The 288358-nt window shown below is 42.1% G+C and overlaps 7 protein-coding genes across 7 annotated transcripts; all 7 read right to left on the bottom strand.

Annotated features, from left to right (window-relative positions):
- Positions 1–31821: 31821 nt before the first annotated feature.
- Positions 31822–34212, bottom strand: LOC146608849 (uncharacterized). Its single transcript, XM_085348897.1, has 7 exons — positions 34177–34212; positions 33984–34055; positions 33766–33884; positions 33622–33682; positions 33437–33531; positions 32458–33001; positions 31822–32265 (listed from the first exon to the last, which is right to left on the bottom strand). The coding sequence occupies exons 1-7, from the start codon at positions 34210–34212 to the stop codon at positions 31822–31824; spliced, it is 1371 nt and encodes a 456-aa protein (XP_085205023.1).
- Positions 34213–50000: 15788 nt separating this feature from the next.
- On the bottom strand, positions 50001–287958 carry LOC146608843 (NACHT, LRR and PYD domains-containing protein 3-like). Its single transcript, XM_085348697.1, has 9 exons — positions 287685–287958; positions 281500–283270; positions 281247–281420; positions 210447–210623; positions 141748–141924; positions 139199–139372; positions 79176–79373; positions 59343–59519; positions 50001–50196 (listed from the first exon to the last, which is right to left on the bottom strand). Exons 1-9 carry the CDS (start codon positions 287956–287958, stop codon positions 50001–50003), a joined length of 3318 nt encoding a protein of 1105 aa, XP_085204823.1.
- LOC146608847 (protein NLRC3-like) lies at positions 81462–112165 on the bottom strand. Its single transcript, XM_085348901.1, has 9 exons — positions 112102–112165; positions 110740–110875; positions 110277–110411; positions 108329–108460; positions 106464–106705; positions 104571–106359; positions 97176–97349; positions 94904–95083; positions 81462–81657 (listed from the first exon to the last, which is right to left on the bottom strand). Exons 2-9 carry the CDS (start codon positions 110847–110849, stop codon positions 81462–81464), a joined length of 2958 nt encoding a protein of 985 aa, XP_085205027.1. The 5' UTR covers positions 110850–110875; positions 112102–112165.
- On the bottom strand, positions 88306–91644 carry LOC146608848 (ribonuclease inhibitor-like). Its single transcript, XM_085347763.1, has 3 exons — positions 91559–91644; positions 90735–90914; positions 88306–89395 (listed from the first exon to the last, which is right to left on the bottom strand). Exons 1-3 carry the CDS (start codon positions 91642–91644, stop codon positions 89203–89205), a joined length of 459 nt encoding a protein of 152 aa, XP_085203889.1. The 3' UTR covers positions 88306–89202.
- LOC146608846 (protein NLRC3-like) lies at positions 143996–162985 on the bottom strand. The gene is made up of 6 exons (XM_085347755.1): positions 162954–162985; positions 162515–162646; positions 161268–161509; positions 159375–161163; positions 146285–146458; positions 143996–144191 (listed from the first exon to the last, which is right to left on the bottom strand). Exons 1-6 carry the CDS (start codon positions 162983–162985, stop codon positions 143996–143998), a joined length of 2565 nt encoding a protein of 854 aa, XP_085203881.1.
- Positions 221714–239073, bottom strand: LOC146608845 (protein NLRC3-like). Its single transcript, XM_085347754.1, has 8 exons — positions 239028–239073; positions 238651–238807; positions 236698–236829; positions 236261–236392; positions 234400–234641; positions 232507–234295; positions 227554–227727; positions 221714–221909 (listed from the first exon to the last, which is right to left on the bottom strand). The coding sequence occupies exons 1-8, from the start codon at positions 239071–239073 to the stop codon at positions 221714–221716; spliced, it is 2868 nt and encodes a 955-aa protein (XP_085203880.1).
- Positions 251466–253658, bottom strand: LOC146608844 (uncharacterized). The gene is made up of 6 exons (XM_085348896.1): positions 253623–253658; positions 253430–253501; positions 253212–253330; positions 253068–253128; positions 252883–252977; positions 251466–252447 (listed from the first exon to the last, which is right to left on the bottom strand). Exons 1-6 carry the CDS (start codon positions 253656–253658, stop codon positions 251466–251468), a joined length of 1365 nt encoding a protein of 454 aa, XP_085205022.1.
- Positions 287959–288358: the final 400 nt, after the last annotated feature.

Raw genomic sequence — 288358 nt, 5'->3', positions numbered from 1 at the left:
GTCAACTTTTAAATATCGCTCTACTTTCTTAAGTCATTCAAAAATATAGATATTACTTACTGTATTCAAAGATCTAGATCATGAATCATCACAGGACAATACACAGTATACTGGGTCATGGTAACTATGGTAGGTCTTCATGACTCCAGAATGGAGACATCGATCTGACTGAGAAATGAAAATTAGGTCAAGCAGTGTGTTCTTCTCTGTGGTAGGGGCAGTGATGACCTGTGCGTATCCCCTAGACTCAAACAGCTCCAGGATTGGTTTGTTTGCACTGGATAAAACATTCTCATTAAAATCACCACAAACTATGATGGGATGACAGTCCATGATCTCCAATGAGTCTAATAGGCTTACCAGGTTTTTCAGGAATGGCCTCAGAGTGTAGTCTGGAGGTCTGTATACAACTGCAATCAGAGCACTGACTGGTGCTTCAACCTTTAAAGCCAGAAATTCAAGGTCAGTTACATTATGGATGTACTGTTTTTCATGCACTTGAATGTCACTTTTCACATAAACAGCAACTCCACCACCACTTCTGTTTGCCATCTGGGGAAAGTTTGTGTAGGACAGGTGTCTGTTGCGTTTGAACAAATTGTAATTTTCCAAGTGGAGACTCTCTGCGACAAAAGAGCCCCGCAGGTGTGTTTCTGTTAGGCACAAAACATCTGCTAGACACAATTCATGGTGACTTTTGATGTCATTAATGTGAGCTGGCAGTCCCTCTGTATTATGATGAACAATGGTGAAAACCTCTGACCTGCTCAGTGTTTGCCTCACGTGTAGAAGAGGCATCATGTCATCAAGGTTGGCTTGTCTCATGTTCTCAAGCGCTGCAGTGATTTCTGGGTTGGTGAATATTTTTTTCTCCTCCATATCAAGAAGATACAGTCCACTGAGAGACGTCACTCTACTGACAGCTACGTAGGCCATGCCGGGCTCAAAAATGCTCTTAAGAGAGACAACAGCTGATGTAGTTGTCATACCCTGTACCTTATGTATTGTACATGCAAAGGCCAGCTTCACTGGGAACTGTCTTCGTACCACTCCTTTCTGCTTCAGATTCTCCTCTGCTCTCTCAATGTACACCATGTCGTCTGCTGGTGTGCGGTTATTCTTTCCAGATGTCTCATTATCCATTTTAAGTCCAAGCTTGATGATGTGTTGGTCGTTTTCAGAGTGAACTACTCTAAGTAGTATTCCAAAAGCTCCATTAACCAAACCATTTTGTATGTCAATGTTTCTGGTGAGCATGACACGAGCTCCTTCTGCAACTTTCAGTGTGTCTGGTAACTCGTTTTTACCTCCTTTCAATGGTCTGTCTTGAAGTGCCATTCTGCCAGTTCTAGGATCTTTTCTATAATCATCTGCATGGATGTCAATGATATGAGTGTGGAGCAGAGCCAGTGTTGCAGAGTTGTGTGCATCCACTTCTTTATTAGTTGCAAAAATGTGCAACGCATCAGTTGGACAAAGGGCTGGTTCAGTTATGGCCTGTGACAACAAATTTCTATCTGCTTCGCAAAGCTCATCCAACTTTCCTTTCACACGAATTCTGTTCAGCATCTCTGCAAAGACAACATCATCTTTCTGACGCATAATCTCAGTCAGAGTGATCATCTGAAAATGCTCCCGCCACAGGTCGATCTCGGACGGGTCGTGCACACAGAGAGGTTTAGACTGTCGCACTGGGGGTAGCTGATAGAAGTCTCCGACAGCAATGACTGACATGCCTCCAAAGGGTCTCCGAGTCCCTTTGATCTGTTTGAGTCTTGCATCTACATATGCAAACAGATGTCTTGACACCATAGACACTTCGTCAATGACGATTATTTCAGCATTCAAAAGTTCTGATCTGACTTCATCCAGCTGATTGCCAAGTCCCTGAATGGGAGGTTTTAAGCTTCTAGGCAGCTTGAGAAGAGAATGCAGTGTTGTTCCAGAAATGTTAAATGCTGCAGTCCCAGTGAAAGCAGTTAACAGGACAGTGGGTTTTGATATGTCAACGTCGTCTGCATATCTGGGCACTTTGCTCAGTATCTTAGATGCTTCTGAGTAGATGCATTTGATAAGATGTGATTTTCCTGTTCCAGCACCACCATTAATATAAAAGAAAAACTGCTCTGGATTTAGAGCACAGACTCTTTTAATGCACCAGTCTCTAACTGCATAAAATATGCAGGCTTGCTTCTTGTTCAGATTCTGAAACATCTGACGTAACAATGTGGGATCAATAGCAGGGGGTTCCCTGATGGCTCTGACTTCTGTTGAAGCATCAGCCTGACGGCTGTAGTCGGGCACATCTTCCTGTTCATTTTCATTGTCTCGCTCTCTTTCTTGTTCAACAAGTGGCAACCTTACGAGATCTGATTCAGGTGCCAGATTACACCATTCGTCAGTCACACCTCTGTTCTGCTCATATTCCTCAACAGCGCTCTCGATCTCCTCACTGTTTTTCTCATATTTTTCTCTGTTTCTTTTGACAATGTGTTGCACGTACTCAAGACGGTCAGTACCTGGCAGCTGTACACAGCCAGCACCATAGAAAGCCTGATAGGTTGGCAACGATGGTGTTTTCAGTTCGTGGTCTGAACGATGAGGAAGGTACAGTTTAAGCAGTCTTCCGTAATATTGCTCTGGATGTTTTTCTTGTGAGCAGCGGTGAAATCTGATGATAGCAGGCTTATTGTTTTTGCGCCTTTGCACAAACCCCATCTCATTGAGAAGGGGCAAAACATCTTTACCTTTTTTCTGTTGGCCATAGACAATCCTGCAAGTAGCAGCAAAGTCTGCCATGCACATCTCCTCATACTCTGGTGTTTCAGGTCTGGCTTTGTATTTGTCATTCAAAGATGTCATCCAAACATTGGAAGACTCAGGTGTTGTGTTGTCCAGAACTGACAGGGGACGACTCATTTTCACAGGATTATCATCAGTTGGAATGAATATTACAGCACGTGAGCATTGCTTCATGTGAAGACCACATGCACGAGCAACACACTCCTGTGCACTGATCTCTCGCTTCTTTGAATATGCCTGCATGACGGCTCTCATTTCATCGCACTCATTTACACTGTCCTTATGGGAGTTCTCAATGACAGTTTTCAGGTACTCAGATAGCCCGCCCTCTTTTTTTGATATATATTTCATTAAATAATTTGCAGCACCAAAAGCATCTAAAACAAAGCTTATGTCGATATTACTGTTCCAGGCTTCAAGCAGATGTGGATTATAGCCGTTTATCCAAGAGTCTTTTGGATCACGCTTTAGTATGATCGTACTCCTCATGTTCATTTTATTCAGGTATCTCTCATATTCTGCATGTGTCAACTTGCATCTTTCCAAGAGCTGCTCTAAACTCATGGAAGCAGTTTCAGGTTCATTCAGCAGCTGGTTCAGTGGTCTGAGCTTGTTCTTTGCCGTTTCTACTTCCAGTGCATCATCCTCACTGGGTCTTGTGATCATTGTCTCATTGCAGGGTGGTTTGGGAAAACCAAAACGGCACCCGGAGCTTAAACTCCTAAAGCACGTCTTTGTGTGGTTCTTACTGTGTTTTTGCACTTCTGTTACTTTTTTGTACAGTTCAGGTTGTTTATGTGGATCAGGCAGCTGAGCTGTGATGTATTTGTTTATAAAATCAAGAACAGTTTGCTCATCATCCTCCTCAAACACAGGAGCACCTTCTACCCACAGGAGGCAGTGTATGTGTGGGCTTCCTCTGTGCTGAAACTCAACTCTGTAAAAGTAGTCAATGACTTTGCCAAGTGGCTCTGCGGGAGATAAGAGTAAATCTCTGAATAATGCTTCAACTCTCTTGTCAAACATGCGCATTGTTGTGACAGGATTGCTTCTCAGGATGTCACACTTTGCTGACCAGTCGAGTCCTTCAAAATTCACTTGTTCACCTTGCTGCCTTGTTATTGCCTCGATCACTTCAGGCCAGCGCATTTCAGCAGCTGAAAATGTGCAAAAGAACGTGGGAGTTCCCAACTGTCTGATCATGGCAAAAAGATCTCTTGTTGTTTTCTCCCAATAGGCTGGGGTTCCTCTCAGAGGCTGCATGAATCTCACTGCATCTTTATTTCGCACCAGTTTCTCCACCTCATGTTTATCTTGTAACATGCCTGAGGTTATTTTTCTACCATCTCTGGTCAGAGGCTTTGCCTTCCTTAACTGTACTGTCATGCTGGATGTAGCCAAGTGTATTTCAGTCACAAACTGTGCAAAGAATAAATAGTTTGTGTCTTTGGCAAAACGATCATCAATGCAGAAAAGTCTTGATTTGAAATACCCACTGGGGGATACTTTGATCAGCCTTCTTTCATCAAGTGTGTTTTGGCCTGTAGGAAACTGCACAGGGAAGGCCATGGCCTCCAGTTTAGGTGTTTTGAAAAAACTTATTGGATTGTTTCTCTCTGCAGGAGCAACAGAGTAGATTCCTTCACTGAAACATAATATCTCCTCAGCCACATCAGGGGGCTGCAAACAGGACTCGAGTGCAAAACCACCATTAGTCAGTCCATCTGCTTGCTCTGAATCATCTCTCATCTGTTCATGCGATTGTTCACCATCACAGGGTAACATGTCAATGTCCTGTTCATTTATATTTTGTGCTTCACTCAGTGCATTTTTCTCACAGCTGTCAATTTCCATTAAATCAGCCTCATCATAATCGTCCTCATTCATGTTTTCATCATCATCATCATCCTCATCATCTTCATCAGGAAGAGTTGGATCACACAGCTCAGCATCATCTCTGATGCTCACATCCTTATACTGTGGATGAATCTGCTTGAGTTTATGCAGTGCTTGCACAAGTTTAGACCAGCTTACAGTCTGAAACAGCTGATGACCTTTGTAAGACAAGCGTCTCTTCAGTTTTACTCTCATGACCTGAGAATTAATTCTCAATCGAGGTAGTGTTTCAACAGTTTCCTGTACCTCTGATGGGACACAGACCACATTTCCTCTAATTGCTCTTTGTCTGCCTTTGGGAAGAGGAATGATCTTGGCAAATGGTATGCACTTGGCTATGAGATGTCTCTCCAGTATGTTGAGATCAGAAAGTTCAGCTGGAATATCAGCAAGATCCAACTTATTGGCAACAGCAAGTGCTGGCATGGATCCATTTTTAAGATGATCGTGGCAGGTGTGACATATCCACTCTCTCTTTCTCTCATCAGGCACTTTGCACTGCTCATTTCTGCAGTTTTCATCACAAACATGAACAAACTTTCCTGTCAAACATGTTGCAACTACATGTGGGTTTTTGAAATACTTTGACCTTGTGCAGGGTCGCACTTGGTTTGGAAATGAAGCCTTGAAGCATACAGTACATGGGTATGATGGTCCAGCTTTGATTTGTGATTTGAACACAGATATGGCCTCGTTGATCACACTGTTGTCACTCTCTTGGGTTTGTCTGTTCACCCATCTGTATTTCCTTTTTATTTTCATTGCACATCTCATGTTGTGCATAATCCTGAATGCAAGATTACTTTGATACCTGTCTCGCATTAGTTGTTTCATTAGTTGTCTGTGTCTTACTCTGAATGCATTGTCACGTGCATAACGCTGAGTCACTCGAGATCTCTGTCTCTCTCTGAATTCAGGGTTTTCTTGATACCTTTTAGTTATATAGTTTTTTTGTTTTTGTCTAAATTCAGCATTGTCACAGTAGCGTCTTTTAATATATTGTTGTTGTTTCTTTCTGAATTCATCGTTCTCACAGTAGCGTCTTTTAATATATTGTTGTTGTTTCTTTCTGAATTCATCGTTCTCACAGTAGCGTCTTTTAATATATTGTTGTTGTTTCTTTCTGAATTCATCGTTCTCACAGTAGCGTCTTTTAATATATTGTTGTTGTTTCTTTCTGAATTCATCGTTCTCACAGTAGCGTCTTTTAATATATTGTTGTTGTTTCTTTCTAACTGTAGCATTCTCAGAAAAACGTTTTTTAACATATTGTTTTTGTTTCTTTCTGAATTCATCATTTTCACAGTAACGTCTTTTCATATACTGTTGTCTTTTCTGTCTGACTTCAGGATTGTTTTTATATGCCTCGCTTGTGCAAGATTTTTTCTTTTCTTTGTAATTTTTATTTGAAGCATACTTTTGTTGTTCTTTCCTTTTTTGGTTTTCTTTTCTCTTATTTCTGGGTTTCTCTGATGCCATTAATCTTCTTTTCATTTTGTTCCTTTGTTGTTTATTAACTTTTTTCAGTTTTTGTAAAACTATATCAGAAAGGTCACAGGCAGCAACATTTGTTATGGCAGCATTTGATTGACATGAAAAAGCATCACTTGATGGAAGGAAACTTAATTCACTGCATAGTTGTTCAGTGGGTATATTAGGAGGTTCATTCTGATCTTCATATGATGTGAACTGAGTCATTTGGTCTTCTTTTTGTTTCACCATTTGACAAAAGATGTTCTCAGTCAGATCAGTGGTTGTGTTTCTCCTTGGAGAAGAGGGGTTTGCTTCATCAACAGTTGCATCAGAGTGAGTAGGTGCCACAGCAGTGGCAGCTGTTGGTCTGCAGACTGTGTCTGTGATAGTATCACTCAGGTTGACTGTGCTCATACTGTAGAACTGCACAGGCTTCAGCTCATAGTTACAAGAAGGTGATATCTCCATCATTTCATAAGAATCTTGGATCCTCTTAATCATGTCACTGAGGAGTGTGAATTTCAGCATCACTGCTGTACCACGATTACGTGACTGTAGTAGTAGAGGAAGACCACTGGGTGTTCTGGAGTGTGGATCAAAGAAACCATATTTGCTTGATGTGGATCTGAACACTGCTATACACAATCCACTCATAATCAGTAAGGCATACTGCACATCTGACAACAGGCAGCTCAGTCCTGCTTCTAAGCTGAGAAAGGTATCTACTGCTTCCTCTGGAGGTTCTTCAAATGTCCCATACCGGGAAGGCTGTGTCATGTTGACATGATACATAGACCTGCGAGCATCAACTTTGTCTGGCAGCTCATCGGTTGCCAAATGAATATTTTTAGGAAATCTTTTCTTGGCCTCTTTGTACATCACATCACCTTTATCCAAGACCAGATTAAGGTCAGCTGTAGTCATGTTTTCATTCTCATGAAGGAATGCAAGAAATGTGAGTGAGTTACATGTGCACTGCTTGTTTCTGGAGTCTCCATACTTGGGATGAGCCTGGCTGTGAGATGCACAGACCTGTGTAACAGATGGCTGATTTTCAAGGTTCATTCTTTCTGCATGAGATGGTCCTGCCACATCACTGTGACAGCCTCTTTTCAAAAAATCAGCATAACCCACCTGTGGGTCACATGACACCTCATGTTGTTCATTAAATTCATGCTGCAGTCCACTCTTTACAGCATCAGCATAAGATACCTGTTTTACATGTGCAGGAACATGTTGACCTGCCTGTTTGACACCATCAGCATTGGTCTTTGTAGACACACTGTCTTCTGCAGAGCTCTGAGGAAAATCAAACTCAGCCTGTTCACATATTGGTACACTGTGAAACTCATGGAACTTCTTCCAGCGTTGTTTTGCAGCTTGTGACTTTTTCTGCTTCCTTGGCATTTTCACACACCTGTGTTTCTTAGGCTTTAGAAAATATGTTTATAAAATAAGAGTGGCACACACCAGGAGATGTTCTCTTTGTCTTTATATTTCAGTTTTTATTTGTCAGAAACAGTTGTCTTTCGTTTGACAGTTTGTTCTTCAGTCAAGAGAATATTATGCACTCTCTTTATTAGCTTGGCACAACTTAGCAGCAAGCGCAAAGTGAAAAACAGGTAGAGAGAAAATTTAGAAGAGAGAACAGGCAGAGCAGGAGAGACACGGCTGGGAAATCACAATCAAACCGTGAATTAGAGTTTTCTTTGTTTGTTCTCAGGTAGAGGCAATATATGCACTCCTTATTGCTTTAATGGCTTGGCGTTTTTCAGCAGCAAGCCAAGAGTGAAAAACAGGTAGAGAGAAAATTTAGAAGAGAGAACAGGCAGAGCAGGAGAGACACGGCTTGGAAATCAAACCGCAGATTTTTCTTTGTTTGTTCAGTTTGTTCATAGGTTGAGGCAAAATATGCACTCTTTATTGTTTTGTTGGCTTGGCGTTTTTCAGCAGCAAGCCAAGAGTGAAAAACAGGTAGAGAGAAAATTTAGCAGAGAGAACAGACAGAGCAGGAGAGACACGGCTTTGAAATCAAACCGCAATAAGATTCTTGGTTTGGCAAAATTTCTCACAAACCACAGAGTGAAATACAGATGGAAAGAAGGCAGAGACAACAGGTGGAGCAAGACAGAGGACAGAGGGGTTGGGGGGTTGGGATGTGAGAGAGAAGACTGGAGATCTGGTCCTTGTTCTTCTTCTTCTACACACTGTGAACAAAAAAACAAGAAAAATATAATAATTTTATTAAAATAATATCACATGGTAATTGTATGAACTAATTGTGACTACTGAAAAAGGACAAAACAAATATTCAAGCTAAACTGTTGTCGGCTGCCATGTGCAAAAAGTTGCATAATTGGGCACTTTTTAAAATAATAAATATTTAATTAAATTCAGCAATAATATTTTTAAATACAAATATGATTGAGTGAATCATTAACTAATCACATGTAGTGTGACTACAAAAATATACGAAAAAAAATATTTTAGCCCAATTGTTAAGCTGCACTTGTGTGTATTTGTTATAAAATTGTGTTTAAAAGGTCTAGCAAAAACTTTGAACCCATCACTTTACAGTTTATATTATTCAGATTTTTTATTTTGGTCTGCTTCTCTTACAGTATGTGCACACCTACCAGGCAAAGCACAGATGTCAGTCAAGTTCCTGAAAGTGTAAGAGGAGAAATAATATGTTAGTTGTCTGTACAGTGTTATCAGACTAACAGAAATACAAAGCCCACACGACATGATACACTGAACTTATAATTAGCAGGTTATAGAATAATACAGCACACTAAAAGACACAGCAGCCATTTTATAATTCAAACTAATTACCTGAAGTATTGCCACTTATGTAAGACTGTTAGACTGTTACTAGCCTTAGCATTCCAGCTAGCATTAGCACTTCAGTTAATGTTAGCACTGTAGCTAGCGTTAGCATTGCAGCTAGCGTTAGCATTGCAGCTAGCGTTAGCATTCTTACTGTTAAAACTGAGCCACAATGGCAATAATGAAGCTCATTTGTTACTTTTGACTCAGTGACCGCCAATAAATATCACAGGGATATCACAGGAATATTCTTTTTGTCAGTTAACAATTGCTAAGGCTAGTGTTAGCACTATAGCTGGCATTAGCATTAGCATTGAAGCTAGCGTTAGCATTTCAGCTAGCGTTAGCATTGCAGCTAGCGTTAGCATTCTTACTGTTAAAACTGAGCCACAATGGCAATAATGAAGCTCATTTGTTACTTTTGTCTCAGTGACCGCCAATAAATATCACAGGGATATCACAGGAATATTCTTTTTGTCAGTTAACAATTGCTAAGGCTAGTGTTAGCACTATAGCTGGCGTTAGCATTAGCATTGAAGCTAGCGTTAGCACTGCTGCTAACAGCAAAACATCATAAACCTGTATAAATGATAGCGAAGGTTATTCTTTTTTTTTTTTTTTTCTTTATTCTTTGAACTCTGTTGGACTTGATATGTGAGTTTAAATGTCAAACGTATTTTTACCATCATAAAAATAAAACACTGCAGTACTGATTGTATTGTACTTACCACAGCAGAGAGCAAAGCGGAATGATGACAGTTGGTCCAGTGATGGGTTAAAAACAGATGAGGCGTTCAGGTGGTGCTTGGAAATTTGAGCATCAGTTTGAACAGCATTAATGAGCATATACATGTCTGTGTGTTGGTCTGTGTGTGTGACAGACATAGAGAGATAGAGGGAAAAAATACACTATACTAGTGTACAAATTGGTACTTTTTGCCCAAGTATAAGCGAATGAGTGACATACAGAAAAACAGGGCAACTGGCATTAAATGAGCAAATAAAAAGTATTAAATCTTGAACTGTTTTGTGGGTTTTATTTTAAGACTACTTTGAGTGTATTCGTGGGGAGATAAACTATACAGACTATAAACAGAAACATTAAATGAGATTAGATTAGTTAAACGTTAGTTAAAAGGTGGGGAAATTAACTACAGACAGGTAGATGCTGTGAGCTTTAATTATCCAGTCAGAAAAGATTATTTTAAAGTCATCAACTGACTCCAGATCTGGAAAAACCTGTGTGCAGAAGACAAGTCCACCAATACACAATCAGCTTGCATTTAGCAGGGCAATCAGAATGCTCTATTCAGTTGGCCTACACTAACTACTGACATACTATTTGTCTGAATTATTAACGGAGCCAAGATGCAGACTGCTTAAGTAGAGAGCGAGCTTTATTAACACGAAGGCAAAACAAACAGGAACGTGGTGTACAAAAAACACCTAAGAGTAACCTAAACTGGAAAAGGCTAAGCAAAAACAAACATGAAACAGAGATGCAGGGAGATGTAGAAAACATAGGGAAGCCACACAGGGCAACGGAGGGCGATACACAGATGAACCAGCCGCAAACACAAGGCTTAAATACACAGAGGGATAACGAGGGAATGAGACACAGAAGGAGGGCACAGCTGGGAGTAATCAGACATGATTGTCTGACATGTAATCTGAACACACTGAGATTGGACACGGACCTTCAACGTAAAACAGGAAACACACCGACAGAACAAAACCCACACAAACTTAACACAGACTAGGGAACACAGAACATAGGAACATGAAATGTGAAAAAGGAGCACAAAATCCCATAATAATAATAAACTTAAATATAAACAAGGAGTCACAGACTCTGGACAATGACACTATTATTCTGTGACCCCTTTCAAATCTGCTTAATGGCATCTGTTGGAAAAACTGCTTCTAAATCCAAAATTGTAATTCCTGTCAAGCCAGCTTTTAAACCATGGAGATCCAGAGGAATTTTTCTACACAACAGCATGTTCTTTATGTTCCCGCTGTCAAAAATGTGGTCACAGGAGTAATTTAAAAGGTGGGGTCTTTTCTGCTGTTGAGACAAACTCCTGACTGAAAACAATGTATTTCTATGGGTCAGTTAGGAGGTTATCTATCTACTTGGATCTACACAGTTCAAAAAGTTTACATCTCAATGTTTTGAAAGACACGGTGTTGGAAAGAGAACAACAATGGCTACGTTTTGAGGGTAAAATGATGGCTGTAAAGCAAACACTGTGGACACAGCAGCAGTTGAAAGAGAAGTGTTTAAGATGAATCTTGGCAGACTGAGAGAGAGCTCGTTAAGCAGGCAGGTGTGAGCCTGGTTGCTATAGTGACTGCACCCAATGGCTCCATACACACGACACAGACATGCACCTCACTTTTGCTGCTTAAAATGAACAGAAAAGTCAGGCCGAAACAAATCGTTCCCAAAAGAAAAGTACAAGTTGTATTGACAAAATTCTTTCACCGTGAGTGGCAGCAATGTCTAGTCTACCAAATTCTCAGTTTTCATGCCTGTGGAGTTTATTATATGGACGTGGTGACAGTGGAAAGACACCATGCTCTTCTGATTTTCAAACGAACCTTCTGAGCCATTTTAACATTAGAGTCTATGGAAGAGTTGGAAGGAGGAGGCTGTGCATTGGTGACATTTATGAAAGAACCGTAACACCTAGGACAATAGTAAACACATTGGATGAAAGAGGACAGCCATGGCTACGTTTTGAGGGTAAAATGATGGCTGTAGAGCAAACGCTGTGGACACAGCAGCAGTTTTAAAAAAGATTTTAAGATAAATTTTTTTGCTCCTCTCACTCTAGCAGTTGAGCTGTCTCACTCTAGCCCCAACATTCCGTCCCATACACACCCATTATAAACTCTGAAACGGCTGAAAAAACATCATGAAACTTAAACTGGAACTGAAGAAAAAGTATAATAGATATTGAAAAGATAAATACAAGTTGAATAGTTGAATGTCTTGTCTTCGTTTTAAAGTTTGAATGGTGGCTCTATGTCAATGTATGTGGAAGTAGTAAGAGTTTAAAAATGAGTAAGTTGAATGAGAATTTGAAGGGTCTCCCCATTGAAATACATGGGAAATTTTTGTTGAATAAAGTTGAATAAAATTAAAAATATAAATGTTAAAAATTAGAAAAATAGAAACAGTCATGTCCAAAATAATAGGAATCTAACGATGTTTGAATGGTTTTTCTAAGTTGAACGGTTTTGAAGGAGTAGGCTTTCAAAAAACGTACGGAAAAATAAAATATAATAATAATAATAACTAGAAAGTGCATTTTCTGAAGAAACTGCAGTGTGAATGCTTGAATCTGAATGTATGCACTGAAATGAATTAATTGCTGAATTTTAAGTTAAAAATGTTGAATGAGATGAAAAATACAGAAATTTGTACCCGGAAAAAAAAAGTGCTGAACTGCTAAAAGCTGAAAACCACACAGAAGAAGTTGGAAAATAGCTGAAAATGTTTTAAATGTAAATGAGAAAAATCTAAGAAATGAGAAAAGTAATTTAGACTAAAAACAAAAAAGAAAACATCTGAAGGAATATTAAAAGGTCATATTCTTTGAATCACTGAATGACTCAAATGTTATCCCTCCACTTTGATCCACACAGTTTAAAAAGTTTAAATGTCTGAGCTTTGAAAGACACAGTGTTGGGAAGAGAACAATGATGGTGACGTTTTGAGGGTAAAATGATGGCTTTAACACTGTGGACACAGCAGCAGTTGAAAGAGAAGTGTTTAAGATGAATCTTGGCACAGAGTGAGAGAGAGCTCATTAAGCAGGCAGGTGTGAGCCTGGTTGCTATAGTGACCGCACCCAATGGCTCCATACACACGACACAGACATGCACCTCACTTTTGCTGCTTAAAATGAACAGAAAAGTCAGGCCGAAACAAATCGTTCCCAAATGAAAAGTACATGTCGTACTGACAAAATTCTTTCACCGTGAGCGACAGCCATGTCTAGTCTACCTAATTCTCAGTTTTCATGCCTGTGGAGCTTATTATATGGACGTGGTGACAGTGTAAAGACACCATGCTCTTCTGATTTTCAAACGAACCTTCTGAGCCATTTTAACATTAGAGTCTATGGAAGAGTTGGAGGGAGGAGGCTGTGCATTGGTGACATTTACGAAAGAACCATAACACCTAGGACAATAGTAAACACATTGGATGAAAGAGGACAGCGATGGCTACGTTTTGAGGGTAAAATCATACCTGTAGAGCAAACGCTGCGGACACAGCAGCAGTTTTAAAAAAGATTTTAAGATTAATTTTTTTGCTCCTCTCACTCTAGCAGTTGAGCTGCCTCACTCTAGCCCCAACATTCCGTCCCATACACACCCATTATAAACTCTGAAACGGGTGAAAAAACATCATGAAACTTAAACTGGAACTGAAGAAAAAGTATAATAGATATTGAAAAGATAAATACAAGTTGAATAGTTGAATGTCTTGTCTTCGTTTTAAAGTTTGAATGGTGGCTCTATGTCAATGTATGTGGAAGTAGTAAGAGTTTAAAAATGAGTAAGTTGAATGACAATTTGAAGGGTCTCCCCATTGAAATACATGGGAAATTTTTGTTGAATAAAGTTGAATAAAATTAAAAATATAAATGTTAAAAATATGAAAAATAGAAGCAGTCATGTCCAAAAGAATAGGAATCTAACGGTGTTTGAATGGTTTTTCTAAGTTGAACGGTTTTGAAGGAGTTAGATGCCAAAAAACGTACGGAATATATAATAATAATAAAGATTCGAATAACAATACTGTGAATGCTTTTCAAGCATTCACACTAACTAGAAAGTGCATTTTCTGAAGAAACTGCAGTGTGAATGCTTGAATCTGAATGTATGCACTGAAATGAATTAATTGCTGAATTTTGAGTTAAAAATATTGAATGAGATTAAAAAAAAACAACAAAAAAAACCCGAATTTAACCTGAAAACAAAGGTGCTGAACTGCTAAAAGCTGAAGGTTACACAGAAGGAGGAGTTGGAAAAAAACTGAAAATGTTTTAATTGTAAATTAGAAAACCCTAAGAAATGAGAAAGGAACATTTAGAGTCAGAAAACATCTGAATGAATATTAAAAGGTCATATTCTTTGAATCACTGAATGACTAAAATGTGATCCCTCCACTTGGATCCACACAGTTTAAAAAGTTTACATCTCTGAGCTTTGAAAGACAAGATGTTGGAAAGAGAACAACGTTTTGAGGGTAAAATGATGGCTGTAACACTGTGGACACAGCAGCAGTTGAAAGAGAAGTGTTTAAGATGAATCTTGGCAGAGTGAGAGAGAGAGCTCGTTAAGCAGGCAGGTGTGAGCCTGGTTGCTATAGTGACCGCACCCAATGGCTCCATACACACGTACACAGACATGCGCCTCACTTTTGCTGCTTAAAATGAACAGAAAAGTCAGGCCGAAACAAATCGCTCCCAAATGAAAAGTAAAAGTCGTATTGACAAAATTCTTTCACCGTGAGCGACAGCAATGTCTAGTCTACCTAATTCTCAGTTTTCATGCCTGTGGAGCTTATTATATGGACGTGGTGACAGTGGAAAGACACCATGCTCTTCTGATTTTCAAACGAACCTTCTGAGCCATTTTAACATTAGAGTCTATGGAAGAGTTGGAGGGAGGAGGCTGTGCATTGGTGACATTTATGAAAGAACCATAACACCTAGTACAATAGTAAACACATTGGATGAAAGAGGACAGCGATGGCTACGTTTTGAGGGTAAAATCATACCTGTAGAGCAAACGCTGCAGACACAGCAGCAGTTTTAAAAAAGATTTTAAGATTAATTTTTTTGCTCCTCTCACTCTAGCAGTTGAGCTGCCTCACTCTAGCCCCAACATTCCGTCCCATACACACCCATTATAAACTCTGAAACGGGTGAAAAAACATCATGAAACTTAAACTGGAACTGAAGAAAAAGTATAATAGATATTGAAAAGATAAATACAAGTTGAATAGTTGAATGTCTTGTCTTCGTTTTAAAGTTTGAATGGTGGCTCTATGTCAATGTATGTGGAAGTAGTAAGAGTTTAAAAATGAGTAAGTTGAATGAGAATTTGAAGGGTCTCCCCATTGAAATACATTATAAATTTTTGTTGAATAAAGTTGAATAAAATTAAAAATATAAATGTTAAAAATGAGAAAATTAGAAGCAGTCATGTCCAAAATAATAGGAATCTAACGATGTTTGAATGGTTTTTCTAAGTTGAACGGTTTTGAAGGAGTAGGCTTTCAAAAAACGTACGGAAAAATAATAAAATATAATAATAATAAAGATTAGAAGAACAATACTGTGAATGCTTTTCAAGCATTCACACTAATAATAAAGATTAGAAGAACAATACTGTGAATGCTTTTCAAGCATTCACACTAATAACTAGAAAGTGCATTTTCTGAAGAAACTGCAGTGTGAATGCTTGAATCTGAATGTATGCACTGAAATGAATTAATTACTGAATTTAAGTTAAAAATCTTGAATGAGATAAAAAAAAAAAACCCGAATTTAACCTGAAAACAACAGTGCTGAACTGCTAAAAGCTGAAGGTTACACAGAAGAAGAAGTTGGAAAAAAGCTGAAAATGTTTTAATTGTAAATTAGAAAACCCTAAGAAATGAGAAAAGAACATTTAGAGTCAGAAAACATCTGAAAGAATATTAAAAGGTCATATTCTTTGAATCACTGAATGAAGAAAATGTGATCCCTCCACTTGGACCCACACAGTTTAAAAAGTTTACATCTCTGAGCTTTGAAAGACAAGATGTTGGAAGGAGAACAATAATGGCGACAATTTGAGGGTAAAATGATGGCTTTAGAGCAAACACTGTGGACACAGCAGCAGTTGAAAGAGAAGTGCTTAAGATGAATCTTGGTACAGTGGCAGGCAGAGCTCGTTAAGCAGGCAGGTGTGAGCCTGGTTGCTATAGTGACCGCACCCAATGGCTCCATACACACGTACACAGACATGCGCCTCACTTTTGCTGCTTAAAATGAACAGAAAAGTCAGGCCGAAACAAATCGTTCCCAAATGAAAAGTAAAAGTCGTACTGACAAAATTCTTTCACCGTGAGCGACAGCCATGTCTAGTCTACCAAATTCTCAGTTTTCATGCCTGTGGAGTTTATTATATGGACGTGGTGACAGTGTAAAGACACCATGCTCTTCTGATTTTCAAACGAACCTTCTGAGCCATTTTAACATTAGAGTCTATGGAAGAGTTGGAGGGAGGAGGCTGTGCATTGGTGACATTTATGAAAGAACCGTAACACCTAGTACAATAGTAAACACATTGGATGAAAGAGGACAGCCATGGCTACGTTTTGAGGGTAAAATCATACCTGTAGAGCAAACACTGCGGACACAGCAGCAGTTTTAAAAAATATTTTAAGATTAATTTTTTTGCTCCTCTCACTCTAGCAGTTGAGCTGTCTCACTCTAGCCCCAACATTCCGTCCCATACACACCCATTATAAATTTTGAAACGGGTGAAAAAACATCATGAAACTTAAACTGGAACTGAAGAAAAAGTATAATAGATATTGAAAAGATAAATACAAGTTGAATAGTTGAATGTCTTGTCTTCGTTTTAAAGTTTGAATGGTGGCTCTATGTCAATGTATGTGGAAGTAGTAAGAGTTTAAAAATGAGTAAGTTGAATGAGAATTTGAAGGGTCTCCCCATTGAAATACATGGGAAATTTTTGTTGAATAAAGTTGAATAAAATTAAAAATATAAATGTTAAAAATGAGAAAAATAGAAGCAATCATGTCCAAAATAATAGGAATCTAACGATGTTTGAATGGTTTTTCTAAGTTGAACGGTTTTGAAGGAGTAGGCTTTCAAAAAACGTACGGAATAGATAATAATAAAATATAACTAGAAAGTGCATTTTCTGAAGAAACTGCAGTGTGAATGCTTGAATCTGAATGTATGCACTGAATTGAATTAATTGCTGAATTTTGAGTTACAAATATTGAATGAGATTTAAAAAAAAAAAACAAAAAACGAATTTAACCTGAAAACAAAGGTGCTGAACTGCTAAAAGCTGAAGGTTACACAGAAGAAGGAGTTGGAAAAAAACTGAAAATGTTTTAAATGTAAATTAGAAAAACCTAAGAAATGAGAAAAGAACATTTAGAGTCAGAAAACATCTGAATGAATATTAAAAGGTCATATTCTTTGAATCACTGAATGACTCAAATGTGATCCCTCCACTTTGATCCACACAGTTTAAAAAGTTTAAATGCCTGAGCTTTGAAAGATACGGTGTTGGAAAGAGAACAATAATGGCGACAATTTGAGGGTAAAATGATGGCTGTAACACTCTGGACACAGCAGCAGTTGAAAGAGAAGTGCTTAAGATGAATCTTGGTACAGTGGCAGGCAGAGCTCGTTAAGCAGGCAGGTGTGAGCCTGGTTGCTATAGTGACCGCACCCAATGGCTCCATACACACGTACACAGACATGCGCCTCACTTTTGCTGCTTAAAATGAACAGAAAAGTCAGGCCGAAACAAATTGTTCCCAAATGAAAAGTAAAAGTCGTATTGACAAAATTCTTTCACCGTGAGTGACAGCAATGTCTAGTCTACTGAATTCTCAGTTTTCATGCCTGTGGAGTTTATTATATGGACGTGGTGACAGTGGAAAGACACCATGCTCTTCTGATTTTCAAACGAACCTTCTGAGCCATTTTAACATTAGAGTCTATGGAAGAGTTGGAGGGAGGAGGCTGTGCATTGGTGACATTTACGAAAGAACCATAACACCTAGGACAATAGTAAACACATTGGATGAAAGAGGACAGCCATGGCTACGTTTTGAGGGTAAAATCATACCTGTAGAGCAAACGCTGCGGACACAGCAGCAGTTTTAAAAAAGATTTTAAGATTAATTTTTTTGCTCCTCTCACTCTAGCAGTTGAGCTGCCTCACTCTAGCCCCAACATTCCGTCCCATACACACCCATTATAAACTCTGAAACGGGTGAAAAAACATCATGAAACTTAAACTGGAACTGAAGAAAAAGTATAATAGATATTGAAAAGATAAATACAAGTTGAATAGTTGAATGTCTTGTCTTCGTTTTAAAGTTTGAATGGTGGCTCTATGTCAATGTATGTGGAAGTAGATACAGTTTAAAGAGGAGGAATTTGAATGAGAATTTGAAGGGTCTCCCCATTGAAATACATTATAAATTTTTGTTGAATAAAGTTGAATAAAATTAAAAATATAAATGTTAAAAATGAGAAAAATAGAAGCAGTCTTGTCCAAAAGAAGAGGAATCTGAAGGTGTTTGAATGGTTTTTCTAAGTTGAACGGTTTTGAAGGAGTTAGATGCCAAAAAACGTACGGAATATGGAATAATAATAAAGATTCGAAGAACAATACTGTGAATGCTTTTCAAGCATTCACACTAATAATAATAATAACTAGAAAGTGCATTTTCTGAAGAAACTGCAGTGTGAATGCTTGAATCTGAATGTATGCACTGAAATGAATTAATTGCTGAATTTTAAGTTAAAAATGTTGAATGAGATGAAAAATACAGAAATTTGTACCCGGAAAAAAAAAGTGCTGAACTGCTAAAAGCTGAAAACCACACAGAAGAAGTTGGAAAATAGCTGAAAATGTTTTAAATGTAAATGAGAAAAATCTAAGAAATGAGAAAAGTAATTTAGACTAAAAACAAAAAAGAAAACATCTGAAGGAATATTAAAAGGTCATATTCTTTGAATCACTGAATGACTCAAATGTTATCCCTCCACTTTGATCCACACAGTTTAAAAAGTTTAAATGTCTGAGCTTTGAAAGACACAGTGTTGGGAAGAGAACAATGATGGTGACGTTTTGAGGGTAAAATGATGGCTTTAACACTGTGGACACAGCAGCAGTTGAAAGAGAAGTGTTTAAGATGAATCTTGGCACAGAGTGAGAGAGAGCTCATTAAGCAGGCAGGTGTGAGCCTGGTTGCTATAGTGACCGCACCCAATGGCTCCATACACACGACACAGACATGCACCTCACTTTTGCTGCTTAAAATGAACAGAAAAGTCAGGCCGAAACAAATCGTTCCCAAATGAAAAGTACATGTCGTACTGACAAAATTCTTTCACCGTGAGCGACAGCCATGTCTAGTCTACCTAATTCTCAGTTTTCATGCCTGTGGAGCTTATTATATGGACGTGGTGACAGTGTAAAGACACCATGCTCTTCTGATTTTCAAACGAACCTTCTGAGCCATTTTAACATTAGAGTCTATGGAAGAGTTGGAGGGAGGAGGCTGTGCATTGGTGACATTTACGAAAGAACCATAACACCTAGGACAATAGTAAACACATTGGATGAAAGAGGACAGCGATGGCTACGTTTTGAGGGTAAAATCATACCTGTAGAGCAAACGCTGCGGACACAGCAGCAGTTTTAAAAAAGATTTTAAGATTAATTTTTTTGCTCCTCTCACTCTAGCAGTTGAGCTGCCTCACTCTAGCCCCAACATTCCGTCCCATACACACCCATTATAAACTCTGAAACGGGTGAAAAAACATCATGAAACTTAAACTGGAACTGAAGAAAAAGTATAATAGATATTGAAAAGATAAATACAAGTTGAATAGTTGAATGTCTTGTCTTCGTTTTAAAGTTTGAATGGTGGCTCTATGTCAATGTATGTGGAAGTAGTAAGAGTTTAAAAATGAGTAAGTTGAATGACAATTTGAAGGGTCTCCCCATTGAAATACATGGGAAATTTTTGTTGAATAAAGTTGAATAAAATTAAAAATATAAATGTTAAAAATATGAAAAATAGAAGCAGTCATGTCCAAAAGAATAGGAATCTAACGGTGTTTGAATGGTTTTTCTAAGTTGAACGGTTTTGAAGGAGTTAGATGCCAAAAAACGTACGGAATATATAATAATAACTAGAAAGTGCATTTTCTGAAGAAACTGCAGTGTGAATGCTTGAATCTGAATGTATGCACTGAAATGAATTAATTGCTGAATTTTGAGTTAAAAATATTGAATGAGATAAAAAAAAAGTCCGAATTTAACCTGAAAACAAAAGTGCTGAACTGCTAAAAGCTGAAGGTTACACAGAAGAAGAAGTTGGAAAAAAGCTGAAAATGTTTTAATTGTAAATTAGAAAAACCTAAGAAATGAGAAAAGAACATTTAGAGTCAGAAAACATCTGAAAGAATATTAAAAGGTCATATTCTTTGAATCACTGAATGACTAAAATGTGATCCCTCCACTTGGACCCACACAGTTTAAAAAGTTTACATCTCTGAGCTTTGAAAGACAAGATGTTGGAAAGAGAACAATAATGGCGACAATTTGAGGGTAAAATGATGGCTTTAACACTGTGGACACAGCAGCAGTTGAAAGAGAAGTGTTTAAGATGAATCTTGGCAGAGTGGCAGAGAGAGCTCGTTAAGCAGGCAGGTGTGAGCCTGGTTGCTATAGTGACCGCACCCAATGGCTCCATACACACGGACACAGACATGCGCCTCCCTTTTGCTGCTTAAAATGAACAGAAAAGTCAGGCCGAAACAAATCGTTCCCAAATGAAAAGTAAAAGTCGTATTGACAAAATTCTTTCACTGTGAGCGACAGCAATGTCTAGTCTACCAAATTCTCAGTTTTCATGTCTGTGGAGTTTATTATATGGACGTGGTGACAGTGGAAAGACACCATGCTCTTCTGATTTTCAAACGAACCTTCTGAGCCATTTTAACATTAGAGTCTATGGAAGAGTTGGAGGGAGGAGGCTGTGCATTGGTGACATTTATGAAAGAACCATAACACCTAGTACAATAGTAAACACATTGGATGAAAGAGGACAGTGATGGCTACGTTTTGAGGGTAAAATCATACCTGTAGAGCAAACGCTGCGGACACAGCAGCAGTTTTAAAAAAGATTTTAAGATTAATTTTTTTGCTCCTCTCACTCTAGCAGTTGAGCTGCCTCACTCTAGCCCCAACATTCCGTCCCATACACACCCATTATAAACTCTGAAACGGGTGAAAAAACATCATGAAACTTAAACTGGAACTGAAGAAAAAGTATAATAGATATTGAAAAGATAAATACAAGTTGAATAGTTGAATGTCTTGTCTTCGTTTTAAAGTTTGAATGGTGGCTCTATGTCAATGTATGTGGAAGTAGTAAGAGTTTAAAAATGAGTAAGTTGAATGAGAATTTGAAGGGTCTCCCCATTGAAATACATGGGAAATTTTTGTTGAATAAAGTTGAATAAAATTAAAAATATAAATGTTAAAAATGAGAAAAATAGAAGCAGTCATGTCCAAAATAATAGGAATCTAACGATGTTTGAATGGTTTTTCTAAGTTGAACGGTTTTGAAGGAGTTAGATGCCAAAAAACGTACGGAATATGGAATAATAATAAAGATTTGAAGAACAATACTGTGAATGCTTTTCAAGCATTCACACTAACTAGAAAGTGCATTTTCTGAAGAAACTGCAGTGTGAATGCTTGAATCTGAATGTATGCACTGAAATGAATTAATTGCTGAATTTTGAGTTAAAAATATTGAATGAAATAAAAAAAAAACAAAAAAAAAAAAACAAATTTAACCTGAAAACAAAGGTGCTGAACTGCTAAAAGCTGAAGGTTACACAGAAGCAGAAGTTGGAAAAAAGCTGAAAATGTTTTAAATGTAAATTAGAAAACCCTAAGAAATGAGAAAAGAACATTTAGAGTCAGAAAACATCTGAAAGAATATTAAAAGGTCATATTCTTTGAATCACTGAATGAAGAAAATGTGATCCCTCCACTTTGATCCACACAGTTTAAAAAGTTTAAATGTCTGAGCTTTGAAAGACAAGATGTTGGAAAAAGAACAACGATGGCGACGTTTTGAGGGTAAAATGATGGCTTTAACACTGTGGACACAGCAGCAGTTGAAAGAGAAGTGTTTAAGATGAATCTTGGCACAGTGGCAGGCAGAGCTCGTTAAGCAGGCAGGTGTGAGCCTGGTTGCTATAGTGACTGCACCCAATGGCTCCATACACACGTACACAGACATGCGCCTCACTTTTGCTCCTTAAAATGAACAGAAAAGTCAGGCCCAAACAAATCGTTCCCATATGAAAAGTACAAGTCGTATTGACGAAATTCTTTCACCGTGAGCGACAGCAGCTTCTAGTCTACTGAATTCTCAGTTTTCATGCCTGTGGAGTTTATTAACACTTACACCCCCGGAGAGCAGTCATTTCGGGGTAGTACCTTAGACCCCCGCGGAGTCATCATTTTGCGTTTCTACCTTTAAAAGCCGGAGAGCAGTCAAATGCTGGAAGTGGAAGCTAAATTGGCTAGTCATTCATATGTATATTGGGTCGTTACCTAGGAATTCTGGAGGGAGGGGATTGGGGGAGAAATCAACACACATGAGTCTAGGTCCTTTGTTGCTGACATTTATTGATAAAAACAGTAGTTTCATTTCATGTTATTTCCTTTTTCATTTCAAGCAAGGAAGTGGATGTAGTTAGTAAGTAAGATATTTCAGACATTATTCTGACACAGAGGAGGAGATACTGGAATTATAATTAGTATCTATGCATGCATTTGTGATTTTGTTTGACCTTCCCATTGCTCACAATTTGAATTTGTTCACACTGCAGATGAGTGTCTCAGTCCCCAAACAAGCTCTCTTTTTCGGTGGAGAAGCAGTCTCCTCATCCGCAGTGAGTGTGGAGAAATCAACACACATGAGTCTAGGTCCTTTGTTGCTGACATTTATTGATAAAAACAGTAGTTTCATTTCATGTTATTTCCTTTTTCATTTCAAGCAAGGAAGTGGATGTAGTTAGTAAGTAAGATATTTCAGACATTATTCTGACACAGAGGAGGAGATACTGGAATTATAATTAGTATCTATGCATGCATTTGTGATTTTGTTTGACCTTCCCATTGCTTACAGTACAAAAAACCAACCATTTGTACACATATGTACTAATAATAATAAAAAGTGAGTGCAACACTGCAACCCGTCACCCCGTCGTTCAGTGGTCGTTGATCAGTGGTCCATTGTGGCACCATTCAGAGCACTGGTACAATAGTACCAGCAAGATATGGGAAGACATTGCAAATGTACTTGGATTTTAGGTTGCAAGCCACCCAAAACTTGATCCCAAACTTGTCAGGTTTACTTGCAAACACTTGGAGTGTTTCAGTATGCCATCTTAGGGAGAACTCAACACACATGTAGGTCCTTTGTTGCTGACATTTATTGATGAAAATAGAAAAAAAACCAACCGTTTGTACACATGTTTACAAATAATAACAAAAATTGAGTGAGTACATTACAACATTTTCAGCAATCACTCACAATCCTGGCACTGCCACGGTATCTGTCGCCTGCATTTACCACATGTGTACCTGTAGCAGTGAACACATCGCACAGTGGCCTGATTTTTTTTGCATCTGTGTTTGACCTGACACGTGGCCCTTTTTCCAGGGCTCGGTGTGGAGGGTTGTGTCCGAAGCAACTGTTCTTTTCTTTCCTTCTTCGCAGCTACATGAGAGTGAGCCAATTCGGTTGCAAGGGCTACCAGGAAGTCCACCCGTCTTTCCTTCGTCCCGGTGCATTCTTGATACAGCACATGTGCATTCAGTGCTGCCATGTCAATCATGTTATAAAACACGGCAACTGGCCAGCGCCGTGTTCCTTTGCGGACAGTGTACTCCCGAACCATCTGGTCCATCACATCCACGCCACACTTTGTCTTGTTGTAAAGGGTGACAGTGTTTGGCTTCCTTTTGGTAGTGTTTTCGGTCTGAACCACGCTGTGCATGCTGCTAAGAATATATACTGTCTTCTTCCGTTTGGCCGCATACGCCGTCAGCGTGGCAGCAGAGGTTGAAAACACCTAAGAAATAAGATAAATTGTTAATTCCATAGCCCTTTTACACACAATGAAACACATAAACATAGAACCACAAAAGACCTGCAACATACCTGAGTGGTGAATTCATTGCGATCTGTCTGTCTAGTGGATTGAGGAATTTCCCTGCGAATCTTGTTGACTGTGCCGAGGATGGTGGTTTTCCGTCTAAGAAGTTTTTGCGCAAGTGAAAGCGATGTGAAAAAATTGTCAGTGGTAACATTTCTGCCCTTGTCCAGGAATGGTTCCATCAGCCTCATAACTACATTTTCGGAAAGTCTCTCCCCAGTGGGACGATTGGGGTCCTTGCCAAGATATGGGAAGACATTGCAAATGTACTTGGATTTTAGGTCGCAAGCCACCCAAAACTTGATCCCAAACTTGTCCGGTTTACTGGCAATATACTGCAGGAAACTGCACCGAGTTTTTGATGGGAAAAGCTGTTCATTGATGGTGATATGTAGACCAGGGTTGTAGCACGTGATGCAGTTGGTGACAAATGATCCCCACACACTGGAAATTGCTGCGAACTTATCAGTCTTTGCTCGATCACAGCGGGTGGACTTGTCATCAAAGCGTAGGTGTTGCATGATGTCTTGGAAGCGGTTTCGTGCCATAGTTCCAATTATCTGTGGGTTTCCCAGGTTTGCTGACCAGCAGTCATTTACAGATGGAACCCTGTAAACCCCCCGCAAGATGACAATAGCAATAAATGCCATTAGTTCAGGGAGGTCCATGAACCAACAAACATGCTCCGTTTGCTGTGCATGTTGAATAGTCCATTCTTGAATGCTACGAAGCATGTCAAGAGTGATGAAACACAGGAAGCTCTGAAGGCGACTCAAGATACTTCTCCTGGCCTTAGCCGTTGGCTCTCCATCTGCAGCGTACGGTTCTATAGGGGTGAAAGGGAGACGGGTCCCCACATGTTCTTCACGCCACACTGTGCCATCTTTCGCTGTCTCAGTCCCCAAACAAGCTCTCTTTTTCGGTGGAGAAGCAGTCTCCTCATCTGCAGTGTGAACAAATTCAAATTGTGAGCAATGGGAAGGTCAAACAAAATCACAAATGCATGCATAGATACTAATTATAATTCCAGTATCTCCTCCTCTGTGTCAGAATAATGTCTGAAATATCTTACTTACTAACTACATCCACTTCCTTGCTTGAAATGAAAAAGGAAATAACATGAAATGAAACTAACCGGAAGACTGATCAGACAGCTCTGAGTCCGAATCCGGCTGAACTTCTAGGTCTTCTCCATCCGAGTCACAAGGGTCGACTTCCGCCAGGATCATTTCCAACGCCTGCTGGGTGGTGAGTCTTCTCTGCATTTTCTTTCCTTGGAGAGGAGGTCCGTACACCACAGGATTCTTCAGGGCAATGAAGGGTTAGGCTAAGTGCAGTGAGATTGTATCATATATATACCCTTGATCACAATTGATCAGTGGGGTCAGGTCACACTGATCAGCGGGGTCACACCCCCGTCGTTCAGTGGTCGTTGATCAGTGGTGCCACAATGGACCACAGAACGACGGGGTGACGGGTTTCCTGCAGTATATTGCAAGTAAACCTGACAAGTTTGGGATCAAGTTTTGGGTGGCTTGCAACCTAAAATCCAAGTACATTTGCAATGTCTTCCCATATCTTGCTGGTACTATTGTACCAGTGCTCTGAATGGTGCCACAATGGACCACTGATCAACGACGGGGGTGTGACCACATAACAATGCAACCCGTCACCCCGTCGTTCAGTGGTCGTTGATCAGTGGTGCCACAATGGACCACAGAACGACGGGGTGACGGGTTTCCTGCAGTATATTGCAAGTAAACCTGACAAGTTTGGGATCAAGTTTTGGGTGGCTTGCAACCTAAAATCCAAGTACATTTGCAATGTCTTCCCATATCTTGCTGGTACTATTGTACCAGTGCTCTGAATGGTGCCACAATGGACCACTGATCAACGACCACTGAACGACGGGGTGATGGGTTGCAGTGTTGCACTCACTTTTTATTATTATTAGTACATATGTGTACAAATGGTTGGTTTTTTGTACTGTAAGCAATGGGAAGGTCAAACAAAATCACAAATGCATGCATAGATACTAATTATAATTCCAGTATCTCCTCCTCTGTGTCAGAATAATGTCTGAAATATCTTACTTACTAACTACATCCACTTCCTTGCTTGAAATGAAAAAGGAAATAACATGAAATGAAACTACTGTTTTTATCAATAAATGTCAGCAACAAAGGACCTAGACTCATGTGTGTTGATTTCTCCACACTCACTGCGGATGAGGAGACTGCTTCTCCACCGAAAAAGAGAGCTTGTTTGGGGACTGAGACACTCATCTGCAGTGTGAACAAATTCAAATTGTGAGCAATGGGAAGGTCAAACAAAATCACAAATGCATGCATAGATACTAATTATAATTCCAGTATCTCCTCCTCTGTGTCAGAATAATGTCTGAAATATCTTACTTACTAACTACATCCACTTCCTTGCTTGAAATGAAAAAGGAAATAACATGAAATGAAACTACTGTTTTTATCAATAAATGTCAGCAACAAAGGACCTAGACTCATGTGTGTTGATTTCTCCCCCAATCCCCTCCCTCCAGAATTCCTAGGTAACGACCCAATATACATATGAATGACTAGCCAATTTAGCTTCCACTTCCAGCATTTGACTGCTCTCCGGCTTTTAAAGGTAGAAACGCAAAATGATGACTCCGCGGGGGTCTCAGGTAGAAGCCTTCTTGACTTGACTGCTCTCCGGCTTTTAAAGGTAGAACGGTAGAAGCTGGGAATTCCAGTGTTATATGGACGTGGTGACAGTGGAAAGACACCATGCTCTTCTGATTTTCAAACGAACCTTCTGAGCCATTTTAACATTAGAGTCTATGGAAGAGTTGGAGGGAGGAGGCTGTGCATTGGTGACATTTATGAAAGAACCATAACACCTAGGACAATAGTAAACACATTGGATGAAAGAGGACAGCCATGGCTACGTTTTGAGGGTAAAATCATACCTGTAGAGCAAACGCTGCGGACACAGCAGCAGTTTTAAAAAAGATTTTAAGATTAATTTTTTTGCTCCTCTCACTCTAGCAGTTGAGCTGCCTCACTCTAGCCCCAACATTCCGTCCCATACACACCCATTATAAACTCTGAAACGGGTGAAAAAACATCATGAAACTTAAACTGGAACTGAAGAAAAAGTATAATAGATATTGAAAAGATAAATACAAGTTGAATAGTTGAATGTCTTGTCTTCGTTTTAAAGTTTGAATGGTGGCTCTATGTCAATGTATGTGGAAGTAGTAAGAGTTTAAAAATGAGTAAGTTGAATGAGAATTTGAAGGGTCTCCCCATTGAAATACATGGGAAATTTTTGTTGAATAAAGTTGAATAAAATTAAAAATATAAATGTTAAAAATGAGAAAAATAGAAGCAGTCATGTCCAAAATAATAGGAATCTAACGATGTTTGAATGGTTTTTCTAAGTTGAACGGTTTTGAAGGAGTAGGCTTTCAAAAAACGTACGGAATAAGAAAATATAATAATAAAGATTAGAAGAACAATACTGTGAATGCTTTTCAAGCATTCACACTAATAATAAAGATTAGAAGAACAATACTGTGAATGCTTTTCAAGCATTCACACTAATAAAGATTAGAAGAACAATACTGTGAATGCTTTTCAAGCATTCACACTAATAATAAAGATTAGAAGAACAATACTGTGAATGCTTTTCAAGCATTCACACTAATAATAAAGATTAGAAGAACAATACTGTGAATGCTTTTCAAGCATTCACACTAACTAGAAAGTGCATTTTCTGAAGAAACTGCAGTGTGAATGCTTGAATCTGAATGTATGCACTGAAATGAATTAATTGCTGAATTTTGAGTTAAAAATATTGAATGAGATTTAAAAAAAACAACAAAAAAAAAAAACGAATTTAACCTGAAAACAAAGGTGCTGAACTGCTAAAAGCTGAAGGTTACACAGAAGAAGAAGTTGGAAAAAAGCTGAAAATGTTTTAATTGTAAATTAGAAAAACCTAAGAAATGAGAAAAGAACATTTAGAGTCAGAAAACATCTGAAAGAATATTAAAAGGTCATATTCTTTGAATCACTGAATGACTAAAATGTGATCCCTCCACTTGGATCCACACAGTTTAAAAAGTTTACATCTCTGAGCTTTGAAAGACAAGATGTTGGAAAGAGAACAACGATGGCGACGTTTTGAGGGAAAAATGATGGCTGTAACACTGTGGACACAGCAGCAGTTGAAAGAGAAGTGTTTCAGATGAATCTTGGCAGAGTGAGAGAGAGAGCTCGTTAAGCAGGCAGGTGTGAGCCTGGTTGCTATAGTGACCGCACCCAATGGCTCCATACACACGGACACAGACATGCACCTCACTTTTGCTGCTTAAAATGAACAGAAAAGTCAGGCCGAAACAAATCGTTCCCATATGAAAAGTACAAGTCGTATTGACGAAATTCTTTCACCGTGAGCGACAGCAATGTCTAGTCTACTGAATTCTCAGTTTTCATGCCTGTGGAGTTTATTATATGGACGTGGTGACAGTGGAAAGACACCATGCTCTTCTGATTTTCAAAAGAACCTTCTGAGCCATTTTAACATTAGAGTCTATGGAAGAGTTGGAGGGAGGAGGCTGTGCATTGGTGACATTTATGAAAGAACCATAACACCTAGGACAATAGTAAACACATTGGATGAAAGAGGACAGCGATGGCTACATTTTGAGGGTAAAATGGTGGCTGTAGAGCAAACGCTGTGGACACAGCAGCAGTTTTAAAAAATATTTTAAGATTAATTTTTTTGCTCCTCTCACTCTAGCAGTTGAGCTGCCTCACTCTAGCCCCAACATTCCGTCCCATACACACCCATTATAAACTCTGAAACGGCTGAAAAAACATCATGAAACTTAAACTGGAACTGAAGAAAAAGTATAATAGATATTGAAAAGATAAATACAAGTTGAATAGTTGAATGTCTTGTCTTCGTTTTAAAGTTTGAATGGTGGCTCTATGTCAATGTATGTGGAAGTAGTAAGAGTTTAAAAATGAGTAAGTTGAATGAGAATTTGAAGGGTCTCCCCATTGAAATACATGGGAAATTTTTGTTGAATAAAGTTGAATAAAATTAAAAATATAAATGTTAAAAATATGAAAAATAGAAGCAGTCATGTCCAAAAGAATAGGAATCTAACGGTGTTTGAATGGTTTTTCTAAGTTGAACGGTTTTGAAGGAGTTAGATGCCAAAAAACGTACGGAATATATAATAATAATAAAGATTCGAATAACAATACTGTGAATGCTTTTCAAGCATTCACACTAATAAAGATTCGAATAACAATACTGTGAATGCTTTTCAAGCATTCACACTAATAATAATAAAGATTAGAAGAACAATACTGTGAATGCTTTTCAAGCATTCACACTAATTACACATCCAATCTTACACGAGGTCTCACCGCTCGACCAGATCTGGTAACAGTCCCTGTTGGTGTGAGGTGGCTCCTATTTCTCCTTAGAAAACCTGTCTGTCTCTACCACATAAGATCTGGGAGCACTGGCAGGTCCAACTACTGCTCCAGTGGTTCCTTCAGTAGTAATCCACACCTTCTGTCCTGACTCTATGTCTGCGGTTGTAGTGTTTTGCCTGCTCACGCCTCCCTTCCTCATCCTTCTCGCGAAAAGCCTGTAGGTCGGGCCACTTTGGCACCAGCTTCGCAGCAGCTTGTGGCAGAGAGGTACGCAGGTGTCTCCCCATGAGCAACTGTGCCGGTGAGAGCCCATGTTCCAGTGGGGTGGCCCTGCACGCTAGCAGTGCTCTGCTGTAGTCACAGTCCTCTCAAGTCTTTAATGGTACGATCAGCGCGTTCTGCCTCCCCGTTGGCTTGGGGGTACCTGGGGCTGCTCGTTTCATGTGTGAACTGGTACTCTTTAGCAAAGTGCTTGAACTGTTCTGATGAAACTTGCGGCCTGTTGTCCGATACCACAGTCTCGGCAACTGCATGTCTTGCAAAGGCCTCTTTTATAGCATTAATAGTGACCTCTGCTGTTGTGTCTCTCAGTTCACCAAGTACCAACGACCAGATTTGGTGTGTGGTAGTAACAGGCAAATGAACTTTTGTTTTTTAATGATTTGAATATATATGAATGCTTGTGCATAAATACACAAACAATACACATATGCTTTCATGCTTTCAATTGTGTCATTTACGTGATCTAGGTCAGCGGTCTCCAACCTTTTTTGCACCACCGACCGGTTTATGCCCGACAATATTTTCACGGACCGGCCTTTAAGGTGTCGCGGATAAATACAACAAAATAAAACTAGTACCGAAAAAGAAGATTTATTCATAACACACGTGAAAAGACCCAGGAAAACCGAGTTAATGATAAAAACGATAACAAAATAACGCTGAAAAGCGATAAAAACCCTGAAAACCAGACATTTCACACCTGAGCCTCAACTCTCGCGGCCCGGTACCAAACGACTCACGGACCGGTACCAGTCCGAGGCCCGGGGGTTGGGGACCGCTGTTCTAGGTAGCTCTGTTTTTGAAGTTCAGTTCAAGCTAGAAATGTGCTTTGGAGTTTGTACGTGTTTTGTCTCTAGGGGCCACCACATATATTTCTATTTACATTCAGGTGACAGCAATCCATGGATGGTTTCGACATGCAAGAGGATATTTTCCCCGGTGCCCAGCGGGAGAAGACACTGCTTGCGATGTCGATGAGGTCCTGTGGCCAGACCCCAACAGACGGCGGGATCCATGAGCCCACGTATGCACAATTGTCATGATTTTTTGTGTGTACAGTATAGTGTTTTTTCTATTACTGTATTATGTTTGTGTTTTGCTTTATCTGAATTGATGGTGCTGCAGTGGACAATATTGAGTAGGCCTATTTGCTTTTTTTGGTTGTTTGTGTCTTCTGAAAATGTGCCTTCAGAATAAACAATGACAATGAAAGACTGCAGTGTTTTATATGAAGTAGACTAGTGTGTCCCCCTGATCTGATCTGCATGTGATGCAAGTATGTGTCATTTTGTCAACAGAGTTACATCTTGACAGAGGAATGTTAGGTTTTGACAGCAGAGTTTCAGTTTGGCACAGATGTGAATGGTATATTTTGATGTGTCATGTTTACTTGTGTTTAGAGTTTTGGCACAATGAGCGACGTTTTGCAAAATGTGTTCAAGCAACGGGCAAAAACTGTAACATGTTTTTCACCAAAGATTTCAGCAATTATAAAAATTCAACTCAAGCTATTCAGCTATTAGCATTCACACTGCATTTTCTACAGGAAGTACATTTTATATACCAGTTTCAGTTCAAAGTGCATTAAAAATAATAAATAATTATTAAAAATAATACCATCAATATGTTACTGCACTACACTTACTGGACCATAAGAGATTCTTACAAATGTTTGAAAGAAAAAAAATCTTTAACATAGCTGGAGACTCGTGTAGAAATATGAATGAGTTTATAAAGTTTCTGTCATGGTGTGCTGTGACAGGCAGGTAGTAGGACCCAAACACAGGACTCTTACGTGGAATGAAACTTGAATCGGCAGCTTTTATTGCTGGAAACTCAGGTGGACTCAAGAAACTACAAACTAAGAAACAAGAACTAGGAAAACAAATCAGGAACTATGAACAAGAATCAAGTAAAGAACACGGAGGAGAAAAAACACCCAGCCCACTGAAAACTAAAGAAACCCCCAAAAACATGAAGAACAATCATTAAGGAACATATTTACATATTTAGAGTTACTGCAACACCAACACTGGGTCACAGCTTCAGTGTCAGTCGGTGACTTTTGGTCTGCAACAGCAGCAGAACAGACTTCTCAGTCTTTTGAAGAAGCCCTTTTTCTTCTTCTTGATCTGACGGTCTTCGGACTTCATGCTGGCTTCAGGTTCTGGAAAAGGTTCCTCAAAGGGAACATCAGGAACCGGCCCAATTTCAGAACAAGATCCGTTGATCATATGATCTTCACCTTCAACACAGGATTTGGACTCGCCATAGGGTTCCTCACAGGGAGCGTCGGGCTCTGCAACACTTTCTGACAGAGCTCCTTCGATCGTAAGGTCTCGAGTACTCAGACTGGATGCCCTTTCAGAAAGAAGTTCCTCACAGGGAACGTCGGGCTCTGCAACACTTTCTGACAGAGCTCCTTCGATCGTAAGGTCTCGAGTACTCAGACTGGATGCCCTTTCAGAAAGAAGTTCCTCACAGGGAACGTCGGGCTCTGCAACACTTTCTGACAGAGCTCCTTCGATCGTAAGGTCTTGAGTACTCAGACTGGATGCCCTCTCAGAAAGAAGTTCCTCACAGGGAACGTCGGGCTCTGCAACACTTTCTGACAGAGCTCCTTCGATCGTAAGGTCTCGAGTACTCAGACTGGATGCCCTTTCAGAAAGAAGTTCCTCACAGGGAACGTCGGGCTCTGCAACACTTTCTGACAGAGCTTCTTCGGCTGGTGGAACATTTGCCACTGAAAGGCCGTCAGAGGAGCGCTCACCATTTGTGCTCTTCACATCAGGACTTGAAGGGGGCTCAAAGATTTCACATATCCGGATCCTTGCTACATCAGCAATGGTCTTCAGCAACAGGGGTGCAAAGTTTGCAACTTGGATAGACAGAATTTCTTCAGGAAATTTCTGTCTAATCTCCGTCAGGATGCTGTCGACCAGATCGTCTCGGATAGAGCGGGTGAAGACGGCCTGTGTTTCCATCGCCGTGAGGCTCTTGGAGACACGATCTAAAGTGGCCTTGGTGACACTGGTGGAGAGGATACTTAGACTCTGGGAGGCCATGTTTAGGAGGGGACGAGGAGGAAGCTCCCAGAAGCCCTGGAGAACGCGGGGAACTACCTCGACCACTACCTCCTGCGCGGTGAGCAGTTTGCTGTTAGGCTGTTCCTGCTGCTTCTTTTTCAGGATTTCAACGTAATCCTTCACCGCGCTGAGGAGTTTAGGTGCTCTGTAGAAAAACATGATAAGAGTTATCTGTTAAACATATTCAAAGCATCATTTAAATATTGAAACACTGTAGCTGGACTGTTAACCCTGTAACCACCTTTGTAGCATACATGAGTTTCTGAGACCTCGATCTCATCAACATGATCAATACTTGCTATAATTTCTAAATGTTGTGGACAAAACTCTTTTTTAGTCTAAAGTTAACATTGTCGTTAACAAAAAGTTGCCAAAAACACCCAGTGTATCAAATGTGATACAAAAAATAAATACACAATAAAAGTAAATCATACACAACATGACATAGCAAAGAACTCATGTGTGGCTTTTGTTTAAAGGGTTGATAAACATCTCAGTTCCAAAGAATCTGAATTTTCTGGCTGTTTTTTGATGGGTTGGGTCTTACAGGGTTAATAACTGTATGTTACATGTGACTCACTGAAATTTAGGAGGTACGGCCTCTGGGAACTGAAGAAGCAACCTGGCTTCAAATTCAACGTCCCTCATTTTATTGCTGACGTTCACCGCCCACACCTGAAACAGAAAACACATTTACAGTGCGCTTATGTGTAAAGGTTATGTGCACGTAATGAAAAAAAAGTCTTGTGGGTTTTCTCGTCTTACCAGCCTTAGAAGAGGTTTGGCTTCCTCTTCGTCAAAATCCTCTAACTCAAACTCCCACAGCCTTCAAAAGAAAGCAAAGCAGAGGTTTTCTCTCAGCACTTACACGTCATCACAAACAGACTTTCAGGTGTGACAGTAACTCACTGCTCTCTGAGCGTCTCCCTGCTCTTCTCCACCAAAAGATCTCTCAGATCTTCAGCAGTGAGGTTCGGTGGAATTAGATCTTCCTGCTGAAGTCTGAGAAACTCCGTCATTATCGCAACCTAAAAGTAAAGGAGACATTTAATCACCACCACTCTCAGGTCCTCAGAAATGATCTGATATTTTCTGTCAGCTTTGGTTTGCATGAATCTGGGTCTAACCTGAGCCTTGTAGCCCGGAAGATACCAGCAGATCTTTACAGCTGTTTCATAAATCGGTGTGTTGAACAACACCTGTCAAAGAAATAGCAATTTAGTCATTGTTACTTAAAATGATTCTCAGTTTGTCAACTTTTAAAACGACATCAAATTCTTCAAATTACTGAAATGCAGTAAAAGCAAAAGCGTCACATACCCTGATAGGCTTATAGATTCCTTGACTCTTTTCCATTTAAACGTGTTCAAATCAAAGTCAGGAAGAAAAACGTCAACTGCTCTCCAACGATGGCGTACGGGGGATCTGGACCTGAAAATGCTCTCAGCTCGGTGGTCTCGCACAGATGAGCTCTTTTGACAGTCTGATGTTTATTTATGAATGCAGAATTTCTTGAGCAGTCACCATGGAAACTTGATGCAGCTTCATGTTGTTAAATTAAAAGTAAACACTGTGTATTTTGCACTCCACTCCACTAAACTTATCATATAAGTAAATAAAGTGTGGGTTAGGTCCCTCCTGTGGAAAGAGCCACACAAACCGATGGATCAGAAAAGACAAAGTCAGCTACAGCATGCCTTTTCATATTATGTGCCTGCTTATCTCCATTTCTTTACAGTAGATGGGAACTTTTGCAGTAAAGCAATGGCTTACAAACAGTGGACTGTGGACTAATGCAGACATCTGAAGCCTGACAGCAGCTGGTATATACACAGCTTTGGACAAACTGGCCCTTTAAACAGCCCAGAGGAAGAAGAGACCTCTGCGTTATCAGTGCAGCCTAAAGCACAATAATAATAATACTATTAATATGATTTTTAGAGCAATAATGCCCCCAAATACTGAAGTCATTAATTACACATCCGTCATGCTTCACAGGAGGTCAGGAGTGACCGATGAACGTGATGCTACATTAGAGTCTGTCCTATGAGTTCAGCAGGAGGAGGTGAACCCACAGCTGGGACCAGTTCTCTAGTGGGTCCAGTATCATACTTGTGTTCATCCTGGTCTGAACCTGGTCAGAAGAACTGACTTCACTTTTGAAAATTCAATACTTATAAAAGGTAACCCCAAACAGTCTACAACGGCTGTTTTCTGTCCACCGAAGCAAATTTGATTGACGAGGTTTTTGTACCTTCACTTCTCCAAAAAGCAAATAAAGAGATTAAACAAAGATTTACTGAACGACCGTCAGAATTCCCAGAGCTAACGTAGATCGCTTTATGCTCTTGAGTCAGGAGGGATAAGAAAAGTGACTGCAAACATTGTGGAACGATTCATAGCGTTTGATTGCTTGTGTGAATGTATTAAACAGGAAACCAGGAGCTGCAGAAACCCAGTAATGCTGAAGACGCATGCGTGTGCGTTTATTACAGGTTTTTCTGAATGCTTAAACCCTAACTGTGATTCTTACAGCACAATTCCTAAAACTATTGATACTTATAGCAAAACCACTCACTGAGTGTGCAAAACTAAAAGCACAAACACTGCTTTGCACTCAGTTTGCCATTTTGTAACACACACTTTGCAAACCTGTAGCTACAATCCACTGCACAGCACTCTTTTTGCAGAACTGTAAACACAACTCACTGCTTTGCACTCAATTTCCAAATGATCAACGCACTCCTAGCAAAACTATACACATTTATGGCCATTATTTACACTATTTTGTCAACTGTCTGGCACACTGCCACATGTGAAAGCTTTTTTAGATAATTAGTTCACTTTGCAATCAGCCTAAGCACTATGATACAGGTAAGCTCTGTGTGTGGAGTACAATGGAGGGAGCAGGAAGAGTGAGAGGAGGCCGAGGAAGAGGACGTGGAGGTGAAGAAGTAGGACGACAAGGACAAGGAGGAGCAAGAGGAGGACGAGGAGGGGGGAGAGGACGGGTAAGAAGAGTAAGAAATAGAATTGCTGATGACATCAGAGCTACAATAGTGGACCATGTCATCAACCGTGGAGTGACCCTGAGGGAAGCTGACCAACGTTTTTTTTGGTTTTTCTCAAACTTAAGTAACTGAAACCTTTCATTGAACTACAGCAGAAACAGATTGGAAATGCCAAGTTATTCTAACACTAGTGGACTTGTTAAACAAAACATTTGTTTCACTTCTTTCTCAACATGCAGCACCATTAAGAACAGTGGACCAGCATAGTTGGTCTGCATGAGCACACTTACTGCAACAGTTGTACATGCTGAAACTGGTTGCTGGCAGCTGATGTGAAGAAATGTCTGGACACATCAAAAGTTTTCTTTTTCATTTTCTTCCTCCCTTGGATAACATACACATGGCAAATAAAAACATGTAACTAGGGTGACGTGAAGTGTGTATCATCAGATTTAACTAAAATATAATGAGGCTGTCCATCTGTGAAGTAATTGTTCCTTCAAAAACCACTGTGACAACAGATTTTATTTCATTCATTTGATGGTTTTCTATTCTGTATACTGGAACTTTTTAATAGCCCCCCTGTCCACACATCCTTGACATGAGACTTTCTGCAGAGTTGCACATGATGAATGCACACAAAACTTAAAGTGTTGCTGTCATATTTTTTTGGATGTGGTTTGTTGTCATAATCAAGAACGTGTCTTATTTTTTATTTGTTTTGTTGCTGATCGGCCATTGGACTGCTGAGCCTGCAGTGAACAGCCAGTCACTGACTCTTGATGCTAGAGCAAGGACAACTGAGCTCTCTCTCTCTCTCTCTCTTTTAAATAAATAATACGTTCGAGCTGTTTATGTTTTTGACTTGTTATGGACTATGACTGGCAATGGGAGGGCTGGCGGACTCATATTATGGAGGTGGAGGGTAGACACATTTTGTGTGCAAGAGACCACATACTACAGTGGTGATTGACACAGACTTCAATGGACATTTAGGTGAAGGGAACAGAGGTTATGAGGTGTTGGGTAGGTGTGGTGTTTAGGAGAGAAATCTAGAAAGACAGATGTGGGGCAGATTTTCCAAGTGGAAATGGCCGTGGTGCACACATACTTCAAGAACAGGGAGGAACTTGTAGAAATATATGAAAGTGGAGGAAGCTGCACACAGGGCAACTAAATATTATGCAGAAGGTGAAATCAAAAAGACAGGAGACAAGGAGGTGTCAGGGAGAATGCAGCTATGCAGCATCAAATGGTAGTTTGAAGGATGAGTTTGGACATCAAGAAGAGGAAGTGAGTGAAGGCAGAGACATGCAGGAGTATAAACAGGCTCTGGGTAGTAGGGAAGACTTACCAGATGGCTGGGATAGTACAGCTTTATTGAGATAAACTGCCAAGAAGGGGTTTGACGTCTTCTCTGCACAGAAGAAAGGGAAAAAAGAAAAGTGATTTTGAAAGTATTTGAAGGAAGAGATTTACAAAGAAAAAGAAGTGTAGTTAGCGAAATGAAGAAAATAGACCAAGAAACTGGGAGGCTAGGCATGTAGCAGAAAGAGGTGACAAAGGAAAAGGCTCAGTGCCACGTATGTGAAGCTGGACCCCAAGGAAATGAGGGAATGAGACTTGCTAGGCAGAGAGTGAGTTTGAATGGATGTTCAAACCCCCCAAAAAAAAAGATATATTCACATAACATAGATTGAAAGAAGCTGCAGGTGGCACAGCAGCTTTAATGTCTTCCAGACAGGAAGTTTTGGAAAGAAATATCATCATTTCCCAGATTTTACTATCTTAGTGTTCTGTAACAAAATCACTGTTGTGCGCATGGTGTTAGAGATGATGATGATTACAAACAAACTTAATGTGCTAGTCGTGCTTTTCTTGAGGGATTTGTCCTTCGACCAGTTTTCATGTCATTGGAATCATTTGTATTCACTGATTCTGGCACTTATTTCATCAAACCAAACTCCAAGTAAATACTTTCGGCTTTTTGGTTTTGTCAAACGAACTAATGTAAAGAATGCCTGGCTGTGCACTACACCACGCAGTGGGAATTTGTCTTCTCCAGTTAAATTCAGGATTAACTTGCTTTATAACACAGACCTCAAAAGTAACCGTTATAACCCCAAACACAAGAAAATGTGATCTACAGCACAGTGAGAACTGGCAACGCTTATCTGGAGGGGTCAGAGTGAATGAACTGGACACCTGTAGAAGCAGGATTTGATTTCCACTGATTTCCTTTCTGATCCGATACCAAGTAAAATTCAGGGTGGTATCGACGATACTGATCTGATACGATACTCTGTACAAAAACTTATTTTTTACTCTATCTTTTATTTTATCTCAAATTATAGCGTCGTAATGATCACAGGACATCAGATTACTTGTTCTTATCACTTAATGATGCAGAATTATCATATAGAAATGAAAAACCTGAAGTTGTGGCTATTTGTTGCCTGCCTGCAGCATTAAAGGACTCCGTGAGAGACGTCTGTCTCGCCCTGGCAGCACCTCTCCCTCTCCTCCTCTTCAGTTCCCCTCAACATACGCTCGTCATATTCTGTGATATGATTCACTCTGAGGTGTTTGACCAGGTCAGCGGTGTTACCACAACACCTCACATTCTTGCCACATGTATGGCAAACCACGTCTCAGCTGTTCGTGGAGGTAAAATACGTCTGCACATGACTCTGTTTACGCTCAGCCATTGTTGTGAGTGTGCACGCCAAGGGGCCGGACACAATGACGATATTTCAGTATCGATCCGCACATCACTAGTTGAGATACGTTTTAAACTGGTCCAAAAAACAAATGCATATTTTCCCGAACCACTGTTCCTTGACTAAGGTGGATAACGTGATGAGGTCAAGGAAGGGTGTGACGGAGATTTGATTGAAAAACTTTGTCGTCCGTTAAAGTTTCACGTTGGCTTTTTCATCTTGAAAGCCCTCTCTGCTCGTGTCCAACCCGTGTGAACAATCATAGATGTGAGAAATGTAAACAAACCGTCCACAGAACGCTGATCAGGTTATTTTAAGCGCAAGAAAACAAAAACGTTGCGCTCACCGTCGGCGTCACGGACGAGGCCTGGGGGTCCGGGCCCGTCCACAAAGGTCATTGTAACACAAATCATACGATTGCTAATGAAAATGCTATAAAGCTACATCGCAGATAAGTCTCTGGAGTAACAATCAAGGCCATGTTAGTTATTTGATGAATAGTATCTGTGCCACTCATGGCGCATGACTGAGGAGGACGTTGACCTCTGCAAGTCAGGAAAGTCTGCTACTCATTGTATAAATATGAGATTTTTCTCAAAAACCAGCCAGCCATCATCTCGGGAGGCTGACTCCAAAGTACCATCTCACTTCAAACTTGCAAAACAAGTCGAGTCGATGCGAGCGCACTGCTTGTTTCTAGTTAGTCTTTAAGGATGACAGCATTAGTCTGCTCCTTTGTATGAAATAAAGTGAGTCGAGTCCATGTGGTCTGGCACCCACCCACATTTCTCTGCTAGTGATCCATGAGGACTCCACCTTGTTGCCAGTTCTCTTGTGTGGAAGCTTCAGGAAATGACAGCTTCACTCTGACGTGTGTGAGCTGTGTGAGGTCTGTGGTTAGAAGTTTACAGTGTTTGCTCTTTGTGTCGTCTGTAATATGCTCTATGGCTTTAAAAAAATGGCCACATGTTTCTGTAGCTGAATTTGTCCATCTCTGACCTTCTGAGACTGTATTTTCAAACAGGGACGTTCTGACTTTTCTTCACCTTGTACTTCATTCTGCAAATGTTTTATACTCTATTAGAGTTATTACATTATTCTCTTATGCTATAAAATCAACCCCCATATAAGATCGTACTTAAGAAATACATTTAAAAAACCTTCCTGTGCAAATAACCCAAGTTATCTAGAAGAAATAAAAACTGCACCGCAAACCAAACTCAGGTGTTCGACCTGTTGAGCTCGGGAAACTAACTGGTGTTTCATTTTAGTGAGTGCTTTGTTAGATTCCTTCATTTGAACCAAATGAAGTTGATTAAAGTTGATGCATTGATGTGTTTGAAGTGTTTTGTTAGTTGCGATGGATCTCCTGCTGTCTTTTTTCCTCATTATTAAAAGAGGATTTCTTTGAATTTCAAACATCCATTTCCTGTTTATCTGGTCCCGGGTCACAGGTGCAGCAGTCTAAGCAGAGAATCCCAGACCTCCCTAAACAACCACTTCCTCCAGCATATCCAGGACAATACTGAGGCATTCCCAGGCCTGCTGAGAGATATAACCTCTCTAGTGTGTCCTGGGTCTGCCCTGGAGACTCCTCCTCATGGGACAGGCCCCAAACACCTCACCCAGGATATTTTTAATTAAAACATCACAAATAAGTCGTCAGGTCTGATGGTCACATTTGTGAGATTCAACCACCATAAAGCAGAGATCACACAGGACACACTGTGTAACCCTCAGCTCAGATGTGTTCAGGACATTTGCTTGGAAGAAGCCGTCTGTGGATAAATCCTGCTCTCCACCTCAGCTGTCAGGTTTATCCAGAGAACGGCCGTCCTGACTTCCAGCAGCCCCACAGTCCTCGTTTCTAATAAACTGGCATCACTGAAATGAACTGTCTGCCTCGCTGTTCAATAATCTGCTCTTTGCCAATTTCCCAGCAGAAGCTTCCACTCATATCAGCATTTTTCTGTGATTCTCACATGAACTAAACATAAAAAGCTGAAGCCAACCTCAGAGTTCCCCGTAGTGAGGAAGAGTTTCCTCTGAGCCACAGCTGAGTTTGATGCGTCCACAAAGGAAGACTGACGGGAGGACAGACTCTGGGAGAAAGGCAGATATTAAAAGATATGAATACAAAGTACGCTGCAACAAACAGGACAGCAGATTATGAAGAGCGGTTAGACCTTCATGTGTCAGTCATTGAAATGTGATCAAAGTTACCTGTTTGACATCCTGATAGAAGAAAATCAGCTTCTTGGATCCGTTTGCAGCAAAGAATTCATGGATCACACTGAACTGGAAGAATCAGACATTAATGACTCAAAGGTTCAACTCTGAGGAAGGATCACGTCTCTGAACTTACTCTGTCATCAGAGACGATGGCGTCTTCCACCGCCGCCTCCTCCAGGCTGCCGGCGTCGGCCAGCCTGCTCATCAGGTATTTATGTCGGGCATCCAGAGCTGCCCGCCGTTCCTCCTTCACGGCTCTCGCCTGTTTGGCTACTTCTCTCCTCGCCTCATTGGACAGCAGCATCGTCCTTTTACCAGACACCTGGAGAAACATCAGCTCAGTCTACAGACGCAGAGACCAGTGAGAGCTTGGCCCAAACATCTGCAGGTTTCTGAGGACCACGTTTGACCCTGACTGGGGGCATCGATTCTGAGTGTGACTGCCTAAACTGAGCTACTGTCCCCCCTCCACTGAGACGTTGTCCTGTGATGTGTCATGGGGGGAAGTGTTCCTCACGGTTGGACTCGTGAGAAGTTCAGTCAGTTTATTCAAACTTTAAAAAGACGCATTTTCAGTCTCTGGATTTCAGCAGAAACAAATGTGAACACAGCACTTTTTGATTGAGTATAAAAGGATGAAAGAGTCAGTGATTAGTAACATTGTTGCTGACTGATGCTGTTGTAGAGCTGTCTTTGGATCCTCACCTTCCTGGAAGCCTTCCCTGGATTGCTCATATATCATTAACTTGTTTGTGTTCAGTAGAATCAGGTGTTGTGGATGCAGGTCGTAGCTGTGTGAGGCCTGTACAGTCAGCGCTGTGTGAACGCTGTGTAACGTTAGCTTAGACTTCTTTCTGTTGTTATCATCCTTCAGGTTAATGTTGTTTTCATTATGCATCACAGGAAGTGTGGGTGGCTGTTAGCCTCACAGCTCATGGAGAGTTGCTGCTGCTCTGCCTCCTTTTTGATGTTTCTGCTCTTTGTGGCTTTGTGTTACTTTGTGTCGTGTCTGAAACAAAGTGAGTCCATGTTACTAACTGTAGTCGGCTCTCTGTCTCGTGCACAGCTGACTGTTGTCTGAATGAAAGTGTTTTTGTACTTTGTGTAATCTGTTGGGTCTTTGAGCCCTTTTTAAACAGCATATGAGCCATATGTATGTGTGTATATGAAAGGTTGTTTGTAATACATCAAATTGTTGCTTATTCTAGAGCTGCTGCTGTGCCTGATTGGTCTACTCGCTCGAAACTGAAGGTTGACTTGATTCTTTTGGTTTTTTACATTTTGTCAATAAACCAACTTCTTTATGATTTGAACGGCGTCTCTGACGTGTCACAGGCCTGTCAGCTTTCTTGGTGATTGGTATAGATTTGAGCTTCATGCTCTGGCTGTTGTTGGGTTTTCCTCTTTCATATTAAAGCTTTTGTCCTACATTTGGCTCTAAAGTCTAATTCTAATCCCAGCACTGTGTCTGGGTGTGTGATGCTTGTTTTCCTGCTCTTTCTCATGAAACAGTCACAACATTCTCAGTCCAACTTTCACTCTTTGCTGCGTTTGCTGCAGCTGCAGTGAACATGGTGCCGTTTGCCTTTAAGAAAGTTGTGCACAAAGGCTTTTTCTCTAGCAGACAGCTGTGTGGCTAAAAGTCAGATCATTTTTTACCACCTCAGTCACACTGGACTGAAACAAGAGTGAAACTAGGAAGAATCAGAGTTTGTCCAGTGACTGCACTGATTTTCTTCATATTCACAAACTGATTCTAAGTAGTTGCATCAGCCAGCTAATCACCCGGACACTGAGCGTCCAACACGCTCCCTGAAGGGAAACGATTACATCCTCCAAACAATCACAATCTGTCTCTGAACGACTGGAATTATTCTCTGATTTGTCAATAACTGGAGTTTATCAATGCAGACACGTTGCCAACATGATGAAGTCAGTCTGAGTCGCATCTCTTTGGCTAACTTAACTCAAGTGGTTGCCGACTATTCTGGTTCTATTCCCATATAACAGCAGGGTTGCTGAGCACCTCTGTCACTCTGCACTTATGTTCCCAGTTCTCTTTTGTGGAGGAATTTTCCAGGAATTCCTGGGACCAGCTTTCCATGAGAGACCCGATCAGGAGCGACTGTCCTGGACACTCCCAGCATCACAGGGACTCACAAACCCGTCTACCACAGTGAGAAGACTGATGGTCACAGGCCCACATGTAGCTTTAGATCACACGTGTGCACTTCCTGTGGTCACTGCTGTAACTCTAGACTCACCGAGGGGCCAGTGGTTGGTGAGGCAGCAGCAGCTGAAGTCATGTGACTAATGGCTCTCAGCTTCTGTCCTCCTATTCGCCGGTGTCCTTCACCTGTCACACCTGGTCAACAAAGAGTGAGAATGTTCAGAGCTTTAATGGAAAAGAATATTATTACATATAAAAGGCCTCTAACAAGTATTGTAGTGTTAATCAGGATGAAGTCCATCATGAAGACTTCAGAGTGGTTCAGACAGTCGGTGTTTCATCCACAGAGCCTCCAGTCTGCATATCAAAGTATCCTGAGGAACGACAGTGAACCCGAGTTCCCCTCATTACATTCATGTGTGTGACTGTGAGGAAAAGGTGATTGTATGAACGTGTGTGAGCGAGTGAATGAGGCTTGTATCAGAGTGGAGATAATGTCAGCGGCACAAGCTGGACGCTGCAGGTGTCACATGTGAATCTGCGCATCAGTGTCTGCACCTTTGTGGAGGTGAAGCTCAGGAGGTTTGGATTTGTTCAAAGCTCTGTCTGCTCCATCTTTCTTTCCCTCAGGCCTCTCCAGATCAGGAAGGAGGTCCTGTTCTCCTTCTCCCTCCTGGATTTCTGGATCCAGGGAAGGATCAAAGTCTCTCAGCCCAGCATCAGAGCTTCTGGCTGGGGGAGGACTGGAAGTTTCAGCTGGAGGCTGAGAGCCTGGATCTGCCATCTGAGTCACAATTCAAATATTCTCAGTAATCTCAAAAAGCAACAGAAAGGTGCCATTTTCATGAGCAGTGGGTTATCCAGCAGTTTGATTCATGTCAGCAGCATTTAGTTTGTAACTGCTGACTCACCTCTGGCTGTGTCCTGCTCTCAGGGTCACAGTGGACACTGTACCTTTGACCGAAGCTGCAAAGACAGTCAGCAGGGGTCTGGATGCATTCAGCACCACGTCCTTGTTGGGCAGACACCTTCAGTGACAGGACAGTTTATTATGCTGGTAACGTTAATAAGTCTGATCACCTGTAGAGCTCATTTAAACACATCAGCTGTAGAACATCATGTGTCATGGCGTGTCCAAACTCACAGGCTGCATCCTCCTGAGGACCCGGCCTTCAAGGTCTACGTGGGCCGGGTCCTCCAAAGGTCGGGTAGGCGGGAAGTGAGCGGCTGTGACGGTCTGGCCTTCAGATCCGCGTCACCGCTGTCTGGGTGGAGTTTAATAAACTCAGCCGTCTGCTCCTTGCTGTCTAAAATCTAACAGGACACTGGAGTAAACTCTCGACCGCCTCACACTTCTGTTTAATCACTTTTCTGTTTGACGTTTATTCAGCTGTGTGAAAACTGTAACTTCAGCCAAACCAAACAAAAAACACTGAAAAAAGCCAAACGATAACATTTTTACGTGATCTAAGTGACTTATATATCATGTTTAAACCTGAACAGCCAAAGGCCGTGGGGGTCCAAAAACGATGTGCCGGGAGTCCGCTGTTCTCGCCGGCTCTAATGACCCTCGACCTCCCGGTTAGCTATCCAGATGGTGGGTAACAGACGTCTCCAAAAACGTCAGAGCACTTTTGCAAATATGTGATATCTTGACAAACCGAGCAGATATTTGAAGTTTACACTCCTACATTCTCAAACAGAAGCCCCAGCAGAGATGGATGGCTGGCGCGGCTCTCCGGAGCCCCCAGTCAGAGCAGATGCAGGGCCAGCAGGTGTGGAGACCCCTGGCTGAGGCAGCTGAAGCTGTGGGTGGCTGTCAGCCAGCTCAGGATGCCTTTTGGGCTGCAGCAGCATAAAATCCTCAGCAGGCTGGGTAAGCTTGCGTGAGCTCTCTGTGGAGGCTGTTGCAGCTGAGATGGCTCACCCGAGCGGTGCAAACTTAGTTACCTTCAAGGCTCCAGAGTCAGCTGAGGTCAGCAGCTCAGCCTCTGGGGAGGTTACAATCCCTGGAACAGCCAGGTCTCTACAACCAGAAACAGTCTTTGCATGCATGCAAAGACTGTTTCTGGTCTGGAACAGCCAGTTAGTGTCCAGTTAGTGTCCGATGTCCCAGAAACACTCAGGTGCTCACTGAGCAATCTCTTGAGGCCAACACTCAGAAAATCAAACCGTCTTTGAGCCTTTGTGGGAACATTTATCGTCTCTGCTGGAAAGGTGGAAACATCTGGGAGATGCAGCCTTAACACACTGGGTTTCACAAGTCCTTGGAGGCAGCTCACTAAACTCAGGGATGCAGACAAAATCAGCACTTGCAGGAACACAATGTGCCCTCTCACAATGAGCTTGGAAGCATAAACTGAGTTTTCCTCACTGACTGTTTTAGACAGGATTGTGGGAGCAACACAAAAAGCAGCTTCAGCTGGAAACACACAGTTTAGTGTCTTTGCTGCTCGCTTTAAGTCACAATAAACAGGAAACTCATTGTGTCTCATGTCAGAATCACTCATATACAGGACAGGAAGAGGCGGAGCTTATTTCCTGCAGGGAGCGGTTAGCAGTCTGTGTCTTTCTCATTTCTGACTCCTAAAGAGCTGAAAAACACAGGCTGTTATTGGCTGGCTGACACTGGGATTAATGTCCTTGAAGCCAGCAGTCTTTAATGTCCAGGTTCAGAACGGGCAGGTGAAAAACAGTCCTTTATGTCCTCTGATGTTCAATAAACTGTCCTGATTACTGAGGGAGCAGAGAAAGTGTCTCCATCACTCACCACAGCTGGATGCTCTGAAATCCTGGAATCCAGCTGTGGAGAGGAGCGCCGGCGGCGTGGACGCAGTTTAGTAATCAGGGAACGGGAGACAGGAGGGAAACACAGCTGGGACCAATTACACACACGAGACAGGAAACAGTAACACAGGACTGTCAAAGTAAAACAGGAAATATAACACAGAGTCCAAAGTAAGGAGACGTGGGACACAGTGAAGACACAGAAACAGAAACCAGAACTATAATCACAAAACAAACTCAGAAACATAAAGAGTGAATCAGCTGATTCAGTGTTTGTGACAAAAACATGGATCCTGGTTAATAACTTTTATTTGTTTGTTTCTGTATTATTTTGTGTATCGTTCTTATGAGCTGTTGTTTTTTCAGTGAAATATTATTTCATTGTTTTAAGCTTTTTGTTGACTTTGAAGTGCTTAAGTTGATATTTTTGAACATTTAATTTGTTCGATTATTGTCGAGTCGATAAAACTGTCAAACGCACAGCTGCTTCCAGCACGGCCGGAGGAGAGGTGGCCGAGCAGACGCACAACACACACAGCTCACAGGTTTGCATTTCTATATATTGCAGATGTTGCAGAAATTGAGAGTAAAGAACTCAGAGATCCAGCGCTGTCTCCTGCCCCTTATTTATACACCACAACACAACGACAGGCGTAACTCACACAAACGGGTAACATGAGGCTCAGATGCTTTGGACGTGTTCACATATACTGGACACAGAATGATGAAGATGGAGCTGCAGGAAGGAGGAAAAGAGGAAAAACACAGAAAAGATTCACAGATGTGGTGAAAAAGGACACGACAGCTTCTGTTTGTTTGTTTGGTTTTTCTTTATTTGGTAAAGATTCAGAAATAAAGAGAAGATCACATGTTTGAATATTATATTAACGTTCTGTAATTACAACAAGTTGTAAAATCTTTCCAGAGTGAGACAGAGACTGTGCAGAGACTGTAGAAGGACAGAGCAGCAGCAGAGCAGTCCAGATACACTGATGATCCTCTGTCAGATCCAGAGGGACACACAGGGCTGATGCTGGACTCTACATTGTGTCTGACAGTGGAGCTGTTCTCAGAGCAGTTCACTCTGCAGCACTGACAGTCATCTGCACTTCATTCCTCTGTCAGTCACTGCTGGATGAAGCTCTCCTCTCCACCTCCCAGTAACATGGCCCAGTCAGAGCGTCTCTACACACAAGCTGCTGCTGCTTCAACCTCTCTGGATCATCAGGACACAGCTGCTCCTCTCTCAGCACACACACCGTCCTGTTTACCATCATAACCTCCACCTGCAGAGAGAAGGAGGAAGAGCAGAGGAGATAAACGAGTGTTTCCAGAGACTCTTCATCAGCTGTCAGTCAGTGATGCAGCACATCCAGTATAAAGAGCAGCAGGGACGTCAGTGCTGGGACTGTACTAGGACTCATTGTTGCTTCACTTTTTCTAATCTTTGGATTTTTATTGAAGTTGCTGAAAATGTTTTTCCCTCCTAGTTTGAGTTTGGACTTTCATTCATTAGAAGAACCTTGGTGTGTCCACTCTGAGCTCTGTAGGAACCCCAACAACAAGCCCAACAATCCAGATGGACGGTTCCAGCTGTTAACTGGAGGAATTCCATCCAAACATCTGCTCTCACTAAATTCTTCCTCACCTACAGACTGTGTTCTTCACTGCTTTAAACTTGGAAATCAATGCAGTCATTGGTCTGCGTGCTGCTTTGTTCAGAGAGCTGATTGGCTGTTGACAGTGTTTGATCAGAGCGTGTCAGCCGTTACTATGGTGACCATAAGGGTGAGAAACAGGAAGTGTTTGTGTCCAATCCTGAAGCCTGTCACCGTTCTCCTCTCACAGCTTCACTGAGAAGCTGCAGCTTTACAGGAAACACTGGATCTTTGTTTCATACTGACTGTGTTTAGTACAACACTGCTGACAGCACCACCCACTCACTCCATCACTCTACTGACCTCAGAGTCTCCAGTCTGTAGTCTGGACTCTGCTGAAGATCAGACAGCTGCTTCACATCTGGATCCTTCAGGTTGTAGTTGTACAGCTCCAGCTGTCTCAGATGGGAGGGGTTGGACTTCAGTGCTGCTGCCAGATAATCACAGCTGATCTTTGACAAACCACAGCTCTGCAATCTGTATAAAGAATGAAAGATGTAAGTTTATTAGACAAAGTGCTTGAAATCATTCAGTGTTTCATCATCTGTTCAGAGCTGAAGAAGGTTCAGAATGTAGAAGTTTAGAAAATGGAAACTCCAAACAGCTGAAGCCAACAGGAAGCAGCTTCAAACAAACACAACAAGAGAAAAAACTCTGAATGTTTCACATTAAAGTCGTACATTTCTCATAAAAACAGGACAAAGACTTGAAAAAGTCGTGTTTTTCCTTCCAGGAACCACATGGCTTCACTTTTAAAGGTGAAGTGTGACAGAAATGGACATATTTGAAGTCCAACACCTTTTTCCAGTCACATTATTAAAGCAGACAAACTACAAGCTCATTTTCATTCCAACAAGTCATCTTCTGACCTGGACTAACAACACTGGTCTCTATGTGCAGCTGGCTGTGAGACCAGTGCTCAGGGAGCGTCTACAAAGTGCAACACTGAAAGAACATCACACACTCATTTGCTTCCAGCACTTTCACACAAACATCTACTGTCATTATTGTCACCAAACTCTGTGGATCCTTTATTGCAAATTCAAATGGGATCAAATGGTCAGACAAAAGAGGGTTATGAGGAAATATGATGAAATGTTGTGTATTAGCAGCAAGTTATTGAATCATTTTCCTCAGAAACCAAACAAAATGATTGACAAACATGTTTTTACAAACTCAGTGTTGGACTTGGATCAGCAGGATAAGCTGATGTTTAAAGGCATTTGAGTCTCGCTGTATGAGAGTCCAGTTCTTACTCAATATTTATGGATGATGTTCTTTCAGTGTTGCACTTTGTAGACGCTCCCTGAGCCTCACAGCCAGCTGCACATGGACCAGCTGACATTACCCAGCATTAGAGGCGGCTGTAAAAAATTCATGTTCCCATTTAAATGGTTTTAATTTGAATAAAACGATGTTGGTTCATTCAATCCTGAATCGATGTTTAATATAAATGTATTTTGCCAGAATCTCAGGTTAAAGCTCACAAACTATTTCAACAAGCAGCAAACAGCTAAAACAGTAAATGAGAGCAGCTAAACACACAAAGATGGAAACACAGAGCGTGGATCGTTCACTCGACGGCACGTACACGGACACGCCGTCGGGGCTGAAAGTGGACAGCTCACAGATCCTGAAGCTGCAGGTTTCATCTGTCTCCAACCAAAACTGAGTGAAGCAGCAGCAAAAGAAGATCCAAACTCTGCTTCACGTTTGATCAATATGCTCATGAATTCTCTCTGACTTTGGCTGTTCCTGCCTGCACAGCTCTCTCTCTCTCAGTGTACTCCAAGAACAGCTTCAAACATCTGTTTCTGCATCATTCACTGTTTATTAGCCACCAGTCTGCTGTTGTGTTCAGTGCTGTCGGCCTCTGACAGTAAAGCCTCATTTCTGCTGTTCCATGGAAACTTTTTAAAATGATGACAGATTACAAACTCTCAGCTGTGTCTGTAATCAAACCTCTGTAACTTTGCTTCACTTCAGCAGCATCAGCTCATGTTCACATGTTGCTTCATGGTTTGCTTCAGTTTTTGATCGACTGCAGAATATTTTGAAGGTTATCTGCTATAAAAAGCCAGAAGAGGAAAATCTGCTTCATGTGTTTCTGTTTGATCCTCAGTGACTTTGACACAAAGGCCTCTGCTGTGATGATCACACCTCTGATCAAGTCTCACAGTGTCACAACTGATAAATGATCAGAGTTAGAATATTTCTGACTGTCTGCTGTGTGCCGTGACCTTTGACCTGCTAAAGACAGTCAGCTGTGGATTATTCATTGTTGTGTCTGATACTTAGAACTGTGAGGAAGAAGCTACACAGTTAATCAGGGTCGCCCTCTCTCTGAATCAGGAAAGGTGGGCAGGCCGCGTGTGGGCCGCGGGCCATACGTTGAGTATCACTGTTTGAAATGTGAACATTGTTCTGCTGCAGTCAATGGACTAAACCAGAGAAGAAGAAAACAGACTTTACCATGAAGATCCTCAGTGTGGATCAGTATAATATCAGCCTGATGTCTGCAGTTTAGTGTCAGCACAACTTTCACATCATATTCATCTCAGCACAACTAAAACATGCTGACTGACCTCAGAGTTTCAAGTTTACATCCTGGACTCTCCAGGAAACCACACAGATGCTTCACTCCTGGATCCTGCAGCTTGTTGTTGGAGCTCAGGTCCAGCTGTCTCAGATGGGAGGGGTTGGACTTCAGTGCTGCTGCCAGATAATCACAGCTGATCTTTGACAAACCACAGCTCTCCAATCTGTATAAAGAATGAAAGATGTAAGTTTATTAGACAAAGAGCTTGAAATCATTCAGTGTTTCATCATCTGTTCAGAGCTGAAGAAGGTTCAGAATGTAGAAGTTTAGAAAATGGAAACTCCAAACAGCTGAAGCCAACAGGAAGCAGCTTCAAACAAACACAACAAGAGAAAAAACTCTGAATATTTCACATTAAAGTCGTACATTTCTCATAAAAACAGGACAAAGACTTGAAAAAGTCGTGTTTTTCCTTCCAGGAACCACATGGCTTCACTTTTAAAGGTGAAGTGTGACAAAAATGGACATATTTGAAGTCCAACACCTTTTTCCAGTCACATTATTAAAGCAGACAAACTACAAGCTCATTTTCATTCCAACAAGTCATCTTCTGACCTGGACTAACAACACTGGTCTCTATGTGCAGCTGGCTGTGAGACCAGTGCTCAGGGAGCGTCTACAAAGTGCAACACTGAAAGAACATCACACACTCATTTGCTTCCAGCACTTTCACACAAACATCTACTGTCATTATTGTCACCAAACTCTGTGGATCCTTTATTGCAAATTCAAATGGGATCAAATGGTCAGACAAAAGAGGGTTATGAGGAAATATGATGAAATGTTGTGTATTAGCAGCAACTTATTGAATCTTTTCCCTCAGAAACCAAACAAAATGATTGACAAACATGTTTTTACAAACTCAGTGTTGGACTTGGATCAGCAGGATAAGCTGATGTTTAAAGGCATTTGAGTCTCGCTGTATGAGAGTCCAGTTCTTACTCAATATTTATGGATGATGTTCTTTCAGTGTTGCACTTTGTAGACGCTCCCTGAGCCTCACAGCCAGCTGCACATGGACCAGCTGACATTACCCAGCATTAGAGGCGGCTGTAAAAAATTCATGTTCCCATTTAAATGGTTTTAATTTGAATAAAACGATGTTGATTCATTCAATCCTGAATCGATGTTTAATATAAATGTATTTTGCCAGAATCTCAGGTTAAAGCTCTGTTACAGGAAAAATGATTCTATGTTTCTTTACCTTCTTTTAAATGTACAAAGATGCCTTTTGTCTGCCCTCTGCCTATGGTTAGATTAGTTTAGAATTATCTTTTTAGACTTTCCCAGCAAACACATCTTGTTTCTGGGACATATTGTTTTAGATTGTTTTATCTTCCCTAGCTCTCTGCTGACGAGACTAGCACCATATATGGAGTTGTTTTATTTTATCTGTTTATTATTTGTTATCCTGTTCTCACTGTCTCTGTGCTCTGTGCCTATAAAAATTACCAAGCCACTGTGCATGGTGTGAGTTGTTCTTAGCAGCTCACCCGTGTACACGTTTGATAAAGAAAGTAACTTTGTCTCATTGTGTCTTTATTTCTCCTGGGTTTTTTACAGAGTTTTCCCCCAACATTTCTTGGTCCTTCGACAGCCGGATCGCCTCCATCGTGTCCCATCTCCGTGACCAGTCCACGTTGTTCGCCTGTCGACAGCCCACACACCAGGTGTGTGGAAAAAGACCAAGAGCGTTAAATTCGGGTCTTGGCCAACGTCTTAGAAAGCGACCCACGGTGGTGGGGCCCGATCGAGGTGGACCAGACCCGGCGACACTGACCAGGTAGATACAGACACACTGACACAATCTTGCGTAAAAGCGTATTTTAAATTCAGGGAATTTAAAATAGCGAAAGTAGCTCGTCGCGACTGGAAGCTCCCCACCTCTGTGGGTTTAAAGTAGCTCGTCGGCTGGTAGCTTGGAGCTCGTCGACTGGAAGCTCCCCACTCTTGTGGGTTAGGTTTGGAGCTCTGGGTAGCTCCCCCAGCTGGGTCAAGGGAATAAGTAGCTCGTCTACAGAAAGACTGGCAGCTCCCCTTATGATAAGGGTTCCGATCGCGCGAATAAGTGTGAATGTGAATGTATGTGTGTGTATTGTTGTAACTAACGGAGCAAGCTGAATTTTCACGGTCCAATAAGAGACTGAGCTGCTCCTACTGTGTTTTTCTTTTACTGCTGTTCACTGACGTGCTGGTGAGTTGAGAGAACGGTCGAGTTCCGTCTCGTAAAGTTCGCACCGCTTTTGGAAATAGTCCGAAAGTAGAAGGGCGTGTGAGCAACCACTCTCGTCTCTAATACCAGCGAAGGTGATAGCAGCTGTATCGTGTATATATTACTTAAACAAAAATAAGTAAATACATAAATAAGATGGGTAATCAAGCAAGTGAAATTAAAACTCACTCCTGCTGACGAGCAGTGGTGAGAAAAGAAAAGTCCAGACGCCGGACAAAAACAGTGTCTGTAAACTGAGAGATTTAAGAAAACAAAATATAAACAGTCAGAAGAACAGAACTCAACTGCCAGTTTAGTAAAACCAGAAGACGAGACACTGTGCAGTCCCCACAATCCTTTTAGTAAACCATCACTCACTCCTGCAGCCGCATCTGCAGCACCACCCATATCAGGAAGAACATAATAATCCCTTATTAGGTGAAAACTAGAGATCACAGTAGTTTGAAGTAGTTTAAAAGGGTTGAAAACAGACCCCACTGAGTAGATATAAATATAAAAAGTACGAAATAAAGATGAACAAAGGGAAAATTACAGTAGAAATTATCTTTAGAGTATTTGAAATTAATAATAGCAAGGATAACAACCTGTAAAGTGATATTAACAATGAAACACAGTTGGCATGATGACCATGCCCAGCATGTATAAAATGAATATAAAGCAAATAATTCACACGAAAATATTTTAATAAAATAAATAAGGTATATTAAGGCTGTGTCATTGTTCAGCCAAGGACAGTGTGTGAAAAGGTAACTGTCTCCACCTTGGGAAAAGGATGATTCTGCAGGTCATCTGAAGCCCTTGATGGATACAAAATAAAATATAAATAATATATTATAATAGAACTGCCTGGTCCGCCATGCAACAGAGAGAACAAATGTGACCGCAGATTGGATGAATTCTAAATTATCTGTTTGCTGAATAAGATGATCCTAACTAACAAATTGGCTCAGTAGTAGTATAGTGGTACACACTGATAAAATATTATAATATGCTATTGCTGTTATATAAGACAAAGAGGATAATATTAACAATGACATAATATTAATATGAAGAGGCACCTTAATCGGTTATGATGTGAGGTGGATAATTGTTAAGCAGTAGTCTGCATCAAGCTTAAGGTTTGCTGAAACTCAGTGTAATGACATGTGAGATGAAGACAATACGGAGAATAACTAAACTAATGAAGTGCATAGAGGCACTTGACCAGCTTGAAACCTATCATCCTAGAATGACACATTGCTGAGATATAGAGCACACCTATAATAACAACCAATAAGCAAAACCCTGTAGACAACAGCTAAAACTACAGGATTGAGAAGCTGAATTAAATATGTAGACACTGCTAAGCTGATGAGCATGTTCCACATGTTCTTTTTCTTTTTATTTATTTGTTTCTTTTAGAGCAGAAGCTGCTGTAACACACCCAAAGAAAGACTGTAGGTCTGACCAACCGTTTCAGTCATGGGCAAAAAGATGTCAGTCAATAAAATTCTAAAAGATAATTTATTGACAAAAAATATATCAAGAGATAAAAGATAAAACAGTCCAGTGTCCCACTTATGAATTGTATAAAAACACACAGTCCCAAGGCCAGAGCCAGCTATGCCACACGGCCAAGTTGCACCCCACATGTTGCCTTTAACAGGGTTAGAAGTTGTCCTTGGAGACCCACCACCCTGCAAGCATATAGTCAGTGGTCACTCAAGCCTCTGGAACTCTGCTGCCTTTAGGCTGTGGCATATAATAGGCCCTGGACTGCACAGAGAGACAAAACAACACAGCAGTGTTTGTAGTGTGGGCTATATGTAGACCAGTGTATCAGTGCAATCAAGTACACCTGCCTCTAATTAGTCCAACCCCATTCCAGCCATTGGCTCACCAAAAATGTGACAACCACAAAACCACTCCCAACCCAGTGCAACTTCACACAATAATATGGAGCTGAATTAACACAGGCACATTAGTCTACCATGTTACAAGCTGCATGCTATTAAAAGCCAACATATGGAGACTTCTGCCTTGTTCGGGTGGCAGCATTTTTCTTTTTCTTTTGTGTCCTGACACGTTTATGTTTTTTGTTTTTGTTTGATTATTTTGTTGGTTTTGGAAACGATTTTAAACGAACTTGTGACAATACTTGAGAGTCACAATGACACATAGTGATTAGGCATATGATTGAAAAATGCCTAGGTTTAGAGCTGTGAGCTATGAGCTGTGAGCAATGCAAAGTTAAATATATATATTTGTATAAATGGGAAACAACTGTAACTTGAAAGTTTGAAATGTGTGAGATCCATGCATTGTTTGAAGAACTAGAAATTATCTAAAACTGCCTTAAGTGAAAATGTAGAGTTGCATCTATTCTCCCAAACAAAAAAAAAAAACAAAAAAAGGGAGAAGCATTCTGTAACTTAAAAATAAGGCTGACTGTTGACAACAGACTAAAACACTAATTCACAGGTGGCTATCAGGAACAGAGAGGCGAGCAAAGTCACAAACACCAAGGCCGCAGACAGCCACGCAGAAACAGCAGATAACATAGAGACAACGCCTGCTAGAACCGTGGAGAGGAAGGTCACTTCCCACGAGATTGTAGGAGTAGAGGACAAATTAGTTGTAAAGTCAGTTTCAGGCCACACAACTGTACAACAATTAACTGCCCTTTTAGAACTAGTACACACAGCAAGTGGCCGCAGGTGCTTTATTAAATGCATATATGACCCGTCGTGTCCAGTAAATTTGCTAGGTAGAGACGCTCTGACAAAACTTAAGATAGCAGTCATGCCATTCTTTTCTGGTATTACACCTGAGTGCCAGAAACTGACCGAGTATCACAACATTCTGAGATTTAAACAAACTCCAGGCCCAGATCCACCTTATGATCAGCAAGTGTGGAAGCTAGGAGAACAGCATTTGACCTTACAGCACAGGCCGAAGTTGTGTAGGTTACGCAGTAACCACAGATAGTAAAATAATAGAAGCAAAACCACTCTCTTCTTCATGTTCTGCACAGAGCGCTGAGCTGATAGCTGTGATACGCGAAAGCTAAATACACAAAGACAAACTAATAAACATACATACAGACAGCCAGTATGTTTTCTCTGCTGTGCATCATTTTGCAAAAAATTTGGCATAACAGAGGAATGATTACACCAACTGGCAAACCAGCATGCCAACCTCTTACAACGCCTACTGACTCTTTCATTACTACAGGCAACAATTTTGCTGACAGAGCAGCAAAATAGGCGGCACAACAGGCAAACATCACATTGATGGCAGTAAACACACATCAGATTCCACTGGATGTGTTGAAAAATGAACAAAAAGCAGCAAGCACAGCAGAGCAGGCAAAATGGCTAAAACACGGTGCAGTTCTGACAAACGACTTAATGATGTGTTATGGCAAGCCAGTGTTGCCAAAATTCCTCCACAAAATGGCGGCATTAGTGACTCATGGCTGTACGCATTTGTCAACGGGGGGACTGACCAGTATTGTCAACCCTCATTTCTACACTGTAAATTCTACACTGTAAATTCTACACTGTAAATTTTGAAACCTCAGCAAAACAATTTGTCAGAACGTGCATGACGTGTCAAAAATATAATGCTCAGGGAAACCTGAGACCACACAATCCATATGGACTTTATTGAGCTAAATGAATGCCAAGGGTAAAAATACACCCTAGTGGTTATAGATGTATTCTCAAAGTGGCCAGAAATCTACCCAGTGAAAAAGGCAGATACAATTTCAGTAGCAAAATGTATGTCTAAGTTGTAGGAAAATAAAGAGATGATTGTAAATGACGAAGAATGTAATGATGTCTATCAAGTGTCTTGCAGACTAAAGCCCGGTGACTGGGTTCTGATCAAGGTGCTCCAAAGGAAAAACTGGAGCACACCCAGGTGGGAGGGGCCATACCAAGTCCTCCTCACTACACCGACCGCTTGCAAAATTGCGGAACGACCATCCTGGATCCATCAGAGTCACTGCAGGCGAGTCAGTGAAGCCATCTAAACACAGCTGACGGCAGGCTTGCCCACTTGTTGTGATCTCGCCCGGTGGAGGGGTCAGCTTTCCTGGCCGGGGGGTCTACTCGCGACAGGAGGGTGTGTTCCGTCGTCATGAGGTGGTGGCTCTTAACAACTGCAGCGGCCCTGACCATGGCCGGGCTCCTCACCTTTGCTTCCGTGAGGGACAATAAGTCACGCTATATGAAGAAAAGGCAGACACTGTATGACAAAGGAAAGTACACCAAGTTTCCCCATGGCTATGCCACTAATTTCTGGTGGCAGTTTATGAACACTACAGCTCACTTGAATAATAAAACTGACTGCTATGCAAATACACTTTCTGCCCACCGAGGAACGAGAGGAAGTGTATTGACTGTTCACTCAACGAAACCTGTGCCAGTAACGCGACACTGATGAGCCTCAACTGTCGCTCCAACTACAGCTACCGAATGATACTACAAACAAAGACTCATTACCAGACAGGATGTGCACGGACGGCACCAAGCAGTAAAGGAACCAGAGTTTCGCATCTGAGGAGGAGTGAAATTCTTACAGAGCTTGATCCCCGGCATTGGAGTTGCCGAGGTGCGGGATCACGTGGAAATCAACCGATATGCTCTGCTACGACACATCAACTTAACTAAGGCCCTGGGAACCGCCTTAGCAGGAGAACAGCAGGCCATCAGAACGATGGTGCTGCAGAACAGACTGACACTAGACCTGCTAACAGCATCACAAGGAGGAGTTTGCAAGCTGATCGGGGAAACATGTTGCACTTTTATCCCTGATGGATACGAAACTGGAGGAGACATTTATGAAGCTTTGCAGAATTTGACCGCTCTGCAAAAATATGTCACTGACCACACACCTGGAGCAGCTACAGCACAAGGCTGGCTTGACTGGCTGTTCAGCGGTTCATGGCTGGCTGCTGTAGCAAAGCCATTTTTCCTTCTAGGTCTCATCATGATAGCACTGCTCATATTAATGTTGTGTGTGTTGCCATGTCTAAGAGTAATGATTTCACAGATGATAACAACTACAATGACTGCTTATGTTGCCATGCCTGAAGAAGAACAACATCCCGTTGCAATTCTGTTAGAGGAGAACTTGTACTAGCTGCTAATAAATGACGTGGTGATTAAAAATGACTTGTCAAGTGATCATGCATTATTAAAACATTAGTAGGTTATGCAAGTTTTCATGCTTTTATTTTTTTGAAGTCTTGAGTTTTAAACAAAAAGTTTTTCATTTTAAATATAAAGTTTTCATCCTTTTATTTTTTGTAGTTTTCGTTTTAAAATATAAGGTTTTTATCTTTTATTTTTTGTAGTTTTAGTTTTATTATTTTTTCTTGTTTATTCCACTTGTTATTTCATTTACTATGATTTTCATTTACTATGTTTTTCTTTTTATTATTTTCTTTTGTTTTATTCTTTAGACCAGATGACTTCCATTTCTGCTATGCTGACATTTTGAAAATTAAAAAATTGCTTAATAAATAACCTTCACAGACAATTGCTGTATACATTTAAAATAAGTTAAAACAGGAGGGAATGTTACAGGAAAAATGATTCTATGTTTCTTTACCTTCTTTTAAATGTACAAAGATGCCTTTTGTCTGCCCTCTGCCTATGGTTAGATTAGTTTAGAATTATCTTTTTAGACTTTCCCAGCAAACACATCTTGTTTCTGGGACATATTGTTTTAGATTGTTTTATCTTCCCTAGCTCTCTGCTGACGAGACTAGCACCATATATGGAGTTGTTTTATTTTATCTGTTTATTATTTGTTATCCTGTTCTCACTGTCTCTGTGCTCTGTGCCTATAAAAATTAACAAGCCACTGTGCATGGTGTGAGTTGTCCTTAGCAGCTCACCCGTGTACACGTTTGATAAAGAAAGTAACTTTGTCTCATTGTGTCTTTATTTCTCCTGGGTTTTTTACAGAGTTTTCCCCCAACAAGCTCACAAACTATTTCAACAAGCAGCAAACAGATAAAACAGTAAATGAGAGCAGCTAAACACACAAAGATGGAAACACAGAGCGTGGATCGTTCACTCGACGGCACGTACACGGACACGCCGTCGGGGCTGAAAGTGGACAGCTCACAGATCCTGAAGCTGCAGGTTTCATCTGTCTCCAACCAAAACTGAGTGAAGCAGCAGCAAAAGAAGATCCAAACTCTGCTTCACGTTTGATCAATATGCTCATGAATTCTCTCTGACTTTGGCTGTTCCTGCCTGCACAGCTCTCTCTCTCTCAGTGTACTCCAAGAACAGCTTCAAACATCTGTTTCTGCATCATTCACTGTTTATTAGCCACCAGTCTGCTGTTGTGTTCAGTGCTGTCGGCCTCTGACAGTAAAGCCTCATTTCTGCTGTTCCATGGAAACTTTTTAAAATGATGACAGATTACAAACTCTCAGCTGTGTCTGTAATCAAACCTCTGTAACTTTGCTTCACTTCAGCAGCATCAGCTCATGTTCACATGTTGCTTCATGGTTTGCTTCAGTTTTTGATCGACTGCAGAATATTTTGAAGGTTATCTGCTATAAAAAGCCAGAAGAGGAAAATCTGCTTCATGTGTTTCTGTTTGATCCTCAGTGACTTTGACACAAAGGCCTCTGCTGTGATGATCACACCTCTGATCAAGTCTCACAGTGTTACAACTGATAAATGATCAGAGTTAGAATATTTCTGACTGTCTGCTGTGTGCCGTGACCTTTGACCTGCTAAAGGCAGTCAGCTGTGGATTATTCATTGTTGTGTCTGATACTTAGAACTGTGAGGAAGAAGCTACACAGTTAATCAGGGTCCCCTCTCTCTGAATCAGCAAAGGTGGGCAGGCCGCGTGTGGGCCGCGGGCCATACGTTGAGTATCACTGTTTGAAATGTGAACATTGTTCTGCTGCAGTCAATGGACTAAACCAGAGAAGAAGAAAACAGACTTTACCATGAAGATCCTCAGTGTGGATCAGTATAATATCAGCCTGATGTCTGCAGTTTAGTGTCAGCACAACTTTCACATCATATTCATCTCAGCACAACTAAAACATGCTGACTGACCTCAGAGTTTCAAGTTTACATCCTGGACTCTCCAGGAAACCACACAGATGCTTCACTCCTGGATCCTGCAGGTTGTTGTTGTAGTACAGGTCCAGCTCTCTCAGATGGGAGGGGTTGGACTTCAGTGCTGCTGCCAGATAATCACAGCTGATCTCTGACAAACCACAGCCCCTCAATCTGTATAAAGAATGAAAGATGTAAGTTTATTAGACAAAGTGCTTGAAATCATTCAGTGTTTCATCATCTGTTCAGAGCTGAAGAAGGTTCAGAATGTAGAAGTTTAGAAAATGGAAACTCCAAACAGCTGAAGCCAACAGGAAGCAGCTTCAAACAAACACAACAAGAGAAAAAACTCTGAATGTTTCACATTAAAGTCGTACATTTCTCATAAAAACAGGACAAAGACTTGAAAAAGTCGTGTTTTTCCTTCCAGGAACCACATGGCTTCACTTTTAAAGGTGAAGTGTGACAGAAATGGACATATTGAAATCAATGATATCAAAGCTGTAATCACATGAGTCCAAGTCTTCTGCTGATTCAGCATCACATTCATCTTTGCTCCTTGTTCTGCATTCCCACCATAAATATAAAGAGGCAAAACTCACATTTTCCAAAATCCTCTTTAAGCTTCGACAATAAAGGAAGATAGTTTTATACAAGTCTTTGTGGTTTTCTTGTCACCCAGATGCCCGAGTACTTAAACTTGTTATAGCTGGGTTTAAAAGGGGCTAAAATACACAAAACTCCCCAGTTGTCGTACAGATAGACTTTGCCTCGCTCTTCCCAAAATTCACTTTATATCCAGAAACTGTCCCAAATTCCTTAAGTATGCATTAAGGTGACCTTGAGGCTCTTAAAGGCGCCTATAAATAAAATGTATTATTATTATTATTATTGTAAGTCTATCCAAAAGTTTGCGGAGGCTGTTCGATGGGTTGGAAATAAATAAAATCATGTCGTCGGCATAAAGAGAGACTTCATGTTCGATACCCCCTCGATGTTTTCCCTCAACACCAACACATTGTCTCAGAGCAACAGCTAGCGGTTCAATGGCAAAAAGGAGACAGAGGGCATCCCTGTCCTGGGGGGCAGATTATTGTTAGTCTGGACGGCTGTTAGAGGGGAGCAATACAATACTTTTATCCAAGATACAAAATTAAAGCCGCATTTTTTAAGCGTATAAAAAAAATCCCATCTCACTTGATCCAACGCCTTTTCTGCGTCAAGCCAAATTACAGTTTCCAATGTATCACCTTTAACATGGGTATAAATGATATTTAATAGAGCTCTAATGTTCAAAAAAGAGTGCCTAATAAAGCCCGTCTGGTGAAATAATGGAGGACAAATACTTGTGTAAGCAACGGGCCAACACTTGAGCCAGGATCTTGGTGTCTGTGTTGAACAAAGATATTAAACGACATGAACGACAATCTAAATGGTCTTTTTCCTGTTTTACAATTAAACACATCACTGCTTGATGCATTGTTGGAGGCAACGACTGTGAGAGGAAGGATTCTTCAAAAGTTGATTTTAACAGTGAATTCAGTCGGTCAGAAAACTTTATGAAAAAATCAGATGGATACCCGTCGGGGCAGCAGATTTTCCAGACTGCATGCTCCGTACGGCCGTTTCAATTCCAACATTAGAGACAGGTTCCTCCAGACTAGCGATCGCATCTTCTCCCAAGGAGGGAATATCAAACACCTTATTGAAATCAATGTAGATCTCAAGGATAGTTTGGTTGTCTGTAGACCTTATTCCCTGGTCATTGTAGATCTCAAGGATAGTTGGTTAGCTGTTCTTAGTCGTAGCTGGTGAGCTGATAACTCGCCTGTTTTTTCTCCATGTTCATAAGCGTAGCTGCAACTTTGACTCAGCCTGTTTTGTAGATATGAGATTGTATTCAGTTTGTCATTGTAACCGCTGTGTATATAATACAGGCTCAGGAGAGTGGCTGCACACAGCATGTAGTTTAGTGTCACGGTCGCAGTAGCTGACCGTATGGAGAGTGTGTGGAGGACTCAGGCGCAGACACTGGCGCAGACATGAAACTGAGTTTTGAACGAAAAGCGAGCCTTTATTTCGGCTGAAGACATCAAACAAGGCAGAATCACAGTGAAGAGAACTAAACTGGGGAACTAATACTATAATAAATCATGAAGACACAGAAAGCTATGGCTAAGAATACAAAAGACTGGGCATGAAAATATGGAGGGTGGGAACACAGATGACGCGACACAGAGACTAAATACACATGAGGGATGATCAAGTTCCAAACATTAAAACTGTCAAACCTGCAGGGGGGATTGGCTGTTCCAAACCTGAAATATTATTTCTGGGCAGCTCAGATGAGACCCCTGACTGTATGGGTGCGGGATTTGTCTGAAACTCAGTGGCTAAACATTGAGAAGACAATGTGCGAAAGATCATTGGAATCCCTGCTTTTTTCTAACATTTCAATTAAAAATGTGCATATGGGGGAACGGACGAGGGTCACACTAAAGATTTGGCGTAGAATCAAACAATCATTTGGTCTTCCAAAAGAAATTTCATTGTTATCAAGCCTCTCCTCCCTGCAGGGTTTTTCTCCTATTGTGGAAGACTCTGGCTTCAGAGCATGGTCACATAGCGGGCTTCATCAACTTTGTCATGTTGTGAGGAATGGGCACCTGAGCTCATTTGAACAGTTGAGGTCAGTTTCGGCTTCCTTCTTCTGACTTTTTTAGATTTCTGCAGCTAAGAAGCTTTTTGACAAAACATAAAGAATGGAGGCAAGTTTTGGAGCCCTCAGCCATTGAGGAAATATTTCTAAAAACATTTCAAAGTAATTCCTCCCCAAAATTAATCAGTCATTTTTATAACGCATTTATGAGTTTCAATACAAATGCAACTTTGGATATTAAGGCAAGGTGGGAAGCTGAGACTGGCACTCAAATCTCAGAGGACACCTGGGAAGAGGTGTTCGGTGAAGCCCATCTGGTGACTAATTCTGGGCTGTGGAGAGAATTTAAATGGAAGGTGGTCATGAGATATTTTAGAACCCCAGAGATAATTGCCAAAATGAAGCCTACAAATCCTGACACCTGCTGGCGAAATTGTGGTACTTCTTTAGGAACCCACTCACATATATTCTGGTCATGCCCAAAAATCTGCTCACTTTGGAATGACATATTTAAAGTTCTCAGTACAGTTTTCCAACAACCATTAACAAAAGACCATCAGTTAGTCATTTTAGGAGTCTTACCAAAGGGTTTTGCGGGAAACAATAAAACGTATCTCTTAAGAATCTTACAGCAGCACTAAAGTGTATCACTATTAAATGGCTGAATCTTGACCCACCTTCATATAATATGTGGATTGATAAAGCAAGAGAAATTTACCAGATGGAGGAAATAACATCTGCTCTGCGGATTCAGAGAGAATTGTTTACTGAGCGTTGGCGACCCATACATGCTTTACTGTTTCAATAATTTAGCATAGGTCTGTTTCGTTTTGTCCATTTACGGCTAAGTTTGTCACAAGTTATTTAATATTACATAAAGTTTTTGTTTTGTTTTCTTTTTGTTATGTTGTTGTCTGTTTGTTTGCTTGCTTGGGTTTTGTTTTGCTTGGGTTTTGTTTTGTGCTTCCTAATTGCAGTTCTTATTTTAATCTAGATTTCTGCATTGCAGTTCCTGTAACTGTCCTACTTGTGAACATTGACAAGTACAAGTTGCAATGTTGTAAATTATAATAAAAATTGAGTATAGAAAAAAGAACATTAAAGTCGTACATTTCTCATAAAAACAGGACAAAGACTTGAAAAAGTCGTGTTTTTCCTTCCAGGAACCACATGGCTTCACTTTTAAAGGTGAAGTGTGACAGAAATGGACATATTTGAAGTCCAACACCTTTTTCCAGTCACATTATTAAAGCAGACAAACTACAAGCTCATTTTCATTCCAACAAGTCATCTTCTGACCTGGACTAACAACACTGGTCTCTATGTGCAGCTGGCTGTGAGACCAGTGCTCAGGGAGCGTCTACAAAGTGCAACACTGAAAGAACATCACACACTCATTTGCTTCCAGCACTTTCACACAAACATCTACTGTCATTATTGTCACCAAACTCTGTGGATCCTTTATTGCAAATTCAAATGGGATCAAATGGTCAGACAAAAGAGGGTTATGAGGAAATATGATGAAATGTTGTGTATTAGCAGCAAGTTATTGAATCATTTTCCTCAGAAACCAAACAAAATGATTGACAAACATGTTTTTACAAACTCAGTGTTGGACTTGGATCAGCAGGATAAGCTGATGTTTAAAGGCATTTGAGTCTCGCTGTATGAGAGTCCAGTTCTTACTCAATATTTATGGATGATGTTCTTTCAGTGTTGCACTTTGTAGACGCTCCCTGAGCCTCACAGCCAGCTGCACATGGACCAGCTGACATTACCCAGCATTAGAGGCGGCTGTAAAAAATTCATGTTCCCGTTTAAATGGTTTTAATTTGAATAAAACGATGTTGATTCATTCAATCCTGAATCGATGTTTAATATAAATGTATTTTGCCAGAATCTCAGGTTAAAGCTCACAAACTATTTCAACAAGCAGCAAACAGATAAAACAGTAAATGAGAGCAGCTAAACACACAAAGATGGAAACACAGAGCGTGGATCGTTCACTCGACGGCACGTACACGGACACGCCGTCGGGGCTGAAAGTGGACAGCTCACAGATCCTGAAGCTGCAGGTTTCATCTGTCTCCAACCAAAACTGAGTGAAGCAGCAGCAAAAGAAGATCCAAACTCTGCTTCACGTTTGATCAATATGCTCATGAATTCTCTCTGACTTTGGCTGTTCCTGCCTGCACAGCTCTCTCTCTCTATCAGTGTACTCCAAGAACAGCTTCAAACATCTGTTTCTGCATCATTCACTGTTTATTAGCCACCAGTCTGCTGTTGTGTTCAGTGCTGTCGGCCTCTGACAGTAAAGCCTAATTTCTGCTGTTCCATGGAAACTTTTTAAAATGATGACAGATTACAAACTCTCAGCTGTGTCTGTAATCAAACCTCTGTAACTTTGCTTCACTTCAGCAGCATCAGCTCATGTTCACATGTTGCTTCATGGTTTGCTTCAGTTTTTGATCGACTGCAGAATATTTTGAAGGTTATCTGCTATAAAAAGCCAGAAGAGGAAAATCTGCTTCATGTGTTTCTGTTTGATCCTCAGTGACTTTGACACAAAGGCCTCTGCTGTGATGATCACACCTCTGATCAAGTCTCACAGTGTTACAACTGATAAATGATCAGAGTTAGAATATTTCTGACTGTCTGCTGTGTGCCGTGACCTTTGACCTGCTAAAGACAGTCAGCTGTGGATTATTCATTGTTGTGTCTGATACTTAGAACTGTGAGGAAGAAGCTACACAGTTAATCAGGGTCCCCTCTCTCTGAATCAGGAAAGGTGGGCAGGCCGCGTGTGGGCCGCGGGCCATACGTTGAGTATCACTGTTTGAAATGCGAACATTGTTCTGCTGCAGTCAATGGACTAAACCAGAGAAGAAGAAAACAGACTTTACCATGAAGATCCTCAGTGTGGATCAGTATAATATCAGCCTGATGTCTGCAGTTTAGTGTCAGCACAACTTTCACATCATATTCATCTCAGCACAACTAAAACATGCTGACTGACCCCAGAGTTTCAAGTTTACATCCTGGACTCTCCAGGAAACCACACAGATGCTTCACTCCTGGATCCTGCAGCTTGTTGTTGGAGCTCAGGTCCAGCTCTCTCAGATGGGAGGGGTTGGACTTCAGTGCTGCTGCCAGATAATCACAGCTGATCTCTGACAAACCACAGCCCTTCAATCTGTATAAAGAATGAAATATGTAAGTTTATTAGAGAAAGTGCTTGAAATCATTCAGTGTTTCATCATCTGTTCAGAGCTGAAGAAGGTTCAGAATGTAGAAGTTTAGAAAATGGAAACTCCAAACAGCTGAAGCCAACAGGAAGCAGCTTCAAACAAACACAACAAGAGAAAAAACTCTGAATGTTTCACATTAAAGTCGTACATTTCTCATAAAAACAGGACAAAGACTTGAAAAAGTCGTGTTTTTCCTTCCAGGAACCACATGGCTTCACTTTTAAAGGTGAAGTGTGAAAGAAATGGACATATTGAAATCAATGATATCAAAGCTGGAATCAAATGAGTCCAAGTCTTCTGCTGATTCAGCATCACATTCATCTTTGCTCCTTGTTCTGCATCCCCACCATAAATATAAAGAGGCAAAACTCACATTTTCCAAAATCCTCTTTAAGCTTCGACAATAAAGGAAGATAGTTTTATACAAGTCTTTGTGGTTTTCTTGTCACCCAGATGCCCGAGTACTTAAACTTCTTATAGCTGGGTTTAAAAGGGGCTAAAATACACAAAACTCCCAGTTGTCGTACAGATAGACTTTGCCTCGCTCTTCCCAAAATTCACTTTATATCCAGAAATTGTCCCAAATTCCTTAAGTATGCATTAAGGTGACCTTGAGGCTCTTAAAGGCGCCTATAAATAAAACGTATTATTATTATTATTGTAAGTCTATCCAAAAGTTTGTGGAGGCTGTTCGATGGGTTGGAAATAAATAAAATCCTGTCGTCGGCATAAAGAGAGACTTCATGTTCGATACCCCCTCGATGTTTTCCCTCAACACCAACACATTGTCTCAGAGCAACAGCTAGCGGTTCAATGGCAAAAAGGAGACAGAGGGCATCCCTGTCCTGGGGGGCAGATTATTGTTAGTCCGGACGGCTGTTAGAGGGGAGCAATACAATACTTTCATCCAAGATCCAAAATTAAAGACACATTTTTTAAGCGTATAAAAAAAAATCCAATCTCACCCGATCCAACGCCTTTTCTGTGTCAAGCCAAATTACAGTTTCCAATGTATCACCTTTAACATGGGTATAAATGATATTTAATAGAGCTCTAATGTTCAAAAAAGAGTGCCTAATAAAGCCCGTCTGGTGAAATAATGGAGGACAAATACTTGTGTAAGCGACGGGCCAACACTTGAGCCAGGATCTTGGTGTCTGTGTTGAACAAAGATATTAAACGACATGAACGACAATCTAAATGGTCTTTTTCCTGTTTTACAATTAAACACATCACTGCTTGATGCATTGTTGGAGGCAACGACTGTGAGAGGAAGGATTCTTCAAAAGTTGATTTTAACAGTGAATTCAGTCGGTCAGAAAACTTTATGAAAAAAATCAGATGGATACCCGTCGGGGCAGCAGATTTTCCAGACTGCGTGCTCCGTACGGCCGTTTCAATTCCAACATTAGAGACAGGTTCCTCCAGACTAGCGATCGCATCTTCTCCCAAGGAGGGAATATCAAACACCTTATTGAAATCATTGTGGATCTCAAGGATAGTTTGGTTGTCTGTAGACCTTATTCCCTGGTCATTGTAGATCTCAAGGATAGTTGGTTAGCTGTTCTTAGTCGTAGCTGGTGAGCTGATAACTCGCCTGTTTTTCCTCCATGTTCATAAGCGTAGCTGCAACTTTGACTCAGCCTGTTTTGTAGATATGAGATTGTATTCAGTTTGTCATTGTAACCGCTGTGTATATAATACAGGCTCAGGAGAGTGGCTGTACACAGCATGTAGTTTAGTCATTTCATCAGCTAACTGAGAGAGGCGCTCGGTCCCTATTTTATTCTGTTTGGCACAAAATGAAATGATTTGGCCTCTCAGATGCTTTTAGAGATTCCCAAATGACTGATGATGACATCTCTGGGGTCTGATTGATAGAAAAAAATCTCTTTGAGACCTTTTGTAACTGACAAACTCCTCATCTGCTAACAACACTGAGTTGAATCTCCATGGCTGATAGTTGGAGCAGGCATCAGGAATACACATTGAAAAAACAAGAGGAGAAATCACCAGAGTCTTAGAATCACATTCTGTAACTAAAGGGAGACGTTTTTCTATACAAATATATGTTTTATGGACATTAGAAAAAAAGAGTATTGACGTGAAGCAGGATTATGAAATCTCCATACATCAGCCAGCCCATAATTATCAAGAAAGCTCTGAATGACGCATGATGACTTTGGACTAAGTGTACTTTTGTGTGAGCTGTGGTCCATAGCAGATAATGAGCAGTTTAGGTCTCCCTCAAAGATGATATTATGTGATGACATATTGGGGAGCCGCGCAAAGACATTAGTGAAAAATCTGTGATCGTCCCAATTAGAGGCGTAGATATTTGCTAAGATCAAAGGAAAACCATAAACTATATTTTCTGCACTTAAAATCCTGTAATTTTCTCATAAATCGACAGTGCGGCTTATGGATGAATTCTGGTTGTGCTTACTGACCTCGAACCGATTTTATGTGCTACACGGCGCTCAGAAACCTTTCAAAAGATGTTTTGGTACGACTTTGCTCAGCTACGAGGCCGCACCGCTTGATGGATTGTTGGAGCATTACAGCTACGAGGAGCCTCGCGGAGTGATACGTACTCTGCTTCAGCGTAATATTACTGTATTGAGTGTGTATAAGGACCATAAATGGCACCTGTAAGAGACACGGTTACAAAGAGGATTTCAAACTCCAGGCTGTCAGTCACGCAGTAGAACCTGGGAACAGAGCAGCTGCTTGTTATTATGCTCAGCGTCTGTTTACATTTTGACTGCACGATTGTGAGCTTTTTGTTATGCACAAAAACAACATTGTTTTCTTTTATTTATGGAGCATTATTATTTAATAAATGCTGATCATTTATTCCTGAGTAATTGTTTCATGTACATCTACGCTGTATGTTAATAAATGTGCCTGTGTGAGATTTGGGACACAGCTTTGACTAAGAACTCTCTTTTTGTTCGAACTTTCTGGCTTTAAAAATATCGAGATATATATCGTATATCGCCATCCAGCTAAAGAATATCGAGATATGAACTTTGGGTCATATCGCCCAGTCGTAATATTGCAATAGGTTGTCCGTTAAACTCAAGCGGGGCTTGGGCCCTGGCACGGCGTAGCCACACAATCCTGGTAGTAGTGACGCTCGGCTATGACGGCGTGCGGGTTACCAGCTGGCTTTCTCAGGATAGGGCTCCTGTGTGAGCGGTCGACAATAACGTCTTTATCCATACCCAGCACTTCACGTAGTAGCACGGATACGGCCGTGGAGGAGCTCGAGTCCAGGCCCTCTGGGATCCCTATGATGTGGATGTTAGCTCTCCGCTTCCTGCCTTCATCACATTTATCCTTCAGGTCAGACAGCTCCTCCTTCATACTCTCTACTGTAGACTGCAGGGTGGTCACCTCATCGCTCCACATTGACAGCCCATCCTCAGCTTCTTTCACTGTAACCTTTACTCCATCAACTTCGCCGCACGAGATCGCACCGGGGCTAAAATATTCACCTGCTCAGCTGTTTTTGATCAGTTTGTGTCATGGTCCTGAGTCTGAGGACTCGGTGTATTGTGTTTCTTTATATTATTTAGTGATGTGACGTTCTGTATCGAGGCTTCGAAGCTTGTGTCGAGTAATGGAGGGGGCGTTTCCGCGATGCGCGTACAGAGGCTTGCTTCATATATGGGAGGAGCTGAAAATGATGACGTCCGAAGCCTCGCTGCCCGGCTGTACCACGTGACTGGTTCATGAAGTGGTTCGAACTTTGCCGCGAGATATGACAGCGATACAAACCCCTCAGACTTCATTCAAAATGTAGGTGTTTGATGGAGAGCTGCGGTTAGTGAGAGTTTGGAGACAGTTTGGAGGTTTATGAGAGTGAGGAGAGAAAGTCAGGAGAGAATGGAGCCAGCTAAGAAGAGGAGGATGTCCTCCCCTGTGTGGGAACATTTTGATCTTATTCCTCCCAACAAGGTATGCAAATTTCTACAGAAGATGTATTTTCATAATACTGATGGTGCAATACAATTTATGTTAAGCTGTCTTGACTTTTGTACAAGGTGAAGTGTTTGCTATGTGCCAGGGAGCTGGGATATAACAACAACACCTCATCCATGCATAGGCACTACAGAGCTTTGCATGAGAATAAGGGGAACACCGATTGTGGAGCAAGACCAGGTGAGCCATCAAATGCCATGATAATATAGCATGCCGTAATGTTACTAAATGATATAACAATATTATACAACTGTTATAAGTTACGTGTGTGATATTTATATTTGTGCTTTGTCTTTATTGTCTTTCCTCAGGAGAACAATCTCAAATAGATGAAGACCTGGTTACCATGGTGATTGAGGACTCCCAGCCATTTAGCATTGTGGAGGACAAAGGATTCAAAAGATTTGTTAAATCATTAAATCCTAGCTATGTTCTCCCCACTAAAAAGGCCATAAAAGCAGTGAAAATGTAGTTTTTACAGAATAAAATGTGAACAGGCAGGACTAAGGCTCAAAGCCTCAGTGTGTAGCTGTCCATACCTCAACGTTACAAAAGCACAACTACTGTCCACACCCCAACCACACCTCACCTCACAGTAAATGATCATTTCCATTTTAAGCATTTCCAAATAATCATTTTCCATACTGCCAGTATAAATATACACAGTATACTGCCATCACTACAATATAGATGCTTTACACACTCCTTTTGTTGTTGACATTTACAGGCTGTGTGCAAAAGGCCACACTCTTCAAATTCATGCCAACTAATATTTTTACGTCCAGTAGGTGTCCTACTAGAGCAAATGAAGCTTCAAGAAGCTTTGCGCTGGGGTGAAGCAATTGGATGAAAAGCTTCAGTGCTTCATGAAGCTTCATCTGCCCATCACTAATATTATTCTTTGTTCTCGGTTATTGTGTGGATGCCTTAATAGGCATCCACACTATTGAGTTCCTGTTTCTCTTTATTCTTTATTATTCCGGGTGTTTCCGTACACTTTTCGCCCTGGATCTACTTCCACAATTTTTGTGCTATTTTCACCGTTCAAACTCTAAACTGTTCTGCTCTTTCTGCTTATGCCGGCTATGACTTTTGGTGTTTATTACTATTATACTTTTTAAAATATTACACTTTTTTCCTTTAATTTGTCCCATTGAAATGAATGGGAAACTTCCACAATTCTGCTAAAACTTTCTTGTCTTTGAAACTTAACTACTGCCTCATACTTTCACCTAGAAACTCCATTCAAACTTTAAAACGTTCTCAAATGATTGGGCTATTCCTGTATGATTCAGCTTTTTCAGATCTTCTACTGTTTTCATCTTATCTCTCTTTAAGTCTTCAGTTGCAAAATTGTGATTTTTCAGAAAATACATGCGTTGCTATGGTTGCTATGCAATTAACTCAGAGGGGACAGTGAAACTGTTTGAATTTTCTCTTCATGTCCAAACAACTTCTTGCTACTCGCTCAATTTCCACTCAAGCCCCACAGATTATACACCAAAACGTAGGTATTTTTGCTGGCTTTCAGAAAATGTCCCTATCATTGTTGTGGGACTCATAGTTATTTTGCAAATCTCCTCAGAGTAACACAAAGTCAGAAAACTCTCCATATAAACTCAATGGAGAGTTTGTTCAAAATCACCGCTGGATTTCTCTAATGAGAGGCATTTTCAAATTGTCATATCTCCTTAACGAAGCGAAGTTAAGACATGAGGCTTGTCCCGGTATATCTTCAGACACTCCTGATGCTCACAATTCAAGAATTATTTTCTCACCTATTACCGTTCTGAGATGAGTTAGACTTGTTTGAGGGTAGGAAATTTGTCCCTCGCTCAGATTTCATCAGATTTCAAATTCTGGAAATGAGTCACTTTTTTCTCTCATCATATCTTTTTGATGGATTTCCACAGAGCCCTGAAAATTTCCATGACTGTTCACCAAAGCCTGCTGTTTCTTACGGTGAAAGAATGATTTTGATGCTCCATATAGATTTAGAGTTACCAAAGGTTGTTTGAGAGCAAGTCAAGGCAGTTTTTGCTTCGCCTCTACTCAGTTACAGTGTATTACAAGTCATATATCTTTAATAATTTATATTTTATCTCTGAATTATGAAGACCTGAAGATTCCCCCATCTCTTCTGAACAAAACAATGTCTGAATGACAGTTCTAGCCTCTACGGTTAGGAAATTATGGCCATTTGTTCGAGGGGAATCCTGAATGTCAGAAATACACTGAAGAAAACTCACATCTCTCTCTGTGTCTGTGTGTGTAAGGGCTGACTACAGCAGGTGCAGCTAATTTAACTGACCTACATATACCAAGCCCAGACTCTCAACAGCTCCTGTTCCCTTTACTGTCTGTGTATGTGTGTCTGTGTATCAATATTTCTCCTATGTTTAGGTATTACTCCTCAATCATAGTATTTCTGCTAAAGCAAAGTACTTCTACTACATCTTAGTACTTCTGCTAAATCATAGTATTTTTTGAAAAATCATAGTATATTTGCCAAATCATGGTATTTGTGCAAAATCATGGTTTTGGGGCCAAATCATAATATTTCTGTTATGTTATAGTATATGTGCTGAATATATTATATGTGCCAAATCACAGTATTTATACCAAATTATAGTATTTATGCCAAATTACAGTATTTCTGCTAAAAAGCAGAAATAGTCCTTTTTAGCAGGAATTTCTGCCAAAAGATAGTATTTATGTTAAAACATAGTATTTCTGCTAAATCAGAGTATTCCTGCCAAATCATAGTATTTGTACTGAAACATAGTACTTCTGCCCAATCACATTATTTGTACTAAATGATAGTACTTGTGCCAAATCATAGTATTTGTGCCAAAGCATCGTATTTGTATGGAGTCATAGTATTTCTTCTAAATCATAGTATTTCAATCAAATCTCAGTAGTTGTTGTTAAAACGCAGTATTATTGCAAAATCATAGTATTTGTACCCATTCATAGTATTTCTGCTAAATCATAGCATTTGTGCCAAATCATGGTATTTGTGCAAAAACATAGTATGTCTGCAAAACCATAGTATATCCCTTATGTTATAGTATTACTACTAAGGCATAGTATTTCTGCCAAATCATAGTATTTGTACTAAATCATAGTACTTGTGCCAAATCATAGTATTTTTGCCATGTCATTGTATTTGTGCCAAATCATAGTATTTTTGCCAAATTGTGGTATTTGTGCCCAATTAATAATTCTGTTATGTTATAGTATTACTACTAAGTTGTAGAATATCTGTTATGTTATAGTGTATCTGCGGAATATAGTATTTGTGCCAAATCGTAGTATTTATACCAAATCACAGTATTTGTGCTAAAACATAGTATTTCTGCCATATTGTGGCATTTGTGCAAGAACATTGAACTGTTATGTTATAGTATTACTACTAAGTCATAGTATTTCTGCGTTGTTATAGTATTTGTACTAAAACGTAGTATCTCTGCCAAGTCATAGAATTACTGCAATTTCATAGTTTTTTTTAGGAAATCTGTTATGTTATAGTATTACTACTAAGTCATAGTATTTCTGCCAAATCATAGTATTTGTGCCAAAGCATCGTATTTGTATGGAGTCATAGTATTTCAATCAAATCTCAGTAGTTGTTGTTAAAACGCAGTATTATTGCCAAATCATAGTATTTGTACCCAATCTTAGTATTTCTGCTAAATCATAGCATTTGTTCCAAATCATGGTATTTGTGCAGAAAACTTGGTTTGTCTGCAAAACCATAGTATATCTCTTATGTTATAGTATTACTACTAAGGCATAGTATTTCTGCCAAATCATAGTATTTGTACTAAATCATAGTACTTGTGCCAAATCATAGTATTTGTTGCACATCATAGTATTGGAACCCAAACATAGTATTTGTCCCAAAGCATCGTATTTGTATGGAGTAATAGTATTTCTTCAAAATCATAGTATTTCAATCAAATCTCAGTAGTTGTGTTAAAATGCAGTATTATTGCCAAATCATAGTATTTGTACCCAATCATAGTATTTTTGCCAAATTGTGGTATTTGTGCCCAATTAATAATTCTGTTATGTTATAGTATTACTACTAAGTCGTAGAATATCTGTTATGTTATAGTGTATCTGCGGAATATAGTATGTGTGCCAAATCGTAGTATTTATACCAAATCACAGTATTTATGCTAAAACATAGTATTTCTGCCATATTGTGGTATTTGTGCAAGAACATTGAACTGTTATGTTATAGTATTACTACTAAGTCATAGTATTTCTGCCAAATCATAGTATTTGTGTGAATTTGTATACTGTAATATCACTGTAGTATGTAGTGGCTAAGTAGAAGTAGGGGGTGTTTACAGTGTAAATAGGTCATCTCTTGTGTTGGAGTGCCCTCTTGTGGCGCCTTTTGGGTAGTGCCTTAGTAAACGTGAACCCTGTAAGAAGTGGTATCAGACTGATTTGTAGTGGAGGAATTTGTTGCCAGTGTTCTTAATCATAGAAACCACACCATATCACCTCTCCACATCCTCCTACTGTATGCCATGCCTCCCTGTACCATCCATCTGACCGCCAATAAACTCCACCTGTGGTAATCTAATCCCTGGATGTCAGCCTCTCCTTCTGACCGAGGATAGTTACTATTGCAGCACCACCCAGCATTAAACTGACATACACCATTCTGTACAATAGTATTTGTGCTAAAAAGTAGTATTTCTGCCAAATCATAGTATTACTGCTATTTCATACTATTTAAGCGAAATTACAGTGTTTCTGCAAAAACATGTTTGAGGGGTGGAAATCTGTCCTCCTCTCATTTTTCAAACTCCGAAAATTAAGCCATTTCTTCTCTCGTCATGTCTCCGCGACGGAGATACAAAGAGCTATGTAAATCGTAGTCAAAGTACACCAAAGTCCGCTGATTCACCCAGTGCAAGAATTATGCTTCTATCCCACCTAGTTTTTGAGTACAAATTTATACACTATCACAGACCGGTAATTCATATTGATAATTTATTACAATTCTGCAAAGTTTTATGATTTTAGCAGCTTTTCTAATATGGACCTCACATTCTTGTTAACAGTCTATGGCAGAAATACATACAAGTACACAGCCTGATGAAGCAGACAGAAGCAGTACCTCTGATTGGTTCAGCATTTTCACCTCTTATCAGCACAAATCTCAGCCTCTTCTGCTGTTTTCATTAGAATTGTAAGCTTTTCCACCTTTTTTCAGTTACGTGAGAACCAGTTTGGCTCAATGAGTAGCTGAAAAATGTCAGCCTCTTCTGCTGTTTTAGCAGGATTTCAGAGTTCAGCTTTTTCACTTGTTTTAAGCACAAATTTCAGTTTCTTTACCTCATTTCACAACAAAGTTCTTCCTCTTCACCTCTTTTCTGCTAATTTGAGCTTCTGCTCCACAGTGCACATTGTCCCTCTCATCATATCTTTGCTTGTGACCAGAACTCATTTGGCTCAGAGGGTAGGGCATCTGCCGTGAGACCCGGTGGCAGAGGTTTGAATCCTACCTGTGACAGTTGCTACACATGTTCCCTGCTTGCATGCGCTCTGCTTTCTTGTGTGTCATTACACATACAGCCATCTTCAGCAAGTACTTCTGCTTCTACACCTCTTTTCAGCTCATCTTTTTGCTTCTTTGCCTCTTTTCAGCAGAAATTCTTCTGATTCACCTCTTTTCTGCCAAATGTTTAGCTTTTTCACCTCTTATCAGCACAATTCTAAGCAGCTTCTGCTAATTTCACCACAATTGTCACTCTCTCCACCTCTTCTTTGTGTGAATGAGTTTGGTGCAGTGAGGTGAATTGCCGCCTTTAGACCAGAAGGGCCAGGTTCGAATCCTGCTCAGGGCAATGTTTTTTGTTTTTGTTTTTTTCAACTTTTTTCAGCAGACATCTTCAGCGTTAAGGCATCCACACAGCATTTTCGCAGGAAATGCAAATTTTTCTAGTTCTGTTTTGTCTTTTGTTTAGGTTTGCTATGTGTTAGTGGTTTTGTTTCATGCCTGCTTGTGTTCTCTCTGTCTGTCCATGGTGTTATTGTGTCTGCTCACGAGTCTGCCTGTCAAGTTCAGTGTCCTGTCTGGTTCTCTGTGTCTGTTAGTTTCCTGTTTTATTCTGAAAGTTCATGTCTCATGTCAGTGTGTTCAGTTTTACCTCTCCCCTGTCTCGTTAGCCTAATTGCTCCCAGCTGTGTCTCTCTCCTGTGGCCCATTCCCTGATTACTCCCCGTGTATTTAAGCCCTGTGTTTTCCTGTGCTCTCTGTCGTGTCGTCTTTTTAATTCCATGTCAGTCTGCATTATTCTGTTACCCGGTATTCATTCTGCGTCTCTCTGCCATCTGTCTTTGTGCATTTTGCTCCTCCTCCCGTGCGTGTTTGGTTTAAGTTTTGTTCGTTAGTTTTCCCAGTTTAGGTTTGTTTACTCCCCGCTCTGCTCTTCCTGTTTTGTCACCTTCTCACTGCTGTAAATAAACACTCACTCGCACCTCATCCAGTACCTGCATTTTGGATCCTTTTTTCATACACCACACGACTGCTCCCAGCCGTGACAGTTTGAGCCTGTGTGGAGGAACGATGTGATGCTATAAAGACATCATCTTCTCCAAATGATGTTGTTCCAACACGTGTTTAAAAAGATGTTAAAGGTTGTTGGTTCCGACATCTTAGCGATTTTTAACAGCAGTCTTAGTTCAGGTGTTGTACAGCCTGTTTTAAACATGCTGTTGTACAGCCTGTACTAAAAAACCTGATCCGTGCTACTACGTGAAGTGCTGGGTATGGATAAAGACGTTATTGTCGACCGCTCACACAGGAGCCCTATCCTGAGAAAGCCAGCTGGTAACCCGCACGCCGTCATAGCCGAGCGTCACTACTACCAGACTCAGACTCAGCTGTGCTTTTGGATCTGACCGCTGCCTTGACCACAGCATCTTGATCTCACCATTGGAGCATGGCGGCATCAAGGGCGCTCTATTAGACTGGTTCAGCTCTTTTATTAAATCGCATTATTACATTTGGGGATTATATTTGACGGCAATGTGACCTTTGAAAAACAGCTGAGCTCAGTTGTACAGCGGTCTTTCTTCAAACTGAGGCTTTTATCTAAGGTGAGATCATTTATATCTTTTAAAAACCTTGAACGGGCGATCCACGTTTTCATGACGTCCCAGCTGGATTATTGTAACTCCTTATATGTTGGAGTTAGTGGGACCTGCCTGGCAAGACTGCAGCTGGTCCAGAAAGCTGCAGCTCGTCTTCTGACACAAGCTCAAAGACATTTATCGTCCCAACAACCACATATACGCTGGTCCCTCGCTGTAACACAGTTCACCTTTGGCGGCCTCGCTGTTTCGCTGATCTTTTTTGTGCAATTTTGCATGTTTTTGTTTTTTACAGCGCGTTGTGTTCTGCGTCCTGATTGGCTGTAGACCATCATCAGCCAATCTCGTGCCGTGTCTCCTGTACAGTACAGAATGTGTTCAAATTTACAGCAGTGTGACTCTGCAGTGCTGCACTGTATGTTTGTACGTTTTGTCCCCAACAAACAACAATGATGACGAGACGTTTTGCACCTGTGGTAGCAGCCAAAGGCAGAGGAAGATGCTGACCATCATAGTTTCAACAAGGAGGCAAAAAGGTTGTAACTGTCCACAACAAGAACATCGTAAGGATGGAGTCAGCTTTGGCTTTGTGGCTCAGTGACCGCAGGAAAAAGAACATCGTGCTGGACACCAACATTATCTGCAGAAAAACTCAAAAGCTTTATGAAACTTTACCTGACAGCGAGGAGCCCAGGCCATGGACGAGTGCTCCTCACACAGAAGCTCATTTAATGCCAGCAAAGGCTGATTTGACACGTTTCAGAAACACTTTGCTTTCACTCTTTAATAATGAACTTATTTTTCTATGAAGGTTTGAACTTTGTTTAAACAAGAGAGAAAAGTGTGAAAATGTCCATGCCTGTCTGAGAAAAGTGTAGAAAGTGTGCAGTGAGGGTTTAACTGCCTTAAAACTTCTATAATACTTGTAAAACATAAAGCTGCTACTTCATTCTGAGACTTATTTTTAGAACGTAACTCGATAAACGAGCGACCGCAGTAATGTATTGTGTTTATTTTGAAAACTCTCAACAGGATCTTCAGATTTATTTTGAAAGCTTTATCTGGAAAACACAAACACATAAGCAGGAAACAAAGAGCGTGATATGAAACGATAGACGTTTTCATATGGTCATCATATATACATCGTTCTATCGAACAGCCCCAGCTCCTGCTGTCAGTCTCTGTAAATCTGCTCTGAAAACACATTTGTATTCACTGGCTTTTAATACAGCATGAGAGTTATTTGATATTTGATGTGTGATATTAATATTAGGAGTTATTTTAATCGTTATCTTGGATTCTTGTACAGCACTGTGGTCAACGCTGCTGCTGTAATTAATGTGCTATAAACACATAAACAATCTGCAGTTAAACATCCAAAACTAAAGATGTGATCGCTGCCTTTAGAAAATGTGCTGATGCACAAGATATCAGCTCCATTAAGGTGGAATGTGGCCGTGTTAGAAACATGTTGGAAGAAGTTTGAAGCTGAAACTGTGAAGCTGAGAGTGAAAGAGCTCCAGCGTCTGTCACAGGAAACTTTCTTATTTCCACACTGATGAAAGCATCAAGCTTTGATTTCCTGCTGCTTTTATTGAGTCACACTGTGAAACTGAGCCACAGCTGAACCAGCATCCCTGTACAGCAGACACTTACAGCGCTTGGCTGCTTCCATTGGACCCTCTGCACAGAGCTTCAGTTTCCTCTTCTGGTCCCAAAGTGCAGAACAACAAGGTTTCAAACAGCTTCGTTCCAGCAGCATCAGCCACAGACATGCAGAGAGAATCCTTTGGTTGTGTTGTGTGTTTGCATATGGATGTAGCACCACCGCAGAGACGTGCTGCAGCTCTGTTTAGTTACCCAGCTGACAGCAGAGGCTGTAGTTTACTGTTACCAACATGGAAAACTGAAGCTTCACCAGCTGGAGCTACAGAGCTGGAGAACAAAGGAGACTGAGAGGCCAGAATGATGTGGGAGGAAACATCAAGAGCCTGTTTGAAAGGAGACACATGTGGATGCTGTGCCAGTCTGTGGTCTGTCAGAAGTCAGCTGAGTCACACTGCAAGAAGCTGCAGAATCTCAGAGGAGGAGATTTGGAAGTGTTTGTGGGACAAACTGGACTCAAAGAAAGAAGATGTTTGTGAAGTCTTTGGTGGAGGTGAGCAGTGTGAAGCAGAACACATGCAGATGAATCAGGAGGGAACAAACTGAGTGGGCGGAGCTGCCTGAGCCACGCCCACACAGACACAGCTCCTCTCTGGAGCTAAACGTCTGCTTCATCTCAGTCTCTTTTCTTCATCCTCCACCTCTCTTTTCTCTTCTTCAGTGTTCTGCAGCCACGGAGCCTCACAGCCGTTAGCACGCCCATACCTGAGCAGCTAGCATTACCCAGCATGCCGTGCAGCAGTGTCAGTTTGTAAATGTGCAAGAATTCCTGCTCTAAACTGTTTCACAGAGTGCTGTGTGCCGTGACCTTTGACCTGCTAAAGACAGTCAGCTGTGGATTATTCATTGTTGTGTCTGATACTTAGAACTGTGAGGAAGAAGCTACACAGTTAATCAGGGTCCCCTCTCTCTGAATCAGGAAAGGTGGGCAGGCCGCGTGTGGGCCACGGGCCATACGTTGAGTATCACTGTTTGAAATGTGAACATTGTTCTGCTGCAGTCAATGGACTAAACAAGAGAAGAAGAAAACAGACTTTACCATGAAGATCCTCAGTGTGGATCAGTATAATATCAGCCTGATGTCTGCAGTTTAGTGTCAGCACAACTTTCACATCATATTCATCTCAGCACAACTAAAACATGCTGACTGACCTCAGAGTTTCAAGTTTACATCCTGGACTCTCCAGGAAACCACACAGATGCTTCACTCCTGAATCCTGCAGCTTGTTCTTAGTCGAAGACCAAGAGGAGTCATTACTCAGGTCCAGCTCTCTCAGATGGGAGGGGTTGGACTTCAGTGCTGCTGCCAGATAATCACAGCTGATCTCTGACAAACCACAGCTCCTCAATCTGTATAAAGAATGAAAGATGTAAGTTTATTAGACAAAGTGCTTGAAATCATTCAGTGTTTCATCATCTGTTCAGAGCTGAAGAAGGTTCAGAATGTAGAAGTTTAGAAAATGGAAACTCCAAACAGCTGAAGCCAACAGGAAGCAGCTTCAAACAAACACAACAAGAGAAAAAACTCTGAATATTTCACATTAAAGTCGTACATTTCTCATAAAAACAGGACAAAGACTTGAAAAAGTCGTGTTTTTCCTTCCAGGAACCACATGGCTTCACTTTTAAAGGTGAAGTGTGACAGAAATGGACATATTTGAAGTCCAACACCTTTTTCCAGTCACATTATTAAAGCAGACAAACTACAAGCTCATTTTCATTCCAACAAGTCATCTTCTGACCTGGACTAACAACACTGGTCTCTATGTGCAGCTGGCTGTGAGACCAGTGCTCAGGGAGCGTCTACAAAGTGCAACACTGAAAGAACATCACACACTCATTTGCTTCCAGCACTTTCACACAAACATCTACTGTCATTATTGTCACCAAACTCTGTGGATCCTTTATTGCAAATTCAAATGGGATCAAATGGTCAGACAAAAGAGGGTTATGAGGAAATATGATGAAATGTTGTGTATTAGCAGCAACTTATTGAATCTTTTTCCTCAGAAACCAAACAAAATGATTGACAAACATGTTTTTACAAACTCAGTGTTGGACTTGGATCAGCAGGATAAGCTGATGTTTAAAGGCATTTGAGTCTCGCTGTATGAGAGTCCAGTTATTACTCAATATTTATGGATGATGTTCTTTCAGTGTTGCACTTTGTAGACGCTCCCTGAGCCTCACAGCCAGCTGCACATGGACCAGCTGACATTACCCAGCATTAGAGGCGGCTGTAAAAAATTCATGTTCCCATTTAAATGGTTTTAATTTGAATAAAACGATGTTGATTCATTCAATCCTGAATCGATGTTTAATATAAATGTATTTTGCCAGAATCTCAGGTTAAAGCTCACAAACTATTTCAACAAGCAGCAAACAGATAAAACAGTAAATGAGAGCAGCTAAACACACAAAGATGGAAACACAGAGCGTGGATCGTTCACTCGACGGCACGTACACGGACACGCCGTCGGGGCTGAAAGTGGACAGCTCACAGATCCTGAAGCTGCAGGTTTCATCTGTCTCCAACCAAAACTGAGTGAAGCAGCAGCAAAAGAAGATCCAAACTCTGCTTCACGTTTGATCAATATGCTCATGAATTCTCTCTGACTTTGGCTGTTCCTGCCTGCACAGCTCTCTCTCTCTCAGTGTACTCCAAGAACAGCTTCAAACATCTGTTTCTGCATCATTCACTGTTTATTAGCCACCAGTCTGCTGTTGTGTTCAGTGCTGTCGGCCTCTGACAGTAAAGCCTCATTTCTGCTGTTCCATGGAAACTTTTTAAAATGATGACAGATTACAAACTCTCAGCTGTGTCTGGAATCAAACCTCTGTAACTTTGCTTCACTTCAGCAGCATCAGCTCATGTTCACATGTTGCTTCATGGTTTGCTTCAGTTTTTGATCGACTGCAGAATATTTTGAAGGTTATCTGCTATAAAAAGCCAGAAGAGGAAAATCTGCTTCATGTGTTTCTGTTTGATCCTCAGTGACTTTGACACAAAGGCCTCTGCTGTGATGATCACACCTCTGATCAAGTCTCACAGTGTCACAACTGATAAATGATCAGAGTTAGAATATTTCTGACTGTCTGCTGTGTGCCGTGACCTTTGACCTGCTAAAGACAGTCAGCTGTGGATTATTCATTGTTGTGTCTGATACTTAGAACTGTGAGGAAGAAGCTACACAGTTAATCAGGGTCCCCTCTCTCTGAATCAGGAAAGGTGGGCAGGCCGCGTGTGGGCCGCGGGCCATACGTTGAGTATCACTGTTTGAAATGTGAACATTGTTCTGCTGCAGTCAATGGACTAAACCAGAGAAGAAGAAAACAGACTTTACCATGAAGATCCTCAGTGTGGATCAGTATAATATCAGCCTGATGTCTGCAGTTTAGTGTCAGCACAACTTTCACATCATATTCATCTCAGCACAACTAAAACATGCTGACTGACCTCAGAGTTTCAAGTTTACATCCTGGACTCTCCAGGAAACCACACAGATGCTTCACTCCTGGATCCTGCAGCTTGTTGTTGGAGCTCAGGTCCAGCTGTCTCAGATGGGAGGGGTTGGACTTCAGTGCTGCTGCCAGATAATCACAGCTGATCTTTGACAAACCACAGCTCCACAATCTGTATAAAGAATGAAAGATGTAAGTTTATTAGACAAAGTGCTTGAAATCATTCAGTGTTTCATCATCTGTTCAGAGCTGAAGAAGGTTCAGAATGTAGAAGTTTAGAAAATGGAAACTCCAAACAGCTGAAGCCAACAGGAAGCAGCTTCAAACAAACACAACAAGAGAAAAAACTCTGAATGTTTCACATTAAAGTCGAACATTTCTCATAAAAACAGGACAAAGACTTGAAAAAGTCGTGTTTTTCCTTCCAGGAACCACATGGCTTCACTTTTAAAGGTGAAGTGTGACAGAAATGGACATATTTGAAGTCCAACACCTTTTTCCAGTCACATTATTAAAGCAGACAAACTACAAGCTCATTTTCATTCCAACAAGTCATCTTCTGACCTGGACTAACAACACTGGTCTCTATGTGCAGCTGGCTGTGAGACCAGTGCTCAGGGAGCGTCTACAAAGTGCAACACTGAAAGAACATCACACACTCATTTGCTTCCAGCACTTTCACACAAACATCTACTGTCATTATTGTCACCAAACTCTGTGGATCCTTTATTGCAAATTCAAATGGGATCAAATGGTCAGACAAAAGAGGGTTATGAGGAAATATGATGAAATGTTGTGTATTAGCAGCAACTTATTGAATCTTTTTCCTCAGAAACCAAACAAAATGATTGACAAACATGTTTTTACAAACTCAGTGTTGGACTTGGATCAGCAGGATAAGCTGATGTTTAAAGGCATTTGAGTCTCGCTGTATGAGAGTCCAGTTCTTACTCAATATTTATGGATGATGTTCTTTCAGTGTTGCACTTTGTTTGGCACAAAATGAAATTATTTGGCCTCTCAGATGCTTTTAGAGATTCCCAAATGACTGATGATGACATCTCTGGGGTCTGATTGATAGAAAAAAAAATGTCTTTGAGACCTTTTGTAACTGACAAACTCTTCATCTGCTAACAACACTGAGTTAAATCTCCATGGCTGATAGTTGGAGCAGGCATCAGGAATACACATTGAAAAAACAAGAGGAGAAATCACCAGAGTCTTATAATCACATTCTGTAACTAAAGGGAGACGTTTTTCTATACAAATATATGTTTTATGGACATTAGAAAAAAAAAGAGTATTGACGTGAAGCAGGATTATGAAATCTCCATACATCAGCCAGCCCATAATTATCAAGAAAGCTCTGAATGACGCATGCTGAGTTTGGACTAAGTGTACTTTTGTGTGAACTGTGGTCCATAGCAGATAATGAGCAGTTTAGGTCTCCCTCAAAGATGATATTGTGTGATGACATATTGGGGAGCCGCGCAAAGACATTAGTGAAAAATCTGTGATCGTCCCAATTAGAGGCGTAGATATTTGCTAAGATCAAAGGAAAACCATAAACTATGTTTTCTGCACTTAAAATCCTGTAATTTTCTCATAAATCGACAGTGCGCCTTATGGATGAATTCTGGTTGTGCTTACTGACCTCGAACCGATTTTATGTGCCACACGGCGCTCAGAAACCTTTCAAAAGATGTTTTGGTACGACTTTGCTCAGCTACGAGGCCGCACCGCTTGATGGATTGTTGGAGCATTACAGCTATGAGGAGCCTCGCGGAGTGATACGTACTCTGCTTCAACGTAATATTACTGTATTGAGTGTGTATAAGGACCATAAATGGCACCTGTAAGAGACACGGTTACAAAGAGGGTTTCAAACTCCAGGCTGTCAGTCACGCAGTAGAACCTGGGAACAGAGCAGCTGCTTGTTATTATGCTCAGCGTCTGTTTACATTTTGACTGCACGATTGTGAGCTTTTTGTTATGCACAAACACAACATTGTTTTCTTTTATTTATGGAGCATTATTATTTAATAAATGCTGATCATTTATTTCTGAGTAATTGTTTCATGTACATCTACGCTGTATGTTAATAAATGTGCCTGTGTGAGATTTGGGACACAGCTTTGACTAAGAACTCTCTTTTTGTTCGAACTTTCTGGCTTTAAAAATATCGAGATATATATCGTATATCGCCATCCAGCTAAAGAATATCGAGATATGAACTTTGGGTCATATCACCCAGTCGTAATATTGCAATAGGTTGTCCGTTAAACTCAAGCGGGGCTTGGGCCCTGGCACGGCGTAGCCACACAATCCTGGTAGTAGTGACGCTCGGCTATGACGGCGTGCGGGTTACCAGCTGGCTTTCTCAGGATAGGGCTCCTGTGTGAGCGGTCGACAATAACGTCTTTATCCATACCCAGCACTTCACGTAGTAGCACGGATACGGCCGTGGAGGAGCTCGAGTCCAGGCCCTCTGGGATCCCTATGATGTGGATGTTAGCTCTCCGCTTCCTGCCTTCATCACATTTATCCTTCAGGTCAGACAGCTCCTCCTTCATACTCTCTACTGTAGACTGCAGGGTGGTCACCTCATCGCTCCACATTGACAGCCCATCCTCAGCTTCTTTCACTGTAACCTTTACTCTATCAACTTCGCCGCACGTCGCCGCCATGCTGTTAGCGATCTCATTTCTCAGTCCTTGCACGTCAGCCCTTATATTGTCAAAATCTTCTTTCAATGCATTTCTGAGTTCTTCTTTTAACAGCGTACTAATGTCCTCTTTAATGGATTGAAGAAGCTCCAGTTTTAGAGCAGTAGGATCCACATCACGCGCGTCTGTTGAGTCTGCTCTTCAGCGGCCGTAGAGCTGGACGCTGCCCTTTGGCCATCATCGATACTCTCGCCCGAGATCGCACCGGGGCTAAAATATTCACCTGCTCAGCTGTTTTTGATCAGTTTGAGCCTGTGTGGTTTGATCAGGTGGAGGAACGATGTGATGCTATAAAGACATCATCTTGTCCAAATGATGTTGTTCCAACACGTGTTTAAAAAGATTTTAAAGGTTGTCGGTTCCGACATCTTAGCGATTTTTAACAGCAGTCTTAGTTCAGGTGTTGTACAGCCTGTTTGAAACATGCTGTTGTACAGCCTGTACTAAAAACCTGATCTGGATCCTCTGTCCGCTCAAATTTCAGGCCTATTTCAAAGCTTCCCTTCCTGTCGAAGATTTTGTAAAAGATTATATTTGTTCAGCTGCAATCTGTTGTAAAGGTTTCAGTCTGGTTTTAAAGCTCTTCACAGCACTGAAACTGCACTTTGGAAAGTTCTTAATGATCTTTTATCAGCCACTGATCAGGAGACTCCGCTGTGCTTTTGGATCTGACTGCTGCCTTGACCACAGCATCTTGACCTCACCATTGGAGCATGGCGGCATCAAGGGCGCTCTATTAGACTGGTTCAGCTCTTTTATTAAATCGCATTATTACATTTGGGGCTTATATTTGACGGCAATTTGAAAAACAGCTGAGCTCAGTTGTACAGCGGTCTTTCTTCAAACTGAGGCTTTTATCTAAGGTGAGATCATTTCTATCTTTTAAAAACCTTGAACGGGCGATCCACATTTTCATGACGTCCCAGCTGGATTATTGTAACTCCTTATATGTTGGAGTTAGTGGGACCTGCCTGGCAAGACTGCAGCTGGTCCAGAAAGCTGCAGCTCGTCTTCTGACACAAGCTCAAAGACATTTATCGTCCCAACAACCACATATACGCTGGTCCCTCGCTGTAACACAGTTCACCTTTGGCGGCCTCGCTGTTTCGCTGATCTTTTTTGTGCAATTTTGCATGTTTTTGTTTTTTACAGCGCATTGTGTTCTGCGTCCTGATTGGCTGTAGACCATTGTCAGCCAATCTCGTGCCGTGTCTCCTGTACAGTACAGAATGTGTTCAAATTTACAGCAGTGTGACTCTGCAGTGCTGCACTGTATGTTTGTACGTTTTGTCCCAACAAACAACAATGATGACGAGACGTTTTGCACCTGTGGTAGCAGCCAAAGGCAGAGGAAGATGCTGACCATCATAGTTTCAACAAGGAGGCAAAAAGGTTGTAACTGTCCACAACAAGAACATCGTAAGGATGGAGTCAGCTTTGGCTTTGTGGCTCAGTGACCGCAGGAAAAAGAACATCGTGCTGGACACCAACATTATCTGCAGAAAAACTCAAAAGCTTTATGAAACTTTACCTGACAGCGAGGAGCCCAGGCCATGGACGAGTGCTCCTCACACAGAAGCTCATTTAATGCCAGCAAAGGCTGATTTGACACATTTCAGAAACACTTTGCTTTCACTCTTTAATAATGAACTTATTTTTCTATGAAGGTTTGAACTTTGTTTAAACAAGAGAGAAAAGTGTGAAAATGTTCATGCCTGTCTGAGAAAAGTGTAGAAAGTGTGCAGTGAGGGTTTAACTGCCTTAAAACTTCTATAATAATTGTAAAACATAAAGCTGCTACTTCATTCTGAGACTTAATTTTAGAACGTAACTCGATAAACGAGCGACCGCAGTAATGTATTGTGTTTATTTTGAAAACTCTCAACAGGATCTTCAGATTTATTTTGAAAGCTTTATCTGGAAAACACAAACACATAAGCAGTAGTGGTATTAGCTTCATGTGTGCGTGTTTCATACTGTTGCAGCAGAGTGACATGGATGCTAAGGCTAATATGTGTGTATGAGATGAAGCCTGCACTGAAAATGTTGACAAGTGGTGTAGAGCTGAAGATATATATATGCCGTATAGCCTTAAAAAATGACAATACAGGGTGGTGATGATGGGTTTAGATTTTATTATTGTCATTTGTATTAGGAAATATTTAACCATATATTCTTAGAGGTGTATAATCAATTGTGTAGTGATAGGATGTGTGATCTTTAGCAGGCTGCAGGGGCTTGGTGTGTATTCCACACTAGAATGCACACCCACATCCTGGGAGCACGAGAGAGGTCGTACCTTCTCTTATTGTTTTATGGCAGGATTAACGTAGCTACGTCTGTTCTAGTCTAAGTGCTTTTTGTTTAGATGAACTGCTGGACTTCCTCACCATGTTATCTAGGGTGAACCATCTAGGGTGAAGGGGGGTCTACCCTCTTCCTGACCAAGGATGTTATATGACCCTTTGATCAGCAGTACCCCACACACACACACACACACACACACACACACACACACACACACACACACACAGTATTCTTTGTTCACATGTATACCTATGTGAGATGCTATATGTTAATGACCCTATGCATATTCATGTAACCACAATAAAAGGAGTGCTATGGGGAGCCTGGCTGAGAGTCTGATGGTGGTCAAGTGGTGGAACGACGCTTGGCTCCAGCCAGGTCTCCCTCATGCATGAGTAAACCAGAGAACTTTGGTGCCTTGTGTCTTGCTTTTTGCTGCGTAGCAGATTGTCCTTAACGTTCCAGTGGATAGGTTCAAACTACAAACCTATCACTTTCACTTCAGCTTCACCAACAACAGCACAAGCAGAGCAGCCCACTGCCTGCATGGCTGGGACAGCGCCCCCTGGTGACTGTAAACCACTACAACATGTAGACGGCCGTCTGCAGGCTGGATGTAGCACCACCGCAGAGACGTGCTGCAGCTCTGTTTAGTTACCCAGCTGACAGCAGAGGCTGTAGTTTACTGTTACCAACATGGAAAACTGAAGCTTCACCAGCTGGAGCTACAGAGCTGGAGAACAAAGGAGACTGAGAGGCCAGAATGATGTGGGAGGAAACATCAAGAGCCTGTTTGAAAGGAGACACATGTGGATGCTGTGCCAGTCTGTGGTCTGTCAGAAGTCAGCTGAGTCACACTGCAAGAAGCTGCAGAATCTCAGAGGAGGAGATTTGGAAGTGTTTGTGGGACAAACTGGACTCAAAGAAAGAAGATGTTTGTGAAGTCTTTGGTGGAGGTGAGCAGTGTGAAGCAGAACACATGCAGATGAATCAGGAGGTCAGCATCAGTGTCTCCTTGTGGTGGACGGTAAAAGAATCAGAGCCAATGCTCCCGTCCACCCTCGGCATGAAGCAGTGCTGTTTCTGAAACAGGAGGACAAGTCCAGAGAAGACAGAGGAAGCAAAGATGAGGGTGGGACAGGACAGCAGGACTTCCTTCACACCTGCAGCTCCATCACACTGCTGTAGCTCCTCTTCATCACACATGTACCTGCAGCCTGTCTTCGAGTCCAGGAGTCACCTCCACACAGTGTAGAAGTCTCCTGTGCAGACCATGGAGTCCAGCCTCTGTCAGGGAAGTCGGCACTAAAGCCTGAAAGACTTCAATCTGTCTCTGCTCCACCCGAGAAAGACCAGCACCGTACTTGTTGTGCATTCAAGGAGGGAACATCAGCGCTGCATCGTGGGAACAACACCGCAGGAACAAAGACACAGCACGGCCGATGAAGGACGAGGACAAAGGAAAGGTGAGTGAGAAGACCCTGGTGGTGTGGACGGACCTGCAGGGGCTCCAAGACTGAGGAGCAGAGACATCCATGTACCAGCTGAGGATGCTGCAGTGATCCAGGGAGCTCGGTCCAATCTGAGGCCGTGTGAACTACGTGGACCACAGTTTCTTCACAGACTTCAGCCACGTGAACATCTGGAGATCCAACAGTGCACGAGCTGTGAGCCATCAGCTGTTTCTCTCATCAGCTGCTGTAATGAGAGCTGCTGGAATCATCTCGAGCAGCAGGAAATCACTGATGTTGTTTCTAACCAAAGATATGGGACTGAGCTCCTTCTACTTTCATCCAGATAGAAACTGCTACAGTCTGCTGATTATTGCTTTGCCTCCATCACACGAGCTCTTTATCCTGTTCTTCACTCTCATTGGTTCTTTGTCTGCTTGTTTTTACAACAGTAGTCTTCTGATTGGTCAAAGGAGACAATCAGCTGTGACTAAATGTAGCTCCTACAGCAGTGATGGGAATAACTACTGAAGCTAATCCAGTATCAAAGCTCAGGAATCAGCAGCTCCCACCTCGTTTTCTTTCAACAACTATTTTTAGCTGCTGTGTTTTTGTGTTTCTGCAGACCTCAGACATCCTGCTGCTCTGGACAACTTTTTCATTCTTTTGTATCATTATTTTGCTTTTCTTTTATTATTATGTTATATGTATTAATATGTGAAACACTTATTCTTTGTGTTTTTGCTTTGCTCCTGTCAAACTGCTTTAATAAAATCTGCTGCAGTCTAAACTGTGGACGTTCCCTTTTTAACCCTTTGTGAAACAATAAAGGTTTAAATCTGAGTATTCATCTATGTTAGTGTTTAATGGGTCTAATAGGTTGCTTTGGCCTTTCCCAGTAATATCTTCCCTTGCAGTCTGTGGTCCAGGCTTCTAAAACCATCCCAGGTTAACAAGAACTACAATCTAGAGGAGAGCTGCCATAACAGGTGTGACTGATGAGATCTGACCTGCAAGGTTACTCAGGTTTGTTTGTATCAGGACAAGCAGGGAAGCCGCCTGGACGTCAAAGTAGTTAGAGCTGGGCGAGTGTCCTCACCCACATCGGCTTCACAACTCTGCATCATCTACTGAGTAAGACTCAGAGCATCAGAGATTAGAAGGTCTACAAAGAGCTGAACCAGACTTCCTGTATAAAGGTTTTAGTTCCACAGATCGACAGTGTCAGCACAACTAAAACGTGGAGACTGACCTCAGAGTTTCAATTTGATGTTGTGGATTCTCCAGAAGAACACACAGCTGCTTCACTCCTGAATCCTGAAGCTTGTGGGAGCTCAGGTCCACCTCTCTGGGATACGAAGGGTTGAGCTTCAGCACTGCTTCCAGATAATCACAGCTGATCTCTGACAAATCACAGCGCTCCAATCTGTATAGAGAATGAAAGATGTAAGTTTATTAGACAAAGTGCTTGAAATCATTCAGTGTTTCATCATCTGTTCAGAGCTGAAGAAGGTTCAGAATGTAGAAGTTTAGAAAATGGAAACTCCAAACAGCTGAAGCCAACAGGAAGCAGCTTCAAACAAACACAACAAGAGAAAAAACTCTGAATGTTTCACATTAAAGTCGTACATTTCTAACAAGAGTGTTTTAAAGACAGAGTCACTGATGATCATCTTCTGCCCAGTAAAACTTTGGTTTTCCACATGTGAGTGTTAATGATGCACAAAGACTGTGAGTGCAAAGAGGGAGCGAGGAGGATGACAGAGAGATGGTACAGGAGCATCAAGAACCCGGCGAGGAAATGAGCAGAAGGACTTTGGAGCCTGTTGGATTGAAGCTTTCACAGAGACGTGTTTGACTGGACACCACCAGGACAGACTTTTAATCCCAGGATTTGGATGAGCTTTCTGTCTTTATGGTCACAAATGATGCTGTAACTCTGTGAATGTCCTGGAACTGTCAGCAGTGTGGTTACGTCCTTTTGACCTGAGTTTCCACAGCTCTTATAACAGCAGTGTACATTCAGACTGAGACACGCTTCAGTCTGTATGGACCTGTTTCTGTAGCTGCCACCATCATTCTACATGTTTGTACATCAGCTTATCAAATCCTGTCTGCTGTCTTCATTTATTACTCTTCACCTGCTTCACTGTCACTGTGTGGGCGGAGCTACCTGAGCCCCACCCACACAGACACAGCTCCTCTCTAGAGTTAAACTTCTGCTTCATCTCCGCCTCTTTTCTTCATCCTCCACCTCTCTTTTCTCTTCTTCAGTGTTCTGCAGCCACAGAGTCTCACAGCCGTTACCACACCCATACCTGAGCAGCTAGCATTACCCAGCATGCCGTGCAGCAGTGTCAGTTTGTAAATGTGCAAGAATTCCTGCTCCAAACTGTTTCACAGAGTGCTGTGTGCCGTGACCTTTGACCTGCTAAAGACAGTCAGCTGTGGATTATTCATTGTTGTGTCTGATACTTAGAACTGTGAGGAAGAAGCTACACAGTTAATCAGGGTCCCCTCTCTCTGAATCAGGAAAGGTGGGCAGGCCGCGTGTGGGCCGCGGGCCATACGTTGAGTATCACTGTTTGAAATGTGAACATTGTTCTGCTGCAGTCAATGGACTAAACCAGAGAAGAAGAAAACAGACTTTACCATGAAGATCCTCAGTGTGGATCAGTATAATATCAGCCTGATGTCTGCAGTTTAGTGTCAGCACAACTTTCACATCATATTCATCTCAGCACAACTAAAACATGCTGACTGACCTCAGAGTTTCAAATCGACATCGTGGATTCTCCAGGAAATCACACAGATGCTTCACTCCTGAACCCTTCAGGTTGCTGTAGGTTCCACTCAGGTCCACCTCTGTGGGATACGAGGGGTTGGACTTCAGCGCTGCTGCCAGATAATCAAGGCCAATATCTGACAAATCACAGCTCTCCAATCTGTATAGAGAATGAAAGATGTAAGTTTATTAGACAAAGTGCTTGAAATCATTCAGTGTTTCATCATCTGTTCAGAGCTGAAGAAGGTTCAGAATGTAGAAGTTTAGAAAATGGAAACTCCAAACAGCTGAAGCCAACAGGAAGCAGCTTCAAACAAACACAACAAGAGAAAAAACTCTGAATGTTTCACATTAAAGTCGTACATTTCTCATAAAAACAGGACAAAGACTTGAAAAAGTCGTGTTTTTCCTTCCAGGAACCACATGGCTTCACTTTTAAAGGTGAAGTGTGACAGAAATGGACATATTTGAAGTCCAACACCTTTTTCCAGTCACATTATTAAAGCAGACAAACTACAAGCTCATTTTCATTCCAACAAGTCATCTTCTGACCTGGACTAACAACACTGGTCTCTATGTGCAGCTGGCTGTGAGACCAGTGCTCAGGGAGCGTCTACAAAGTGCAACACTGAAAGAACATCACACACTCATTTGCTTCCAGCACTTTCACACAATCATCTACTGTCATTATTCATGTTTGCAGTTCATGCTGTAACTCTGTGACTGTCCTGGAACTGTCAGCAGTGTGGTTACGTCCTTTTGACCTGAGTTTCCACAGCTCTTATAACAGCAGTGTACATTCACCTGCAGGCACACGCTGCCTCTGCTTCAGCTCGGTTTATGAAGCACAAACTGCAGGAACCAAACTCAGACTGGCTCATTTCAATCATGTCTGCTTACAAAGACACTTTGAAACTCTTATCAGTATGTTTCCTGTCCTACTAGGAGGGATCAAACTCTGGACCTTTGTTGTGGATCAGTGAAGGATGCTTAGAAATCCCTCCTGCTGCCTGAGCTTGAACATCATCAGCACTTTAACACTGAGCAGATGGACGTGGAAAAGGCCTTCTGTCTTTATCTGACTCAACTGTTTCCTTATGTGGGCTGAAGGAAACACAGTTGTAGACTGTATTTATATGAAACATGTATATTTAATGCATTTAATGTATTTGAACCATATTTAATGCATATTACAGGATGTAACAGCTGCATATGTGTCAACAATAATGGCTTTGATTTTGCCCCCTATGAACATTTCTGTAGCTCCGCCCCTGCAGCAAACGTGTGTGAGAGCAGCCACGGCCCGCTCCTCCATGGTTTCATTCACACTCATCTCATACTGAACACACACACTTTGTAGGAATCATCAGTACTTTGACTGTTTCTCAGGTTAGCTTCAGGTTAGCCATTTAGCATTTCTCCAGTCTGAGTCACAGAGCGTCACATGACGTGACAGAAGCTGATTGGTCAGCTGCAGTGATGGTGGTGGAGCAGCATTAATGATGATGCTGTAGAACAACAGGAACACGGGGATATCAGATTGTTAGTGGGTTTAGTCATTCCTGCTGCACTTTGTCCTTCTTATTGAAGTGAGCTGCTGAGAGCTCACACTGTTCTCTGTAGAAATGATGTCAGTCTGACTCGTCACATGTTTGGAGGCGTGTTTGATGTTTGCTCTTCTGGAAACTCTCAGTATCAAATATGGAAGATGCAAAGGAGACACGCTTCAGTCTGTATGGACCCGTTTCTACATGTTTGTACATCAGCTTATCAAATCCTGTCTGCTGTCTTCATTTATTACTCTTCACCTGCTTCACTGTCACTGTGTGGGCGGAGCTGCCTGAGCCCCGCTGTTAGGTTTTGTATTGTTGATTGTCATTTATGCTTAGAGGTGTATAATCAATTGTGTACTGATGTGTGATCTTTAGCAGGCTGCAAAGGCTTGGTGTGTATTCCACACTGGAATGCACACCTACATCCTGGGAGCATGGGAAGAGGTCGTACCTTGTTTTATTGTTTTATGGCAGGATAAACGTGGCTGTATCTGTTTTATGCTAAGTGCCTTTTGTTTAGATGAACTGTTGGACTTCCAGACCAGCAGGTTTAGGGAAGTCATTTATGGGGTCACACTCTGACCCCCCCCCCCCCCCCCCACACACACACACACACAGTATTCTTTGTTCACATGTATACCTATGTAGACGTCATATGTTAATGACCCTATGCATATTCATGTAACCACAATAAAAGGAGTGCAATGGGGAACGACACTTGGCTCCAGGCAGGTCTCCCTCATGCATAACTTTCTGCTTCTCATTTCAGATAAAACTGAGGTTATTGTACTCGGCCCTGAAAAGCTTAGAAATATGGTATCTAAGCAGATTCTTACTCTGGATGGCATTACCTTGGCCTCCAGTAACACTGTGAGGAACCTTGGAGTCATTTTTGACCAGGACATGTCCTTCAACGCACATATTAAACAAATATGTAAGACTGCGTTCTTCCATTTGCGCAACATTTCTAAAATTAGAAATATCCTGTCTCAGAGTGACGCTGAAGAACTAGTTCATGCATTTATTACTTCCAGGCTGGACGACTGTAATTCATTATTATCAGGATGTCCAAAAAACTCGCTGAAAAGCCTTCAGCTAATCCAAAATGCTGCAGCAAGAGTCCTGACAGGGACTAGAAAGAGAGAGCAGATTTCTCCTGTTTTGGCTTCCCTTCATTGGCTTCCTGTTAAATCCAGAATTGAATTCAAAATCCTGCTCCTCACATACAAGGTCTTAAATAATCAGGCCCCATCTTATCTTAATGACCTTGTAGTACCATATCACCCTATTAGAGCACTTCGCTCTCGCTCTGCAGGCCTACTTGTTGTTCCTAGAGTATTTAAAAGTAGAATGGGAGGCAGAGCCTTCAGTTTTCAGGCCCCTCTTCTGTGGAACCAGCTTCCAGTTCGGATTCGGGAGACAGACACTATCTCTACTTTTAAGATTAGGCTTAAAACTTTCCTTTTTGCTAAAGCATATAGTTAGGGCTGGACCAGGTGACCCTGAATCCTCCCTTAGTTATGCTGCAATAGACGTAGGCTGCCGGGGGATTCCCATGATGCATTGAGTTTTTCCTTTCCAGTCACGTTTCTCATTCACTATGTGTTAACAGACCTCTCTGCATTGAATCATATCTGTTATTAACCTCTGTCTCTCTTCCACAGCATGTCTTCATCCTGTCTTCCTTCTCTCACCCCAACCAGCAGATGGCCCCGCCCCTCCCTGAGCTTGGTTCTGCTGGAGGTTTCTTCCTGTAAAAAGGGAGTTTTTCCTTCCCACTGTCGCCAAAGTGCTTGCTCATAGGGGGTCATATGATTGTTGGGTTTTTCTCTGTATCTATGAAGCGCCTTGAGGCGACTTTTGTTGTGATTTGGCGCTATATAAATAAAATTGAATTGAATTGAATTGAATGAGTAACAAGAAGAACTTTGCCTACTTTGTGTCTTGCTTGCTGTGTAATTATATTGTCTTCAACGTTCCAGCGAATAGGTTCAAGCTACAAACCTATCACCCACCCACACAGAAACATTTCCTCTCTGGAGCTTAACTTCTGCTTCATCTCCGCCTCTTTTCTTCATCCTCCACTTCTCTTTTCTCTTCTTCAGTGTTCTGCAGCCACAGAGTCTCACAGCCGTTAGCACACCCATACCTGAGCAGCTAGCATTACCCAGCATGCCGTGCAGCAGTGTCAGTTTGTAAATGTGCAAGAATTCCTGCTCCAAACTGTTTCACAGAGTGCTGTGTGCCGTGACCTTTGACCTGCTAAAGACAGTCAGCTGTGGATTATTCATTGTTGTGTCTGATACTTAGAACTGTGAGGAAGAAGCTACACAGTTAATCAGGGTCCCCTCTCTCTGAATCAGGAAAGGTGGGCAGGCCGCGTGTGGGCCGCGGGCCATACGTTGAGTATCACTGTTTGAAATGTGAACATTGTTCTGCTGCAGTCAATGGACTAAACCAGAGAAGAAGAAAACAGACTTTACCATGAAGATCCTCAGTGCGGATCAGTATAATATCAGCCTGATGTCTGCAGTTTAGTGTCAGCACAACTTTCACATCATATTCATCTCAGCACAACTAAAACATGCTGACTGACCTCAGAGTTTCAAATCGACATCGTGGATTCTCCAGGAAATCACACAGATGCTTCACTCCTGAATCCTTCAGGTTGCTGTAGGTTCCACTCAGGTCCACCTCTGTGGGATACGAGGGGTTGGACTTCAGCGCTGCTGCCAGATAATCAAGGCCAATATCTGACAAACCACAGCTCTTCAATCTGTATAAAGAATGAAAGATGTAAGTTTATTAGACAAAGTGCTTGAAATCATTCAGTGTTTCATCATCTGTTCAGAGCTGAAGAAGGTTCAGAATGTAGAAGTTTAGAAAATGGAAACTCCAAACAGCTGAAGCCAACAGGAAGCAGCTTCAAACAAACACAACAAGAGAAAAAACTCTGAATGTTTCACATTAAAGTCGTACATTTCTCATAAAAACAGGACAAAGACTTGAAAAAGTCGTGTTTTTCCTTCCAGGAACCACATGGCTTCACTTTTAAAGGTGAAGTGTGACAGAAATGGACATATTTGAAGTCCAACACCTTTTTCCAGTCACATTATTAAAGCAGACAAACTACAAGCTCATTTTCATTCCAACAAGTCATCTTCTGACCTGGACTAACAACACTGGTCTCTATGTGCAGCTGGCTGTGAGACCAGTGCTCAGGGAGCGTCTACAAAGTGCAACACTGAAAGAACATCACACACTCATTTGCTTCCAGCACTTTCACACAATCATCTACTGTCATCATTCATGTTTCTGCTCCTCTGGATTCACACGGAGCCTCTGCTCATGCCGTTGCCATGGTGAATCATAGTATGTGGCTCCATAACTCAGACTGAGCATGCTCAGAGCTGATTGGCCTGACTCTGATCAGCTGATCTAGAAGAGGAAACTCTGCTATATGTACATTATTACATCTACACCTGAATCACAACACTCACACAAATATATCAACTGTGTTTAATATTTTGGCACGTAGATCATTTATGTGCTTCAGCTCTTCTTACATTTTACCACCAACATGTTTCAAAAGGAGCAGCTTTTACTTTGAAGGCCAGCTGTCTGTGTTTCCTGTTTTCATTGTTGGATAATGAAATAAGTCGATGCTTCAGTGCTTTGAATTGTGTTACACAAAGCAAAGTTTTCACGTTGTTCAGGCAGAATCGAGCGTTGAAGAATGAATTCACACGTCAATAAACATTTTCATCAGCACAAGCAGGACAATGAAAGCAGGAAATACCCCAAACTGCCATTTCTCATTCTACAACTTCAACAACTGCACATGAATTATACTTCATACACAGACCCACAGTCTCTGATTGCTCTGAAATCTCACTGACAGCCAATAGCAATAAAGAAAAGTCCAGACTGACAGTCTCTGTGGGGTTAGGCAGTGAACTGCTCACGCTGCGTTAAAGTGCATCACAAACTACTGGAATTGGATCCAACTTTGTGAAGAAGATTTTTTCTCAGCTGCTGTTTTGAACATTTCCTCATGAACTGTATTAAACTCTGTAAATGAACTGAGAACTATTTCTACATTTGAAACTATGGATTCATTTTCCCGTTCACTTCTGTACGTTAGTGTATAAATGAATGTTAGACTGGGCTCCATGGAAACACTTGGACTGGTCTCAGCTGCCTTCTTTCTGTAGTCCTTTCTCTTCTCCAGCTTCTGTTTGAAATCCTCTCACAGAGCCTGAAACCTGCTTTGCTGTCATGTTTGGGCCTGTGTTCCTCTGCTTTAACACAAACCTCACCACAGCAGCTGTGTGGGTCGTCTCTGTAGCAGCCAGATCAGCTTCTGATACATGAACATCGTCACAGCTCCTAACTTCACCTTTATTAGCTTTGACATTCATGTCTTTCTTTTCTCTGTCTGTTTCCACACAAGCTCAAAGTCTCTGCAGCCTGTTTTTATCTGCTATCATCAGATCTCCAACAGCCTCATTCACATCCCTCACACACTCTACAGCCTCACCAGTACTGACTTCATCTTCACTGACTGATGGAGCACAACATGAACCTGTGGAGGCTGAAAAGCTGTCCTGACAAACATCTCCCCGTCACCACTGCACTTCTGTCAGCCTTTAAATGAACGCTGCTCAAGTCTGTCACTTCTATTTGGAGCCAAGAGGAAAACTGTTGTTCAGTCATTTGGAAAGACACAACATTTCTGAAAGCACTCAAACTTCTTCACATTTGTCTTCAGACACATCCTGAACATTTAGGAACTAAAGAAAGTTTCAAACATCAATCAAAGATCAGAAATATAGAAAAACAACAACAGCTGCAGTCAGTGAACTCACCTCAGAGTCTCCAGTCGACAGTTTGGACTCTCCAGTCCAGCACACAGAAGCTTCACTGCTGAATCCTGCAGCTTGTTGTTACTCATCTCCAGCTCTGTCAGATGGGAGGGGATGGACTTCAGAGCCGAGGCCACAACTTCACAATGAGTCCCTGAGAGTCCACAGTCAGCCAGTCTGTGATCATAGAAAATACAAAATGTGTTATTATAAAAGCAGAAAGTCTGCATTATAAACACAGACTGAATGTATATGAAGACAAAACAGAGTGAGGTCATAATCTGATGAACATCTGCTCTTCACATCTGTGCTTCAGCTCCTCTTACTGTGTTTGACATGACACAACGATTGAGTCTCTCTCAGACCTGCAGACTTTTAATGAGAATCTTTGTTTGGCTTTAATCTGCAGATGAAGGAGGAAGATGGCGTCACATTTAGGCTTCCATAATGTCCACAGTCTGTCAGTGAGATCTGATCCAGAGTCAGAGTGAAGACACACATGTGGACTGTTTCCTGTCTTGAATCTAGAACATTTTGAATGAGTTCAGCTCAGTGAAGAGTTCCAGCTGGAAAGATGATCTCTGTTTGCTACCTGCTGCTGTCAGGTACGACTGTTCACGTCCACACTCAGGAAAAATCTGCTGACTGTCACCAAACGGAGCAGAAATGTCATCACTGGACAATAATGATGAATGAACTCAGAGCTGCTGATATCACATCTGATTTCAGGGGAACTAAACTAAAAAGGAACAAATAGAAACAACCATCATGACTCTGTTTGACCTTCAGATCAGAAACTATGGTTCAGAACAGCAGCAGGATTTCAGGCACTGTCACATCCTCAACATCCATATTCCAAATGCTCTTCCTGACAGGACACTCTTTGTTCCCACTCAGGGAGTTTCCATGTGTACAAATCATTTCTGAATCTCAGTAGACTGGGAGGTTTTTCCATCTCATGAATCTCTTTCCTAACATCAAACTAGATAAATCAAACAAAGGAACTGGAGTCTGTCTAATTTCTGACCCCAGTAAAGCTTGTACTGGGATACCCCGACATACTCTCTCTCCATCTGCTCCCACAGCCTCATATTCACAGCTGGCCCTTCTCTCAGCATCCACACTCAGGGTGGGGGCGGGGTCAACACCAGTCAAAACCATTGCTTTGGCCTTATGGCCATTTTATTAGTGTGCGTTTCTGAGTAACAAGCAGGACTACGCACAGGTGTTTGGACATGTGTGGACCCGACCTACACTTAAACTTCTTAAATCCTCTGTTTCTGTGTCACCAGCTACACTTTTAATATTAATGTATTCACTCCGACATTTTTGGGGAGCGGTCAGAGCTCGTACACTGCAGACAGACATGTCTCCCAGCACACAGCTGACTGTCAACTCTCTGAGATTGGATATGATTCATTTAGATTATATCTGTAAGGTGAAGTTTATCTCGGTGTTTATTTGTTCCTGAGGAAGTCAGCTCGGCTCAGATTAAACTTTAATAACTGAACAATTTTAATGAACCTTAACGCCTCCCTGGAGCATATATGGAACTGAATCAGTCACTTTTCTTTATTTCCTCATGTTCATATGTGACATACATGTTTTAACCATTAATCTGGAATTAAACTGACATTTAATATATTTTAAGGAGGAAAGAGAAATTTCACCAGAGGATGTTGATGCTGTTCATGGAGACTGAAGACAGAATGATTTATCTGTCTTAATATTTCTGCTGCTCTTTCCTCTGGTGCAAAAATATTTTAACTGTTGGTTTTAATTCAAAATCAATGGTTAAAATGTTAAAATACCAACAAACTTGTGGCGTTAGTGTTGATATTCTGTGAGTTACTTAAAGAGATCACACAGGTACAGGACATATTTTATGTTCAGGTTTATGCATATTTGTGGTGTGATGTGCATGTAGTGGGCTGTTATGTTGTAAACTGTGTGGATGTGTTTGGGAACAGAAAGATTATTTTACTGCATAAAACGGCGCTGATCAGCTGTTTCTGCCGCTGATACACTCGGCCGGTGAACCACCTGACTCACACAGGCTCTCCTTCTCCACAGTCCTCGTTTATGAAGAGCTTTACAAACACAACATCACGGCTAACAGCTGGATTCTCCCGTTTCAGTGCCAAACAGCCACTTCCTGCTACAGACAGTAAAGTGGACAGTTCGGCGCTAAACATGTGTTTAAAACTTTAAGCTCTTATTTGTTAAAGCCAGCTTCACAGACAGATCTGTGTCAGTGTTTTAGAGCAGGGCTCAGTGGTGTAAACCAGCCTTTATATGTGTTTCATCTCCATTTTTACATTAAACTGAACCAAAACACTGAAAACTTCACCTGATATGTCTGTGTAGGTTCTCATCATACAGTCATGGTAATCTAAGGAGCCTGGAAAGAAAAGTGACTTCTTTAAGTTTCTTGAAGACGTTTCATCTCTTGAAACCTCTGCTGATAATCACCCACACCCTTTTTCACAGCTTGGCTCATGTGATGAGCCACATGATCAATAGTTGGTCAATGACCTCTTAAGGGACACTCCCACTAGGATTAAAATCTGGGACTCTCCACTTTTTGGTTTTAGAAGTGAAGAAGCTGAATGTTCGGATTAAACATCTTCAAGACACTTAAAGCAGTGCACTCGCTTTTCTTTCTAAGCGGCCTTTCTTAGATCACCTGATATAACCTGAGTAAATTATGTCGGGTTTGAAAACTCTGCAGCATGACCCGGGTGTTGCTGGTGGCATCATGAGCTTAGACCCCTCAGTCAGCTCGGTCTAAAGTCATCGTCAGCACTAACAGGCACAAATAGGCTCTAACGTGACAAACTGACCTGACATTTAAAGAGTGCCCACTACAGTCTCAGCTAAAACATATTAAAATGTGCAACGCCAAGGACTGTACACTGGACTCCATTTCAGTGCAAAATAATAAAACAAAGTAAATCCATCCAATCTCCTCTGCCTGTCCTTATCATCAATAAAAACAATTAATAAAACAGAAAATCATAGAAACAGTCATCTTTGTTATTGCATCATCACACATCAGTTCCCAGTAACTAGTCAGAATGAGACGTTGTTTTCATCTTTCTCACACTCATCTCACTCCCCGGTCACAACAGGTGGTGACTTTAACAGGTGTTACAACCTGGCTCAAAGCTGCAAAAGAGGGCGGAGACTGAAAACAGAGACTGGTTTCATTTTGAAGTTCTTAATAACCTCGGCTAAAGATGAAAACAGACAGCGTGACAGGGTCTGACAACGAGTGGTGGCGTCGTCCTAGCCGACCTCGGCAGTTATTCACACGCCGTGACCAAAAACTCCTGCAGTGTGACAGCAGACAGAGGAGGAGTCACAGAGGAGCGTAACAGCTGTGACAGATGCAACAGGAGGACGAGCTCCAACAGTAAACACACTGTGAAGACAGGAAAGCAGTCACGAGTGATGTTGGTCCTGTTTTTATCTCCACTAAAACCTCTCTAACGTCACATGTAACAGAACACAGACACATCTGATTATCAGGGACCACGACCCACATCTTTGCCTCACTATGTTTATACGAAGAGACTGAAAATAATGATTCTCCCAACACATCACCAACACTTTTATGGCAAACAGATAATCGTGAGTGAAAAGAGGTGAACTGTTTCATATGCAGTTATCAGGGTAAATACATTTAAACCAAAGACACTGGAAGAGTAAAGGAAAGGAACTGAAGGTGACAATTCAAGAAGCTCAACAGAAGTCAAATGTAACAGGATCAAGATTCCCTGTTAAAATATACTATGTTAATAATAGTGTATAGTACAATAGTATACTATACACTGTTATTAGTATAGTAGTATACTTGTCACACAGTGGAAATTTGTGTTTTTATGTTTTATCAATCTGTGTATTGGTACATAGTGTTGATTTTATTTGCATGATTTTATTGTGATATTTATATTGCATGGTTTTATCCTCATACTTATATTATGTGTGTTAATGTTGTTGTACCATATTCCTTTAATCCACTGAGGACTAAACAGATGGGGGCGTTCCCCAAGGTGGCCTATCAGCTGCCAGATTGACCTGTTAAAGGGGATGGTGAGCGCAGAGACAAGAGGAGCGACGCACGAAAGGTGAGCAGGAGAAAAAGGAACGCGTGTAAGCCCGCACGTGTGTTGAAGGAACTGCTGCCTGACTGTGGGGCGCCGCGAGTCGTTCGGCGATCCAGTCCCAACTGCAGGAACAGCAACAGTGGGTGGCGATGGCCCTCAATTCACAACAGGGCAGGGATGCCCCTCTGCCTGCATCTGACGGTGCTACGAGGGAGGCCGTGTGCAGGTGTGGAGTGGGGCGAGACTGTGCGGCGACGCGCTGTCAGGAGACAGGTCTGCGACAGGAGCCCCCTCCTTGTTCTTCTGGCCGGCGTGGTTTCCATCCCGGAAGAGAAATTCCTCTCCTGTTTCAGATAAGGCACATTCGCCCGCGTGTGGCTGTACTGTGGGATTATGGGACTGTGGGAGGGTAATTTTAGCATATGGAAAACATTTTTTTAGCTTTGTTTTAATAGTGTATAGTTATTTCTGCCGGCAGGGTTTTTAGCGCATTGAGAACACTCTTTTTATTGTATACGGGGGATTTTAACTTGTATTTGTGATTCTGGCTGTGTTTTTTATGGAAATAAATGGTGTGTGTTCAAAGCCAGCTTAGTTTCTGTGCCCTGAGCGCTGACCCGCTTGCTCCCCTTCCTCTTGTATGTGAATGGACTTGGAGGTGAAGATTTAGGTCCACCAGTCTTAGCGGCTACATAATTTTGGCGTTTGTCGACAGGATACAAGTTTGGGAGCAGTGTTCAGTACCTGGGGTACAGATATAGATGATAGAATGCTAAGTGTTTAAATCAGCTACCCTTGTTGAGGGTTGTGAGCAAGGGGTGTACAGAAAAGACGTTTTATTGCCACGTGAGTATTCATGAGTAGTGTTCATCCACAAGGGATATCAGAGGAGCTGAGCTGAGAGGAGTCAGTGTTCTGATAATCCCATACATTAGCTATGCTATGTGGTCACGAAATGGAAGAACAGCAGGTTACCTGGATGTGGCAATTGGACTGTATAACTCACCTATGCTGTAACTTTTCTAGGATGCATTCAAAGGAACTCGTTGGTAGCAGATTATTGCTGATGTTTCATGTGTTATGTGTAAAGAAGGGACTACCAGAGACACAGTAGCCAGCAAGGCCAAGTGTTGTTCAGCCACCCTCCTGGACAGAACACCTGAATGTTGTGACAGGGACTGTCACAGTTAAAATATGGGGGGATGTCACACAGTGGAAATTTGTATTTATCTTGTATATTGTTTTTATTCAGATTTTTAGTGTTTATTTATGAGTGACGTTTTATTTGCATTGTTTTATTCTGTTTCTATTGCATGGGCTTTAGTGTTTTATGTGACACAGTTTTTAATCCACTGTGGACTGGCTACACATGGGACAAATTAGCTGATAGGGACCACCTGCTGAGGCATGGGTGTGTCAGCTGTGTAAAGACCTTTTAAAAGCAGGCTAGCTGAGCACTGAAGGAGAGAAGCCCAAGACTGGAAGGCTAATGCTAGATGGCCAGCGTGACACGGCGACCCAGTCCTGACCTCATGGAACGGCAACAGTAGGAGACAACGCGTGTGATTGGCAGCAGGTTTACTATCTGTTATTTTACAGGACACTGATGCAAGGGGAGCTGTGGCGGTGGTCGCATGATGGATTCGGGTGCAGAACGCAAGCTGGGCTGGGATATGATGGGCCAGTGGAAGGACAAGATGGGAGGCTCTTGCTTGTCTGCTGAAGACGGGGCTGGCGTGGACTCTGCTCTAAAGCCGGAATTCCTGGCCTGCTGATGGACCCATAATGAACATGTGGCATAATTATAGCAGGGGTTTGTTAGTGAATATAGAAAATGGTAGTTTTACGGGTTCTAGGATTGTTTTATTTAGTTTTACTAAATTGACAACCTTGTATCACGTACATTTTAAGGGTGTTTTTATTTGTGCTCCCTGGCCCAGTAATAAACTGTTCCTGATCAGACCTGCTTCATCTCTGTGCCCTCGGTGTCTGACTCGCTTGTATTTTAAAGAAGCTTTCTTTTTAGAGGACATTCTGGCGCGACTGCTTTAGTGTCCCCATGTGTTACATACTATGCTAATAATAGTGTACAGTATAATCCTAAATCTGCAAATGTTGAAAACTTCTATACAATCTCAATATTATGGAGGATCAGAAGAGTCAAAACACATCAAAATACATTTCATGCTTCATTAATAAATTGTGCAATAAAACATGAGTACATTTATTTCATTTTAAAAAACATTTTTGAATTCCAATTTTTAAAATGATTTTAAAATCTTTTAAAAAATAAAATCAAAGATTTACTTTGTACATTTAAAATGGTGATTCCACTCCTCATTTGAAAATCCATTTCTTCACTGCATTTCCCTTTCCTGTTAGCTCAGGATTACCATATTAGGTATTAGCTGACCTCTGACCTTATATTCCACTTGTGTGGTGTCAGAGTCTGGTCTCTGTTTTCACAGAGGATGTGGTTCTGTTGGCTTCATCAGGTGATGGCCTCCAGCTCACAGTGGAGCTGTTCTCAGCAGAGTGTGAAGCCGTGTGAATGAGGATCAGCATCTGAGGCCATGGTCCTCAGCTGGGAAAGGGTGGAGTGCTCACTCTGGGTCAGAGACAAGTTCCTGCCCCAGGTGGAGGAGTCTGAGTATCTCAGGGTTGAGTAAAGAAGGGGGAGGGGAGCAGGAATCAACAGACAGACTGTTGCTGCGGTAACAGTGAGGTGGACGCTGTACTGGTCTGTCGTGGTGAAGAGAGAGAGCTGAGCGTGACAGCGAAGCTCTCAATTTACCGGTCGATCTACGTCCCTGCCCTCACCTATGGTCACGAGCTGTGGGCAGTGACTGGAAGAACCAGATCGTGGTTACAAGTGGGGCAAATACATTTTCTCTGAAGGGTAGCTGGTGTCTCCCTTGGAGACGGGGTGAGGAGAATCCCCTTCACAAAAACTAATCAAGTGAACAAGACTCTCCAGGAGGTAAACATTTAAATATCCAAGTCTACCATAAAGAGAAAACTGCATGAAGGTAAACACAGATGGTGCATTACAATTCATTGCATGTGTTTTACATGAAGAATGGAGGATATACCGTCCACTTTCACTCTGTCTTTAGCAGCAAGTGGCTCTTTGTTGTTTGGCTAGCTGCACTGAAACAGGAGAATCCAGCTGTTAGCCGTAATGTTGGTGTTTGTAAAGCACTTTATAACCAAGGACTGTGTTTTTAATTTAAACATTAAACTATTAACCGACACTGATCAATGATGTAATGATCACATCTGGACTCACCGAGCCTTTCTGCAGTTCCTCACAGCTGGAATCAGTCTCAGTCGTCCCTCCTTTGAAGCTTTGTACTTCTGCAGGTCAAACTCATCCAGAACCTCCTCTGACATCTGCAGCATGAAGGCCAGAGCTGAGCAGTGGATCATAGAGAGGTCCTTTGACCTTTTCTTTGACTTCAGGAACTCTTGGATCTCCTGATGTACTGAGAGGTCGTTCATCTCCATCAGACAGTGGAAGATGTTGATGTTTCTGTCAGGACAGGAATTAAACTTCTTGTTATTCTTCAGGTTCTTGATGACTCTCTGGATGGTTTCTGGACTGTTCTCTGTCTGACCCAGCAGACCTCCTAAGAGTCTCTGGTTGGACTCCAGACAGAGGCCATGAAGGAAGCGGACAAACAGGTCCAGGTGGCCATTTTTACTCTGGAGGGATTTCTCCATGGCTCGTTTAAGGAAATCATCCAGAGATGACTCGTTGTATTTTTTTCCCAGGAAGTCCTTCAGCACCTCTGACTTCCTGTTGGTGAAACAGTGGAACATGTAGACTGCAGCCAGAAACTCCTGGATGCTCAGATGAACAAAGCAGTAGACTGGTTTCTGGAAGATCACACACTCTCTTTTGAAGATCTCTGTACAAACTCCTGAGTACACCGAGGCCTCTGTCACATCCAGACCACACTGCTCCAGGTCTTCTTGGTAGAACATGATGTTTCCTTTCTCCAGATGTTCAAACGCCAGCCTCCCCAGCTTCAGAAGAACTTCCCTGTCAGCCTCCGTCAGCTCCTGTGGACTCGTCTCATGTCCCTCGTGGTACTTGTTCTTCTTCCTCTTTGTCTGAACCAGCAGGAAGTGTGAGTACATGTCAGTCAGGGTCTTGGGCAGCTCTCCTCTCTGCTCTGTAGTCAACATGTGCTCCAGAACTGTAGCAGTGATCCAGCAGAAGACTGGGATTCTACACATGATGTGGAGGCTCCTGGATGTCTTCATGTGGGAGATGATTCTGCTGGACAGCTCTTCATCACTGAATCTCCTCCTGAAGTACTCCTCCTTCTGGGCGTCAGTGAAGCCTCGTACTTCTGTTAGCCTGTCAACACATGTAGGAGGGATCTGATTGGCCGCTGCAGGTCGGGAAGTTATCCAGACGAGAGCCGAGGGAAGCAGATTCCCCTGGATGAGGTTTGTCAGCAGCTGGCTGACTGATGACTTCTGTGTGACATCAGACAGCAGCTTCCTGTTGGTGAAATCCAATGAAAGTCTGCTTTCATCCAGGCCGTCAAAGATGAACAAAAGCTGAGAGACAGCCAGCTTCTCTGCTGTGACCTTCTGTAATGTTGGATGGAAAACATGGAGCAGCTCCAGAAGACTGTACTGCTCCTCTCTGATCAGGTTCAGCTCCCTGAATGAAAGCAGAACCACCACACTGACATGTTGGTTCTCCAAGCCCTCTGCCCAGTCCAGAGTGAACTTCTGCACTGAGAAGGTTTTTCCAACACCAGCCACGCCGTTGGTCAGAACCACTCTGATGGGTCTCTGTTGGTCAGGTAAGGCTTTAAAGATGTCCTGGCACCTGATTGGAGTGTCATGGAGGGCGTCCATCTTGGAAGCTGTCTCCAGCTGCCTCACCTCATGTTGGCTATGAACCTCTTCACTCTGTCCCTCTGTGATGTAGAGCTCAGTGTAGATCCTGTTGAGGAGGGTTCTACTTCCTGTTTCATCACTTCCTTCAGTCACACGTTCACATCTCCTCCTCAGACTGATCTTATGTTCATCTAAAACCTCCTGCAGACCAACATCTGCTGAAAGAAAGAAAAACAGACAGAAAACTCTTCAATGTCTGAACAACAACAAGAAGTCCAGTTTTCAGAAATGAGTCCATCAGCAGACAGATGTTCAGTCTTACTTTGTACACAGCTGCTCTGACTGGCTGTCTGCAGTCCAGCTCTGCTTCTGGATCTTTCTCCACACTGGGGACAGGACCAGTCTCCTGATGAAGCAGACTGGTCCCAGTATGAGGAGATGCACTGTCTGCAGAACCAGTGTCCACAGCTGGTAGAGACTGGATCCTTCAGGACGTCCTGACACAAAGCACAGCAGGACAGCTGCTCCTCCTCACAGACACCACTCCTCTTCCTCTTCCTCCCTCTGTGAACACATTTCTTTATCACTAAAATCATTGACTGTCAGTGACAAACATCCAGATTTGATGACACTGTGCAGAAGCTCTGATGGTCACAGAGAAAAGTCAAAGTGGAGAAACTTGTGTTTGAGTTCAGAATCCAAGTTTCCTTTGCTGTTCCTGCCTGTCTTATTAAACACAGAGTGATCAGCCTACAAACTCCACAGTAAAAGCCTTCATCACAGAGCTGATTATGTCCTTCACTGGATGTACTGGAAGTTTGGGATCCATCACTTTCAACTGACCTTTGACCTCCTCTAAAAACTGTGGTGGAGCAGCGGTGTCACATTCAGAGCTTTCAGCTTTATTTTGAAAGAGTTCAGTCATCAGGAAGTGAACTTCTGGGTTCTGATTTTCTTTCTATTCTTTTACAGAAGTGAAGAAGAAGAACTAAAAGCTTTGAAATGATCTGAGTGATATTTTTGAACATTGCCACCAAATTGAGTTCAGCCTCCAGCAGTAACTTTGTTTCATGATGCCTCCCTGATGATGTGATGTTTGATTACAAACCTGTTTATGTGTTAGACATTAATCACATGAACACAGGCAGAAAAAAGAAGCCAATGAAACAAATGACAGAAACGTGTTCATTCACTGCCATGATCCATATTTTATATGTACAGATGTTTGTAAAGAACACGTGTGCAGCGCTTTGTTCTGAGTATCTGCTGTCAGCACACAGTGCAGCAATAACTACAACCACACGTTTCTGTAGATCCTGAACATCAGCCTGGAGGAATCTGACCTCAGGTCTGCACACAGAGGAGCTTCACCTCTGGGATGATGCTGGCTTCAGCTCCTTCTACAATCAGGCAGAAGCTTCTGCACCATCAGGACACAAACAGAGAGGAGCTTCTATCCTCAGACCAGCCAAGTCCTAAATCAGAACATGCTCCCCTCATAGCATCACCATCAGGGTTTAAACAGGACCTTACATCATGTTCTTGTCTCACTGTCATATTTCAGATCATACCTGATTCATTATGACGTCACACGCTGCTACACTGATCCTGCTGCTTCATTACTGCTGATATTACTCTGCTCACTCTGTTCAGTTACTCTGTTTACATCACTTTGCTCATTTGCTTTGTTCTGCTTGCACTGCTCTGTCAGTACATGCTGTGCTAATGTGGCACAAAGCACTTTAACATTACATCTGCACAATGTTTCATTATTTCATTTAATGATTGTTTCTAATGTTTTGTCCAGTCACAGGAGCAGCTCAGCACATTTCACTGTGTTGTACGTGTATGACGATGCCTGTGACAAATAAACAGCCTCGGACTCTTCAATCTTCTGCATTTCTTTGGAGATCAGCTCAGTGGCCTGTTGAGACCATCTTTCTATTTCTGATGACTCAGTTCAGATTATTATCCTGATACTTTCTTTTAAAATGTGATGAAATCATTTATCTGATGTTCTGACACAAATACACCAAAACAATCCCAAACAGCACAAACCACCACGTTACACACAGTGTAATAAAAATAAAGGCAACTACAAATAAAAACACTTTAAAAATATAAACTAAAATTACAAAGTGGTCACAGAATTTCAAACACCCGTAAATGAGTCAGCAGCTCTCTTACATGGTCAGCTGAGCTCCATGATTGAAGAACATTGTTGCTGCAGGTTCATGACTGAAGTCTGGAGGTCTGTCTTTGGACACGTCACTCCTCACAGACACACAGCTGGATGCTGGAGACTGTGACCTCTGACCTCTGCAAACACAACCACATTGCATTCATTTCACATCAATTAGTACACCACAAAAGGCATGCAAGAAACACAGTATGAAGGCAAACTTCTGGCTTCAATAACATTCAACAGGTCAGGTGGAAACTTTTCTCAGATTTGATTCATGTTTTTATAGAACGATCCAGCTAAAAAAAATATACCATTAGGTCAGGGGTCAGCAACCTTCAGGACCCAAAGAGCCATTTGGAGCCAGTTTCCACGCAAAAGAAAACACTGGGAGCCACAAATACTTTTTGACATCTAGAATGAAGATAACACTGTATATACTGTTTTTTACCTTTATGCTTTGTGTGAACAACTAAGGTGTGTTGCTTATGAAATCCATGAAGTGCTACAGAGAAAATTACATGTTATTTATGTAATGAACACATTTGAACTCTTAAAGAAATATAACCAAAGGAAAGACACCCAGCTGAACTAAAATGATGTAGCAAACAAAAACTGCTGTGAGCCGCCACCCTTATATCTCCTTTGGGCTTTTGGAGCCTTGACCTGACTTTTAAAAAATAATTGGAAAAAAAGCTCTATGCTGCTGAAAGATGAAAAATAGATATTAGCAAAATTCTGCCTAAATATGTATTTTACCTGGTTAATGTGTGTGGCGGGGCGTGGTCTGCAGCGCCGCTGCAGGGGAGGCGGACGCACCTGAGCGACACCCGCAATCACGCCTCGCCGCCTTAACGTCTGTGCTGTTGTGTTGGTGTGTGTCGGGCTGTGAGCTGCAAAGCTACAGCCGGCTGTGTGCGTACAGCAACCGTGTGTGAAAAGTGGTCAATAAAGAGAAGCTGAAAAGCGTGTTCATGCAAACATCGTCGGGTCTGCCGTGATATGTTTACAACGGGACTTCTGCTGCTGAACCTCTGCGCACAGCGTCTGCAGGTCGGGGCTGTACGAAGTCACTTTCATCTTTACAGGACTGTAAGCTGTCGTCTGTGAGGCGTGAGCGGTGTTTGTTTTTAACATAGTTCACGGTGGAGAACAGCTGCTGACATAATGTGGATCCAAAGATCCATAATTGGCCTACCTGGGGCTGAAAGTCTCGATAAATGCACGGCGTTTCGGCGGGTACACCGGCTTCCACGAGTGTGACGCTTATTTGAACGATGAAAAAATAAAAAATATAATTTTCTTTTTATATTTCAATATCACAATAATCTTCCAATTTAGAACTACAAGTTAAAAAAGAACATAAATAAAATACACTTCAGCTAAATACTTCTAATTTATTTTCCCAAACCACGAGGAGCCGCACTGTAAGGACTAAAGAGCCGCAGGTTGCCGACCCCTGCATTAGTGTTAGTCAATGTTGCAACTGAACTGAAAAACAAAAGATTTTGGTCCAAAGAAACAAAGTCACTATTAATACAACACAACCCCCCCAAAAAGAGCCATGTAGACCCCGGGCTCTATGGGTCTTGTGCTCGGAGCTTGTTCCTGTGCTGCCATGATTAGTGCCTCTGTGCTGTCTTTCAGTCCAGCTTTGTTCAGCCACTGGTAGGATTTCTGGATGTCAGCCACTTCCTCTGCCTGCTGGTGGTGCAAACTGTGTTGTTCTGAGTTTCATTGGACGTCTTTGTCCAAAGCACCAGACAAAGGGCAAAGTAGATGCATTTGCATCAGCAGGAAAATACACCCCAAACTAGCATCATCATTATACAACTTTAACAACTGCCACTAAATGATACTTCATACACAGACCAGTGTTAGGTTAAGTTATGATGTCACTGGCAGAACATTTATAGAAACAACCTTTGAACTCTGAGTCAGCAGCTCTCTTACATGGTCAGCTGAGCTCCATGATTGAAGTTCACTGTTGCTGCAGGTTCATCACTGAAGCCTGGAGGAAGTATTTCTTTGGACCAGTCACTCCTCACAGACACACAGCTGGATACTGGAGACTGTGACCTCTGACCTCTGCAAACACAAACATCAATAACTGATCAGTTCTCTCTGACAGCCATATGATCAGCTGATCCCTCTGTGATATTGTGTCTGCCTCATAACGCTGACAGGTCAGCCAATCATCAGCCAGTTTTTCTGTCTCTGAATGAACTCAGTTTGTTCTCAGCTCTTCTCTCTGATTCTGCTGCACTGACTTCACTTAAACTTACAGAGTTCAGATCTTAGCAAGAAAACAAGTCAATAAAAATCAAACTCAGATCAAACAGTTTGAACCAATCACAGATCAATGATTCTGTCATGGTTATGTTGAAATGACTAATAAAGTTAGTAGTGTTCTTACATTATTGCTGCAGGTCCATGACTGTAAGGTGGAGGTGTTTGTGTAACCCCGTCACTCCTCACAGACACACAGCTGGATGCTGCAGATGCTGCTCCGTCCTCTTCCTCCATCTTCTTGATGTCAGGGTGGAGTTAGTCTGAGAGGTAAACACACACACTCAGAGGTGCTGTTGTACTGGAAGCATCACACTGACGACTTTCTAATGTTGGAGCTTTGGCCCTAAAGTCCAAACCAGTTATTTTAGAGGCTCAAAGTCTTTAAAAAACACCAAAACCATCACATTATTTAATAAGTACATGATCAGGTGGATGAAGGGACTCAGTGTGTTTGGGATCATCATCATGGTGAGGAGCCCACATGTTACGGCTCCTTTGGAGAGAAGCTGAGGATCACTGCAGGAAGTGAGCTCATGAAACCAAACTGCTGTTTGTGAGCAGGATGACTCTGTTATTGGACCTGCTCTGTGTTCTACATATGATCAATACTTCAAATATCTGTAAACATCTCATCTTATATTTGTTGCACTTGGTCACATCTGTCTTTAAAAATAGATTTTTAATGTCACTGAGAGTTCTTTTCTAACTTTATTGATTTATTTTGGAATAAATTAAATATAAAGGTGCCAAAAACTGCCTGCAGCTTCTGCTCTGTGACAGGAAACTACTGTCAGGCTCAAAATGACGTCAGATTATTCATCACAGAGTGTTTATGGATCACAGGACACGTTACAGTTTTACAGCCTCACGGACATAAAACTCTTAAAGTTTGTTTCTGAAGGGATTTTCAGATCAGACCTGATGTTTCTGCCTACAGCCTGTTTACAGATATAATCAATATCAGACATCAGAGCAACAGAAACCTCGGTGATCAGGACGCCGGGACTGAGAACAGGAAGTGGCTCAAACATCGCACTTTCATAAAGTCAGCCTGAACTCCACTCACAGAGTTTCTGTCGCCATTTTAGTTTTAAAACCCGTCGTGATAAGGGCGGGTCTTACTGTGAACCTGCGCGCTCATTGGCTAATAACTTGAGATTGACAAGTCGTTATCCAATGAGCGCGCGGCTTCTCCCAACATGAAGTAGTTTCCTTTGAAAAACCAAAGTCTGATTATTTTTGCCTCCACTGACGGAGCCTGTTGTTCCCGCCACAGAGACACAGTAATGTCAGAGCGGTGTTAACACTCACCTGCCTCAGCACAGCTCTCACTCTCCTCCTGCTCTCTCAGCTAAACTCACTTCCTCTCTACTTACAGGAAACCAGCGCTCAGAGGAGCCGACCGGCCTCACGTTTCACCCACAGACACGAACAGCATGGAATTATTTTATGTCATAAGAAGAAACATATTCATGTTAACACTCACCTGCATCAGCTCCACCTTCCTCCTCCTGCTGCTCTGAACGGAGGATCAACACTTTCACTTTCACTGCTCCTCCCTAAACACAGAGGATGCTGGGACTTGTAGTTTTTACCTTGTGTGATATTTATGGCTGTGACACTAAATCACAGCATGAAAACTTCCTGCAAACATGTCACAGGCGATAAAAGTTTCACATTAAAGGTGAAGTTATTTTTCTGTCTCATGTTCAATAAACAGTGAGCTGGGAAAACTGAAGAACAGACTTCAGACGTTCCCTGCAGAGTTTCTGCTGCTCGGTCGTCTGCATGTTGCTGAGACTGAGCTGATGATGAAGCTGTGATGGGTTTATGGCACGTTTGGTTGTGGAGAAGAGTTTTACTGCCGGTGCAGGTGAAATGATCAGAGGTTACAGCCTCTGGTTAAAGTGGAGGCAGCGATCAGGACGGCTGAGCAGCAGAGGTCTCGAGGGTCCTAAAGTGTAAAAGCATCAGAATCAGAATCAGAAAGGGTTTTATTGCCAAATGTTGAGCAGGTTTACAACATTAGGAAATTGCTGCGGTGCTTCAGTGCAAACATACTGCCATAAATTACGCTTAAATAGACATGAAAATAAAAATAAGAATAAGAATTAAAAGTGCTAAGTAGATAGATATATACATGATATATACATGAGTGCAGGTGGTGATCAGTGCCAAACATGGAATGATGCAGTAAACACAGCGTAGGGTCATGTGTTAGTGGTGGGAACAGTCATACGGTTATTGTTCATGAGTCCAACAGCAGAGGGGAAGAAACTGTTCTTATGGCGAGAGGTTCTGGTGCGAATGGACCAGAGCCTCCTGCCTGAGGGGAGCAGGTCAAACAGACTGTGTCCAGGGTGAGAAGGGTCAGCTGAGATCCGAGCTGCACGCCCCAGTGTCCTGGAGGTGTACAGGTCCTGCAGAGATGGGAGTCTGCAGCCAATCACCTTGTCAGCAGAGCGCACAACACGCTGCAGTCTCTGTTTGTCCCTGACAGTGGCTCCAGCGTACCACACAGTGATGGAGGAGGTGAGGATGGACTCGATGATTGCAGTGTAGAATTGCATCATCGTCCGTGTTGGCAGGTTGAATTTCTTCAGCTGCCTCAGGAAGTACATCCTCTGCTGGGCTTTCTTAATGACGGAGGTGATGGTGGGCTCCCACTTCAGGTCCTGGGTGATGGTGGTACCCAGGAAGCGGAATGAGTCCACAGAGGTGATGGGGGTGTCAGACAGGATGATGGGGGGGAGTGGAGCTGTGTGCGTCCTGAAGTCCACAATAATCTCCACTGTCTTCTGGGCATTCAGCACCAGGTTGTTGTGGCTGCACCAGGACACCAGACGTTCAACCTCCCTCCTGTAGGCAGACTCATCCCCGTCCGAGATGAGTCCAATAACGGTGGTGTCATCAGTGTTAGTAACACAAAGATCACAGAATGGGATCATCCACACAACACTAACATCTAAATCCACGGCAGGAACTCTTCCAGTGTCCTGAAAAATCTGTGTGCACGATGCTGAGATTAAAATCTGTCTGCTCATCTTAATGCAATATTTACTAAAGTCTGGTAGAAGTTTTACTGATTTCCAGTCCACTTAGCAGACGTGTGGATAGGTGGTGGGTTGTAGAGCAGACTGAAAGCTTTAAGATCATCCTCTGATTAAAAACTCAGACCCACAGATACAGGAAGTATAATGCTGGTGTAAGAGTGGAAACGGCAACACGGCAGCCATCTTTTTCCTCCCATCATGACCAGTGTCCCAGCAGAAGCTGGGGTTTGTTAGATCCTGTTCGATCCAGAGGAAACAGGCTAAAAGAGTCGATCAGGGGGGATCATGGTTTTATTATGTGCTCGTTATGATTGAAGCTCTGGTTGTGTGTTAGAGACAGAACCTGCAGATTCCTCCACTCTGCCTCCTCCTCTGCAGGAATCAGCCTCTTGGCTGGTTTTATTCACCAACGTGAATAAAATCATCAAACTAATCCAAGTTCATTGTGAAATGCCTGAAAATGGAGGAATAAATCTGTCAGTTACCGTATAAAGTTTGAGTTTGTCAGTGTTTTACACGGAGACGGTCGTCAGATGTTGAATGTTTAGCATGAATGTTCCACATCTGGAGAAACCTTCAAGATTAAAGCCAGTGAAAAGTGAAGAGTTTCTGCAGCAGCCGCACTTCTTGCAAATCTGTTCTTTCAAAATAAAGTGAAGAGTCTAAAATTATATTCACGACAGGTTTAAAGGTGAAGGTGGTCACATGGTTTTAGTGGAATGCCTACATGGGCGCGTCTGAGTGATTTTGATTCAGATTTGTGCAGCGTGGAGCAGTAAACACTTGTTTTTGTTCATCTGGACTCATGAAGGATTCCAGTTAGCACATTTCCAGCCAATGAAACGTAACTACAGATGAAGACAAACACATTTAAGCTGCCTGACTCTCGCGTGTGGGTGCGTGTTCCCATTTTCAGGCTGTTTTAGTTTTCAGTTTAGAGGAACGCTGCAAACTCACAAAAACTTCTTTCTTGTGAGGTTTTGTTGTCAGACTGATAAAAGCAGCAGCAGCTGGTGTTTGATGAGCAGACGTGTGTTTCCTGTTCTGTAATAATCAGCTTGTTACCATCACATAATGAACTCAGCCGTGACCAATGAGGCCGTCCTTGTGCGGTTCTCTGGCGCTGATTCTGACTGTGACCTTCACCTCTGCAGGGTCGCCTCTGCTCGTGGCTGAGCTCGTGTTTGTCAGGCTGACAAAATAAAAGCTTCTTCATTTCTGTGGCTGAAGAGGAGTCTGCTCTTCTTCACCAACAGGAAGTGAAACATTTCTCACTGATTCTGAAATCTTCACTTGTCTCACAAATTCACAGTAACACACACACACGGTTGTGTTTTCATATCCTTGTGGGGACATCTATTTGACATCATGCTCTCCTCAGCCTTTTACTCTAACCATTAAGACTGAATGCCTAACCCTGACCTGACTGTCCCTGACACTAAAACCACATTCTGAGTCTCACAAATGTCTTCAAACTTGTGGGGACAGGCATTTTGGTCCCCACAAAGACATGTAAACATGCACACACACAGGTATTAATGACCTCACAGGTTCATGTTTGGGGCTTTTAGCATCTTTGTGTGTCGGTCAGATTTAATTCACTCTTGTTTTGAGGTTTTGTGCCTTTTTGTTTCATTCTTTGTGCGTTTATTTTCTCTTTAAGCCTTTCAGGACTCGTGCTGTTGGCTTTTTCCTGGTGTGTTATTAGTATTTTTCATTTCTAAACTTATTGTAAAAGAAGGACCGATGGAACATTTATGTGAAAATAAACATGATCATTTAATGTTTTTGTCAATCACAGTGTTGGGACTAACGCGTTATTAAGTAACGTGTTACAGTAACTACGTTATTATTGTGGTAACGAGCACGGTAACTAGTTATTATACTAAAATCAGGAACGCGTTAGTCGTTACTGGGATTTAGATAGGCTCGTTACTCGTTACTTCGTGTGGTGGCTGTTGCGGAGCTTCCACAGATTCAGTAACATTAGCAAGTGGTGGAAGCCAGCAGGTGGAGGAGGGAAAGGGGGATGCAGAAGGAAAAGAGACCCGAGGCGGCCGCCGGTCCAAGTGTGAACTGAACTTCAGGTAAGAAGTTATGACCTGCAGTCTCTCTGGGTCAGATATAAACCAAGTTTAGGTGGAGTTTATTTTTGTTATTCTGACTTTTTCCGTACTGCATACTAGCTAGCATGACAGAGTTTCTATACAGCTGGGTGGGTGCTATGAAGTTAATGATGTTGAACTTTATTTTGTTCATAAGTTATTAGAATTGCCAACCGTCTCATCTGGTATTCAGAGAAAATATTACGCATTTCTTATTGAGGTGAAAAGGAACAGTTAGTCCCGTAATTCAGCTACAATGAAAAAGGCACAAAGCTGGATTTATTCTGTGTCTTTGCTGCACAGCTGCCTCTTCTTCTCTCATTCTCTCCCCCTCCCTCTCCTGTTTCTACTTCAATCATGAAAACTGATCAATGATCAGCTGATCGTCTCTCTTGTTTGTTTATCGCCCACTTTGCATCAGAAAGAGGAAACCAGCGGAGTTCACGTTAAACAACAGCAGCACGTTTAAGCTTGATCAGCTGTTGTTAGAATTTATTTAATATTAATTTCTAGTATCAGCTGATGTTTGCTGGAGCCACAGCTGCAAAAAAGCTGCTGGTCATGATGTCGGTTTGGTTATGTGGTGAGAGGGAAACATGAAGATGAAACCAGGAGATGTCCTTACTGAATCATCAGAGCTGAACAGTGATGGAGAAACAGGTTTACCTTTTAGGTGACATGAATGAGTTGAAGGGAAGTTATGAACTGTTTCTGAGAGACAAATAACACCAGGATCCTTTTTTAGGTAGCTGACAGCTGGTAACTGTGCAGGGGCGGGTCTAGCAAAGTTTTGCCAGGGGGGCCAGGTAGGGCATTAACAGGGAGAGGGGGGCACAAGGAAATACTTTTCTTTCTTATTCTCATTTAAAATGTCTAGCTTTTAAAAAATAATTATCTGAATCTTACAACAAACGATTGATAGATTGATGCATATACACCATCAAGACAGTGAGCATCACTGTCACAACAGCGTTTGTTTTCATTCAAAGGCTTTATGATTTTTGCTATAATGGTGGGCCGGTCTCTAGTCAAAATGCCCGGGCTGATTTTTTTGTCCCAGTCCAGCCCTGTATGCAGCTCATCTGCAGTCTGGTGTTACCTACATCTTCCTATTCAGAAGGCAGAATTTCCGAGTTCTGAGTACAATCGACAGCACCACGACTGCAGTTCTTGTGTTGGATGTAAAAAGCGCACATGATGCTGTGACGTAGGCTAGAATCATGGTGGCGGTCAACGGCGGTCCAGGCGTGGGATTTCTCTCGTGGAAATATGCACATTATCTTTTCCTTTCTATTGGTAGGTGGCACAGTGCACTTGTGGCAGGTAAGCAAGCTAGAAGACTGGCAAAGTTATGGAAGCAACACATTAACAAGAGAATTCTGAGTAAAACCAAAGTTACTTTCTCTAGTAACTAGTTACTTTGAAAGTAACGAGTAACTTGAAGTAACTGAGTTACTTTTGATAGAAGTAACTAGTAATGTAACTAAGTTACTAATTTAAAGTAACTTACCCAACACTGGTCAATCATTAAAAATAAATCCTGGTCTTTCATTTTGCTGCTGCATTGTTCACAGAAACACATATTTTCCTGTTTCTTTCTGTTTGTGTGTTTCTGCTTTTGCCTGTTTAGCGCTGCTGAGCAGGAAAACCCAGACGAACAAAAACCTCTTTTAAGTAAATGTTTGAGTCACTTTGGGTCTGAAATGTAAAAATCTGCAGACTGAAACAGATTTGAAGGCATCACAGGAACAGCCTCACATTCAAAACATGAAAGAGAGGACTTTTATTTTGAAACACTCAGGAAATGACAGAGGGAAAGTTTTTTAATTAAAACAAATTATTAGTTTATGCATTCTAAGTTCATACAACCACCAAAACTGTGATGATCCTCCTTCTCCCTAAGATGGCAAACTGAAACACAAGTTTCCTTGTGGCTCAGGAAACTAACCACTCCAAGTTGGTGACTTTTGGAGATTTATTTTCCTGGATGATTGAGAATGCATCAAGACGAACACAAAAGGAAGTTCACCGCTTTTAGCAGCCCCCCCCAGACAAACAAAGAGGCAGTTGGCAGTTAGAAATCAGCAATCATTTACACACCCCCACTCCCCTCCAGAATTCTCAGGTAACAGCCTAATTTACATATGAATGACTAGCCAATTTAGCTTCCACTTGGCTGAAGCTAAAGCCTAGCTAAAAGCCTACCAGCCATTTGGCAACTCAGCCCATCACACGTCCACGTCTCTCCTTGTTTCGTCTTTTATTATGAAAGGGTTGTGTTTCCATGTTCAGTGTGTTTCATTTTGCTTCCCCTGTGGTGTCAGGTTCATTTGTGTCAGCTGTGTTTCCACTTCCCTCCTTTCTCTTCTGTGTATTTAAGTCCGCTGTCTTCCTCTGGGCAGTGTTGGTGCGTTTTCCTCCGTTCACGTTATTCCGGGTTTCAGGTTATCTCCTGATTCTGTTTAGGTCCATGTTCATGTTCAGGTTTTTTCATCAGAGTTTCTCGCATGCACCTCCTCGGATTCATGTTCATGTTTTTCTTGTCATAGTTGTCATAGTCATACTGAGTTATTCCCAGGATAGGTTTTAGTTTTAGTTTCCGCCCCTGTTTGCTGGGCCTTGTTGTGTGTTCGTGTTTTTCAACCTAATAAATGGTTTGTTTTTTGTTAAGATTCAGTTCCATCTCTCCCTTGTCTGCTTCCGGGTTCATATTGCAATCACATCAGCCACAGTGACAATAAACTTATTTTGATTTTTAACTTTCTTTATTTTTTCAACAATATTATGTATATATAAACATTTTGCATCTTACAATATAAAGCCTGGATCCTGCACATATTGCACTTTGAACTTGAACTGTGTTGTCTGTTTATTGGAGATTGTACTACTTGAATTCATTATCCTGGTGATATAACACATTAATTCTCCATTTGGAATCAATATAGTATATAATACAGTATCTGTCTATCCATCTATATAGCTATTGAATTGAACTGGAGTGAATGGAAGAGAATTAAATAATGGATTTCATGTTCATGTTTATCTATGTTGTAACAGTGACGACTTGAGACATCTGTTTGGCCGTATATGAAGAGAATTAAATAAAATTTAAATGAAAATGATATTAACTGTATTTATACATTTTACATTTTTGGATGAGACACTGTCAGTGTGCTGTTATATAACTCAGGTATTTTTAAGGCCTGACTGGTGGCATTGGTGCCCATTGCTTTACTGTGCTGTTGGATGTGTATGTGGGCTATCCCTTGTACCTGACATTTGATTGGGCATCACTGTGTTGCTATGGTATGATCCTGGTAGTTGTTGTTAATAAAACAATAACAAATTCAAATTCAAACATTGCTGCATTCTTCTGTCACTGAGGATTCCAAACCTGCACTCAGTCTCCTCATTACTTTGGTATTGAACAGACAAACTTTGGAGCTCCTGCAAACTTTATGCACAAACTGCAAATATTTTACACAAATCTGCGACTGACAACAAGCACAGAGACTTCAAACAATCACTGAAGTAAGGACTGAAAGATTTACTTTAAAACAATAATGATTAAGACCTTTTTCGTAAGGTTGTTTTCCCTTGATTGCCAGCTGTTACTGTTTTTATCTTCATATCTTTCATATTTGTCCACCTAAACAATGCTTTAATGATACAGTTTGAGAAGTTTGATATGAATTTATCCAACTGACTTGAAACTGAAACTGACAACTGTCCTGTAATCTTACACAGAGAAACCAAATCCTGCGTCTTTGCCTTGACAGACGCCTAAAATGGCTCGAGCTGTGGTAAGTTACCCTTCACTGTGTCTGTTTCTAAACATTAAATCATGTGAATTTTTAAAGAAAAATCCAACAACAACAATAATAATATGTAACAGAGCAAAACGTCAGATGACTTAAATGTTCATCTGCAACACAAAGTCAAAGTCTGCCTCCTCCACAGGCAAAGGAGAAGCTCCCACGCTCATCCAGTGCAGACCGTTGTGCTCTGGACAATGAAGTTCCCGCTTTCATGTTCCGACCTATCAGCGCACCTGCATGTGAGCTCCTAAGTCCAACACCTGCTGATGCCAGCTTTCAGTCGAAGGACACAGACAAGATCATGCATCCAGATTTGAAAAATGATCATGCATCCCTGGATGATGACGTGACATTTTTCATGTGTCCTACTGATGTTCCTCTGCCTCCGAGACCTCCACCCACTGCAGAGGTAGGTCTCTGCAGAAAGCGCAGATATTCGACTGCTTTTTCTGTTAATGATGAAGAGGAACATTTGATGCCCAAACGCATGAGGCTGATGAGTTGGGATGTCTCTAAGTCTCCAGCTGCTGAGAAGGAGTATGTTTGCTTTACGTGTCCTGAAGACAAGAGGTCTGAGTTACCTCTCAGCTCCCTCCAAGGCCATCCACCATCACAGGTCAATAATAATGACACTGACCAGTGTACCATTCTGCTGCCTCCTGAAATCCCAGTGCCTCCACCCACTGCAGAGGTAGGTCTCTGCAGAAAGCGCAGGTATTCTACTGCTTTTTCTGTGGAGGATGAAGAGGAACATTTGATGCCCAAACGCATGAGGCTGATGAGTTCTGATGTTCCAGTTTCTTCAAATCCTCCACCTGCTGATGCCAGCTTCCATGCAAAGTACACTGACAAGATCATTCATCCAGATTTGAAAAATGATCATGCATCCCTGGATGATGAAGTGACATTTTTCATGTGTCCTAGCGATGTTCCTCTGCCTCCGAGACCTCCACCCACTGCAGAGGTAGGTCTCTGCAGAAAGCGCAGGTATTCTACTGCTTTTTCTGTTAATGATGAAGAGGAACATTTGATGCCCAAACGCATGAGGCTGATGAGTTGGGATGTCTCTAAGTCTCCAGCTGCTGAGAAGGAGTATGTTTGCTTTACGTGTCCTGAAGACAAGAGGTCTGAGTTACCTCTCAGCTCCCTCCAAGGCCATCCACCATCACAGGTCAATAATAATGACACTGACCAGTGTACCATTCTGCTGCCTCCTGAAATCCCAGTACCTCCAAGTCCTGCCCCTGTTGGAGTTCTAGAAACTGTTGATTTTCCTTTTGTTGATAATTAAATACATGTTTGTGGTAATAAATACATTTTTGAGCAAATACATGTTGAGATGATTCGGTTGCTTATGATGGTTATAATTATCCGAACAGTATTATTCCTAATAAGATCTTTACTTTTTATACTTATTTTCTCCATGACCTATTTTGATGTCTATTTTGAAGATCCACTCATATCATGACAGTATGCTTATTCTCAGTAGAGTGTATAGCCACATCTGAAGAAAGAATCAATTAAAGTCACTCATTAACAACTTACCACATACGCCGGAGCTGAATTCAAGATGTAAGCAGACGTTTCACAGATATCTTGGTTGTCTTTCCATTTCCTACACTAACAGTATCCTGAGAATTGGCTTATAGAGCTGATATAAAGGTGAAATTTGATGACTTAATCGAAGCATCATCAGCTTAAATGCAAATGAATCCACTGTACTTGAGGTAACCTAACACTGACCATGAACGCCACAATCACTGTGCGCCAGTCCAACACAGTGCTTTACTGTGAACTCACCACAGTACTGCAAACTAAAGTGTTTATCTTCCAGTCCAATCCAATCCATCTTTATTGAGAAAGCACTTTAAAAAACCCAGGACAAAACCAAAGTGCTGTACAGTAAATGAGTTAAGAACAATAGAATAAAACATAACAGTAAAAAAATAAAACACATAATACATAAAAAATGTAAACAGCCCTATATTTCAAAACAAGATAAAACAGCAAAAATAAACTAAAAAACTCAAACTAAAAACCAACATCTTACAAGGTGTCAAAGGTCAGGGTGAAGAGATGAGTTTTCAGGAGTGATTTAAGAACAGGCAGAGAAGAAGCCTGTCTAATCTCTAAAGGCAGATCGTGTCACAGTTTCAGAGATGCTGCAGCAAAAGCACGATGTCCTCTAAGTTTACGCTCAGTCCTGGGAACATTCAGGAACAGCTGATCAGCTGACCTGAGACAGCGGGTGGGTTTATAAGACTGTGGCAGCTCAGAGAGTTAAGATGCAGCTAGGTCATGGAGAGCTTTAAGAGACATTAATACCAATAAGCTGCTAACATGATGTTGTATTTTATTTACATGTCTGTTTTAGCACTTTAACATTTGCATCTGTCTAACTGGCTAACCATGCAAGACTATTGTAAGCATTGCTCTGTAATAGTGCGACATTTTGGACCCCAGGAGGTCCTTCTGTATCTGCACGATGTTTGACCTGCAGTCTTTATAGCCGCCTATGTATATTCTTTTAAACCTTTTTATTGTTTTTAAATGATAGTTACGGACCAAATGTTAAACTATATAGTTGAATATATAGTTAAAGTGTTTCTCTAGATACAGAGAAAGGTTTTACATCAAAAGGTCATCTGTCTGCATATAAAACAGAAGCTTTCATGCAGATGCACTTCCTGTTTAGAGACTTTGAGGTTTAGGTAGTGACGGGGGTGATTTACTGAGCGTGTAAGTTTTCCTCCTGTCAACACACTCTACAATGCCGCCCACATGCCACTCCTGTCCAGTCTTGAAAGCAAAACATGTATGTATAGTATAAAATGGTGAAATGCTGATTTCCATGTTTCAATTGAATCACTTGATTGTAATCAATTGATTGCAGAGACTTTTGTCAAGACCCTATAGAATCAGAAGTCCCGTGAACATGCACTAATAAAAGCTGCAGTTGTAATAGGGGATAAAGTGGTGTGCACAATGTGTGTTTGCATAAGATGTCAGTAATGCATTCACATTAAAATCACAGGGTTTCTTTCTTTTTCTTATTTTTCTTACATATCATGTAAAAAAAAACACTCCTGCAGCATTTTTTCTCTGCCACAGATTTAGGAGAGGAAGAGTCCAGCATTTCAACACCTGTGCAAATGTTAGTTTATTTGATAGGTGCATCAGTAGTAATTATTAAAATTAGAGTTTTCAGCAGTGTTGTTGTATTTACAGCAAAGTGCCTGCAAAGTGTAAAAACTAATTAACTGATGATACTAGACCCTTAAAAGAGATAAACACCACTAGTCAAGTCATAATGGCTACTTACAAATACATAACCACTCAACACAACCCACACAGTGATCTAATGCACAAAAACAAAGGAGACTTAAACTGGCTGAATCAATTACTGTAAAGAAAACATGGAGGAAGGCTTCCTGTGGTGTCTGGCTGCAGTATAGGTCATAAACCTGCCTCCTGCATTACAGCAGACAGGTCAGGGGTCAAATGAAAAGCAAAATGTTTACCTCAGATTAGGGATGCACCGATACCACTTTTCTGGAAACGAGTACGAGTACGAGTGCTTGCATTTCAGTACTCGCCGATACCGAGTACTTAATAAAAACACGATTTAAATTTACAGGTAACAGCTTTAGTCCTATAATTTAACAACAAAAAAACAAGGGACTGGTTTGGAATTAAGAACATTTATTTAAAATAAAAGCATGTTGTATGCAACATATTACAGAATAAATAATTATAAAAAAATGTAAACAGTGACAGTGCAACTCAAGTATTTTTCAGTTTATTTTAAACTCTGCCGCTTTGGACAACACAAGGGGCATTAATAAACATCTTTGCCATTTAGTGCACAATATGTGAATAAACTAACAACATCCACTGACATAGAACTGTGGCAGTCAGTGCAACTGAGGTAGGTATTAACATCAAGTCTAAGATGACTCACTAAATGGAGAGAAACAGTGAGTGGCAGGGTTTTTTAAGAAAAGTAGCTTTTCTGCATCATCAGCAGTCAGACTGTTTCTGTTTTCATCTATAATGTGTGACACTGAGCTAAAAAGCCTTTCACTGTCCACACTGCTACATGGGGCTGAGAGCTATTTACAGGCTATTTTAGCCAAAGTGGGGAACCTGATTTTGTTGACACCCCAGTACTTCAGAGGACTGTCTTCACGAGGGCTTGGGGCCTCTCCGAGGTATGTGTCGAGCTCAATGGCAGCACCTGCTGCCAGCGGCAGCCTGGGCCTTGAGGAACAGTTTAGCAGGAGGTTCTGCAGCTTCTGCCCGACTCCCCTCTGCCTCACCTCTAGAAGCTCCTGCTTCAGGTGCAGCTTGGCCTCTGGAGCAGTGTTGTTGGAGAAGAAGCGATCTTTATACCTGCACAAAATTCATAAATGTATTAATATGTGGAAAAATAGGACTGATGTCATGTAATACGTGCTGTTCCAGCGTGTCTGTACGTCCTGCTGCAGTCTCTTTATTGGCTGGTTGAGCTGTCCCTGAATGTCCTCGAGGCGGGAGTAGGCTAAGGCGTTTAAAATGTTTAAAATGCCCAACTATTTTCCGTCCCACTGCTTTAGCATCAGCTATGCTCCTCTGTGCTAATAAGCGTGGGTAAATAAGCGTGGGTAAACTCTTTGTACTCGTTGTCGTGTTGGGATTTTAGGTGCTTGATTAAATTACTTGTGTTAAATGCGCTACCTTTAGAGCCTCCTCTGGACAATTTCGATGAGCACAATTTGCAGTCCGCCTTTGTTTTCGTGTCTTCGTTCACTTTGAAATAGTTCCACACGGCTGACTTGTCTCGCCTCGCCTTCTCCCAGCTCTGAGATGCAGCCGGGGCCTGTGGGGCGGGCACTCGGCGCCTGTGATTAACCCCTTACATGCCGCTCAAACATAGACAGGTCTCAGACCGTGGTATCAGTCCTCGGTATCGGGGAACTTTTCACGAGTACTTTAGAAAATGTGGTATCGAGGCCGATACCAGATACCGGTATCGGTGCATCCCTACCTCAGATTAAATATTTCCCAAAGTAAATTGGACTGAACTGGCCAGTTAAATACACGAGGGGATACGAATAGAAAAAAATAAATCTAAAAACAAAGAATGAAAACCAACTATTAATTTAATACTTAAGTCTGTGAAGGTTCTCAGTCATCCAGGTCATCGTAGTCTAAGGAGCTTGGAAAGAAAAGCGTCTGGACTTCTTGAGTTGCTTGAAGACGTTTCACCTCTCATCCGAGAAGCTTCTTCAGTTCTAAGGGTCAATGGTGGGGAGTCCCAGACTTAAAACCAGTGGGAGTTTCCCCCCAAAGAGGGACAAAGGACCCCTGATGATCCTCTACCTAATCACACGAGCCAAGGTGTGAAAGCGGGTGTGGGTCCTAATCAGCCAGGGTTTCGGGTGAGCTCATTGTGAAACCTGGCCCCACCTTATCATGTGATTTCCTGAGGTCAGATGGCCCAGGATGTAAATGGTCTGAGATCCCTTCCCAGACGCCTTAACGTCCAATGAAAAAAACACATCATTTTCTCTCCAGTTACCCTCAGCAGTCCAACAGACCTCCAGCACCAGTAAAACTTTAACCAGAAATTGTTTATGGGACATGTGTCGTTATTTATGTTTGTGGAAATGTGCATTAAAATTAAAATAAAGATGCTGGTGTCTGACATTACTGACTTCCCAATTGTGTGGCTTCTGGTGTGGCCTTCACAATTCAATTTTCAATTCAATTTTATTTGCACAGCGACAAATCACAACAATATAAAGTCGCCTCAAGGCGCTTTATATTGTAAGGCAGACCCTACAATAATACATACAGAGAAAAAGCCCAACAATCATATGACTCCCTATGAGTGAGCAGTCTGGAGACAGTGGGAAGGAAAAACTCCCTTTTAACAGGAAGAAACCTCCAGCAGAACCAGGCTCAGGGAGGGGCGGGGCCATCTGCTGCGACTGGTTGGGATGAGAGAAGGAAGACAGGATAAAGACACGCTGTGGAAGAGAGACAGAGGTTAATAACAGGTATGATTCAATGCAGAGAGCTGCATTAACACACAGTGAGTAGGAAAGGTGACTGAAGAAGAAATACGCATTGCATCATGGGAATCCCTCAGCCACATACACCTGTTGCACTACACAACAAATGCAAGCATGTCAGTTTTATTCATTTTATGCTCATCTTCGTACAAATTTTAAAGGTAATGCAGTCAAAACTTTGTAAGTATCTGAGTGATTGGATGAAGCGGTTTGATGACGTAACACGCTATTTTAGTTTAAAATGCTTATAATGTTATGATAAATGGTAGTTTTGTTGCTACTTTTACAATATTATCCATCCTTCAGCTTCAGCGAACATGACAGTTAGCAGTGTAATAATTCCTCTGTGATAAAGAAAAATTAGCCTGTTTTCTTTTTGTGTGGGAGCTCGCACAGTGTTTCAACTTTACAGCCTTTTAATATGAAAGTCCTGTCAGTACACTTCCTTTTTACATCATTTCACACTTGCCCCGTGAAGGGCAACAGTCTGACGTCTGCTTAGCCAGGAAAGCTTCAGCTTGTTTCTTTCCGCACATCTTCCTCTTCACTGTCGGTGGCTTACAGACATGTTAACAAGCATGGACGTATCAAAACTTTGCTTGATTTTGCTGTTACCACTAGCTGTGTCCCATGATGCTGAAGGTAATACAAGGAAACTATTTTCATTATGCATTATTAATATTTTTAAATTTATAACCTCCTTGCTTTTAGTTTAAACTAAACACATTATTATGGGATCAAAAAGATGGTTTAACATTCACAAAATATAGAAACTAAAGTCCTCTCTGACACAGGCTGAATCTTGTATTTACCGTATTTTGCTGTCCCTGTTTACAGAGACTGTTGTGAAGACAGTCAGGAGAGAACACGATGTCACTCGGATTTGCAACAAGGAAAGTCAGACTACTATTGTTTTGATTATCTGTAAGATCAAAAGACAGAGGGACACAGGAGGAGAGTGTCATCTGCTGTATCGACACGGAGAGAACGTTACTCAGGAATGTGACCCCAGGTTCTCAATAACAAAAGAAAATCAGACTGCCTTTCTGGAGCTGACCAGTTTAACACCAGCTGATAGTGGGAACTTCACCTGTGAGTGTACAAACACTGAAGGGACATATATTGTCCATATCAGTGTCACTGTGGAAGGTAAATGCATTTTGGTTTCTTTATTTGACACAGTTATTCAGCACTGTGTTAGCATTGTATTGACCTGCTTATGTGTTTTTTATTCTTGTAATTTGTTCATTTCTTTTCTTCTTATTTTCACTTACAGCAGTTTAAATACTCTCACTGACTCATTTATCAGGTACATCTTTGAACCGAGTTGGACCACCTTCAGCCCTCAAACATGTCTTCATTTTTTGTGGCACAACAAGGCGCTAAAAACATTCCTCAAAGATTCTCAAGACATATTGAAATTACATCATCACACAGTTGCTGCAGATTTGTCATTTGTCAATTAAATGATGCTCAGTGGTTACTACAGGGTCCAAAGTTTGCAAAGAAAATCCTTCACAGAGCATTACACCACCAGCAGTCTGAACTGTTAGAAATCAACTCATCGGGCAAGGCATCGTTTTTTTAGTCTTCTGTTGTCCAGACTTGCAAACTGTAGCCTCAGCTTGCTGTTGTTAGAGGACAGCAGTGATATCCAGTGTGGTCCGCTCTGCCTCAAGGTTTGATGTGTAAACAGCATTTTTACCCAGAGAATCACAGCTCACTGGATATTTTCTATTTTTCAGACCATTGTCTGTGAACAGAGATGATTGTGTGGGAAAATCCCAGCAGATCAGCAGTTTGTGAAGCACTTGGACCAGTAACATGTGCCATGTTGCTCTGTTTGAGCATTGATTTGCTGACATTTTATTATTTTATTAACCTTTATTTAACCAGGAAGATGAAGCTGACATGTGATTGACAAATGAAATGAACACTGAAATATTTGTGTTACACCCTGAACAAGTATACCTCATAAAGTGGCCAGTGAATGTATATAAGCAGCTGGACCAATTTCAGTTCATAGTAATATTCAGAAAAGATGCAAAAGAAGAAGAAGAAGACAAAAGAAAAGAGCACAGTGACAATATTTAAAGCTCTGTGGTTATAAAACTGGGGTTTCATTACTTCACTCAGAGTTTCAGTAGACGTAAACTGTGTTTGATTTGTGTTTTGATTTCCAGGAAATGAAAGTAAATGATTTTACTGACAAATGCATCTTTTCAATGATTTAGACACAAACGAGGCCCACACTTCAGCAGACAAATCTTTTTCCGTTTATCTGCCCGGTGTTGTGATCATCTTTATAACTGGAGTTATCGTGGGATTTATCTACTGGAGGAAAAGTAATGGGTGAGACTATTTTTGCTGCAGTAATTCAAAGATGATATAGATGTAGAGAAAGTAAAAGGAAACATCACATTTCAATAAATGAGAATTCGGTGTGTGTTAAACATCATGTCTAGAATGAACACTTTTTATCCTTCCAAAAATAATTATCATTATTAAGAGAGAAGATAATATAAATGTAGATGTTCTTACTTGATTTTTCTCTGTTTGAATGTGAATAGTGTTACACTAATGCTGACATCCTTTCTTATCAGCGTGGCTGCTTAAGGTCAGGAACATCTGGAGTGTCTGTACCTGAAAATCCCAGCGGTTTGGTGAGCAATTTATTGCTACGATCTACAGCAGCTAGTTAAAAGTTTGCCAGTAAACATAAAACATGTACATTTATGTTTTAGGATGTTACTTATATAGATAATTACAGATTAGTGTTATAATACTATTAGTGCCAACTTCAGTGTCCTTTATTTTGTGAAGAAGCTCTTACAGAAATGAGCAGAAACATTAAATAATCCAGGCAACAGATGGAGAGATTTAAAGATCAATAGAGTGTGTGGGTAGACCGGGTTGAACTTGATTAATACCTAAAATATTTCACTTTTCTAAAGGATGACGATGAGCCAGATCAGCCCTATACAAACCTTCAGCAGCCATCGAGTGATTCCTACCAGACTATCATCTCAGTGAACCATCAACACGACAACAAGACACGCTCAGCAAGAAGCACAGGAACTGTGGGAGTGGATAATAAAGCTCTATGAAACATTTTAAAGTATATAAAACTTTAGGTGACATACTAATATAATAATATTCATATATTATAATAAACGTCCATCTTTTCACACTGGATAGTTGTTTCCCAGTAATGGAGACCATTCAGTCATAATACTCCAACTCAGGCTCTCAGATTTAATACAATACAAACACAATAAACTGTGGCAAACATGACTCTTTGTATCAGACTAGTTTTGTTTTTGAACAAACATCTCATCATAATTTGAACACAATGTCCATCCAGATAAACAGAGAGATCAGTCTGGCTTAAACAATGTTGGTGGTTTACCTTCTACTGTCCTTCCACTTTTATGCACTTCTATTTTAGACATAGTAAAAGTTTCAGTGTAGACACAAGAGGTGAAATAAGGAGGGTGCAAGTCTTCCTGCTTTCACTATAGTCTACCTCACACTGTCAGCCACAGTTACTTCCTCACCAGCATGACTGCACGGAAACTCTGCTTTCTCCTGCTTCTGCTTGTGGTTTTTAGCAGTGAAGGTAAATATATATAATTAAAAAAGAAAAGCTGTAAAGCCAGGTGTTTAAGAAGAAAGCTTTAGTTAGGTTAGTGAAATAATATATGTGATTGATTTTCCCACAACAACAAATATATAGAAACTATAATCCCGATTTTGTTTCATTTTAACTGGAACAATTTATAGAGACTCTTGTGAAGACAATTGGAAAGAAACCCGATTCCACTCAAATATGCAGCAAAACAACTCTGAATATTACTGTGATGATACTGTGTGAGATCAGCACAGAGAGGAGCCGAGGAGAACAGCGTCGTCTGCTCTATCGTTACGACCGAGGCTTTATTCATGGCTGTGACTCCAGGTTCACACTGATCAAAGAAAATGAGACTGTGTTTCTCCACCTGCTCAACTTAACATCTGAAGACAGTGGGAACTACACCTGTGAGTGTGGATTTCGTGGTGGATTGTATGTTCTCCATCTCAGTGTGACTGTGAGAGGTAAAAACATTTTCTATTTATACCCACACCGCAGATTCAAGGTGGATGTTTGGAACTGCGTTAACACTTTCTTTTCTGTCATACATGGTTTGAGGTCGTCATTCCCGCCTGCAGCGGATTAATGAAAGGTTTCAGTCAGGAGATGAACATCTGGAATGTTTTTAAGCTCTTCTTCTGGCTAATTTGTTTAAAATTTCATTATAAAACTGCTCCAATCACAACTTTGGTGTTATTTCATCAGTGAAGTGTTTGAATGATGCAATTGTAACTCTAATGTAATGAAAAGATAAACATGTTTTCCACTTTAATATAACAGGCTAATGCAAATTTGGTGACTTTTCATGTTTTCAAAATGAAGTTTTTTTGTGTGTGTGGCAACATTCAACAGACGATGGAGATTCTTCTGGCATGAAGTTCATGGCTACAGTTCCCATCATTTCTGCTGCTGCTTCACTCATCAGTGTGGCTGTGATAACCTGTGGTTACAGCCTGAGGAGAAATCCTCGCAGGTGAAAACTTTTACTGACGCACTTAAACTCATGAAATGACCCTTTGAAATCACTTGAGCACATTACTGCATACAGCAGCCACTGTGGTGTTCAAAGTATCTCATAGGTTCTTTTAAAACACCACACATTAGTTGTAGACATAGCTAGTCTTGTGTTGGAGGTATTTTTCACCCCATGACCTCTGATGTTTTTATCCTAACAGAGAAAACAGATCAGGTCTAACTAACTTAACAGGATCTGAAACTCGCCAGATGTTTGTGAGTTTTCCATAGTTCTGTTTTACACTTAATTGTGCCAAGGCTGCAGTGCATTATGTCTGTGTTTTAAGCTGCACTTTAATTAAATGTAAATGACAGTGTAAATTGTTGTTTAGGACAAAGAGGACCGCTACATGAGCCTTCATCGGCAAAACATCGATGTCTACCAAACTATCTCCTCCGGTCGCCTTCATCATGATGCTGAGGCCACTGCATGTCACAGTCATGTACAATAATAATCAGAGATGGAGTTTTTACCCTGACTACGTGATCTATAAAACTATGATGCTAGACATGCTATCTATAAAAGACACTGACATTTTAACTTGCCAGCATCATGTGTACTGTTAGTTTGTTTTGCACTGAAAAAAGAGAAAAATATTAACGTCCAGTAAAACTTGTAATGATGTTGTGAATGAATTGCCTTAATTCATGGCTTTTAACACCATTTAATTTCTGTTTTTTATCTGGTTTGAACGTTGAAAATCCTGCCACTTGGCTCTGTGGCCTCTGCCACCATTATGGTTTTTGCTATACTGGTCCACTTGATAGTCATATTTGATGATGATTTTACTTTATTTTGAGTCATTAGAACCAGAACGGGGGTCAGGAAGGAAGAAAAAAGATAAGCTGGGGAGAAAGTTAACAGAAGAAGAGGGAAAAATAGAGAAGAAGAGAAATAGATGGAGAGGAAGAGAGAAAAAATACTGAAAATCTATTTCATCATCTGCTGAAAAACACAAGGAAAAACCAACACAGTGGGGAACCCACAGCAACAACCAATAATATGCAGTAAGTAGGCTAGTAAGTAGTAGTAAATAATAGATATTAAATGTTACTGAGCAGTAAATGGGCCCAGAGGGCCGAGACCTGAGGGCACCCCACCCGCAGCACAGGCCCAACAGAGCCAGGGGGCCGGGCCCCACCGAGCAGCCGCCCAGAGTGAGCCACTAAACACAGAGAACCACTAATGCACTGTGGGTGGGGGCACCAGCTACTGGCAGGAAGTGTGGTGGGGGGAAATAATACGTGACTATTTTTATGTGGAGTGGAATTAAACTGCCATAGAATATGCTTGTGGTGGATTTGACTCAACACAAGCGTATTGTCAAAGTGTTCTTTGGCATGCATCGAGACAGTTTCTCAGATACTGAAGTGACTTGAGCAGAGCCAGTTAAAGCCTACTGTGCTTGAGTGGGCAGCTCAAGTTTCCACGTGGAAGGTTTAGTGAGACAAAGACAGGAAGTTAAAGCTGCTGACTAATAATCTGCAGGTTCCTGATTTGAGTCTCTGTTAAGAGGATGGTGTCTCTGAGATAATTGCTTTTGTGCATCGATAAATAAACAGGGAAATAAATGAATAGAAAAAAGCATCCGAGCGGATGTGCACCGACGGTGTGCCCACTGGTCTTAAAGTGCCTTTGCGCCCCTTACCATTTATGGAGGTCCCATTTGGGCACATTGGCTTCGACCTATAGTGTACATGGATATTGCTTTGTATTAGTTCTGGTATATTATACAACACAATAACATGATGCAGTGCTGCTGTGCACCATTTCTGCAAAGAGTGTGGTGCAAGCAAGGAAGATAAGATAACTCTTGCACAGTCATACCTAGTGCAATAATACAACAAAATTGGAAACTGTCCCACCATAACACAATCATTTAGATACAATATTGGACTTTGTTTACATGTAACTGCACAAATAGAATTTAGAAATGTAATTATTGACAAGAGTGAACAACCACTTATAATGTAATCTACAGCTGTGACCAAACAGCTAGATAGAGAATCAGAAGTGTTGTGTTTTCTACAAAGTTTGCTGTTTCAGTGAGAGTCATATGTCATATCATTTCAAACAGTGGCGATCCAGAAATGTTGTACAAACGAGTAAGACTAACTATAGACTTTAGCCAAAGTTGTTAAGTTAGCTAAAGAGTTGGGATTGTGTGTAAGGCATAAATAAACCTAAAATGCAATGTTTTGGACGTTCTTTGGCACATTTCCCTACTGTAGGGGTCTCTGCAAGCATACGGGGCTCTGAGAGGGAACAAGATGACAACGAGGAATTCTACTGGAAACAGTCGATCATGTCTGTCAAAGCTGAATTCAGGGCAAACTAGGCTAAATTAGTGTTTTTAGCTAACAGCTACAGTAAGCATAAAAGTGACTGTTGGGCTATTATTTGTTAACAGGGGCGATTTTAGCCCATTTTTGGGGTGCTTTGGTTCATTTTTGGGGTGCTTTGCTTCATTTTTGGGGTGCTTTGGTTCATTTTTGGGGGTGCTTCAGCAATTACTTACTTTTTTTTGACAATATTTCCTGTTTGTGTGACACACTACTAAAAATATAAAAGGCAGAACTTGGTTGAGAGGTAACATTTTAACAACAAAAGTATCCATAATATTTTTTAATATTTTGTAATAATTTATTTGTAATAATTTATTCTGTTTCAGGAGTGTTTTTATGCATCTGTATTATATTATACAAACACATTAAAAGTGAATCTCTGTCCAAAATATGCACTCAGTTTACTTCTTACTCACTATGAGCATCATTCATTATTCTCCTCCAGTAATTAAGGTTAGGATATGTATTTTTTTTTATTCCAATCCATTCTTCTTTGGCAGCATTTAAATAACCTTGATCAGAATTGATGGTTTTGTTACAGACTTTTCAAAAAAGTGTTTTGCTTTTCTTTCACAAATGTGGGATTAAATTGTTAAAAAGTACAAAACAGTGATGTCATGTTTTGTGACGAGGACCCAGGCACAGAGAGACTTGATGGATTTAAGAATCTTTTGATTTAATAAAGAAATTTGCAGACTTGCACAGAGACGGTAAAATTATGATGACTGATAAAGGAGACGAAGACAACAGACGATGAGGACAGGGAGGATGCAGGGACCGACAGAGACGGGGAAGAAGTCTCATTGTGACGAGTAAAGTGTATCTTGGCTGGCTGGGCAGCTCTCTGGGTGCTCAGCCCCTCGAAGCTCTGATCCTAGAATCCTCCCTGAATTGTGTTAATACAGTATGTCACAATGAAAGCATAACTGTACAGGGTGGGCCAGTTATATGGATACACCGTAATAACATAGGAATGGTTGGTGATGTTAAAGTCCTGTTTGTGGCACATTAGTATATGTGAGGGGGCAAACTCCTCAAGTTCGGTGGTGACCATGGTGACCATTTAGAAGTCGGCCATCTGATACCAAATGATACCAAACAAGGCAAAGTAAATAATTTTTAAAAGTGAATGTAGAGGAAACATCAAAAGTTGTCACGGCTGGGGCAGCAGTCGTGTGGTGGAGTGAATGAGGACCAAGATGCAGACGGCGGTGGAGATGCGAGTGGAGATTTATTTACAGTGAAAATAACAAAGGTGAGGGAAGAAGCGAACATCAACCTAAACTGGGAAGAACTAACAGACAAAGCAGAAAACATGAGGGCAGCAGGGAAACACAGAGATGACACGAAGAAGGAAGAGAGACGTGGAGAAACACCGATGGACACGGAGACTTTTCACCTGTTCCTTTTGTTTGAAGTGGCCGAACTTGGCCACAGTAGGACGTGGTCTCCCGGTCGCAGCCCGCATGGGGCCGATGCGATGCACTCTATCAAAGGCCATGTTCTTCACCGTGTCCTCCGGCAGCTTCAGGTGGGTTTTGATGAAGGTTTTGCACTCTGAGCCTTCTTCATCACAAGATCCTGGAAGCACTGATCAATGTAATCTTGGAGAGCCTCTAAACTCTCCCCGTTGTTCTCCAGGGTGTTGGAGATGATTTAGACAAATATTGTTAGTTAGAAGACTATTGATAAGTGTATTTGGTAATACTGAAGCTTAAAGGAATTTGTTCAATTCTAAACTACCATTCGCTTTAATTTTACGCCAAAATCTCCGGCGTCTGACGTCAGTTACAACATGAGTCGCTTACCTCTGTCACTCTGAAGTCACATTGAGTTTTCCTCACTGACTGTTTCAGACAGGATTGTGGGAGCAACACAAAAAGCAGCTTCAGCTGGAAACACACAGTTTAGTGTCTTTGCTGCTCGCTTTAAGTCACAATAAACAGGAAACTCATTGTGTCTCATGTCAGAATCACTCATATACAGGACAGGAAGAGGCGGAGCTTATTTCCTGCAGGGAGAGGTTAGCAGTCTGTGTCTTTCTCATTTCTGACTCCTAAAGAGCTGAAAAACACCGGCCGGCGGCGTGGACGCAGTTTAGTAATCAGGGAACGGGAGGCAGGAGGGAAACACAGCTGGGACCAATTACACACACGAGACAGGAAACAGTAACACAGGACTGTCAAAGTAAAACAGGAAATATAACACAGAGTCCAAAGTAAGGAGACGTGGGACACAGTGAAGACACAGAAACAGAAACCAGAACTATAATCACAAAACAAACTCAGAAACATAAAGAGTGAATCAGCTGATTCAGTGTTTGTGACAAAAACATGGATCCTGGTTAATAACTTTTATTTGTTTGTTTCTGTATTATTTTGTGTATCGTTCTTATGAGCTGTTGTTTTGTCAGTGAAATATTATTTCATTGTTTTAAGCTTTTTGTTGACTTTGAAGTGCTTAAGTTGATATTTTTGAACATTTAATTTGTTCGATTATTGTCGAGTCGATAAAACTGTCAAACGCACAGCTGCTTCCAGCACGGCCGGAGGAGAGGTGGCCGAGCAGACGCACAACACACACAGCTCACAGGTTTGCATTTCTAGATATTGCAGATGTTGCAGAAATTGAGAGTAAAGAACTCAGAGATCCAGCGCTGTCTCCTGCCCCTTATTTATACACCACAACACAACGACAGGCGTAACTCACACAAACGGGTAACATGAGGCTCAGATGCTTTGGACGTGTTCACATATACTGGACACAGAATGATGAAGATGGAGCTGCAGGAAGGAGGAAAAGAGGAAAAACACAGAAAAGATTCACAGATGTGGTGAAAAAGGACACGACAGCTTCTGTTTGTTAGTTTGGTTTTTCTTTATTTGGTAAAGATTCAGAAATAAAGAGAAGATCACATGTTTGAATATCATATTAACGTTCTGTAATTACAACAAGTTGTAAAATCTTTCCAGAGTGAGACAGAGACTGTGCAGAGACTGTAGAAGGACAGAGCAGCAGCAGAGCAGTCCAGATACACTGATGATCCTCTGTCAGATCCAGAGGGACACACAGGGCTGATGCTGGACTCTACATTGTGTCTGACAGTGGAGCTGTTCTCAGAGCAGTTCACTCTGCAGCACTGACAGTCATCTGCACTTCATTCCTCTGTCAGTCACTGCTGGATGAAGCTCTCCTCTCCACCTCCCAGTAACATGGCCCAGTCAGAGCGTCTCTACACACAAGCTGCTGCTGCTTCAACCTCTCTGGATCATCAGGACACAGCTGCTCCTCTCTCAGCACACACACCGTCCTGTTTACCATCATAACCTCCACCTGCAGAGAGAAGGAGGAAGAGCAGAGGAGATAAACGAGTGTTTCCAGAGACTCTTCATCAGCTGTCAGTCAGTGATGCAGCACATCCAGTATAAAGAGCAGCAGGGACGTCAGTGCTGGGACTGTACTAGGACTCATTGTTGCTTCACTTTTTCTAATCTTTGGATTTTTATTGAAGTTGCTGAAAATGTTTTTCCCTCCTAGTTTGAGTTTGGACTTTCATTCATTAGAAGAACCTTGGTGTGTCCACTCTGAGCTCTGTAGGAACCCCAACAACAAGCCCAACAATCCAGATGGACGGTTCCAGCTGTTAACTGGAGGAATTCCATCCAAACATCTGCTCTCACTAAATTCTTCCTCACCTACAGACTGTGTTCTTCACTGCTTTAAACTTGGAAATCAATGCAGTCATTGGTCTGCGTGCTGCTTTGTTCAGAGAGCTGATTGGCTGTTGACAGCGTTTGATCAGAGCGTGTCATACGTTACTATGGTGACCATAAAGGTGAGAAACAGGAAGTGTTTGTGTCCAATCCTGAAGCCTGTCACCGTTCTCCTCTCACAGCTTCACTGAGAAGCTGCAGCTTTACAGGAAACACTGGATCTTTGTTTCATACTGACTGTGTTTAGTACAATACTGCTGACAGCACCACCCACTCACTCCATCACTCTACTGACCTCAGAGTCTCCAGTCTGTAGTCTGGACTCTTCTTAAGATCAGACAGCTGCTTCACATCTGGATCCTGCAGCTTGTCGTTGTTTCTCAGCTCCAGCTCTCTCAGATGGGAGGGGTTGGACTTCAGTGCTGCTGCCAGATAATCACAGCTGATCTTTGACAAACCACAGTCCATCAATCTGTATAAAGAATGAAAGATGTAAGTTTATTAGACAAAGTGCTTGAAATCATTCAGTGTTTCATCATCTGTTCAGAGCTGAAGAAGGTTCAGAATGTAGAAGTTTAGAAAATGGAAACTCCAAACAGCTGAAGCCAACAGGAAGCAGCTTCAAACAGGAAACTGTGCAGAGTTTCAGACTATATGTCCTGATGCAGCCAGTTGGATTTTGGAGATTTGAATCTCTGTTCTGTGACTAAGTCCTTGAATCATTTCTTCCAGTTGGTCCAACAAGACAGACTAAGTATTGGACATGTGTTGTGGCTCCATCAGGGGAGCTTCTAAATGTGATGTGATGGCCCCTCTGGGTCTGTCAGGTCACAGCACTGAAGAGAGCTCAAACTGGGCACACAGCTGTTCCAGTCTGGACCAAAGACTCTATACTTGGACTGAGGGACTGCTTTGACTGCACCCACTGGGACTTTTTAAAGGCTCATGTTCTCACTTAGATCATCGATTTCTACTGACATTTCTTTCTGGGAAAAATGGGGATTACTTTGGAAACAGGAAGTATTTTCCCCAATAAGCAGCCCTGGATTAGTAAATCACTCCAACATGTTCTCAGGCAGAAGAAGCTGTCTTGTTATGAGGGAGAGAAGAAAAAGATTGAGGCACAGAAACCTGTTGAAAGAGAGATAAAGCAGCTAAAATCAGGTGTAAAAGTAAAGCAGAGGATGAGCTGAATAAAGGACACTCAAGGCTGGCTTGGAAAGGAATGAAGTCCATGGTGGGGATGCAGAACAAGGAGCAAAGATGAATGTGATGCTGAATCAGCAGAAGACTTGGACTCATTTGATTCCAGCTTTGATATCATTGATTTCAATGAAGAGCTTTGTGATTGTAGCAAAGGGCTGGTAGCTCTGAGAGTCCCACTGATGAGGTGTTTGTGTGGAAATCTCTTAGTGGGACCAAAGAGAGAAAAAGCCCTGGTCCTGATGCTGTGGGAGGGAAATGATTGAAGTGTGCTGTGAGGAACTGACTGGGAGATTTTCACACATTTTCCAGTCCTCCTTGGAACAACAGGAAGTTCCCAGCATATGGAAACAAAGGTTAAGTGTCCTATGGCACTCAGTGATGATGGTGCTGTGGCCCCACCACCTCCACCTCTTTGTAAAGGAACTAACTGTAATCTGAAGCTTCAAATGGAACTAAGACTTCCTCCACTAGGTGGCAGTGTCTGATGAGAAAGTGTTAGTGGAGCTGGCCTGGAGTCAGAAACAGGAAGATGCAGGATTTGGGCTGAAATGGGCAAAAGTGGTTAGCACTAGTGCCTTAGAGCAAGAAGGTTGTAGGTTGAAGCTTGTTGGTCAGCTGGGCCTTTCTGTGGAGGTTGGATGTTCTCCCACAGTCCAATGAAATGCTGCTTAGGTTCATTGGTGCTTCTACATTGGCTGTAGGTGTGGATGTGAGGGAGTGCTTCTCTGTCGCTCTCTGTTGGCCCTGTGATGGACTGCTCACCTGTGCAGGTGGACCACGCCTCTTGCCCTATGACAGCTAGGGCACAGGCTGCAGCCCTGTGAGCCTAAGCTGAATAAACAGTTAGCAAAAATGATCCATAGATGGCCTGAAATCCCCCAGTTAGCAGTTTGGTAGATAGCTATGACATGCTAATCCCATCCAGCAGCTGTATTCTACCTGTAAGCTGATCCCTGCTGAGCCAAAGCACTTTTTCATATACAAATTACAACCTTTAATAGAAACCTATTGGTCAGCATCTTATTAGCCTGCTGTTAGCTTCATTCCACAGAAAACTGAGAGAAACTAACAGAGTTGATAAAGAATAAAGAGAAATGTGCTGATTTAAAGCCTTTGAAGTGCTTCAGATGATCTCTGTCCACTTCTGTCCACTCATTCATTCATGTAAGCTTTCTAATGCAGCTTTGATCTTCACAGTCTGCTTGATGAAACTCATTCTAACCCTGAATGTCAGAGTGTTCCTCCTTCTCTTTCCCATCATTCATGCTGGCAGTGGAGGAGATTTGGATGTTGGACTGTGTTTTGGATGATGTGTGTATGTTTGTGTTGGACTGCTGTCTGTAAAGCAAACGCACATTTTGCTTTGGATTTCAGTGTCACACAGACTTTAAGGTGCAATGAAGAGTTTGAGAGTTTCACAGTGAATTTTCCAGTGGATGATTTTTCTTCTTCTTTGAAGGTTTGAAATGTGAACATTGTTCTGCTGCAGTCAATGGACTAAACCAGAGAAGAAGAAAACAGACTTTACCATGAAGATCCTCAGTGTGGATCAGTATAATATCAGCCTGATGTCTGCAGTTTAGTGTCAGCACAACTTTCACATCATATTCATCTCAGCACAACTAAAACATGCTGACTGACCTCAGAGTTTCAAGTTTACATCCTGGACTCTCCAGGAAACCACACAGATGCTTCACTCCTGGATCCTTCAGGTTGTTCCAGCTCAACTCCAGCTCTCTCAGATGGGAGGGGTTGGACTTCAGTGCTGCTGCCAGATAATCACAGCTGATCTTTGACAAACCACAGTCGATCAATCTGTATAAAGAATGAAAGATGTAAGTTTATTAGACAAAGTGCTTGAAATCATTCAGTGTTTCATCATCTGTTCAGAGCTGAAGAAGGTTCAGAATGTAGAAGTTTAGAAAATGGAAACTCCAAACAGCTGAAGCCAACAGGAAGCAGCTTCAAACAGGAAACTGTGCAGAGTTTCAGACTATATGTCCTGATGCAGCCAGTTGGATTTTGGAGATTTGAATCTCTGTTCTGTGACTAAGTCCTTGAATCATTTCTTCCAGTTGGTCCAACAAGACAGACTAAGTATTGGACATGTGTTGTGGCTCCATCAGGGGAGCTTCTAAATGTGATGTGATGGCCCCTCTGGGTCTGTCAGGTCACAGCACTGAAGAGAGCTCAAACTGGGCACACAGTTGTTCCAGTCTGGACCAAAGACTCTATACTGGGACTGAGGGACTGCTTTGACTGCACCCACTGGGACTTTTTAAAGGCTCATGTTCTCACTTAGATCATCGATTTCTACTGACATTTCTTTCTGGGAAAAATGGGGATTACTTTGGAAACAGGAAGTATTTTCCCCAATAAGCAGCCCTGGATTAGTAAATCACTCCAACATGTTCTCAGGCAGAAGAAGCTGTCTTGTTATGAGGGAGAGAAGAAAAAGATTGAGGCACAGAAACCTGTTGAAAGAGAGATAAAGCAGCTAAAATCAGGTGTAAAAGTAAAGCAGAGGATGAGCTGAATAAAGGACACTCAAGGCTGGCTTGGAAAGGAATGAAGTCCATGGTGGGGATGCAGGACAAGGAGCAAAGATGAATGTGATGCTGAATCAGCAGAAGACTTGGACTCATTTGATTCCAGCTTTGATATCATTGATTTCAATGAAGAGCTTTGTGATTGTAGCAAAGGGCTGGTAGCTCTGAGAGTCCCACTGATGAGGTGTTTGTGTGGAAATCTCTTAGTGGGACCAAAGAGAGAAAAAGCCCTGGTCCTGATGCTGTGGGAGGGAAATGATTGAAGTGTGCTGTGAGGAACTGACTGGGAGATTTTCACACATTTTCCAGTCCTCCTTGGAACAACAGGAAGTTCCCAGCATATGGAAACAAAGGTTAAGTGTCCTATGGCACTCAGTGATGATGGTGCTGTGGCCCCACCACCTCCACCTCTTTGTAAAGGAACTAACTGTAATCTGAAGCTTCAAATGGAACTAAGACTTCCTCCACTAGGTGGCAGTGTCTGATGAGAAAGTGTTAGTGGAGCTGGCCTGGAGTCAGAAACAGGAAGATGCAGGATTTGGGCTGAAATGGGCAAAAGTGGTTAGCACTAGTGCCTTAGAGCAAGAAGGTTGTAGGTTGAAGCTTGTTGGTCAGCTGGGCCTTTCTGTGGAGGTTGGATGTTCCCCCACAGTCCAATGAAATGCTGCTTAGGTTCATTGGTGCTTCTACATTGGCTGTAGGTGTGGATGTGAGGGAGTGCTTCTCTGTCGCTCTCTGTTGGCCCTGTGATGGACTGCTCACCTGTGCAGGTGGACCACGCCTCTTGCCCTATGACAGCTAGGGCACAGGCTGCAGCCCTGTGAGCCTAAGCTGAATAAACAGTTAGCAAAAATGATCCATAGATGGCCTGAAATCCCCCAGTTAGCAGTTTGGTAGATAGCTATGACATGCTAATCCCATCCAGCAGCTGTATTCTACCTGTAAGCTGATCCCTGCTGAGCCAAAGCACTTTTTCATATACAAATTACAACCTTTAATAGAAACCTATTGGTCAGCATCTTATTAGCCTGCTGTTAGCTTCATTCCACAGAAAACTGAGAGAAACTAACAGAGTTGATAAAGAATAAAGAGAAATGTGCTGATTTAAAGCCTTTGAAGTGCTTCAGATGATCTCTGTCCACTTCTGTCCACTCATTCATTCATGTAAGCTTTCTAATGCAGCTTTGATCTTCACAGTCTGCTTGATGAAACTCATTCTAACCCTGAATGTCAGAGTGTTCCTCCTTCTCTTTCCCATCATTCATGCTGGCAGTGGAGGAGATTTGGATGTTGGACTGTGTTTTGGATGATGTGTGTATGTTTGTGTTGGACTGCTGTCTGTAAAGCAAACGCACATTTTGCTTTGGATTTCAGTGTCAGACAGACTTTAAGGTGCAATGAAGAGTTTGAGAGTTTCACAGTGAATTTTCCAGTGGAGGATTTTTCTTCTTCTTTGAAGGTTTGAAATGTGAACATTGTTCTGCTGCAGTCAATGGACTAAACCAGAGAAGAAGAAAACAGACTTTACCATGAAGATCCTCAGTGTGGATCAGTATAATATCAGCCTGATGTCTGCAGTTTAGTGTCAGCACAACTTTCACATCATATTCATCTCAGCACAACTAAAACATGCTGACTGACCCCAGAGTTTCAAGTTTACATCCTGGACTCTCCAGGAAACCACACAGATGCTTCACTCCTGGATCCTGCAGCTTGTTGTTGATGCTCAGGTCCAGCTCTCTCAGATGGGAGGGGTTGGACTTCAGTGCTGCTGCCAGATAATCACAGCTGATCTCTGACAAACCACAGTTCCACAATCTGTATAAAGAATGAAAGATGTAAGTTTATTAGACAAAGTGCTTGAAATCATTCAGTGTTTCATCATCTGTTCAGAGCTGAAGAAGGTTCAGAATGTAGAAGTTTAGAAAATGGAAACTCCAAACAGCTGAAGCCAACAGGAAGCAGCTTCAAACAAACACAACAAGAGAAAAAACTCTGAATGTTTCACATTAAAGTCGTACATTTCTCATAAAAACAGGACAAAGACTTGAAAAAGTCGTGTTTTTCCTTCCAGGAACCACATGGCTTCACTTTTAAAGGTGAAGTGTGACAGAAATGGACATATTTGAAGTCCAACACCTTTTTCCAGTCACATTATTAAAGCAGACAAACTACAAGCTCATTTTCATTCCAACAAGTCATCTTCTGACCTGGACTAACAACACTGGTCTCTATGTGCAGCTGGCTGTGAGACCAGTGCTCAGGGAGCGTCTACAAAGTGCAACACTGAAAGAACATCACACACTCATTTGCTTCCAGCACTTTCACACAAACATCTACTGTCATTATTGTCACCAAACTCTGTGGATCCTTTATTGCAAATTCAAATGGGATCAAATGGTCAGACAAAAGAGGGTTATGAGGAAATATGATGAAATGTTGTGTATTAGCAGCAAGTTATTGAATCATTTTCCTCAGAAACCAAACAAAATGATTGACAAACATGTTTTTACAAACTCAGTGTTGGACTTGGATCAGCAGGATAAGCTGATGTTTAAAGGCATTCGAGTCTCGCTGTATGAGAGTCCAGTTCTTACTCAATATTTATGGATGATGTTCTTTCAGTGTTGCACTTTGTAGACGCTCCCTGAGCCTCACAGCCAGCTGCACATGGACCAGCTGACATTACCCAGCATTAGAGGCTGCTGTAAAAAATTCATGTTCCCATTTAAATGGTTTTAATTTGAATAAAACGATGTTGATTCATTCAATCCTGAATCGATGTTTAATATAAATGTATTTTGCCAGAATCTCAGGTTAAAGCTCACAAACTATTTCAACAAGCAGCAAACAGCTAAAACAGTAAATGAGAGCAGCTAAACACACAAAGATGGAAACACAGAGCGTGGATCGTTCACTCGACGGCACGTACACGGACACGCCGTCGGGGCTGAAAGTGGACAGCTCACAGATCCTGAAGCTGCAGGTTTCATCTGTCTCCAACCAAAACTGAGTGAAGCAGCAGCAAAAGAAGATCCAAACTCTGCTTCACGTTTGATCAATATGCTCATGAATTCTCTCTGACTTTGGCTGTTCCTGCCTGCACAGCTCTCTCTCTCTCAGTGTACTCCAAGAACAGCTTCAAACATCTGTTTCTGCATCATTCACTGTTTATTAGCCACCAGTCTGCTGTTGTGTTCAGTGCTGTCGGCCTCTGACAGTAAAGCCTCATTTCTGCTGTTCCATGGAAACTTTTTAAAATGATGACAGATTACAAACTCTCAGCTGTGTCTGTAATCAAACCTCTGTAACTTTGCTTCACTTCAGCAGCATCAGCTCATGTTCACATGTTGCTTCATGGTTTGCTTCAGTTTTTGATCGACTGCAGAATATTTTGAAGGTTATCTGCTATAAAAAGCCAGAAGAGGAAAATCTGCTTCATGTGTTTCTGTTTGATCCTCAGTGACTTTGACACAAAGGCCTCTGCTGTGATGATCACACCTCTGATCAAGTCTCACAGTGTCACAACTGATAAATGATCAGAGTTAGAATATTTCTGACTGTCTGCTGTGTGCCGTGACCTTTGACCTGTGGATTATTCATTGTTGTGTCTGATACTTAGAACTGTGAGGAAGAAGCTACACAGTTAATCAGGGTCCCCTCTCTCTGAATCAGGAAAGGTGGGCAGGCCGCGTGTGGGCCGCGGGCCATACGTTGAGTATCACTGTTTGAAATGTGAACATTGTTCTGCTGCAGTCAATGGACTAAACCAGAGAAGAAGAAAACAGACTTTACCATGAAGATCCTCAGTGTGGATCAGTATAATATCAGCCTGATGTCTGCAGTTTAGTGTCAGCACAACTTTCACATCATATTCATCTCAGCACAACTAAAACATGCTGACTGACCTCAGAGTTTCAAGTTTACATCCTGGACTCTCCAGGAAACCACACAGATGCTTCACTCCTGGATCCTGCAGGTTGCTGTTGAAGCTCAGGTCCAGCTGTCTCAGATGGGAGGGGTTGGACTTCAGTGCTGCTGCCAGATAATCACAGCTGATCTCTGACAAACCACAGCTCTTCAATCTGTATAAAGAATGAAAGATGTAAGTTTATTAGACAAAGTGCTTGAAATCATTCAGTGTTTCATCATCTGTTCAGAGCTGAAGAAGGTTCAGAATGTAGAAGTTTAGAAAATGGAAACTCCAAACAGCTGAAGCCAACAGGAAGCAGCTTCAAACAAACACAACAAGAGAAAAAACTCTGAATGTTTCACATTAAAGTCGTACATTTCTCATAAAAACAGGACAAAGACTTGAAAAAGTCGTGTTTTTCCTTCCAGGAACCACATGGCTTCACTTTTAAAGGTGAAGTGTGACAGAAATGGACATATTTGAAGTCCAACACCTTTTTCCAGTCACATTATTAAAGCAGACAAACTACAAGCTCATTTTCATTCCAACAAGTCATCTTCTGACCTGGACTAACAACACTGGTCTCTATGTGCAGCTGGCTGTGAGACCAGTGCTCAGGGAGCGTCTACAAAGTGCAACACTGAAAGAACATCACACACTCATTTGCTTCCAGCACTTTCACACAAACATCTACTGTCATCATTCATGTTTCTGCTCCTCTGGATTCACACGGAGCCTCTGCTCATGCCGTTGCCATGGTGAATCATAGTATGTGGCTCCATAACTCAGACTGAGCATGCTCAGAGCTGATTGGCCTGACTCTGATCAGCTGATCTAGAAGAGGAAACTCTGCTATATGTACATTATTACATCTACACCTGAATCACAACACTCACACAAATATATCAACTGTGTTTAATATTTTGGCACGTAGATCATTTATGTGCTTCAGCTCTTCTTACATTTTACCACCAACATGTTTCAAAAGGAGCAGCTTTTACTTTGAAGGCCAGCTGTCTGTGTTTCCTGTTTTCATTGTTGGATAATGAAATAAGTCGATGCTTCAGTGCTTTGAATTGTGTTACACAAAGCAAAGTTTTCACGTTGTTCAGGCAGAATCGAGCGTTGAAGAATGAATTCACACGTCAATAAACATTTTCATCAGCACAAGCAGGACAATGAAAGCAGGAAATAACCCAAACTGCTATTTCTCATTCTACAACTTCAACAACTGCACATGAATTATACTTCATACACAGACCCACAGTCTCTGATTGCTCTGAAATCTCACTGACAGCCAATAGAAATAAAGAAAAGTCCAGACTGACAGTCTCTGTGGGGTTAGGCAGTGAACTGCTCACGCTGCGTTCAAGTGCATCACAAACTATTGGAATTGGATCCAACTTTGTGAAGCAGATTTCTTCTCAGCTGCTGTTTTGAACATTTCCTCATGAACTGTATTAAACTCTGTAAATGAACTGAGAACTATTTCTACATTTGAAACTATGGATTCATTTTCCCGTTCACTTCTGTACGTTAGTGTATAAATGAATGTTAGACTGGGCTCCATGGAAACACTTGGACTGGTCTCAGCTGCCTTCTTTCTGTAGTCCTTTCTCTTCTCCAGCTTCTGTTTGAAATCCTCTCACAGAGCCTGAAACCTGCTTTGCTGTCATGTTTGGGCCTGTGTTCCTCTGCTTTAACACAAACCTCACCACAGCAGCTGTGTGGGTCGTCTCTGTAGCAGCCAGATCAGCTTCTGATACATGAACATCATCACAGCTCCTAACTTCACCTTTATTAGCTTTGACATTCATGTCTTTCTTTTCTCTGTCTGTTTCCACACAAGCTCAAAGTCTCTGCAGCCTGTTTTTATCTGCTATCATCAGATCTCCAACAGCCTCATTCACATCCATCACACACTCTACAGCCTCATCAGTACTGACTTCATCTTCACTGACTGATGGAGCACAACATGAACCTGTGGAGGCTGAAAAGCTGTCCTGTCAAACATCTCCCCGTCACCACTGCACTTCTGTCAGCCTTTAAATGAACCCTGCTCAAGTCTGTCACTTCTATTTGCAGCCAAGAGGAAAAGCTGTTGTTCAGTCGTTTGGAAAGACACAACATTTCTGAAAGCACTCAAACTTCTTCACATTTGTCTTCAGACACATCCTGAACATTTAGGAACTAAAGAACGTTTCAAACATCAATCAAAGATCTGAAATATAGAAAAACAACAACAGCTGCAGTCAGTGAACTCACCTCAGAGTCTCCAGTCGACAGTTTGGACTCTCCAGTCCAGCACACAGAAGCTTCACTGCTGAATCCTGCAGCTTGTTGTTACTCATCTCCAGCTCTGTCAGATGGGAGGGGATGGACTTCAGAGCCGAGGCCACAACTTCACAGTGAGTCCCTGAGAGTCCACACCGAGTCAGTCTGTGATCACAGAAAATATAAAATGTGTTATTATAAAAGCAGAAAATCTGCATTATAAACACAGACTGAATGTATATGAAGACAAAACAGAGTGAGGTCATAATCTGATGAACATCTGCTCTTCACATCATATTAGGGGTGCAACGATACACAAAATTCACGGTTCGGTTCGGTTCGATACTTTGGTGTCGCGGTTCGATATTTTTTTCGATACAAAAAAAAATGTTCATGCCTTTTTAATTTGTCATTTATTAAAATTATAAATATATATTTTAACTGAAAAGTACAGTTTTTAAATTTAACCCTAACCCTTGTGCGCGTTTTTTATTTTTGACAGCGAATGTGCACCTGCGGACCACTTATGTGCACCCCTGGTTATTTAGCTCATCATATCGCAGCCACAGAAATTATTTTGTCCATGAAACCATAAAGCTGCACTTTCTTTTTGCCTTATAGTCTCATTTGTCATTACTTTTCCGTTTTGTGGTAAGCTTTTCTTTGGCTGTCACTTGTTCACCCTGACCTGTCTTATTTGGCTCAGCAAAACTAAAATATATATCCTGCTGCTTTTACACACGCACTCACATAACGCTCAGCGATTCTCTGCGCGATCAACCTCTCACATGTTTAAGCTCACTGCAGGAGATTTCACTTGTCTTGTTTGCATAGTAAGCTAAGGATTGATAAGACGATGTCAGAGGAATTGGTGCGCAAATTATCATCACTCACCAATCAGTGCTGTCGCTCTCTATACACAGTTCGTGCGATTGCAAAATGAAAGCAAAAAACAAGTGCAAATCAGGGCTCTAGACTAACTTTTTGACATGGGCGCACCGGTACGCCTAACTTTAAAAATTTAGGCGTACCGGCACAAAAGTTAGGCGCACTCAAATTTTTCAACCGCATCGCTTAACACCGCAGTTTTACATGTGCACTTTCTTTGGGGGGGGAGTCCATACAGACAATATTAATTTCTAAATTATTAACTAACAAACTTGTGCTTAAAGTGCTTTGTCAATATTGTAGAAAATGTTAAAAACTTAATCATCATCTTGGCCTCCTCTGACGACCTGTTTGCTGCTGTCTGCTGCTGAAAGGCCGTGGGGAGAGGGGACACTTGGGCAGTGCATTTACTGCAGCATATAATGTGTTTTCTGGATACACTGTGCTTTTTCAGCATTCAAATATTGATGGCACCGTGTCAGAGCACTGGCTATGAATTTCAGACAGATCAGGCCTTAACTTAACAAAAAAAGTTATCAATAGTTCTTTTGATCTTTTCTTATTACCCACAGCTACAGTACATCCACTTCTATCAGGCCTAGGCTGCTCACTAGGGCTGAGTATCATCACTGATTTCTATAATCCATTCAATTCCGGTTCTCAAAGTCCTGATTTGATTCAATTTAGCCTCAGACAGTCAGAAATATTATAATTCTGATCATTTATCAGTACTGATACACATGAGACTTCATCAGAATTGTGAAAATCACAGCAGATGCCTTTGTGTGAAAGTAACTGAGAATAAAACACAGGAAAACATGAAGGAGATTTTCCTGGTCTGGCTTTTTATAGCAGATAACCTTAAAAATATTCTGCAATTTTGCATAATTTTAAGAAATTTACATTTCTTCAGTATTGAACAGCAGAAATTAGGCTTTCGTGTCCGAGGTCATTTAAGTGAAAAAAGAAAAAGCGCTGTAAACAACGCTAGACTGGTGGGTAATAAGCGAATGAATAATGCAGAAAACAGATTTGAGACGGGAAACTGTTCCTGAAGTACAGAGAGAGAGAGAGCTGTGCAAGTGTGATTTTTATCGTGGTGGAAGCAAAACAGCAAAAGTCAGAGGGAATTCATGACGACATTGATCAAATGGGAAGCGCAGTTTGCTGCTTCTTTTGCTGCAGGCTCGGTGAATTTTGGTTGGAGAGAGACAAAACCTGCAGCTCAGAATCAGCGCAAAAAGACGTAAACACAGCGCGGACCCGAAGAATCGCTAAGCTCCGACAGCGTGTCCGTGTTCAGGCCGTCGGGTGAGAAAGCCGAGAAAGACGAAGCTGATTCTGATGTGTTGGGTCCGCTCCGTGTTTAGGTCTTTGTGTGGAATCCGTTAATGAATTGATATCGCTTTATTCAAGCTACTCACCTCTCTCTTCCACCTGCACTTTCAACTGGACCACGGCCAATCAGAGAGGTCCCGTCCCTGACTATCTCTGATTGGTTTAGTCCACGATAGGGGCATAATGTGTGTCTGTTGTTGACCACACGGAGAGTTACAGAGATTTTTTTTTTGTTTGTTACCGGAACAGTTGGTCGCACAGGTGCGATCAAATATTTATTTTTAGTCGCACCACTGAAAAATTTGGTCGCATTTGCGACCAAATTGGTCGCACTCTAGAGCCCTGCAAATTCAAATGCGATGTCAATATGTCACATATTGACAGTGGCTCACCGATGCCAATGACATAATTACCCAGCTACATTTCCGAAAGAATGCAAAAGCATTGACATATATTTTTCCTTCCTACAATAGCCCGACGGGCAGGGCAGAGATCGATTTTGGTAGCCCGACTGGAAAAATCGCTAGCCCCGGGATGTCGGGCTAGCGATATTGCGAGCCCTGTATCTGATTGAGGAATAACTCATCTTTGGAAAAGAGAGTTTATTACAGAGAAATGTCTCTTTCCAAAATAAAAGCTATACTATATGCTTCTTCTGGGCTATATTCTCAGCAGCATATTAAATATATCAGGTCCCCATGAGGAGAATCATGTGCTAACGGCTGTCTAAATGACTCGGGTAAAGTTTGTAGCATGCATGCTTGTTGTTTTTGTCTGCTTCCACTTGTCTGTGCACTAGGATGATGTCGGCGTAAATGTGCAGTCATATTCGTTGTGTTCCCACTAGTGCTTTCAGGTTAATCTCGTTGAAATGACCTTAACGCCACAACACGGCAAATCTCCGTTAACGAGCTACCCCTGATCGCCGTGCATGGGGCTAGACGGCCAACACGTTAACGAGCTAACTGCGCTAACACACTAGTTCCCACCCATGTAATTAAGCATTGCGTGGCACATCCAACATACTGTTTTACTTTAGTCCATGACGTGCTTACCTTCAGGGTCATACGTCATATGAAAACCAAAATAATTCCAAACGCCAGATCTGAATGAGGGTGGGGGAGGTTCAATTTGCCATGTTGCAAGGAGAGCTTAACTTCTGTCTCGCTAGCTTGCCCTGTGCTCTTCCTTCTGATGATGCTGTCGAACGCAGATTCACTGAGCGCTCAACACAGACAGCATCGTCAGAAGGAAAGTTGATAAAATAAATTACAAATTTTGTATTGTTCATACATATGCGTACCGAACCAAAAACACTGTATCGAACAGTTCAATATCGATACGAATATCGTTGCACCCCTACTAGTTATATCAGGGCCGTGCAGAGAAGTTTAAAGGGGCGGGTGCTCAAAGTTAAAAAGGGGCACATTGAACCAGGCTGAATAACAACAACACACATTCATCAAGAATCTAATATGGGAAGGGCAGGGCTGTGTTGATCTGAGACTGTAGACATTAAAAAGTCCACAGGAGAGATGGTAGCTGATTAAACAAGTGTCATGAGATAATAACAAAATGCAAAGATTGGTGACAGCGCTTGGAACCATAAGGCAGCAAAAAACTGTGAGAAATAATTTAGGCTCTGCCTGTGAATCACTCTTTGCTTCTCTTCTTCCTTCCATCCCATCATTTCATATATCACTCTCCACTTGCTGTCTATGTGAGAACAAGGCACAACTTGCTATTGCAATAAACTATAATCAAATTATCCACACCTAACAACTCTTGCACTTAATCTATAATAAAATGATGAGAGAAAAATGTTATAGCACTGCCTTTAGTAGCCTCACACAGCTCCTGCTGTTTCCTCCTCATGTCCTTACCAGGCATGTCTAGACAATGTTATATCATGAGTAATAATTTAAAAAAAAAATCCATATACATAAAACACACACATGCACACACAGTGACGTTTTAGACCTTCTTCAGAATACTGTATATACTATGGGCATCATGGTGCTGATCCAGAATCCTTACATTATTATTTATTACTAGAGCTACAATAATAAAGCAATGAGGAGGGGGAAGTAATAAATATGAAATAATGTATTTATGATGATTCCATTTGTTTCACTATCCACTCTGTGCAGGGGCAAAGCTTATTACATGTTTAAACTGTAGAGATACAATAATGTTACTGCTGTAAAATCCAAACTTTGTCTTATTTAAAATATAAATCTAATATAATCTGCTTCTTAATGTATGTTCTTTAAAATACAGCGTGTGTTTTTTTAATATATTATAATTATAATAATTATTATGTGGACATGCATATTAGATCGTTTTTTAGTGAAATATAATCCCTCCAGAAAGGCAGGAAAAGCCCGGAAACTTACTTTAAAACTATGTTCTAAATACTTTAAAACTAAATATGTTCCCTAAAACGGTGACAGAGCTACAGACCCATGACAGCCTTACCCAGTGAGCCAGCAGCTATGACCAGCACTACATGTGCAGTTAATAAAAGGACAGGTAATGTTTGTCACGCTGTTGCACACACAGCACGCTCGTTTGTTTCAGTTCGTCAAATTGTCACAAGACAACTTACCAACGTGTACAAAATAAGCTAATACTCCTGGGTGCTACACACTACAGTGTGCGCTGTACAGCTACTTACTGGTTTTGTTGCATCAGTCTGTGTCTCTGAGTTAACTTGTGTTTCTCTTACAGCTCCGGACCGCAACAAATGCGCGTGCTCTTTGTGAGCTCGTTCCCGGCTCGTAACCAGCGCGTTCTGCCGTCGAGGGCGATCATTGGTTAAATGTGATCATGTGACTGATGCAAGCCAGATCCTTTTATTTAGCAAAACTGTGATTAATAGTTAAATATTATTGTTGAGGGGCACAGACAGGACTCCGCACGCACACACACATAAAAATAAATAATAATTTTTTTTTAAAAAGTTGCCTCAACAAAAGGGCACTTTGGGCACCCATCAGGAAAGGGGCGGGTGCTCAAGCCCCTCTAGCCCCCCCCCCCTCTGCACGTGCCTGAGTTATATATTATTTTACTTAATGATCTACTGACACCACTGACTATGCAGGACAACCCCACGTCTGGAGCCAGTGCACATGTGCAGTTCAATTCCCGGGCAGGTTCTGAAGATGGCCGAGCTGTCGAGGACAAAGTTACTAATGTGACGCTAATGTGGTTAATCAAGATCTTCATAACTATGTGGAGCACAGTGCACACACCCCTGCATGTTCTATAAGCCAATAGGAGGACGTTCTGTTTTTGGCACACAAAAGTTTCTCAGGTTTTGATTACAAAACAAGCAACAGGCCAAAAATATTTATAGATTTAGACACAATAATAGATTCCTCCCAAATCTCAGGAACTCTGAAACTCAGGCATTAATAATTAATAATATTTTCCAAAGCTTATCATTTGGACATATACAAATTACCCTCTTGGGATTATGAGGTCCTCACAAAAATGAATATTCGCTGTCACAGTCTGTAAATTTATCCAAGTCACAGCAAGCATTTTGAAATAAGTCCTAATCAGTCCAAGAAAAACAGTCTTGAAGGGTCTGGATGGACTCGCTGACCACACCAGAACCAGCACTGAGGTTTAGTTCTCTTTAAGACAGATTTCATGACGGGAACCAAATAAAACACATTTCAGTCAAACATGCCACAGAGAGCTCCACAGAAAGATTTATTAGGTTCCTTGATGGAGCCATAACAAACGTCAGCGAGCGACCTCCCAACTGTACATTGATTAAAATGACAAAATAAACTGGGAGCGTCTGGTGTGACGTTACTGTGGTCTGAGTGGCAACTTCCACATTCGCCCTCAGTTGAACATGGGAGGCGGATCGAAGTTCAATCTCAGCCGTGATTAATGAAGCCATCACAGCTCTAAAAACGGTAATGGAAAATTACAATGCACAGCTGAAAGATCTATCAGAATCAGCGACAATCACTTCTAACTCCGTGGTGAAACTAGAAGAAAAAGTCAAACAACTTTCTAATAAAGTGGAACAACTGTCCGAAAAATGCACTGATCTGGAAGGGCGTTCAAAGAGGAAAAATATAAGGATAGCCGGAGTACCTGAAGGTAGAGAAAAAGGTCAACGTCCTAGAGACTTTGCGGCAAGGCTACTACGAGACCTACTAGACCTGGACGAAACCCCACTGGTGGACCGTGCACACAGAGCCCTACGAGTGACCCCAGAAGAAGAGGCCCCGCCACGACACTTGATTGTGAGGATACACTATTGCCATACTATGGAAGAAATACTTCGAAGAATCTCCACCAGGAAAAATCTGAAGCTCGGAGATATCCGCGTTCAGATTTTCCGCGACCTACCCCAGGCGGTGGTAAAACGACGTGCAGCGTTTACTCCAGCAAGAAACCTGCTTCGAGACCAACCCGGAGTTAAATATGGACTTCTATACCCGGCTAAACTTAGGGTGACACACAATGGTACGGAACTGGTCTTTATAGATCCCAACGAAGCACTTCGCTACGCACAAGAAAAATTTGGATCTCAATAAGGACGGCATAAGGTAGATAAACCAGAGCTCTGCATCTGGCCCAATGACACGTACTTACTTTGATATAAAAAATCATCATTTGCCCAGGAGCTATGGACAAAGGAAGTTTTGAGATAGAATATTTTGGTAAGCTTAGTTTTTGTTATAGCATCCCCTCGAATTTTTTTTTTTTTGGGATACACGGAAGGGGATGCATTGCTTACGTTTTTTTTTTGTCACGGTTACACACGGGTAGGGGGGTGGGGGGTGAGGGTTGGGACCCATATCTCGACTGTACGAATATGGAAAATACGAGAATTAAGCCGCCCTAAAGTATACAAATGCAAGATAATGGAAAGGTAAAAAATGTGGATTTAACTTTTTGTACTTGGAATGTAAAGGGTGTAAATGAACCTGTTAAAAGAGGCAAAGTTTTATCGTACTTGAAATCTCTTAACGTGGATATTATTTTTTTACAAGAAACTCACTTGAAAAATGCGGCTCACAATAAACTTAAATGTAGATGGATAAATCAGGTGTACTACTCAACACTTTCCGCCAAAACTAGAGGGGTAGCTATCTTAATCAAGAAAGATACCCCGTTCAAACATAACTCCACTATAGTTGATAAGAATGGGAGATATGTATTAGTGACTGGGGAGCTGCATACTACTCCAATTATTCTACTGAATGTCTATGGGCCCAACCATGACGATCCAGAATTCTATAGAAAGGTCTTCAGCTTAATTCCGGATATACCCAACAGTAATTTAATAATTGGAGGTGACTTTAACCTAGTATTAGACCCATATTTGGATAAATCCTTGTCCAAAAAAATCACACCGTGTAAAAGCAGTAATTTTATTAAAACATATATGAAGAATATGAATATCTGTGATGCGTGGAGAATTCTAAATCCATCAGGCAGAGTATTCTTTCCACTCCCACGTACACAATAGTTATTCAAGGATTGATTATTTTTTGGTGGATGGAAAAATGCTCCCCCTAATTCGAAATGCAACCTATCATAATATTATTATCTCTGATCACTGCCCCGTTACTTGCTCCTTTGCACTTAGTAACCCCATTAAAACATACAGAAATTGGAGATTTGACCCACAATTACTGAACGATTTAGAATTTAAACAATATATAAACTCTCAGATGTCTTTATTCTTTGATATAAACGATAATGCTGAGACCTCTCCAGATATACTATGGGAAACGTTTAAAGCTTATATCAGGGGGTTTATAATATCATATCAAGCGTCACGGAACAAAAGGAATAAATTAGAACAGCTAAATTTAGAAAAAAGAATCCACGAACTGGACGTCAATAATGCAATGGCTCCTTCTTTAGATAAGTATAATACTATTTGTGCACTAAAATATAAACTAAACCAAATATTATCTATTAATATTAATAGAACTTTCACTTTTGTGAGACAGAACTATTTTGAATTTGGGGATAAACCCCATAAGTTGCTAGCCAGACAACTAAAGAAACTAGAAAATGATAGAGCGATTCATAAAATCAGAACAAGTAACGGAAATCTGGTCACATCACACAAAGATATTAACGATAACTTTAGACAGTTTTATGAATCCCTCTATACTTCTCATCCCACTGCAGGGCCTAATGAAATGCAGGAATTTTTAGATAAATGTGATCTTCCTGTGTTAGACCAGACAAATGCCAATATTTTGAACGCTAAGATCACAATTGAAGAAATTACAAAATCTATCGGATTACTAAAAAACAACAAGAGTCCAGGCCCTGATGGGTTAGGGAATGAGTTTTATAAATACTTTAAGATCAAATTAAGTCCATATCTATTTAAATTATATAACCATGCATACAAAATGAGCACCCTACCTCCAACATTGAATGAAGCAACTATTATAGTACTTCCAAAAAAAGGCAAAGCACTGGAGGAAGTGGGATCATATAGACCTATTTCTTTATTAAATTCTGATCAAAAAATTCTGGCTAAAATACTAGCGAGTAGACTTAATACAGTAATAGATAAATTGGTGCATTCAGACCAAACAGGTTTCATTCCAAACAGGAGTTCTTTTAATAATCTTCGACGTCTATTTAATATAATCTATTCCCCCAAGGTACAACAGGACCTACTTATACTTAGCTTGGATGCCGAAAAGGCATTCGATCATGTGGAGTGGTCCTACCTCTTTGCAGTCCTAGAAAAATTTCAACTGGGACAAGATTTCATCTCTTGGATAAAACTACTTTATAATAATCCCACAGCCAGAATTCTTACAAATCAGACATTATCAACTCAGTTTAAACTCAGCAGAGGTACAAGACAAGGATGCGCTCTTAGTCCATTATTATTTGCCCTGGCTTTGGAACCCTTAGCACAGACAATTCGAACCCATATGGATATACACGGTTATGATACAACATACACTTCTAATTCTATATCGCTCTATGCTGACGACATATTATTATACATAACAAAACCATTAATATCCCTCCCAGCAATTCTCTCCGTGATTGATAAATTCAGTACTTTCGCAGGCTACAAGATTAACTGGGGAAAAAGCGAAATACTGCCCATTAAATTAGAGAATAAACAATGGCTTACATCTCTCCCATTTAAAATAACCTATGAAAAAATCACTTACTTGGGCATTACAATACCAAAAAAACACAGCTCCCTAATGAAAGAGAATTTTCTTCCCTTACTGGAGAAACTTAAAAATAACATTCAGTACTGGAGGACACTTCCTATTTCTTTAATAGGGAGAGTGAATTCAATAAGAATGGTATTCCTCCCGCAGTATTTGTATCTGGTTCAAAACATCCCAATTTTCTTGCCCAAATCTTTTTTTAAAAAGATGGACGCCATCATTATGCCATTTATATGGAATTATAAAACACATAGAATAAAAAAAGACCACCTATGCAAACATAGATCCCTTGGTGGACTTACACTACCTAACTTTATGTACTACTACTGGGCATCAAATTTAAGAATAATTTCCCTTCTATTGGATGACACAGCAATACTCCCTAACGGCTTACAGATGGAGCGGGAGGATTGCCTTCCTTACTGTGTTGGTGGAATACTACTCTCTCCTATTCTTTTGACAAACTCATATTACAATTCGAATCCAGTGATTTATAATACCGTACAAATTTGGAGACAAATAATTAAGCACTTCAAATTGAAAAAACTATCAATGTGTACATCCATTACAGCTAACCCTTCTTTCCTTCCATCATGTGTAGACGGAGCTTTCAATATATGGCAGGAATTGGGAATTTGTAAATTAAAAGATTTATACCTAAATGATACTTTTATGTCATTCCAACATTTAAAAGATAGATTTGGATTGCCTCACAGTCATTTTTTTAGATATCTTCAACTAAGAGACTATACCCGTACATACCTGCCACAATTTGAAAACATATCGTCCGATCCTTTGGACAGATGTCTTAGTGATGGAAGGGGGTTTGAACAGAGAATTTCATTATTTTATAATTCAATACAGGAGATGAGTATACCTTCAACTACTTCAATCAAAGAGGAGTGGGAAAAAGATTTTGGGACTCTCCTATCAGAAGATTTCTGGCAGGAGGCCTTACACAACATAAATACGCCTTTTATTAATTCCCGTCACTGTTTAATTCAGTACAAAATTATACACAGACTACATTATTCAAGGGAAAAACTTCACAAAATGTATCCAGAGTGTTCCCCCCTCTGTGAAAAATGCAAGATACACTATGGAAATCTGTTACATTGTTTTGCACTATGTCCAAGGCTTCAGGGTTTTTGGTATGATATTTTTACTTATATGTCTAATATTTTTAAAAGTAAGATTGAACCAAATCCGACAGTAATCATCTTTGGGATTTCCAACGAAACACAAAATTTACAACACTCTCAAAAAAGGTTTATGGCATATGCTTTGATTATTGCAAAGAAATTGATCCTGCAGCTTTGGAAAGGCAATGAAACTCCTGTATTAAAAATGTGGCTTACTGAACTTATAAACACTCTTCACCTTGAAAAAATAAGATATAGTATGAATGACAATGTAAAAGATTTTGAATTAATCTGGCACCCTTTACTTATATACCTTGGGAAAATATAAAACTTTGTTTACTTGTTTCTCTTCCCTTTTGCCGACAGCCGGGGTATTGGGACCCCTTATGGGTGACTGCGGGTTTTTTTTTTTTTTTTTTTTTTTTTTTTTTTTTTTTTGTTGTTGTTGGTGTTGTTTAATTATTTGCCTTGTCAGCTCTCATTATTTTAAAGACAGAGACCCTCACACTGGGCTTCACTAGTTACTGCTGGGTCTCTGTTATACAGAAGGCCCATGCCACATTAAGGAAAAAATAATGTCCTTAATTTCAACATTAAAGGTGAAAATGAAGAACTGTGGAGATTTGCTGTTTCAGGACAAAGTGCCACAGTTGCTGTACTCTCTGAGTCAGTGAAACTTCAGCAGTGGTGTTAGCTAAAAAAGGGAAATGATTCCTGTTACACATCCATGTGTTATATAAACACAGTGTGGTGAAAAGTATAAAGATGCTGAAAGGATGGTGCAGAAAGCTGAAAAACACAAATCTGGAAGATTTGTACAAAATCAAATGTCTTGTAATGGACGGATGCGAGGTTATCGATGGTTCCACCTTCGTACAATAAAGAGGATGGATGCTGCAAAACTGGATGATGAAATATTGGTTCAGCACTTTGTTTGAAAGCGCTTTATAAATAAAGTTATTATCATTATCATAAGACGGTGGATCACTTTGTTTCACTAACTCATCTAAACAAAGCGTTTTGTAGAGGGGACAGCAAACCTGGCAGTTTGTCTTGAAACATCAAATCTCCACATTTCAACTTTTTTCTCCAAATACAATTTTGACTTTAACCTCGACTTTATCTTAAAATGATCGGGAATATTTTTCTTACCGTGGTCCTAAAACTCGGCCTTACTCCGTTTCCATCGAAGCAATAAGGTCAGCTTTCTTGTGCTCCACGGTAAACCTGTTCACCGTGGAGAAATCACGCTGAAGAACTCGGCAAGTAAGGCCCCTGTGAGCTCCACATCTCCAGCGTCGGGTCCCAAAAGAATAAAAGTGACTCTCGACTATACTGGCGAACCTGAAGATCTCCACAGAGCTCTCACTAAGTGGCAAGTCAGCATCCAGGTGAGGAGGATGGCTGTGAAACCAAAACGAGCCAGAATGACTCAACAATCCACTTTAAGAAAAACAAACACACAAATCACTCTGGCCCACTCACTGCTGCTACACGTCACCAACCACCAGGGATGATGATGATGATGCTGGCATCAAGTAATCAAAGCTCAGCTTCTCGTCTGGTGATGATTTCTGATCATTTCTATGATGATCGTACCAAATAATGCAGATACGACGTGATCACGCCCAACACTCTGCCAACGGGCACAGACTGACCTCTTCCTGCTGTGAGTCGTCCCTGTCAGAGCCTCATCCTTGTGACTTGGTGATGCTGTGGTGTGTTCGTGACCTCACACGCTGTTTGTGTGACTTTTGTTATAAAGGGGCGGAGTCACGAGTGGTGACGGTTTAAAAATAATGACCTGCAGTGACCTCTGACTCTAATTTTGGATGTATGCTGGCACACTGTTGTCCATCTCAGCTCTTTAGTACAGAGGAAAGAAAAACTAAAGAACTGAAGCACATATGCTGATGGTGATGTCACAGATAATGTGATTGTTCACACGTTCAATAATTAGTTGGAAAAATTAAGAAAGTGCAATCAGAGCCCAGATAAAGACAATAACATCAGACAGAAAGAGCAGTGATCAGAAGCACAAACAGAGGCTGCTTTGGACCATCTTCACTGTTTCACACAGTTTCACTTTACTACAAACACGTTCTTTGTAAAGTCTCACTTCAGTCTTCTCTCCTAAGGAGCAATGCTAACAGACCAACAGCAGCACAGACATGAGCAACAGTCTCATTACTGTCTGCTGCACCGTGTTAACACGACCAGGCGGAAACAGCACACAGATAAAACATGTCAGACTGCAAACTCAGCGTAAGACTAAAAACCGACGACGTGGTGAAAAGCTCACAGTTACACACCCACATACATGTGAAGGTGCACTCTCCTACCAAGGTCTCTGCCAGAATAATACAAATGTAGTGTTCTGATAAAAAACAAAACATTTTTAAAAGCATGAAAACAACTCTTCACTGTGAACACAAAATAAAGCAGAATTTATTACTGTGTGACTGAGTAACTAAACTATCACTAATTGATAATATTAATGATTACATCTGGACTCACCGAGCCTTTCTGAAGTTCCTCACAGCTGCAATCAGTCGACGTTGTCCCTCTGCTGTTGTGTTGTACTTCTGCAGGTCCAACTCATCCAGAACCTCCTCTGACATCTGCAGCATGAAGGCCAGAGCTGAGCAGTGGATCTCAGAGAGTTCCTTCTCTGATTTGTTGTCTGACTTCAGGAACTCTTGGATCTCCTGATGTACTGAGAGGTCGTTCATCTCCATCAGACAGTGGAAGATGTTGATGATTCTGTCAGGAGAGGATTTTGTCTTCCTTTCTTTTAGATTCTTGATGACTCTCTGGATGGTTTCTGGACTGTTCTCTGTCTGACCCAGCAGACCTCCTAAGAGTCTTTGGTTGGACTCCAGACAGAGGCCATGAAGGAAGCGAACAAACAGGTCCAGGTGGCCATTTTTACTCTGGAGGGATTTTATTAGTGTTTCCATCAAAAAATTGTCCAGAGATGACTCGTTGTATTTTTTTCCCAGGAAGTTCTTCAGCACCTCTGACTTCCTGTTGGTGAAACAGTGGAACATGTAGACTGCAGCCAGAAACTCCTGGATGCTCAGATGAACAAAGCAGTAGACTGGTTTCTGGAAGATCACACACTCTCTTTTGAAGATCTCTGTACAAACTCCTGAGTACACCGAGGCCTCTGTCACATCCAGACAACACTGCTCCAGGTCTTCTTGGTAGAACATGATGTTTCCTTTCTCCAGATGTTCAAACGCCAGCCTCCCCAGCTTCAGAAGAACTTCCCTGTCAGCCTCCGTCAGCTCCTGTGGACTCGTCTCATGTCCCTCGTGGTACTTGTTCTTCTTCCTCTTTGTCTGAACCAGCAGGAAGTGTGAGTACATGTCAGTCAGGGTCTTGGGCAGCTCTCCTCTCTGCTCTGTAGTCAACATGTGCTCCAGAACTGTAGCAGTGATCCAGCAGAAGACTGGGATTCTACACATGATGTGGAGGCTCCTGGATGTCTTCATGTGGGAGATGATTCTGCTGGACAGCTCTTCATCACTGAATCTCCTCCTGAAGTACTCCTCCTTCTGGGCGTCAGTGAAGCCTCGTACTTCTGTTAGCCTGTCAACACACGTAGGAGGGATCTGATTGGCTGCTGCAGGTCGGGAAGTTATCCAGACGAGAGCCGAGGGAAGCAGATTCCCCTGGATGAGGTTTGTCAGCAGCTGGCTGACTGATGACTTCTGTGTGACATCAGACAGCAGCTTCCTGTTGGTGAAATCCAATGAAAGTCTGCTTTCATCCAGGCCGTCAAAGATGAACAAAAGCTGAGAGACAGCCAGCTTCTCTGCTGTGACCTTCTGTAGTGTTGGATGGAAAACATGGAGCAGCTCCAGAAGACTGTACTGCTCATCTCTGATCAGGTTCAGCTCCCTGAATGAAAGCAGAACCACCACACTGACATGTTGGTTCTCCAAGCCCTCTGCCCAGTCCAGAGTGAACTTCTGCACTGAGAAGGTTTTTCCAACACCAGCCACGCCGTTGGTCAGAACCACTCTGATGGGTCTCTGTTGGTCAGGTAAGGCTTTAAAGATGTCCTGGCACCTGATTGGAGTGTCATGGAGGGCGTCCATCTTGGAAGCTGTCTCCAGCTGCCTCACCTCATGTTGGCTATGAACCTCTTCACTCTGTCCCTCTGTGATGTAGAGCTCAGTGTAGATCCTGTTGAGGAGGGTTCTACTTCCTGTTTCATCACTTCCTTCAGTCACACGTTCACATCTCCTCCTCAGACTGATCTTATGTTCATCTAAAACCTCCTGCAGACCAACATCTGCTGAAAGAAAGAAAAACAGACAGAAAACTCTTCAATGTCTGAACAACAACAAGAAGTCCAGTTTTCAGAAATGAGTCCATCAGCAGACAGATGTTCAGTCTTACTTTGTACACAGCTGCTCTGACTGGCTGTCTGCAGTCCAGCTCTGCTTCTGGATCTTTCTCCACACTGGGGACAGGACCAGTCTCCTGATGAAGCAGACTGGTCCCAGTATGAGGAGATGCACTGTCTGCAGAACCAGTGTCCACAGCTGGTAGAGACTGGATCCTTCAGGACGTCCTGACACAAAGCACAGCAGGACAGCTGCTCCTCCTCACAGACACCACTCCTCTTCCTCTTCCTCCCTCTGTGAACACATTTCTTTATCACTAAAATCATTGACTGTCAGTGACAAACATCCAGATTTGATGACACTGTGCAGAAGCTCTGATGGTCACAGAGAAAAGTCAAAGTGGAGAAACTTGTGTTTGAGTTCAGAATCCAAGTTTCCTTTGCTGTTCCTGCCTGTCTTATTAAACACAGAGTGATCAGCCTACAAACTCCACAGTAAAAGCCTTCATCACAGAGCCAATCAGGCAGAAGCTTCTGCACCATCAGGACACAAACAGAGAGGAGCTTCTATCCTCAGACCATCCAAGTCATAAATCAGAACATGCTCCCCTCATAGCATCACCATCAGGGTTTAAACAGGACCTTACATCATGTTCTTGTCTCACTGTCATATTTCAGATCATACCTGATTCATTATGACGTCACACGCTGCTACACTGATCCTGCTGCTTCATTACTGCTGATATTACTCTGCTCACTCTGTTCAGTTACTCTGTTTACATCACTTTGCTCATTTGCTTTGTTCTGCTTGCACTGCTCTGTCAGTACATGCTGTGCTAATGTGGCACAAAGCACTTTAACATTACATCTGCACAATGTTTCATTATTTCATTTAATGATTGTTTCTAATGTTTTGTCCAGTCACAGGAGCAGCTCAGCACATTTCACTGTGTTGTACGTGTATGACGATGCCTGTGACAAATAAACAGCCTCGGACTCTTCAATCTTCTGCATTTCTTTGGAGATCAGCTCAGTGGCCTGTTGAGACCATCTTTCTATTTCTGATGACTCAGTTCAGATTATTATCCTGATACTTTCTTTTAAAATGTGATGAAATCATTTATCTGATGTTCTGACACAAATACACCAAAACGATCCCAAACAGCACAAACCACCACGTTACACACAGTGTAATAAAAATACAGGCAACTACAAATAAAAACACTTTAAAATATAAACTAAAATTACAAAGTGGTCACAGAATTTCAAACACCCGTAAATGAGTCAGCAGCTCTCTTACATGGTCAGCTGAGCTCCATGATTGAAGAACATTGTTGCTGCAGGTTCATGACTGAAGTCTGGAGGATATTCTTTGGACCGGTCACTCCTCACAGACAAACAGCTGGATGCTGGAGACTGTGACCTCTGACCTCTGCAAACACAAACACATCACATGAATTACTGATTAATCTCTGTTTAAAATCTTTTAAGCAGCTGCAAACACACAAACTGGATGATGTGATGGTTTCTGTCAGTAATAGTTGTCTCAGATTAGAGTACAGACAGCTGCAGAGACGTTCACAGCAACAGAGAAGAAATCATTACCTTGGATTGCATTACTACTACGATTGATACTAGCATTATCGTACCCGGACCACCATTAGGAATCATTTATGATGTCACTGGTAGAACACATTTATAGAAACAACCTTTGAACTCTGAGTCAGCAGCTCTCTTACATGGTCAGCTGAGCTCCATGATTGAAGAACATTGTTGCTGCAGGTTCATGACTGAAGTCTGGAGGTCTGTCTTTGGACACGTCACTCCTCACAGACACACAGCTGGATACTGGAGACTGTGACCTCTGACCTCTGCAAACACAACCACATTGCATTCATTTCACATCAATTAGTACACCACAAAAGGCATGCAAGAAACACAGTATGAAGGCAAACTTCTGGCTTCAATAACATTCAACAGGTCAGGTGGAAACTTTTCTCAGATTTGATTCATGTTTTTATAGAACGATCCAGCTAAAAAAAATATACCATTAGGTCAGGGGTCAGCAACCTTCAGGACCCAAAGAGCCATTTGGAGCCAGTTTCCACGCAAAAGAAAACACTGGGAGCCACAAATACTTTTTGACATCTAGAATGAAGATAACACTGTATATACTGTTTTTTACCTTTATGCTTTGTGTGAACAACTAAGGTGTGTTGCTTATGAAATCCATGAAGTGCTACAGAGAAAATTACATGTTATTTATGTAATGAACACATTTGAACTCTTAAAGAAATATAACAAAAGGAAAGACACCCAGCTGAACTAAAATGATGTAGCAAACAAAAGCTGCTGTGAGCCGCCACCCTTATATCTCCTTTGTGCTTTTGGAGCCTTGACCTGACTTTTAAAAAATAATTGGAAAAAAAGCTCTATGCTGCTGAAAGATGAAAAATAGATATTTGCAAAATTCTGCCTAAATATGTATTTTACCTGGTTAATGTGTGTGGCGGGGCGTGGTCTGCAGCGGCGAGGCGGACGCACCTGAGTGGCACCCGCAATCACGCCTCGCCGCCTTAACGTCTGTGCTGTTGTGTTGGTGTGTGTCGGGCTGTGAGCTGCAAAGCTACAGCCGGCTGTGTGCGTACAGCAACCGTGTGTGAAAAGTGGTCAATAAAGAGAAGCTGAAAAGCGTGTTCATGCAAACATCGTCGGGTCTGCCGTGATATGTTTACAACGGGACTTCTGCTCCTGAACCTCTGCGCACAGCGTCTGCAGGTCGGGGCTGTACGAAGTCACTTTCATCTTTACAGGACTGTAAGCTGTCGTCTGTGAGGCGTGAGCGGTGTTTGTTTTTAACATAGTTCACGGTGGAGAACAGCTGCTGACATAATGTGGATCCGAAGATCCATAATTGGCCTACCTGGGGCTGAAAGTCTCGATAAATGCACGGCGTTTCGGCGGGTACACCGGCTTCCACGAGTGTGACGCTTATTTGAACGATGAAAAAATAAAAAAATATAATTTTATTTTTATATTTCAATATCACAATAATCTTCCAATTTAGAACTACAAGTTAAAAAAGAACATAAATAAAATACACTTCAGCTAAATACTTCTAATTTATTTTCCCAAACCACGAGGAGCCGCACTGTAAGGACTAAAGAGCCGCAGGTTGCCGACCCCTGCATTAGTGTTAGTCAATGTTGCAACTGAACTGAAAAACAAAAGATTTTGGTCAGGTCCAAAGAAACAAAGTCACTATTAATACAACACAACCCCCCCAAAAAGAGCCATGTAGACCCCGGGCTCTATGGGTCTTGTGCTCGGAGCTTGTTCCTGTGCTGCCATGATTAGTGCCTCTGTGCTGTCTTTCAGTCCAGCTTTGTTCAGCCACTGGTAGGATTTCTGGATGTCAGCCACTTCCTCTGCCTGCTGGTGGTGCAAACTGTGTTGTTCTGAGTTTCATTGGACGTCTTTGTCCAAAGCACCAGACAAAGGGCAAAGTAGATGCATTTGCATCAGCAGGAAAATACACCCCAAACTAGCATCATCATTATACAACTTTAACAACTGCCACTAAATGATACTTCATACACAGACCAGTGTTAGGTTAAGTTATGATGTCACTGGCAGAACATTTATAGAAACAACCTTTGAACTCTGAGTCAGCAGCTCTCTTACATGGTCAGCTGAGCTCCATGATTGAAGAACATTGTTGCTGCAGGTTCATGACTGAAGTCTGGAGGAAGTATTCCTTTGGACCAGTCACTCCTCACAGACACACAGCTGGATACTGGAGACTGTGACCTCTGACCTCTGCAAACACAAACATCAATAACTGATCAGTTCTCTCTGACAGCCATATGATCAGCTGATCCCTCTGTGATATTGTGTCTGCCTCATAACGCTGACAGGTCAGCCAATCATCAGCCAGTTTTTCTGTCTCTGAATGAACTCAGTTTGTTCTCAGCTCTTCTCTCTGATTCTGCTGCACTGACTTCACTTAAACTTACAGAGTTCAGATCTTAGCAAGAAAACAAGTCAATAAAAAGCAAACTCAGATCAAACAGTTTGAACCAATCACAGATCAATGATTCTGTCATGGTTATGTTGAAATGACTAATAAAGTTAGTAGTGTTCTTACATTGTTACTGCAGGTCCATGACTGTAAGGTGGAGGTGTTTGTGTAACTCCGTCACTCCTCACAGACACACAGCTGGATGCTGCAGATGCTGCTCCGTCCTCTTCCTCCATCTTCTTGATGTCAGGGTGGAGTTAGTCTGAGAGGTAAACACACACACTCAGAGGTGCTGTTGTACTGGAAGCATCACACTGACGGCTTTCTAATGTTGGAGCTTTGGCCCTAAAGTCCAAACCAGTTATTTTAGAGGCTCAAAGTCTTTAAAAAACACCAAAACCATCACATTATTTAATAAGTACATGATCAGGTGGATGAAGGAACTCAGTGTGTTTGGGATCATCATCATGGTGAGAAGCCCACATGTTACGGCTCCTTTGGAGAGAAGCTGAGGATCACTGCAGGAAGTGAGCTCATGAAACCAAACTGCTGTTTGTGAGCAGGATGACTCTGTTATTGGACCTGCTCTGTGTTCTACATATGATCAATACTTCAAATATCTGTAAACATCTCATCTTATATTTGTTGCACTTGGTCACATCTGTCTTTAAAAATAGATTTTTAATGTCACTGAGAGTTCTTTTCTAACTTTATTGATTTATTTTGGAATAAATTAAATATAAAGGTGCCAAAAACTGCCTGCAGCTTCTGCTCTGTGACAGGAAACTACTGTCAGGCTCAAAATGACTTCAGCTTATTCATCACAGAGTGTTTATGGATCACAGGACACGTTACAGTTTTACAGCCTCACGGACATAAAACTCTTAAAGTTTGTTTCTGAAGGGATTTTCAGATCAGACCTGATGTTTCTGCCTACAGCCTGTTTACCGATATAATCAATATCAGACATCAGAGCAACAGAAACCTCGGTGATCAGGACGCCGGGACTGAGAACAGGAAGTGGCTCAAACGTCGCACTTTCATAAAGTGAACTCCACTCACAGAGTTTCTGTCGCCATTTTAGTTTTAAAACCCGTCGTGATAAGGGCGGGTCTTACTGTGAACCTGCGCGCTCATTGGCTAATAACTTGAGATTGACAAGTCGTTATCCAATGAGCGCGCGGCTTCTCCCAACATAAAGTAGTTTCCTTTGAAAAACCAAAGTCTGATTATTTTTGCCTCCACTGACGGAGCCTGTTGTTCCCGCCACAGAGACACAGTAATGTCAGAGCGGTGTTAACACTCACCTGCCTCAGCACAGCTCTCACTCTCCTCCTGCTCTCTCAGCTAAACTCACTTCCTCTCTACTTACAGGAAACCAGCGCTCAGAGGAGCCGACCGGCCTCACGTTTCACCCACAGACACGAACAGCGTGGAATTATTTTATGTCATAAGAAGAAACATATTCATGTTAACACTCACCTGCCTCAGCTCCACCTTCCTCCTCCTGCTGCTCTGAACGGAGGATCAACACTTTCACTTTCACTGCTCCTCCCTAAACACAGAGGATGCTGGGACTTGTAGTTTTTACCTTGTGTGATATTTATGGATGTGACACTAAATCACAGCATGAAAACTTCCTGCAAACATGTCACAGGCGATAAAAGTTTCACATTAAAGGTGAAGTTATTTTTCTGTCTCATGTTCAATAAACAGTGAGCTGGGAAAACTGAAGAACAGACTTCAATCGTTCCCTGCAGAGTTTCTGCTGCTCGGTCGTCTGCATGTTGCTGAGACTGAGCTGATGATGAAGCTGTGATGGGTTTATGGCACGTTTGGTTGTGGAGAAGAGTTTTACTGCCGGTGCAGGTGAAATGATCAGAGGTTACAGCCTCTGGTTAAAGTGGAGGCAGCGATCAGGACGGCTGAGCAGCAGAGGTCTCGAGGGTCCTAAAGTGTAAAAGCATCAGAATCAGAATCAGAAAGGGTTTTATTGCCAAATGTTGAGCAGGTTTACAACATTAGGAAATTGCTGCGGTGCTTCAGTGCAAACATACTGCCATAAATTACGCTTAAATAGACATGAAAATAAAAATAAGAATAAGAATTAAAAGTGCTAAGTAGATAGATATATACATGATATATACATGAGTGCAGGTGGTGATCAGTGCCAAACATGGAATGATGCAGTGAACACAGCGTAGGGTGTTAGTGGTGGGAACAGTCATACGGTTATTGTTCATGAGTCCAACAGCAGAGGGGAAGAAACTGTTCTTATGGCGAGAGGTTCTGGTGCGAATGGACCGGAGCCTCCTGCCTGAGGGGAGCAGGTCAAACAGACTGTGTCCAGGGTGAGAAGGGTCAGCTGAGATCCGAGCTGCACGCCCCAGTGTCCTGGAGGTGTACAGGTCCTGCAGAGATGGGAGTCTGCAGCCAATCACCTTCTCAGCAGAGCGCACAACACGCTGCAGTCTCTGTTTGTCCCTGATAGTGGCTCCAGCGTACCACACGGTGATGGAGGAGGTGAGGATGGACTCGATGATTGCAGTGTAGAATTGCATCATCGTCCGTGTTGGCAGGTTGAATTTCTTCAGCTGCCTCAGGAAGTACATCCTCTGCTGGGCTTTCTTAATGACGGAGGTGATGGTGGGCTCCCACTTCAGGTCCTGGGTGATGGTGGTACCCAGGAAGCGGAATGAGTCCACAGAGGTGATGGGGGTGTCAGACAGGATGATGGGGGGGAGTGGAGCTGTGTGCGTCCTGAAGTCCACAATAATCTCCACTGTCTTCTGGGCATTCAGCACCAGGTTGTTGTGGCTGCACCAGGACACCAGACGTTCAACCTCCCTCCTGTAGGCAGACTCATCCCCGTCCGAGATGAGTCCAATAACGGTGGTGTCATCAGTGTTAGTAACACAAAGATCACAGAATGGGATCATCCACACAACACTAACATCTAAATCCACGGCAGGAACTCTTCCAGTGTCCTGAAAAATCTGTGTGCACGATGCTGAGATTAAAATCTGTCTGCTCATCTTAATGCAATATTTACTAAAGTCTGGTAGAAGTTTTACTGATTTCCAGTCCACTTAGCAGACGTGTGGATAGGTGGTGGGTTGTAGAGCAGACTGAAAGCTTTAAGTTCATCCTCTGATTAAAAACTCAGACCCACAGATACAGGAAGTATAATGCTGGTGTAAGACAGGAAACGGCAACACGGCAGCCATCTTTTTCCTCCCATGCTGACCAGTGTCCCAGCAGAAGCTGGGGTTTGTTAGATCCTGTTCGATCCAGAGGAAACAGGCTAAAAGAGTCGATCAGGGGGATCATGGTTTTATTATGTGCTCGTTATGATTGAAGCTCTGGTTGTGTGTTAGAGACAGAACCTGCAGATTCCTCCACTCTGCCTCCTCCTCTGCAGGAATCAGCCTCTTGGCTGGTTTTATTCACCAACGTGAATAAAATCATCAAACTAATCCAAGTTCATTGTGAAATGCCTGAAAATGGAGGAATAAATCTGTCAGTTACCGTATAAAGTTTGAGTTTGTCAGTGTTTTACACGGAGACGGTCGTCAGATGTTGAATGTTTAGCATGAAAGTTCCACATCTGGAGAAACCTTCAAGATTAAAGCCAGTGAAAAGTGAAGAGTTTCTGCAGCAGCCGCACTTCCTGCAAATCTGTTCTTTCAAAATAAAGTGAAGAGTCTAAAATTATATTCACGACAGGTTTAAAGGTGAAGGTGGTCACATGGTTTTAGTGGAATGCCTACGTGGGCGCGTCTGAGTGATTTTGATTCAGATTCGTGCAGCGTGGAGCAGTAAACACTTGTTTTTGTTCATCTGGACTCATGAAGGATTCCAGTTAGCACATTTCCAGCCAATGAAACGTAACTACAGATGAAGACAAACACATTTAAGCTGCCTGACTCTCGAGTGTGGGTGCGTGTTCCCATTTTCAGTCTGTTTTAGTTTTCAGTTTAGAGGAACGCTGCAAACTCACAAAAACTTCTTTCTTGTGAGGTTTTGTTGTCAGACTGATAAAAGCAGCAGCAGCTGGTGTTTGATGAGCAGACGTGTGTTTCCTGTTCTGTAATAATCAGCTTGTTACCATCACATAATGAACTCAGCCGTGACCAATGAGGCCGTCCTTGTGCGGTTCTCTGGCGCTGATTCTGACTGTGACCTTCACCTCTGCAGGGTCATGTTTGGGGCTTTTAGCATCTTTGTGTGTCGGTCAGATTTAATTCACTCTTGTTTTGAGGTTTTGTGCCTTTTTGTTTCATTCTTTGTGCGTTTATTTTCTCTTTAAGCCTTTCAGGACTCGTGCTGTTGGCTTTTTCCTGGTGTGTTATTAGTATTTTTCATTTCTAAACTTATTCTAAAAGAAGGACCGATGGAACATTGATGTGAAAATAAACATGATCATTTAATGTTTTTGTCAATCACAGTGTTGGGACTAACGCGTTATTAAGTAACGTGTTACAGTAACTACGTTATTATTGTGGTAACGAGCACGGTAACTAGTTATTATGCTAAAATCAGGAACGCGTTAGTCGTTACTGGGATTTAGATAGGCTCGTTATTCGTTACTTCGTGTGGTGGCTGTCGCGGAGCTTCCACAGATTCAGTAACATTAGCAAGTGGTGGAAGCCAGCAGGTGGAGGAGGGAAAGGGGGATGCAGAAGGAAAAGAGACCCGAGGCGGCCGCCGGTCCAAGTGTGAACTGAACTTCAGGTAAGAAGTTATGACCTGCAGTCTCTCTGGGTCAGATATAAACCAAGTTTAGGTGGAGTTTATTTTTGTTATTCTGACTTTTTCCTACTGCGTGCTAGCTAGCATGACAGAGTTTCTATACAGCTGGGTGGGTGCTATGAAGTTAATGATGTTGAACTTTATTTTGTTCATAAGTTATTAGAATTGCCAACCGTCTCATCTGGTATTCAGAGAAAATATTACGCATTTCTTATTGAGGTGAAAAGGAACAGTTAGTCCCGTAATTCAGCTACAATGAAAAAGGCACAAAGCTGGAGTTATTCTGTGTCTTTGCTGCACAGCTGCCTCTTCTTCTTTCATTCTCCCCCCTCCCTCTCCCGTTTCTACTTCAATCATGAAAACTGATCAATGATCAGCTGATCGTCTCTCTTGTTTGTTTATCTCCCACTTTGCATCAGAAAGAGGAAACCAGCGGAGTTCACGTTAAACAACAGCAGCACGTTTAAGCTTGATCAGCTGTTGTTAGAATTTATTTAATATTAATTTCTAGTATCAGCTGATGTTTGCTGGAGCCACAGCTGCAAAAAAGCTGCTGGTCATGATGTCGGTTTGGTTATCTGGTGAGAGGGAAACATGAAGATGAAACCAGGAGATGTCCTTACTGAATCATCAGAGCTGTGATGGAGAAACAGGTTTACCTTTTAGGTGACATGAATGAGTTGAAGGGAAGTTATGAACTGTTTCTGAGAGACAAATAACACCAGGATCCTTTTTTAGGTAGCTGACAGCTGGTAACTGTGCAGGGGCAGCTCTAGCAAAGTTTTGCCAGGGGGGCCAGGTAGGGCATTAACAGGGAGAGGGGGGCACAAGGAAATACTTTTCTTTCTTATTATCGTTTAAAATGTCTCGCTTTTAAAAAATAATTATCTGAATCTTACAACAAACGATTGATAGATTGATGCATATACACCATCAAGACAGTGAGCATCACTGTCACAACAGCGTTTGTTTTCATTCAAAGGCTTTAGGATTTTTGCTATAATGGTGGGCCGGTCTCTAGTCAAAATGCCCAGGCTGATTTTTTTGTCCCAGTCCAGCTCTGTATGCAGCTCATCTGCAGTCTGGTGTTACCTCCATCTTCCTATTCAGAAGGCAGAATTTCCGAGTTCTGAGTACAATCGACAGCACCACGACTGCAGTTCTTGTGTTGGATGTAAAAGGCGCACATGATGCTGTGACGTAGGCTAGAATCATGGTGGCGGTCAACGGCGGTCCAGGCGTGGGATTTCTCTCGTGGAAATATGCACATTATCTTTTCCTTTCTATTGGTAGGTGGCACAGTGCACTTGTGGCAGGTAAGCAAGCTAGAAGACTGGCAAAGTTATGGAAGCAACACATTAACAAGAGAATTCTGAGTAAAACCAAAGTTACTTTCCCTAGTAACTAGTTACTTTGAAAGTAACGAGTAACTTGAAGTAACTGAGTTACTTTTGATAGAAGTAACTAGTAATGTAACTAAGTTACTAATTTAAAGTAACTTACCCAACACTGGTCAGTCATTAAAAATAAATCCTGGTCTTTCATTTTGCTGCTGCATTGTTCACAGAAACACATATTTTCCTGTTTCTTTCTGTTCGTGTGTTTCTGCTTTTGCCTGTTTAGAGCTGCTGAGCAGGAAAACCCAGACGAACAAAAACCTCTTTTAAGTAAATGTTTGAGTCACTTTGGGTCTGAAATGTAAAAATCTGCAGACTGAAACAGATTTGAAGGCATCACAGGAACAGCCTCACATTCAAAACATGAAAGAGAGGACTTTTATTTTGAAACACTCAGGAAATGACAGAGAGAAAGTTTTTTAATTAAAACAAATTATTAGTTTATGCATTCTAAGTTCATACAACCACCAAAACTGTGATGATCCTCCTTCTCCCTAAGATGGCAAACTGAAACACAAGTTTCCTTGTGGCTCAGGAAACTAACCACTCCAAGTTGGTGACTTTTGGAGATTTAATTTCCTGGATGATTGAGAATGCATCAAGACGAACACAAAAGGAAGTTCACCGCTTTTAGCAGCTCCCCCCCAGACAAACAAAGAGGCAGTTGGCAGTTAGAAATCAGCAATCATTCACACACCCCCACTCCCCTCCAGAATTCTCAGGTAACAACCTAATTTACATATGAATGACTAGCCAATTTAGCTTCCACTTGGCTGAAGCTAAAGCCTAGCTAAAAGCCTACCAGCCATTTGGCAACTCAGCCCATCACACGTCCACGTCTCTCCTTGTTTCGTCTTTTATTATGAAAGGGTTGTGTTTCCATGTTCAGTGTGTTTCATTTTGCTTCCCCTGTGGTGTCAGGTTCATTTGTGTCAGCTGTGTTTCCACTTCCCTCCTTTCTCTTCTGTGTATTTAAGTCCGCTGTCTTCCTCTGGGCAGTGTTGGTGCGTTTTCCTCCGTTCACGTTATTCCGGGTTTCAGGTTATCTCCTGATTCTGTTTAGGTCCATGTTCATGTTCATGTTTTTTCATCAGAGTTTCTCGCATGCACCTCCTCGGATTCATGTTCATGTTTTTCTTGTCATAGTTGTCATAGTCATACCGAGTTATTCCCAGGATAGGTTTTAGTTTTAGTTTCCGCCCCTGTTTGCTGGGCCTTGTTTTGTGTTCGTGTCTTTCAACCTAATAAATGGTTTTTTTTGTTTGTTTGTTTGTTTTTTTTCTTTTTTTTCTTTTTTTTTTGGCGTGTCCCGTTTGGCTCTTTTGCCATCAGAATTGTTGTCTAAAGGCAAAGAAAGATGCCCAATGGATTTACTTTACCAAACTGACCATCCCAGCCTTGCCGTAATGGTCCATTTGATTCACCTTTTATTGTTTATTTTATTTTCACTTACTGAATACGGGACAGACTTGACTGGGGGAAAGAAGGGGAGAAAGAAAGAGGGAAAGAGAAACAGCTGAGAAGAGGGACGGGGGAGAAGGGCAAAAGACAAAAACCAACAGAACGGGCAGAGAAAAAAAATGCATATATCAATCACCTGGATCACCTGCTGAGAAAGAAAAAAGAAAGCAAGCAGAAGAGAACAAGAGTAATAGAATAAACAGCATCACAATGATATATGGGAATATGACAGTAAATACTAAATATTAAACATTATTGTGCAGCACATAAGATCAACAGAACACAGTGTGCTTTGAGGTAGGAGCCAAAAAGGGTGTAGTTTGTGGGTGTGATCACCCGTGTGTACACCTGTGAGCATGGACGCGCTTGTTTTTTGTTTTTTTAAAAGGTTCCTTCATGTAATGATCTGCTAGAGGGTGTGGGGGGGGGCCACAGCCCCGTCCTCCAGGGCGTGAAGCAGGTGTGGAGGAGATCAAAACTCCAGACATCCAGAGGCCCCCAGAACACAAGAGACCAAGGAAGACCAACAGAGGGGCAGCTGCGCCACTGTCCCGGAAAGAGCTGAGGAGAGTCCCAGATGAGGGCTCACTCAGCAGCCGCGGAGCAGAAGCCAGGGGGAGTTGCAGTGACGCGCCCGTGAGCTCCGCCGGCAGCCAGCTGCGCCTGAGTGACCGAGCCCCAGGCCGAGAGGCCGGGGGCACCCCACCTCCGAAGTGGCCCGAGCGAGCCCCAGGCTCCAGGCCCCGATAAGCGGCCGCCAAGGAGTGAGCCGGTGTGTACCTGGACGCCCATCCCCGGACACAAAGAACCACCAACGCACCGATGTCTGAGGGGGTCCGCCACTGGCAGGGGAAGTGGTGGTAGGGGGAGATAGGCCTCCAAACCTTGGAGGGCCTGAGAGGTCCCCAGAGAGGTGGCGCCTGACACCTAACCTGACATATAGACACAGACATACAGGCACACACAGATACAAACATCCATTCCCACCCTCATGCTCTCATATGCACTTACTCCACACTCAACCAACGTGGAGACAGACATAAAGAGACGCTGTACACACGATCACACTCCCCAAGCGTACTCTACAAACCGGGTCTAGGTGCCCCCGCCCCTGGAGGGGGGAACTGCACCCAGACCCAGGTGGTGTTTCCCTTTTCCCTGCGGTGGGGGGAGGCAGACCGCCCCGACTCCGCAGCAGCAGGAAGGCTCCACACTCCAGACCGCAGTCGGACGGCCAACTCCTCCTCCTAGTCCTAGCCCCCCTGCTCCAGCAGGTCGCAGAGAACGGGGGTGAGAGAAGACGCCGAACCTCCCTCCACCCGCTCATTGTAATGTTGATGCATATGTGTTCTAAGGTGCATTTAAAACCCAGGAGGGCATGGAGCTACCTGCCAGAGAGCAGCAGGTAAGCGCATGGTCCCTCCTGCTAGCCCTCAATGTCTACGTGTATTTAAAATTGAGAGGTGGGCAACGATGCCAGGGGTGGGGTGTACACCCTGATGGTACTTTGGACTCCGTGTATCGTGCCCACCCCCAAGATCCTATATGTATGTGTAATGAGAGTGTGAGTAATGTGAATGTCTAAGTTGTGGGATAAAATTGAGGCAGAGGCAGCCAGAAGAAGACAGAGGGGGGGTAGCCTCCTCTGCACCCTGGTGACATACCCCTACTCCAAGGCCCTGCATGTGTGGGTGGTTGTGGTGGAGCGGGAAGAGGGAGGCAGCTGGAGATGGGGAGGGAAGGAAGGGAGGGGCAAGTGACCCCTCCCTGGGGCCAGCTCCCCCGCTGACCCCAGTAGGCACCCCCATACTCCGCGACCCGCCAGGGAAAGGGGGCCCAGGCCCATCCAGACCGGGCCCAGTGCAGCAGCGCCGCCCGGCCCCACAGAGCCCGGGACAGTCCACCCAACCCCACCACAGAGAAAACTGCACCCACCCCACCATCCACTCATCTTCCAGACTACATAAGACAATAAACACCCAGGCTGAGATCTTCCTCCACCTCTCCTGTATCTCCCCCTCCTGCAGAGGCAGCTCCTGAGGAGAGGAAAGCTCCTGCAAGATGTGACAATCTCCCCCACCAGTTGAAGAGCCCCCCAGGTGGCTCGACGCACCCACCCGCCCACAACCCCGGCAACACACCAACCAGGACCCAAGCCCCCGAGGCCCGGTCCGGGTCCCAGCCCAGAGACGGAGCGCCCCCAGAACCTCACGCCCATCCCGGACCCACCCAGGGGCAGCCAGGCTACCAGGTCAGTAACCCACGTCCGTCAGCACAGACCCTCCCCTAGCCCCGCTGCACGCAGCCGCGAGGAAACAGTCACCTGAGAGCCAACAGAGCCCCTAACCGGACATGACCGCTACCCCGGGTTGAGCCCCCCAAGGAAGTTTTTGTTTTTTTGTTAAGATTCAGTTCCATCTCTCCCTTGTCTGCTTCCGGGTTCATATTGCAATCACATCAGCCACCGTGACAATAAACTTATTTTGATTTTTAACTTTCTTTATTTTTTCAACAATATTATGTATATATAAACATTTTGCATCTTACAATATAAAGCCTGGATCCTGCACATATTGCACTTTGAACTTGAACTGTGTTGTCTGTTTATTGGAGATTGTACTACTTGAATTCATTATCCTGGTGATATAACACATTAATTCTCCATTTGGAATCAATATAGTATATAATACAGTATCTGTCTATCCATCTATATAGCTATTGAATTGAACTGGACTGAATGGAAGAGAATTAAATAATGGATTTCATGTTCATGTTTATCTATGTTGTAACAGTGACGACTTGAGACATCTGTTTGGCACTATATGAAGAGAATTAAATAAAATTTAAATGAAAATGATATTAACTGTATTTATACATTTTATATTTTTGGATGAGACACTGTCAGTGTGCTGTTATATAACTCAGGTATTTTTAAGGCCTGACTGGTGGCATTGGTGCCCATTGCTTTACTGTGCTGTTGGATGTGTATGTGGGCTATCCCTTGTACCTGACATTTGATTGGGCATCACTGTGTTGCTATGGTATGATCCTGGTAGTTGTTGTTAATAAAACAATAACAAATTCAAATTCAAACATTGCTGCATTCTTCTGTCACTGAGGATTCCAAACCTGCACTCAGTCTCCTCATTACTTTGGTATTGAACAGACAAACTTTGGAGCTCCTGCAAACTTTATTCACAAACTGCAAATATTTTACACAAATCTGCGACTGACAACAAGCACAGAGACTTCAAACAATCACTGAAGTAAGGACTGAAAGATTTACTTTAAAACAATAATGATTAAGACCTTTTTCGTAAGGTTGTTTTCCCTTGATTGCCAGCTGTTACTGTTTTTATCTTCATATCTTTCATATTTGTCCACCTAAACAATGCTTTAATGATACAGTTTGAGAAGTTTGATATGAATTTATCCAACTGACTTGAAAATGAAACTGACAACTGTCCTGTAATCTTACACAGAGAAACCAAATCGTGCGTCTTTGCCTTGAGAGACGCCTAAAATGGCTCGAGCTGTGGTAAGTTACCCTTCACTGTGTCTGTTTCTAAACATTAAATCGTGTGAATTTTTAAAGAAAAATCCAACAACAACAATAATAATATGTAACAGAGCAAAACGTCAGATGACTTGAATGTTCCTCTGCAACACAAAGTCAAAGTCTGCCTCCTCCACAGGCAAAGGAGAAGCTCCCACACTCACCCAGTGCAGACCGTTGTGCTCTGGACAATGAAGTTCCCGCTTTCATGTTCCGACCTATCAGCGCACCTGCATGTGAGCTCCTAAGTCCACCACCTGCTGATGCCAGCTTTCAGTCGAAGGACACAGACAAGATCATGCATCCAGATTTGAAAAACGATCATTCATCCCTGGATGATGACGTGACGTTTTTCATGTGTCCTACTGATGTTCCTCTGCCTCCGAGACCTCCACCCACTGCAGAGTTAGGTCTCTGCAGAAAGCGCAGATATTCTACTGCTTTTTCTGTTAATGATGAAGAGGAACATTTGATGCCCAAACGCATGAGGCTGATGAGTTGGGATGTCTCTAAGTCTCCAGCTGCTGAGAAGGACTATGTTTGCTTTATGTGTCCTGAAGACAAGAGGTCTGAGTTACCTCTCAGCTCCCTCCAAGGCCATCCACCATCACAGGTCAATAATAATGACACTGACCAGTGTACCATTCTGCTGCCTCCTGAAATCCCAGTGCCTCCACCCACTGCAGAGGTAGGTCTCTGCAGAAAGCGCAGATATTCTACTGCTTTTTCTGTTAATGATGAAGAGGAACATTTGATGCCCAAACGCATGAGGCTGATGAGTTCTGATGTACCAGTTTCTTCAAATCCTCCACCTGCTGATGCCAGCTTCCATGCAAAGGACACAGACAAGATCATGCATCCAGATTTGAAAAACGATCGTTCATCCCTGGATGATGACGTGACGTTTTTCATGTGTCCTAGAGATGTTCCTCTGCCTCCGAGACCTCCACCCACTGCAGAGGTAGGTCTCTGCAGAAAGCGCAGGTATTCTACTGCTTTTTCTGTTAATGATGAAGAGGAACATTTGATGCCCAAACGCATGAGGCTGATGAGTTGGGATGTCTCTAAGTCTCCAGCTGCTGAGAAGGAGTATGTTTGCTTTATGTGTCCTGAAGACAAGAGGTCTGAGTTACCTCTCAGCTCCCTCCAAGGCCATCCACCATCACAGGTCAATAATAATGACACTGACCAGTGTACCATTCTGCTGCCTCCTGAAATCCCAGTGCCTCCAAGTCCTGCCCCTGTTGGAGTTCTAGAAACTGTTGATTTTCCTTGTGTTGATAATTAAATACATGTTTGTGGTAATAAATACATTTTTGAGCAAATACATGTTGAGATGATTCGGTTGCTTATGATGGTTATAATTCTCCAAACAGTAAAAACTAATTAACTGATGATACTAGACCCTTAAAAGAGATAAACACCACTAGTCAAGTCATAATGGCTACTTACAAATACATAACCACTCAACACAACCCACACAGTGATCTAATGCACAAAAACAAAGGAGACTTAAACTGGCTGAATCAATTACTGTAAAGAAAACATGGAGGAAGGCTTCCTGTGGTGTCTGGCTGCAGTATAGGTCATAAACCTGCCTCCTGCATTACAGCAGACAGGTCAGGGGTCAAATGAAAAGCAAAATGTTTACCTCAGATTAGGGATGCACCGATACCACTTTTTTGGAAACGAGTACGAGTACTTGCATTTCAGTATTCACCGATACCGAGTACTTAATAAAAACATGATTTAAATTTACAGGTAACAGCTTTAGTCCTATAATTTAACAACAAAAAAACAAGGGACTGGTTTGGAATTAAGAACATTTATTTAAAATAAAAGCATGTTGTATGCAACATATTACAGAATAAATAATTATAAAAAAATTTAAACAGTGACAGTGCAACTCAAGTATTTTTCAGTTTATTTTAAACTCTGCCGCTTTGGACAACACAAGGGGCATTAATAAACATCTTTGCCATTTAGTGCACAATATGTGAATAAACTAACAACATCCACTGACATAGAACTGTGGCAGTCAGTGCAACTGAGGTAGGTATTAACATCAAGTCTAAGATGACTCACTAAATGGAGAGAAACAGTGAGTGGCAGGGTTTTTTAAGAAAAGTAGCTTTTCTGCATCATCAGCAGTCAGACTGTTTCTGTTTTCATCTATAATGTGTGACACTGAGCTAAAAAGCCTTTCACTGTCCACACTGCTACATGGGGCTGAGAGCTATTTACAGGCTATTTTAGCCAAAGTGGGGAACCTGATTTTGTTGACACCCCAGTACTTCAGAGGACTGTCTTCACGAGGGCTTGGGGCCTCTCCGAGGTATGTGTCGAGCTCAATGGCAGCACCTGCTGCCAGCGGCAGCCTGGGCCTTGAGGAACAGTTTAGCAGGAGGTTCTGCAGCTTCTGCCCGACTCCCCTCTGCCTCACCTCTAGAAGCTCCTGCTTCAGGTGCAGCTTGGCCTCTGGAGCAGTGTTGTTGGAGAAGAAGCGATCTTTATACCTGCACAAAATTCATAAATGTATTAATATGTGGAAAAATAGGACTGATGTCATGTAATACGTGCTGTTCCAGCGTGTCTGTACGTCCTGCTGCAGTCTCTTTATTGGCTGGTTGAGCTGTCCCTGAATGTCCTCGAGGCGGGAGTAGGCTAAGGCGGAATGTTTAAAATGCCCAACTATTTTCCGTCCCACTGCTTTAGCATCAGCTATGCTCCTCTGTGCTAATAAGCGTGGGTAAATAAGCGTGGGTAAACTCTTTGTACTCGTTGTCGTGTTGGGATTTTAGGTGCTTGATTAAATTACTTGTGTTAAATGCGCTACCTTTAGAGCCTCCTCTGGACAATTTCGATGAGCATAATTTGCAGTCCGCCTTTGTTTTCGTGTCTTCGTTCACTTTGAAATAGTTCCACACGGCTGACTTGTCTCGCCTCGCCTTCTCCCCGCTCTGATACGCAGCCGGGGCCTGGGGGCGGGCACTCGGCGCCTGTGATTAACCCCTTACATGCCGCTCAAACATAGACAGGGCTCAGACCGTGGTATCAGTCCTCGGTATCGGGGAACTTTTAACGAGTACTTTAGAAAATGTGGTATCGAGGCCGATACCAGATACCGGTATCGGTGCAACCCTACCTCAGATTAAATATTTCCCAAAGTAAATTGGACTGAACTGGCCAGTTAAATACACGAGAGGATACGAATAGAAAATAAATATCTAAAAACAAAGAATGAAAACCAACTATTAATTTAATACTTAAGTCTGTGAAGGTTCTCAGTCATCCAGGTCATCGTAGTCTAAGGAGCTTGGAAAGAAAAGCGTCTGGACTTCTTGAGTTGCTTGAAGACGTTTCACCTCTCATCCGAGAAGCTTCTTCAGTTCTAAGGGTCAATGGTGGGGAGTCCCAGACTTAAAACCAGTGGGAGTTTCCCCCCAAAGAGGGACAAAGGACCCCCTGATGATCCTCTACCTAATCACATGAGCCAAGGTGTGAAAGCGGGTGTGGGTCCTAATCAGCCAGGGTTTCGGGTGAGCTCATTGTGAAACCTGGCCCCACCTTATCATGTGATTTCCTGAGGTCAGATGGCCCAGGATGTAAATGGTCTGAGATCCCTTCCCAGACACCTTAACGTCCAATGAAAAAAAACACATCAGTAGTAATATACCTATAGCTTCCCCCCCCCCCCCCCCCCCCCACCCCGAGGGCATTTGCCCCCCACCCCCCGCTCCTTATCAAGAGTATCCCAACCCAAAGGTGTATATTCACAAACAGTTAATGGCTTTAATGCAACTAGTCTTATCATGTCAGAGGCCGGCAGAAACTATGTCCAACAGAGTCTCCAAAGGCTTTCCACCTTTCTTCCTTACATCGTGCTCTTTTATCTCTACATCTCAGAGGTCAACTGAAAGTAGCCCCACCTATATAAAAACACCCCATCAGACACACAGTATTTTCCTCAGCACTTCACAACTGCAGCGAGGTATATCGTTTTAACTTTTTATTTTTTCACCTGAATGTGCGTTGGAGCCGACTTTGCTACCCGCACAGAACGTTTCTGACAGTCGGGCGCTGCTTATACAATAGAGAAAAGCAACAATACAGAGTGTTTCTCTGCTCCAAGACATCCCAGGGCCTTTCACAAGGTAAGCATGTCTGTTATACCCAGAGCATAAATGTCTGGATGTCAGCGCTGATTATTCAAACCCTGTTTAAAATGTGACACATATGTTGTCTGAAAACATTTCCTCTAAATTTGCAAAGTTACTGATTTAAAAATATATATATTTTCGAATTTTTAGTTGCATGTCAAACATATGATAGACTCTTGAGCATATTTATATAGCTAAATTCACAATGGTATAACCGTGCTAAATAAAAGAGGCCCAAGCACCAATGCACTCTAATGCAAACCTCTAAACTGCATGTTGATAAGTACATGAAGCGTACCTCTACCTCTACAGCTGAAAACAGTTTGTATCCGCACTCTGAGGGTCTGCTGAATTGTTTTTAATACGGCACTTTTTGACGAACAGCAGATGATGAAATCCTCTTTATTGTAGAAACTGGCCCTAAGCTATTGTTGCTCATACTTACTGAGGTCCCTAGCTACTTCCTTACTATGTCTGTAAACTTTTTTGAAAAGGAAGCTGTTGTAGATTTAAAGAAACATCTTACAGTTTTTCTCGATTGCTTAAACACTATAACCAGGCCTCTAAACTAAAATTTCAAAACCGTAACGCTATTGTTCAAAAAGCTCACCCATTTCCCTGAACTATAAACACTATTCCCTGCTTTGACACATGACTCAAATTTGGTGAACTGTTACTGCAAAACTCTACACACAAATCCCTACATTTTACAGTGCGTACACCATGTAGTCATTTAGAAAGCACTAGCATGCAATAATGTTAACTTAAGTCAGCATAGCTTGAGCTCAATTAGCACACAATTAACCAGGTGGAAACACTAGGAGTCAAAATTTAGCACACACCAATCAGAACCTGCGATGGATAGATAAAAGGGCCAAAGTCAGCTCATTCAGGTTTGAAACAATGGATCCAAAGAGATGCAAAGGAGAGTGATTGAGGATGATCATCTTTTTCGAGGCATAAATGCCATCAGCCTCTCCACAATTGACCGCATCCTCCGAAAGAATCAATTCCGGATGAAACAGGCATACCGAGTCCCTTTCGAACGAAACTCTGACAGAGTGAAAAACCAACGTGTGGAATATGTTCAGGTATGAGTTTTGATACTGTATAAAGTATTGTGTACCATCACAGCATGGCAGTTTATGCTGCCATTTCAGCACTCTTGAACTGTGGTTCAGGGTACCGATTGACTCTACTGTGTTATGTGTTTTGCAGAGAATCTTTGAGATTGAAGGACGGCCTGTTCCCCATGAAATAATCTTTGTGGATGAGGCAGGTTTTAACCTGACCAAAAGAAGGAAAAGGGGGAGGAACATAATTGGCCATCGGGCTATTGTAAATGTCCCTGGTCAGCATGGGGGGAATGTCACTATGTGCGCAGCCATCAGCCAACGAGGGGTACTCCACCACCATGCCGTACTAGGACCCTATAACACTATGCTTCTCCTTGCTTTTCTTGATGGTTTAAGACAACATATGTTCCAGCTGCACTACAGGGAACCAGCACAGCCAGAGCAGCCTCACTACGTTGTTGTGTGGGATAACGTCAGCTTCCATCGCGCTGCTCTGGTTCGTGACTGGTTTACCAATAACCCAAGGTTTTCTAATATCTTTCTGCCTGCATACTCTCCCTTTCTAAACCCGATAGAGGAGTTATTTTCGGCATGGCGGTGGAAAGTGTATGACCGAGAACCTTATGTCCGTGTTCACCTCCTTCAGGCCATGGAAGAGGCCTGCCTAGACATATCAGTAGATGCATGCCAGGGGTGGATCAGGCATGCAAGAGGATTTTACCCCCGCTGCCTGGCTGGGGCCAATATAGCCTGTGATGTGGATGAGATTCTCTGGCCTGACCCAGACCAAAGACAAGATGCTGAGGTGGGATAATGTTTCTTGTGTGTGTTGTACTGTATAGTACATGAATGACAATGTGCCACTGTACATACATTGGTTACGTCTTTTGTGTTTATCATGTGACAAGGGTTTTGAAGGGGAGAACCATAAGCAACCTATTTGTTTTGGAACTATTGTTTTGAATTAATTGTACCAGTGTGCAAAACTCTGTTGTAGTGTGTGTGTTTTTGAGGGCTTGTGTTTGATGTCTGAGGGCAAAGTTTGGTTTTTCAGCAGGAGTGAATAGTTTTGGGTGTAGAGCTTCATTTTGACCTGGAAATAGGATGTTTGGGGAATTGAGTGAGATGTTATGGATTTGTGTTTACTGTTGTGAGGATATGAGGCATAGTTTCAAGAAATGTGTTTTAGCAATCGAGAAAAACTGTAATTGAAGCAAAGGCAAAAAAAAAACTGGAATGAATTTTATGTGACTGTTCATATTACAGTTTTTACCGAATGCCTAAACACTAACTGTGAATCCTGTAGCACAATTTCTAAAACTAGTCAGACTTATAGCAAAACCACTCACTGAGTTTGCAAAACCAAAAGCACAAAAACTGCTTTGCACTCAGTTTGCAATTTTGTAACACACACTTTGCAAGACTGTAGGCACAATTCACTGCACAACACTCAATTTCCAAATTTCCAACACACTCCTAGCAAAAGTATACACATGTATGGCTATCATTAACACTAATTTGCCAACTGTCTGGCACACTTTCACATGTGAAAACTTTCTTAGATAATTCGTTCACTTTGCAATCAGCCTAAGCACTATAATACAGGTAAGCTGTGTGTGCGGAGTACAATGGTGGGAGCAGAAAGAGTGAGAAGTAGAGGAGGCCGAGGAAGAGGACGTGGAGGTGAAGAAGTAGGATGAAGAGGACGACAAGGACAAGGAGGAGCAAGAGGAAGACGAGGAGGGGGCAGAGGAAGCATGTTCACTGCAGACCACGTAACCCATATAGTCATTATGGCGATTGCAAATAATCCTATACTTGGAAATAAACACTTGTGTTTGTTTTGATGTGTTTGACTAAACACCAGTACTTGAAGTTTGGATCCCTCTATGCTTATGGATCTATGACAGAAGTATGAGCTCAAACTGACATAGCCTACCTTGTGCACAGGGAAGGCAAACGCCAGATGTGTTTTGTATTCATACCATCGGTGTGCAGTTGGCGCATTGTGTGCTTAGTAGATGATGGCTTGTGTGTACTGTTTGATACGGAAACACCATTTTTACGAAGGTGTGAAGAGTTAATCTAGCTGTGTTTGCTTTTGCAAGAGAACTACAATGTTTTGATGATTGGGTGACAGGTTTTCTTATTTGTGTGAAGAGTTTTGCAAAATTAGCCAATAGTTACAAACAATGTGCTTAAGCAATCAGAAAAAACTGTAAAGCCAACAACAAGTGAAAATCCAAAAACGGCTTCAATCCTTTGTATTACAGTTTTTGCCCACTGCTTGAACACATTTTGCAAAACCCCGCTCGCTGTGCCAAAACTGTACACACAAGTACACATGACACAACACTGGGAAATATACCATTCACATCTGTGCCAAATTGGAACTCTACTCCCAAAACCTAAACTCTGCTGTCAAAACCTAACATTCCTTTGTCAAAATGTAACTCTGTTGACAAAATGACACATACCTGCACCATATGCAAACACTCACAGATCAGGGGGAACACACTAGTCTGCTGTACATAAAACACTGCAGTCCTTGATTCCCATTGTTTATTCAGAAGGCACATTTACAGGAGACACATTTCCAAACAACCATAAACGCAAATAGACCTACTCAATACTGTACATTGCAGTACCATGAATACAGGTACAGCAAATAAAACAACAACAACACAATAGTACTGCAATAGAAAAAACACTATACTGTAAACACAAAAAACCATGACAATTGTGCATAAGTGGGCTCATGGATCCCGCCGTCTGTTGGGGTCTGGCCACAGGACCTCATCAACATCGCAAGCAATGTCCTCTCCCGCTAGGCACCGGGGTAAATATCCTCTTGCTCTCCCTCCATCCATGCTTGCAAAGTTCTTGGAATGGCTACGCTGAGGGCTTTTTGTAGTTGGCTAATTGGTGTTCGGTTTTGCAAGTAGGTGCCTTCAGGTGTGTATTTGAGTGGTTGCAATTACCCGATGTGTTTTGTATTTTGGATACATGTGTTTTCCGAATGGCACCCTGAGATTTCATTTTGTGAGCGAAGTGTCTTATGTATGAAATAGAGTGTAGCATGCAGGACCATGTGTGTTGCATGAGGGAGTAGGTGTGTTGCATAATTGGTACTGGGGTGCAAAGCAGCGCTTTTGTTTAAGGTAGGGGTACATGTGTTTGAGGTATGGTAACAACAGCTTCACGTTGTGTTACTTTAGTCTAAGCATGGGTTTATAGTGTTCAAGCAACGGGCAAAAACTGTAATGATCAATGGTAATTGAAGAGGAACCCTGGCTCGGGACATTTTCATGACAAGTGTCAGCGCAGACATCTACTAACGAGAGAACATGTTTTATCATCATAAACACGGTGATGTGAAGCATCGTTAAAGTGTCACTTCAGTAATGTTGACTCATGTTTTTAATAATGACTTTAAAACACTCATTTCTGTGGTTTATTTTAAGTTTACAGAATATAACATGTGGTAAGACGACGAGTTTTACTTCTCACTGTCCGTGTCATGTGTATCTATTTATCATGTATGCTACTTTGCCGACAATGTTTCATTGTGTTCATGAAATAAACCAGACTTTCACTGTCTGCATCTTTTACTGTTTTCTGCTTTTGTTCACTCCAAGTTTGACAAACCTACAGATATCCAGAGTTAACTCACTAACAATGTGGAGCAGTCTCAGTGTATTTAGCTGCTTTTTCCCTGAACACAACCAACTGAGAGAAACGCCTGTAGGCCTCACTTTGGTCATTTTGAACGCTGAAGGAGATTTGTTCCATAGACACCTTATACTAGTGTTTCCTGCACTACTATGTTCTATTTAAATCCAGATTCCTTTTATAGTTTGCAGTGAAATTTGTTAAACCGTTGCTTAATGGGACAGAAGTACAAGTCACTCTTTACTAACACATTTATAGATGAGTTTATTGCTGAACGACACAGCTAGCAGTCTCACACACTCTTTAGGTTTTTCAAGTTTTGTGTGTAATGGTTTAGTCTATCAAACCTTACCCTTTTCTCCCCAGTATCACAACAGTATGACTCCCAAAGTACAGATCAGTAAACAACCAATGATTCTAAATCCAGAACAGAAAGATACAGTTGGAAGATGAATGATTGCGTTTTTATGATGTGTAGTAAAACGACCCCCTCTTCTTCTTCTCTGTGTTGGTGTTGTTCTTGTGTGTGTGTGTGTGTGTGTGTGTGAGTGTGTGTGAGTGTGAGTGTGTGTGTGTGAGTGTGTGTGTGTGTGTGTGTGCGTGCGTGTGCGTGTGCGTGTGCGCGTGTGCGTGTGTGAGTGTGTGAGTGTGAGTGTGAGTGTGTGAGTGTGAGTGTGTGTGTGTGAGTGTGAGTGTGAGTGTGTGAGTGTGAGTGTGTGTGTGAGTGTGTGTGTGTGAGTGTGTGCGTGTGCGCGTGTGAGTGTGAGTGTGTGCGTGTGTGCGTGTGTGCGCGTGTGTGCGTGTGTGTGTGTGTGTGTGCCTTAGAAGTCAAATAATACATTAGCCATACTTAAAAAAACATCTGAATTACATTTAGAGCTGAGATTCTAAGTTGTAAGCAGAAATCTTAGGCTCAGCCAGAAACATGTTTCCCCACTTTCACAATGCTGAGGTGCCAAATCCACAACCCCCAACAAATGGTTTGTTACACGCGGGTGTGAAGGGCAAGCTTTACTTACACAGCCTCACACACAGTAGATTTTTAAAGTTTTTGGTTACAGGGGTTTAGCCACAGATGCAACATCCACTTTTGATAAAGATCACTCCACCTGTTTATTTCTTAAGAAATTAAGCATCTTTATTAAGCTTTTATTTATAAATGTCTACACAATAATAGACACCGTGTGCTCTGAGACATTATAGACTTCTACTTCCATCGGTTTGCATTTTAAACTCCCAGCCTTTCAGTTTGTTATGAACGACTTATATTTCTAACATTTTGTGATATAAAAGTGAACCATGCGACTTTTTTTATTTGGAATGACTTAAGACACGAGTTATTTAAACAATTCTAAATGACAGTGTGATGGCCATAGTACTTTATGTGGGCCAAATGTGTTAAGGATAATGTTTATCAATGTAAAATTGCAAAGAACTTGTGGATAGAATATACCATTTTGTAAACAGATACCTCAGAAGCTGTACTGGTAGATCTATGTATGTAAGGTAAAACTATCCACAGTACTTCCACTTCACCTGTGAGTGTACAAACACTGAAGGGACATATATTGTCCATATCAGTGTCACTGTGGAAGGTAAATGCATTTTGGTTTCTTTATCTGACACAGTTATTCAGCACTGTGTTAGCATTGTATTGACCTGCTTATGTGTTTTTTATTCTTGTAATTTGTTCATTTCTTTTCTTCTTATTTTCACTTACAGCAGTTTAAATACTCTCACTGACTCATTTATCAGGTACATCTTTGAACCGAGTTGGACCACCTTCAGCCCTCAAACATGTCTTCATTTTTTGTGGCACAACAAGGCGCTAAAAACATTCCTCAAAGATTCTCAAGACATATTGAAATTACATCATCACACAGTTGCTGCAGATTCGTCAGCTGCTCTTATTTGAAGCAAACTTTCCGTTCCACCACATCCCAAAGGTGCTCTGCTGGATTGAGATCTGGTGACTGCGCAGGCCGTACATGATTTGAGCGCCGTGACATGGTGTGGTATCCTGCTGGAAGCAGCCATCAGACGATGGGTATTTTTTGGGCATAAAGACATGAATGTGGTCAGCAACAACCTTCAGGCAGGCTGTGGTGTTTAAATGATGCTCAGTGGTCACTACAGGGTCCAAAGTTTGCAAAGAAAATCCCCCACAGAGCATTACACCACCAGCAGTCTGAACTGTTAGAAATCAACTCATCGGGCAAGGCATCGTTTTTTTAGTCTTCTGTTGTCCAGACTTGCAAACTGTAGCCTCAGCTTGCTGTTGTTAGAGGACAGCAGTGATATCCAGTGTGGTCCGCTCTGCCTCAAGGTTTGATGTGTAAACAGCATTTTTACCCAGAGAATCACAGCTCACTGGATATTTTCTATTTTTCAGACCATTGTCTGTGAACAGAGATGATTGTGTGGGAAAATCCCAGCAGATCAGCAGTTTGTGAAGCACTGGGACCAGTAACATGTGCCATGTTGCTCTGTTTGAGCATTGATTTGCTGACATTTTATTATTTTATTAACCTTTATTTAACCAGGAAGATGAAGCTGACATGTGATTGACAAATGAAATGAACACTGAAATATTTGTGTTACACCCTGAACAAGTATACCTCATAAAGTGGCCAGTGAATGTATATAAGCAGCTGGACCAATTTCAGTTCATAGTAATATTCAGAAAAGATGCAAAAGAAGAAGAAGAAGACAAAAGAAAAGAGCACAGTGACAATATTTAAAGCTCTGTGGTTATAAAACTGGGGTTTCATTACTTCACTCAGAGTTTCAGTAGACGTAAACTGTGTTTGATTTGTGTTTTGATTTCCAGGAAATGAAAGTAAATGATTTTACTGACAAATGCATCTTTTCAATGATTTAGACACAAACGAGGCCCACACTTCAGCAGACAAATCTTTTTCCGTTTATCTGCCCGGTGTTGTGATCATCTTTATAACTGGAGTTATCGTGGGATTTATCTACTGGAGGAAAAGTAATGGGTGAGACTATTTTTGCTGCAGTAATTCAAAGATGATATAGATGTAGAGAAAGTAAAAGGAAACATCACATTTCAATAAATGAGAATTCGGTGTATGTTAAACATCATGTCTAGAATGAACACTTTTTATCCTTCCAAAAATAATTATCATTATTAAGAGAGAAGATAATATAAATGTAGATGTTCTGACTTGATTTTTCTCTGTTTGAATGTGAATAGTGTTACACTAATGCTGACATCCTTTCTTATCAACGTGGCTGCTTAAGGTCAGGAACATCTGGAGTGTCTGTACCTGAAAATCCCAACGGTTTGGTGAGCAATTTATTGCTACGATCTACAGCAGCTAGTTAAAAGTTTGCCAGTAAACATAAAACATGTACATTTATGTTTTAGGATGTTACTTATATAGATAATTACAGATTAGTGTTATAATACTATTAGTGCCAACTTCAGTGTCCTTTATTTTGTGAAGAAGCTCTTACAGAAATGAGCAGAAACATTAAATAATCCAGGCAACAGATGGAGAGATTTAAAGATCAATAGAGTGTGTGGGTAGACCGGGTTGAACTTGATTAATACCTAAAATATTTCACTTTTCTAAAGGATGACGATGAGCCAGATCAGCCCTATACAAACCTTCAGCAGCCATCGAGTGATTCCTACCAGACTATCATCTCAGTGAACCATCAACACGACAACAAGACACGCTCAGCAAGAAGCACAGGAACTGTGGGAGTGGATAATAAAGCTCTATGAAACATTTTAAAGTATATAAAACTTTAGGTGACATACTAATATAATAATATTCATATATTATAATAAACGTCCATCTTTTCACACTGGATAGTTGTTTCCCAGTAATGGAGACCATTCAGTCATAATACTCCAACTCAGGCTCTCAGATTTAATACAATACAAACACAATAAACTGTGGCAAACATGACTCTTTGTATCAGACTAGTTTTGTTTTTGAACAAACATCTCATCATAATTTGAACACAATGTCCATCCAGATAAACAGAGAGATCAGTCTGGCTTAAACAATGTTGGTGGTTTACCTTCTACTGTCCTTCCACTTTTATGCACTTCTATTTTAGACATAGTAAAAGTTTCAGTGTAGACACAAGAGGTGAAATAAGGAGGGTGCAAGTCTTCCTGCTTTCACTATAGTCTACCTCACACTGTCAGCCACAGTTACTTCCTCACCAGCATGACTGCACGGAAACTCTGCTTTCTCCTGCTTCTGCTTGTGGCTTTTAGCAGTGAAGGTAAATATATATAATTAAAAAAGAAAAGCTGTAAAGCCAGGTGTTTAAGAAGAAAGCTTTAGTTAGGTTAGTGAAATAATATATGTGATTGATTTTCCCACAACAACAAATATATAGAAACTATAATCCCGATTTTGTTTCATTTTAACTGGAACAATTTATAGAGACTCTTGTGAAGACAATTGGAAAGAAACCCGATTCCACTCAAATATGCAGCAAAACAACTCTGAATATTACTGTGATGATACTGTGTGAGATCAGCACAGAGAGGAGCCGAGGAGAACAGCGTCGTCTGCTCTATCGTTACGACCGAGGCTTTATTCATGGCTGTGACTCCAGGTTCACACTGATCAAAGAAAATGAGACTGTGTTTCTCCACCTGCTCAACTTAACATCTGAAGACAGTGGGAACTACACCTGTGAGTGTGGATTTCGTGGTGGATTGTATGTTCTCCATCTCAGTGTGACTGTGAGAGGTAAAAACATTTTCTATTTATACCCACACCGCAGATTCAAGGTGGATGTTTGGAACTGCGTTAACACTTTCTTTTCTGTCATACATGGTTTGAGGTCGTCATTCCCGCCTGCAGCGGATTAATGAAAGGTTTCAGTCAGGAGATGAACATCTGGAATGTTTTTAAGCTCTTCTTCTGGCTAATTTGTTTAAAATTTCATTATAAAACTGCTCCAATCACAACTTTGGTGTTATTTCATCAGTGAAATGTTTGAATGATGCAATTGTAACTCTAATGTAATGAAAAGATAAACATGTTTTCCACTTTAATATAACAGGCTAATGCAAATTTCGTGACTTTTCATGTTTTCAAAATGAAGTTTTTGTGTGTGTGTGGCAACATTCAACAGACGATGGAGATTCTTCTGGCATGAAGTTCATGGCTACAGTTCCCATCATTTCTGCTGCTGCTTCACTCATCAGTGTGGCTGTGATAACCTGTGGTTACAGCCTGAGGAGAAATCCTCGCAGGTGAAAACTTTTACTGACGCACTTAAACTCATGAAATGACCCTTTGAAATCACTTGAGCACATTACTGCATACAGCAGCCACTGTGGTGTTCAAAGTATCTCATAGGTTCTTTTCAAACACCACACATTAGTTGTAGACATAGCTAGTCTTGTGTTGGAGGTATTTTTCACCCCATGACCTCTGATGTTTTTATCCTAACAGAGAAAACAGATCAGGTCTAACTAACTTAACAGGATCTGAAACTCGCCAGATGTTTGTGAGTTTTCCATAGTTCTGTTTTACACTTAATTGTGCCGAGGCTGCAGTGCATTATGTCTGTGTTTTAAGCTGCACTTTAATTAAATGTAAATGACAGTGTAAATTGTTGTTTAGGACAAAGAGGACCGCTACATGAGCCTTCATCGGCAAAACATCGATGTCTACCAAACTATCTCCTCCGGTCGCCTTCATCATGATGCTGAGGCCACTGCATGTCACAGTCATGTACAATAATAATCAGAGATGGAGTTTTTACCCTGACTACGTGATCTATAAAACTATGATGCTAGACATGCTATCTATAAAAGACACTGACATTTTAACTTGCCAGCATCATGTGTACTGTTAGTTTGTTTTGCACTGAAAAAAGAGAAAAATATTAACGTCCAGTAAAACTTGTAATTATGTTGTGAATGAATTGCCTTAATTCATGGCTTTTAACACCATTTAATTTCTGTTTTTTATCTGGTTTGAACGTTGAAAATCCTGCCACTTGGCTCTGTGGCCTCTGCCACCATTATGGTTTTTGCTATACTGGTCCACTTGATAGTCATATTTGATGATGATTTTACTTTATTTTGAGTCATTAGAATCAGAACGGGGGTCAGGAAAGAAGAAAAAAGATAAGCTGGGGAGAAAGTTAACAGAAGAAGAGGGAAAAATAGAGAAGAAGAGAAATAGATGGAGAGGAAGAGAGAAAAAATACTGAAAATCTATTTCATCATCTGCTGAAAAACACAAGGAAAAACCAACACAGTGGGGAACCCACAGCAACAACCAATAATATGCAGTAAGTAGGCTAGTAAGTAGTAGTAAATAATAGATATTAAATGTTACTGAGCAGTAAATGGGCCCAGAGGGCCGAGACCTGAGGGCACCCCACCCGCAGCACAGGCCCAACAGAGCCAGGGGGCCGGGCCCCACCGAGCAGCCGCCCAGAGTGAGCCACTAAACACAGAGAACCACTAATGCACTGTGGGTGGGGGCACCAGCTACTGGCAGGAAGTGTGGTGGGGGGAAATAATACGTGACTATTTTTATGTGGAGTGGAATTAAACTGCCATAGAATATGCTTGTGGTGGATTTGACTCAACACAAGCGTATTGTCAAAGTGTTCTTTGGCATGCATCGAGACAGTTTCTCAGATACTGAAGTGACTTGAGCAGAGCCAGTTAAAGCCTACTGTGCTTGAGTGGGCAGCTCAAGTTTCCACGTGGAAGGTTTAGTGAGACAAAGACAGGAAGTTAAAGCTGCTGACTAATAATCTGCAGGTTCCTGATTTGAGTCTCTGTTAAGAGGATGGTGTCTCTGAGAGAATTGCTTTTGTGCATCGATAAATAAACAGGGAAATAAATGAATAGAAAAAAGCATCCGAGCGGATGTGCACCGACGGTGTGCCCACTGGTCTTAAAGTGCCTTTGCGCCCCTTACCATTTATGGAGGTCCCATTTGGGCACATTGGCATGGACCTATAGTGTACATGGATATTGCTTTGTATTAGTTCTGGTATATTATACAACACAATAACATGATGCAGTGCTGCTGTGCAACATTTCTGCAAAGAGTGTGGTGCAAGCAAGGAAGATAAGATAACTCTTGCACAGTCATACCTAGTGCAATAATACAACAAAATTGGAAACTGTCCCACCATAACACAATCATTTAGATACAATATTGGACTTTGTTTACATGTAACTGCACAAATAGAATTTAGAAATGTAATTATTGACAAGAGTGAACAACCACTTATAATGTAATCTACAGCTGTGAGCAAACAGCTAGATAGAGAATCAGAAGTGTTGTTTTCTACAAAGTTTGCTGTTTCAGTGAGAGTCATATGTCATATCATTTCAAACAGTGGCGATCCAGAAATGTTGTACAAACGAGTAAGACTAACTATAGACTTTAGCCAAAGTTGTTAAGTTAGCTAAAGAGTTGGGATTGTGTGTAAGGCATAAATAAACCTAAAATGCAATGTTTTGGACGTTCTTTGGCACATTTCCCTACTGTAGGGGTCTCTGCAAGCATACGGGGCTCTGAGAGGGAACAAGATGACAACGAGGAATTCTACTGGAAATAGGGTTGCCAACTTCCTGAAAAATAAATAAGGGACACCTCGTGGCCAGGGCCAGGCGACCCAGTTGTCTTCACCCTTCCCAGTGTGGTGAATTTTCTAGCTCTTTTTTTTAACCATTTGACTTGAAGTTGATTTAAGTAGATATGTTCTACTTAAATCCTATTCTATTCTTTGTGATATGAACACATGTGAAACAAATGATCATTTAGCCATTTTTTTGTAGCTCAAAATGACAACATTAACACAATAAAACAGGTCTCTTTCTTAAACAGAAGCCTGTCATGCTTAACTTTTGAGAATATAAGTAAATCTTTCTTTAAAAGAACTCTGTCCTGCTTAACTTAAAATAATAGAAAACAATAGAAAGAAAAATATTCTTCTAACAGTGCACATTTAGTGCATTTAGTACAATTGGCTTCAGTTGAGGTATTATTTCAGCTTTTCTAATGCTAATCAGCTGCTCCTGTTGGTAAACCCGCCTGTTCCCATGATTACGCATCTTAACTCATCATCATTATTCATCTATGTATTACTTTTATGTATTAGTGATCTATTTGTTGTAATCATCTATCCTTGCAGTTGTTTCTTACACAAAATAAGTTATATTATCACACTTCTGGCCACATAGCGCTGATATTGACTGCACATGCCCATATTAACTTTTTCCAGCCAGGTGTTTTCCTTTTCCCATTCTTCCCTTTCTCTGAGGGGAACAAACATTGCTGCTCTAATGCTGGGCTCACACTGTGCGGTTTTAGGCCCATTTTGAGCCGATTTTTGAGTCGTGCGACCGTTTTGGTGATCGGACCGTTTTTTGGCCTTCGTCGTGCGTCGTGTAGTATACGTGGGGTAACGAGAAGCGATTAACACCTCGAGCAGCTCCCGATCATCAATCGCTCGTGAGCCGCTCACACTGCTCACGCGCAAACAGGTAAACGTCGGTGAAAAAGACGGAGCAGCACGGCATAAAGCTGGGCAAACAGTGTGCGATAAGTGTGCTGTCAGCTCATTGGTCACAAAGCAGGAGAGGGGCTGGGAATTATGTTTTCAAACAAAGTGTTAATTCCATTAAAAGTTATAGACTACTTTTGAGTCTCACTGTATTACGGGACAAAGTGCGTCCCTTATTAGCTCAATACGGGACGTGTACTTTTGTTTCTAAATACGGGACGATTCCGTATTTTAAGGGACGGTTGGCAACCCTAACTGGAAACAGTCGATCATGTCTGTTAAAGCTGAATTCAGGGCAAATTAAGCTAAATTAGTGTTTTTAGCTAACAGCTACAATAAGCATAAAAGTTACTGTTGGGCTGTTATTTGTTAACAGGGGCGATTTTAGCCCATTTTGGGCTGCAGCAGCATAAAATCCTCAGCAGGCTGGGTAAGCTTGCGTGAGCTCTCTGTGGAGGCTGTTGCAGCTGAGATGGCTCACCCGAGCGGTGCAAACTTAGTTACCTTCAAGGCTCCAGAGTCAGCTGAGGTCAGCAGCTCAGCCTCTGGGGAGGTTACAATCCCTGGAACAGCCAGGTCTCTACAACCAGAAACAGTCTTTGCATGTGCAGCTTCAGAACCAGACTTGAAGTTCCAGTTAGTGTCCGATGTCCCAGAAACACTCAGGTGCTCACTGAGCAATCTCTTGAGGCCAACACTCAGAAAATCAAACCGTCTTTGAGCCTTTGTGGGAACATTTATCGTCTGTGCTGGAAAGGTGGAAACATCTGGGAGATGCAGCCTTAACACACTGGGCTTCACAAGTCCTTGGAGGCAGCTCACTAAACTCAGGGATGCAGACAAAATCAGCACTTGCAGGAACACAATGTGCCCTCTCACAATGAGCTTGGAAGCATAAACTGAGTTTTCCTCACTGACTGTTTCAGGCAGGATTGTGGGAGCAACACAAAAAGCAGCTTCAGCTGGAAACACACAGTTTAGTGTCTTTGCTGCTCGCTTTAAGTCACAATAAACAGGAAACTCATTGTGTCTCATGTCAGAATCACTCATATACAGGACAGGAAGAGGCGGAGCTTATTTCCTGCAGGGAGCGGTTAGCAGTCTGTGTCTTTCTCATTTCTGACTCCTAAAGAGCTGAAAAACACAGGCTGTTATTGGCTGGCTGACACTGGGATTAATGTCCTTGAAGCCAGCAGTCTTTAATGTCCAGGTTCAGAACGGGCAGGTGAAAAACAGTCCTTTATGTCCTCTGATGTTCAATAAACTGTCCTGATTACTGAGGGAGCAGAGAAAGTGTCTCCATCACTCACCACAGCTGGATGCTCTGAAATCCTGGAATCCAGCTGTGGAGAGGAGCGCCGGCGGCGTGGACGCAGTTTAGTAATCAGGGAACGGGAGACAGGAGGGAAACACAGCTGGGACCAATGTGGAGCAGGGAAATTATTTTACTGCTATTGTTAAATAATCATCATTATTACCATTGCATTAATAATATAATCTGCAGTATGATCATTGCTTTAACAATGTAACAGATAGCTTTAAGAAGGCCTTAAGATGTTTATGATGATGTTAATTTTGTATTTCAGATGCAGTTATAACTATTGTGTACACAATGCATATCTGTGCTTATTTGAGTTGATGTTCAGGTTCTTTAAAGGTCTTAAGCTTCACTGACGTGACTGTTCAGGTGATACATGCTGAGGGAAAACTAGAACATAGAAGGAATTGCAATACATGCTTACAAAACACATATATCAGGTCATTTCATATTAAGGTTTTAAGTAGAGGTTCTTGGTTAAAACATTTATTTAGTAGAAGACATACACATAGTCTCAGTGAGCCTCTGGTCTGGTGAAAGGTCAGAAGTGCAACAGGTGAATTGAGAAAGAGCATTTGAGGACGAGACACAGACAGTTAGTAGGTGAAGAGGTGACACAAAGAGCATGTGAGGTCAACATACACACACACATGAGTTAGATTTATTTAGAGGAGAGATTAGTCATGTCTCGGTAAAAGAGGAACCGTCCTTGTTGTCTCGGCAAGAAAGAGGAACAATTCACTTTAAGACAAGAACGGAAAGTACCAGCCATGAAAATAGAAGATGATCTTCTGGGTTAAAAGTCATTGTGGTGTTGATCTGATCTATGTATAAAATGTATCTGTGACGCATGAAGGGGCGTCAGTAAATCAAACCCTGATGCTATAAAAAATCTGTTTATGCTTTGATTAAGTTGAAGACTACTTGCTGTCTGCGTACAGAGTGTCTTCCCACACGTGTGTGTTCATTAAAATCATTGTTTGACCAAGAGCTTCTGGACCAAGGGTGGTTTGTACTCTCCCTCCTCAATGTTGAACCTTAACATTTGGGGGCTTCGTCCAGTGGTTGAGGAGGGAGAATTGGAGGTGTAGATGGAGAAATTTGGTCTTAGGTGGTCTGACGGGCAGACATGAATTCCAGTGGTCGAAGTGAGTGGGCATAAGCCGGCTGATCGAAAGGTAAGGCACTACCTGTTGAATTATTTCCAAAGTGTGCCAAATTGGACATGATAAAATTTAAGTCTACTCACTGAAGTTACTGGTGGATGTCTGTTTTGATTTTGATGAAAAATCTCATGAGTTGAAGCAGTTAGAGTTCTGCTAAGAAGAAATGAAAGCAGTTAGAGTCTGCCAGGAAAAGTTTAAATACTGGGTTGAAGTCCCAAAGAAATTGAGTTAGAGTCTCAAGTAGTTTGGTAGGAAATTTGGTCATTTTGTGGGTTAAAGTCCCGGTTGGTCATTAGGTCAGACCTTGGTTGGTCATTTTGTGGGTTAGAGTCCCCATTGTCCATCAGGGTAGATCTGCCTCAGTCATACACTTGTGTTGGGTGTTGATTGTTGTTTCAAAGTATTATAAATTATTCTAGGACGGCAGTTAGAGTCTGCTAGGAAGTGCAGTTCTCGGAGGTAACGCTCCCTCCCGGCCAAGGACGCTTGGCCCTGACCTATCGGCGAATAGGGTTAGTACGGTCGGCAACCGGGGAGAACTTGGGAACCTCCAAAATAGCTAGGAGTTAGAGTCTCCTTACCGTTTGGAACGGTAGTCTGCGCTTTTTTGGTCAGAAGAAGTTGGACTTCGGGCGTGTAACTTTAACTTAAAACTTCGGGGAAAGCCTTGGCTGGGAAACGCCAAAAATAGAGCTTCAGGCAAAGTTTGGGTTGGTTGACGCTTTTAAATTGAGTTAGGGATTTTAGAGATGAGGCCAGAAACAGTTAAAGTCTTGATACTGGTTAATTGGTCGCAAAAAACTCAGTCAGTTTATCCGCTGGGCGGTTATTTTAAATTTGTCGAAATTGTGTAGGCGCTAAAGCTGACAGATCTGACAGTGGTTGTAAATATAAGACGTCGTTGTAATATAGAATAAGAAAATTTGGTGTGAGAGATCTCTGTGTGTCGAGTCAGCAATGCACTGACTGCCTGCTGCTATTTTTAGACGGTGTGTGTGAGTGTGAAAATGCAAATGAGTAAGCAGTGAACTGTTTAAACCACAGTTGGTTTTACAAATACTGCTGCAAACATTGTTGAGTGTGTGTTTCAAATGCCATTTATGTTCATTAGAGGGTTATAAATAAAGTTTTGAGTTGCCGTAGTGGATGTATAGTAATTGACTGAGTTTGAATGTAGATAGATAAATATAGAGTGCACTGTGTATATTTAAGATTAACATGTTACTTTCAGTACCTTCTCTCAAGCAATAGTTGCTGGTGTGTTTTATTTTTTCAATTTCTTGTGTGTGCTGTGAGAATTAATAGGGGTTTCAATTGTTTTTTGTTTTTGACTTGCTCTTTTTGATTATGACAAGCATGTCTAAAATACTTTTAGGAAAGCATATTTTGAGTGATTCTAAGTGTGTGAATGCGGTGACTAGAAGGTTTTGAATGATGAATAAAGGTGAGAGGTATTTCTTTGGTGATGTCAAGTAGGATGTTTTAAAGTTTGAAAGTGTTTTTAATTTGAGAGAGGCATGAGTCATGTTATAAGAGTTTGAGTTTCTTTTTCTTTCAGTTCAAGAACGCATAAGTACATACACTTGGTACACCCGTTTACTCTTTTACTTTATTAAAACAGACGGTGTATTTGAGTTTGAATTTCAGTAATTGTATGTTGATATGGTAATTTAGTTTTATGTTAGGTGAAGGAGATGTCCATCTCTGCGTCTTGCAGGATTGAAAGTGAAAGTTGAAGGTTGTGATGTGAATGCCGACAGGTGTGTGTGTGTGAGAGGATTATGAAATCATTGTGTGAATGATGCTACATTTTAGATCAAAAGTTAGCAGAATTACAGAGGGTTTGTAGATTGTGAATACAAAATGAGTTTGATTAGCCTGCAGAAACAGAAAAGCAGCTTGAGCTGCTCTGATAAGCTGTGTGCTGTGTGTGTGACAGGAAGTTACATGCCCATAAAAGGAAGTCTGAGAGAGAAGTGTGTGCGTAGGCAAAATGCAGAGTGTGTGCGTGAAATAAGGGAGTATTGTTTTTACATCAAGATTTAGTAGAACTAAAGTAGAACGTTACAAACCAACAGATAAAAAAGTAAAATGAAGAGAGAAAATAACTGACAATTACATTAATGAATAGAAAACACACATACACAAAGTGCCATATGTGAAATTATTCTAGGAAGGAATCAGAAGTGAGATAGTTTAATATAAGATGCAATGAAGGAAGCAGCTTACACTTCTTTAATTTCCAGAGCCAGTGTGTTCCCTCCCCTGCCCACTTGGGCCCCGTATCAGGCGAGTATGGAAGGCTGGATAGCCCATGACGGGTAAGATCCCACCTCGAAACCCTGGGACAACCTAAGGCAGGCACAGTCACGATTACTCGGCCTCACTCAGTCCCTGTGAGCTCAGACTCACTGGTGAGATGAAGTGAAGAAGACGGGACCTTAAGGGTAAAGCCGCTGGGCTAAGGCGGAGGGGGTAAGTGGCAAGTGGAGCCCTACCTTCTGGCTGAGGACAAGGAATGCTGTTAATCAAGGTGGGAAATCAAAATTTGGGTTAGTAAATTTGGGAAGGAGTAAATTGACTGTTTAAAGGCAAAATTATGAAGGAGTCTGACACACTGCAAAAGCAACATATGCAAATTGACATACACAAACATAAAATACATTTGAGTTTGAAGCTGAGGAATAACTCAAAGAAGCTATATGACAAAGGGAGTTATGAAAATAAAAGTGATTAAAGTAGTTTTAAAAAGAGTGACTTAGGAGTGCTCTCTCGTACTGAGTGATCAAGTAGTGATCACTGTAGAAAGAAATAAAATGATTTAATGAGTTGGTAATGTTTAAACATATGTTTTTGTTGTTACAGCAACTCATTGAGAGATGACTCAGTATGCAAATTAGTTGGAGTGAGTGGTGACGAAGGAACTTCCTGTGTGTGTGTGTGTGTGTGTGTGTGTGTGTGTGTGTGTGTGTGTGTGTGTGACTGAGGAAGTGACTTTCAGAAGAGGAAGCATGGCAGACAAGAGAAGTACAGATTTGGGTAGGAAATCGTTTATAGTTTAGTGATTATACGTTGTCGTAAGGGGGTTTTATGCTGAATTTAAGTATGTTAAAGGGGGTGATTTTTGTGTGCAAATTGTGTGGTTTTAATGAGACTTTCGGTGTATTGAGGAGGTGAAATTATGTGGTGGCAAGACTTGTGTGTTTAAGGTTGTTGAGGTTGTTGTGGTGATGGGTTGATTCTGTCAGTTAGGTTTGGGTTGTTGTTTTTGTTTTTAATAGAGGGAGTTTTAGGAAACATGGACATGTCTAAAAATTGGGCCCATTATTTTGTAACAGTGCACTTAAAGAAAACCTGTCAGGTGATTTTGTTTTGTTTTTATGAGCTAATAATCAGCTCTATTTTTTTTTCATTTCTGTTTTAAGCAGGCCTGCAACAGTGAATAACGGCGCTGAAAATTCTCGGGAAGAGCAAATATAAGGTGGGCTTTCCAGATTACAAGTCCCTGTAAAAAGGATTTTATGCGAGTCAATCCAGTCCAAAAGCATAAAGAAATATTTTCCTATGGAAAATAAAAAATGACTGAGCTCATTTTGCTGAGGGTGGAGAATCTGATCACTTGCTCCATTATTAGCAATATATGGTGTGACTGCATGTGAGTGAATGTGTGACTGGATGAAGGTGTGGATGAATACATGTGGACAAACAATTTGTTTTTACCAGAGAAGATTTCTGTTTTGTTGACTGGGGTTAGATTATGGTATTATAGTATATTGTTGGGAGAATGCCAAATGCTAAAGGGGAAACATTTTTTGAGGTAACTCAGTTACCATTAATTGTAGAAACACATGACTGATAATTGTTCTGTTTTAAGTTTATTTTTATGATATAGATTGGAACATGAGTGGGGAAAACTGAGCATTTTTAGTTTTGTATAGTATTTTGACACATTTCATGTATCAAAATAAAGGGGGGTTTAGGGTGTATTAATTTAATTGTTTAATAATTTAGGATCATTTTAGGACTTTTGGGGTTTTTGATCATTTGGATATGGTAAAACTGAAACTGTTATTTTTATGTTAAGGTTAAAGGATTAAAGAACTGAATCCTGTTTAGAAGATACAATACCAGGGTTTTAAAGCTGTGTATAAATCTTAGAGGGAAAATCTTAGGGTGAAAATTAGTGAGGGTTGAAGGAGTAGAACAGGTTTGATTTCTTTTTTGATTTCTAGAAGTAGTGGTTATAATGTAGGCTTACACAGACAGATATTACACAGAAACACACATGACAGTATTGATTCCAGGCAAAAGGCCTCAAATTCATTTAGCTTTTAACTGAACTTAAAGAAGGACCAAAGAGGAAGGAAAGCATATATTTTGGTTAAGTCTGATAAACTAGAATTAGAAGGTATTGTTAAATTAAAAGGAGCAAATGAAATAAAAAGGCTATACCAAAAACGGGTTATAACATAGGAAATGTGAGGTTAAAATGAAGTTAACACATAGGAGTTGTTTTTAGGCAGCATTTAGCTATGATGAAATGTATACAGGAGTAATTGCTTATATGCTTAAACTTAATTGATTAAAGTGGTTGTTTTCTTTTGGATCTTTTAGTAGAATAGGCGTTTACGATGATTTTCTTGTTAAAAAGGTGACTTAAGATTAGAGTAGAGGAACTTGCAGCAGCGACAATTTGTGCACAGGATGTTGATGATCAGATAAGGGAAAATAGAGCGAGCAACCGGACGTGAAACCAGCGCTTAAAGAATTTTAAAGTGATGAGGAACGTTGAAGAATATATAAATACAAGTCAATAAGTTAAGAGCATAATTAGGATCATGCTTTTGATTGAAGAGTCCCAAATAGGATAAGTTAGGGAGGTGCAGGAAAAGGTGTTTTGTTTCCTTTGCAGAAAATCTCGGCGGGGAATCCTGGAGGCCCGAGGAACCACCAGAGAGGGACTGAGAAAACCAAAGCTTACACATGGAATGTTCTCGAATGGGAGCTGGTGTTTATTACTGGACCAATTAGATGACATAAGGTTGTCTGATTTGTCTGAGCGAGGACACAATGTATTGCGACCTCTGGTGTTCCAGAGGTCGAGAGAGGGAGTGTGGAGCAGGGAAATTATTTTACTGCTATTGTTAAATAATCATCATTATTACCATTGCATTAATAATATAATCTGCAGTATGATCATTGCTTTAACAATGTAACAGATAGCTTTAAGAAGGCCTTAAGATGTTTATGATGATGTTAATTTTGTATTTCAGATGCAGTTATAACTATTGTGTACACAATGCATATCTGTGCTTATTTGAGTTGATGTTCAGGTTCTTTAAAGGTCTTAAGCTTCACTGACGTGACTGTTCAGGTGATACATGCTGAGGGAAAACTAGAACATAGAAGGAATTGCAATACATGCTTACAAAACACATATATCAGGTCATTTCATATTAAGGTTTTAAGTAGAGGTTCTTGGTTAAAACATTTATTTAGTAGAAGACATACACATAGTCTCAGTGAGCCTCTGGTCTGGTGAAAGGTCAGAAGTGCAACAGGTGAATTGAGAAAGAGCATTTGAGGACGAGACACAGACAGTTAGTAGGTGAAGAGGTGACACAAAGAGCATGTGAGGTCAACACACACACACACATGAGTTAGATTTATTTAGAGGAGAGATTAGTCATGTCTCGGTAAAAGAGGAACCGTCCTTGTTGTCTCGGCAAGAAAGAGGAACAATTCACTTTAAGACAAGAACGGAAAGTACCAGCCATGAAAATAGAAGATGATCTTCTGGGTTAAAAGTCATTGTGGTGTTGATCTGATCTATGTATAAAATGTATCTGTGACGCATGAAGGGGCGTCAGTAAATCAAACCCTGATGCTATAAAAAATCTGTTTATGCTTTGATTAAGTTGAAGATCAATTGCTGTCTGCGTACAGAGTTGTCTTCCCACACGTGTGTGTTCATTAAAATCATTGTTTGACCAAGAGCTTCTGGACCATGGGTGGTTTGTACTCTCCTTCCTCAATGTTGAACCTTAACACCAATTACACACACGAGACAGGAAACAGTAACACAGGACTGTCAAAGTAAAACAGGAAATATAACACAGAGTCCAAAGTAAGGAGACGTGGGACACAGTGAAGACACAGAAACAGAAACCAGAACTATAATCACAAAACAAACTCAGAAACATAAAGAGTGAATCAGCTGATTCAGTGTTTGTGACAAAAACATGGATCCTGGTTAATAACTTTTATTTGTTTGTTTCTGTATTATTTTGTGTATCGTTCTTATGAGCTGTTGTTTTGTCAGTGAAATATTATTTCATTGTTTTAAGCTTTTTGTTGACTTTGAAGTGCTTAAGTTGATATTTTTGAACATTTAATTTGTTCGATTATTGTCGAGTCGATAAAACTGTCAAACGCACAGCTGCTTCCAGCATGGCCGGAGGACAGGTGGCCGAGCAGACGCACAACACACACAGCTCACAGGTTTGCATTTCTATATATTGCAGATGTTGCAGAATTTGAGAGTAAAGAACTCAGAGATCCAGCGCTGTCTCCTGCCCCTTATTTATACACCACAACACAACGACAGGCGTAACTCACACAAACGGGTAACATGAGGCTCAGATGCTTTGGACGTGTTCACATATACTGGACACAGAATGATGAAGATGGAGCTGCAGGAAGGAGGAAAAGAGGAAAAACACAGAAAAGATTCACAGATGTGGTGAAAAAGGACACGACAGCTTCTGTTTGTTAGTTTGGTTTTTCTTTATTTGGTAAAGATTCAGAAATAAAGAGAAGATCACATGTTTGAATATTATATTAACGTTCTGTAATTACAACAAGTTGTAAAATCTTTCCAGAGTGAGACAGAGACTGTGCAGAGACTGTAGAAGGACAGAGCAGCAGCAGAGCAGTCCAGATACACTGATGATCCTCTGTCAGATCCAGAGGGACACACAGGGCTGATGCTGGACTCTACATTGTGTCTGACAGTGGAGCTGTTCTCAGAGCAGTTCACTCTGCAGCACTGACAGTCATCTGCACTTCATTCCTCTGTCAGTCACTGCTGGATAAAGCTCTCCTCTCCACCTCCCAGTAACATGGCCCAGTCAGAGCGTCTCTACACACAAGCTGCTGCTGCTTCAACCTCTCTGGATCATCAGGACACAGCTGCTCCTCTCTCAGCACACACACCGTCCTGTTTACCATCATCAGCTCCACCTGCAGAGAGAAGGAGGAAGAGCAGAGGAGATAAACGAGTGTTTCCAGAGACTCTTCATCAGCTGTCAGTCAGTGATGCAGCACATCCAGTATAAAGAGCAGCAGGGACGTCAGTGCTGGGACTGTACTAGGACTCATTGTTGCTTCACTTTTTCTAATCTTTGGATTTTTATTGAAGTTGCTGAAAATGTTTTTCCCTCCTAGTTTGAGTTTGGACTTTCATTCATTAGAAGAACCTTGGTGTGTCCACTCTGAGCTCTGTAGGAACCCCAACAACAAGCCCAACAATCCAGATGGACGGTTCCAGCTGTTAACTGGAGGAATTCCATCCAAACATCTGCTCTCACTAAATTCTTCCTCACCTACAGACTGTGTTCTTCACTGCTTTAAACTTGGAAATCAATGCAGTCATTGGTCTGCGTGCTGCTTTGTTCAGAGAGCTGATTGGCTGTTGACAGTGTTTGATCAGAGCGTGTCAGCCGTTACTATGGTGACCATAAAGGTGAGAAACAGGAAGTGTTTGTGTCCAATCCTGAAGCCTGTCACCGTTCTCCTCTCACAGCTTCACTGAGAAGCTGCAGCTTTACAGGAAACACTGGATCTTTGTTTCATACTGACTGTGTTTAGTACAATACTGCTGACAGCACCACCCACTCACTCCATCACTCTACTGACCCCAGAGTCTCCAGTCTGTAGTCTGGACTCTGCTGAAGATCAGACAGCTGCTTCACATCTGGATCCTTCAGGTTGTTGAAGTACAGGTCCAGCACTCTCAGATGGGAGGGGTTGGACTTCAGTGCTGCTGCCAGATAATCACAGCTGATCTTTGACAAACCACAGCCCCACAATCTGTATAAAGAATGAAAGATGTAAGTTTATTAGACAAAGTGCTTGAAATCATTCAGTGTTTCATCATCTGTTCAGAGCTGAAGAAGGTTCAGAATGTAGAAGTTTAGAAAATGGAAACTCCAAACAGCTGAAGCCAACAGGAAGCAGCTTCAAACAGGAAACTGTGCAGAGTTTCAGACTATATGTCCTGATGCAGCCAGTTGGATTTTGGAGATTTGAATCTCTGTTCTGTGACTAAGTCCTTGAATCATTTCTTCCAGTTGGTCCAACAAGACAGACTAAGTATTGGACATGTGTTGTGGCTCCATCAGGGGAGCTTCTAAATGTGATGTGATGGCCCCTCTGGCTCTGTCAGGTCACAGCACTGAAGAGAGCTCAAACTGGGCACACAGCTGTTCCAGTCTGGACCAAAGACTCTATACTGGGACTGAGGGACTGCTTTGACTGCACCCACTGGGACTTTTTAAAGGCTCATGTTCTCACTTAGATCATCGATTTCTACTGACATTTCTTTCTGGGAAAAATGGGGATTACTTTGGAAACAGGAAGTATTTTCCCCAATAAGCAGCCCTGGATTAGTAAATCACTCCAACATGTTCTCAGGCAGAAGAAGCTGTCTTGTTATGAGGGAGAGAAGAAAAAGATTGAGGCACAGAAACCTGTTGAAAGAGAGATAAAGCAGCTAAAATCAGGTGTAAAAGTAAAGCAGAGGATGAGCTGAATAAAGGACACTCAAGGCTGGCTTGGAAAGGAATGAAGTCCATGGTGGGGATGCAGAACAAGGAGCAAAGATGAATGTGATGCTGAATCAGCAGAAGACTTGGACTCATTTGATTCCAGCTTTGATATCATTGATTTCAATGAAGAGCTTTGTGATTGTAGCAAAGGGCTGGTAGCTCTGAGAGTCCCACTGATGAGGTGTTTGTGTGGAAATCTCTTAGTGGGACCAAAGAGAGAAAAAGCCCTGGTCCTGATGCTGTGGGAGGGAAATGATTGAAGTGTGCTGTGAGGAACTGACTGGGAGAGTTTCACACATTTTCCAGTCCTCCTTGGAACAACAGGAAGTTCCCAGCATATGGAAACAAAGGTTAAGTGTCCTATGGCACTCAGTGATGATGGTGCTGTGGCCCCACCACCTCCACCTCTTTGTAAAGGAACTAACTGTAATCTGAAGCTTCAAATGGAACTAAGACTTCCTCCACTAGGTGGCAGTGTCTGATGAGAAAGTGTTAGTGGAGCTGGCCTGGAGTCAGAAACAGGAAGATGCAGGATTTGGGCTGAAATGGGCAAAAGTGGTTAGCACTAGTGCCTTAGAGCAAGAAGGTTGTAGGTTGAAGCTTGTTGGTCAGCTGGGCCTTTCTGTGGAGGTTGGATGTTCTCCCACAGTCCAATGAAATGCTGCTTAGGTTCATTGGTGCTTCTACATTGGCTGTAGGTGTGGATGTGAGGGAGTGCTTCTCTGTCGCTCTCTGTTGGCCCTGTGATGGACTGCTCACCTGTGCAGGTGGACCACGCCTCTTGCCCTATGACAGCTAGGGCACAGGCTGCAGCCCTGTGAGCCTAAGCTGAATAAACAGTTAGCAAAAATGATCCATATGTAACCTGGACGTGTGTCCCTCTATCTATAAAGAGATGATCTATACTGCTCGCCCAAGTGCAATGTCTACAATATCCGAATCTAGGTTTGGGAAGGAGATTGGCGGTAGCAACGCTGTAAGAGCAATGAGACTTCCAACCCACATAACACGCACGACCACAGGTTTATGAAACAAAGTTTGCTTTATATATTTCCTTTTGGATCAGTTCCCTTTGCTCATCCTCAATGTAGGGATATCTTCAAATGCAGTAACCATCTCAAATGCATCACAAAAATAATTGAAACAATCAAAATAGATGTAAGACAAGAAACACAATATTTCAACACCCCAAAGAAAAGGAAAAAGAAAAGAAAATAGCACGTGAGTGTCCAGTTCCTTATGGTGTCAGTTTATTCAGTTACCCACTGTCCTGGGTTAAGAACTGAAAACGACCTGAATCTCAGGCGGAGAAAAAGTAGCAAAAGAAAATGATAAGGTATCTCTCAGGTGGGCTTCCTTTTGTTTTTTTCCCTACCACCCTCCTGGTACGGCAGGCATCAACGTGTAGCGTCCTGACACAGAGAAGGCCTCCACAGCAGCAACAGTGTCTTAGACCCACGATACCAGCTCCTCACTTGGCACCCATGGAACTGTACCTCAAAAAAAAAAAAAACCAGTCTGCACACAAATATGCAGAATGTTAGATGTCCACATTCCTTAAATGTCCTTGTTCCTAATGTCCTTGGTTCTTTTTGAAATATTAAAATAAATTTGCATCTTGTGACACATTAAAAGTAAACACTGTGCATCACCCGCAGTTACAGTAACAGCACAGCTATTGCACGTGAACTGCGCATAACCACTTAGCTTGCCGCGGCTGAACTAGCAGGCCCAAGAAAGTAAAACACTAGACACTCATAATAAACAAAACTGTCACAACATTGCAATACTATGAAAACACATCTTAAACATCATTAAACACATTTACTACTATTCTGACTGGTTAGTTATTTTTTCCAGTGCATTGAACTGCAATAGCAGTGCTAAGTGAGCTAGGCTAACTCACCAGAATAGTTCAAAAAAGTTCGAAGAAATACTCCGACTCCTTTCAGGTAGGTACCCGTCTGTGGTTCACCGCTAACGACAGCTCTCTCACAAATGTTAATTAAACCTCTTTCCTCTCTTTCAACTGGAAAAAACCGTGCTCCGCGGCAGCATGGAGTTTTTCCTTGTCGTCCTTTTTCCTCTACACCACACCTTCACGTGCAAGCCCGGAAATTAAACTATCAGACAAGGACTACGATGCATTCAAAGAACCCTGTACTTCTGATTGCTGTAAATCTTACCAGGGTTACACATAGATGGCCTGAAATCCCCCAGTTAGCAGTTTGGTAGATAGCTATGACATGCTAATCCCATCCAGCAGCTGTATTCTACCTGTAAGCTGATCCCTGCTGAGCCAAAGCACTTTTTCATATACAAATTACAACCTTTAATAGAAACCTATTGGTCAGCATCTTATTAGCCTGCTGTTAGCTTCATTCCACAGAAAACTGAGAGAAACTAACAGAGTTGATAAAGAATAAAGAGAAATGTGCTGATTTAAAGCCTTTGAAGTGCTTCAGATGATCTCTGTCCACTTCTGTCCACTCATTCATTCATGTAAGCTTTCTAATGCAGCTTTGATCTTCACAGTCTGCTTGATGAAACTCATTCTAACCCTGAATGTCAGAGTGTTCCTCCTTCTCTTTCCCATCATTCATGCTGGCAGTGGAGGAGATTTGGATGTTGGACTGTGTTTTGGATGATGTGTGTATGTTTGTGTTGGACTGCTGTCTGTAAAGCAAACACACATTTTGCTTTGATTTTCAGTGTCAGACAGACTTTAAGGTGCAATGAAGAGTTTGAGAGTTTCACAGTGAATTTTCCAGTGGAGGATTTTTCTTCTTCTTTGAAGGTTTGAAATGTGAACATTGGTCTGCTGCAGTCAATGGACTAAACCAGAGAAGAAGAAAACAGACTTTACCATGAAGATCCTCAGTGTGGATCAGTATAATATCAGCCTGATGTCTGCAGTTTAGTGTCAGCACAACTTTCACATCATATTCATCTCAGCACAACTAAAACATGCTGACTGACCTCAGAGTTTCAAGTTTACATCCTGGACTCTCCAGGAAACCACACAGATGCTTCACTCCTGGATCCTGCAGCTTGTTGTTGTTGGTCGAAAACCAGGAGTAGTCATTACTCAGGTCCAGCTGTCTCAGATGGGAGGGGTTGGACTTCAGTGCTGCTGCCAGATAATCACAGCTGATCTCTGACAAACCACAGTTCTTCAATCTGTATAAAGAATGAAAGATGTAAGTTTATTAGACAAAGTGCTTGAAATCATTCAGTGTTTCATCATCTGTTCAGAGCTGAAGAAGGTTCAGAATGTAGAAGTTTAGAAAATGGAAACTCCAAACAGCTGAAGCCAACAGGAAGCAGCTTCAAACAAACACAACAAGAGAAAAAACTCTGAATGTTTCACATTAAAGTCGTACATTTCTCATAAAAACAGGACAAAGACTTGAAAAAGTCGTGTTTTTCCTTCCAGGAACCACATGGCTTCACTTTTAAAGGTGAAGTGTGACAGAAATGGACATATTTGAAGTCCAACACCTTTTTCCAGTCACATTATTAAAGCAGACAAACTACAAGCTCATTTTCATTCCAACAAGTCATCTTCTGACCTGGACTAACAACACTGGTCTCTATGTGCAGCTGGCTGTGAGACCAGTGCTCAGGGAGCGTCTACAAAGTGCAACACTGAAAGAACATCACACACTCATTTGCTTCCAGCACTTTCACACAAACATCTACTGTCATTATTGTCACCAAACTCTGTGGATCCTTTATTGCAAATTCAAATGGGATCAAATGGTCAGACAAAAGAGGGTTATGAGGAAATATGATGAAATGTTGTGTATTAGCAGCAAGTTATTGAATCTTTTTCCTCAGAAACCAAACAAACTGATTGACAAACATGTTTTTACAAACTCAGTGTTGGACTTGGATCAGCAGGATAAGCTGATGTTTAAAGGCATTTGAGTCTCGCTGTATGAGAGTCCAGTTCTTACTCAATATTTATGGATGATGTTCTTTCAGTGTTGCACTTTGTAGACGCTCCCTGAGCCTCACAGCCAGCTGCACATGGACCAGCTGACATTACCCAGCATTAGAGGCGGCTGTAAAAAATTCATGTTCCCATTTAAATGGTTTTAATTTGAATAAAACGATGTTGATTCATTCAATCCTGAATCGATGTTTAATATAAATGTATTTTGCCAGAATCTCAGGTTAAAGCTCACAAACTATTTCAACAAGCAGCAAACAGATAAAACAGTAAATGAGAGCAGCTAAACACACAAAGATGGAAACACAGAGCGTGGATCGTTCACTCGACGGCACGTACACGGACACGCCGTCGGGGCTGAAAGTGGACAGCTCACAGATCCTGAAGCTGCAGGTTTCATCTGTCTCCAACCAAAACTGAGTGAAGCAGCAGCAAAAGAAGATCCAAACTCTGCTTCACGTTTGATAAATATGCTCATGAATTCTCTCTGACTTTGGCTGTTCCTGCCTGCACAGCTCTCTCTCTCTCAGTGTACTCCAAGAACAGCTTCAAACATCTGTTTCTGCATCATTCACTGTTTATTAGCCACCAGTCTGCTGTTGTGTTCAGTGCTGTCGGCCTCTGACAGTAAAGCCTCATTTCTGCTGTTCCATGGAAACTTTTTAAAATGATGACAGATTACAAACTCTCAGCTGTGTCTGTAATCAAACCTCTGTAACTTTGCTTCACTTCAGCAGCATCAGCTCATGTTCACATGTTGCTTCATGGTTTGCTTCAGTTTTTGATCGACTGCAGAATATTTTGAAGGTTATCTGCTATAAAAAGCCAGAAGAGGAAAATCTGCTTCATGTGTTTCTGTTTGATCCTCAGTGACTTTGACACAAAGGCCTCTGCTGTGATGATCACACCTCTGATCAAGTCTCACAGTGTCACAACTGATAAATGATCAGAGTTAGAATATTTCTGACTGTCTGCTGTGTGCCGTGACCTTTGACCTGCTAAAGACAGTCAGCTGTGGATTATTCATTGTTGTGTCTGATACTTAGAACTGTGAGGAAGAAGCTACACAGTTAATCAGGGTCCCCTCTCTCTGAATCAGTAAAGGTGGGCAGGCCGCGTGTGGGCCGCGGGCCATACGTTGAGTATCACTGTTTGAAATGTGAACATTGTTCTGCTGCAGTCAATGGACTAAACCAGAGAAGAAGAAAACAGACTTTACCATGAAGATCCTCAGTGTGGATCAGTATAATATCAGCCTGATGTCTGCAGTTTAGTGTCAGCACAACTTTCACATCATATTCATCTCAGCACAACTAAAACATGCTGACTGACCTCAGAGTTTCAAGTTTACATCCTGGACTCTCCAGGAAACCACACAGATGCTTCACTCCTGGATCCTGCAGCTTGTTGTTGGAGCTCAGGTTCAGCTCTCTCAGATGGGAGGGGTTGGACTTCAGTGCTGCTGCCAGATAATCACAGCTGATCTTTGACAAACCACAGCTCTTCAATCTGTATAAAGAATGAAAGATGTAAGTTTATTAGACAAAGTGCTTGAAATCATTCAGTGTTTCATCATCTGTTCAGAGCTGAAGAAGCTTCAGAATGTAGAAGTTTAGAAAATGGAAACTCCAAACAGCTGAAGCCAACAGGAAGCAGCTTCAAACAAACACAACAAGAGAAAAAACTCTGAATGTTTCACATTAAAGTCGTACATTTCTCATAAAAACAGGACAAAGACTTGAAAAAGTCGTGTTTTTCCTTCCAGGAACCACATGGCTTCACTTTTAAAGGTGAAGTGTGACAGAAATGGACATATTTGAAGTCCAACACCTTTTTCCAGTCACATTATTAAAGCAGACAAACTACAAGCTCATTTTCATTCCAACAAGTCATCTTCTGACCTGGACTAACAACACTGGTCTCTATGTGCAGCTGGCTGTGAGACCAGTGCTCAGGGAGCGTCTACAAAGTGCAACACTGAAAGAACATCACACACTCATTTGCTTCCAGCACTTTCACACAAACATCTACTGTCATTATTGTCACCAAACTCTGTGGATCCTTTATTGCAAATTCAAATGGGATCAAATGGTCAGACAAAAGAGGCTTATGAGGAAATATGATGAAATGTTGTGTATTAGCAGCAAGTTATTGAATCATTTTCCTCAGAAACCAAACAAACTGATTGACAAACATGTTTTTACAAACTCAGTGTTGGACTTGGATCAGCAGGATAAGCTGATGTTTAAAGGCATTTGAGTCTCGCTGTATGAGAGTCCAGTTCTTACTCAATATTTATGGATGATGTTCTTTCAGTGTTGCACTTTGTTTGGCACAAAATGAAATTATTTGGCCTCTCAGATGCTTTTAGAGATTCCCAAATGACTGATGATGACATCTCTGGGGTCTGATTGATAGAAAAAAAATCTCTTTGAGACCTTTTGTAACTGACAAACTCTTCATCTGCTAACAACACTGAGTTGAATCTCCATGGCTGATAGTTGGAGCAGGCATCAGGAATACACATTGAAAAAGCAAGAGGAGAAATCACCAGAGTCTTATAATCACATTCTGTAACTAAAGGGAGACGTTTTTCTATACAAATATATGTTTTATGGACATTAGAAAAAAAAGAGTATTGACGTGAAGCAGGATTATGAAATCTCCATACATCAGCCAGCCCATAATTATCAAGAAAGCTCTGAATGACGCATGATGACTTTGGACTAAGTGTACTTTTGTGTGAACTGTGGTCCATAGCAGATAATGAGCAGTTTAGGTCTCCCTCAAAGATGATATTGTGTGATGACATATTGGGGAGCCGCGCAAAGACATTAGTGAAAAATCTGTGATCGTCCCAATTAGAGGCGTAGATATTTGCTAAGATCAAAGGAAAACCATAAACTATATTTTCTGCACTTAAAATCCTGTAATTTTCTCATAAATCGACAGTGCGGCTTATGGATGAATTCTGGTTGTGCTTACTGACCTCGAACCGATTTTATGTGCTACACGGCGCTCAGAAACCTTTCAAAAGATGTTTTGGTACGACTTTGCTCAGCTACGAGGTCGCACCGCTTGATGGATTGTTGGAGCATTACAGCTACGAGGAGCCTCGCGGAGTGATACGTACTCTGCTTCAACGTAATATTACTGTATTGAGTGTGTATAAGGACCATAAATGGCACCTGTAAGAGACACGGTTACAAAGAGGGTTTCAAACTCCAGGCTGTCAGTCACGCAGTAGAACCTGGGAACAGAGCAGCTGCTTGTTATTATGCTCAGCGTCTGTTTACATTTTGACTGCACGATTGTGAGCTTTTTGTTATGCACAAAAACAACAGTTTTCTTTTATTTATGGAGCATTATTATTTAATAAATGCTGATCATTTATTCCTGAGTAATTGTTTCATGTACATCTACGCTGTATGTTAATAAATGTGCCTGTGTGAGATTTGGGACACAGCTTTGACTAAGAACTCTCTTTTTGTTCGTACTTTCTGGCTTTAAAAATATCGAGATATATATCGTATATCGCCATCCAGCTAAAGAATATCGAGATATGAACTTTGGGTCATATCGCCCAGTCGTAATATTGCAATAGGTTGTCCGTTAAACTCAAGCGGGGCTTGGGCCCTGGCACGGCGTAGCCACACAATCCTGGTAGTAGTGACGCTCGGCTATGACGGCGTGCAGGTCACCAGCTGGCTTTCTCAGGATAGGGCTCCTGTGTGAGCGGTCGACAATAACGTCTTTATCCATACCCAGCACTTCACGTAGTAGCACGGATACGGCCGTGGAGGAGCTCGAGTCCAGGCCCTCTGGGATCCCTATGATGTGGATGTTAGCTCTCCGCTTCCTGCCTTCATCACATTTATCCTTCAGGTCAGACAGCTCCTCCTTCATACTCTCTACTGTAGACTGCAGGGTGGTCACCTCATCGCTCCACATTGACAGCCCATCCTCAGCTTCTTTCACTGTAACCTTTATTCCATCAACTTCGCCGCACGTCGCCGCCATGCTGTTAGCGATCTCATTTCTCAGTCCTTGCACGTCAGCCCTTATATTGTCAAAATCTTCTTTCAATGCATTTCTGAGTTCTTCTTTTAACAGCGTACTAATGTCCTCTTTAATGGATTGAAGAAGCTCCAGTTTTAGAGCAGTAGGATCCACATCACGCGCGTCTGTTGAGTCTGCTCTTCAGCGGCCGTAGAGCTGGACGCTGCCCTTTGGCCATCATCGATACTCTCGCCCGAGATCGCACCGGGGCTAAAATATTCACCTGCTCAGCTGTTTTTGATCAGTTTGAGCCTGTGTGGTTTGATCAGGTGGAGGAACGATGTGATGCTATAAAGACATCATCTTGTCCAAATGAAGTTGTTCCAACACGTGTTTAAAAAGATTTTAAAGGTTGTCGGTTCCGACATCTTAGCGATTTTTAACAGCAGTCTTAGTTCAGGTGTTGTACAGCCTGTTTTAAACATGCTGTTGTACAGCCTGTACTAAAAACCTGATCTGGATCCTCTGTCCGCTCAAATTTCAGGCCTATTTCAAAGCTTCCCTTCCTGTCGAAGACTTTGTAAAAGATTATATTTGTTCAGCTGCAATCTGTTGTAAAGGTTTCAGTCTGGTTTTAAAGCTCTTCACAGCACTGAAACTGCACTTTGGAAAGTTCTTAATGATCTTTTATCAGCCACTGATCAGGAGACTCAGCTGTGCTTTTGGATCTGACCGCTGCCTTGACCACAGCATCTTGACCTCACCATTGGAGCATGGCGGCATCAAGGGCGCTCTATTAGACTGGTTCAGCTCTTTTATTAAATCGCATTATTACATTTGGGGCTTATATTTGACGGCAATTTGAAAAACAGCTGAGCTCAGTTGTACAGCGGTCTTTCTTCAAACTGAGGCTTTTATCTAAGGTGAGATCATTTCTATCTTTTAAAAACCTTGAACGGGCGATCCACGTTTTCATGACGTCCCAGCTGGATTATTGTAACTCCTTATATGTTGGAGTTAGTGGGACCTGCCTGGCAAGACTGCAGCTGGTCCAGAAAGCTGCAGCTCGTCTTCTGACACAAGCTCAAAGACATTTATCGTCCCAACAACCACATATACGCTGGTCCCTCGCTGTAACACAGTTCACCTTTGGCGGCCTCGCTGTTTCGCTGATCTTTTTTGTGCAATTTTGCATGTTTTTGTTTTTTACAGCGCATTGTGTTCTGCGTCCTGATTGGCTGTAGACCATTGTCAGCCAATCTCGTGCTGTGTCTCCTGTACAGTACAGAATGTGTTCAAATTTACAGCAGTGTGACTCTGCAGTGCTGCACTGTATGTTTGTACGTTTTGTCCCAACAAACAACAATGATGACGAGACGTTTTGCACCTGTGGTAGCAGCCAAAGGCAGAGGAAGATGCTGACCATCATAGTTTCAACAAGGAATCAGAATCAGAATCAGAATACTTTATTGATCCCTGGGGGAAATTATTTTTTGTTACAGTGCTCCATTTTAAACCAACATTAAGACAAGACAGACAATACGCTAACTAAGAATAGTACAATATATACATATATATACATACATACATACATAAGTCACTTATAAATAAATATTTGGAAAAGAAACATGTGTAGTTGTAGCAGCAAACAGTGTGTTAAGTGGATGCGTTGTACAGGGAGATGGCCACAGGCAGGAATGATTTCCTGTGTCGTTCAGTGGTGCTTTTCGGTAATCTCAGTCTCTCACTGAACGTGCTCCTGTGACTGACCAACATGTCATGGAGTGGGTGGGAGGTGTTATCCAACATTGTCTTTATCTTGGACAGCATCCGCCTCTCCGACACCACCTTGAGGGAGTCCAGCTCCATCCCCACAACATTGCTGGCCTTACGGATCAGTTTATTAAGTCTGTTGGCATCTGCGACCCTCAGCCTGCTCCCCCAGCATGCAACAGCATAGAGGATCGCACTGGCCACCACAGACTCATAGAAAATCCTCAGCATTTTCTGGCAGATGTTGAAGGACCTCAGTCGCCTCAAAAAATAGAGACGACTCTGGCCCTTCCTGTAAAGTGCTGTGGTGTTTTTAGCCCAGTCCAGTTTATTGTCAATGTGTACTCCAAGGTATTTATAGTCCTCCACAATGTCAACACTGACCCCCTGGATTGAAACAGGGGTCAAGTGTTTCCTGGTCTTCCTGAAGTCCACGATCAGTTCCTTGGTCTTTGCCACGTTGAGCTGCAGATGATTCTGCTCACACCACGTGACAAAGGAGTCGACCACAGCCCGGTACTCTGTCTCATCATCCCTGCTGATGCATCCAACCACCGCAGAGTCATCAGAAAACTTCTGAAGATGGCAGGTCTCTGTGCAGTGGCTGAAGTCTGTGGTGTAGAGGGTGAAGAGGAAGGGGGAGAGGACAGTCCCCTGTGGTGCCCCTGTGTTGCTAATCACCTTGTCAGACACACACTGTGGGAGACGTACATATTGTGGTCTTCCTGTCAGGTAATCAACAATCCAGGACACCAGAGAAGCATCCACCTGCATCGCTGCTAACTTATCACCCAGGAGGGTCGGCCTGATGGTGTTGAAAGCACTGGAAAAGTCAAAAAACATGACCCTCACAGTGCTCGCCGGCTGGTCCAGATGGGTGTAGATACGATTGAGCAGGTAGATGATGGCGTCCTCTGTTCCGAGACGAGGCTGATAAGCGAACTGAAGGGGATCCAGATGTGGTCTTACTATGGGTCGCAGCTAGTCCAGGATGAGCCTTTCCAGGGTCTTCATGATGTGGGAGGTCAGTGCCACGGGCCTGTAATCCTGGGGGCCACTGGGACGAGGCGTCTTTGGTACAGGGACGAGGCATGATGTCTTCCACATCACCGGGACCCTCTGCAGACTCAGACTCAGCATAAACAGTTTATGAAAGACTCCACACAGCTGGGGGGCACAGGCCTTGAGGACAAGGGGACTCACTCCGTCTGGTCCAGCAGACTTGCCTGAGTGAAGTCTCCTCATTTGCATCTCAACCTGGTATTGAGTGAAGGTGATGGGTGGGGGAGGGGTGTCAGGAATCTCACAGGAGGCAACATGTGAAGAGAGAGGCTGGCACAGTGGTGTGGCTCTGGATTCCAGGCTGACTGCAGGTGAGGTTGTGGGGGTGGGAGCAGACACTGTGGTGTCGAATCTATTGAAAAACAGATTCAACTCGTCGGCTCTATTCTCACCTCCCTCAGCTCCCCTGCTGTTGGTTGGCCTGAATCCAGTGATGGTCTTCATGCCCCTCCACACCTCTCTCATGCTGTTCTGCTGGAGTTTCCACTCCAGCTTCCTCCTGTAATTGTCCTTAGCCTCTCTGATCTTGTCCTTTAGTAACACCTGGACCTTCCTCACCTCCTCTTTGTTGCCCCCTCTGAAAGCCCTCTTCTTGTTGTTGAGGAGGGCTTTGATGTCCTTAGTCACCCACGGCTTGTTATTTGGGTAACAATGAACAGTCTGAGCTGGAACAATGGAGTCGGTGCAGAAAGTTATGTAGTCTGTGATACACTCAGTAAGCCCATTGATGTCCTCGGCGTGAGGCTCACAGAGTGTTTCCCAGTCGGTCACCTCGAAACAGCCCTGTAGTTCCGCTATTGCCTCCTCTGACCACCTCCTAACAGTCCTGGTGGTCACAGGTTCCCTCCTCACAATTGGCACATAGCGGGGGGTGAGGTGAATCAGGTTATGATCTGACCTACCAAGTGGGGGGAGGGAGGAGGAGCTGTATGCATCCTTGACGTTAGCATACAGTAAGTCTAAAGTTTTCTCTCCCCTGGTGGGACAGTCCACATATTGTTTGAATGTTGGTAGTGTATTGTCCAGTGATACATGGTTGAAGTCACCCGAGATCACAATAAAGGCACTCGGGTGCTGAGTCTGTAGCCGAGCTATGGCAGAGTGGATAGTGTCACATGCAGCTGTGGGGTTAGCAGAGGGGGGAACATAAACAGCCACCAAGATGACGTGAGAGAATTCCCTGGGTAAATAATACGGCCTGAGTCCAACAGCACACAGTTCAGTGTCCGGGCAACAAATCCTTTCTTTGATTGTTATGTTGGCAGGGTTACACCACCGGTTGTTAACTAAAACAGCAAGCCCACCTCCTTTACGCTTACCGCTAGCGATGCTGTCCCTGTCCGCCCGAACAGTGTGGAAGCCTTCCACGGAAGCATTCTCATCGGGAATGACCTGGTGCAGCCATGATTCGGTGAAACACATCAGGCTACACTCTCGGTATTCCCTCTGACTCCATACCAGTGCTGAGAGCTCGTCGATTTTACTTGCCAACGATCGCACATTTCCCATCACGATAGACGGCAGACACGGTTTAAACCTCCTCCTCGCTTCGAGCCTCCGCTGTCTCACCGTCACCTTTTTTCTTCTCTTCTGTCCTTGACCTCTGCATCCCCGATGTGTTTTCCTCCAAATTTCAGCTGGTACTTCTGCGGGCACTTCTGCGGGCCTGGCCAGCGAGCTGGCCGGCATCAGGGCGATCAGCTGATCTCTGGAGTAAACAGTCCGTGCGTGTAGGAGATGTGCCGCGGTCCCGTTCCATGATAAAAGTAACAGTTCCACGGCCACCAGAAGAACAAAAACTCTCTCAATCCACATGATTGAGTAAGAGATAGAAAACGGAGGAAAATACAAGTCAGAAAAAAAAAAGAATACGTAAGAAAAAAGAGCTAAACTAAGAGAAAAGCAGGAGCGACTGTAACAGGCTGCACGCTGGTTGGCGCATGCGCACTTGAGGCAAAAAGGAGGCAAAAAGGTTGTAACTGTCCACAACAAGAACATCGTAAGGATGGAGTCAGCTTTGGCTTTGTGGCTCAGTGACCGCAGGAAAAAGAACATCGTGCTGGACACCAACATTATCTGCAGAAAAACTCAAAAGCTTTATGAAACTTTACCTGACAGCGAGGAGCCCAGGCCATGGACGAGTGCTCCTCACACAGAACCAAGCTCATTTAATGCCAGCAAAGGCTGATTTGACACGTTTCAGAAACACTTTGCTTTCACTCTTTAATAATGAACTTGTTTTTCTATGAAGGTTTGAACTTTGTTTAAACAAGAGAGAAAAGTGTGAAAATGTTCATGCCTGTCTGAGAAAAGTGTAGAAAGTGTGCAGTGAGGGTTTAACTGCCTTAAAACTTCTATAATACTTGTAAAACATAAAGCTGCTACTTCATTCTGAGACTTATTTTTAGAACGTAACTCGATAAACGAGCGACCGCAGTAATGTATTGTGTTTATTTTGAAAACTCTCAACAGGATCTTCAGATTTATTTTGAAAGCTTTATCTGGAAAACACAAACACATAAGCAGGAAACAAAGAGCGTGATATGAAACGATAGACGTTTTCATATGGTCATCATATATACATCGTTCTATCGAACAGCCCCAGCTCCTGCTGTCAGTCTCTGTAAATCTGCTCTTAAAACACATTTGTATTCACTGGCTTTTAATACAGCATGAGAGTTATTTGATATTTGATGTGTGATATTAATATTAGGAGTTATTTTAATCGTTATTTTGGATTCTTGTACAGCACTGTGGTCAACGCTGCTGCTGTAATTAATGTGCTATAAACACAAACAATCTGCAGTTAAACATCCAAAACTAAAGATGTGATCGCTGCCTTTAGAAAATGTGCTGATGCACAAGATATCAGCTCCATTAAGGTGGAATGTGGCCGTGTTAGAAACATGTTGGAAGAAGTTTGAAGCTGAAACTGTGAAGCTGAGAGTGAAAGAGCTCCAGCGTCTGTCACAGGAAACTTTCTTATTTCCACACTGATGAAAGCATCAAGCTTTGATTTCCTGCTGCTTTTATTGAGTCACCCTGTGAAACTGAGCCACAGCTGAACCAGCATCCCTGTACAGCAGACACTTACAGCGCTTGGCTGCTTCCATTGGACCCTCTGCACAGAGCTTCAGTTTCCTCTTCTGGTCCCAAAGTGCAGAACAACAAGGTTTCAAACAGCTTTGTTCCAGCAGCATCAGCCACAGACATGCAGAGAGAATCCTTTGGTTGTGTTGTGTGTTTGCATATCTGCTGTGTTGCTTTGTGAGGATGGATCATCTCCTGCAGCTCCAGATAAACAAGCTGGACCTGAACCTGGTAGCTTCACTTAGAAGACACTTGTGACGGGAACGTGTGAGAAGTTTTGTGCAGACAAGTGTGGATTTAGAGTGTGGGACGAGCTCTCCACAGTCTTTGTGGAGATCCACATTCTGCATACTGCCTGTGAGAAGCTGCAGACATTTGTCCTCCAAATCCACTGAGCAGCTGCTCGTGGTGGTATTAGCTTCATGTGTGCGTGTTAGCATGAAGCCTCGGTCACACTCTGCTGTGGACACGGTCACGGACAGCTGGACGCCTGATGGACGAGTCGTCCTTCCTGTTAAACTTCTTTGAGCATGAGAATAGCATGAGAAGCTCAGTGGACACTGTTCAGGGTTTTAACTCTCGCTTTCACTTCAGCTTCACCAACAACAGCACAAGCAGAGCAGCCCACTGCCTGCATGGCTGGGACAGCGCCCCCTGGTGACTGTAAACCACTACAACATGTAGACGGCCGTCTGCAGGCTGGATGTAGCACCACCGCAGAGACGTGCTGCAGCTCTGTTTAGTTACCCAGCTGACAGCAGAGGCTGTAGTTTACTGTTACCAACATGGAAAACTGAAGCTTCACCAGCTGGAGCTACAGAGCTGGAGAACAAAGGAGACTGAGAGGCCAGAATGATGTGGGAGGAAACATCAAGAGCCTGTTTGAAAGGAGACACATGTGGATGCTGTGCCAGTCTGTGGTCTGTCAGAAGTCAGCTGAGTCACACTGCAAGAAGCTGCAGAATCTCAGAGGAGGAGATTTGGAAGTGTTTGTGGGACAAACTGGACTCAAAGAAAGAAGATGTTTGTGAAGTCTTTGGTGGAGGTGAGCAGTGTGAAGCAGAACACATGCAGATGAATCAGGAGGTCAGCATCAGTGTCTCCTTGTGGTGGACGGTAAAAGAATCAGAGCCAACGCTCCCGTCCACCCTCGGCATGAAGCAGTGCTGTTTCTGAAACAGGAGGACAAGTCCAGAGAAGACAGAGGAAGCAAAGATGAGGGTGGGACAGGACAGCAGGACTTCCTTCAGACCTGCAGCTCCATCACACTGCTGTAGCTCCTCTTCATCACACATGTACCTGCAGCCTGTCTTCAAGTCCAGGAGTCACCTCCACACAGTGTAGAAGCCTCCTGTGCAGACCATGGAGTCCAGCCTCTGTCAGGGAAGTCGGCACTAAAGCCTGAAAGACTTCAATCTGTCTCTGGTCCATCCGAGAAAGACCAGCACCGTACTTGTTGTGCATTCAAGGAGGGAACATCAGCACAAGGGGTGGGTTTTTATAATCGATTTATCGATTAAAATCGATTCTGGCTTGGATAACGTGAAATCGATTTTTTAATATAAATGTATTTTGCCAGAATCTCAGGTTAAAGCTCACAAACTATTTCAACAAGCAGCAAACAGCTAAAACAGTAAATGAGAGCAGCTAAACACACAAAGATGGAAACACAGAGCGTGGATCGTTCACTCGACGGCACGTACACGGACACGCCGTCGGGGCTGAAAGTGGACAGCTCACAGATCCTGAAGCTGCAGGTTTCATCTGTCTCCAACCAAAACTGAGTGAAGCAGCAGCAAAAGAAGATCCAAACTGCTTCACGTTTGATAAATATGCTCATGAATTCTCTCTGACTTTGGCTGTTCCTGCCTGCACAGCTCTCTCTCTCTCAGTGTACTCCAAGAACAGCTTCAAACATCTGTTTCTGCATCATTCACTGTTTATTAGCCACCAGTCTGCTGTTGTGTTCAGTGCTGTCGGCCTCTGACAGTAAAGCCTCATTTCTGCTGTTCCATGGAAACTTTTTAAAATGATGACAGATTACAAACTCTCAGCTGTGTCTGTAATCAAACCTCTGTAACTTTGCTTCACTTCAGCAGCATCAGCTCATGTTCACATGTTGCTTCATGGTTTGCTTCAGTTTTTGATCGACTGCAGAATATTTTGAAGGTTATCTGCTATAAAAAGCCAGAAGAGGAAAATCTGCTTCATGTGTTTCTGTTTGATCCTCAGTGACTTTGACACAAAGGCCTCTGCTGTGATGATCACACCTCTGATCAAGTCTCACAGTGTCACAACTGATAAATGATCAGAGTTAGAATATTTCTGACTGTCTGCTGTGTGCCGTGACCTTTGACCTGCTAAAGACAGTCAGCTGTGGATTATTCATTGTTGTGTCTGATACTTAGAACTGTGAGGAAGAAGCTACACAGTTAATCAGGGTCCCCTCTCTCTGAATCAGGAAAGGTGGGCAGGCCGCGTGTGGGCCGCAGGCCATACGTTGAGTATCACTGTTTGAAATGTGAACATTGTTCTGCTGCAGTCAATGGACTAAACCAGAGAAGAAGAAAACAGACTTTACCATGAAGATCCTCAGTGTGGATCAGTATAATATCAGCCTGATGTCTGCAGTTTAGTGTCAGCACAACTTTCACATCATATTCATCTCAGCACAACTAAAACATGCTGACTGACCTCAGAGTTTCAAGTTTACATCCTGGACTCTCCAGGAAACCACACAGATGCTTCACTCCTGGATCCTGCAGCTTGTTGTTGGAGCTCAGGTTCAGCTCTCTCAGATGGGAGGGGTTGGACTTCAGTGCTGCTGCCAGATAATCACAGCTGATCTCTGACAAACCACAGCCCATCAATCTGTATAAAGAATGAAAGATGTAAGTTTATTAGACAAAGAGCTTGAAATCATTCAGTGTTTCATCATCTGTTCAGAGCTGAAGAAGCTTCAGAATGTAGAAGTTTAGAAAATGGAAACTCCAAACAGCTGAAGCCAACAGGAAGCAGCTTCAAACAAACACAACAAGAGAAAAAACTCTGAATGTTTCACATTAAAGTCGTACATTTCTCATAAAAACAGGACAAAGACTTGAAAAAGTCGTGTTTTTCCTTCCAGGAACCACATGGCTTCACTTTTAAAGGTGAAGTGTGACAGAAATGGACATATTGAAATCAATGATATCAAAGCTGGAATCAAATGAGTCCAAGTCTTCTGCTGATTCAGCATCACATTCATCTTTGCTCCTTGTTCTGCATCCCCACCATAAATATAAAGGGGCAAAACTCACATTTTCCAAAATCCTCTTTAAGCTTCGACAATAAAGGAAGATAGTTTTATACAAGTCTTTGTGGTTTTCTTGTCACCCAGATGCCCGAGTACTTAAACTTGTTATAGCTGGGTTTAAAAGGGGCTAAAATACACAAAACTCCCCAGTTGTCGTACAGATAGACTTTTCCTCGCTCTTCCCAAAATTCACTTTATATCCAGAAATTGTCCCAAATTCCTTAAGTATGCATTAAGGTGACCTTGAGGCTCTTAAAGGTGCCTATAAATGAAACGTATTATTATTATTATTGTAAGTCTATCCAAAAGTTTGCGGAGGCTGTTCGATGGGTTGGAAATAAATAAAATCATGTCGTCGGCATAAAGAGAGACTTCATGTTCGATACCCCTCGATGTTTTCCCTCAACACCAACACATTGTCTCAGAGCAACAGCTAGCGGTTCAATGGCAAAAAGGAGACAGAGGGCATCCCTGTCCTGGGGGGCAGATTATTGTTAGTCTGGACGGCTGTTAGAGGGGAGCAATACAATACTTTTATCCAAGATACAAAATTAAAGCCACATTTTTTAAGCGTATAAAAAAAAAAAATCCCATCTCACTTGATCCAACGCCTTTTCTGCGTCAAGCCAAATTACAGTTTCCAATGTATCACCTTTAACATGGGTATAAATGATATTTAATAGAGCTCTAATGTTCAAAAAAGAGTGCCTAATAAAGCCCGTCTGGTGAAATAATGGAGGACAAATACTTGTGTAAGCGACGGGCCAACACTTGAGCCAGGATCTTGGTGTCTGTGTTGAACAAAGATATTAAACGACATGAACGACAATCTAAATGGTCTTTTTCCTGTTTTACAATTAAACACATCACTGCTTGATGCATTGTTGGAGGCAACGACTGTGAGAGGAAGGATTCTTCAAAAGTTGATTTTAACAGTGAATTCAGTCGGTCAGAAAACTTTATGAAAAAATCAGATGGATACCCGTCGGGGCAGCAGATTTTCCAGACTGCATGCTCCGTACGGCCGTTTCAATTCCAACATTAGAGACAGGTTCCTCCAGACTAGCGATCGCATCTTCTCCCAAGGAGGGAATATCAAACACCTTATTGAAATCATTGTGGATCTCAAGGATAGTTTGGTTGTCTGTAGACCTTATTCCCTGGTCATTGTAGATCTCAAGGATAGTTGGTTAGCTGTTCTTAGTCGTAGCTGGTGAGCTGATAACTCGCCTGTTTTTTCTCCATGTCCATAAGCGTAGCTGCAACTTTGACTCAGCCTGTTTTGTAGATATGAGATTGTATTCAGTTTGTCATTGTAACCGCTGTGTATATAATACAGGCTCAGGAGAGTGGCTGTACACAGCATGTAGTTTAGTGTCACGGTCACAGTAGCTGACCGTATGGAGAGTGTGTGGAGGACTCAGGCGCAGACACTGGCGCAGACATGAAACTGAGTTTTGAACGAAAAGCGAGCCTTTATTTCGGCTGAAGACATCAAACAAGGCAGAATCACAGTGAAGAGAACTAAACTGGGGAACTAATACTATAATAAATCATGAAGACACAGAAAGCTATGGCTAAGAATACAAAAGACTGGGCATGAAAATATGGAGGGTGGGAACACAGATGACGCGACACAGAGACTAAATACACATGAGGGATGATCAAGTTCCAAACATTAAAACTGTCAAACCTGCAGGGGGGATTGGCTGTTCCAAACCTGAAATATTATTTCTGGGCAGCTCAGATGAGACCCCTGACTGTATGGGTGCGGGATTTGTCTGAAACTCAGTGGCTAAACATTGAGAAGACAATGTGCGAAAGATCATTGGAATCCCTGCTTTGTTCTAACATTTCAATTAAAAATGTGCATATGGGGGAACGGACGAGGGTCACACTAAAGATTTGGCGTAGAATCAAACAATCATTTGGTCTTCCAAAAGAAATTTCAATGTTATCAAGGCTCTCCTCCCTGCAGGGTTTTTCTCCTATTGTGGAAGACTCTGGCTTCAGAGCATGGTCACATAGCGGGCTTCATAAACTTTGTCATGTTGTGAGGAATGGGCACCTGAGCTCATTTGAACAGTTGAGGTCAGTTTCGGCTTCCTTCTTCTGACTTTTTTAGATTTCTGCAGCTAAGAAGCTTTTTGACAAAACATAAAGAATGGAGGCAAGTTTTGGAGCCCTCACCCATTGAGGAAATATTTCTAAAAACATTTCAAAGTAATTCCTCCCCAAAATTAATCAGTCATTTTTATAACGCATTTATGAGTTTCAATACAAATGCAACTTTGGATATTAAGGCAAGGTGGGAAGCTGAGACTGGCACTCAAATCTCAGAGGACACCTGGGAAGAGGTGTTCGGTGAAGCCCATCTGGTGACTAATTCTGGGCTGTGGAGAGAATTTAAATGGAAGGTGGTCATGAGATATTTTAGAACCCCAGAGATAATTGCCAAAATGAAGCCTACAAATCCTGACACCTGCTGGCGAAATTGTGGTACTTCTTTAGGAACCCACTCACATATATTCTGGTCATGCCCAAAAATCTGCTCACTTTGGAATGACATATTTAAAGTTCTCAGTACAGTTTTCCAACAACCATTAACAAAAGACCAACAGTTAGCCATTTTAGGAGTCTTACCAAAGGGTTTTGCGGGAAACAATAAAAAGTATCTCTTAAGAATCTTACAGCAGCACTAAAGTGTATCACTATTAAATGGCTGAATCTTGACCCACCTTCATATAATATGTGGATTGATAAAGCAAGAGAAATTTACCAGATGGAGGAAATAACATCTGCTCTGCGGATTCAGAGAGAATTGTTTACTGAGCGTTGGCGACCCATACATGCTTTACTGTTTCAATAATTTAGCATAGGTCTGTTTCGTTTTGTCCATTTATGGCTAAGTTTGTCACATGTTATTTAATATTACATAAAGATTTTGTTTTCTTTTTGTTTTTGTTGTTGTCTGTTTGTTTGTTTGCTTGCTTGGGTTTTGTTTTGCTTCCCAGTTTTGTTTTGTGCTTCCTAATTGCAGTTCTTATTTTAATCTACATTTCTGCATTGCGGTTCCTGTAACTGTCCTACTTGTGAACACTGACAAGTACAAGTTGCAATGTTGTAAATTATAATAAAAATTTAGTTAAAAAAAAAAAAAGAACATTAAAGTCGTACATTTCTCATAAAAACAGGACAAAGACTTGAAAAAGTCGTGTTTTTCCTTCCAGGAACCACATGGCTTCACTTTTAAAGGTGAAGTGTGACAGAAATGGACATATTTGAAGTCCAACACCTTTTTCCAGTCACATTATTAAAGCAGACAAACTACAAGCTCATTTTCATTGCAACAAGTCATCTTCTGACCTGGACTAACAACACTGGTCTCTATGTGCAGCTGGCTGTGAGACCAGTGCTCAGGGAGCGTCTACAAAGTGCAACACTGAAAGAACATCACACACTCATTTGCTTCCAGCACTTTCACACAAACATCTACTGTCATTATTGTCACCAAACTCTGTGGATCCTTTATTGCAAATTCAAATGGGATCAAATGGTCAGACAAAAGAGGGTTATGAGGAAATATGATGAAATGTTGTGTATTAGCAGCAAGTTATTGAATCATTTTCCTCAAAAACCAAACAAAATGATTGACAAACATGTTTTTACAAACTCAGTGTTGGACTTGGATCAGCAGGATAAGCTGATGTTTAAAGGCATTTGAGTCTCGCTGTATGAGAGTCCAGTTCTTACTCAATATTTATGGATGATGTTCTTTCAGTGTTGCACTTTGTAGACGCTCCCCGAGCCTCACAGCCAGCTGCACATGGACCAGCTGACATTACCCAGCATTAGAGGCGGCTGTAAAAAATTCATGTTCCCATTTAAATGGTTTTAATTTGAATAAAACGATGTTGATTCATTCAATCCTGAATCGATGTTTAATATAAATGTATTTTGCCAGAATCTCAGGTTAAAGCTCACAAACTATTTCAACAAGCAGCAAACAGCTAAAACAGTAAATGAGAGCAGCTAAACACACAAAGATGGAAACACAGAGCGTGGATCGTTCACTCGACGGCACGTACACGGACACGCCGTCGGGGCTGAAAGTGGACAGCTCACAGATCCTGAAGCTGCAGGTTTCATCTGTCTCCAACCAAAACTGAGTGAAGCAGCAGCAAAAGAAGATCCAAACTCTGCTTCACGTTTGATCAATATGCTCATGAATTCTCTCTGACTTTGGCTGTTCCTGCCTGCACAGCTCTCTCTCTCTCAGTGTACTCCAAGAACAGCTTCAAACATCTGTTTCTGCATCATTCACTGTTTATTAGACACCAGTCTGCTGTTGTGTAATAATGAAAGAAGTCGATGCTTCAGTGCTTTGAATTGTGTTACACAAAGAAAAGCAAAGTTTTCACGTTGTTCAGGCAGAATCGAGCGTTGAAGAATGAATTCACACGTCAATAAACATTTTCAAGCAGGACAATGAAAGCAGGAAATACCCCAAACTGCCATTTCTCATTCTACAACTTCAACAACTGCACATGAATTATACTTCATACACAGACCCACAGTCTCTGATTGCTCTGAAATCTCACTGACAGCCAATAGAAATAAAGAAAAGTCCAGACTGACAGTCTCTGTGGGGTTAGGCAGTGAACTGCTCACGCTGCGTTCAAGTGCATCACAAACTATTGGAATTGGATCCAACTTTGTGAAGCAGATTTCTTCTCAGCTGCTGTTTTGAACATTTCCTCATGAACTGTATTAAACTCTGTAAATGAACTGAGAACTATTTCTACATTTGAAACTATGGATTCATTTTCCCGTTCACTTCTGTACGTTAGTGTATGAATGAATGTTAGACTGGGCTCCATGGAAACACTTGGACTGGTCTCAGCTGCCTTCTTTCTGTAGTCCTTTCTCTTCTCCAGCTTCTGTTTGAAATCCTCTCACAGAGCCTGAAACCTGCTTTGCTGTCATGTGTGGGCCTGTGTTCCTCTGCTTTAACACAAACCTCACCACAGCAGCTGTGTGGGTCGTCTCTGTAGCAGCCCGATCAGCTTCTGATACATGAACATCATCACAGCTCCTAACTTCACCTTTATTAGCTTTGACATTCATGTCTTTCTTTTCTCTGTCTGTTTCCACACAAGCTCAAAGTCTCTGCAGCCTGAAATATAGAAACACAACAACAGCTGCAGTCAGTGAACTCACCTCAGAGTCTCCAGTCGACAGTTTGGACTCTCCAGTCCAGCACACAGAAGCTTCACTGCTGAATCCTGCAGCTTGTTGTTACTAATGTCCAGTTCTGTCAGATGGGAGGGGATGGACTTCAGGGCCGAGGCCACAACTTCACAGTGAGTCTCTGAGAGTCCACAGTCAGCCAGTCTGAGATTACAGAAAATATAAAATATGTTATTATAAAAGCAGAAAGTCTGCATTATAAACACAGACTGAATGTATATGAAGACAAAACAAAGTGAGGTCATAATCTGATGAACATCTGCTCTTCACATCTGTGCTTCAGCTCCTCTTACTGTGTTTGACATGACACAACGATTCAGTCTCTCTCAGACCTGCAGACTTTTAATGAGAATCTTTGTTTGGCTTTAATCTGCAGATGAAGGAGGAAGATGGTGTCACATTTAGGCTTCCATAACGTCCACAGTCTGTCACTGAGATCTGATCCAGAGTCAGAGTGAAGACACACACTTGGACTGTTTCCTGTCTTGAATCTAGAACATTTTGAATGAGTTCAGCTCAGTGAAGAGTTCCAGCTGGAAAGATGATCTCTGTTTGCTACCTGCTGCTGTCAGGTACGACTGTTCACGTCCACACGCAGGAAAAATCTGCTGACTGTCACCAAACGGAGCAGAAATGTCATCACTGGACAATAATGATGAATGAACTCAGAGCTGCTGATATCACATCTGATTTCAGGGGAACTAAACTAAAAAGGAACAAATAGAAACAACCATCATGACTCTGTTTGACCTTCAGATCAGAAACTATGGTTCAGAACAGCAGCAGGATTTCAGGCACTGTCACATCCTCAACATCCATATTCCAAATGCTCTTCCTGACAGGACACTCTTTGTTCCCACTCAGGGAGTTTCCATGTGTAGAAATCATTTCTGAATCTCAGTAGACTGGGAGGTTTTTCCATCTCATGAATCTCTTTCCTAACATCAAACTAGATAAATCAAACAAAGGAACTGGAGTCTGTCTAATTTCTGACCCCAGTAAAGCTTGTACTGGGATACCCCGACATACTCTCTCTCCATCTGCTCCCACAGCCTCATATTCACAGCTGGCCCTTCTCTCAGCATCCACACTCAGGGTGGGGGCGGGGTCAACACCAGTCAAAACCATTGCTTTGGCCTTATGGCCATTTTATTAGTGTTCGTTTCTGAGTAACAAGCAGGACTACGCACAGGTGTTTGGACATGTGTGGACCCGACCTACACTTAAACTTCTTAAATCCTCTGTTTCTGTGTCACCAGCTACACTTTTAATATTAATGTATTCACTCCGACATTTTTGGGGAGCGGTCAGAGCTCGTACACTGCAGACAGACATGTCTCCCAGCACACAGCTGACTGTCAACTCTCTGAGATTGGATATGATTCATTTAGATTATATCTGTAAGGTGAAGTTTATCTCGGTGTTTATTTGTTCCTGAGGAAGTCAGCTCGGCTCAGATTAAACTTTAATAACTGAACAATTTTCATGAACCTTAACGCCTCCCTGGAGCATATATGGAACTGAATCAGTCACTTTTCTTTATTTCCTGATGTTCATATGTGACATACATGTTTTAACCATTAATCTGGAATTAAACTGACATTTAATATATTTTAAGGAGGAAAGAGAAATTTCACCAGAGGATGTTGATGCTGTTCATGGAGACTGAAGACAGAATGATTTATCTGTCTTAATATTTCTGCTGCTCTTTCCTCTGGTGTAAAAATGTTTTAACTGTTGGTTTTAATTCAAAATCAATGGTTAAAATGTTAAAATACCAACAAACTTGTGGCGTTAGTGTTGATATTCTGTGAGTTACTTAAAGAGATCACACAGGTACAGGACATATTTTATGTTTAAGTTTATGCATGTTTGCGGTGAGATGTGCATGTAGTGGGCTGTTATGTTGTAAACTGTGTGGATGTGTTTGGGAACAGAAAGATTATTTTACTGCATAAAACGGCGCTGATCAGCTGTTTCTGCCGCTGACACACTCGGCCGGTGAACCACCTGACTCACACAGGCTCTCCTCCTCCACAGTCCTCGTTTATGAAGAGCTTTACAAACACAACATCACGGCTAACAGCTGGATTCTCCCGTTTCAGTGCCAAACAGCCACTTCCTGCTACAGACAGTAAAGTGGACAGTTTGGTGCTAAACATGTTTTTAAAACTTTAAGCTCTTATTTGTTAAAGCCAGCTTCACAGACAGATCTGTGTCAGTGTTTTAGAGCAGGGCTCAGTGGTGTAAACCAGCCTTTATATGCGTTTCATCTCCATTTTTACATTAAACTGAACCAAAACACTGAAAACTTCACCTGATATGTCTGTGCAGGTTCTCATCATACAGTCATGGTAATCTAAGGAGCCTGGAAAGAAAAGTGACTTCTTTAAGTTTCTTGAAGACGTTTCATCTCTCGAAACCTCTGCTGATAATCACCCACACCCTTTTTCACAGCTTGGCTCATGTGATGAGCCACATGATCAATAGTTGGTCAGCGACCCTCTTAAGGGACACTCCCACTAGGATTAAAATCTGGGACTCTCCACTTTTTGGTTTTAGAAGTGAAGAAGCTGAATGTTCAGATTAAACATCTTCAAGAAACTTAAAGCAGTGCACTCGCTTTTCTTTCTAAGCGGCCTTTCTTAGATCACCTGATATAACCTGAGTAAATTATGTCGAGTGTCAGCGGGGTTTGAAAACTCTGCAGCATGACCCGGGTGTTGCTGGTGGCATCATGAGCTTAGACCCCTCAGTCAGCTCGGTCTAAAGTCATCGTCAGCACTAACAGGCACAAATAGGCTCTAACGTGACAAACTGACCCGACATTTAAAGAGTGCCCACTACAGTCTCAGCTAAAACATATTAAAATGTGCAACGCCAAGGACTGTACACTGGACTCCATTTCAGTGCAAAAGAATAAAACGAAGTAAATCCATCCAATCTCCTCTGCCTGTCCTTATCATCAATAAAAACAATTAATAAAACAGAAAATCATAGAAACAGTCATCTTTGTTATTGCATCATCACACATCAGTTCCCAGTAACTAGTCAGAATGAGACGTTGTTTTCATCTTTCTCACACTCATCTCACTCCCCGGTCACAACAGGTGGTGACTTTAACAGGTGTTACAACCTGGCTCAAAGCTGCAAAAGAGGGCGGAGACTGAAAACAGAGACTGGTTTCATTTTGAAGTACTTAATAACCTCGGCTAAAGATCACACCAGACAGCGTGACAGGGTCTGACAACGAGTGGTGGCGTCGTCCTAGCCGACCTCGGCAGTTATTCACACGCCATGACCAAAAACTCCTGCAGTGTGACAGCAGACAGAGGAGGAGTCACAGAGGAGCGTAACAGCTGTGACAGATGCAACAGGAGGACGAGCTCCAACAGTAAACACACTGAAGACAGGAAAGCAGTCACGAGTGATGTTGGTCCTGTTTTTATCTCCACTAAAACCTCTCTAACGTCACATGTAACAGAACACAGACACATCTGATTATCAGGGACCACGACCCACATCTTTGCCTCACTATGTTTATAAGAAGAGACTGAAAATAATGATTCTCCCAACACATCACCAACACTTTTATGGCAAACAGATAATCGTGAGTGAAAAGAGGTCAACTGTTTCATATGCAGTTATCAGGGTAAATACATTTAAACCAAAGACACTGGAAGACTAAATGAAAGGAACTGAAGGTGACAATTCAAGAAGCTCAACAGAAGTCAAATGTAACATGATCAAGATTCCCTGTTAAAAACAGATATGTACAGTATAATAGTAGACTACACTAATAATAGTGTATAGTATAATAGTAGACTATACTAATAATAGTGTCTAGTATAATAGTAGACTACACTAATAATAGTGTATAGTATAGTAGTATACTACACTAATAATAGTGTATAGTATAGTAGTATACTATATGAAGTCTACACCGCCATGTCCTTAAAATTCAGCGAAATTAAGGACGCATTTGAGGGCCGCATTTCGAGCAGCGACCTTCGTCCCGTCGCTGTGATGTAATCGGCCTTAAAATGCGTCCTTTAAGGCTGCAGACCCTGAATTGGGATACAGCCAGAGTCTGGTCTCTGTTTTCACAGAGGATGTGGTTCTGTTGGCTTCATCAGGTGATGGCCTCCAGCTCACAGTGGAGCTGTTCTCAGCAGAGTGTGAAGCCCTGTGAATGAGGATCAGCATCATGGTCCTCAGCTGGGAAAGGGTGGAGTGCCCACTCTGGGTCAGAGACGTTCCTGCCCCAGGTGGAGGAGTCTGAGTATCTCAGGGTCGTGTAAAGAAGGGGGAGGGCAGCAGGAATCAACAGACAGACCGTTGCTGCGGTAACAGTGAGGTGGACGCTGTACCGGTCTGTCGTGGTGAAGAGAGAGAGAGCTGAGCGTGACAGCGAAGCTCTCAATTTACCGGTCGATCTACGTCCCTGCCCTCACCTATGGTCACGAGCTGTGGGCAGTGACTGGAAGAACCAGATCGTGGTTACAAGTGGGGCAAATAAATTTTCTCTGAAGGGTAGCTGGTGTCTCCCTTGGAGACGGGGTGAGGAGAATCCCCTTCACAAAAACTAATCAAGTGAACAAGACTCTCCAGGAGGTAAACATTTAAATATCCAAGTCCACCATAAAGAGAAAACTGCATGAAGGTAAACACAGATGGTGCATTACAATTCACTGCATGTGTTTTACATTAAGAATGGAGGATATACCGTCCACTTTCACTCTGTCTTTAGCAGCAAGTGGCTCTTTGTTGTTTGGCTAGCTGCACTGAAACAGGAGAATCCAGCTGTTAGCCGTAATGTTGGTGTTTGTAAAGCACTTTATAACCAAGGACTGTGTTTTTAATTTAAACATTAAACTATTAACCGACACTGATCAATGATGTAATGATCACATCTGGACTCACCGAGCCTTTCTGCAGTTCCTCACAGCTGGAATCAGTCTCAGTCGTCCCTCCTTTGAAGCTTTGTACTTCTGCAGGTCAAACTCATCCAGAACCTCCTCTGACATCTGCAGCATGAAGGCCAGAGCTGAGCAGTGGATCTCAGAGAGTTCCTTTGATTTGTTCTCTGACTTCAGGAACTCTTGGATCTCCTGATGTACTGAGAGGTCGTTCATCTCCATCAGACAGTGGAAGATGTTGATGCTTCTGTCAGGAGAGATTTTAAGCTTCTTGTTATTCTTCAGGTTCTTGATGACTCTCTGGATGGTTTCTGGACTGTTCTCTGTCTGACCCAGCAGACCTCCTAAGAGTCTCTGGTTGGACTCCAGACAGAGGCCATGAAGGAAGCGGACAAACAGGTCCAGACGACCATTTTTACTCCTGAAGGATTTTATTAGTGTTTCCATCAAAAAATCATCCAGAGATGACTCTTTGTATTTTTTTCCCAGGAAGTCCTTCAGCACCTCTGACTTCCTGTTGGTGAAACAGTGGAACATGTAGACTGCAGCCAGAAACTCCTGGATGCTCAGATGAACAAAGCAGTAGACTGGTTTCTGGAAGATCACACACTCTCTTTTGAAGATCTCTGTACAAACTCCTGAGTACACCGAGGCCTCTGTCACATCCAGACCACACTGCTCCAGGTCTTCTTGGTAGAACATGATGTTTCCTTTCTCCAGATGTTCAAACGCCAGCCTCCCCAGCTTCAGAAGAACTTCCCTGTCAGCCTCCGTCAGCTCCTGTGGACTCGTCTCATGTCCCTCGTGGTACTTGTTCTTCTTCCTCTTTGTCTGAACCAGCAGGAAGTGTGAGTACATGTCAGTCAGGGTCTTGGGCAGCTCTCCTCTCTGCTCTGTAGTCAACATGTGCTCCAGAACTGTAGCAGTGATCCAGCAGAAGACTGGGATTCTACACATGATGTGGAGGCTCCTGGATGTCTTCATGTGGGAGATGATTCTGCTGGACAGCTCTTCATCACTGAATCTCCTCCTGAAGTACTCCTCCTTCTGGACGTCAGTGAATCCTCGTACTTCTGTTAGCCTGTCAACACATGTAGGAGGGATCTGATTGGCTGCTGCAGGTCGGGAAGTTATCCAGACGAGAGCCGAGGGAAGCAGATTCCCCTGGATGAGGTTTGTCAGCAGCTGGCTGACTGATGACTTCTGTGTGACATCAGACAGCAGCTTCCTGTTGGTGAAATCCAATGAAAGTCTGCTTTCATCCAGGCCGTCAAAGATGAACAAAAGCTGAGAGACAGCCAGCTTCTCTGCTGTGACCTTCTGTAGTGTTGGATGGAAAACATGGAGCAGCTCCAGAAGACTGTACTGCTCCTCTCTGATCAGGTTCAGCTCCCTGAATGAAAGCAGAACCACCACACTGACATGTTGGTTCTCCAAGCCCTCTGCCCAGTCCAGAGTGAACTTCTGCACTGAGAAGGTTTTTCCAACACCAGCCACGCCGTTGGTCAGAACCACTCTGATGGGTCTCTGTTGGTCAGGTAAGGCTTTAAAGATGTCCTGGCACCTGATTGGAGTGTCATGGAGGGCGTCCATCTTGGAAGCTGTCTCCAGCTGCCTCACCTCATGTTGGCTATGAACCTCTTCACTCTGTCCCTCTGTGATGTAGAGCTCAGTGTAGATCCTGTTGAGGAGGGTTCTACTTCCTGTTTCATCACTTCCTTCAGTCACACGTTCACATCTCCTCCTCAGACTGATCTTATGTTCATCTAAAACCTCCTGCAGACCAACATCTGCTGAAAGAAAGAAAAACAGAAAGAAAACTCTTCAATGTCTGAACAACAACAAGAAGTCCAGTTTTCAGAAATGAGTCCATCAGCAGACAGATGTTCAGTCTTACTTTGTACACAGCTGCTCTGACTGGCTGTCTGCAGTCCAGCTCTGCTTCTGGATCTTTCTCCACACTGGGGACAGGACCAGTCTCCTGATGAAGCAGACTGGTCCCAGTATGAGGAGATGCACTGTCTGCAGAACCAGTGTCCACAGCTGGTAGAGACTGGATCCTTCAGGACGTCCTGACACAAAGCACAGCAGGACAGCTGCTCCTCCTCACAGACACCACTCCTCTTCCTCTTCCTCCCTCTGTGAACACATTTCTTTATCACTAAAATCATTGACTGTCAGTGACAAACATCCAGATTTGATGACACTGTGCAGAAGCTCTGATGGTCACAGAGAAAAGTCAAAGTGGAGAAACTTGTGTTTGAGTTCAGAATCCAAGTTTCCTTTGCTGTTCCTGCCTGTCTTATTAAACACAGAGTGATCAGCCTACAAACTCCACAGTAAAAGCCTTCATCACAGAGCTGATTATGTCCTTCACTGGATGTACTGGAAGTTTGGGATCCATCACTTTCAACTGACCTTTGACCTCCTCTAAAAACTGTGGTGGAGCAGCGGTGTCACATTCAGAGCTTTCAGCTTTATTTTGAAAGAGTTCAGTCATCAGGAAGTGAACTTCTGGGTTCTGATTTCCTTTCTATTATTTTACAGAAGTGAAGAAGAAGAACTAAAAGCTTTGAAATGATCTGAGTGATATTTTTGAACATTGCCACCAAATTGAGTTCAGCCTCCAGCAGTAACTTTGTTTCATGATGCCTCCCTGATGATGTGATGTTTGATTACAAACCTGTTTATGTGTTAGACATTAATCACATGAACACAGGCAGAAAAAAGAAGCCAATGAAACAAATGACAGAAACGTGTTCATTCACTGCCATGATCCATATTTGATATGTACAGATGTTTGTAAAGAACACGTGTGCAGCGCTTTGTTCTGAGTATCTGCTGTCAGCACACAGTGCAGCAATAACTACAACCACACGTTTCTGTAGATCCTGAACATCAGCCTGGAGGAATCTGACCTCAGGTCTGCACACAGAGGAGCTTCACCTCTGGGATGATGCTGGCTTCAGCTCCTTCTACAATCAGGCAGAAGCTTCTGCACCATCAGGACACAAACAGAGAGGAGCTTCTATCCTCAGACCATCCAAGTCCTAAATCAGAACATGCTCCCCTCATAGCATCACCATCAGGGTTTAAACAGGACCTTACATCATGTTCTTGTCTCACTGTCATATTTCAGATCATACCTGATTCATTATGACGTCACACGCTGCTACACTGATGCTGCTTCATTACTGCTGATATTACTCTGCTCACTCTGTTCAGTTACTCTGTTTACATCACTTTGCTCATTTGCTTTGTTCTGCTTGCACTGCTCTGTCAGTACATGCTGTGCTAATGTGGCACAAAGCACTTTAACATTACATCTGCACAATGTTTCATTATTTCATTTAATGATTGTTTCTAATGTTTTGTCCAGTCACAGGAGCAGCTCAGCACATTTCACTGTGTTGTACGTGTATGACGATGCCTGTGACAAATAAACAGCCTCGGACTCTTCAATCTTCTGCATTTCTTTGGAGATCAGCTCAGTGGCCTGTTGAGACCATCTTTCTATTTCTGATGACTCAGTTCAGATTATTATCCTGATACTTTCTTTTAAAATGTGATGAAATCATTTATCTGATGTTCTGACACAAATACACCAAAACGATCCCAAACAGCACAAACCACCACGTTACACACAGTGTAATAAAAATACAGGCAACTACAAATAAAAACACTTTAAAATATAAACTAAAATTACAAAGTGGTCACAGAATTTCAAACACCCGTAAATGAGTCAGCAGCTCTCTTACATGGTCAGCTGGGCTCCATGATTGAAGAACATTGTTGCTGCAGGTTCATCACTGAAGTTTGGAGGTTTGTTTCTGGACCAGTCACTCCTCATAGACACACAGCTGGATGCTGGAGACTGTGACCTCTGACCTCTGCAAACACAAACACATCACATGAATTACTGATTAATCTCTGTTTAAAATCTTTTAAGCAGCTGCAAACACACAAACTGGATGATGTGATGGTTTCTGTCAGTAATAGTTGTCTCAGATTAGAGTACAGACGGCTGCAGAGACGTTCACAGCAACAGAGAAGAAATCATTACCTTGGATTGCATTACTACTACGATTGATACTAGCATTATCGTACCCGGACCACCATTAGGAATCATTTATGATGTCACTGGTAGAACATTTATAGAAACAACCTTTGAACTCTGAGTCAGCAGCTCTCTTACATGGTCAGCTGAGCTCCATGATTGAAGAACATTGTTGCTGCAGGTTCATGACTGAAATATGGAGGTCTGTCTTTGGACACGTCACTCCTCACAGACACACAGCTGGATACTGGAGACTGTGACCTCTGACCTCTGCAAACACAACCACATTGCATTCATTTCACATCAATTAGTACACCACAAAAGGCATGCAAGAAACACAGTATGAAGGCAAACTTCTGGCTTCAATAACATTCAACAGGTCAGGTGGAAACTTTTCTCAGATTTGATTCATGTTTTTATAGAACGATCCAGCTAAAAAAAATATACCATTAGGTCAGGGGTCAGCAACCTTCAGGACCCAAAGAGCCATTTGGAGCCAGTTTCCACGCAAAAGAAAACACTGGGAGCCACAAATACTTTTTGACGTCTAGAATGAAGATAACACTGTATATACTGTTTTTTACCTTTATGCTTTGTGTGAACAACTAAGGTGTGTTGCTTATGAAATCCATGAAGTGCTACAGAGAAAATTACATGTTATTTATGTAATGAACACATTTGAACTCTTAAAGAAATATAACCAAAGGAAAGACACCCAGCTGAACTAAAATGATGTAGCAAACAAAAACTGCTGTGAGCCGCCACCCTTATATCTCCTTTGGGCTTTTGGAGCCTTGACCTGACTTTTAAAAAACAATTGGAAAAAAAGCTCTATGCTGCTGAAAGATGACAAATAGATATTTGCAAAATTCTGCCTAAATATGTATTTTACCTGGTTAATGTGTGTGGCGGGGCGTGGTCTGCAGCGCCGCTGCAGGGGAGGCGGACGCACCTGAGCGGCACCCGCAATCACGCCTCGCCGCCTTAACGTCTGTGCTGTTGTGTTGGTGTGTGTCGGGCTGTGAGCTGCAAAGCTACAGCCGGCTGTGTGCGTACAGCAACCGTGTGTGAAAAGTGGTCAATAAAGAGAAGCTGAAAAGCGTGTTCATGCAAACACCGTCGGGTCTGCCGTGATATGTTTACAACGGGACTTCTGCTCCTGAACCTCTGCGCACAGCGTCTGCAGGTCGGGGCTGTACGAAGTCACTTTCATCTTTACAGGACTGTAAGCTGTCGTCTGTGAGGCGTGAGCGGTGTTTGTTTTTAACGTAGTTCACGGTGGAGAACAGCTGCTGACATAATGTGGATCCAAGATCCATAATTGGCCTACCTGGGGCTGAAAGTCTCGATAAATGCACGGCGTTTCGGCGGGTACACCGGCTTCCACGAGTGTGACGCTTATTTGAACGATCAAAAAATAATAAAATATAATTTTCTTTTTATATTTCAATATCACAATAATCTTCCAATTTAGAACTACAAGTTAAAAAAGAACATAAATAAAATACACTTCAGCTAAATACTTCTAATTTATTTTCCCAAACCACGAGGAGCCGCACTGTAAGGACTAAAGAGCCGCAGGTTGCCGACCCCTGCATTAGTGTTAGTCAATGTTGCAACTGAACTGAAAAACAAAAGATTTTGGTCAGGTCCAAAGAAACAAAGTCACTATTAATACAACACAACCCCCCCAAAAAGAGCCATGTAGACCCCGGGCTCTATGGGTCTTGTGCTCGGAGCTTGTTCCTGTGCTGCCATGATTAGTGCCTCTGTGCTGTCTTTCAGTCCAGCTTTGTTCAGCCACTGGTAGGATTTCTGGATGTCAGCCACTTCCTCTGCCTGCTGGTGGTGCAAACTGTGTCGTTCTGAGTTTCATTGGACGTCTTTGTCCAAAGCACCAGACAAAGGGCAAAGTAGATGCATTTGCATCAGCAGGAAAATACACCCCAAACTAGCATCATCATTATACAACTTTAACAACTGCCACTAAATGATACTTCATACACAGACCAGTGTTAGGTTAAGTTATGATGTCACTGGCAGAACATTTATAGAAACAACCTTTGAACTCTGAGTCAGCAGCTCTCTTACATGGTCAGCTGAGCTCCATGATTGAAGAACATTGTTGCTGCAGGTTCATCACTGAAGTTTGGAGGAAATATTTCTTTGGACCAGTCACTCCTCACAGACACACAGCTGGATACTGGAGACTGTGACCTCTGACCTCTGCAAACACAAACATCAATAACTGATCAGTTCTCTCTGACAGCCATATGATCAGCTGATCCCTCTGTGATATTGTGTCTGTCTCATAACGCTGACAGGTCAGCCAATCATCAGCCAGTTTTTTCTGTCTCTGAATGAACTCAGTTTGTTCTCAGCTCTTCTCTCTGATTCTGCTGCACTGACTTCACTTAAACTTACAGAGTTCAGATCTTAGCAAGAAAACAAGTCAATAAAAATCAAACTCAGATCAAACAGTTTGAACCAATCACAGATCAATGATTCTGTCATGGTTATGTTGAAATGACTAATAAAGTTAGTAGTGTTCTTACATTGTTACTGCAGGTCCATGACTGTAAGGTGGAGGTGTTTGTGTAACCCCGTCACTCCTCACAGACATACAGCTGGATGCTGCTCCGTCCTCTTCCTCCATCTTCTTGATGTCAGGGTGGAGTTAGTCTGAGAGGTAAACACACACACTCAGAGGTGCTGTTGTACTGGAAGCATCACACTGACGGCTTTCTAATGTTGGAGCTTTGGCCCTAAAGTCCAAACCAGTTATTTTAGAGGCTCAAAGTCTTTAAAAAACACCAAAACCATCACATTATTTAATAAGTACATGATCAGGTGGATGAAGGAACTCAGTGTGTTTGGGATCATCATCATGGTGAGGAGCCCACATGTTACGGCTCCTTTGGAGAGAAGCTGAGGATCACTGCAGGAAGTCAGCTCATGAAACCAAACTGCTGTTTGTGAGCAGCATGACTCTGTTATTGGACCTGCTCTGTGTTCTACATGTGATCAATACTTCAAATATCTGTAAACATCTCATCTTATATTTGTTGCACTTGGTCACATCTGTCTTTAAAAATAGATTTTTAATGTCACTGAGAGTTCTTTTCTACTTTTATTGATTTATTTTGGAATAAATTAAATATAAAGGTGCCAAAAACTGCCTGCAGCTTCAGCTCTGTGACAGGAAACTACTGTCAGGCTCAAAATGACTTCAGATTATTCATCACAGAGTGTTTATAGATCACAGGACACGTTACAGTTTTACAGTCTCACGGACATAAAACTCTTAAAGTTTGTTTCTGAAGGGATTTTCAGATCAGACCTGATGTTTCTGCCTACAGCCTGTTTACCGATATAATCGATATCAGACATCAGAGCAACAGAAACCTCGGTGATCAGGACGCCGGGACTGAGAACAGGAAGTGGCTCAAACGTCGCACTTTCATAAAGTCAGCCTGAACTCCACTCACAGAGTTTCTGTCGCCATTTTAGTTTTAAAACCCGTCGTGATAAGGGCGGGTCTTACTGTGAACCTGCGCGCTCATTGGCTAATAACTTGAGATTGACAAGTCGTTATCCAATGAGCGCGTGGCTTCTCCCAACATAAAGTAGTTTCCTTTGAAAAACCAAAGTCTGATTATTTTTGCCTCCACTGACGGAGCCTGTTGTTCCCGCCACAGAGACACAGTAATGTCAGAGCGGTGTTAACACTCACCTGCCTCAGCACAGCTCTCACTCTCCTCCTGCTCTCTCAGCTAAACTCACTTCCTCTCTACTTACAGGAAACCAGCGCTCAGAGGAGCCGACCGGCCTCACGTTTCACCCACAGACACGAACAGTGTGGAATTATTTTATGTCATAAGAAGAAACATATTCATGTTAACACTCACCTGCCTCAGCTCCACCTTCCTCCTCCTGCTGCTCTGAACGGAGGATCAACACTTTCACTTTCACTGCTCCTCCCTAAACACAGAGGATGCTGGGACTTGTAGTTTTTACCTTGTGTGATATTTATGGCTGTGACACTAAATCACAGCATGAAAACTTCCTGCAAACATGTCACAGGCGATAAAAGTTTCACATTAAAGGTGAAGTTATTTTTCTGTCTCATGTTCAATAAACAGTGAGCTGGGAAAACTGAAGAACAGACTTCAGACGTTCCCTGCAGAGTTTCTGCTGCTCGGTCGTCTGCATGTTGCTGAGACTGAGCTGATGATGAAGCTGTGATGGGTTTATGGCACGTTTGGTTCTGGAGAAGAGTTTTACTGCCGGTGCAGGTGAAATGATCAGAGGTTACAGCCTCTGGTTAAAGTGGAGGCAGCGATCAGGACGGCTGAGCAGCAGAGGTCTCGAGGGTCCTAAAGTGTAAAAGCATCAGTGTTAGTAACACAAAGATGACAGAATGGGATCATCCACACAACACTAACATCTAAATCCACGGCAGGAACTCTTCCAGTGTCCTGAAAAATCTGTGTGCACGATGCTGAGATTAAAATCTGTCTGCTCATCTTAATGCAATATTGTGAAGTTACAATTCTTTTCTGTAAAAAGAATTTTCATTTTTGTATATAAATAAATGTTGATGCTGTGCTTTGGGATCGTGTGCTTCAATTTTACTTATAATGTGCCAAATGGCTGCAACAGGCGGCTTAAGGCAATGCCATCCAGAGTAAGGATCGTGTTAGCCAGTGTTTCTAAGATTTTTACGCCCCGTTACAATAACCTCAGTTTTATCTGAACTTAGAAGCAGAAAATTAAAGCTCATTATGTGTCTAAGACATCCCGGCAGTTTAACCAATAAAAGCGGGTATCATATGCATAGCAGTGAAAATGTATGCTATGTCTTCTAAAGCACGTATAATGTAAACAGAACTGGTCTTTGCACAGAAGCCTGTGGAGCTTCATAATTAACCTCAGTGTGTGAAGAGGACTCTCCATTTAATAATAGCTGTAATAAAATGTTCTGGCCAACGGTGTTAAACGCTGCACTTGGGTCTAGCAGGGAAGATTTCAACTTTTCAATATGAATGAAGGCTGAAAACTGATTAGATTAATGTCTGATGATCTTTTCTGTGCTTCTTCAAGTTTGTAACACCGAACATATTAAAGGATGATATAAGGTTCACAGGAAGAGTTTAATTAGACACACATTTACTATTTTTCTTTATACTCTTTCTTTCTTAACATGTTTAATATGATTACTATCAGAGGAGAAAATGAACCTTGTGTAGTTTAAAAACTTTTTATTTAATCAAACTGTAATGTTGTTGAACTCTGACGGACGTGTCTTTTAATCTTGTCAACAAATCCTTAATCACCTAAATGTGCCATTTATCATCTAGTAAAATGTTCCCTCTGCTTCTGTTGCACATCTCCCCCGACACTCTCTGCTTCACCAGCCCTGTGCAGCTGGTCCAATCGCTGCGTCCTTAAACTGGTGTGTTTAAATCTCTTTACCTCTGTTGTGAACTTCACACAAAGTTTGTGGTAACAAAATCAAACTGAGGAGGATCTCGTTTGAAAAACACACACTCGCGAGACAAAATAAAAACAGACTGCTCAAAGCAAAAGCAGAGCTCACAGCTGGTAGCACAAAACACAGTGACAACGTGCGTATCAGATACCCTCAGTGCCAAAAGCATAAATATGAAAACATGGGATCACCTAAAAATGGCATTGAGGGGGTGTTACAGTGAAATAAAATGAAACATTTTCATCTGAAAAGTATAAGGTGTCTATGGAACAAATTTTCATCTGAAAATGTTTCATTTTAGTAAAAACAATGCTCTGTAGTCAAGAACAACACCAACACAGAGAAGAAGAAGAGGGGGTCGTTTTACTACACATCATAAAAACGCAATCATTCATCTTCCAACTGTATCTTTCTGTTCTGGATTTAGAATCATTGGTTGTTTACTGATCTGTACTTTGGGAGTCATACTGTTGTGATACTGGGGAGAAAAGGGTAAGGTTTGATAGACTAAACCATTACACACAAAACTTGAAAAACCTAAAGAGTGTGTGAGACTGCTAGCTGTGTCGTTCAGCAATAAACTCATCTATAAATGTGTTAGTAAAGAGCGACTTGTACTTCTGTCCCATTAAGCAACGGTTTAACAAATTTCACTGCAAACTATAAAAGTAATCTGGATTTAAATAGAACATAGTAGTGCAGGAAACACTAGTATAAGGTGTCTATGGAACAAATCTCCTTCAGCGTTCAAAATGACCAAAGTGAGGCCTACAGGCGTTTCTCTCAGTTGGTTGTGTTCAGGGAAAAAGCAGCTAAATACACTGAGACTGCTCCACATTGTTAGTGAGTTAACTCTGGATATCTGTAGGTTTGTCAAACTTGGAGTGAACAAAAGCAGAAAACAGTAAAAGATGCAGACAGTGAAAGTCTGGTTTATTTCATGAACACAATGAAACATTTTACAGTCCACAGAGCAAAGTAGCATACATGATAAATAGATACACATAACACGGACAGTGAGAAGTAAAACTCGTCGTCTTACCACATGTTATATTCTGTAAACTTAAAATAAACCACAGAAATGAGTGTTTAGTGTTTTAAAGTCATTATTAAAAACATGAGTCAACATTACGGAAGTGACACTTTAACGATGCTTCACATCACCGTGTTTATGATGATAAAACATGTTCTCTCGTTAGTAGATGTCTGCGCTGACACTTGTCATGAAAATGTCCCGAGCCAGGGTTCCTCTTCAATTATCACTGATCATTAATAGGGTCACAAAAGATTTGTCACATTATCCCCATAAACAAAATGCTTTTATAGAAATCATTGTGACACAAATATTTAGATTCTTGTTTCACAATGTGCATGAACTCAAAATCTTTAGAGTTTCATATTTATAAAGTATCGCAAAGAATACATTTATACCGTTGTATGAGCCACACTTCTTGTAAAAAACTGATTGGAAATGCGTTCGAGAAAAGCTCCTGCTGTGACCTTCCTTCTGTGAGGGCACACACACACACACACACACACACACACACACACACACACACACACACACACACACACACACACACACACACACACACACACACGTGTCTATATACACACATACACAAAGCTGTGTAAAGCAACTATTGGCGACTGTCAAGCCTTTGAGTCGCCGAGCAGCTGAATAGGCGAATAATGTTGACGCGCCCGCTGTTTAAAACGTAAGTCAAAGTTCCAGGTTAAAACTCCTTTATTTGTTATCAAATCCTTAAAATCGGTAGAAAAACAGTGATCAAAACATTCCAAGCTTGAGCGGTCAGCAAAAGTCGACTTCCCCCATCACCCACTCATTCACAAAAATTCCCTCAGGACGTGAACAGATGATATAGCAATCACTATTACCGACACCACGTGACCCAAAGCTACGCCTTATCCACAACAGCAACTATAAATAACGAATCTAAACGTATATACATAAAATACAGAAATGAATGAGGTGGAATGAATACTACAAATGTACATAAGGTGCAGCTGCAGTCTGGCAGTGGGAGCAGTGTGACAGGTCAACTGTTAAGAAGGGAGATGGCGAGGGGAAAGAAACTGTTCCTGTGTCGGGTGGTCCTGGTCTGCAGGCTTCTGTACCGTCTGCCAGAGGGCAGCAGATCAAAAAGTCTGTGTGCAGGGTGTGAGGGGTCTGTGATGATTTTCCCTGCCCGTTTCCTGGTTCTTGAGCGGGAGGGCAGGGGGGATTCGATTCTGAGAACTCACGGCAGTGTGCCTCCCCGAGATGTCATCCAATTTGTGCCCAGAGATGTTATTCTGAGCGAGCCTTTCCGAGATGTATCCAGTCTGCAGTCAGAGATCTTATTCTGAGTATCCACAGCAGCCGTAGTCTCTCCAAGATCTTATCCGTGCTGACTCAATGAGCCCATTTTGAGAAACTCACGCCTCTCCCATCGTTCCAATCCCAGCGGGCAGCCTTGTGGGGGTTTGAACAGCCGGTTCCGCTTTCTCAAGCCAGCTCCGATCAGCCAGAACCCTGTTACCATGGTTCCAAATAGGTAGATATCTTCAGCACGCAGACTCACCCGAGCCCAAACTTCTCGTTAAGAAATTGCATTTAGGGACCAGTTTTCAACAGGACAATGACCCCAAACACACCTCCAGGCTGTGTACTAGAAGAAGTATACTAGATGGCGGCGCGCACAGACGCAGCGGCTCTATGCTCTCCACTTGGGTGCCTTTCTTTTTTGTTTCTCCACTTTTTCTTCTTCTTTTGTTTTCCTTATTGTGAAGCCAAATTTTCCTACAACCATCTGGAATTATGCAAGATTGGATATAACAGCCAGATCCCCATTACCAGTGATTATCAGAGGGTGCACAACATCCCCCCGGAGATAGCGAGAACATCGGGTGCTCCGTGGATTGTTATCGGCTCTGCCAAGAAACGCAGGCGGCGGAAGGAACGCAAACAAAAGCGGGGATGCCTGTCGGGCCTGCTGGCCAGGCTAAAGAAGCAGCCTTTCAAACCACCGCTCCCGAGCATCTTTCTGACCAGCGCACGGTCGGTCGTCAACAAAATAGACGAACTGAACCTACTTCTCGCCGCACAGCCAATCGTCCGTGACTGCTGTGTCCTGGTCGTCACGGAGACATGGCTCACTCCGCGAGGCTCCTGCCTACGACAGCCGTAACGCTCCGACAATCCATCAAGCGGTGGTAGCTTAGCAAAGTCGTACTGAAACATCTGACAGATTTTCGAGCGCCGTGCACATAAAATCGTTTCGAGGTCAGTAAACACAACCAGAGTTCATACATAAGGCACACGGGGTTATAAGGGGCTCTGTCGACTTTCAGAAAAATCAAAGGATTGATTTTAAGTGCGCCGTATTTTCCAAACAACACGGTAATAACGACGGCCCGCTAGCATGCTCTACCAAAAATAGTGCTTTGTTGTGTATCTGACGGACAAAAGCTAAACCAGTTCCACACCACTGAAGCTGCAGCATTTTTACAAACCAGTTCTGGTTCATCCGTTTCATTTAGCAATCCACTTTCGCTCTTCTCATTCTGCGTCATCATCCAATTCCACCTGTGATCTTGTGTCACCATTGCTCTCTGAGCTTTGTGTTGCTTCTTCTGTCACCTGACAAATAGGACAAACATGACAATAAGAATAAAATGTGGAGCTGCTTCAGTGTGTCTGTCACTTTGTGCAGATCTTGACTGATCAGTAATGTTTGTAGGCTGAGTGCATTTTTAAAACAAGTTGTGCAAACTGCACTACAAGGTGGAATATTTGCAAAATCATAACTATGACCTATGAATACGTCAGTGCCATTAAGATGAAATTCTTGTGTCACCAACATTTTAACGTTAGACATATAATTCTAACAGCCTCTGTAAACTAATATCCTGGCTGCTCGAGGCTGCTGTTTTCTCTGACAGCTTCACTTAGATTAGAATTAGAAACGCTGCTCTGAGACTGAGAGAACTAACAGTGCTGCATGTTGTGCTGTTAGTTTCCAAAACACGTTATTCATGGTTACATACAGTTTTAGACTGATGTGGGCCAAAGCCTAGCATAGCCTGCAACGTTATTGTGACGGACACATTTTATGTGTCAGACCCAGGACCCTGAGCAGTTATGGACTAATATTATAATGTATGTATTTTGTATTGCTGTCCCTCGTTCTCCCTGCTTGTAGACGTGTGTGTGTGTGTGTGTGTGTGTGTGTGTGTGTGTGTGTGTGTGTGTGTGTGTGTGTGTGGCCCTGGCAGGTGATTGGCCACACCTGCAGCTGATCAGGCCTGTCGGAGGAGCTATTTGAGAGTGTGGTGGAGCTCTCTCCGACGCTGGATCATTGCGTGGCTTCACGTCAGTCTCTCGACCAGTTCCTAGTTTGAGTCTGCTGCATTATTGTGTGTCTGACGGCTTCCTCTCTCTTATGTCCCCAGGAGTTACGGGGAGACGAGAGGACAGCGAGCACGGGGTGCTCATCACGGAGAAGCGGAGACAGGAGCACTAGCACTGGGAAGAGGACACGTCACGGGAGTCGGGAGAGCACGGGATTTATTGTCATGTCTGTCCATCGCTGTAAATAAACGCACTGCTTGTACATAGAGCACCGCGCCTGTGTCCTCCTTCCCTACACCCCCACGGTCTGCCAGCCAGACCGTGACATTATGAGTGAACTTGGCTTTAAGTGACTTACAGGTTTCTCTGAAAAATACTTTCTTATATCCAGGTTCTTCCTCTTTGCTGCCGTCCTCCTCTCCTCCTGGGAGCGCAGGCTTGCCGCTGCTAAAACTCAACAGAGCTCCCTGAAAGGTTCAGCCAATCACATTGGCCATATTTGTCACATGAGGTAGGACTCCAGTACAGGACGTAATTTAACTCTTTCGGCACCGCTGGGTGAATGAGACGTTGACAGATTTTTTTTTCTTCTTTCTATCAGGTTTGCTTTTCTTTACTCGAAGAGATCAAATTATTGGTGAGGACAATTCAATAATCGCTGGATATTGGTGGGGACATGTCCCCTCCGTCCATGCCAAATCGACGCCCTTGCCCGAATCGATTCAATCCATGATTCGATTCGATTCGATTTGGGGAAATTTTGCCTCAGACAGTCAGCAATATTATAATTTAGATCATACCCCCCCCACACACACATACACACACACAGCCTTATGGGTACAGTAGTCTCCCGCTACACCTCCTTTTAGCTAAAGACATACTTCACAATGACTCACTCAGCTCACAAGAACAGGAATGCAGAGCATTATCAAACGTTAAAATGATACACATCTCTCACTTGTTCACTTACATTTAAACGAAACACATAATTGTAAACATCTCTAACAGCCTAAGCCAGCTTTGAATAGGGCCTGAATGGATAACTTCAGAGAATTACACATCCAATCTTACACGAGGTCTCACCGCTCGACCAGATCTGGTAACAGTCCCTGTTGGTGTGAGGTGGCTCCTATTTCTCCTTAGAAAACCTGTCTGTCTCTACCACATAAGATCTGGGAGCACTGGCAGGTCCAACTACTGCTCCAGTGGTTCCTTCAGTAGTAATCCACACCTTCTGTCCTGACTCTATGTCTGCGGTTGTAGTGTTTTGCCTGCTCACGCCTCCCCTCCTCATCCTTCTCGCGAAAAGCCTGTAGGTCGGGCCACTTTGCCACCAGCTTCGCAGCAGCTTGTGGCAGAGAGGTACGCAGGTGTCTCCCCATGAGCAACTGTGCCGGTGAGAGCCCATGTTCCAGTGGGGTGGCCCTGCACGCTAGCAGTGCTCTGCTGTAGTCACAGTCCTCTCAAGTCTTTAATGGTACGATCAGCGCGTTCTGCCTCCCCGTTGGCTTGGGGGTACCTGGGGCTGCTCGTTTCATGTGTGAACTGGTACTCTTTAGCAAAGTGCTTGAACTGTTCTGATGAAACTTGCGGCCTGTTGTCCGATACCACAGTCTCGGCAACTGCATGTCTTGCAAAGGCCTCTTTTATAGCATTAATAGTGACCTCTGCTGTTGTGTCTCTCAGTTCACCAAGTACCAACGACCAGATTTGGTGTGTGGTAGTAACAGGCAAATGAACTTTTGTTTTTTAATGATTTGAATATATATGAATGCTTGTGCATAAATACACAAACAATACACATATGCTTTCATGCTTTCAATTGTGTCATTTACGTGATCTAGGTCAGCGGTCTCCAACCTTTTTTGCACCACCGACCGGTTTATGCCCGACAATATTTTCACGGACCGGCCTTTAAGGTGTCGCGGATAAATACAACAAAATAAAACTAGTACCGGTACCGAAAAAGAAGATTTATTCATAACACACGTGAAAAGACCCAGGAAAACCGAGTTAATGATAAAAACGATAACAAAATAACGCTGAAAAGCGATAAAAACCCTGAAAACCAGACATTTCACACCTGAGCCTCAACTCTCGCGGCCCGGTACCAAACGACTCACGGACCGGTACCAGTCCGAGGCCCGGGGGTTGGGGACCGCTGTTCTAGGTAGCTCTGTTTTGGAAGTTCAGTTCAAGCTAGAAATGTGCTTTGGAGTTTGTACGTGTTTTGTCTCTAGGGGCCACCACATATACAGTGGGGCAAAAAAGTATTTAGTCAGCCACCGATTGTGCAAGTTCCCCCACTTAAAATGATGACAGAGGTCAGTAATTTGCACCAGAGGTACACTTCAACTGTGAGAGACAGAATGTGAAAAAAAATCCATGAATCCACATGGTGGTATTTGTAAATAATTTATTCGTAAATCAGGGTGGAAAATAAGTATTTGGTCACCTCAAACATGGAAAATCTCTGGCTCTCACAGACCTGTAACGTCTTCTGTAAGACGCTTTTCTGTCCCCCACTCGTTACCTGTATGAATGGCACCTGTTTGAACTCATCATCTGTATAAAAGACACCTGTCCACAGCCTCAAACAGTTAGACTCCAAACTCCGCCATGGCCAAGACCAAAGAGCTTTCGAAGGACACCAGGAAAAGTATTGTAGACCTGCACCAGACTGGGAAGAGTGAATCTACAATAGGCAAGCAGCTTGGTGTGGAAAAAATCAACTGTGGGAGCAATCATCAGAAAATGGAAGACATACAAGACCACTGATAATCTCCCTCGATCTGGGGCTCCACGCAAGATCTCATCCCGTGGGGTCAAAATGATCATGAGAACGGTGAGCAAAGATCCCAGAACCACACGGGGGGACCTGGTGAATGACCTGCAGAGAGCTGGGACCAAAGTAACAAAGGTCACCATCAGTAACACACTACAACGGCAGGGAATCAAATCCCGCAGTGCCAGACGTGTTCCGCTGCTGAAGCCAGTGCATGTCCAGGCCCGTCTGAAGTTTGCCAGAGAGCACATGGATGATACAGCAGAGGATTGGGAGAATGTCATGTGGTCAGATGAAACCAAAGTAGAACTTTTTGGTATAAACTCAACTCGTCGTGTTTGGAGGACGAAGAATACTGAGTCTCATCCCAAGAACACCATACCTACTGTGAAGCATGGGGGTAGAAACATCATGCTATGGGGCTGTTTTTCTGCCAAGGGGACAGGACGACTGATCCGTGTTAAGGACAGAATGAATGGGGCCATGTATCGTCAGATTTTGAGCCAAAACCTCCTTCCATCAGTGAGAACTTTGAAGATGAAACGAGGCTGGGTCTTCCAACATGACAATGATCCAAAACACACCGCCCGGGCAACAAAGGAGTGGCTCTGTAAGAAGCATTTGAAAGTCCTGGAGTGGCCTAGCCAGTCTCCAGACCTCAACCCCATAGAAAATCTGTGGCGGGAGTTGAAAGTCCGTGTTGCTCGGCGATAGCCCCAAAACATCACTGCTCTCGAGAAGATCTGCATGGAGGAATGGGCCAAAATACCAGCTACTGTGTGTGCAAACCTGGTAAAGACCTATAGTAAACGTTTGACCTCTGTTATTGCCAACAAAGGTTATGTTACAAAGTATTGAGTTGTATTTTTGTTATTGACCAAATACTTATTTTCCACCCTGATTTACGAATAAATTCTTTACAAATCCTACCATGTGGATTCATGGATTTTTTTTTCACATTCTGTCTCTCACAGTTGAAGTGTACCTCTGGTGCAAATTACTGACCTCTGTCATCATTTTAGGTGGGGGAACTTGCACAATCGGTGGCTGACTAAATACTTTTTTGCCCCACTGTATTTCTATTTACATTCAGGTGACAGCAATCCATGGATGGTTTCGACATGCAAGAGGATATTTTCCCCGGTGCCCAGCGGGAGAAGACACTGCTTGCGATGTCGATGAGGTCCTGTGGCCAGACCCCAACAGACGGCGGGATCCATGAGCCCACGTATGCACAATTGTCATGATTTTTTGTGTGTACAGTATAGTGTTTTTTCTATTACTGTATTATGTTTGTGTTTTGCTTTATCTGAATTGATGGTGCTGCAGTGGACAATATTGAGTAGGCCTATTTGCTTTTTTTGGTTGTTTGTGTCTTCTGAAAATGTGCCTTCAGAATAAACAATGACAATGAAAGACTGCAGTGTTTTATATGAAGTAGACTAGTGTGTCCCCCTGATCTGATCTGCATGTGATGCAAGTATGTGTCATTTTGTCAACAGAGTTACATTTTGACAGAGGAATGTTAGGTTTTGACAGCAGAGTTTCAGTTTGGCACAGATGTGAATGGTATATTTTGATGTGTCATGTTTACTTGTGTTTAGAGTTTTGGCACAATGAGCGACGTTTTGCAAAATGTGTTCAAGCAACGGGCAAAAACTGTAACATGTTTTTCACCAAAGATTTCAGCAATTATAAAAATTCAACTCAAGCTATTCAGCTATTAGCATTCACACTGCATTTTCTACAGGAAGTACATTTTATATACCAGTTTCAGTTCAAAGTGCATTAAAAATAATAAATAATTATTAAAAATAATACCATCAATATGTTACTGCACTACACTTACTGGACTTGTGGAAGTATTTTGAGAACCATAAGAGATTCTTACAAATGTTTGAAAGAAAAAAAATCTTTAACATAGCTGGAGACTCGTGTAGAAATATGAATGAGTTTATAAAGTTTCTGTCATGGTGTGCTGTGACAGGCAGGTAGTAGGACCCAAACACAGGACTCTTACGTGGAATGAAACTTGAATCGGCAGCTTTTATTGCTGGAAACTCAGGTGGACTCAAGAAACTACAAACTAAGAAACAAGAACTAGGAAAACAAATCAGGAACTATGAACAAGAATCAAGTAAAGAACACGGAGGAGAAAAAACACCCAGCCCACTGAAAACTAAAGAAACCCCCAAAAACATGAAGAACAATCATTAAGGAACATATTTACATATTTAGAGTTACTGCAACACCAACACTGGGTCACAGCTTCAGTGTCAGTCGGTGACTTTTGGTCTGCAACAGCAGCAGAACAGACTTCTCAGTCTTTTGAAGAAGCCCTTTTTCTTCTTCTTGCTCTGACGGTCTTCGGACTTCATGCTGGCTTCAGGTTCTGGAAAAGGTTCCTCAAAGGGAACATCAGGAACCGGCCCAATTTCAGAACAAGATCCATTGATCATATGATCTTCACCTTCAACACAGGATTTGGACTCGCCATAGGGTTCCTCACAGGGAGCGTCGGGCTCTGCAACACTTTCTGACAGAGCTCCTTCGATCGTAAGGTCTCGAGTACTCAGACTGGATGCCCTTTCAGAAAGAAGTTCCTCACAGGGAGCGTCGGGCTCTGCAACACTTTCTGACAGAGCTCCTTCGATCGTAAGGTCTCGAGTACTCAGACTGGATGCCCTTTCAGAAAGAAGTTCCTCACAGGGAACGTCGGGCTCTGCAACACTTTCTGACAGAGCTTCTTCGGCTGGTGGAACATTTGCCACTGAAAGGCCGTCAGAGGAGCGCTCACCATTTGTGCTCTTCACATCAGGACTTGAAGGGGGCTCAAAGATTTCACATATCCGGATCCTTGCTACATCAGCAATGGTCTTCAGCAACAGGGGTGCAAAGTTTGCAACTTGGATAGACAGAATTTCTTCAGGAAATTTCTGTCTAATCTCCGTCAGGATGCTGTCAACCAGATCGTCTCGGATAGAGCGGGTGAAGATGGCCTGTGTTTCCATCGCCGTGAGGCTCTTGGAGACACGATCTAAAGTGGCCTTGGTGACACTGGTGGAGAGGATACTTAGACTCTGGGAGGCCATGTTTAGGAGGGGACGAGGAGGAAGCTCCCAGAAGCCCTGGAGAACGCGGGGAACTACCTCGACCACTACCTCCTGCGCGGTGAGCAGTTTGCTGTTAGGCTGTTCCTGCTGCTTCTTTTTCAGGATTTCAACGTAATCCTTCACCGCGCTGAGGAGTTTAGGTGCTCTGTAGAAAAACATGATAAGAGTTATCTGTTAAACATATTCAAAGCATCATTTAAATATTGAAACACTGTAGCTGGACTGTTAACCCTGTAACCACCTTTGTAGCATACATGAGTTTCTGAGACCTCGATCTCATCAACATGATCAATACTTGCTATAATTTCTAAATGTTGTGGACAAAACTCTTTTTTAGTCTAAAGTTAACATTGTTGTTAACAAAAAGTTGCCAAAAACACCCAATGTATCAAATGTGATACAAAAAATAAATACACAATAAAAGTAAATCATACACAACATGACATAGCAAAGAACTCATGTGTGGCTTTTGTTTAAAGGGTTGATAAACATCTCAGTTCCAAAGAATCCGAATTTTCTGGCTGTTTTTTGATGGGTTGGGTCTTACAGGGTTAATAACTGTATGTTACATGTGACTCACTGAAATTTAGGAGGTACGGCCTCTGGGAACTGAAGAAGCAACCTGGCTTCAAATTCAACGTCCCTCATTTTATTGCTGACGTTCACCGCCCACACCTGAAACAGAAAACACATTTACAGTGCGCTTATGTGTAAAGGTTATGTGCACGTAATGAAAAAAAAGTCTTGTGGGTTTTCTCGTCTTACCAGCCTTAGAAGAGGTTTGGCTTCCTCTTCGTCAAAATCCTCTAACTCAAACTCCCACAGCCTTCAAAAGAAAGCAAAGCAGAGGTTTTCTCTCAGCACTTACACGTCATCACAAACAGACTTTCAGGTGTGACAGTAACTCACTGCTCTCTGAGCGTCTCCCTGCTCTTCTCCACCAAAAGATCTCTCAGATCTTCAGCAGTGAGGTTCGGTGGAATTAGATCTTCCTGCTGAAGTCTGAGAAACTCCGTCATTATCGCAACCTAAAAGTAAAGGAGACATTTAATCACCACCACTCTCAGGTCCTCAGAAATGACCTGATATTTTCTGTCAGCTTTGGTTTGCATGAATCTGGGTCTAACCTGAGCCTTGTAGCCCGGAAGATACCAGCAGATCTTTACAGCTGTTTCATAAATCGGTGTGTTGAACAACACCTGTCAAAGAAATAGCAATTTAGTCATTGTTACTTAAAATGATTCTCAGTTTGTCAACTTTTAAAACGACATCAAATTCTTCAAATTACTGAAATGCAGTAAAAGCAAAAGCGTCACATACCCTGATAGGCTTATAGATTCCTTGACTCTTTTCCATTTAAACGTGTTCAAATCAAAGTCAGGAAGAAAAACGTCAACTGCTCTCCAACGATGGCGTACGGGGGATCTGGACCTGAAAATGCTCTCAGCTCGGTGGTCTCGCACAGATGAGCTCTTTTGACAGTCTGATGTTTATTTATGAATGCAGAATTTCTTGAGCAGTCACCATGGAAACTTGATGCAGCTTCATGTTGTTAAATTAAAAGTAAACACTGTGTATTTTGCACTACACTCCACTAAACTTATCATATAAGTAAATAAAGTGTGGGTTAGGTCCCTCCTGTGGAAAGAGCCACACAAACCGATGGATCAGAAAAGACAAAGTCAGCTACAGCATGCCTTTTCATATTATGTGCCTGCTTATCTCCATTTCTTTACAGTAGATGGGAACTTTTGCAGTAAAGCAATGGCTTACAAACAGTGAACTGTGGACTAATGCAGACATCTGAAGCCTGACAGCAGCTGGTATATACACAGCTTTGGACAAACTGGCCCTTTAAACAGCCCAGGGGAAGAAGAGACCTCTGCGTTATCAGTGCAGCCTAAAGCACAATAATAATAATACTATTAATATGATTTTTAGAGCAATAATGCCCCCAAATACTGAAGTCATTAATTACACATCCGTCATGCTTCACAGGAGGTCAGGAGTGACCGATGAACGTGATGCTACATTAGAGTCTGTCCTATGAGTTCAGCAGGAGGAGGTGAACCCACAGCTGGGACCAGTTCTCTAGTGGGTCCAGTATCATACTTGTGTTCATCCTGGTCTGAACCTGGTCAGAAGAACTGACTTCACTTTTGAAAATTCAATACTTATAAAAGGTAACCCCAAACAGTCTACAACGGCTGTTTTCTGTCCACCGAAGCAAATTTGATTGACGAGGTTTTTGTACCTTCACTTCTCCAAAAAGCAAATAAAGAGATTAAACAAAGATTTACTGAACGACCGTCAGAATTCCCAGAGCTAACGTAGATCGCTTTATGCTCTTGAGTCAGGAGGGATAAGAAAAGTGACTGCAAACATTGTGGAACGATTCATAGCGTTTGATTGCTTGTGTGAATGTATTAAACAGGAAACCAGGAGCTGCAGAAACCCAGTAATGCTGAAGACGCATGCGTGTGCGTTTATTACAGGTTTTTCTGAATGCTTAAACCCTAACTGTGATTCTTACAGCACAATTCCTAAAACTATTGATACTTATAGCAAAACCACTCACTGAGTGTGCAAAACTAAAAGCACAAACACTGCTTTGCACTCAGTTTGCCATTTTGTAACACACACTTTGCAAACCTGTAGCTACAATCCACTGCACAGCACTCTTTTTGCAGAACTGTAAACACAACTCACTGCTTTGCACTCAATTTCCAAATGATCAACGCACTCCTAGCAAAACTATACACATTTATGGCCATTATTTACACTATTTTGTCAACTGTCTGGCACACTGCCACATGTGAAAGCTTTTTTAGATAATTAGTTCACTTTGCAATCAGCCTAAGCACTATGATACAGGTAAGCTCTGTGTGTGGAGTACAATGGAGGGAGCAGGAAGGGTGAGAGGAGGCCGAGGAAGAGGACGTGGAGGTGAAGAAGTAGGATGAAGAGGACGACAAGGACAAGGAGGAGCAAGAGGAGGACGAGGAGGGGGGAGAGGACGGGTAAGAAGAGTAAGAAATAGAATTGCTGATGACATCAGAGCTACAATAGTGGACCATGTCATCAACCGTGGAGTGACCCTGAGGGAAGCTGGCCAACGGTTTTTTTGGTTTTTTCTTCTTTGGTTTGTTTGTTCATGTTTTTTGTTTGTTTTTATTTCAAATATCTTATAACAAGATGAAACTACAATTGTAAACGCAATTTGGTTTTTTGGTTTTTTCTCAAACTTAAGTAACTGAAACCTTTCATTGAACTACAGCAGAAACAGATTGGAAATGCCAAGTTATTCTAACACTAGTGGACTTGTTAAACAAAACATTTGTTTCACTTCTTTCTCAACATGCAGCACCATTAAGAACAGTGGACCAGCATAGTTGGTCTGCATGAGCACACTTACTGCAACAGTTGTACATGCTGAAACTGGTTGCTGGCAGCTGATGTGAAGAAATGTCTGGACACATCAAAAGTTTTCTTTTTCTTTTTTTCCCTCCCTTGGATAACATACACATGGCAAATAAAAACATGTAACTAGGGTGACGTGAAGTGTGTATCATCAGGTTTAACTCAAATATAATGAGGCTGTCCATCTGTGAAGTAATTGTTCCTTCAAAAACCACTGTGACAACAGATTTTATTTCATTCATTTGATGGTTTTCTATTCTGTATACTGGAACTTTTTAATAGCCCCCCTGTCCACACATCCTTGACATGAGACTTTCTGCAGAGTTGCACATGATGAATGCACACAAAACTTAAAGTGTTGCTGTCATATTTTTTTGGATGTGGTTTGTTGTCATAATCAAGAACGTGTCTTATTTTTTTATTTGTTTTGTTGCTGATCGGCCATTGGACTGCTGAGCCTGCAGTGAACAGCCAGTCACTGACTCTTGATGCTAGAGCAAGGACAACTGAGCTCTCTCTCTCTCTCTCTCTCTCTCTCTCTCTCTCTCTCTCTCTCTCTCTCTCTCTCTTTTTAAATAAATAATACGTTCGAGCTGTTTATGTTTTTGACTTGTTATGGACTCTGACTGGCAATGGGAGGGCTGGCGGACTCATATTATGGAGGTGGAGGGTAGACACATTTTGTGTGCAAGAGACCACATACTACAGTGGTGATTGACACAGACTTCAATGGACATTTAGGTGAAGGGAACAGAGGTTATGAGGTGTTGGGTAGGTGTGGTGTTTAGGAGAGAAATCTAGAAAGACAGATGTGGGGCAGATTTTCCAAGTGGAAATGGCCGTGGTGCACACATACTTCAAGAACAGGGAGGAACTTGTAGAAATATATGAAAGTGGAGGAAGCTGCACACAGGGCAACTAAATATTATGCAGAAGGTGAAATCAAAAAGACAGGAGACAAGGAGGTGTCAGGGAGAATGCAGCTATGCAGCATCAAATGGTAGTTTGAAGGATGAGTTTGGACATCAAGAAGAGGAAGTGAGTGAAGGCAGAGACATGCAGGAGTATAAACAGGCTCTGGGTAGTAGGAAAGACTTACCAGATGGCTGGGATAGTACAGCTTTATTGAGATAAACTGCCAAGAAGGGGTTTGACGGCTTCTCTGCACAGAAGAAAGGGAAAAAAGAAAAGTGATTTTGAAAGTATTTGAAGGAAGAGATTTACAAAGAAAAAGAAGTGTAGTTATGGAAATGAAGAAAATAGACCAAGAAACTGGGAGGCTAGGCATGTAGCAGAAAGAGGTGACAAAGGAAAAGGCTCAGTGCCACGTATGTGAAGCTGGACCCCAAGGAAATGAGGGAATGAGACTTGCTAGGCAGAGAGTGAGTTTGAATGGATGTTCAAACCCCAAAAAAAAAGATATATTCACATAACATAGATTGAAAGAAGCTGCAGGTGGCACAGCAGCTTTAATGTCTTCCAGACAGGAAGTTTTGGAAAGAAATATCATCATTTCCCAGATTTTACTATCTTAGTGTTCTGTAACAAAATCACTGTTGTGCGCATGGTGTTAGAGATGATGATGATTACAAACAAACTTAATGTGCTAGTCGTGCTTTTCTTGAGGGATTTGTCCTTCCACCAGTTTTCATGTCATTGGAATCATTTGTATTCACTGATTCTGGCACTTATTTCATCAAACCAAACTCCAAGTAAATACTTTCGGCTTTTTGGTTTTGTCAAACGAACTAATGTAAAGAATGCCTGGCTGTGCACTACACCACGCAGTGGGAATTTGTCTTCTCCAGTTAAATTCAGGATTAACTTGCTTTATAACACAGACCTCAAAAGTAACCGTTATAACCCCAAACACAAGAAAATGTGATCTACAGCACAGTGAGAACTGGCAACGCTTATCTGGAGGGGTCAGAGTGAATGAACTGGACACCTGTAGAAGCAGGATTTGATTTCCACTGATTTCCTTTCTGATCCGATACCAAGTAAAATCCAGGCTGGTATCGACGATACTGATCTGATACGATACTCTGTACAAAAACTTGTTTTTTTTACTCTATCTTTTATTTTATCTCAAATTATAGCGTCGTAATGATCACAGGACATCAGATTACTTGTTCTTATCACTTAATGATGCAGAATTATCATATAGAAATGAAAAACCTGAAGTTGTGGCTATTTGTTGCCTGCCTGCAGCATTAAAGGACTCCGTGAGAGACGTCTGTCTCGCCCTGGCAGCACCTCTCCCTCTCCTCCTCTTCAGTTCGCCTCAACATACGCTCGTCATATTCTGTGATATGATTCACTCTGAGGTGTTTGACCAGGTCAGCGGTGTTACCACAACACCTCACATTCTTGCCACATGTATGGCAAACCACGTCTCAGCTGTTCGTGGAGGTAAAATACGTCTGCACATGACTCTGTTTACGCTCAGCCATTGTTGTGAGTGTGCACGCCAAGGGGCCGGACACAATGACGGGTATCGGAGGAATCGATATTTCAGTATCGATCCGCACATCACTAGTTGAGATACGTTTTAAACTGGTCCAAGAAACAAATGCATATTTTCCCGAACCACTGTTCCTTGACTAAGGTGGATAACGTGATGAGGTCAAGGAAGGGTGTGACGGAGATTTGATTGAAAAACTTGCAATTGTCGTCCGTTAAAGTTTCACGTTGGCTTTTTCATCTTGAAAGCCCTCTCTGCTCGTGTCCAACCCGTGTGAACAATCACAGATGTGAGAAATGTAAACAAACCGTCCGCAGAACGCTGATCAGGTTATTTTAAGCGCAAGAAAACAAAAACGTTGCGCTCACCGTCGGCGTCACGGACGAGGCCTGGGGGTCCGGGCCCGTCCACAAAGGTCATTGTAACACAAATCATACGATTGCTAATGAAAATGCTATAAAGCTACATCGCAGATAAGTCTCTGGAGTAACAATCAAGGCCATGTTAGTTATTTGATGAATAGTATCTGTGCCACTCATGGCGCATGACTGAGGAGGACGTTGACCTCTGCAAGTCAGGAAAGTCTGCTGCTCATTGTATAAATATGAGATTTTTTTCAAAAACCAGCCATCATCTCGGGAGGCTGACTCCAAAGTACCATCTCACTTCAAACTTGCAAAACAAGTCGAGTCGATGCGAGCGCACTGCTTGTTTCTAGTTAGTCTTTAAGGATGACAGCATTAGTCTGCTCCTTTGTATGAAATAAAGTGAGTCGAGTCCATGTGGTCTGGCACCCACCCACATTTCTCTGCTAGTGATCCATGAGGACTCCACCTTGTTGCCAGTTCTCTTGTGTGGAAGCTTCAGGAAATGACAGCTTCACTCTGACGTGTGTGAGCTGTGTGAGGTCTGTGGTTAGAAGTTTACAGTGTTTGCTCTTTGTGTCGTCTGTAATATGCTCTATGGCTTTAAAAAAATGGCCACATGTTTCTGTAGCTGAATTTGTCCATCTCTGACCTTCTGAGACTGTATTTTCAAATAGGGACGTTCTGACTTTTCTTCACCTTGTACTTCATTCTGCAAATGTTTCATACTCTATTAGAGTTATTACATTATTCTGTTATGCTATAAAATCAACCCCCATATAAGATCGTACTTAAGAAATACATTTAAAAAACCTTCCTGTGCAAATAACCCAAGTTATCTAGAAGAAATAAAAACTGCACCGCAAACCAAACTCAGGTGTTCGACCTGTTGAGCTCGGGAAACTAACTGGTGTTTCATTTTAGTGAGTGCTTTGTTAGATTCCTTCATTTGAACCAAATGAAGTTGATTAAAGTTGATGCACTGATGTGTTTGAAGTGTTTTGTTAGTTGCGATGGATCTCCTGCTGTCTTTTTTCCTCATTATTAAAAGAGGATTTCTTTGAATTTCAAACATCCATTTCCTGTTTATCTGGTCCCGGGTCACAGGTGCAGCAGTCTAAGCAGAGAATCCCAGACCTCCCTAAACAACCACTTCCTCCAGCATATCCAGGACAATACTGAGGCATTCCCAGGCCTGCTGAGAGATATAACCTCTCTAGTGTGTCCTGGGTCTGCCCTGGAGACTCCTCCTCATGGGACAGGCCCCAAACACCTCACCCAGGATATTTTTAATGAAAACATCACAAATAAGTCGTCAGGTCTGATGGTCACATTTGTGAGATTCAACCACCATAAAGCAGAGATCACACAGGACACACTGTGTAACCCTCAGCTCAGGTGTGTTCAGGACATTTGCTTGGAAGAAGCCGTCTGTGGATAAATCCTGCTCTCCACCTCAGCTGTCAGGTTTATCCAGAGAACGGCCGTCCTGACTTCCAGCAGCCCCACAGTCCTCGTTTCTAATAAACTGGCATCACTGAAATGAACTGTCTGCCTCGCTGTTCAATAATCTGCTCTTTGCCAATTTCCCAGCAGAAGCTTCCACTCATATCAGCATTTTTCTGTGATTCTCACATGAACTAAACATAAAAAGCTGAAGCCAACCTCAGAGTTCCCCGTAGTGAGGAAGAGTTTCCTCTGAGCCACAGCTGAGTTTGATGCGTCCACAAAGGAAGACTGACGGGAGGACAGACTCTGGGAGAAAGGCAGATATTAAAAGATATGAATACAAAGTACGCTGCAACAAACAGGACAGCAGATTATGAAGAGCGGTTAGACCTTCATGTGTCAGTCATTGAAATGTGATCAAAGTTACCTGTTTGACATCCTGATAGAAGAAAATCAGCTTCTTGGATCCGTTTGCAGCAAAGAATTCATGGATCAGACTGAACTGGAAGAATCAGACATTAATGACTCAAAGGTTCAACTCTGAGGAAGGATCACGTCTCTGAACTTACTCTGTCATCAGAGACGATGGCGTCTTCCACCGCCGCCTCCTCCAGGCTGCCGGCGTCTGCCAGCCTGCTCATCAGGTATTTATGTCGGGCATCCAGAGCTGCCCGCCGTTCCTCCTTCACGGCTCTCGCCTGTTTGGCTACTTCTCTCCTCGCCTCATTGGACAGCAGCATCGTCCTTTTACCAGACACCTGGAGAAACATCAGCTCAGTCTACAGACGCAGAGACCAGTGAGAGCTTGGCCCAAACATCTGCAGGTTTCTGAGGACCACGTTTGACCCTGACTGGAGGCATCGATTCTGAGAGTGACTGCCTAAACTGAGCTACTGTCCCCCCTCCACTGAGACGTTGTCCTGTGATGTGTCATGGGGGGAAGTGTTCCTCACGGTTGGACTCGTGACAAGTTCAGTCAGTTTATTCAAACTTTAAAAAGACGCATTTTCAGTCTCTGGATTTCAGCAGAAACAAATGTGAACACAGCACTTTTTGATTGAGTATAAAAGGATGAAAGAGTCAGTGATTAGTAACATTGTTGCTGACTGATGCTGTTGTAGAGCTGTCTTTGGATCCTCACCTTCCTGGAAGCCTTCCCTGGATTGCTCATATATCATTAACTTGTTTGTGTTCAGTAGAATCAGGTGTTGTGGATGCAGGTCGTAGCTGTGTGAGGCCTGTACAGTCAGCGCTGTGTGAGCGCTGTGTAACGTTAGCTTAGACTTCTTTCTGTTGTTATCATCCTTCAGGTTAATGTTGTTTTCATTATGCATCACAGGAAGTGTGGGTGGCTGTTAGCCTCACAGCTCATGGAGAGTTGCTGCTGCTCTGCCTCCTTTTTGATGTTTCTGCTCTTTGTGGCTTTGTGTTACTTTGTGTCGTGTCTGAAACAAAGTGAGTCCATGTTACTAACTGTAGTCGGCTCTCTGTCTCGTGCACAGCTGACTGTTGTCTGAATGAAAGTATTTTTGTACTTTGTGTAATCTGTTGGGTCTTTGAGCCCTTTTTAAACAGCATATGAGCCATATGTATGTGTGTATATGAAAGGTTGTTTGTAATACATCAAATTGTTGCTTATTCTAGAGCTGCTGCTGTGCCTGATTGGTCTACTCGCTCGAAACTGAAGGTTGACTTGATTCTTTTGGTTTTTTACATTTTGTCAATAAACCAACTTCTTTATGATTTGAACGGCGTCTCTGACGTGTCACAGGCCTGTCAGCTTTCTTGGTGATTGGTATAGATTTGAGCTTCATGCTCTGGCTGTTGTTGGGTTTTCCTCTTTCATATTAAAGCTTTTGTCCTACATTTGGCTCTAAAGTCTAATTCTAATCCCAGCACTGTGTCTGGGTGTGTGATGCTTGTTTTCCTGCTCTTTCTCATGAAACAGTCACAACATTCTCAGTCCAACTTTCACTCTTTGCTGCGTTTGCTGCAGCTGCAGTGAACATGGTGCCGTTTGCCTTTAAGAAAGTTGTGCACAAAGGCTTTTTCTCTAGCAGACAGCTGTGTGGCTAAAAGTCAGATCATTTTTTACCACCTCAGTCACACTGGACTGAAACAAGAGTGAAACTAGGAAGAATCAGAGTTTGTCCAGTGACTGCACTGATTTTCTTCATATTCACAAACTGATTCTAAGTAGTTGCATCAGCTAATCACCCGGACACTGAGCGTCCAACACGCTCCCTGAAGGGAAACGATTACATCCTCCAAACAATCACAATCTGTCTCTGAATGACTGGAATTATTCTCTGATTTGTCAATAACTGGAGTTTATCAATGCAGACACGTTGCCAACATGATGAAGTCAGTCTGAGTCGCATCTCTTCGGCTAACTTAACTCAAGTGGTTGCCGACTATTCTGGTTCTATTCCCATATAACAGCAGGGTTGCTGAGCACCTCTGTCACTCTGCACTTATGTTCCCAGTTCTCTTTTGTGGAGGAATTTTCCAGGAATTCCTGGGACCAGCTTTCCATGAGAGACCCGATCAGGAGCGACTGTCCTGGACACTCCCAGCATCACAGGGACTCACAAACCCGTCTACCACAGTGAGAAGACTGATGGTCACAGGCCCACATGTAGCTTTAGATCACACGTGTGCACTTCCTGTGGTCACTGCTGTAACTCTAGACTCACCGAGGGGCCAGTGGTTGGTGAGGCGGCAGCAGCTGAAGTCATGTGACTAATGGCTCTCAGCTTCTGTCCTCCTATTCGCCGGTGTCCTTCACCTGTCACACCTGGTCAAGAAAGAGTGAGAATGTTCAGAGCTTTAATGGAAAAGAATATTATTACATATAAAAGGCCTCTAACAAGTATTGTAGTGTTAATCAGGATGAAGTCCATCATGAACACTTCAGAGTGGTTCAGACAGTCGGTGGTTTCATCCACAGAGCCTCCAGTCTGCATATCAAAGTATCCTGAGGAATGACAGTGAACCCGAGTTCCCCTCATTACATTCATGTGTGTGACTGTGAGGAAAAGGTGATTGTATGAACGTGTGTGAGCGAGTGAATGAGGCTTGTATCAGAGTGGAGATAATGTCAGCGGCACAAGCTGGACGCTGCAGGTGTCACATGTGAATCTGTGCATCAGTGTCTGCACCTTTGTGGAGGTGAAGCTCAGGAGGTTTGGATTTGTTCAAAGCTCTGTCTGCTCCATCTTTCTTTCCCTCAGGCCTCTCCAGATCAGGAAGGAGGTCCTGTTCTCCTTCTCCCTCCTGGATTTCTGGATCCAGGGAAGGATCAAAGTCTCTCAGCCCAGCATCAGAGCTTCTGGCTGGGGGAGGACTGGAAGTTTCAGCTGGAGGCTGAGAGCCTGGATCTGCCATCTGAGTCACAATTCAAATATTCTCAGTAATCTCAAAAAGCAACAGAAAGGTGCCATTTTCATGAGCAGTGGGTTATCCAGCAGTTTGATTCATGTCAGCAGCATTTAGTTTGTAACTGCTGACTCACCTCTGGCTGTGTCCTGCTCTCAGGGTCACAGTGGACACTGTACCTTTGACCGAAGCTGCAAAGACAGTCAGCAGGGGTCTGGATGCATTCAGCACCACGTCCTTGTTGGGCAGACACCTTCAGTGACAGGACAGTTTATTATGCTGGTAACGTTAATAAGTCTGTTCACCTGTAGAGCTCATTTAAACACATCAGCTGTAGAACATCATGTGTCATGGCGTGTCCAAATTCACAGGCTGCATCCTCCTGAGGACCCGGCCTTCAAGGTCCTCCAAAGGTCGGGTAGGCGGGAAGTGAGCGGCTGTGACGATCTGGCCTTCAGATCCGCGTCTCCGCTGTCTCGGTGGAGTTTAATAAACTCAGCCGTCTGCTCCTTGCTGTCTAAAATCTAACAGGACACAGGAGTAAACTCTCGACCGTCTCACACTTCTTTTTAATCACTTTTCTGTTTGACGTTTATTCAGCTGTGTGAAAACTGTAACTTCAGCCAAACCAAACAAAAAACCCTGAAAAAAGCCAAACGATAACATTTTCACGTTATCTAAGTGACTTATATATCATGTTTAAACCTGAACAGCCAAAGGCCGTGGGGGTCCAAAAACGATGTGCCGGGAGTCCGCTGTTCTCGCCGGCTCTGACCCTCGACCTCCCGGTTAGCTATCAAGATGGTGGGTAACAGACGTCTCCAAAAACGTCAGAGCACTTTTGCAAATATGTGATATCTTGACAAACCGAGCAGATATTTGAAGTTTACACTCCTACATTCTCAAACAGGAGCCCCAGCAGAGATGGATGGCTGGCGCGGCTCTCCGGAGCCCCCAGTCAGAGCAGATGCAGGGCCAGCAGGTGTGGAGACCCCTGGCTGAGGCAGCTGAAGCTGTGGGTGGCAGTCAGCCAGCTCAGGATGCCTTTTGGGCTGCAGCAGCATAAAATCCTCAGCAGGCTGGGTAAGCTTGCGTGAGCTCTCTGTGGAGGCTGTTGCAGCTGAGATGGTTCACCCGAGCGGTGCAAACTTAGTTACCTTCAAGGCTCCAGAGTCAGCTGAGGTCAGCAGCTCAGCCTCTGGGGAGGTTACAATCCCTGGAACAGCCAGGTCTCTACAACCAGAAACAGTCTTTGCATGTGCAGCTTCAGAACCAGACTTGAAGTTCCAGTTAGTGTCCGATGTCCCAGAAACACTCAGGTGCTCACTGAGCAATCTCTTGAGGCCAACACTCACAAAATCAAACAGTCTTTGGCTGAGCCTTTGTGGGAACATTTATCGTCTCTGCTGGAAACATCTGGGAGATGCAGCCTTAACACACTGGGCTTCACAAGTCCTTGGAGGCAGCTCACTAAACTCAGGGATGCAGACAAAATCAGCACTTGCAGGAACACAATGTGCCCTCTCACAATGATCTTGGAAGCATAAACTGAGTTTTCCTCACTGACTGTTTCAGACAGGATTGTGGGAGCAACACAAAAAGCAGCTTCAGCTGGAAACACACAGTTTAGTGTCTTTGCTGCTCGCTTTAAGTCACAATAAACAGGAAACTCATTGTGTCTCATAAAACTGTCAAAATAAAACAGGAAATATAACACAGAGTCCAAAGTAAGGAGACGTGGGACACAGTGAAGACACAGAAACAGAAACCAGAACTATAATCACAAAACAAACTCAGAAACATAAAGAGTGAATCAGCTGATTCAGTGTTTGTGACAAAAACATGGATCCTGGTTAATAACTTTTATTTGTTTGTTTCTGTATTATTTTGTGTATCGTTCTTATGAGCTGTTGTTTTGTCAGTGAAATATTATTTCATTGTTTTAAGCTTTTTGTTGACTTTGAAGTGCTTAAGTTGATATTTTTGAACATTTAATTTGTTCGATTATTGTCGAGTCGATAAAACTGTCAAACGCACAGCTGCTTCCAGCACGGCCGGAGGAGAGGTGGCCGAGCAGACGCACAACACACACAGCTCACAGGTTTGCATTTCTAGATATTGCAGATGTTGCAGAAATTGAGAGTAAAGAACTTGGAGATCCAGCGCTGTCTCCTGCCCCTTATTTATACACCACAACACAACGACAGGCGTAACTCACACAAACGGGTAACATGAGGCTCAGATGCTTTGGACGTGTTCACATATACTGGACACAGAATGATGAAGATGGAGCTGCAGGAAGGAGGAAAAGAGGAAAAACACAGAAAAGATTCACAGATGTGGTGAAAAAGGACACGACAGCTTCTGTTTGTTAGTTTGGTTTTTCTTTATTTGGTAAAGATTCAGAAATAAAGAGAAGATCACATGTTTGAATATTATATTAACGTTCTGTAATTACAACAAGTTGTAAAATCTTTCCAGAGTGAGACAGAGACTGTGCAGAGACTGTAGAAGGACAGAGCAGCAGCAGAGCAGTCCAGATACACTGATGATCCTCTGTCAGATCCAGAGGGACACACAGGGCTGATGCTGGACTCTACATTGTGTCTGACAGTGGAGCTGTTCTCAGAGCAGTTCACTCTGCAGCACTGACAGTCATCTGCACTTCATTCCTCTGTCAGTCACTGCTGGATGAAGCTCTCCTCTCCACCTCCCAGTAACATGGCCCAGTCAGAGCGTCTCTACACACAAGCTGCTGCTGCTTCAACCTCTCTGGATCATCAGGACACAGCTGCTCCTCTCTCAGCACACACACCGTCCTGTTTACCATCATAACCTCCACCTGCAGAGAGAAGGAGGAAGAGCAGAGGAGATAAACGAGTGTTTCCAGAGACTCTTCATCAGCTGTCAGTCAGTGATGCAGCACATCCAGTATAAAGAGCAGCAGGGACGTCAGTGCTGGGACTGTACTAGGACTCATTGTTGCTTCACTTTTTCTAATCTTTGGATTTTTATTGAAGTTGCTGAAAATGTTTTTCCCTCCTAGTTTGAGTTTGGACTTTCATTCATTAGAAGAACCTTGGTGTGTCCACTCTGAGCTCTGTAGGAACCCCAACAACAAGCCCAACAATCCAGATGGACGGTTCCAGCTGTTAACTGGAGGAATTCCATCCAAACATCTGCTCTCACTAAATTCTTCCTCACCTACAGACTGTGTTCTTCACTGCTTTAAACTTGGAAATCAATGCAGTCATTGGTCTGCGTGCTGCTTTGTTCAGAGAGCTGATTGGCTGTTGACAGTGTTTGATCAGAGCGTGTCAGCCGTTACTATGGTGACCATAAAGGTGAGAAACAGGAAGTGTTTGTGTCCAATCCTGAAGCCTGTCACCGTTCTCCTCTCACAGCTTCACCGAGAAGCTGCAGCTTTACAGGAAACACTGGATCTTTGTTTCATACTGACTGTGTTTAGTACAATACTGCTGACAGCACCACCCACTCACTCCATCACTCTACTGACCTCAGAGTCTCCAGTCTGTAGTCTGGACTCTTCTTAAGATCAGACAGCTGCTTCACATCTGGATCCTTCACGTTGTTGAAGTACAGGTCCAGCTCTCTCAGATGGGAGGGGTTGGACTTCAGTGCTGCTGCCAGATAATCACAGCTGATCTTTGACAAACCACATCTCTTCAATCTGTATAAAGAATGAAAGATGTAAGTTTATTAGACAAAGTGCTTGAAATCATTCAGTGTTTCATCATCTGTTCAGAGCTGAAGAAGGTTCAGAATGTAGAAGTTTAGAAAATGGAAACTCCAAACAGCTGAAGCCAACAGGAAGCAGCTTCAAACAGGAAACTGTGCAGAGTTTCAGACTATATGTCCTGATGCAGCCAGTTGGATTTTGGAGATTTGAATCTCTGTTCTGTGACTAAGTCCTTGAATCATTTCTTCCAGTTGGTCCAACAAGACAGACTAAGTATTGGACATGTGTTGTGGCTCCATCAGGGGAGCTTCTAAATGTGATGTGATGGCCCCTCTGGGTCTGTCAGGTCACAGCACTGAAGAGAGCTCAAACTGGGCACACAGTTGTTCCAGTCTGGACCAAAGACTCTATACTGGGACTGAGGGACTGCTTTGACTGCACCCACTGGGACTTTTTAAAGGCTCATGTTCTCACTTAGATCATCGATTTCTACTGACATTTCTTTCTGGGAAAAATGGGGATTACTTTGGAAACAGGAAGTATTTTCCCCAATAAGCAGCCCTGGATTAGTAAATCACTCCAACATGTTCTCAGGCAGAAGAAGCTGTCTTGTTATGAGGGAGAGAAGAAAAAGATTGAGGCACAGAAACCTGTTGAAAGAGAGATAAAGCAGCTAAAATCAGGTGTAAAAGTAAAGCAGAGGATGAGCTGAATAAAGGACACTCAAGGCTGGCTTGGAAAGGAATGAAGTCCATGGTGGGGATGCAGAACAAGGAGCAAAGATGAATGTGATGCTGAATCAGCAGAAGACTTGGACTCATTTGATTCCAGCTTTGATATCATTGATTTCAATGAAGAGCTTTGTGATTGTAGCAAAGGGCTGGTAGCTCTGAGAGTCCCACTGATGAGGTGTTTGTGTGGAAATCTCTTAGTGGGACCAAAGAGAGAAAAAGCCCTGGTCCTGATGCTGTGGGAGGGAAATGATTGAAGTGTGCTGTGAGGAACTGACTGGGAGATTTTCACACATTTTCCAGTCCTCCTTGGAACAACAGGAAGTTCCCAGCATATGGAAACAAAGGTTAAGTGTCCTATGGCACTCAGTGATGATGGTGCTGTGGCCCCACCACCTCCACCTCTTTGTAAAGGAACTAACTGTAATCTGAAGCTTCAAATGGAACTAAGACTTCCTCCACTAGGTGGCAGTGTCTGATGAGAAAGTGTTAGTGGAGCTGGCCTGGAGTCAGAAACAGGAAGATGCAGGATTTGGGCTGAAATGGGCAAAAGTGGTTAGCACTAGTGCCTTAGAGCAGGAAGGTTGTAGGTTGAAGCTTGTTGGTCAGCTGGGCCTTTCTGTGGAGGTTGGATGTTCCCCCACAGTCCAATGAAATGCTGCTTAGGTTCATTGGTGCTTCTACATTGGCTGTAGGTGTGGATGTGAGGGAGTGCTTCTCTGTCGCTCTCTGTTGGCCCTGTGATGGACTGCTCACCTGTGCAGGTGGACCACGCCTCTTGCCCTATGACAGCTAGGGCACAGGCTGCAGCCCTGTGAGCCTAAGCTGAATAAACAGTTAGCAAAAATGATCCATAGATGGCCTGAAATCCCCCAGTTAGCAGTTTGGTAGATAGCTATGACATGCTAATCCCATCCAGCAGCTGTATTCTACCTGTAAGCTGATCCCTGCTGAGCCAAAGCACTTTTTCATATACAAATTACAACCTTTAATAGAAACCTATTGGTCAGCATCTTATTAGCCTGCTGTTAGCTTCATTCCACAGAAAACTGAGAGAAACTAACAGAGTTGATAAAGAACAAAGAGAAATGTGCTGATTTAAAGCCTTTGAAGTGCTTCAGATGATCTCTGTCCACTTCTGTCCACTCATTCATTCATGTAAGCTTTCTAATGCAGCTTTGATCTTCACAGTCTGCTTGATGAAACTCATTCTAACCCTGAATGTCAGAGTGTTCCTGCTTCTCTTTCCCATCATTCATGCTGGCAGTGGAGGAGATTTGGATGTTGGACTGTGTTTTGGATGATGTGTGTATGTTTGTGTTGGACTGCTGTCTGTAAAGCAAACGCACATTTTTCTTTGGATTTCAGTGTCACACAGACTTTAAGGTGCAATGAAGAGTTTGAGAGTTTCACAGTGAATTTTCCAGTGGAGGATTTTTCTTCTTCTTTGAAGGTTTGAAATGTGAACATTGTTCTGCTGCAGTCAATGGACTAAACCAGAGAAGAAGAAAACAGACTTTACCATGAAGATCCTCAGTGTGGATCAGTATAATATCAGCCTGATGTCTGCAGTTTAGTGTCAGCACAACTTTCACATCATATTCATCTCAGCACAACTAAAACATGCTGACTGACCTCAGAGTTTCAAGTTTACATCCTGGACTCTCCAGGAAACCACACAGATGCTTCACTCCTGAATCCTGGAGGTTGTTCGTAGTCGACGACCAGTAGTAAGTACTCAGGTCCAGCTCTCTCAGATGGGAGGGGTTGGACTTCAGTGCTGCTGCCAGATAATCACAGCTGATCTTTGACAAACCACAGCTCTCCAATCTGTATAAAGAATGAAAGATGTAAGTTTATTAGACAAAGTGCTTGAAATCATTCAGTGTTTCATCATCTGTTCAGAGCTGAAGAAGGTTCAGAATGTAGAAGTTTAGAAAATGGAAACTCCAAACAGCTGAAGCCAACAGGAAGCAGCTTCAAACAAACACAACAAGAGAAAAAACTCTGAATGTTTCACATTAAAGTCGTACATTTCTCATAAAAACAGGACAAAGACTTGAAAAAGTCGTGTTTTCCTTCCAGGAACCTCATGGCTTCACTTTTAAAGGTGAAGTGTGACAGAAATGGACATATTGAAATCAATGATATCAAAGCTGGAATCAAATGAGTCCAAGTCTTCTGCTGATTCAGCATCACATTCATCTTTGCTCCTTGTTCTGCATTCCCACCATAAATATAAAGAGGCAAAACTCACATTTTCCAAAATCCTCTTTAAGCTTCGACAATAAAGGAAGATAGTTTTATACAAGTCTTTGTGGTTTTCTTGTCACCCAGATGCCCGAGTACTTAAACTTGTTATAGCTGGGTTTAAAAGGGGCTAAAATACACAAAACTCCCCAGTTGTCGTACAGATAGACTTTTCCTCGCTCTTCCCAAAATTCACTTTATATCCAGAAATTGTCCCAAATTCCTTAAGTATGCATTAAGGTGACCTTGAGGCTCTTAAAGGCGCATATAAATAAAACGTATTATTATTATTGTAAGTCTATCCAAAAGTTTGTGGAGGCTGTTCGATGGGTTGGAAATAAATAAAATCATGTCGTCGGCATAAAGAGAGACTTCATGTTCGATACCCCCTCGATGTTTTCCCTCAACACCAACACATTGTCTCAGAGCAACAGCTAGCGGTTCAATGGCAAAAAGGAGACAGAGGGCATCCCTGTCCTGGGGGGCAGATTATTGTTAGTCTGGACGGCTGTTAGAGGGGAGCAATACAATACTTTTATCCAAGATACAAAATTAAAGCCACATTTTTTAAGCGTATAAAAAAAAATCCCATCTCACCCGATCCAACGCCTATTCTGCGTCAAGCCAAATGACAGTTTCCAATGTATCACCTTTAACATGGGTATAAATGATATTTAACAGAGCTCTAATGTTCAAAAAAGAGTGCCTAATAAAGCCCGTCTGGTCTGGTGAAATAATGGAGGACAAATACTTGTGTAAGCGACGGGCCAACACTTGAGCCAGGATCTTGGTGTCTGTGTTGAACAAAGATATTAAACGACATGAACGACAATCTAAATGGTCTTTTTCCTGTTTTACAATTAAACACATCACTGCTTGATGCATTGTTGGAGGCAACGACTGTGAGAGGAAGGATTCTTCAAAAGTTGATTTTAACAGTGAATTCAGTTGGTCAGAAAACTTTATGAAAAAATCAGATGGATACCCGTCGGGGCAGCAGATTTTCCAGACTGCATGCTCCGTACGGCCGTTTCAATTTCAACATTAGAGACAGGTTCCTCCAGACTAGCGATCGCATCTTCTCCCAAGGAGGGAATATAAAACACCTTATTGAAATCATTGTGGATCTCAAGGATAGTTTGGTTGTCTGTAGACCTTATTCCCTGGTCATTGTAGATCTCAAGGATAGTTGGTTAGCTGTTCTTAGTCGTAGCTGGTGAGCTGATAACTCGCCTGTTTTTTCTCCATGTTCATAAGCGTAGCTGCAACTTTGACTAATCTTGTTTTGTAGATATGAGATTGTATTCAGTTTGTCATTGTAACCGCTGTGTATATAATACAGGCTCAGGAGAGTGGCTGCACACAGCATGTAGTTTAGTGTCACGGTCACAGTAGCTGACCGTATGGAGAGTGTGTGGAGGACTCAGGCGCAGACACTGGCGCAGACATGAAACTGAGTTTTGAACGAAAAGCGAGCCTTTATTTCGGCTGAAGACATCAAACAAGGCAGAATCACAGTGAAGAGAACTAAACTGGGGAACTAATACTATAATAAATCATGAAGACACAGAAAGCTATGGCTAAGAATACAAAAGACTGGGCATGAAAATATGGAGGGTGGGAACACAGATGACGCGACACAGAGACTAAATACACATGAGGGATGATCAAGTTCCAAAGATTAAAACTGTCAAACCTGCAGGGGGGATTGGCTGTTCCAAACCTGAAATATTATTTCTGGGCAGCTCAGATGAGACCCCTGACTGTATGGGTGCGGGATTTGTCTGAAACTCAGTGGCTAAACATTGAGAAGACAATGTGCGAAAGATCATTGGAATCCCTGCTTTGTTCTAACATTTCAATTAAAAATGTGCATATGGGGGAACGGACGAGGGTCACACTAAAGATTTGGCGTAGAATCAAACAATCATTTGGTCTTCCAAAAGAAATTTCAATGTTATCAAGGCTCTCCTCCCTGCAGGGTTTTTCTCCTATTGTGGAAGACTCTGGCTTCAGAGCATGGTCACATAGCGGGCTTCATAAACTTTGTCATGTTGTGAGGAATGGGCACCTGAACTCATTTGAACAGTTGAGGTCAGTTTCGGCTTCCTTCTTCTGACTTTTTTAGATTTCTGCAGTAAGAAGCTTTTTGACAAAACATAAAGAATGGAGGCAAGTTTTGGAGCCCTCACCCATTGAGGAAATATTTCTAAAAACATTTCAAAGTAATTCCTCCCCAAAATTAATCACTCATTTTTATAACGCATTTATGAGTTTCAATACAAATGCAACTTTGGATATTAAGGCAAGGTGGGAAGCTGAGACTGGCACTCAAATCTCAGAGGACACCTGGGAAGAGGTGTTCGGTGAAGCCCATCTGGTGACTAATTCTGGGCTGTGGAGAGAATTTAAATAGAAGGTGGTCATGAGATATTTTAGAACCCCAGAGATAATTGCCAAAATGAAGCCTACAAATCCTGACACCTGCTAGCGAAATTGTGTCACTTCTTTAGGAACCCACTCACATATATTCTGGTCATGCCCAAAAATCTGCTCACTTTGGAATGACATATTTAAAGTTCTCAATACAGTTTTCCAACAACCATTAACAAAAGACCAACAGTTAGTCATTTTAGGAGTCTTACCAAAGGGTTTTGCGGGAAACAATAAAACGTATCTCTTAAGAATCTTACAGCAGCACTAAAGTGTATCACTATTAAATGGCTGAATCTTGACCCACCTTCATATAATATGTGGATTGATAAAGCAAGATAAATTTACCAGATGGAGGAAATAACATCTGCTCTGCAGATTCAGAGAGAATTGTTTACTGAGCGTTGGCGACCCATACATGCTTTACTGTTTCAATAATTTAGCATAGGTCTGTTTCGTTTTGTCTATTTACGGCTAAGTTTGTCACATGTTATTTAATATTACATAAAGTTTTTGTTTTCTTTTTGTTTTTGTTGTTGTCTGTTTGTTTGTTTGTTTGGGTTTTGTTTTGCTTCCCAGTTTTGTTTTGTGCTTCCTAATTGCAGTTCTTATTTTAATCTACATTTCTGCATTGCGGTTCCTGTAACTGTCCTACTTGTGAACATCGACAAGCACAAGTTGCAATGTTGTAAATTATAATAAAAATTGAGTTAAAAAAAAAAGAACATTAAAGTCGTACATTTCTCATAAAAACAGGACAAAGACTTGAAAAAGTCGTGTTTTTCCTTCCAGGAACCACATGGCTTCACTTTTAAAGGTGAAGTGTGACAGAAATGGACATATTTGAAGTCCAACACCTTTTCCCAGTCACATTATTAAAGCAGACAAACTACAAGCTCATTTTCATTCCAACAAGTCATCTTCTGACCTGGACTAACAACACTGGTCTCTATGTGCAGCTGGCTGTGAGACCAGTGCTCAGGGAGCGTCTACAAAGTGCAACACTGAAAGAACATCACACACTCATTTGCTTCCAGCACTTTCACACAAACATCTACTGTCATTATTGTCACCAAACTCTGTGGATCCTTTATTGCAAATTCAAATGGGATCAAATGGTCAGACAAAAGAGGGTTATGAGGAAATATGATGAAATGTTGTGTATTAGCAGCAACTTATTGAATCATTTTCCTCAGAAACCAAACAAAATGATTGACAAACATGTTTTTACAAACTCAGTGTTGGACTTGGATCAGCAGGATAAGCTGATGTTTAAAGGCATTTGAGTCTCGCTGTATGAGAGTCCAGTTCTTACTCAATATTTATGGATGATGTTCTTTCAGTGTTGCACTTTGTAGACGCTCCCTGAGCCTCACAGCCAGCTGCACATGGACCAGCTGACATTACCCAGCATTAGAGGCGGCTGTAAAAAATTCATGTTCCCATTTAAATGGTTTTAATTTGAATAAAACGATGTTGATTCATTCAATCCTGAATCGATGTTTAATATAAATGTATTTTGCCAGAATCTCAGGTTAAAGCTCACAAACTATTTCAACAAGCAGCAAACAGATAAAACAGTAAATGAGAGCAGCTAAACACACAAAGATGGAAACACAGAGCGTGGATCGTTCACTCGACGGCACGTACACGGAAACGCCGTCGGGGCTGAAAGTGGACAGCTCACAGATCCTGAAGCTGCAGGTTTCATCTGTCTCCAACCAAAACTGAGTGAAGCAGCAGCAAAAGAAGATCCAAACTCTGCTTCACGTTTGATAAATATGCTCATGAATTCTCTCTGACTTTGGCTGTTCCTGCCTGCACAGCTCTCTCTCTCTCAGTGTACTCCAAGAACAGCTTCAAACATCTGTTTCTGCATCATTCACTGTTTATTAGCCACCAGTCTGCTGTTGTGTTCAGTGCTGTCGGCCTCTGACAGTAAAGCCTCATTTCTGCTGTTCCATGGAAACTTTTTAAAATGATGACAGATTACAAACTCTCAGCTGTGTCTGTAATCAAACCTCTGTAACTTTGCTTCACTTCAGCAGCATCAGCTCATGTTCACATGTTGCTTCATGGTTTGCTTCAGTTTTTGATCGACTGCAGAATATTTTGAAGGTTATCTGCTATAAAAAGCCAGAAGAGGAAAATCTGCTTCATGTGTTTCTGTTTGATCCTCAGTGACTTTGACACAAAGGCCTCTGCTGTGATGATCACACCTCTGATCAAGTCTCACAGTGTCACAACTGATAAATGATCAGAGTTAGAATATTTCTGACTGTCTGCTGTGTGCCGTGACCTTTGACCTGCTAAAGACAGTCAGCTGTGGATTATTCATTGTTGTGTCTGATACTTAGAACTGTGAGGAAGAAGCTACACAGTTAATCAGGGTCCCCTCTCTCTGAATCAGGAAAGGTGGGCAGGCCGCGTGTGGGCTGCGGGCCATACGTTGAGTATCACTGTTTGAAATGTGAACATTGTTCTGCTGCAATCAATGGACTAAACCAGAGAAGAAGAAAACAGACTTTACCATGAAGATCCTCAGTGTGGATCAGTATAATATCAGCCTGATGTCTGCAGTTTAGTGTCAGCACAACTTTCACATCATATTCATCTCAGCACAACTAAAACATGCTGACTGACCTCAGAGTTTCAAGTTTACATCCTGGACTCTCCAGGAAACCACACAGATGCTTCACTCCTGGATCCTGCAGCTTGTAGTTGTCGCTCAGGTCCAGCTCTCTCAGATGGGAGGGGTTGGACTTCAGTGCTGCTGCCAGATAATCACAGCTGATCTCTGACAAACCACAGCGCTCCAATCTGTATAAAGAATGAAAGATGTAAGTTTATTAGACAAAGTGCTTGAAATCATTCAGTGTTTCATCATCTGTTCAGAGCTGAAGAAGGTTCAGAATGTAGAAGTTTAGAAAATGGAAACTCCAAACAGCTGAAGCCAACAGGAAGCAGCTTCAAACAAACACAACAAGAGAAAAAACTCTGAATGTTTCACATTAAAGTCGTACATTTCTCATAAAAACAGGACAAAGACTTGAAAAAGTCGTGTTTTTCCTTCCAGGAACCACATGGCTTCACTTTTAAAGGTGAAGTGTGAAAGAAATGGACATATTGAAATCAATGATATCAAAGCTGGAATCAAATGAGTCCAAGTCTTCTGCTGATTCAGCAGAAGACTTGGACTCATTAGGACTCATTACCTAATCAAACCTCTGTAACTTTACTTCACTTCAGCAGCATCAGCTCATGTTCACATGTTGATTCATGGTTTTCATGGTTGATTCACCTCATTTTTAAAAAAATGACCTCTGACAGGAAAGTCTCATTTCTTTTTTCTTTTTTTTCTTTTTTTTTTTTTTTCTTTTTTTTTTTTGGGCCTGTCCCGTTTGGCTCTTTTGCCATCAGAATTGTTGTCTAAAGGCAAAGAAAGATGCCCAACGGATTTACTTTACCAAACTGACCATCCCAGCCTTGCCGTAATGGTCCATTTGATTCACCTTTTATTGTTTATTTTATTTTCACTTACTGAATACAGGACAGACTTGACTGGGGGAAAGAAGGGGAGAAAGAAAGAGGGGAAGAGAAACAGCTGAGAAGAGGGACGGGGGAGAAGGGCAAAAAACAAAAACCAACAGAACGGGCAGAGAAAAAAAAATGCATATATCAATCATCTGGATCACCTGCTGAGAAAGAAAAAAGAAAGCAAGCAGAAGAAAACAAGAGTAATAGAATAAACAACATCACAATGATACAGTGGGGCAAAAAAGTATTTAGTCAGCCACCGATTGTGCAAGTTCCCCCACTTAAAATGATGACAGAGGTCAGTAATTTGCACCAGAGGTACACTTCAACTGTGAGAGACAGAATGTGAAAAAAAATCCATGAATTCACATGGTAGGATTTGTAAAGAATTTATTCGTAAATTAGGGTGGAAAATAAGTATTTGGTCACCTCAAACAAGGAAAATCTCTGGCTCTCACAGACCTGTAACGTCTTCTGTAAGAAGCTTTTCTGTCCCCCACTCGTTACCTGTATGAATGGCACCTGTTTGAACTCATCATCTGTATAAAAGACACCTGTCCACAGCCTCAAACAGTCAGACTCCAAACTCCGCCATGGCCAAGACCAAAGAGCTTTCGAAGGACACCAGGAAAAGTATTGTAGACCTGCACCAGACTGGGAAGAGTGAATCTACAATAGGCAAGCAGCTTGGTGTGAAAAAATCAACTGTGGGAGCAATCATCAGAAAATGGAAGACATACAAGACCACTGATAATCTCCCACGATCTGGGGCTCCACGCAAGATCTCATCCCGTGGGGTCAAAATGATCATGAGAACGGTGAGCAAAGATCCCAGAACCACACGGGGGGACCTGGTGAATGACCTGCAGAGAGCTGGGACCAAAGTAACAAAGGTCACCATCAGTAACACACTAAAACGGCAGGGAATCAAATCCCGCAGTGCCAGACGTGTTCCGCTGCTGAAGCCAGTGCATGTCCAGGCCCGTCTGAAGTTTGCCAGAGAGCACATGGATGATACAGCAGAGGATTGGGAGAATGTCATGTGGTCAGATGAAACCAAAGTAGAACTTTTTGGTATAAACTCAACTCGTCGTGTTTGGAGGAAGAAGAATACTGAGTTGCATCCCAAGAACACCATACCTACTGTGAAGCATGGGGGTGGAAACATCATGCTATGGGGCTGTTTTTCTGCCAAGGGGACAGGACGACTGATCCGTGTTAAGGACAGAATGAATGGGGCCATGTATCGTGAGATTTTGAGCCAAAACCTCCTTCCATCAGTGAGAACTTTGAAGATGAAACGAGGCTGGGTCTTCCAACATGACAATGATCCAAAACACACCGCCCGGGCAACAAAGGAGTGGCTCCGTAAGAAGCATTTGAAAGTCCTGGAGTGGCCTAGCCAGTCTCCAGACCTCAACCCCATAGAAAATCTGTGGCGGGAGTTGAAAGTCCGTGTTGCTCGGCGACAGCCCCAAAACATCACTGCTCTCGAGAAGATCTGCATGGAGGAATGGGCCAAAATACCAGCTACTGTGTGTGCAAACCTGGTAAAGACCTATAGTAAACGTTTGACCTCTGTTATTGCCAACAAAGGTTATGTTACAAAGTATTGAGTTGTATTTTTGTTATTGACCAAATACTTATTTTCCACCCTGATTTACGAATAAATTCTTTACAAATCCTATCATGTGGATTCATGGATTTTTTTTTCACATTCTGTCTCTCACAGTTGAAGTGTACCTCTGGTGCAAATTACTGACCTCTGTCATCATTTTAAGTGGGGGAACTTGCACAATCGGTGGCTGACTAAATACTTTTTTGCCCCACTGTATATGGGAATATGACAGTAAATACTAAATGTTAAACATTATTGTGCAGCACATAAGATCAACAGAACACTTTGGCTCCTACCTCAAAGCACACTAAGGGTGTAGTTTGTGGGTGTGATCACCCGTGTGTACACCTGTGAGCATGGACGCGCTTGTTTTTTGTTTTTTAAAAGGTTCCTTCATGTAATAATCTGCTAGAGGGTGTGGGGGGGCCACAGCCCCGTCCTCCAGGGCGTGAAGCAGGTGTGGAGGAGATCAAGACTCCAGACATCCAGAGGCCCCCAGAACACAAGAGACCATGGAAGACCAACAGAGGGGCAGCTGCGCCACTGTCCCGGAAAGAGCTGAGGAGAGTCCCAGATGAGGGCTCACTCAGCAGCCGCGGAGCAGAAGCCAGGGGGAGTTGCAGTGACGCGCCCGTGAGCTCCGCCGGCAGCCAGCTGCGCCTGAGTGACCGAGCCCCAGGCCGAGAGGCCGGGGGCACCCCACCTCCGAAGTGGCCCGAGCGAGCCCCAGGCTCCAGGCACCGATAAGCGGCCGCCAAGGAGTGAGCCGGTGTGTACCTGGACGCCCATCCCCAGACACAAAGAACCACCAACGCACCGATGTCTGAGGGGGTCCGCCACTGGCAGGGGAAGTGGTGGTAGGGGGAGATAGGCCTCCAAACCTTGGAGGGCCTGAGATGTCCCCAGAGAGGTGGCGCCTGACACCCAACCTGACATATAGACACAGACATACAGGCACACACAAATACAAACATCCATTCCCACCCTCATGCTCTCATATGCACTTACTCCACACTCAACCAACGTGGAGACAGACATAAAGAGACGCTGTACACACGATCACACTCCCCAAGCGTACTCTACAAACCGGGTCTAGGTGCCCTTGCCCCTGGAGGGGGGAACTGCACCCAGACCCAGGTGATGTTACCCTTTTCCCTGCGGTGGGGGGAGGCAGACCGCCCCGACTCCGCAGCAGCAGGAAGGCTCCACACTCCAGACCGCAGCCGGACGGCCAACTCCTCCTCCTAGCCCCCCCTGCTCCAGCAGGTCACAGAGAATGGGGGTGAGAGAAGACTCCAAACCTCCCTCCACCCGCTCATTGTAATGTTGATGCATGTGTGTTCTAAGGTGCATTTAAAACCCAGGAGGGCATGGAGCTACCTGCCAGAGAGCAGCAGGTAAGTGCATGGTCCCTCCTGCTAGCCCTCAATGTCTACGTGTATTTAAAATTGAGAGGTGGGCAACGATGCCAGGGGTGAGGTGTACACCCTGATGGTAATATGGACTCCGTGTATCGTGCCCACCCCCAAGATCCTATATGTATGTGTAATGAGAGTGTGAGTAATGTGAATGTCTAAGTTGTGGGATAAAATTGAGGCAGAGGCAGCCAGAAGGGGACAGAGGGGGGGGGTAGCCTCCTCTGCACCCTGGTGACATACCCCTACTCCAAGGCCCTGCATGTGTGGGTGGTTGTGGTGGAGCGGGAAGAGGGAGGCAGCTGGAGATGGGGAGGGAAGGAAGGGAGGGGCAAGTGACCCCTCCCTGGGAAAGTCTCATTTCTGCTGTTCAACAGTGAAGAAATGTAAATTTTCAAAATGACAAATTGGAAAACACAGAGCTGTGTCTCTAATCAAAGCAGAGATGGAACGATGCCACTTTTCATGTCCGATATCGATAGGAATCCAATATAGTCGATTTTATAATCAAACGTTTTTTTTAATCTCTTGCTGCATTTTGTATAAATTCATACTCAAGTTTAAACAATCTAAACACTAAAGCTGTTCTGTTATACCTGTCTGCAAAAACACACTGCAGCCAAAACATTAGAATATAGTGAGCTTTGTATTTAAACTTTTATCAGAATTTTAAATCTAAAGTATTTAAAGTAATATTCAAAAGTCATTTAAATCAGTTTGATGCAGACTTCAAAAACTCTTTGGTTGTGAATAAAAGAAGTGCAATATCAGCACAAAATAATGTTTCTATTGAACAACTAACACAAACAGGTTGTAGAATGGAGCCTTTTATACTCACAGCTGAACAGAAACAACATCCAGAGTGGAAAACAGTGCAAATAACTGCAAACAGGCTTCATGACACTCATGTTTGATCAGATTCACTCCCTGCTCTCACACACCAACTCCAGACCTGCATTCATCTTTTCCCTCTGAACCCCCCAAACATACAAACCCTGAGCCACCACCATTGCCCTTTCACTGACTGCCCCACTCCACCATTTGACTCTTAGAACTGAAGACGCTTCTCTCATAAGAGGTGAAACATCTTCAAGGAAACTTAAAGAAGTCCAGACGCTTTTCTTTCCAAGCTCCTTAGACTACGATGACCTGGATGTCTGAGAACCTTCACAGACTGATTTTACAAGAACAACTTGTGTCAAAAATCCCTGGCAGTGCCTCTCTGTCACACACACAAATCACTACAGTTACAAATTTAATAACTTAAAAACCTCAGAAAAACAGAACTGAGCAAAACAAACAAACAAACAAACAAACAAACAAACAAACAAACAAATAAACAAACAAACCAGAGACCAGGTAAGAACATTGTTGAGGTTTAAATTTATAATCTTAAATACTTATATGCTGATTATATTGCTTTATAAGAAAGGCCCAACTCTGAGTACACTCTGTGCCGACAGGACTGACAGGAAATTACATGCTTTTGCAGGCAAAAAGTGAAACTAAGCAGAGTGTTTGATCGAAACTTAAAGTGTGTGTGACGTCTATATAAATGACTAGGCTTCCTGTTTTGTGCTTCAGACCTGGGGTTGTGTGTTCAGGTCTCCATATCCGGATATGTAAAATAAAGATAATTTTTTAAAGTAAAAAGACCACTTTTGAGCCGTGTCTTTTTGGCCGTAAAGAATACCAAAGGACCGGAATTTAATAACATTAAAAGCAAACAATAAATGAGCAAAGTAGTGCATGATAAATATAGATGACAAATACAAAGTGCAATATAGAAACACTGGGTAAAAAGAAATGAACAATTAAAAAGGAGGATAACAGATGTGAGCAGTAGTTAAACAGTAGAAATAAATATATAATAAACAAACAAAAATAGATAATAAATGAAAGCCAGGTCTGAAAGGTGAGTTTGGCTTTAAAAGCATGAAAACACACTGCTGTCTTCAGGAAGGCTGCTCCAGTAACAGAAAGTCATCTACATGTGGGTTTAGTTCTGACTTTAGGGACAAGTAAAAAAATAAAATAAAATAAAAACATCTGTCCAGACAACCTGACAGTCAAAAATATAAACTCAGGAACTTAAAAGGAAAATTGTGCTGACTTTGAACGTCCACATCAAGATAAACTTACAGATTTAAGAGTCAAAAAGTGTCAAAAAGTCTGTATCCTTACCTGAGAGTTTCAAGTTTACAGTCAGGACTCTTTAGTCCAACACACAGCAAATCCAAGTCTGAATCCTGCAGTTTGTTCGAGCTCAGCTCCAGCTCTCTCAGATGATTGGATGGGGAGCTGAGAATTTCAGACAAAGCTTCAAAGCTTCTTTTTGAGAGTTTACAATAACTCAGCCTGAGGAAGAATAACAATGGAGACATATTCTTTTATTCATCTAGCATTATTAAACATATTTGTTCATAGATTCACTTACAGCACTTTCTTGGATGCTTTGACCACTGGCAGCAGCTTCAAAAATGCCTTCTCTGAACGGGAGTATTTCTCCAGGTCGAACTCATCCAGATCTGATGACAGTAAGATGAAGACCAGAGCCGACCACTGAGCAGGAGACAGTTGATCTGTGGAGAGACGTCCTGATCTCAGGGACTGTTGGATCTCCTCCACTAGAGAACGATCATTCAGTTCATTCAGACAGTGGAACAGGTTGATGCTTTTCTCTGCAGACAGTTTCCCACTGAGCTTCTTCTTGATGTAGTGAACTGTTTCCTGATTGGTCTGTGAGCTACTTCCTGTCTGTGTCAGCATGCATAGGAGATCCTGATTGGTCTGCAGTGAAAGACCCAGGAGGAAGCGGAGGAACAAGTCCAGGTGTCCATTTGGACTCTCTAAGGCTTTGTCCACAGCACTCTGGTAGAAGTCTTTTACAGTAAGTGTTTTCTGGAAAATTTTAAAGAGAGGAGATTGTTTCTTAAGCAGGTTGACTCCAGAGTTGATGAAGGTCAGATAGACATGAAGAGCAGCAAAGAACTCCTGAATGCTCAGATGGATGAAACAGTAAACAACGTTGTTGAACATGTGGCACTCATCAGCTTTAAAGATCTGTGTGAACACTCCTGAGTACACTGAGGCTGCTCTGATATCGATGCCACACTCTGTCAGGTCTGATTCATAGAAGATCAGGTTTCCTTTCTGCAGCTGATCAAAGGCCAGTTTTCCCAGAGACTCAATGATCTTCCTGCATGAATCTGTCTCAGCTCCTCCATCATACTTGATGTCCTTCGTTTTTAGGTGAAATAGCACAAGGCGTAGGTAGAGCTCTGTGAGAGTCTTAGGCAGATCTTGATTCTCTTTGTTCTTCATGACAAACTCCAGAACTGTAGCAGTGATCCAGCAGAAGACTGGGATGTGGCACATGATGTGGAGGCTTCGTGATGTCTTGATGTGGGAGATGATGCTGCTGGCCTGCTCCGAATCTCCGAATCTCTTCCTGAAGTACTCCTCCTTCTGTGGGTCAGTGAACCCTCTGACTTCTGTCACCATGTCAACAATGTCACAAAGGATCTTATTGGCTGCTGCAGGTCGTGTGGTTATCCAGAGGCGAGCAGAGGGAAGCAGTTTCCCCCTGATGAGGTTTATCAGCAGCACATCCACTGAGGTGGACTTTCTAGGGTCAGTCAGGATTGCAGTTTTGTGGAAGTCCAGAGGAGGTCGACACTCATCCAGACCATCAAAGATGAACACAACCTGGAAGTCTTCAAAGATGTAGATTCCTGCTTTTTTGGTTTCAGTAAAGATGTGATGAACAAGTTCCACCAAGCTGAACTTTTCCTCTTTCAGCAGATTCAGCTCTCTGAAAGTGAATGGAAACATGAACTGGATGTCCTGGTTGGCTTTGTCTTCAGCCCAGTCCAGAGTGAACTTCTGTGTTAGGACTGTTTTCCCAATGCCAGCCACTCCCATTGTCAGCACTGTTCTGATTGGTTTATCTCTTCCAGGTGGGAGTTTAAAGATGTCTTCTTGTCTGATGGTTGTTTCTGGTCTGTCCGGTTTCCTGGATGCTGTTTCAATCTGTCTGACCTCATGTTCATCATTGACCTCTGCAGTCCCTCCCCCTGTGATATAGAGCTCTGTGTAGATCTGACTCAGGAGGGTCGGGTTTTCTGTTGTAGAAATCCCCTCGAGCACACACTGGAACTTCTGCTTCAGGTCTGACTTGAGTTTGAGCTGACACTCAGTGAGAATCTCTGCATGAATAAACAGCAAATGACACAAATGAGAAAACTGCATTCTGGTTACTGTGGTTATGTGTTCAGTTCACTGGACTCTTGGTGTCATGATCCGGGTGAGTCTGAGTAACTTTCCACAGCATCAGCTCTCCTCCCCTGGGTGGAGCCCTCCTCACTCCTCCCTGCTCCTCACCTGTTGCCAATTACTCCGGCAGTATCTATGAGCAGCACTCACAATGAACCTTCTCCAGATTGTCTGCTTACCACAGTCAGTTCTCTGCCTCACATTTTGTCTTGTGCTCCTCAGCTTGTTTCGCGTAACCCTCTTTTCCTGTTCCCTAGTCGGCACCTGGATACATCTTCCAACTCTCGCCATAAGTCACGCCTCAGGATTCTGGCCTGCCACTGCTGGGAAAACTCCCTCTTGCAAACTGCCATCCTCACCTGCCTGCCTCCCTGTGCACCCACATCTCACTCTGTACCCAGATTTAATTCATCTCCTCCTCCAGCTGATCTCCACCTGCAGCCACGTAACACCTCTTAGTTTTTAAATCTTGGACTCATTCACTACACTGTGGACCACTCTGATTATTATCTCCTTTGTTCCAGTGATCCTGGATAGTTTCTATTCGCCCGATTCTGCCCCTGTTGTTCCTTTGACCTGCCTCAGCTTATGTTCTGGCCTCAGCTCTGCACTTCTCATAATACCTCGCTTGCTGTTGAATTTAGCCGTGATTCAGCTTTCTCCGTCAAGAAATCTAGTAAAATACATTTCTGTTAAAAGTCACTCAGCCTCCGTTTTTTGGTTCTGTGCTTGACTCCATTCCTTTTCATGAGCCATTGAGCCCTGACACTTGGGTTATAACTGAGGGCAGGTTTTATAGAGACACATTTGATTTAATTATGTTTATTTATACAGCACCAAATCAATACTAGCAACATTTCACATATTACATAAACAACACTATGGAGCCAGTAATGAATAAATATGTAGAATAAATGAAAGAATTTCAAGTATAAAAGTTTTTTTTATTAATTCCTCCAAATAACAACAACAGTCACCCCAATGTGCTTTATATTGTAAGATAAAGAACCTACAATAATACAACAGAAAAAACCCCAACTATCTTTTTGGGTCCTGAAAACTGAAGGCTCTGCCTCCCATTCTACTTTTAAATACTCTGTGAACAACAAGTAGGCCTGCAGAGCGAGAGCGAAGTGCTCTAATAGGGGGATATGGTACTACAAGGTCATTAAGATAAGATGGGGCCTGATTATTTAAGACCTTGTATGTGAGGAGCAGGATTTTGAATTCAATTCTGGATTTAACAGGAAGTCGATACAGGAGAAATCTGCTCTCTCTTTCTAGTCCCTGTCAGGACTCTTGCTGCAGCATTTTGGATTAACTGAAGCCTTTTCAGCGAGTTTTTAGGACTTGCTGACAATAATGAATTACAGTCGTCCAGCCTTGACGTAATAAATGCATAAACTTGTCACGGCTGGGGCAGCAGTCGTGCGGTGGAGTTAAATGAGGACCCAAGTTGCAGACAGTGGTGGAGATGCGAGTGAGGTTTTATTTACAGTGAACAAACCAAGGTGAGGGCAGAACTAAACATAAACCTAAACTGGAAAAACTACAGTGGCTTGCAAAAGTATTCGGCCCCCTTGAACTTTTCCACATTTTGTCACATTACAGCCACAAACATGAATCAATGTTAGTGGAATTCCAGGTGAAAGACCAACACAAAGTGGTGCACACGTGAGAAGTGGAACGAAAATCATACATGATTCCAAACATTTTGTACAAATAAATAACTGCAAAGTGGGGTGTGCGTAATTATTCAGCCCCCTGAGTCAACACTTTGTAGAACCAGCTTTTGCTGCAGTTACAGCTGCCAGTCTTTTAGGGTCTGTCTCTACCAGCTTTGCACATCTACAGACTGAAATTCTTGCCCATTCTTCTTTGCAAAACAGCTCCAGCTCAGGCAGATTAGATGGGCAGCGTTTGTGAACAGCAGTTTTCAGATCTTGCCACAGATTCTGGATTGGATTTAGATCTGGACTTTGACTGGGCCGTTCTAACACATGGACATGTTTTGTTTTAAACCATTCCATTGTTGCCCTGGCTTTATGTTCAGGGTCGTTGTCCTGCTGGAAGGTGAACCTCCGCCCCAGTCTCAAGTCTTTTGCAGACTCCAAGAGGTTTTCTTCCAAGACTGTCCTGTATTTGGCTCCATCCATCTTCCCATCAACTCTGACCAGCTTCCCTGTCCCTGCTGAAGAGAAGCACCCCCAGAGCATGATGCTGCCACCACCATATTTGACAGTGGGGATGGTGTGTTCAGAGTCATGTGCAGTGTTAGTTTTCCACCACACATAGCGTTTTGCATTTTGAACAATAAGTTCCATTTTGGTCTCATCTGACCAGAGCAGCTTCTTCCACATGTTTGCTGTGTCCCCCACATGGCTTGTGGCAAACTGCAAACGGGACTTCTTATGGTTTTCTGTTAACAATGGCTTTCTTCTTGCCACTCTTCCATAAAGGCCAACTTTGTGCAGTGCACGACTAATAATTGTCCTATGGACAGATTCCCCCACCTGAGCTGTAGATCTCTGCAGCTCGTCCAGAGTCACCATGGGCCTCTTGGCTGCATTTCGGATCAGCACTCTCCTTGTTCGGCCTTGTTCGATTACACACAGGTGCACTCTATTTAGTCATTAGCACTCATCAGGCAACGTCTATGTGCAACTGACTGCACTCAAACCAAAGGGGGCTGAATAATTACGCACACCCCACTTTGCAGTTATTTATTTGTAAAAAATGTTTGGAGTCATGTATGATTCTCATTCCACTTCTCACGTGTACACCGCTTTGTGTTGGTCTTTCACCTGGAATTCAAATAAAACTGATTCATGTTTGTGGCTGTAATGTGACAAAATGTGGAAAAGTTCAAGGGGGCCGAATACTTTTGCCACTGTAACAGACAAACCTGAAAACATAAGGACAGCGGGGAATACACAGAGATGACACAAAGAAGGCTGGATAGAGAGACGAGTAGTAACACTGATTAACACAGTAATGCAGACGACACAACGAGGAACACAGGCAGACACATACTATAAATACACACAAGGTAATGAGGGAATGACACACAGGAGGGGAGCACAGCTGATCCTAATTCACAAGACGAGACACAAACCTTCAAAGTAAAACAGGAAACAGACTGTTTTACAACACAAACTCGGGGACACGAACAGAACACAGAGGAAAGACACAGGTAGAGATCAACCTAAGAACTAATACAAAATCAGAATTAACACAAAGTACACAAGGTGATACCAAAAATGAAACAAAACGCTGAACGACCCAGGACCATGACAGAACTAGTTTTTCAGCGTCACTCTGAGACAGGATATTTCTAACTTTAGAGATGTTGCACAAATGGAAGAAAGCAGTCTTACATATTTGTTTAATATGTGCGTTGAAGGACATGTCCTGGTCAAAAATGACTCCAAGGTTCCTCACAGCGTTACTGGAGGCCAAGGTAATGCCATCCAGAGTAAGAATCTGCTTAGATACCATATTTCTAAGATTTTCAGGGCCGAGTACAATAACCTCAGTTTGATCTGAATTAAGAAGCAGAAAGTTAGCGGCCATCCAGGTCTTTATGTCTTTAAGACATTCCTGCAGTTTAACTAATTGGTGTGTGTTATCTGACTTCATGGACAGATGGAGCTGGGTATCATCTGCATAGCAGTGTAAATGTATGCTATGTCTTCTAATGATGCTGCCTAAGGGAAGCTTGGTAACGGGAGCGTTGCCAGCAGAAGGCTGAAGTGGAATCTCCCAGAAAGCTGCAGAAGAAAAAACATGAGCTGAAATGGTGGATTTCAGTCAAATAAGGAGAACTGTGGCTTTCCTCCAACCTTTGACCAATCACCTCAGTGTCCTGTTTATAAACCATAATAAAAAGCATTTACTGTGTGGGCATTTTTTTGTTTGGGTCTCCAAACAGCAGAAAGAAATGGCAGCCATTTTTTTAACTTTACCTTCAACTGGTAAATAGATTTAAGAAATAGCACTTTGATCATATTTGTGACGTGTCCCAAACTGTTGTTGTCGCCTCATTTATGTTGATAAAACAGCTCTAAAACCAATCTGACAATATAAATCTGTAAAATGGGCAGAAAACCTGCTGCTGGTCCCATTTTAATCAAACCAACCCAAAGAGCAGATATTCATGTGTACACAGGAGGTTATTTGTGCAGATGCATAAAACATAAACTGTTGGCTTTCTGCAGTCTCTCACTCCTGAAAGTGTTGGCAAGTGTTTTGGATTTATTATTTATATGGATTTTAATGGCACCTGTGTAATGTTAACTAATGTTTTTATTGTTTATGTATTTTTTGTTTAGTCATTCCCTGACTTACCTGTGGGTTCTGGGATGGTTTTATTTAAATTCTCCAACAGATCATTCTTGTTTATCCTCCCCAAAAGATTTTTAGTGACTTCAAAAGTGTTGATAGAGTAGGTATCAAACATCAGATCCACTATGTCCGTCCTCTCTGCATTCTCCAGTTTACTCACTGGGATTGCTGGTAAACCTTCTACAGACCCGTTCTTCAGATGCCACTTAAATTTTTCAAAGTCATCACGTCCCAAATCCTCCAAAGTCCCCAGAAGGATTTCTTTAGGTGTCGTCATCTTTTACCCTGTAAGGACCCGATAAACAAAGACTGTAACAACAGCTGGAGAGGTAATTGTCTGATTTATCAGAATTTAACTTGATTCTAACAGCAGTTCATCACTACCACCAATAAATTTCTAAGGCTCAGAATGCAACAAAATTGCACATGAAGAAGCACATAGAGAAGTATCCAAGTAACACTTTGCTACAATATAAAACAAACTATTATAAATAAAGAAAATATATAAACTAAATATATACACTACCCGTCAAACGTTTTAGAACAGCCCAATTTTTCCAGTGTTTTTGTCACGGTTTGCGAGCCGTGTGTAAATTATTAAAGGACCCTTTATGCAGGCAGCTCAGATGCAAGTGAGTTTATTCATCACATGGTGATACAAACAGAAATGGCGAAGG

This window comes from Diplotaxodon limnothrissa, linkage group LG23, assembly GCF_057381915.1.
Source record: "Diplotaxodon limnothrissa isolate DT_005_m linkage group LG23, D_limnothrissa_male_GT1.1, whole genome shotgun sequence".
NCBI classification, from domain to species: Eukaryota; Metazoa; Chordata; class Actinopteri; order Cichliformes; family Cichlidae; genus Diplotaxodon; species Diplotaxodon limnothrissa.
Note: the sequence above shows the minus strand (reverse complement) of the source record. Positions and strands in the feature narration are given on the sequence as shown.

What these genes read in the sequence shown, in the direction of transcription:
- LOC146608849 (XM_085348897.1), bottom strand. Translation starts at nt 34,212, where the DNA reads ATGGAAAAGAGTCAAGGAATCTATAAGCCTATCAGG. An exon ending in AGGGAGACGCTCAGAGAGCA is followed by an intron (nt 33,683 to 33,765) that starts GTGAGTTACTGT and finishes TTTCTTTTGAAG; the next exon opens with GCTGTGGGAGTTTGAGTTAG. An exon ending in CCAAACCTCTTCTAAGGCTG is followed by an intron (nt 33,532 to 33,621) that starts GTAAGACGAGAA and finishes TTTCTGTTTCAG; the next exon opens with GTGTGGGCGGTGAACGTCAG.
- LOC146608848 (XM_085347763.1), bottom strand. Translation starts at nt 91,644, where the DNA reads ATGATTGAAATGAGCCAGTCTGAGTTTGGTTCCTGCAGTTTGTGCTTC. An exon ending in GAGGCAGCGTGTGCCTGCAG is followed by an intron (nt 90,915 to 91,558) that starts GTGAATGTACAC and finishes TTCTCTATACAG; the next exon opens with ATTGGAGAGCTGTGATTTGT. An exon ending in TGTCGATTTGAAACTCTGAG is followed by an intron (nt 89,396 to 90,734) that starts GTCAGTCAGCAT and finishes TTCTCTATACAG; the next exon opens with ATTGGAGCGCTGTGATTTGT.
- LOC146608847 (XM_085348901.1), bottom strand. Translation starts at nt 110,849, where the DNA reads ATGGAGGAAGAGGACGGAGCAGCATCTGCAGCATCCAGCTGTGTGTCT. An exon ending in CATGGAGCTCAGCTGACCAT is followed by an intron (nt 106,706 to 108,328) that starts GTAAGAGAGCTG and finishes ATGTGTTCACAG; the next exon opens with AGGGAGGAAGAGGAAGAGGA. An exon ending in TGTCGACTGGAGACTCTGAG is followed by an intron (nt 95,084 to 97,175) that starts GTGAGTTCACTG and finishes TTCTTTATACAG; the next exon opens with ATTGAAGAGCTGTGGTTTGT.
- LOC146608846 (XM_085347755.1), bottom strand. Translation starts at nt 162,985, where the DNA reads ATGTTCTTCAATCATGGAGCTCAGCTGACCAT. An exon ending in CATGGAGCTCAGCTGACCAT is followed by an intron (nt 162,647 to 162,953) that starts GTAAGAGAGCTG and finishes TTGTGTTTGCAG; the next exon opens with AGGTCAGAGGTCACAGTCTC. An exon ending in AGGAACTTCAGAAAGGCTCG is followed by an intron (nt 146,459 to 159,374) that starts GTGAGTCCAGAT and finishes CTGTGATCACAG; the next exon opens with ACTGACTCGGTGTGGACTCT.
- LOC146608845 (XM_085347754.1), bottom strand. Translation starts at nt 239,073, where the DNA reads ATGACAGAATCATTGATCTGTGATTGGTTCAAACTGTTTGATCTGA. An exon ending in CATGGAGCTCAGCTGACCAT is followed by an intron (nt 236,830 to 238,650) that starts GTAAGAGAGCTG and finishes TTGTGTTTGCAG; the next exon opens with AGGTCAGAGGTCACAGTCTC. An exon ending in AGGAACTGCAGAAAGGCTCG is followed by an intron (nt 227,728 to 232,506) that starts GTGAGTCCAGAT and finishes CTGTAATCTCAG; the next exon opens with ACTGGCTGACTGTGGACTCT.
- LOC146608844 (XM_085348896.1), bottom strand. Translation starts at nt 253,658, where the DNA reads ATGGAAAAGAGTCAAGGAATCTATAAGCCTATCAGG. An exon ending in CCAAACCTCTTCTAAGGCTG is followed by an intron (nt 252,978 to 253,067) that starts GTAAGACGAGAA and finishes TTTCTGTTTCAG; the next exon opens with GTGTGGGCGGTGAACGTCAG. An exon ending in GCCGTACCTCCTAAATTTCA is followed by an intron (nt 252,448 to 252,882) that starts GTGAGTCACATG and finishes GTTTTTCTACAG; the next exon opens with AGCACCTAAACTCCTCAGCG.
- LOC146608843 (XM_085348697.1), bottom strand. Translation starts at nt 287,958, where the DNA reads ATGACGACACCTAAAGAAATCCTTCTGGGGACTTTGGAGGATTTGGGA. An exon ending in AAAGCATCCAAGAAAGTGCT is followed by an intron (nt 281,421 to 281,499) that starts GTAAGTGAATCT and finishes ATTCTTCCTCAG; the next exon opens with GCTGAGTTATTGTAAACTCT. An exon ending in TGTAAACTTGAAACTCTCAG is followed by an intron (nt 210,624 to 281,246) that starts GTAAGGATACAG and finishes TTCTTTATACAG; the next exon opens with ATTGAAGAGCTGTGGTTTGT.